Source organism: Cynocephalus volans, chromosome 8, assembly GCF_027409185.1.
Source record: "Cynocephalus volans isolate mCynVol1 chromosome 8, mCynVol1.pri, whole genome shotgun sequence".
Lineage (NCBI taxonomy): Eukaryota > Metazoa > Chordata > Mammalia > Dermoptera > Cynocephalidae > Cynocephalus > Cynocephalus volans.
The window spans coordinates 22,686,872-22,939,288 of record NC_084467.1 but is presented as its reverse complement, the minus strand read 5'-3'; the positions used below and the strand labels follow the sequence as shown (position 1 = coordinate 22,939,288).

At 39.5% G+C, this 252,417-nt stretch overlaps 3 protein-coding genes, 1 non-coding gene and 2 pseudogenes across 11 annotated transcripts; 4 read left to right on the top strand and 2 right to left on the bottom strand.

Annotated features, from left to right (window-relative positions):
• Positions 1-4,368: 4,368 nt before the first annotated feature.
• SRSF4 (serine and arginine rich splicing factor 4) lies at positions 4,369-29,486 on the top strand. The gene is made up of 6 exons (XM_063106497.1): positions 4,369-4,645; positions 21,499-21,641; positions 22,525-22,637; positions 26,285-26,499; positions 27,643-27,732; positions 27,972-29,486. The coding sequence occupies exons 1-6, from the start codon at positions 4,539-4,541 to the stop codon at positions 28,813-28,815; spliced, it is 1,512 nt and encodes a 503-aa protein (XP_062962567.1). The 5' UTR covers positions 4,369-4,538; the 3' UTR covers positions 28,816-29,486.
• A 21,431-nt stretch (positions 29,487-50,917) lies between these two features.
• TMEM200B (transmembrane protein 200B) lies at positions 50,918-51,897 on the top strand. The gene has a single exon (XM_063103847.1). It carries the CDS (start codon positions 50,918-50,920, stop codon positions 51,836-51,838), a length of 921 nt encoding a protein of 306 aa, XP_062959917.1. The 3' UTR covers positions 51,839-51,897.
• Positions 51,898-55,577: 3,680 nt separating this feature from the next.
• Positions 55,578-213,629, bottom strand: EPB41 (erythrocyte membrane protein band 4.1). Of its 8 annotated transcripts, none has more exons than XM_063104551.1 (22): positions 213,474-213,629; positions 158,573-159,050; positions 154,398-154,604; positions 151,644-151,748; positions 141,984-142,026; positions 133,284-133,359; positions 130,997-131,215; positions 120,485-120,572; positions 117,616-117,768; positions 115,262-115,359; positions 113,115-113,287; positions 102,033-102,241; positions 98,706-98,762; positions 98,500-98,541; positions 97,460-97,522; positions 92,986-93,162; positions 71,990-72,436; positions 70,623-70,751; positions 60,550-60,651; positions 59,186-59,266; positions 56,509-56,613; positions 55,578-55,810 (listed from the first exon to the last, which is right to left on the bottom strand). In XM_063104551.1, the coding sequence occupies exons 2-21, from the start codon at positions 159,041-159,043 to the stop codon at positions 56,515-56,517; spliced, it is 3,039 nt and encodes a 1,012-aa protein (XP_062960621.1). In that variant the 5' UTR covers positions 159,044-159,050; positions 213,474-213,629; the 3' UTR covers positions 55,578-55,810; positions 56,509-56,514. The 8 variants fall into 8 exon arrangements, with proteins under 8 accessions (XP_062960621.1, XP_062960613.1, XP_062960615.1 ...); XM_063104543.1 differs by lacking the exons at positions 71,990-72,436; positions 98,500-98,541 and adding exons at positions 89,498-89,605; positions 90,891-90,941 and having other exon boundaries at positions 213,474-213,628; XM_063104545.1 differs by lacking the exons at positions 71,990-72,436; positions 98,500-98,541 and adding exons at positions 89,498-89,608; positions 90,906-90,941 and having other exon boundaries at positions 213,474-213,628.
• On the bottom strand, positions 64,538-65,675 carry LOC134383469 (cyclin-J-like; annotated as a pseudogene).
• On the top strand, positions 108,829-108,935 carry LOC134385296 (U6 spliceosomal RNA). The gene has a single exon (XR_010024289.1). It is a non-coding gene; the product is annotated as a U6 spliceosomal RNA (small nuclear RNA).
• LOC134385099 (ras-related protein Rap-1A-like) lies at positions 128,138-128,712 on the top strand (annotated as a pseudogene).
• Positions 213,630-252,417: the final 38,788 nt, after the last annotated feature.

Genomic DNA, 252,417 nt, shown 5'->3' with positions numbered 1-252,417 from the left:
GTTAGTCTAACATCTCTCCTCAGGTCACCAGTATTCCTAAATAAAGGCTGACTTCCATTTTCACTAAATAATAATAATAATGACAGACTATGGCAAATTCTGTGAAAGAAAATACACAGTGATGCCATAATGACAGAGGGTACTTGAGATAAGACGGGCAAGAAGGTGTGAGCCCAAAAAGAAGAAGCCAACCATATTCCAGGCAGAGGAAACAGCATGTATAAAAGCCTGATGTGTGAACAGTATGATGAGACCTGAACTAGACCTAATCCCCATTAGGAAGTGGGAATGGAGAAAAATGGATGGATTTGTGAGTATATACAAGGAAGAATCAAAAGGGCAGACTGAATGTGGTGGCTGATGTTTGAACTCTGGCACCTTGCTGGATGGAGGTCTCACTTCCTGAGTTAGGGAACTCAGGATGAGGAGCAGGTTTTGGAGACAGGCATTTCCCTTCTGTGGGGCTCTCTTTCCCATCTGTACAATAGGTTGATCAGACTATTTGACAAGGTTATTAAGAATGTTATGGGACCAGTCTTAGCACAGTTGGTTAGAGTGTGGTACTGATAACACCAAGGTCCAGGGTTCAGACCCCATACCAGCCAGCAACCAAAAAAAAAAAAAACAAAGTTATGATCCTTAGACCTTACTAAATTCCAAATGAATTAAAGATATGCCACGTATAAATAAGGCCTGAAAGTAACAGAATAAACGATGGGAGATTCTTTTTTAAAAACTCAGAATGAGAAGGGCCTTTCAAATTACCACATAAAATCCAGAATCAAAGATAAATAAAACATGGATAAATTCAATCCCATAAATATCTAATGTTTTTTACATGGCAAACAATACTCTAGGCAAAAACAAAAGTCAAGGTTCCAGTCAAGATGGTGGAATAGATGGTCTCCAGCTTCACTCTCTCCCACAAATCAACCAATTTAAAACTATTAAAAAACAGTGACAACCAAGCTGGGGCTGCTAGAGCTCAGGGAAAGAGGAGGAGAGACCTACGAGTACATGAAGGCAGGAGAAGCCATGATGAGAGAAAGAAAGGACCACTCCCACTATTTCGAATCCTGGCTTCTTCAAGGCAGGACCTGGTGAGCACACGGAGCAAGAGCTGGCAAAAGCCGCTGGGGTGCCCTTCCTATGAAGTCACTTAGAGGTGGCAGGTGAGAAGAGGGCCTTGGTGGCCCCCAGGCCAGCAAGACCACTAACATGGTTCCTGTGGACCCACACAGGAGAGAGGAGCCACAGACAACTGAAAAAAGGAGCCACTCAGAGGTGGTGAGTCATTGCAGGGGACCAGCACATGGCCCACCTCATGGGAAGTGTTTGGAGTATAGGTGGAGGGGGAGATGGGCCCACCGGGGAAACACTTGGGCACAGCATGGACAGCTGATCTGCTCCCCAGTCAGCACAGGACTGCTCAGTGGAGACTGGTCAGGAATATAGAACTGCTGGGGGTACGGTATGCTGAAAAGACTCAGCCCCAGACCAGAGTTTCCACACAACCCAGGTGCACTGGAACTCACAAGACCCAGAAGCACATACAAGATCAACAATTAAAACCTGAGCTGCACAAAAAGCCTTCCCCAGGGAATCAGCAGCAAAGCAGCAATGTAGCTCAACGACAGGGCTGAAGTGCTGGTCCCCACAAGAAGTTCTCCCATTTTAGAAGTAAGCAAAGGACAACAAATTAGTTCCAGTGCAGAGTTTGTGGTGGGAACAGCAAATAATCCAACATAGAACTGAAAGAAAAAGCAGAGACAAAGTTTGATTTTTTTTTTTTTTTTTTTTTTAAAGATGACCGGTAAGGGGATCTTAACCCTTGACTTGGTGTTGTCAGCACCACGCTCTCCCAAGTGAGCCACAGGCCGGCCCTCAAAGTTTGATATTAATCAGTACAGGAGTAGTACCACCAAAGAATACCTATAAAACCTACAAGGACTGGAAGCCCCCTGGGCTCCCAAGCCAGGGAAGGGGAAGAGTTGTGGGCCAACATTGGCAACCAGCCCAGGAACAACCAGCGCGCTACCGCAGGAAGCACCCCAGGCTCCTGAGCTGGGGCGGTGGGAGGTAGAGGGCTTCAGCCACACCCCGCTGACATCTGCATCCAGCCTGGCAATGACTGAGCCACTGCTAGAAGCCCCCTGGTCTCCCCTGCAAGAATGAGGAGGGTGCCTCGGGCCTCAACATGCCCCCCTTCCTCCACCTTATTTCCTTCCCCTTTCCCTCATCCCCTCGCCACAACTGCTCCACAACAACATCTTAGAATGTAAAAAAATAATAAACTTAAAAAAAAGCCAACAAACAGGGAAAAAATATTTGCAACTCATTTGACACAGACCGTGAGCTCTTATGAATCAATAAGAAAAACGGGCAAAGGATATAAAAAGACACTGAGAGGAAAATATAAGTGTATCTTAAACATATGCAGAGCGCCTTACTTCACTTAAAATAAGATAATTGCAAATTAAACATCAGAGATACCATTTTTCCCTTGTCAGATTGACAAAGATCAAAAAGTTTGGTAACACATTGTTGATGAGGATATGAGGAAACAGGCACTTAGGGAGAATCAAGCAATATCTATCAAAACTACACATGCCCACACCTTTTGACCCAAGTATCTCCTAGGAATATATCCTACATATATGTATATACAAGGTTGCTCATTGCAGCAATCATAATAACAAAAGTTGGAACTGCTCTCAATGTCATTAACTTGGGAACCAGTTAAATTACTGTGTATAAAATGGTATATCAGGAATCATAAAAATAATCCTGAGGAAACTCCTTTTGTACTTTCAGGGAGTGATTTTCAAAATATATTAAGTGCAGAACTGTACACATGGTATCCTATTTGCTTTGTATGGATAAATTAACCTCCGGAAGGACGTTTAAGAAACTGTCTGCTTCTGAGGAGGGCAACTAAGTGGCTGGAAGACAGAGAAGGGAACTTTTCACCGTATATTATTTCAACCTTGAAATCCTTTCAAAATATAATTTAAAAAATAAAAGCAAGCAAAGAAACAAAACTCTTGTGATTCATTGAGTTAGTGAGAAAGAACCAGTATTTTTTGGGTCCTACCATGTTCCAGACACTGTTCCAAGCACTTCCACATACTCTACCCCATTTAGTTATGAAGAGGAAAAGAGGCCAGAAAGGAGAACTGAAGAACTGACTCCATATTCGAACTTTAAGTGACTTGTTCCTCAGGACCTGAGTAACTGACTTTTTACTTGAATTTATTGACATCAGGAAACCCACTGTTTAGACAGATAGGTATAATCATTTGACTTGGTACTGTAAACACAATTAACTTTGTTCTGTAAATCAAATTGTCCTGGGAATCTTCCTATTATGTTTTAAAACAATATTTGTAATCTTCTTCCCCGCCTCCCCCCCCCCACACGTTGGCACGCACGTGGGATTAGAACTTTTGACCTTGGTGTTATACCCAACCCCACGTTCTAACCAACTGAGATAACCGGCAAGCGCCCAGTACTTGGGATCCTGTTTACTGCTTATACTTTCCTGTATTTTTAGTACAAAAACCTCTCGCCTTTTACCTCAAGTGAGCACTTTCCCCTCATCCTAAGAGGTAGTCTTCCCCGGTTTGCAAACCTAATAAACACCTCCTTAAAATTTCCCTAGACTGTAGTGTTTTGCTTCGACAGTTATCCTGGTAATCCATTGAGATGAGTATAAATGCCATGTATTCTAATTTTATAGGTTAGATTGGGATCAAGTAATTTACAGTGTCACGCCTAGTCTAACTCCAAAGCTCCAGCCTTCTCCACTTCTCACACTGCTTACGATTTAGCAAAGTGTTCTGTTAAAATAATGTTGGTATCATCTATTGAGCACTTACGATATGCCCGAACAGCACTAAGTGCTTTACAGACGTATTCTCATGCAACTCTCAAGACAACTCTGGAAGGTAAGAATTACAATCCCCTCCCCATTTACAGAGAAGGTAAAGGAGGCTCAGAGACATCGCGCGTAACGAGCCCAAGGTCACGGATACATAAACGTCTGGAAGCCAGGTTTAATTCCAAAGCTCCTTCCCCAAAGTCGAAACCACTCCCAGTTCAAAGGACAAAAGCAGGAACGCTCTCTCCGCCCCGGGGTGGGCGGGCGTGCGGGCACTTCCGGGGGGGGAGGGTCGAAGCCGACGGGCTGCGGACGGCGGCGCAGAAAGGACATACCGGGGGGGGAGGGGGGGCGGGCGACCTGTGCCGCCTGTCCATCACCTGGCTACGCCCCACGCCGGCGCGCCCCCGGGCAAGCCCCGCCCCCAGCCCTGGCTGGGCGGGAAGCGAAATCGCGCTCCTCCCGATACCCTCCGCCTGGGGGGAGGGCGAGGGAAGCGGAGGCGCGCGCTCGCGAGCTGCGTGCTCGTGTACGTCGCCGGGGTTCGGCTGCGTCGGTCCCGCCGTCCGCCCGTTGCCGCCGCCGCCGCGCTCTTACTTCGCCGGCCGCCGCCTAAGGGGGGCTGGGGCTGGGGCCAGCCACTGCCGCCGTTGCCGAAATGCCGCGGGTGTACATCGGTCGCCTGAGCCACCAGGCCCGGGAGCGCGATGTGGAGCGCTTCTTTAAGGGCTATGGGAAGATCTTGGAGGTGGATCTGAAGAACGGGTGAGGAGAGCAGAAGAGGGGCCGACCGGGTGGGAACAGGGCCCCGGCGGTGGCGGGGAGGGCGCGGCGACGGGAGAGGGGCGCCTGCCCCACACGGAGCAGCTACCGGCCTGGTCCCGCTCCGCCATAGTCGCTGTGCCTCGGGGGCGCGGGTAGGCCCTGGTTCCCACTGCGCCTGCGCGGGTGGGGGTGGTGGAGGGATAATGGGAGCGGTGGGGGGATCTGTGTGGGACCGGGAGAAGGAAAATCCAAGTGGGGTTGGGGCTCAGGGCGGGAGGGCACAGCTCCAGGGCGCCCGGGAGGCCTGGGTTTTCCCTTCCCAGGCCCTGGGATTGGGGCCTGGTTTGTCACCGGGTAGACACCGACCTTCCCCGCTGTGAGGGCTGCTGGAAATAAACAGGATTTCCTGCTCCCTTTTCTTCTCTTTCCCGGTCTAATGGGTCAGTCAGTCTCAACGCGTCTTTCCCGGGGACAGTTCTGGAGGGAGGCCCTTTTTACGCTTGCCATGTGCCACACTTATTTTAGGCGGGAGACTCCAGTTTGAGTAGACTAGTGACAGTTTCGAAAGTATCTTCTTGCCGCGCTGAAAGCCTTCTTCACACTTCCCTCTGCAAGGGTAAATTAAAGTCTTAACTCATTATCTTTAAGACTCGGTGCAGTTTCCATGCTGTGGTTTCCGTTCTCCACCTTGCCAAAAAACTGCTTTGCCGTTATACAATTTGTTAGAGAATAGTGGCCACCATGACCTAGTGTCTGCGTCAACTAGTTAATGCAGATGGAGACACAGATCTCGAAATTACTAACTTCTGCCTCCCTGGGCATGGTCTGTCACTTGTATTCCAAATCTACTTCGGCAAAAGAAGGCCAGCAGGGGCTACAAGTTTCAGAGAAAACAGATAAGAAGTCAGGCCTGGAGAAGATATTCAACGGGGAAAACTGAGAACCAGGAGGTATTAGGTGGGATTTGGAAGGCATGGATATATAAATTAAAAGAACTAGGGTGAACATTTTAGGGCATTAAACCTTGAGTGTTAGAAGAACGCTTGGCTGTAAAAAACCAAAAAAAACATACCAAATCTCTCTACTTTGCAACAGGTCTGATATCGCTACAGTTTACTCCCCATTGTAATACTAGCAACTGACACTTTGGAAGTTATGCAGAACACCTAAGTATAAATTACACATTTGAGAAAAATTAGTAGCTACCATATTCTCAAATTGTTGTCTTGGTTTAAAAAGCCATTTTAAATTGGTCGTTAGGATCACTTTCTTGCTGAGGGCAGTGTCTCCAATAAAGTGTTTCTTTTGAATACTTATTTCTTTTCGAGTAAAAGGCATAGAAAATTACTCATTCTGCACAGTGGAACTTTCAGTTCTTAAGGAATACGCAGTCAGAGCTCAGTATCCATGGGTTCCACATATGTGGATTCAACCAACCTTGGATCGAAAATATTCGGGAAAAAAAATGGTTGCATCTGTACTGTACATGTACAGACTTTTTGCCCTTATCATTATTCCCTAAACAATACATCATAACAACTGTTTACATAGCACTTACGTTGTATTGGGTGTTATAAGTAATCTTAGAGATGATTTAAACTGTATGGGAGGATGTGTGCAGGTTATATGCAAATACTACACCATTTTTTATAAGGGACTTGAGCATCTGTGGGTTTTGGTATCCTTGTGGGTCCTGGAACCAATCCCTCACAGACACTGAGGGACGATTATACTAGATAAAGGGGGGATGTTATTATTGTGATACATATCATATGTGTGAGAGAGTTTTTTTCCAGAACCCAATTAAGTTGACAGACTAACTTTTGTTGGAAAAACATGGATTTTGAAGCTAGACAGGCCTGGGTCAATCCTGTCTCCACCACTATGGGCAAGTTGCTTAACTTCTCTGAACCTGTTTCCTCAATCACACAGAAAAGGAAGATTGTAGATAATAACTGAAGTATTTGGCTTACAGCAGTAAGTGGTAACTATAGTCAAAGGGATTCGACCATATTCGTTAGGAAACAGCTTATTAGTGTTTGATAACATAAAGCATATTTGGCAAGTCCTGTTCTCTAAGGTTACTCAGGTGATAGCAGGAAATGATGTGAATGTTATTGGGGAAACTGGTTAATCAAACAAATGTATCAATAACCCACCACCAAGATGCCCACTGCTGTGCTAAATGAATTGGCAGAAGAGGCAGAAAAACAGTTCTGCTTTTGAATAAATTAAGTGTTATGACATATACACTTTAAATTAAGAAATGCTGCTCTTACTTTCAAACAAATTAAAACTTGGAATGGTGTGCTTGACAAGATTTGTTTGAAATGGGCTTTGAAGAGTGGATTGACTAGGGCTTGAAACAAAGAAAGACAGTATATGTCATAATTGGTGATGAGGAGGTGGTCCAATAAGGAGTAATTGTGAGAAACAAACTAACTTGGATTGAGCCTCATGAAGGATCTAGGAATTTAACAAGTAAATGTGAAACAACAACATCAAGATTTTACACTACTGGGCCGAGCCCGTGGCGCACTCGGGAGAGTGCGGTGCTGGGAGCGCGGCGACACTCCCGCCGCGGGTTCGGATCCTATATAGGAATGGCCGGTGCACTCACTGGCTGAGTGCCGGTCACGAAAAAGACCAAAAAAAAAAAAAAAAGATTTTACACTACAAACTCAGAATCATGGATAGGAATGCAGAGACACTGGAGGAAGAATTGAGCAAACCAGTAAATGGTGAGATAAGCGAAGGAGAGAATCTTCTAAGACCCTAGATACTTGGGTCTTTTTTTAGGAATTGTTCATTCTTACAGATATATTGCTATACCATGATATACATGAAATCCATCATTGAAAGTCAAGGTTGAAATGAGGAATGGGAAGTCATTTCAGGGACTTGAAGACAGGTGTGACAGTTACCAATTGGTACACAATAAGACCTCCTGGCATCATTCAGGAATCATGGCAGAGGAAAATGACTTCAGGGAAGAGGACTAATGGTAAAGTATATTTAAAACAGGAATTGACTGGACTAGAGGGCATTAATGCAAGGGAGTCTGAAAGGAAGGAGTAGGTACAAAAGGAAGAGGTGGCACAATTTAGCTACATGTGTAAGCTTATAGTCCCAAAACTGAAAAAGATAGTTGATCTCCCTCCTGTGAGATGCATCTTTGAACATATCTGGATTGTGATTATTAGTAATTGAAATTCAGAAGCAGATTTTGGATAAATAGGATTTTGAAGAATTGCTGAGGACTTCAAATTTGTAGAAGTGAGTTATATCAGTATATATGTTAGGCTTAAGGATTGTGAGTTAAGTTCAGAATTAATTAAATAAGGCGTAAAATACTTGAATAATAGAAAGTCGTCCAAATGAGGAAGCAGATGAGCGTTCCAGACAAGGTTTAGTGTCCAGGAAAGGATGGACCCTGTTGGGATTTGGAGAAGAGATATATATGTGTGCAGTAGTTCATGGCCTGCCATTTTACTGTACCAGGCAACCCTAATCTAGATTGCCTCTGTTTTAGGGAACTTCTAGAAAGATGGTTTGGTTTGGGACCACAAACATGATATAGATCTCCCAGGACCATATAGACCATTCCAGATCCCATTAGGGTCTTATACCTATTTGCCACACTAACTCCAGCAAGAGCCACTAAGGAGAGGAGTGGGGACAGAATCCTGGGAGTGTGTCAAGGAAGCAACACTGTTAGCAACGTCTGTTTATAGCCTTTCAGCTCTATGGTAGCTTCTGCTGGCTTTGATTATATGTGGATTCTATGGATTTTCTTTTTTGTTAGTCACTTCCTTCATGTAAAATGTAGAAGGTTTTTTAGTACCATAGTTTCTCTTTTGCCACAAAGTCTTATGGTTTCAGTCATAGATCATTATATATTAATTTTTCCGTATTTTAGCTAATGAATAAAATTTATCACATCCTAAGATTGTTTTTCTTGCTGGAAGGGTAAACCCCCAAATCGTTGAAGTTTTTCTTTTTAGCTGGTTAAAGTCATGAATTAAAACTCTCAAGGAAAAGTTGGCTATAAATTTCAGAACCTGTATTTCATATTATGGTGAAATCATTAATTTCAGGGGATGTTCTGCTCTGTTAAACAGAACAGATTTTCATGATATCTAAGTATTACCAGGAAATTTTTGTTTTCACCGTTTAAAATTTCAAGTGGAATGAACCTACCTTTCTTTCTTTATTTTGGCAACTGGCCAATACGGAGATCCAAACCCTTGACCTTAGTGTTGTAACACTGTGCTCTAACCAACTGAGCTGAATGGCCAGCCACACCTTAATTTTTTTTAATATGTGTTTTAAGAGTCTTTCAGTGAGTTGAGCTGTGGTTCTCTGTGTCCCTGATCACTGTTGGGCTTTAGATACTGAGAGGAATCTCTGCCAGTCTCAGAACCTACACAGGGATTTTCTCTTTTGACGATTTTTTTATATATATAAAGATGACCGGTAAGGGAATCTTAACCCTTGACTTGGTGTTGTCAGCACCACGCTCACTCAGTGAGCCACAGGCCGGCCCTCTTTTGACTATTCCATCTTCGACAGGAGCTTGGTTTTCTCTTCCATCTTTTCCTTTAAAGGGGGAATAAAGTATAGTTAGTTTTATGTTCCATGTTATTGGTTAGTTGAGCTGTTAGTGTATTCTGAATTATGTGAGAGATTACTGTTACCTACCACCAAGTGGCAGATAACTGCTTTATCATTTTTGTGATAATGCTACAACTAATGGGTGACAGGAATGACAAAGAAAAAGCAAACACTTTCCCCACCACCTTTTGGTACATGGGCTGTTTTGCCTACATCAGAAATAACTTTCCATTTGAACCCACAGGTACCAAGCATTTGAAGTATTTGGTTGTGTATTAATTTTATGATTATTTAAGAAGAGATTAAAATATAGTTTTGTTTAGAGACTTGTTTGAAGAACTCTTGATACACAGTTAAAATTGAAGACCCATTCTTAATTTGTATTTTAACATTTCAAAAATAGCACATATTTATTTCTGATCATAAACATTTTACATTTATTATGCTTTTTTTAATATAGAGAAAGACTAATAATCTAAAGATGACATTATCTGCATTTTGGGTACATGGTTTTGCCCTTTTTTACACAGCCATGCACGCACATGCACACACACGTTAATGTCCTCCCCCCTTTTTTAAACAAAGTTGAATCATACCTACATTATTTTGCACCTGCCTGCTTCTGCCTAACAGCCTGATCCTTTTTCTTTGTCATTAAATGTTCTCCTACAATCTGATTTTCAATGGCTACGTAGTATTCCCACATATAAATGGCATTTAGTGAACATAATTAAAACCATATTGCAAGGCATTTAGGTTATCTTTGGTTTTTCACTATTTTATACATATTTAATACTGGCGAATATCCCTTATGTAAATCTTTGTACACATTTTTTGTTATTATCTTAGAGCATATTCCTGAAAGTGGACTTTTGGAGATGAAGCATATACACATTTTTAAGAATTTTGCTAGCTGTTAATTTTCATTACCCTATAGACAAATAGTATTTATTTATATTTTCACCTGCCATATTTAAGAGTTCCTATTTTTCTGAACTCTCAACTATCCTTTATTATAATTTTTTAAATATTACGATTTTTTAATAAAATATTTTAAATTATATGTGAGGAAGTCATCTTGCAACCTTTAAGGCTCATCCATTTAGCCTACCAAGCATAACAGATTCGAGTACTTTTTAAAAAAATAACTTTTTGACTGACTAGAGAATAGATGTAGGTCCATTGTAGATAATGTAGACAATATGAAAAGCATAATTTAGAAAAGAGATGTCATTAAGAAGCCTTTTAATGTAGGTGAGGTCTTATTTGCAATTTTATGTCCTACTTTTTCTACTTAATTTATCTTATGTATTTTTTCTGTTACATTAAAATATTTCTGTGTTAACATTTTAACGACTACATAAAATTCATTGTATGGCTGTACCATGATTTATCCAACCATTCCTCCTAAGTTGTCTCTTAATTCTTGCTGTTACAAATAACCCTCTGATGGATATCATGTGTGTAAAACTTTGTTTGCATTTTTATTATGCCTTAGAACAGATTCCATGAAATAAAATTCATGTGTCACTGCAAGGAATGAATGTATTCAAGGCTGTCAGTGCATATAACCAAATAACTTTCAAGAAAAGCTGCACCAGTTACACTTGTTACCAGCAGTGTAGGAGCATGCACGTGTAATTTAAGATTTTTCTGTCATTTTGAAAAATCAATGCCAAGAGACAATACTATATTGAAATTTTGACCAAATGTTACTAGCATTAATTACCATGGCTCGCCTTGGTCCTGGTTTCCTGGTCAGTTTGTAATATGAATAAACATAATTTGTAATTATTTGGCCAAATCTTTTTTTTTTTTTTTTTTTTTTTTGGCAGCTGGCCAGTAAGGGATTGAACCCCGGACCTTGATGTTACCAGCACCACACTCTTAACTAACAGAGCTAACTGGCCAGCCTGTGGCCAAGTCATTTTAAACCCCTATTTTTCAGTTGAGTATCTTGTTCCTCCTGTCCTCATCGTGGTATTATATGAATAAAAGGGCCATGTGAAGTATTTGTCCCTTCTTAAAAGATAGGCACAGGATATAGACTGGATAATAAAATGTGGTTTGGGTTCCCAGTATTTTTGGATGCTTCCAGCTATCTTGAACAGAAAGTTGTACTTTGAGCTTCTCAAGAGAAAGGTGCTCCAAGCATCTGAGAGAATACTATTGGGGATATATTTATAAATTTGTAAGCTAACAGTGAAACGTTAAATTTTAGAAAATTACCAGCATGCACTTCTGTGGTTTATTTTTTCAACTGAATATATCAAAGCACTTTACAAGTGTTATCCCTAATTTGTGCTGATAGGGAAACAGACACGGGGCAATTAAATGACTGGCCCAAGGTTACAAAATAAATTATTGACAACTCTGGAAACTGAAGATCTTTTGTGTTCACATACCAGATGTAGCATGGGCAGTGGCAGTCAAAGTTTCTCTCATGCTGTTTCCTCCCAGATGGTTCAGTCCTGTCCTTCTGGGACTTGCCTCCAAGGGTGAGAGGGTAGTTCAGGTTCCCTAGCATGTCCAGCCTTTAGTCTCTGCAGAGGCTTCCAGCAAGCTGACAAATTGCCAAAAGTGAGACAGATGGTGCTTTTTATGATGTTGTTGTCCCTGAATGTAGACTGCTAGTGATTCTCCTCCTCAGGCTACTGTTTGAAGAGCTGTGAGGTAGTGTCAGCTTTGTCATGGCTGATTGGGGTAGGATTTGTACAAGTAAATATCCTTTGTCCTGTTGTCATTCCTAGGGCTTCTGGTCTTGGAGTATCCTGAAGATGAGAGATCAGATTGTGCTCTGAATTTGCATTCCCATATTTTGAGGAAATGCCCTACATGACTTTCCTGTGTATTGAGATGAAAGTCTCCCAGGCTAGAGGTCTCTGAACTGCAGATGATACCTGAAGAAGCACTTAAAAGACACTTGTTATCCCACTGCGAGGTCACCTACCATGTCTTTAGGCCCGTGTGCCAGAAAGGGGGACTTCATGAACAGAGACCTCCAAGAACTAGAGAGAGAGGAAGACTGAAGCGGGGGGAGTTAAATTCCGTCTTCTGGAATGAAGACAGCAAGCAGGAGGCTCAGAAAAGGGAGTCAGAGAGGGCTGGCGGGTTAGCTCAGTTGGTTAGAGTGTGGCATTTTAATACCAAGGTCAAGGGTTCGGATCCCCGTACCGGCCATCCGCAAAAAAAAAAAAAAAAAAAGTGGGAGCCAGGAACCACCAACCAAAATCATTTACTTGAGAAAAGTTTTCATGTGGATGAAATGAAGGTTTTGATCCATTAATGTTAAAAGAATTTGAAAAATTTATAAAAATATTTAGTTAATGAAATGGCCAATTTCAAAGGAAGGGCATCCCCAAGAAATAGCATGGGGAGTGGCATCTTTAATCAAAAAGAAGAAATAAACTGCAGCCCAGGGACTGAGAGGCAGTTATGAGGGACATGGGAATAGCCAAGATGATCCCAAAGGCATAACCTTTATGAGGCTTTAACACCTGGCAGCCTGCTCATATTGTGTTTTAAAGGTAAGTATGAACTTGTTTTGTTTGTAGCTTTGGTGTGGAATCATGTAGTGCTGCCTGCTGAGTGTCCCTTTATTTCATTAAGTAGAAGTTACACATATGGTCGTTCTATTTTATATCCCAAGAGTTTTGTTCTAAATTGGTAATATAACTTTCATCTCTTGAATTTTTTTAAATCACTCTTTGATTTGTGGTTGAGTCTTCATAAACTTCAGTGTGTCATCAGGGAATAGCTGGCCCCATTTTTTTGTGAGACCTTTTGATTTCATTTACCCTTAGTGTTGATAAGTGTCAAAAAGTTGAGATGGACCAGGTGTGATTGTTTGCCCCCTTTAAGGAAAGCATCCATGTTGACTTTAAATATCAAAATAATGCATTTAGTTATGACAGGGGAGTGCAAATATATTGCTTCCTGGGTAGTCCCATTTTATAGGAATATGGTGGCAGCCTAGTAAACGTGAAATAACTTAGCAAACTTCATTTTTTAAACAGTTTTGGATAGTTGAAACAAGTTGGCAGATAGCTTTACACAACAGTTACAAAGTAAGACTAAATTCACATTTGGTACAGATTCCACTCTAACTCCTATTCTGGAAGAATTTTTTATTATTGTTTAGTTTTTAGGATAATGATTGTTTCTGTTCTATCTTCCTCACCCCAGTATGTGAATATTCCTTTAGAGATGGGCTGATATCTGCATTGTGGTCTCAACACCATGGGCTTGAGTTTATTTATCATTAGAGGTTTTTTCAACAAGTGGTTTAATTCATGAGAAAAGAAGTTCATGAGTTTAATTTTCCCACCAATATATTTGTATTCCCATGGCTAAGATACAGATTTCTTAGTGACTTGTTGCCTTTTTAGTATTAGTGTATATCAGATGCATAAATGGTATTTCCTTGCCATTTAATACTTTTAAGATGCTAATATTCATGTGGGTATTTGTCTTCCATACTACAGCACACAATTTGATGAAACTGATTTTCTGTGCTCCCAGAGCTTGTGTTTGTCAAACTCTGGACTTATGGACTGCTTCTCTCCATTCGTGTATAGGAAGCAGTAGAACATGGTGGTGGAGTGTAGGTTTTAGGTTAGGACCTGGGTTTGAAGAATCCCAGGTGTTCAGGTTGCATTGGCAAGTTACTCAGCTGCTCTGAGTCTTAGTTTCTTCACCTATCAGATCACAGTAGGCCTCAGTTAAATGATATAATGTGTGTAAAGCACTGACCATAATGCTTGATACATAGGACATTCAAAAAATAGCAGTAGTTATTATTAAAAAGAAATTTGAAGAAGGAAAGAGTCCTAGTGGTCTGGAGTAATTGTGTTAATAGTAGTTTGGAATTAATCAAAATTAACTCATCTTAGATGCTTATCATCTGAAAAGCACATTTCTGATTGCTGCTATAATTCTTACATAGTTGGAAGTCTGTAACCCATCTAGTATTTGATTTCTAGCCCATTTTTTCTCACCATTCATGCTTATATTTTTTACTCCCAGTCACCATTCCTTGCAAAACTAATTAAATGCATTTTAAAATACATAATATTGTCAATATCCATTCACATCCACCACGTCTAGGTCCAACTCTCTATCTTCTCTGTGCTGGTCTAATTTCTGCCAAACCTTAAAACCAAAGACAGACTCCGAGGGTTGATATGGGACCTCCAGAATGGGGATTGCACAGAATAATCTTATTTTTCCTCTATTCTTCTAGTCTGTTATGTTCTGAACCCACACATGTTTTCGGAAGGACCAGATGGCTGACACTGGCTAATGGGAACCAAAAGACGAGTGAAAGTAACCTGGTTGTCACATACCCCCAGCTTAGAGGTGCTTCACCCTGCCCCAAGATCAATTTCTTTTTTCTCTGGAGACTTCACCCCATCGTATCAAAAAACTTTACTACAACCTGGCTTATCGGAGGTTAGAGTACCATTAGGTCAAGTAACAGCATTTGTTGAGTGAAAAAGACTATACTTAGGACTATGGGAGAGAAGAAAAAGCATCTGCCTTTAAAAGGCAGTGGAACCTTGTGGTTTAGAGCTGGGGTTTCAGAGTCCTGGATCTGGGTTCAAATTCAACTCTACCTCTTATGAGCTCCTTGACAATGAGCAAGTTGCTTGATCTCTTCAAGCCTCAGTTTTCTCATTGTAAAATGGGAATAATAATACATTCCTTCACATTTGATATGAGTAATGAGCGAAATACTGTGATAAATTATTTACTGTGTGCCAGGCACTATGATAAAAACCCAACAGATAATTAGCCTTTGTTATTATTATTAAAGAGCTCATAATCAAATGAGAAGATAAGCACAAAGGAAAAAGAACAAGGCTTGAAATGCCACAAAAACATTGTCATGTAAAACATAAAAATGATTAGAAGTGCTCAGGCTAAGTGTTAAAATGATTGGAGTCAGGCAAGTTTCTGAGGCTTCATGAAAGAGAATTTTCAAGCATATGAAGATTTATATGATTCAACGTGTTTAGTCAAGGTGTTCCAGGTTTAGAGGATGACATACACAAAAATATTTAGGAATAATTATGGTCCTCTAAGCAAAAGAATGATTTAGCAGCTGACTTTCCCTGCTACAATGTAAAGAGATAGACTGACTAAGTAAAAATATAGGCTATAGCCTTGAATTATATAAATTGATTGTCAAACAGGTAGAGATAGCCCTGAGGGCCCAGCAAAATGAGAAAACTGTAGAAGTTGGCAATAGACCCAGTGAGCAACCAGAGAAGATTAGTCAAAAGTGATTACAAGGCTATTGGGAGTGAATTAGATGGTCAGGGGATCTGGAAGAGAGAAATCATGAGGTAGGTTTTCTTCTTTGAAGGTGGGGAAAGATCAAGTGCAGACTGAGCTGTGGCCAACGTTTACAGACCAGGAATCCACACTAGCTCTAATCAGAGAGCTCTTGGTGTGCGGGAACTGCCAGTTGCCGACGTGAAAAGAGCCCCAGACTGGGTACTGGTGAGCCCTGAAGTCGCACCCCAGCTCTGCCACTCAGTGAGCACGGGTAAGTCATCCACCTTCTCCGGGTGGCCTTGATGGCCCTCCCTCCTCTGAGACTAAAGAAAGGGAGGCTAGAATGCCCAGAGCAACCTCCTTCCTGCCTCAGATAGGAAAGGATCTCAGGAATCTACTTCATGTGGTAGGAGCTCCTAGTTTGGGGTTGTAAACAACCCTCTGTTACTGGGAAAGTCAAATTGCAACCATAATCACTAATCCCAAGCAGTTGATGTGACACTGGTTAATTTGACTGTGAGGGCTGGCCACTGGTTCCCTGCAAAGTTGCAGACCTTTGGAATCAGGGGCAGTTACACTATTCTCATTCACAAGCTTTTCTCTGAGTTGGCCTCACCTAAGCACTAGAGTTGGTTGCAGAAGTGTCTTTCTACAGTTTTCCAAGCACTTTATGCAGACATTAAAAAATTGCTGATTTTTATTACTGTCCTATCAATGTGTCCTAACTTTCTGCACCTCCAAGACCAAGTTTGCTGAAGCATAGGACCAACACTGAGTGCTTTGAAAGAAAGCTGTTTGATTCCTGTTCACTGAATGCCATTTCTTTCAGGGTAGATTTAAGGGCTCTGCCCTTAAAGTACAGTGCTACTGACTCTAGATTGAGGGTTCAAGCCACCCCGTGGGTTAACTTCAACAGATGAAAATTTTTCCTTGGCTACAGCAACATCCCTAATCCTGACCAGCCATGGAGAGGTTCGGTTCTTACAAGGAAAATGAGTGAATGTGGGAATGGCTCACCACATTGGGAAAACAAAACTCACATCCTGCTGATGGTTGGCTGAGGACTGTCATGTCCACATACAAAGAAAAGCATGTGGCACAGTTTTAGGACAAAGGTGAGCGGAGATCCACTGTGGAAAGGGGCACATTTTTCTTGTAGAGAGAACATCCAAGGCATGCCCCTCGGTAAGCAGTATTGGTGGGTGACCGCAGTCACACGCATGGAGGCTTGCTTCCCTTGCTCTTCATATCCACTCCCCAGCAGTTTCTTGTATTGAGCACCCCCTTAGTCACACCCTGCCCACTTAGCTATTGATCAGCCTATCTCTAGAGCAAGTCATGCTCATCATTTTTCAGATAGGACTTTTCTCCAGTCTTCCTGTTCACTGAAGATGTTTAGAAGACACAGATGACCCTAAGCCATTCTGAAAAGGGTGAGATAAACTATATCTCTCACTGTAGAACACACAGAAAAGGAAGGCTTAGTGGTTTCTGGGACCTTTGATACAGGTTGTTAGGATGAGGGAAAGCCTATTTAGCAACAATACAAGCTCAGATGATAATTCTTCCTGGGTGAAGAAGTGTGATTAACATTTCTAAAATTGAAGTCTTCGAGTATACCTTAGTTTTAAAACATGTCATTCCAGTTCTACCGTTTCAGAGTTCTGACTGATAACCTGAGCAGTACATCAGCTGCCGAGTGAGGAAGACTAGAGCATTGGCAAAGGGCTAAGGATGGACTAAAGTTTAGAACAGCCCATGTAACTCAGCATGGCTTTTGTTTGTGGTGTCCAAGTACCTGGCTATACTTGGTAAGAACCATGGTGCCCACTTTTTTTAGAGGGTAAATAACAGCAAATTCTCTCCTTTCCCCTCATTCTTTTGACTGAATTTGTCAGGATAGAAGGTGGCCAGAGGAAAACTGTATGGGAAAAGGCAATAGCAGAGGATCATTGAAGAAAGTCTTTGGTTTTTTTGGTTTTTTTAGTTTTTGTTTTTTAATTTGAAAAGTATTGTACATTTAATAGTAAGGCCACGTTTTTTTTTCTCATATAGCATAGGGGAGAAAGATTGAAAGGTGTGGCATCTGAGAGTAAGTGAGGCATAGTGGACGACTATGTTTTTATCAATCCCTGCTACAGAGGGATTTTTTAAAATTTGTTTCATTCTTCTGAATTCCTTCATCCTCTTCATTCTCTTACTAGAATTACTGAAAGATGGTCTTTGTTTTTAATAGAGCAGAAGAGGAAGGGTGTCTGCAGTTTGAATTAAAGATATTTTTCTGCTGGGTTGTGTTTTGGGAGGCTTATTCACAGGTCACACCAGAGATATGTATGCATATAATATATATATGCTCACGTATACGTATTATAGCATGTACACATGCATATATAGATTTTACATCCCTCCTTACTTTGACAAAGGATTCAAAAGGAGAGTATTTTTTGAGAGAAGAGATGAGTTTCATGTTATTTGCTGCAAAGCACAAAGGGAATGTTGAGATTGATTTTAAAAGATTCTCCAGTATTAAGTACCAGGAAGAGCTTTACTTTGTTGAAGGCACTAAAATTTAATTTGGAGACTGTTAAAATGTTTAAATAAAACTAAGACTGGAACCCTTACATAAGTTTTTAAAGGTATTTGAGATGATAAAAATTAAATTTATCCTTGTCTGTCTGTTGCTGTCGTATACCTCTGGTGCTACCATCTTGGACTGGACATGCCACATTTGGAGTTGAAATTTTCCATTGTTAAACCAGAGGAGTACTCATTTTAACATTTATCTATTATACTTTTGATGTTAGGAGAAACCTTAGAGATGTGTAGTATAGCTCCCTCATTTTGTGAATAAACTGAGACCTAAGGAAACAAAATAATTTAAGTACGCTGTTCAGAGTTGATTTATAGGAGAACCAAACAAGAACCAGACCAGTTCTTGTTGCTCCAAGTCTTAATAGTTATGGGTTTCAGCTTGTGTCAGACCACAAGCCAGCTCTGCTGTTTTTTAATGCAAGTTATTTAATACTCTGTGCCTCAGTTTCCTCATCTCTAAAACAGATAATAGTAGCTGGCTTTCGGGTGCTATGAATATTAAATAAGATAACACTGTCTAGTACATACAGATTATTTAATAAATGTTAGATAACATTTTATTGTTATCATCTAGTCTTCCTGCCTTATTTGGGGGACCCATTCTCTCTACTTATTAAATGAAATAAAGTCATTCTTCAAGTAAAGCAGATCTAAATAAACAGTAATTTGGTAGAAATAGCCGCACTGATCTGGTCTTTACTTTCAGAACAAGATTCCCTAGCAGGTATGGTTTGTTGTGTGTTTTAATTTTCTAAATCCACCCAGCATGTCAGTTGCAAAGAGAAGTGACATTAAAGTACCTGAACTGATCCTTGGACTGGACTTTGACCTCAAAGTGTTCCAAATAGATTTTGTGCCTTTTCATAGAGGAGTAGCCAAAATTTTTCATGAAATAAATTGGATCTCAGTTCAGCTATTTTAATAAGTGGCTTGGATACCCCAAAAATGTGGCTACTAACTGACCCCTTGAAGTAAATATTAGGGACTGTAGGAGCCAATTTCCTCTAATATCACAAATTATTTCTACAACTCAGGGAAGAGTATTGGCAAGGTGTGCCTTGCTTCAGTCTCAGCTTGCGAAGAAAGACCAGTCTGTCTGAGCATTAATTTTTATTTTTGAGTAATTGTGCCTCCACTGAACAGATCATCATTCTTTCCCTGAGAAGTCAGGGTAAGTTCTGCATGTGAGCCTTGGAACAGAGTGAAGATGCACAGGGTTATCTTTGAGTCTGAGAGAATGCATTCCCACATGGATCTGACAGAAACATCACATGCCATCAGCAGTAGTTGGGCTTTCCATCTCAGTTGACCTGCAGAACTTAGGGTCTTGCATTCGGTGACCTTGAGTAGTTGTAAACCTTAACTGTTTTGAAGAAAACAGTTTAGGTTTTCCTGTGATATGTTTGTGTAATCCTGAGGAGTCATTGTCCTTTTGACATTTCAGTAGATCGGTCCTGGTCATTAAATGGTGCAAAGCCAGTGGATAACTCTTAGAGGAGTGAAGTCCGTTTCATCATGCCCATGTCAAATGTTTTATCTTATCCCTCTTTACTTGGTTTCGGGCTCTCACATCCTGCCAAGAGCAGTGCTGCTGTGGGCAAAGCAGACCTGCTGGTCTTGACAACTAAAGAAGGTGCCCTTTTTTTGGTCTCTGAAAATAATAGTATGGCTTTCCTGATGACCCATTCTACCTAGGAAAGGAAAAAGAATCAGCTATGCTGTATTACCTACTGCAGATTTTTAGGGACTGTAAGGTACTTTTGAACATAATGAATCAGTGATTTGGAGAGGCTTTACTTGTCTTGTCAAATATAACAGTATGTTCAAAGTCATTCTTATTAAGCTGCTCAGCAATTCTACCCTGTGGAAGTGTGAAACCATGTTTTAAAGATTTCACAGCCCATAAATTGAGCCAGGTGGCTTCTGAATTGTTACTGCAAAACACCTCCCATTGAATAACTGGGTGTGTCTGTGTTACATTTTTTAATGGAGTTTAGATTCAATGACTCTTAAAGTTTGAATGCCACTCAGACATTTCAGCATGAAGAACCCTCTGAAGTTGTTAACTACACGTTGTAACCTAGGACATTGTCACCTTGAGAGGCTCTGGTATGAACGGAACTCTTTAGTAAAAGAAAATGTTAGCAATTCTTAGTTCTCTCGTTTATTGAACATGTTGCTGAGTACAACTTTACATGCTAAAGAAACTGGAATCGATTTTTGTCAGCAGGCTGGATGAACCTTTGGCAAGTCTTGGAACCTGTTTTTAGCATCAGTATGTTTAAATGCAGAGGAACAGTGTTTGCCTGTGTACATAACCTTGTTAGAGTTTAAAGAAATTGCTTGTAGCATTGCTCTGTGATTAGGTGTGATAAGTAAGATGGCTTTGTTTTTTAAACATAGGTAGAGGTCACAAAGCTAGACTTTTCACAGCTGTGTTAGACCAAACTAAATGCTTATTGATAACATAGTTTACAGGACATTTGTTTAACCTTGCTTATGAGCATCTTATGAATTTTGTGCTTCTGTTTTATAAATTGTGCTCTTTAATAGGCGTTAATAGGATTTGGCAAGCTTGTTTTCCTTTGGATATGTTAAACCACCATACCTCTTTTGTGGGAAATTCCTAGCAGTACCATGTAAAGAAGTTTGCACAGTTGTATATAGGTATTAGAGAATTCCAGCCTATCTAAAACTTCAGAAATTAATTTGGAATCTCACAGGAAGTAAATAGCTCCAGTTTTGGGGGTTTTTTGTTTGTTTTTTCACTGATAACTGTTAATTCACTAGAAAAGTTAATTCACTTGTGACTAATTTTTTAGGTAGAAAAGGAGGAACTGTAAAAACTTTTTTTTTTCTTTCACAGAAGAGATTTAAGATACTGTGATTTTTACCTGTTATGTTTTCCAAACATGATTTAACAGTTAATACATAGTGCCTAATGTAGGTCTAATTGTTCTTAAAGATATCACTTTCAAAGCTAAAAAAGATGAGTTTTATGCGCTGTTTTGAAAGAGCAAATATCCAGTCTCATAGAGCTATATATTTTGATACCTTATACCAAGCATCCCTGTGGAGGTCTTTGCAGTTGCCACCAACTACTTGGAGGACAAAAGAAGTATTCTCTTATATCTAGCCAGCCTTGTACTACAAAGATAGGAGTCTACTTTGAGAAGTCTCCCTACCTCTTGCAGTGCCTGTTTGGCACAAAGCAAAGTGGTTTCAGCTAAAGAGAAGAGAAAGCTGATCCTTAGTTTGCAAAACCCACCTAACCTTTGCTAAGCATGAACCTCGTTGCTTTCTCTTTAATGTTAGTCAAGCTAGATGTCAAAATGGTGCTAACCAGGATTTTGTTTGCTCTCTTCTAGATATGGTTTTGTGGAGTTTGATGATCTGCGTGATGCAGATGATGCTGTTTATGAACTGAATGGCAAAGACCTTTGTGGTGAGCGAGTAATTGTTGAGCATGCCCGCGGCCCACGTCGAGACGGCAGTTACGGTTCTGGACGCAGTAAGCATTTAAAGGGCATATTTGTATCAGTGACATGCCTTTGTTGTTAAATGTTAATTTTTTTAAGTAATTAATTAATTGTATTTAAATGCACTGATGTTTAAACCATTTGCTTTTATAAATTATGTATTTTTTAAATGTAGAATTGCAAATAAACATCTTTGATAATGTTTAATTTTAATTAAATGACATAAATTTCTTGTTTTAATACTTTATAAATATGTTTAATGATGTGTGTTTGTGTTGTTTTTTTCTCTGTAATGCAATTGTTTAACATAGATTTAACAAAGACCTCAATGTTTTAATTAAAAGAATCCTTTGAGGCTAAGATGACTGCCTGTTCCATTTGCTGACCTTGGGTTACCTTTCCATGCGTGGCTCTTTGAACCATTGTGGCCCTTGGCTGACCAAAAACAGGAAGCCATGTGACGACCGCAACCTTTCCCCATTAGACCTGGGTGGTGAGGATCCCAAGGGTTAGACACAGATGAGATTAAACTGAAATAGGTGCCTGAAAATCTTTTTTTCATTCATATAAAATATTCACAAAAACTTTAATCACTGTGAGTAACATCAGTAACTGATTTAGTAATTTGCTTACTTATTTCTAAATTGTTAAATTGTTAATAGTTTTTAATTTATGCATGTTAATTTAAAATATGAATATTAATGAATATACTTACAACTTTGTAAATTAAATTTTCATGTTTAGCTGATTGGGTTTTTTAAAATCTAGTTTAGAATTAAGGGTGGGAATAGGATTAAAATATACATGCTATTGTTTGGGGTGGGGGGTACATAATATATTTAAGGGGTATATGTGCTGTGTCATTTTTTCCTTTTCCTCCACTGAAGTAATCTTATCTATTTGAAACTTCCAAAGGTGGATATGGTTATAGAAGAAGTGGCCGAGATAAATATGGCCCTCCTACCCGCACTGAGTACAGACTTATTGTGGAGAATTTGTCAAGTCGGTGCAGCTGGCAAGACCTGAAGGTTTGGGCCCTGTATTAATGTTTTTTGTCACTTGTAACAGAATACCTGGAACTGTGTATTTATAAGAAAATGAAATTTATTTCTTACAATTTTGGGAAGTCCAAGGTCAAGGGGCCCATCTTGTGAGGCCTTCTTCCTGGTAAGGACTCTGTAGAGTCTGGAGGTGGCACAGAACATTACATGTCAAGGGGGCAAGAACGTGTCCATGTGCTTCCTTCCTTTCCTTATAAATATACCAGTCTATTCTCTGATAACCCATTCACCATCAACCCAGTAATCCGTGAATGGATTAGCCCTCGTGATCCAATCACCTCCCAAAGGCCTCACCTTTCAAATAACAGTCTGATTTCACACCTTCTTAACACAGTTACAGTAGGGATCAAGTTTCAAGTTGAGCTTTGGAGGAGATATTCAAACCATAGCAGGCCCCATTAATCTTATGGGGAAAGGTTGGGTAGGAGTTAAGGTTGGAAAACAGGTAAATTTCTGCATGCCCATGCATACACAGAGCATAGTTGTTATGTTTGTGAGACTTTCAATAGCATTTGGAAATTTCTCCAGTCAAAATTTCCATAGGAATACAAAAGACATCAGAATTTCACCCCTATTGTACATGTGGGACCATCACTCTAAGGACATATCTATATTATATGAAATGTTCTTCTATAGAGAATGTTATAGGGAGATGCTGGTGTAGTTTCCCACCAATAAAAGAAAAGGTTGGAGCCACCAATATTTCCTATAACATTAGCTGTAACATGCAAATTCATGTGCGCTTCCATTGTGGATCCTCACTGGTAAAATGGACTATCTGACCCATGTTCTTTCATAAGGATTTTTGGTTTTCATGGGATATTTATCCTAAAAGAGTTTTGGTGTCAAAAATTAAGGTTCAATGCTGTGTTGGCCACCAGTGTACTGACCCCAGCTCATTTTTTGAGAACAGTGTTGGATTTTAGTCTCAAAGGGAAGAAAAACTTACTGAGTAGTATCCTAACCTGGATGGTCTTAGAAAGACAAGTGAAAAGAATGTTCAGTTTCCTATCTCACTTCTCACTTTTTTGGTCCATCATTAAACCAATCATTTCTACCAAAATGAGTGAGTATGTTTAGGTCCAGGAAAGAGTAGTTAGGAATTCTTTACATTCATGTAGTTTTAACTTAAAGCACTTTTGTTTATTTTTTCCTTTTTAAAGTTTGCTTTCAACAACCATTTGATAACAGAGATGAGATCCAGAAAAGGTTAAGTCACACAGCTGGACTTAGCAGAAGAGCTGAGACCAGAGTCTGGTTCTTTCTCTAGTACATCGTGCTGTTGTTAGCATCATAGCAGACGTTGAGTGAATGTCTTCCTGCAGGATTGTGCTTGCTGAAGGAATGGCTCCAGTGTTCTTAGAGTTAGTGGTTAAACTTTGTAGGTAGAAACCAGAAAGCTACTGTCTTCTTGAGTAGAAAATGCCAGCCCTTCATGTAATGGTACTAAATATAATATTAAATTCACTCCTTAAAAAGTTTTCGATTTTTTGGTTAAAATGGAACCTAGTCAACATCCTTAGTTGTCTTTATACTTCTCTGTACCTTTGGGCATTTTCACTCTTGGAAATGAGAGTAATGTAATAGAGCAGATTTTCTAGGAAGTCACATTGTCCTTAAGAGCAGGACCCTAGAGCCCACCTGCCTGAATTGAATCCCAGCTCTGCCACTTATTAGTTATATCACTTTAGCAAGTTACTTACCTCTTGTCGTCCCTATTCCTCAACTGTGAAATGAGGTTAATATTAATTTCTACTCAAGGTTATTATGAGAATTGAGTGAATTTTTATATAAAAAGCCTAGAATGGTTCCTGGCACAATAAATGTTAGCTGTTAATCAAGGAAATGCAAAAATAAAACAAATTTAAAGAATATTGTTAGTTTAAAAAATACATTTATATTGCCCACAGTGATGATGGCCTTGATGAAAATTATATAGTAATATACTGTTGGTGGCATTGAGAATTGGTAGTTTCACCCATAGTGTGGGACAGTGTTAGGAATTCAGGTTCTGAGGGCTAGCCAGTTAGCTCAGTCGCTTAGAGCATGGTGTTATAACACTAATGTCAAGGGTTTGGATCCCCATACTGGCCAACTGCCCAGTAAAGAGAATTCAGGTTCTAGAGTCTGACTGCTTGTTTTCAGACCCCGGCCCATTTACTTATTACCTGAATGACCTTGAACAGTTTACTGAACATCTCTGTATTTCACTTCCCACATCTGTAAAATGGCAGTAATGATTTTATCTACCTCATGTGGTTGCTTGCAATTAGGACTAAATTAATTAAAACATACCTATCCTACAAATAATTCATTGTGCTAGCTGCTGTTATTACTAGTTTGGAAGTATGGCAGTATAAAACAAAAGTAGTGACACTATTAAGCCTTTTACCAGAATTATCATACAGTATAGATACTGTATCTCAGTTTGCCATGGCTGTCCCAGTCTTGGCCTAACTATGAATAGCATCCTTCTTCACTCTCAAATGTATCCCAATTTGGATGGCTTCCCTGCCTTTTACCCAGAACCTCTACTCCTGCAAATAATTCAATTGAGTAAAGACATTTTTGTAGAGATGTTCTTTGCTAGATTATGAATAATAGCAAAAGACTATATCTAACCTAAAAGTCTCAACAATTGGGAAATCTTCAGAAAAACTTTTGGGCACACTAATTATGAAGATTCTGTTTGTTAAGTCATGTAAGCATGTTTTTGATGCAGTGAGAAAAGACATAGTATAAAATGGCATATGTTCGATGTTTGTAACTAAAATATGGATAGGAAAGTAATATACAAAAATGAATCGCTATTCAATAGTCTTATGTTCATTCCACAAATAATCTGAGTGTATATTACACATAAAGAAATGTGAGAAAATTAGCCCTAAATTTTAAATTTTATCCAAATTTCATTTGTTTTTCTAACACTAATCATATCTCTTCTTACTTATACATCACTTTAGCATTTATCTAGCACATTAGTTGTATTCTCTTATGAGACCATATTAAGTCCTTAAAGAGAATGAGAAGAGAGGCTGCTTGTAGCAGTGAAGGAATGTGGATGATTATACACCACTTTTAAGCCATAACTAGAAAGTACTTTTCTTTTGCCTTTTAGACTTTCACTTGTTTTGAAGAGATAATGTAACATCGGTTTTAAATAAAATTTGGAGTCTAGTTCCATAATCCTCTTAAGGATTTGTGTACATTTTACCTTGGATATTTTGTCAATATCAATACATTTTCAAACATGGACTTATAAAGAAATATAAGACCTTACTTAAATGTAGTGACATGATCTTCTATAAAGAATTTGCCACTATAAAATTCTAAAAATGGTAGTTAACTAAAAATTTTTATATTCACACATAACTTTATGTAAAGGAACAATTTAATATTTATTTATTGTCTCTATCACCCACCTAATGCCTGGTGCTTTAAGAACCTCAGTAGATGGTTGGTGGGTAGATGGAAATATTTAAGAGTAAACTTTATTCTGAGAAAAGCTGGCATTTTTTAAAAGGAAAAGAAAAGTTTCTACTGTGATGATTGCATTACATATTTTAGTAAAATGTGTCCTAACATATTCAGGGATTTTTTTTTTTTTTTTAAAGGATTATATGCGTCAGGCAGGAGAAGTAACCTATGCAGATGCCCACAAGGGACGCAAAAATGAAGGGGTGATTGAATTTGTATCTTATTCTGACATGAAAAGAGCTTTGGAAAAATTGGATGGAACTGAAGTTAATGGCAGAAAAATCAGATTGGTGGAAGACAAGCCAGGTTCTAGACGACGCCGGTCCTACTCCAGGAGCCGGAGTCATTCAAGGTACCGTTGATGTCTTTTATGTGTTGGGAGCTCACCATAAATTCATTAATGAGCACATAGATAACCTGTTTACATTCCCCTGTTGAGTTCTCTAATATGATTGCATTTGGTTGACTTAACTCAGAGCTTTGAACTGAACATTTATTTGTAAAGCTCTTGAACTCTTATGTCATTAGTACAAATAGAAGTAAAGTCCTTTCTCTGAAGCAGGAATCAGTGGCCTTCTTTCACATTTCTTCTTGGGTTCCCCAGATCATACCATGGTTGGGGACACATGGCCACTGGTCCCTTGATTACTCTCCCAGATATGCCACCTCCTCAAGAGTGGAGACTTGTATCTTATTTGGCAGCTGCTCTGCAAACAGGCCAGGCACTGGGCTATGCACTGGAGAGGCAGTTGTGAGCAAGACAAATATGGTTCCTGCCCTTGTGAAACTCAGTCTAGTAGAGAAGACAGGCATTAAGCAAATAATTGCCGTTGTGACAAGTGTGTCAAAGGAAATGCACACAGCATAACTAGTCTGGAGAGTTGGCAAAGGCTTCCCTAAGGACATGTCATAGAAACAGCCCTAAAAAATAAGTCGGATGTGATGGGCAGAGAGGGAAGAAGTGCCTTTCTACCAGAGAGGAGGGCGTTTTTGAAGGCCTGGGTGTAGGAGAGAGGCTACTACCAAGTATATGCAGAGAGGCTAGCTAGGAGGCTGTTGTGGTAACGGGGAAAAATGGTGGTGGCTTGCCCAGCCAGGGAAGCAGCAGCAAAGGTGCAGGGACTGGAGAGATTAGGAGGCAAGGCCATCGGCACAGCAGGGGATGAAGGAAAGAGAGGAGTTGTGGATTGCTGTGGTTTCTGGTAGGAGGAACCTGGTAAATAACAGTGCCATCAGTGGAAAAAAGGAACCCAGAAAAAGAAGCAGGTCTGCCGGAAAAGTTAGGAATTCAGAATTGGAGGTGGCAAGAGTTTCAGGTGAGCCATCCAGGTGGAATGTTTGCAGATGACTAGATCTATGGCCATGGAACATAAGAGAGAGTTTGTGTAGACAAAGCTAGTACTGTACATATTTTTTGATTAGAAGAATGTCTTGGTTGACTGTAATCAGCTAGCCCTTTGTCAGCAAGTGTCAAGAAAATATTTTCTCCCCCTAGGTCTCGCTCTCGAAGCAGACATTCCCGTAAGAGCAGAAGCCGAAGTGGTAGCAGCAAAAGCAGTCATTCTAAGAGTAGATCCCGATCCAGGTATGTGTTCTTTGGTTCAGGTGGAGGCGGCCAGCAGAGAGCACCTGCACCATGTCTTGCTTTGATTTTAATCGTGTGACCCCAGCTTTTCCAGCTCTAGATGGGAATTGTGGGGTCTCAGAAAGCAGTCAGGGCCAGTCCCAGCCATGCACTATATTGGGGGTACAGCTCACACACATCTTGATTAGCATGAAGCCTGAAGTCACATGTGACTCAAACAACATCTCGCATCTCCTCAGGTCGGGCTCCCACTCTCGGAGCAAGAGCCGCAGCCGGAGCAAGAGCCGCAGCCGGAGCAAGAAGGAGAAAAGCAGGAGCCCCAGCAAGGATGACAAGAGCCGCAGCCGCAGCCGCAGTGCTGACAAGCGCCGCAGCAAGAGTAAAGACCAAGCTGAGGAGAAGGTCCAGAACAATGACAACACTGGGAAATGCAAGAGCCAGAGTCCCAGTAGGCATAAAAGTAAGAGTAAAAGTAGGAGCAGGAGTCAGGAGAGGAAGGTGGAGGAGCAAAAGCGAGGGAGTGTGAGCAGAAGTAGAAGCAAGGAGAAAAGCAGGAGTCAGGAGAAGAGCCTGCTCAAGAGTCGGAGCAGGAGCAGGAGCAAAGGGGGCAGCAGGAGCCGGAGCAGGAGTCGCAGCAAAAGCAAAGACAAGAGGAAGGGAAGGAAGAGAAGCAGGGAGGAGAGCCGCAGCCGCAGCCGCAGCCGCAGCCGCAGCAAAAGTGAGAGGAGTAGAAAGCGAAGTGGCAAGCGAGACAGCAAGGCAGGTAGCAGCAAGAAGAAGAAGAAGGAAGACACCGACCACTCCCAGTCCAGGTCAGCATCCCGCTCAGTGTCAAAGGAGCGGGAACATGCCAAGTCTGAGTCTGGCCAAAAGGAAAGCCGAGGGGAGAGTGAGGATACTGGCACCAATCAGGAGACCCGGTCCAGATCAAGATCCAATTCCAAATCGAAATCAAACCTTCTATCAGAATCACGCTCCAGATCAAAATCAGCTTCAAAAACCCAATCTCGGTCCAAGTCTAGATCCAGGTCTGCCTCCAGATCACCCTCCCGGTCTAGATCTAGGTCCCACTCAAGGTCCTAACTGGCTACGAGCACAGCTGGAACTACCCAAGAAGTCTTTTGTACATGTTTGGTAGCCGTAGCACAAGTGATTGAAGTAGAACATATGTCACTGCTGTACATTTTTAATTCCCCTAATGGTGTGTCTATAATTGTTAAATCTAAGTGCTTCCTCTCAGTAAAGCCTCCTGGCACCAGGCCTTCCTGCTCGACTGAAAAAAAATCTTCTCTTTGAAAACCCCTTTACTCATGGCCCACAGTAGAATATCAAAAATGCCTTGGCTTTTCAGGCCTGGCCTTTCCTACAGGGAGCTCAGTTACCTGGATGGCTTTAAGGCTGGAATGATGACATAGGTAGGTATGGTGAGTTCAACCATTTATATGCCCTTGAATTGATGCCCTTTGATGTATGCCATTTAGTGAAAGTGCTAAGTCTTAAGTTTCCTACCACTTTGGTTTCTTATTTTTGGACTTAACAAAGTTGTGAATAGCACAGTCGAGGAAAATTGATACCTGCAGTAACCCATAGGAAACAAACTGTAGAGTTCCATATTCTGGTATTGTGATTATATTGTTTTATATTAAAAAAGAAAAGAAAAGAATTTTTTTTAATTTTATTTTTCCCCGTCTTGCAAAGTATAGTGACCCCTGTTTCCATTAAATTTGAATAAAGACTATTTTTGCTTGAGAAAATTTCATGGTGCTTGATTCTAAGATGCATTTCCTGATATATCTTGATATCTCTCTTCTTAGCATGAAAAGTTCATGTGTGATGACTGTTTTGTTCTTTGAGATCACCCATGGTAGGAAGGCAACACCTTTGTAAAGGATTTTTCTCACCCAATAGAATAAAGTCAAGTTTCCCTTCCTTCTTCTCTTAAGAAGCATATGTCCAAGCTGATGAGAAATGAAACAGTTTGGAAACTCAGCATCACCAGATGAGGTCTTCTTGAACATAGTGTTATTTCTTCTGTGCTGTTCATCAAACTTGACATGAACCTACTGTATCATAATCTCTGCACCTTGGAATCTGAACTAATCAAAAACCAGGGGGGAAATTATGCTGGATTACCTTTGTCCCAGCCATTCTTGCACTATTTGGCTTAGCTTAATAGTAGGTACCAGAGGTTCAGTGATGCCAATCTAGTATCAGCTCCTGAGGAACTGTCGAGAGGCATCAAAGCAAGGTGGAAGCTGGGAGGCCTTCACTGCACACTGGAGCAAACTTGGGAAGAGAGAAGGCCACTTCTCAGACTGCTGCTGAGACATTGGGGGGTGTCTCTAGATTTAAAACAACTGTCTTGTTACCTCCTGTAGATCAAACCCTGTAGATATACTGGGAATACAAAGCAGAGTTTCTTTCCTTACTGGAGCTTATGATCTGGTTACAAATGGTAAACACCACAAAGATAGAGTAGGCAATCAGAGAAGGGAATTAGAACTCCATCTGGGGTGAGAGCACCTAAGCTGAACCTCTTGGGACGTGGGGGTGGGAGGCATTCCTGTTGAAAGAAACATCTGTGAGCAAAGCCATGGAGTTGTGAAAGCACAGGGCAGTGTGCCCGGGGAACATGGAGTTTGACAACCGGGAATTGGAAAAATCAAGTGTAGCAAAATGGATTGGGTCATAGAGGGCCATAAGAAGGAATTTGACCATTGTCCTGTAAGCATTGGGGAACACTGGAAGTATTTGGACAGGAAGGTGCAGGGAGTAGAGCTGTGCTTCCGGACCTGACAGTAGAGTGAGGAACTGACTAGGGAAACCAGCAATTCAGGGCTTGCAATACCAGATGATACGGGGCCTGATCAAAGGCAGTGACAGGAGGGAGCAGAAGAGAGAAGATCAGCAAGACTTGGCAGGTGGCCTGGGCAAAGGAGCTACCAGTGGTGATCCCAGTGTGATGAAGCATCTCTGAGGAATGGGGATGTGAAGGTGAGTTGGTTCAGTTTTCAGAATATACTGAGCAGCCACCCAAGAAACCTTACTCAATCTCCTTAGAGCTTTCCATACCTTTATCTGGGCCCATTCTTGTGTTGTGACAAGGTGATGAATCTAACCAGTGGAATTCCCACTGCCTCAGAGGATCTCATGTTGGTCTCTAGTAGGTGACAATTCAGTATCCCCAAATTTTATCCCTGTAAGGATGGAGACATTTCTTTGGGCATTTTTTTCTTTTGCAAGTTTAAAATTTTTTGCACCTAGTCTTTAAAAATTCATCTCAATTCTACTATAACAGCAACTCCTTATTTTTCCAAACTGAATAAACGTCATTTAACATGAGCATTGAAAACTTCTTAAATGTTCAAGGCACGTTGGTTCTAACCAGATGGACTGAGCACTGATTCTTGAGTATAATGGTAGGGAAATTCCATGTGTACATAGAAAGGATCCCTAGTCATGTTTTTTCCAGCAATTTTTAAGTCTATTATATTAGATTCTGAATGAAAAGAAAGAAGAGAAATCAACAAGAGAAGAATAGGGGCCCGTCCGTGGCTCACTTGGGAGAGCGTGGTGCTGACAACACCAAGTAAAGGGTTACGATCCCCTTACCTGTCATCTTTTTTAAAAAGGGGGGAAAAACAAAAACCGTTATCTGTTGAGTTCCAAATGTGCACCAGAGATAAAATTAGGTACTTTCATGTATATTTTTCATCTTTTCTCACAGTAACACCCTGGGATCAGAATCATGCCCAGGTGCAGGTGAAGAAACCAGCACGATGTCCACCCACTCCCACCAACATTAGGTCAGTATCTTGGAGTGCTTTCCATAGGCCAAGCACTGTTCTAGGCACTGAGAATGGAGTATGAACAAGACGAGCCCTCTTCCCATGGAACATCCATGTTCTCTGTATGGCTTGGGGTCCTAGAGCTTGACCGTGGTGGTATCAGTAAGTACTGAGCAACTTCTGTGGGCTAAATGCCAATTGGTGAGCACCAGTCAGTGCTCCCTGTATAGCAAATTGCTGCAAGGGTCTCCTGCCACCCCTTAGACAAAGGTTTCTAAATGGCAGTGCTTGTTCTGGACTACACTGTGTCCCCTAGACAACAAATTGAGCCAAAGGATGACAGTAATGTTTGAGGCTGAAGTTAGGTAATGCCTGCCCCTCTCCTCTTACCCACAGTCCACTGGAAGGAAGACCTTGGGAAACAGAGACAGGAAGGCCCTAAGTTTGATTAATTTGCCTAACAGCACCTACTATGAGATTGGTGCTATTATGTACATTATTACATGATACCATTTTTAAAGCTGAAGACAAGCTCAGAGAGGTGAAGTGATTTCACTAATGTAAGAGAGCTAGGATTCATCTCTAGATTTTTCTGGTTCTCCCTTAAAAAATTTCATCATTTCTGATACTCACTGAAAGATATTTGTTTGAAGCCACACAAGTGAGTACTAACAGCTAGTAATTGAGCCCAGATTGAAGTCAACCAGGATTTCTCTAAGACTGAATCCTCTCTCCTTCAACAAAAATTTCTAAGCTGCTGCAGGACAATGCAACTAGCCTACTGCTGTGAATGTATTTTAATTACTCCATCATCATCTGATCAAGACTCAAAGGTCTGCCTGAGAGTGCCCATTTGGCCAAATCCAAGTCATCCCATGTTCTGGAAAAGAGTGAAATAGGAACAAAAATAGGAACAAAGAAAAGGGCAACAAATAGAAAACAGTAACAAATGCAGTAGATATTAGACTATATCAGTAATCATTTTAAATATCAATTATCTAAATATCGTGTGTGTGTGTGTGTGTCTGTGTGTGTATGTGTCTGTGTGTGTGTCTGTGTCTGTGTGTGTGTCTGTGTCTGTGTGTGTGTGTGTGTGTGTGTCTGTGTCTGTGTGTGTCCAGTACAGGGATCAAATCTTAGACCTGCTGTCGAAAGCACCACACTCTAACCAACTGAGCTAACTGGCCAGCCCTGTGGTCTAAATAATTAAAAGAGACAAAGTGGATTTTAAAAAGCAAGATCCAACTATACATTTTCTACAAGAAACCCACTTTAAACATAAAGACACAGACTAAAAGTAAGGATGGAGAAAAATACACCATGGTAACACTAACCAAAAGAAAGCTGGAGTAGCTATATTTCAGACAACCAAATTCAGAGCAAGGAAATTTAGGGATAAAAAGAGGTATTAAATATTATAAAGGGGTCAATTCTCTGAGAAGATATAGAAATCCATAATGTATAGCACTTACAGCAAAGCATCATATACGTGAGGCAAAAGCCAATAGAACTGCAAGGAAATGGAGAGAAATCCACTATTACAATTGGTAACTTAAACACCCCATATCACTGACAGATCTAGCAAGCAGAAAATCAGTAAGGACATAGTTGAATCAAACAGTGCCATTAACTAACTGGGAATAATTGACATTTATAAAATACTTCATCCAACAGCAGCAGGATACATATTCCTCTACAGCTTAAATGGAGCATTTGTCAAGATAGAACAACACATTCTGAAAGAAATCTCAAGCAAAACATTTTGAAATAAACAGATAAAAATACAACTTATCAAAATTGGTGGTATGCGCAAAAGCAGTACTTAAGGGGATATTTGAAGCATTGAATGCTTATATTAGAAAAGAAGAACGATCTAAAATGAATGAGCTAAGCTTCCACTTTAGGAAACTACAAAGAAGAGCAAATTAAATCCAAAGTAAGCAGCAGAAAAGAAATAATAAACAGAAAAAAAATGAAATTCAAAACAAGAGATCAATAGAAAAAAATCAACAAAATGAAAAGCTGTTTTTTTTTTTGTTTTTTTTTTTTAAAAAGATGACCGGTAAGGGGATCTTAACCCTTGACTTGGTGTTGTCAGCACCACGCTCAGCCAGTGAGCGAACCGGCCATCCGTATATGGGATCCAAACCCGAGGCCTTGGTGTTCTCAGCACCGCACTCTCCCGAGTGAGCCACGGGCCGGCCCGAAAAGCTGTTTTTTTGAAAAGATCGATAAAATTGATAAACTTCTAGCCTGGCAAACGAATTTTTTAAAAAGATACAAATTACTAATCAAATGAAAGAGAGGACATCACTACTGATCCCATGGACATTGAAAGGATAAAGGAATCCTATGAAAAACTCACAAGTTTGATAACCTAGACGAAGTGGACCAATTCCGTGAAAGATACACTCTACCTAAACTAACACGGGGAGAAATAGGTAATCTAAATCTAAATTAGATTTAGATTAGACTAGGTAATCTAAATAGGGCTATATCTTTTAAAAGAATTGAATCAGTAATTAACCTTCCAGAACTAAATACCAGGCCCAAGTGGGTTCACTGGTGAATTCTACCAAACATCTAAGGAAGAAATTATACCAATTCTCCATAATCTCTTCCAGAAAATAGAAGCAGAGGGAATGGTTCCTAACTAATTCTATGACAACAGCATTAACCCAATGCCAAAACCATCAAAGACATTACATGGAAGGAAAGCTACAAATGAATATCTCTCATGGACATAAATATGAAAATCCTTAACAAAGTATTACCAAACACAGTATTGTGTAAAAAGAATTGTACATTCCAACCAAGTAGGGTTTATTATAGGTGTATAAAACTGGTTCACTCAAAAATCAAAGTAATCCATTACATGAACTGGGTAAAGAAAAATTGTATGGTCATATTAATAGATGCAGAAAAAAGCTTTAAAAAAATTCAGCACCCATTATAATAAAAACTCTCCATAAAGGGGAATTTCTCAAATTGGTAAATCTATAAAACACAGCTAACATAATGCTTAATGTTGAGAAACTAGATGCTTTCCTCCCAAGATCAAGAACAAGGCAAGGATGTCTTCTCTCACCATTCCTATTCAGCATCAATACTAGAAGTCCTAGCTAATGCAATAAGACAAGAAAATGGGGAAAAAAGGTATTCACATTGGGAAGGAAGAAATAAAACTGTCTTTGTTCACAGGTAACATGATCATCTTTGTAGAAAATCCCAAAGAATTGACAAAAACTCCTGGAACTAATAAGCAATTATAGCAAGTTTGCAGGATACAAGGTTGATACAAGAGTCAATTTGTCCTATGTACCAGCAATGAATGAATTTGAAATTCAAAAAATAAAATACAATAAAAAACACATTTACAATATCACCCCCAAAAAATGAAATACTTAGATATAATACATCTAACAAAATGTATACAAGATCTTTATGAGGAAAACTACAAAACTCTGATGAAAGAACTCAAAGAATTAAATAAATGGGGAGATTTTCCATGTTCATGCATGGGAAGAGTCGATATTATTAAAATGTCCGTTCTTTCCAACTTGAACTATAGAGCCTATGCAATCCCAGTCAAAATCAAAGCAAGTTATTTTGTGACTATCAACAAAATGATTTAAAGTTTATATGGTAAGGCAAAAATCCCAGAATAGCCAACACATTGCAGGGGAAGAACAAAGTCAGAAGACTGATCCTACACACCTTCAGGACTTACTATGAAGATGTAGTAATCAAGACAAGATTGTATTGGCCAAAGAATAGACAAATAGATAATAGAACAGAATAGAGAGCCCAGAAATAGCTCACACAAGTATAGTCAACTTATCTTTGGCAAAGGAGCAAAGGCAATTCAATGGAGAAAGAAAAGTCTTCTAAACAAATGGTGTAGGAACAATTGGACATCCACATGCAGAAAAATGAATCTAGACACAGATCTTACACCTTTCATAAAAATTAAAGTAGGTTATAGACATAAATGTAAAGCACAAAACTATAAAACTGTTAGACGATAACAGGAGAAAATCTAGGTGACTTTGGGTTTGGCGATGACTTTTTCACTATAGTACCAATAACACAATCCATAAAAGAAAAATTGATAAGTTGTACATCATTAAAATACAAATATCTGGGCCGGCCCCATGGCTCACTCGAGAGAGTGTGGCCCTGGTAGCTCCGAGGCCGCGGGTTCGGATCCCATGTAGGGATGGCCGGTGAGCTCACTGGCTGAGCGTGGTATGAACAACACCGTGCCAAGTGTTGCGATCCCCTTACCGGTCAGAAAAAAAAAAAATACAAATTTCTGCCCTGTGAAAGACGTTGTTAAGAGTAAAAAAAACAAGCCACAGACTGGGAGAAAATATTTGCAAAACACGTATCTGATAAAGAACTTGTAACCAAAATATACAAAGAACTTAGACTAAATTTAATTCCGAATTAAGAGTGATGTATCATGGTCTTTTACATAAGTTTTATACTGATAATTCTGAACCATTCACTCAATGCTGATTTTCAATGAATTTTCATATATGGATTTAATATCAAAATTTCAGCAAGGTAGATAAAATATGTACTGTGAGCTGCTTTATTTGAGTGAATTAAATTTAATTCATAATAGAAAACAAAACAAAAAATATATGCTGTGGTAAATATACACAATGGAATACTATTAAGCTGTCAAAAAAAAAAAATGAAATCCTGTCATTTGCAGCAACATGAATGGGACCATCATGTTAAGAAAGCCAAACACAGAAAGATGAGTACTGCTTGATCTCACGCATATGTGTAATCTAAAAAAAAAGTGGTTCTCATGGAAGTAGAGCATAGAATAATGGTTACCAAAGGCCAGGAAGGGAGGAAGGATGTGGGGGAGGGGAAGTGGTGGATTAACAGGTACAGAGCTATACTGTCAATTGTGAATCAATGTACAGTATACGCATGTATTGAAACGACACACTGTACCCCACAAGTATATACAAATAAATGTTTTTTTTTTGTTTTTTTTTTTTTTTTTAAAGATGACCGGTAAGGGGATCTCAACCCTTGGCTTGGTGTTGTCAGCACCACGCTCAGCCAGTGAGCAAACCGGCCATCCCTATATAGGATCCGAACCCGTGGCCTTGGTGTTATCAGCACCGCACTCTACCGAGTGAGCCACGGGCCGGCCCAACAAATAAATGTTTTTAAAAACACTTCTCCATCAAAAACATACATATAAAGAACTCTTAAAATTCAACATGAAGAAAACACGCAATCCAATTTTTAAATGGGCAAAAGATCTGAATGGACACTTCACCAAAGAAGATATACAGATGGCAAACAAGCATATGAAAAGATGCTTAATGTCATATATGTTATTAGTAAACTGCAAATTAAAATGATGAGGTACCACTACATGCATATTAGAATAGTTAAAATCCAAAACACTAACCACACCGAATGCTGGCAAGGATGTGCAGCAACAGAAATTCTAACTCATTACCGGTGGGAAGGCAAAATGGTACAGCCAATTTGGAAGAGTTTCTTACAAAGCTAAACATACTCTAACCATCCAGCAGTCAGTCTCCTTGGTATTTACCTAAATAAGTTGAAAACTTATGTCCACACAAAAAGCTGCATGCAAGTATTTATAGCAGCTTTATTCACAATGTCAAAACTTGGAAGCCACCAAGATGTGCTTCAATAGATGAATCGATGAGTGGATAAACCGTGGTACAACCATAAAATGAAATATTATTCAGCAATAAGAAGAAATGAGCTATCAAGCCACAGAAAGACATGGAGGAAACTTAAATACATATTGCTAAGTGAAAGAGGCCAGTCTGAAAAAGCTACATAGTGTATGATTCCAACCATGACATTGTGGAAAAGGCAAAACTATGGAAACAGTGAAAAAAATCAGTCATTGCCAGAGAACCAGGTGGAAAGGGAGAAATGACTTGAAGGGGATTTTAGACCAGTGACATTATTCTGAATGCTGCTGAAATGGTGGATATGTGTCATTATACATCTATCAAAACTCATAGAAATATAGCACAGAGTGAACCCTAATGAAACTATGGACTTTGGGTAATGCTACAGCTCAAATGCGTCCCCCAAAAGTACGTGTGTTGGAAACTTGATCCCCATCGCAACAGTGTTAAGAAGGTGGGAAATCCAATTATGGTATTTGAAAAGTAGGGCCTTTAAAAGATGATTGGATCTCAAGGACTGTCCCCTTGTGAGTGCATTGATCTGTTCATGGAGTATATGGGTTGATGGCTTAATGGGTTGTCATGTGTGTGGACTGGCAGCTTTATAAGAAGAGCACATGAAAGAGCTCTTGCCGTTCTCGCCATGTGATACTCTGTGTCGCTGTAGAGTCATCAGCAAGAAGACCCTCACCAGATGTGCCCCCGGACCATGGTCGTCCCAGTCTCCGAAAATGTAAGAAATAAATTTCATTTTCTTATAAATTACCTAGTTTCAGGTATTCTGTTATAATGCATAAAGTGGGGGGGCATGAGAGCGGAAGGAGAGGGAGATATACAGGAACTCTGTACCTTCCACTCAATTATTCTGCAAATGTACAGTCTTTTTTTTTTTTTTTAAGTGCAGGAAGTCAACCTAATGTCTCCCCAGTTTCTACAAAATCCCACAGGTAATTCTCCCTCTTCTAGTTCTTTCAGTAATCCCATCAAAATACTTGCAACCTATGTACTAAATGAGGGATTGGCAGACAGCCAAATCCAGCCTGCTGCCTATTTTTATATGGCCCTTGAGCAAAGAATAGTTTTTACATTTTTATTTTTTTTATTTTTATTTTTTTTCTTTTTCGTGACCGGCACTCAGCCAGTGAGTGTACCGGCCATTCCTATATAGGATCCGAACCCGCGGCCGCTGGGAGCGTCGCCGCGCTCCCCCCGCAGCACCCTCCCGAGTGCGCCACAGGCTCGGCCCAGTTTTTACATTTTTAAATGGTTGAAAAAAAAATTTTTTAAGATTTCATGATATGTGAAAGTTTTACAAAATTCACATTTCAGTGTCCACTGCTGCAGTGCACACGCCACACTCCTTTATTTATCAATCACCTATGGCAGCAGAGTCGAGTCATTACAACAGAGACCAAATAGCCTTCAAATCTTACATATTTACTATGTGGCTCTTTACAGAAAAAGTTTTCTGACCCTTGTACTAAACAGTAAATTTAACCACAGCCTATCTATACAATAATGAGGAAAAAGGAAAGAAAAGAGAAGGAAATATATGTTAAAATATATAAATTGATGCATGACACATCCAAAGAAGAAATACAATAGAGGCTATGGGTCTATTCCATTACAATCAGTTGAAGGCCTTGTAGATTTAATTCTTCCCTCCTCCATGGGTGAATTTTAATGACATACAGAGATATACCTCAATAAAGCTGATTCTAAAAAAGGAGGTTCTGCAGTTTCCTTGTTTCCAAGCTACAGAGCAGTCATTATGTCCCTACTGTGTGGGAACTTCTTTTCACTCAGTGGAAGCTGGAGGACCTGCTTGGACAGTAGGCAAGAATCAAGGCAATTCAAGAGGCCAGGAAGCAGGCATGTGGTCAGGCCTTGGGCAGGAGAGTCCAACCAGCAGGTGAGAGGGAGGATCTAGTTCCCTCAGCTTTAGTAAAAAAGCCAGAGCACTGCCGCCCCCAAGAAGCTATGTAGTGGAGGACTCCCCCACAGCAGAAGAGGGAGTCTGGAAAAGGACAAACATGGACAATTAGCTCAGTTGATTAGAGCGTGGTGTTGTAACACCAAGGTCCAGAGTTTGGATCCCTGTACTGCCAACCACCAAAAACAACAACAACAACAACAACAAAATAAAATAAAATAAAACACGGACAAATAAATGTCTGCTACGCCTCTGCAAAATTTGGTGTCACCTCCTGAGGAGGATTCAAAGATAAACCAAACATGGAAGGAATTTGTCTTTGCCAAGCTGCAGGTGCTTATGGAGAGTTTTGTTCTTAATGCTAAAATCCAAATAAACTTAATCTGTCCTTGGTGCAGGAACACCAGCCACACAAGGAAAAATGCCAGGATCTGAAATGTGGTCTGTTTCATTTCACCACTAAAATGCAAGGTGAGTCAAAAAGAAGCAAACCTAGAACTTGCACCTGTAAAAATTGATGAAATCAATTTCTGTCAGACCCAGACAAAATAGAGCCAGGAAAGGCCTGAAGGAGAGGGGTTCATGCTTGCTTGTCTGAGGATAAGAACTGTTTCCAAGGCTTCTAAGAACCCATCAGAAATCCCTTCATGTCTTTTACCTCCTTCACGCCTCTCCTGGTTTGCACATACGACAAGTTTTTGTGACAAGGTTTATCATTGGACATTCTTTAGAACTGCAGTAATTCAGAGAAGATGCTCTGAGAAGAAACTGCTTAGTATCAGCATCTGAACCAATGAACTGACAACAAATCTAATTTGGAGCCTCTGAAACCAATGAACTGTTTCCAAGCAGCTTACGTGAACCTTTCCCTTTTTGCCAGTGAAAACCTCTCCCCTCCCTCACTGGATGTATTTGTGGCTTGCCATGGTGTGCGTTCCAGATTATAATCTTATTTTCTATTCCCTAATAAACTCAACATATTTGGACAGATTTTTCTCTAATATGTTTTTTCTAGATTAACACACCTCTTGGTGTAGAAGTGTGTACCAGAAGTGTGTAGGCCCCAATGGGCACCAAACGACCATACAAGGGTGTGCTTTGCAGCCCCATTTGAAACAGCCAAAATTAGAAACAACCCAAACGTTTTTTCAATAGTAGGATGGATAAGTTGTGGTCTATTTATATAACCGAGTACTATGCTGCAATGGAAATAAACAAACTGCAGGTACAAGGAGCATCACGGATGAATTTCACAAACATGAAGAAGCCAGACACAAATGAGTACAAACTCCAATTCCACACATATAAACTTTCAAAATAGGCAAAACTAAGCTAGCTGTTAAAAAAGAAGAAACAAAAAACTATAGTGTAAGAATCACAATAGTGTGCAGTTTTGGACAGAGTCCAGAGGTGGCACTTGGGAAGCAACATGCGGGTGGGGGGGCCTGCTGGGGGTGCTGGCAGTGTTCTGTCCCTTGCCTGGTAGGGATCATAACCCGGCAATTGCTTTGTGGTAGTTTAATGAACTGGACATTCAGGTTTTATGCAATTTCCTGGAGGTGTCTTATATTCACAGTAAGAGTCTCCCAAAAGGCAAGTGGAGATTTAATCAGATCCCATTAGAATCAAAATTCTTTTTTTCTATAAGATAGAATATTTATCCTGAATTCACACTTTCCAGGAAACCCTGGTGTTTCTTAGAGAGTCTGTTAAGAACCTCGGAATAGTCCTACAGAAATACAGATTAGAACAAGCCTCTGATATTGCGTTACACCTGGCATTCTATTATGAGACCCGGTGCAGACAGACTGTGAATGTGACCCAAGCTCCCACACTGCTGGTGCGGCCAGAAATCACAGTGGCATTGAGAGGGAGATCTGGCAGGAGCTGTGCTAGTGCTCCCGTTCCTGGGCATTTATCCTAAGGTTACAGAGTGGCATTGAGAGGGAGATCTGGCAGGAGCTGTGCTAGTGCTCCCGTTCCTGGGCATTTATCCTAAGGTTACAGAGAAAAGTGCTCCAAGTACAAAGGTGTTTATACTGGCATTATTTAGAACAGCAAGAGAAATGGAAGCTATCCCAGCCCGTCTGCAGGGCAGTCTTGAAGATCCCCTCAGGGCACCACTCCACAGCTGCCAAGTCAGTGCCCAGCAATTCTCTCCCCACTATTCCTGTATTTATTCCCAACCACATACATCAGTGACTACAATGTGGACACATGCAAAAAATTTGTCATTTAGCTACCACTAAAATTGACTGCATATTCTTTCAATGATCTTTTATTCATCTTAATTTTCTTCCCTCAAGCATCTCCTGGCAAGAGGAATTATTAGCAAAGAGGTTTGAAAAGTCTTTGGGGGCATCATCTTCTTCCAAACCAGAAATCTGTGCTGGACTCAATAATGTCCCAGAAGCCTGGCGAGCACTCCCAGGGAGGGGTGTATTAGCTTAAGGATTGAAGATGCTGGTGTCACTATGAAGAAAGCTCACTAAAATCACCTGAGAAAATTCTCTCATCCTTTTTCCTATCTCTTCTTACTGTATTATGATTAGGACGTAAAGTTCCTGGAAAATATCAGTAGGAGACCGAGTGAATGATCTAATACTGACTGTGCACCCACTATGAGCCGGGCTCAGTGGAGGGAATTTTACACATCAGGTTACTTAGTCCTCACAACACCCCTGTAAAGACAGCATGTTAACAGTATTTTATAAATGAGGACATGAGAGATTCTAGGAGTGGTGTGACTGTCTCACCTTCTTGCTGCATGACCTTAGACAAGTTACTTAAACTCTCTGGGCCATAGGTTTTCTCATCTGCATGGAATACCTTTATCTCCCAACTCTGCATGGAGTCAAACACTTGGCCTGGAGTTCTGATGCTGCCCCATACTGTGTGACTTTGGGGGGAGGGATGTCATTCCACCCTAAGCCTGGAAGCAGAAAATAGCTCAGTACGTGCTTCCCCTACAGGAGATAAGGCTATTGGCTTCCTGTGGCCAGCTTAGAGAGAGTTCTCTGTTAGTGACGGCAGCTACTGCCTGCTCCTGCCTTCCCCAAGTGCCTTTCTTGCTCCTTCAAAGCTTATCCTACACCAGCTCCTCCACTGATTCTGCATGAATCCCCCATGTGCCCAATCTCCCTCCTCAGAGCCTTGACAGTGGAGGAGGAGGTGCCCCCTGGGGGGAGCCCCACTGCACGTCCTGGGTCTCCTGTCTGTAGAATTAGCAGCAGAGCCGCACTGATGTAGATACCTCATGTCTGGAGGCAGCTGGCCCCTAGGTCTGGCTGCTCACTGCTACTCCCAGCCATTGGAATGAAGCGATGAGTAGAGGGGCTTGTAAGTGAGGGAGCTCCCAGCCTCCTGTCCCCTTTGTAGTGGTGAAACAGTCATCACAAGTGTCAAAGGACATGTGGCCAGTCCGATAAAGAAGCTAACTTCTATAGGCCTGGGCTGGATGCCCAAGCTAGAAACAGAGCCAGGCAAGTTTGGGGTGTGTACAGAGCCGGGGGCAACTGTCTAGAACCAGAATTTGGATTTAGGTGCGGGCAGTCTCAGTTTGGAGTCCAGCTCTGTCACTTACCTGCTCAGTAAGTCATTATGTGTCTCTAAGCCTCAGTTTCCCCGTCTGTAGGGCAGGGGTAAGGGTATTGCTGCCCTCCCTGGGCCAGTAGGAAGATCACAGGGGACCCTGTTTGAGCAGCACCTTGCTTGACTGAGCCGGGTAAATCTGACTCGACTCCCACCCCCACCCCGACAGGGCATGGTCCCATATGGGTTAGCCACAACGTTTTGGGTCCTCCTCCTCACCCCGCACCCCGACCTCCCCAAGGGGAATCCTTTTTGTCGCAGGCAACGGGAGGTTTGTAAGGGAGCTCATCCGTGAGCCCAAAGGCCGGTGACCCCGGATTCCGGATGAGGTCCGCGGCTCAGTGACATCAGGGTCACTGCGTGGAAGTCGGAGCAGAGCGGGAAAGGGCCCCGCTTCCCTGCCCCGAACGCAGCGCGCTCCCTCTGCAACCCGGGCGGGGCGCCGCGGGGCAGCGCGAAACCTCGCCGCTAGGGGGCGTCCGGCTTCTCCGAGTAGTCGACGCACCGTCTCCCGCCCCGCCTCGCCTGCTTGGGCCTCGGTGCCAAGCCCGGGCACTGCTTGGAAGCAGGGGGTTGCCCCCAGAACTGGGGCCTGCCCTGGAAGAGTCTCACCTTGAATCCCAGGGGTGTCCAGCCTCAGCTTTCCCTCCTCAGGAACACGGAGCTCACTGCCTCATCAGCAGTGTGGTTTGTCACCAAATGGAGGTGCCACATCCCCATGGTATCTGTGGCAAAGACTCCTAGTTGTCTCCCAATATCCATTTCTCACTTCCCTTGGAGCTAGGTGTGGCCATGTGACCTAGTTTTGACAAATGGCCTTCTGGATGGAATGAGCATTCTGGATGTGTCACCGGGTGTTGTGCTTTTAAAGGGGGGAAGGGGTATCCCTAACTGGTCCGCAGACTCAGGGGAGGGGAACAGCCAGCCACAAAGACAAGGCCAGAGCCACACCTTAGGGATGGTAGAGCAGCAAGATGGAAAGAGCCTGGGGCCCCTCTGTGCACCCTGGACAGCAAATGCTCCAAGTGTAAAGCCAAGGAGGAATACGCTTCTGTCTTGCTTAAGCACCTCACTGTCCTTCATTCTGCTCAGGCAACATCAGCCAGTTCCATATTCTGTGACTGAAATAAAACAATCATGTGATTAGCTGCTATCTGACAAGTGCTTACTACTGCCAGGTGTATTAGTCAGCTTTCCATGCGTTATGCCGCAGTAACAAATGACTCCGATGACAGAGGTTGACAGCAAACCCAGATTTCTTGTCGGTGTTACGAGCTTCCACTGTGGGTTGGCTGCAGTCCTCTAAGGCATGTCTCTCTGCACAACAGTGCTATTTTTCTAATTTACAGGGGAGGAGGGGAAACATGCAGATATTCTCAAAAATGTGCAGTTTTCTCAGGTGAAGATTTTCTTACCCCGTGGCTTCTGCTGTGACCTGTCAGCTATGAGCACTCCTAAAGGGATGAAGGAGAGGAATAGGAAGCCTCCAGCCTCAGTCCTTTGCTGGACATACCTGTTGTGGCTGAGACCATGAGTGGCAGGCATGTGCCCACAGCCACATTTCCAGCCAGCAGCCAAGCCCTTGGCAGGCAATCACCCTACTCCTAAGGTCCAACCTGCTCCCTCCCAAAGCTGGCAGTCACTTGTAGGGACTTGCCACCCACTCCCGAGCTTCTGAGCGAATCTACATTTCCAGCCCTTACTCCTTTGGACTTCCCTTCCTCTAGTCCCCAGCTGATTGGACCAGAGATAGATGCCTGATCCAAGCTGAGTCAATTGGAATGTTCAGGAATTTGAAAAAGGACACAGAGACAAGGTGGAACATCAGAGCTAAGTTAATGGCAGTAGAAACAATTACATAACAATAATGACAGCAAAGGTTTATTGGGCACTTCTGGGCAGGGCTCAGTGTGACCCTCTGAGATGGGTGATTGGCATGTAGTCCAATGAAGAAACAGGCTTAGAGCAGGGGAGGTGACTGCCCTGAAGTTACTTGGGCAGGACTTCCCAGGGACTCAGGTGCTGCTTCCTCAGCTTTTGGTAGATGAGTCTGTTCACTCCAACCCCTGGAGCATCTGGATAGGGCCCAGGGCTGGCTCCTCTCTGGTCCCCAACAGCCAGCCTAGAGGAGGTGGCTAAAGAGACACAATCACTGGCCTCAATTTCACATCGCATAGGTGAGGAAGCTCATTCGCAAGCACCAGCCAAAGCCAGAATAATGATGGTACGTCTGTGCTCTGCTTACCACGTACTGGGCTGAGGGCTTCGATCCTCACGACAGCTCTTTGAAGCTGTCACTACCGTTGGCCCCATTTTGTAGAGGAGGAAACAGAGACATGAAGAGGTGAACTGACTTGCCACAGTCATGGGGCCATGGGAGGGAGGGTAGCGTTGTGGTTAAAACCTGGTTCCAGCCCTGGCTCTGCCACATAACCACAGACAAGCCTGGACTTGGCCGAAGCTTGGTTTCGGCACGTGTGAACACGTGTGAACACGTGTGAACAGGCGAAAGCTGCACCTGAGTCACAGGATTGTCTCGCACACTTAAGCAACGGGCATAAAGGGTCTAGTAGCCAAGGGCAGCGCAGCTCAGTGGTGACGTTCCAGCTGCTCTCCCTCTGCCTAAAGACTCCGTGGGAGGCTGGCCCGGCCCTGCTCCCCGGGAGGGTCTCATTTCCTTGACCCTGCCAGCTTCACCCAGGCTCTGCCTCCTTCTCTGGGCTTCGGGGAGTAAGGAAGACAGGAGATCATTCTCCTTAGGGCTTTGCCAGTGGCCCAGAGACATCGGGTAAGAAGCCCAACTCAGAGCTTTCTCAGGCCACCGAGACAAGGACTGGGGCTCAGGCAAGAAATCCAAGGCAGCCCAGACAGGGCCAGCCTGGTGTTTCTAAAGTGTAGATGAGAGAAGATGAATTTCCAGGCCTACTGTTCCATGGCCTCGGGTGGGGCTGTGACATACAGGGGGTGACAGCCACTCCCTCCCCAGGGTGGCTTCTGGAGAGGACATGGAGCCTCAGATAGGCAGGGGCCTCAGGGTCGCTTCCCTGCCTCTGTGGAGAAGCATGGGGAGGAAATGCTCATCACCCAGGTCTCCAGGGGACAGACATCTCATCCAGCCCCCTCTAGGTTTCAAAGTAAAGGAGTCCAGGTCACACAGAGGCCACAGCAGATTCGGGAGGGACCAGCGTCCCAATATTGAGGCCACTGGCTACCCACACATCTGCACGTCCACAGGGCCGAACCAAGCAGGCGGGGGAGAGGTCCTTCGCAGAGGGGACGGCACCAGTCACTCGGGCTGTGTCTGTGGGCAGGTCTCTCTGCCGCTTCCCAGCCACAGTTTTCTCATCTGTAAACCTGGCATAACATGGACTTCCCAGAGCTCTCAAGAGAATGAAGGGTTATATGAGGGCACTTCAAAAAGTTTGTGGAAAAATAGCATTAAAAGATAACACGAATCTTTCTTTGAACTTTTTAAAGTACCTTCATATCTGGGAAAGGGGATCCCTGCCTCCGTCGCCACCCCAAATGACCCCAAGGAAGGTTTCTACACCTCCAAACACCACCTTCTGGACCAGAAGCCCTGTGGTCAGAGGAGGGAGAGGCTGTTTGCTGACACCCACGCTGTGCCAGACAACACTGGGAGCTATTCCCGCATTTTTTACTGATGGGAAACAGAGAGCTGAGTCCTTCCTCTCCTGCTGTCTGGGCCAGGGCACCAGCAGTGGGGAACAGGGAGACACAGGCCCTGCACACTGTCCTCTAACACAGAGGGCCAGGTGGGGACACATGCTGTGCTGGGCACAGGGCTCCAGGGACCCGCAAGACAGACCCCAGTCCTGTCCCTCAGAGCTCACGGCCAGTGGAGACACAGGTAGGAAGCAGACTCAATTCCTGAGCAGTGATTCCAGTTCACCTGTGCACAGGGACGCTCACGGTGTCGTGAGGGTGTGTAATGGAGTAGAGGAAGGCGTCTGGTCTGGGGGCTGGAGAAGACCCAGAGCTCTGAAGGACGACTGGGAGGTGGCCAGGGATGACCAGGGGCATAGGTGTTCCTGTCAGAAAGCAAGGAACATGCCAAGCCCTGGAGGCCAGGGTGCAGAGTTCAGCCACCCAAGGGGGTTAGAGTATGAGAGGGCCAGGAGCTAGTTTGTGGAGACAAGAAGGGATTTTAAACTGTATTTGGATGACACCGGAGAGCCACTGAGGGTTTAAGCAGGGAGAAGCGGGTTCAGATTCAGAGCAGAAAGTTGCTCAGTGCCTGTCTGCAGAGCAGCTGGGCGGGGTGGGAGGCAGAGACCCTGTGGGCTCCAGGCTGGAGGTGTGGATGGTTTAGACCAGATCGGTGGCCCGGAGCAGGACAGTGGCCACGGGGAAGGGAGGATGTGGCTAATTCGAGATAAAAAGAGCAAAGTCCTCAAGACTTGATGGATTGGATGGAAGGGGGAGAAGGAAGGAGCCTAAGGTTACCCCTCTGCCCTGCGCGTCGGTGGACAGGGGGGCCCTCCACTGAGAGGGGAGACAGGAGAGCAGCAAGAACAGGGGGTGGTCAGCGCACCCAGGGAGGTGTCTGGTGGGGAGGGGCCCTCAAGGGCAGGCAGCGGGAGTGAGTGGTAAATGCCACTGGGACGTGGGGTTAGCAAGGACCTGCGGACTGCCAAGAACTGCCCCCAGAACTGGTGTCCCCAGGAAGAGCAGCGAGCCAGGAGGGGGACAGGTGCTGGGTGGGGCACTGTGCGAGCCCAGGTGCGGGAGGGACAGCTGTGAGGGCAGAGGTGGGAGACGCTGAGGGGTCAGTGTGTGGGGCTGGATGAAGTGGAGGGTCGACGGGGGCAGGGGGCGTCCGGAGCAAAGGCGGTGGGGGCGGAGCGAGGCAGGCGGGGGCGCCCAGCCTCAGCGGAGCTCGGGGAGCAGCCTGGACGCTAGCGGGGCGCAGAGCGTGGGGTTCTCTCCCGAGTTAGGGCCTCAGCGGCCTCCAGTCCGATAAGGGGGTGGGGGTCGGGGCAGAAGGAGACCCTGGCCTCGCTCGCGGCCCAAAGGATGCAGCCCACTCACTGTGGCCTCCTCCGGGCCACCGCTGCCCTCAGGGTCCCCTCCCACCTCCGAGAATGCCTGGTTCCCGGGGGCCGGGAGAGGGGCTCCCGGGGGCGCCGATGCACGCCCGGCCTCCACGGCAGAGCCAGCGGGCCGGAGCCGGGTTCGAGGCCCGGCGGGGCCCTGTGGCTCCGGGACCCGCTCCGCCCCGCGACTGCCTGGCGTCCCCCTCCTCGCCGCCGCGCACAGCCGGGTCTCATTACCGCCCATCCCCCTCCCGTCCGCCCCGAGCGCCCGGGGTCCCGCGGCGGGGGGAGGGGCGGGCTCTAATCAATCCCAGGCCGGAAATTCTTCCCGAGGGGCCCGGCCCGGGCCGCGGGTGAGAGGGGGCCGGGCGCGGACCTGGATCCGCCCGCGCCGTCCTCTGAGCCCGCCCCCCGCATCATGGAAACTGGGCCGCCGGCCCGGCCCCGCCGGCTCGCGCCGCTCCACATTCCCGCCTCCGGGCGGGCGGGGAACGGGGTCGCCGCGGCCCCCCGCGCTCTACCCACTGGAGACGGGGCACGTCTTCTTCGGGGAGGCCCGGCAGGACCCTCGACACCGCGGCGACTATCTCCGAGCGCCCGTGCGCCCGTCCCGCGCGCTGTGCGCTGTACCCTGAGCGCCCGACCCGGCCTCGCGGGTCTTGCGGGGCGGACGCCGTGATGCCCATTTCGCAGGTGACGGCCGCGCGGGCCCGGAGAGGAAGGGCGGGGTCGGCGCGGAGCAGGGGCTCGGCCGCCTCCTCCGGGAAGCCCGCCGGGCGCCTGGAATGAGGGGCGCTGAGAGGCGGGGGAGGGTGTGCGGGCTCGGGCTGCGGGGCCGGGCAGAGGGTTCCTGGGTCCCGGCTCTCGGTGTCCCCACGTAGGAAGGGGGCGCCCGCCCAGGCCTTTGCGAACCATGTGGGCTGGACGTCGGGCAGTGGCGATGGCGGGACTCGGGCCCCGGATCCTCGGAGTCACCAGACGCGCACACAGCGCTTACCTGTGACCCTCAGACCCGGGTTGCCGCCTTCTTGCAGCGGGGGGACCCGGGGCTGAGCTGGTCAGATGGTCCCAGGGGCTCCCGGAGTGCGGTGCCGGGGCGGCGGGGGCGGGGCGGGGCGGGGATTCCGTGGAGACGGAGGCGGCGCGGGGAGCCTCGGCGCGCGGACTCGGATCCGGACCCGCCGGGGCGCTCCGGCGCCAGGTGAGTGGAACCCACTGGGCCCATGGGGTCGCCCCCCACTTTCCCTAACTTTTTGTCTGGCTCCTCCTCGGAAAGGGTCCCTGGGGGCGGCAGCTGGGTCCTCCCTTTCCCCCCCGGGCCAGAGTGTGATCGCGGGCGGTGATGGGACCCCTGAGTACAGGGGACTCGGCCCCAACAATATGCAGCGACCCGGGACCGTCGGGCTGTGTCTCAACTTTCCTCCTCCCAAGGGTCCCCAGCGCCGACCCACGCCCTCCAGAGTCCTGGGGTCTCTGAGTGCGTCCCCATCTCTCTGTTCCGCGCGTTTGTGCCTCCCCCGGGCAGGGACACGCAGGGGCTCGAAGGTGACCTTCCTGGAGTTGGGGCCGGGGCGCCGGCTCCGGCTTGGGACGGGATGGTCACTCCTCTGGCTTCGGGGAGGGGAAACGGCTCCCTCCTCAGAGACCCGGGGACGGGCCTCGCCGCCTCCCAGGACGCTCCCGTGGCCGTGCCGAGGGGTGCCCCGTGCTCAGGGCCAGGGCCCTGGTGGCGCCCCTGCCTCGTGCGGCCGTGTGACCCCCGGCAGGGCCGCAGTCTCCATCGGTGAACACCAGGCTTTGGGCGCGGTGGACGCCGCGGCTCCGCGCTAGGCCCCGGGCCTTCGGCGCTCCTGTCCGAGGCAGGGATGGGGTGTCTCGCTTTGAGCTTTGGGGGTGCGGATGGGCCGTGCGTGGGGGAGTAAGGCCTCGTCCCTGAGGCCTCGGCCGTGGGTTCCAGCGCCGCAGCTGTTTAGAAACCAGACAGGGGGGTGAGGACGCACCAGTGGACAGCGAGGTCCTAACCCTGCTCTCCTGCGGGCCACCGCACACGCGGCCCGGCGACTCCTGCCCCGGCTGGGGTCAGCAGCTGTGCGGCCCCGACCCTGGGGCGGCCTGGGGCACAGGGGCGGTACTGTTCTGGCTGGGACGCGGGCCACCGAGGCCTCGGGCGGAGGAGGCCGGAAAGGAGGCCAGGCGGCGGGAAAGGGGGATGATTCATCCGGAGGAGCCCGAATCGGAAACGCCGCGACCGGGGGACAGCCTTGCCCGGGACGACGAGAGAGCTGGGACGGGAGTCAGCCCGGAGGCCCTGCGCTCGGCACCGGCATCCCCCTGCGCTGGGCCCAGCCGGGACGCAGGGGGAGGGGCACGCCTCTTCTGCGTGGAGTTGAGAGAAATCCCGGGCAAAGTCCGCCGCCGCCGCCGCCGCCTCCGGCTGGCGGGTCTTGGTCTTGGCCAGACCGGTCTTCCCGGAGTCTAGCTCAAGGCTCTCCTGCTGCAGCTCCAGTGCTGACTGAGGCGGTCTGGAAGGAGGGGGCGGGCTGGGAGAGGCTGGAGGCGGTGACACCCACTCCTTCCCACGCTGCGGTATGTGAAGCGCAGGAGGGGGAGGTGGGCCCGCGAGTGACCCGTGCGGATCAGGGAGGTCTGCGCGCCCCCTCCCCCCGTTACTCCGGGGCAGCCACGTGCGGGGGCGGGGGCGGGCCGGAGCGGTACTCACCCTGGAGATGCCGCTGCGGGGTCCCCAAGCTTGCAGAGCCCGGACCCGCGGGCTGGCAGACACGGCGCAGGCGGCCGGAGCCCCGCAGCCGGGGATGCGCCAGGGCCCGCGCCCCCTCCCTTGTCTCCGCCCGCGGGCCCGGCCAACTCGGGCTTCTGCTGCGCGTCCCTGGCTCCGAGCTCCGCTGCGGAAAACCCGAGCCGGGGCGGCTCCCCGCCTCGCAGCCCGGGAAAATCCGGGGGTGGCCGCCAGGGATCTCCAAGCGGCCTGGGCGAGGCGGCCCGAGCTTCCCTCCCGGATTTGGGCCCCGAGACTGGCGCCCCGAACCTAGGCCCGTCGGTTCAGTCCCTGCCTCCCATCTTTTCTCCGCAGAGCGCCCAGACGACTGCGAGATGACGGCTGGGAGCCCCGGAGACTGCGGGGAGGTGCGGAGGAGCCCCGAGGGCCGAGTCTCCCGCCTGGGACGCCGCCTGGGCCGGCGGCGGCGGCCGCGCTCCCCGCCGGAGCCTCTGCGGGTGCGGGCGCGGCTGAGGCTACGCTCGCCGTCGGGGGCGTTCGCGGCGCTGGGGGCGCTCGTGGTACTGGTGGGCATGGGCATCGCGGTGGCCGGCTACTGGCCACACCGCGCCGGGGCCCCGGGCCCCCGGGCGGCCAATGCCAGCTCTCCCCCCATGAGCGAGCTGCGACGCGAGGGTCGCGGCGCGGGCCGCTCCCACGGCCCGCACGAGCGGCTGCGGCTCCTTGGACCGGTGATCATGGGCGTCGGCCTGTTTGTGTTCATCTGCGCCAACACGCTGCTGTATGAGAACCGAGACTTGGAGACGCGACGGCTGCGCCAGGGCGTGCTGCGGGCCCAGGCGCTGCGCCCCCCCGACGGCCCCAGCTGGGACTGCGCTCTCCTTCCCAGCCCCGGCCCCAGGACTCCCCTTGCCATTGGCTGCGGAGAGCCGGAAAGTTGGGACCTGTCCCCGCGTCGGGGTACCTCACCCGTCCCTTCAGTGCGGAGCCTGCGTTCAGAACCTGCTAATCCTCGCTTGGGGTTACCTGCCCTGCTCAACAGCTACCCGCTTAAGGGCCAGGGGCTGCCTCCACCCTGGGGTCCGCGGACCCAGACTGGCCACGTGATCATCACCGTGCAGCCCTCTGGTTGCATTGAACATTCCAAGTCTCTGGATCTGGGCCTTGGGGAGCTCCTCCTTGGGGCCCCAGCAGCTCGGGACTGTGCTCACCGAAGCTGGCCACGGCTGGACCGCCTCAGTCTGGGGGGGTATGCCAAATTGGGAGGAGGAGGGGACTTGAAAGCCCGGGTCTGAAGAGTGCGAAGGGGACAGTCTGCAATGAGGCTGCAGCATGGACCATGGTATCAGGACCAGAGGACCAGGAGTCCCAATGTCTAGTAGATACTTCAGTCACATCCCAGCCTGGGGATGGATGCTCTGACCACAGCAGCTGCTAAGGCATCCTGACCTGCATGTGGGCAGGGAAATGCCAACTGCACTAGGGTTCATTGAGCTAGAAAAAGTTCTTCTTAATGTGGAGTGTGGAGACCAGCATGACTCGGCCTCAGGAATTTCTTCTGCTTCCATATGTGGCCTTAGCCCTGGACAGGTACCTGAGGGGGCTGGAGATCTAGGCCAAGTTGATTGGGAGATGCACCTGGTGTCTTGGCAAACCCAAAGTGATGGGCAAGGACCCCTAAGACATGGAGGGTAGGTTGGGATGTTACAGGCTGGAACAGACTCCTTCCAGGGTGGCACTGGGGATGGAGTTTGAGCCCCTGGAAAGTTGGGAAAATGGAATGGAGCTGAGATCTTCCACTGCCATCTAGGATGGGAACTGAGCCTTGAATTCCCATCACCTCAATCCCTTTCTTCCCTCAGCCATGCAGGGTATATCCCACTAGGGCTACACTACTGCCAATGCCTTCATACTGAGGTCTAGCCTCTCCCCAAACAGGTGTGAGAAGCCCCCTTCTCTCCTTACTTCATTGTGGCCTGTGCTGCAAAGTCTCCATCCAGTTGGTAAAAGGCATTTGCAAGTTCTCAGAAATCCCTTTATACAACATTGAAGCTGTATTTTGGCTAATGCTTTAGAAAATGGCTTGAGCTTAGGTCTCCCCCAACCATGTTTACTTTTTCCAAGTTGCTGGTAGGAGAAGAGAAATTTAAAAGCGGATCAATCCTCACAGTCAGCTCCCTCTTTTTTTTTTTTTTTTTAAAGTTTATTGAAAAATGCAATACAAGAAGCAAGACCGAACACATATCTAAATACTACAACCACTTCTCTTACTACAAAAGGCCAGAACAGCAGACCTAATTATTGCCTATTTAATTGAAGGATTTTGCCAATTTGATTCTGCTGCCATAGTTCCTATTTTGTCAAGAAATGTAAACAACTACTAGATATTGTTCATAATTTTTAAAAAATTTACAAAGCTCCTTCATTTTTCTCACCAAAATAATAAATCTGAGAGATTTGTAAAAGCAACCAGCCTGGTGCTGAGATCCTGGACAGAGATTTCCCATGAGCAGCAAAGGGTGTTGGTCAGGCTTCAGCTCGGGCTGCATTCCCCAAGGTGGACTGTCATCTCCTTATCTCCAGCTGCCCAGCATTCCCCTAGAACACACTGATGGGCCTGGGGAGAGGGGGACAAAGGTGCCCTGACATGTCCCTGCAGTTAGGCGCCCTAAGTGCTCAGCTTATGAATACAGGTCTTGCTTTGTGGGTGGGCAGCAGAGACCTCATGTGGCTTGGAGAAAATCCTTATTTCTCAAGTGAAAATAAACTTGCAGTGAGAGTTACTGTGGTGTGTCTGAATCACTTTAGGAAAATTGCTGCCAACTCTCTGACCCTGGAACTATAACTCTCCTCCCCCTCTTCACCACTTCTACCTGGACAGAGTCTGTTTTTCCACGCACACACACACACACACACACACACAAACTGCAGAAAAAGAATCCAGAAAATTGGCAAACCCCAAGATCTGTTGCCAGAGAGGGAGGAAAGGGGAAGAGGCCTGGAAGGACACCCCTCTTGCTAGGCTTGTTCCAATCATAGCTTCTCAGAGCTAAAAAGGCATTAAGAGTTCTTCTGGCCCAATTTACAGACAAGAAAGCAGAGAGGAGAAGTGAGTTGGTGACAGAGATGAGGTAAAGTTTAGGCCCCCAGATTCACTGATCTGGATAGCACAGAACACTCAGTATGCTAAAATTGTAAAGGGACATGGTGTGTCCTCTTCCTTTCCCCTCGCTCATTCTGCAGGTCTGTGAGCCCCAGTAGCTCTTACAGCAGGACAGCTGGCCACTGGGAAGTGAGCTCACATTCCATGACTGTTTGATGGGAGTTAGGTTTTTTTTTTTTTTTTGGCAGCTGGCTGGTATGGAGATCCGAACCCTTGACCGTGATGTTACAATACCCTGCTCTAACCAAGTGAGCTAACAGGCCAGCCCCAATGGGAGTTGGATTTCTAACTTGCCGCCTTCCTGGCATCACGGCCCAGGCTTGGGCACCACCCAGAAAGCCCCATCATTTCAGACCTATGCCCACAACCTGTAAGTTTGTACCTGAGACGGGACAATCTCCTTTCCCCCAAGCCTGTCACCCATCCCACATGTGCTCTTCCCTTCCCTCCTGTTGGTGGTAACAATCTCACATGAGTACTAAAAGAAAAATGCACACACCCCAAATCAGTTCAAGGCAGCTGAGTCTGTCTGAACAAAACTCAGCTGGTAAAGACTTTGGACACGTGCTGCCTCTCAGTGTCAGGAGCAGAGGTTTTAGAGTTCCCTCTTGCTCACTGCCCTCAAGCCCACAGCAGTTGCTGTCCCTGACCCACTGTCTATCTCATGAAGTTCACTTCTAGCCTAGAATTAGGATTTTAAGAAGCTTCCAGGAAGATCTGTTTGTGAGAAATAAGCTGGAAGATTAGAGAAGCCCTGTTGAATAAAAATGCCCCTAAATCCTTACCAGGAATTGGGGAAACCAGCCCTCTTTTCAAAACCAAAACCAACACCCCCCCCAATAAAAAAAAGGAAAAAGAAACTAAACTCAAAATCCACCACAAAACCAAGCCTGCGAAACCTGACAGACCTCAGATGGCAAGAGGGAGTGAGTGGAGCTGGGGCTTGTACCCCGTCGTGTGTTGTCTTGTGGGAAGGATGGCCCCTAAAAGCCAATTCCCTTGCTCCAGAAGCGTGTCCTCAGGCAAATGCCTGTTGGGAGAAGAAAGGTCAGAGAACACAACCTCCTCTCAGAGCCACATTCCTTATCCCAGGATGAGAAAGAGGCCCAAGGATGGTTACCTGGAAATACTTCTTAGCAGGCCTGGATTGAGGTAAACTTCACCATTCCCCAGTGTGAAGTGCACACTCCCAGAACTAGAAAACCTTATTTTAAAAACCTCATTAACTTTCCTTCCCCAAATCATCACCAAAAATGTTCCATTAGAGCTTTTGGTCAAAAGTGCCTATTTTTCCATGAGTTTTGGTCTCCCAAGATGGGAGCTTGGGGGAACACTTAGCCACGGCTTTTGATGAGGTAAAAGGGCAGTGGGGCGGTGAAGGCCATGGATATATTCAAACATTCACAGTATAAGATAGATCTGAAGCAACTTCTTATGTCTTTGACCTAAAGAAGCTTCAAAAAGAAGGAACAGGAGGGAGGAAGGAAAAACAATACTACATTCTTAGCAGAGATCTCTGCCTCACCAAAATCACCCTCAACAAAGGGTCAGGGACACTTTTCAGGGGTCTGTGGATCAGGGCAGTTGCTCTGCCTGACATTCTGGTAAAGTCACATCACTGGCTCTGGGAAAGAGCTGGTTCATGAAGTTTCTGCTGTCATTCAAAGGGTATAAAACTAAGGGAGCAGCAGGAAGTCCCACTAAACTGGCTTTGGCCTCAACACAGCTGACAGAGTCTTTGGAGGATTTCCCAAAGAATTCTGTGGATGCTGTCAGTATCTGGGCTGGAAATAAATGGGGAGAAGCTAGTTTGAAGGGGTTACAAACCACTCCATGAAAAAAACCAAAAACTTTAAAAACAGTCCATACAGTGAAAAGTTGAACAATTTCTCATATCACAATATAGAAAAAGGTCTTCAAAAGGATCAGTGATATCTAGAAGAATCTCTTGGTATAAACTCCAAATAGAAAATGAAATTAATTTTCTGGCAGTTTAGAATAATCTTGAGAGTCTGAAGTCTGACTATTGCAGGTTAGCTTCTTTATCATTTTGCTGGTTTCTCTTGGATGGCAGAAGGGCAGGGAGTTGGGGGTAGGAGAGTTCCTAGAGGAAAGAAAGAGGCAAATTTTAAAATCCTGCAAAGAAGAAAGCTTCCCAGTCCCATTGCCAAGTTCCTGTGGCCATAAGCAACAATCAGGACTTGGGCGGTTTTATCCTACTTGAGGGCCCAGTCCTACCTGGTGATTGATGGCTTCTTTGTCATTTGTAAACTACTTCTAGGCATGAATTTATCCGGACCCCTGGCTCCCAAAAAGCAGCTTCCCTGCTTCCAATTCTCTAGTCTGGCCCCAGAACTTCAGCCGTTTCCCCCCTACCTTCCCCAGCCCACCCATTTCCAGACAGCCTGGTTCTGCTCTTCTTGTTTTTTTCTCCTCCTCTGGACCTCCCAGGTTCTGGCTCAGAGATAACTGTGACAGCAGAGAGCAGAGTGGGGGAAGGGGAAGTGAAGAATCAGGAGGATGCATGAAGATTCAGGAGGTAGGTGGGGGTTTACATCTACGTTTGGGGTATCTCCTACCCAACACTGCTGGCACTGCTAAGGGCAAGAGGACACAAATGACCTGGCTGCTTTAGTTGGAGCCAAATACTTAAAAATCTTCTATATCTTCCTCATCAGTCTCAAGTCCCAGGGTGAACACCTCTTTAGGGGGATGGGCTCCCAAAGTGTCCAAGGTTCCTATCCAGAGCTCTCTCAGACTGGGACAGTGGGCACCCTCAACCCCATAAGAAAAACCCCTTACCTGAGCTTATTCCTCCGCGATCTCGGTCTCCTGATGGACAACCACCTTAGTCACCGACATGTCTGGGTGCTGCTCCTTGGCCTCCTTGATGGCTTGTACGAGGACCTGTGAAAGACAGAAACAAAGCACATCAGGCAAAAAGCAGCCTGGCTAGTGAAGGAAGGCAGGGATCATAAAACATCATTTCTCTGATGTCCTGAAAAATACAATCCTTCTGTCTGCAGTATGAGGGCATTTAGGCTAAGTCAAGCTGATAATTACCTTACCCACCCTATCTTGCCTAGAGGCTCCTGGACTGATAACACAGAGACAGGGAAGGTTAGAGCTATCTTCAAGTAATTGGAGAGCGACTTCAGGGGTGATAACTGCACCTATCTGGGTGGAGTGAATCTCAGAGGATTCACTCAAGAAGTGAATCTAGAGGACAAAACAAAAATCTGTGTTCAACACAGAGTAATTGTGAAGTTCAGGACAGGAAAGGAAAGAACGAAAGGAAAGAAGTTCAGGACAGGACTGCAAAAAGAAAGAGATGTCTTTGGCTAAAGTAAAACAAAGGAAGGAAAGGGGGGAAGACCTATTACATGCCATGCAATGGCCTAAGTACATTACTTATTATTTACTTAAACTTCACAGCAACTCAGTTAATTAGGGTAGAATCATTATTTCCATTTTATAGTGAGGAAACTGAAGTTCAGTGGTTAAATAAAGTGCTTATTGTTTCACAGCTAGTAAGTAATGCAATAGGGATTTTAACTCAAGTCCATCAGACTTCCCTCTTTATCACACTGTCCTTTTGTTTCCAAGAGGGACGCCCTTTGAGCATCTGGAAGAGTTTTGATTATTTTAGAAAAGGTAAAGAGCAGAGGTTAAGTCAAAGGAGAGCAATGAAACCACTCTCTTTGAACAGCAAGTCTCTGAGCCTGCAAGATCCCTATTGGAAAGGACTCCAGCCAGAACTGACCAGCTAACAGCTCACCCTGGCTCTTAAGACCATCTCTAGGAAGGACAAGGGAAGAAGGAAAATTCCTCTTCTGCTCTCTTGGCTCCATGAAAGGTATTCTGCCACCTCTACAGGCCCCTGCTCACCCTCCCTGATCCTGTTTGCCCAGCCCATCTGCTCACACTTCAGGTCCAGCTCAGGCCTTCTCCTTGGTGACTCTACCTACACCCATCTCTCTATGAAAGCCTGCACCGCACTGCTTCTCTTTAGCAGTCCTTCTTTAAGTGCCTCCCTCACCAGCCAGACTGTGGCATATCCTATCCCTTGCACGTATTCTTCAGTACTGAACTGAGGGACACTGTAGCATCTCTCTGAGCTATCAAGAGTGCCTGTCCCTTTGTCACACAACCCTGGAAGAAAACTGATTATCTTCATTTTATGGATGGTGAAACTACAGCTCAGAGAAGTAATATAAGTTGTTCAAGGACACACAAACAGTAAGTCGCAGAGTCAGGATTTAACCCAGGTCTCTCACTCCAACCCTAAACACCTTCTCATCCCACTGTTCTTGCTGTCTAGCGCAGACTGAGCACATAGCAGGGACACAAATAATACCACACTGAAGAAGTGAGTGCAGGCTGGTAATGCAGCAGGACTCAATGAGCTAGGCAAACAGGTTGCAAGGTCTTCCACATGGGCTTTGCAGCCTTGTTTCTGGGACCCTGAGCCCAATATTCTCTGCTGGAAGTCTCGCCCTGCTACCAAGGGAACTGCCAGCACTGCAGTTCAGCTCGGTTTTTCTTTTTCTTAAGGCACTCAGCATATCAGCATAAAGGCCAGGGAATTATTGCTCTAGCAATCCTGTCAATGATTACAGAAGAATTTGCATGCAGTCTCTTCCACCCCCTCTTCTCTGCAGCTTTACTGTTCTAACCTCACTCAGCAGAGAATTGGGAACATTAATCCTGACCTTATTATTTGCTAATTGCTTGTAGCACACAATTAGCACCTAATTAACATAAAAACATAGAATTTTAGTGCTCACAAGGGCCCAGAAATTATCTAGATCAACCCACTCTCTTTTAGGAAAGGAAAAAAAATCAGAGATAAAGTGATTTGCCCAAGGTCACACAGCAAGTTGGTGATAGATCTAGGACAGAAACCAAGTTTCAAGTCTCCTGGTGTCTTGTCCATCACACTATGTTTCCCCTAGTCTCCTCAGCTATTACAGCCCTATGAGGACAGAGATCATGCCTTCCTTTGGTTCTGATATCCTCTAGCATGGCTGTAGGTATACTATACCTTCTGAATAACAATAGCTTCATTTACTTGGAGCCCACCATGTGCCACATGCTGTACATCCAATATCTCACTTGATCTTCACAGCAACCTTGAGGGGAAGGTACTATAATCCTCATCTTATGGATGAGGAAAGGGAGGTCCAGAGAGTTAAGAGCTAGCATATAGTAAGAACCAACATTTAAACTCAAGTCTTTGAGTCCAAAGGCCATGTTCTTTCCACTACACTTCCTGGCTTCCCCAATCTTTGGCCCCATCCCACAGGCCTCTGTGCTTTGATTGCCTTTGTCCTTCTTCTCAATTAAGAGCTGGAGTAGCTGAAGAGGCTTTTTGGAGGTGAACATGGCAGAAATATCCTTTGCAAACAAATTCCTGTATCCATCAATCTTCCTTCCCAGGGACCCCCCTCCCATGCCCAGAATCTTCTCAACATTCTACCTGATCATGGTCAATATCGGCATCTCCAGTGATCACAATTCTCTTTTCAATCCGGGTCTCTGAAATCCCACCTTTTACAGTCTGGAACCAAAGGGAGGTGGTCATATGAGATTAGCAATATAACAAGAAAGAAAAGAAAGAAAGAGCAAAGATTATTCTGAAAGCTCCACTCTAAATTTTATTCGACTGCTGGGTACTGCATAGGACAGTTTTTTTTACCCACTTGTCCAAAATCTTGGCCTGACCTGCTAAACACACCTCTCTACTCCCTGGGATTGCTAAATTTTTTTTTTTTTTTTTTTTTTGGTCTTTTTCGTGACCAGCACTCAGCCAGTGAGTGCACCGGCCATTCCTATATAGGATCCGAACCCACGACGGGAGCATCGCAGCGCTCCCAGCGCCTCACTCTCCCGAGTGCGCCGCGGGCTCGGCCCACTAAAATTTTTAATACACTAAACAAGAAGTCACAGTTCTCTACTTATTTACTTTCTCCTTTTTCTTCCTTCCAAATACCACAGAAACTCAGCAAATAAACACAGCAGGTATTCTCTTTGCTCTTATCCTATACCTTTTAATTATTTTCAGAAGGAAAAAAAAATCAGAAGACTATGAACAAAAATGTCACACAGCTTGAAATTGGGCTCTTTTATTTAAAAGAATTTTCATATTATCGATGTCAAAAGATCCTCAAATAATCTCCTGAGGGTAGGCAGGTTTCTCTTCCTGACAGATGAGGAAAACCAAAGTCTAGGTACATTAAGTAGCTGACTTTCAGTCACCTGTGTTTTGGTGACAGAACTTGGTCAAGAACCTAGTTTTTCACCTAAAAGAAAATACATTTTCCTCTAATACTACAGCAAACACGAATTGCCAATTTTAGATATCCTGTCCCTCTTGCTTTCCATATACCATATTCTAATAACTCCAATATTTCAGCATCCAAATTATTGTTCCCACAGCCTTGACCCTGGACATGACATAAAAATTCTTTGTCAGACCCAAAGTTCTGATTTTTGGCTATGGTTGTATAATAACACCAACAAAATAGTAACACCAACAATACCTGCCTTTAAGCTGGCTTTTTTAATTTAAGGAACTCACTGACCAGAAGCAGATGTATAAAGAGAACAACACACCTGACTTTATGAGACTACTAAGTAGGTGGGGATACTCTCAGGGTCTCCTTAGGTTTATTGCTGGGGAAAGCAGCAGGACCTTTCTATCTGGGACACTTGGAATAATTTGGCTCAGCAGTGATGGAGCTGAAAACTTTTGCTTGTGGACCGCGGTCCTTCTTGTAGAGAAGTGGCAGCAAGCTCAGCATGTCACTGGATTCCATAAGGAAGTTCCAGCTGGTCTTTTACCTTGGTAATCTGAGTCGTGGTGGTGCTGCTTGTGGTCTCAGATGTGATGGTCTGAGCTGTCAGCAAGACTCCTGGGTCCAAGTCCCCATTGCTGTCATCAGCCTGCAGAAGAAAGCACAGCTCATCATCATGCCTCTCTGGAAGCCTTGTGTGCAAATGTCACAAGCTGCAGCTTTGCTCTTCAGCTGTAGTTTTTTTGTGTGTGTGTGTGACCAATAAGGGGATTGCAGCCCTTGGCTTGGTGTCACCTGCACCGCACTCAGCCAGTGAGCACACCGGCCATCCCTATATAGGATCCGAACCCGCAGCCTCGGCACTCCCAGCGCCGCCGCGCTCTCAGCGCCACACTCTCCCGAGTGAGCCACAGGGTCGGCCCAGCTGTACATTTTAATGCAAAAATCTAACTCCCTTACACGATCTCTTAATAAATAAAATAAATCCCCTGGGAATATGGCCTCTTCTTAAAAAGTTAGATGGGTACAGTTCCCTTAGCATTGGGTCAGTGACAGGAGTGGATCAGAAAGAGGACGCAGAAGTGTAACCACAGGTTCAACAAGAGTGACAATAACTATGCACATGTACAGTATTTTATGGCTCTCAAAACATTTTTATTGATGCTCATACCAGCCCTATGAAATTAATAGAAAGGACGGAGATTTACTAGCACCCTCAGTTAAGAAAACTCAGGCACAGAAAGGTGAATGATTTGCCCAAGAACTCAAAACTAGTAAGCAGCAGTTGTTCTCTCTACAGATATGATGTTCTTTATACACCATCCAAGGCAGAAAAGGTGTAAACTCTTGGTTGCTAAGGCATGGGTAGATTCTGAATCATAGGATAGAACTTTCCAGAAAGAACTAGAAAAGGTCCTTCCTGGGGTTTAAGGGGCCAAGGGGTCTCAGGCCATCTTCTTTAAAGATTGAGATGACAGACTGGAGCAAATGAGATAAAAAATTTCTCTTTAAGGAAAAGTGGGATAAAACATGCACAATATGTCTCAATGACATTTCTGGCAACAAAACTACTATCGAAAGTGATCCTTCTTATTAGGAAGGGTTTTAAAGTATTTAAAATGCCAGGCTACACAACTAATTTATACAGAGAACAAAGGCTGGGGCTACTTATTATTTCTCCAGAGTTCACTATATTATGACCAAAACAACATATTATATTCAGGCTGAGAAATGACATTAGCAAAAAGGAAGAGAGACGGTTGGCAGGGGCCAACCAGATGAACAGCTGCTGTCTGAGCTGGGACCCAAACCAATCTTCAAACAAGTTTCTTGCCCTAAGTCCTTTTTTAAAAAAACAAACAAACAACAATAACAAAAAAACCCCGAAAACTAGTTTTATTTTAAAACCAAGTGCATAGCACTCATCTAATTCCATTGGTGTAGACTTTAGCAATTGATTGCTATTTGCAATTAATGTTGTAACATATGTACCTTTTGTTTTGCAGTCTGTACTTGAGTACTGTTTATTTAATGGACTTCGGTAAAGCCCTTTATACATATCATTAATCTTTTCACAGTACACATTTAATGATGGTCCAGAAATCTCAAAAAGTAAAAATAAAAAAGACCCACTTTAAAGACTAATCAATAAATTAAACAAAACCAAACCCATACATCTCACCTGGACCCCCTAAAGCTAGCTGTGTGAGTTGTATTTACATTGAAACCTAATGTTTTAAAAATAGTTCACCCCACCCCACCCCACTCTGGGTAGGCAGCAATAGTAATCAATTATTTTATTCCCCCCCCCCCCAAAAAAAAGACTAATCCAGTGTTCTTTAGCTTTTTTAAATACAAATTGGGAAAGTGTTATTAACAGGTTTTTTAAAAAGGCACATTCTGCTATAACAAAAATAATATATAAACCACTTAAAAAAAACATTTGACACAACATTAAATTACCACAGGCACTATTTGCTGTTTCAAGTTGGGATCTCTATCCCAATATCTTACAGTCATAGTATTATTTAGGTAGTTAAAATACTGAAAATTGGACACCACATTGCTGGGTTCTGAATATGAATGAGAAAGATATATTCTCTTTTGAACCCACTTTCCCTCTAATAATTCAAGTTTTCTTGAGGTAAGAACTAACAAAATCCAATTAGCAGCCTTCTTTAAGGAGGAAAAGTGATGATGCTTTCAGAAAACAATTTTTATGCCTGAAAACTGCCATGAGTGAGTATTCTTACCTGAGTGGTTTTTCGTTTCATCTACCAGAGACTAACAAATCCACTTCATGTCCTATGTACTCTAAATATAAAAGTTATTTTCCTTTTAAGGAAAAGACATTTCTCTAAGAATTCGTGCTGGCAGAAGCCACCCACCCACATTCATTCACTGGAGCCATCTGGATCAGTCCATTACTGTGTTTTGAACCCCTTCCCTTCTAACAATGACCATTGGCTTGATTACTGAGACTTCTGCTGCACACACGCAACATCTTTATAATAATAAGTTTGTCTTCAATGCACACTGGGGCAGTCACATATCTGCCATGCATACTCCCTTCTATTCAAGTGCTATCTCTAAAAAAACACAAACAAAAAGACACACCTTACTAATTTTTATATCTGAAAACTTGCCTCCACCAAATCTCTTTTCTCACAGATAAGACACAAAATATACAGTTTGCCAGTTATTACAATGATTTTTCTCTTTTTACTTCTTAAGTTTTTTCCCCAAAATGTGTTACCCTCAAATTGCCCTTGCTGTAACCACTGTTTCCATTCATTACCAGTACAGTAAAGTGTCACAGGGCAGTTGTGGGCTAATCCAATGAAAGTGGCTACTGAAATTTAGTAATCAGTGCCTTTGCCTGCTTAGATTGACTAGCTGGATTCAAAGGTTGCTTGTAAAACCTGCTTCCACATAACAAAGTGCTGCTCTAGCACAACCTGAGAACTACCCTGGCTACAGCCCACTCCAAAATAAACCTATGGGAATTTATTCTATTACTGACATTTTACAGTTATGCCTTCCCTTGAAAAAACTTTTTTTTAGAGTAGTATCAAATCTGAGTATAGATCATTGATTGCACTGAGAAATACAAAACCTAAATATGTACTGTGAATGACAGGAACCACCACTTCATTCATTCTTAGCTATAATATTATGTTCTCATTTGAAAACATATCTTAGCAGGAGTATTTTAACCTGTTATAAAGGTTGTTCATACTATACCATGTAACAAAGCACGCTGCATTACAGTTAAACATTTCCAAGTTGTATAAATTCTCTGAGTTAAATGTGTTTTAATTCTAAAGATTTGAGGTTGATCACTTAGGGAAAAAACAATTATGAGCATGATTTTAAGATAAGAGATCTACTCCATCCACCCTTAATTTTAGTACATAAATCTAGATTCCTGTACTATTTATGATAGGAAGTTATATAGAATCATCTAAAAACTTTTTTTTTTACTGCACAGATCGGTATACTATAGCAATTCACGAGCTTACACTCAGTCAAAAAATCATCTGTAGATCAAAAATAAAACTCAAAACTATAGAATAATTTCAAAAAAAGACCTCTTCAAAAATTAATACTGTAACTTTCCTTCATAAAAGACTGTTTGGCAAGTCCACAGATAAACATAAGTCTTTGACATATTAGGCCCAGAACCTACCACAGGCCAAATCTCAAAATGGCAAACTGGAGTCTATACAAATTTTCTGTTGTATTGAGTGTTTTTGAAATATTTGGACCATCAGCCAGGGCTTGAACATTTTTGTCATGTGTGGATTTTTTGTAACAGGATTTAACACATACTGTCAAAGTGTTTGCAATATCTGCTTAGTCTTCTCAGGTATTCATGGTGCACTGAAAGGGCTGTTCAGTCTTCCTGATGCTGGTATGTGATGCGTTCCAAAGTCATTTGGATTCCTTTCCTTTTGAAGAAATGTTTACGAAAAGCTTGCCCCAGAGCTTCAAGTCACAAAACAGTCTGGGTCAGTTATTATCTTCATATACAATCACCTTTCAAAGCATAGAGTAATACAAGGGTAATGTTCATTTATCTGGTAACTCCGGTTATAAGAAACACTCAGAGGGCTTAACTTCTACTGGTATTGCCAGTGACATTCCAACATCAGTTTGTACGTGCCCAAGGCCCTGAACACTAGTTTGGAATCCAGCAGGACATGTTTGTAGCATGTAAGATGAGGTGTGTGTGGTAGATACAATCCGCTAACAGCTTGGTTGTTCCAATACATGATGGCGACACTGCAGTGAGGTGTGATGTGTCTGATGGAGACACTGAGGTTGCTGAAAGTGAACTGGCCATGAGGGCTGGGAGGCTGTCTGGAACACACTCAGTTGTGCTGAATGAGGTCCTGCCTGTCCTCTCTGTTTGCTTCTTTCACATAATTATCATGTACAATCAATAGCTGTTCAATATGCTGCACTAAGAACTCATAAGAGTAAGCAGTAAGACAATGTAGTCTTTTAGGCCATGTTAGAGAAAGATGAAGTACAATGCTCAAAGAATCCACACATGCAGCAGCTACTAAAGAAGGTGCATAATTTAGAAAGGCATAATCTTGCAAAAATACTTCCAGAAAGTAATCTGCATATTTTGCCATGTACAGTTTAGTTTTTTCCAAGCAAATCACTGGCCAGCCATAATGAAGACCTGTTTCCTGTACTTCTTCAGAGAGATGACACTTGATGAAATGGGCAGCTGTTGGAAGGCAGAGGTTCCACTGAAAGGTTTCTACTAATAGGTTTCATATGTAGCAAATTTCGTTTAGTTAATACGAGATTCATATTAGTCAGACAAGCCAGGCTGTCGAGCTGCTCCAGTTTGGGCACACTATCTCCTTTTTCTTCAGATTTACTGGCTAGAAGTAGACAGGAAAGCACAACTAAGTGCAGCTGCTGGATAGAGATGTTATAGCGACCCATAAACAGGTCCAGCAAATAGCAAGGCGTCAGGCAGAGGGGCAGAGAGTGAAGCGATTGCTCACAGTGGCAATCAAGTCAGCAAATTACCTCCTGAGACTTAGTTGAGGGGACCGGCCTTTGCAGGAGGGCAGTCCGCTCCTTGTACCGAAGCTCTTGGTGAGCACCGGCAGCCAGCTGTCCTCACCATGACAGCCCCTTCAGCTCCATGGGCCCCGGCGGAGCGCCTTTGTGGCGCGCCTTGCCACATGTGCCAACCTCAGTCTGGAACCGCGGCCTGCACAGCCACAGCCCCCTGGCATGCGGAGGGCGCCGGCCCGCTCATGCTGCGGAGCGTGGGCCCAGCGCCGGCCCAGCGCCGGGGCGTTGTTCCCTGAGTCCTAGCTCAAAAACCTGCTAGCTGTAGAACCTTTGGACAAATTCCTGAACCTCCCTATACCTTAGTTTTCTTAACTGTATGGTGAGTCCGAAAATAGTACCTACCTCAGATATTGAGAGGCATACTTGCGATAACAATAGTACCTACCTGAGGAACAGTTATCAGCAAGCATTTGGGTAGTCAGTAGATTTAGAGATGCTGATAACCCAGGACCAAGATGGAAACAAACTGGACTAGGATGATGGAGTCTGCCTATTGCAACATGCTTTTCAGATAACAGTGACCTAAAATACCTGGTACTGGTATTATATACATTGTCTCACATGGGGGATTTAGAAAATTGCAATTATTTTCAAAGAGAACACTGTTAGGTGACTATATTTTTCTGCCTCTTTATGTAAGTCATTTGTATTATATGCAAAGGCCTCCAGTATTTTTATGAGCAGGACCACATTGAGTCAAAACTTTGAGACACTAGGGGAAGCACAGAACGAGGAGAAAAGAATTAGGAAGGAGCAGGGTCCTTGGCTGGGTTCCCTTCCATGTGGGAATCTGGACAAAACCAGAGAGGGAACATGATTGTGATACCTAAGTCTTAAGCACAAGCCACCGTCATGGCAGGAATATTATCAGCTAGTTCACTAATATTTTCTACAACCAAGACCATTTATCTACCTTAGATTCAAACTCAAGTAATATTTAATGCAACTGTTATCTCAATTATACCTCTCAGTATCTGAGATAGGTACTATTAATATTCTCATTGTACAGTAAACTAAGATCCAGAGAGATTAAATAATTTGTCCAAGGTTCTATAGTTAATAGGTGTTTGATATGATTCAAATGACATGAAAAAAAAAATAGGCGTTTGAACTAGGACTTAGGGCAAGAAACTTATTGTTGCAAAACTAGAGTTTGGGTTCCATTTCAGACAGTAACTAACTGTGGGACCTTAGGGGAGCTATTCTGACTTTTTCTGAGGTTTAGTTTTCCTTTATAAAATACTAAAAAAAAAAAAAAGATAATACTGTAATATGGGCTCTGCCTATTCCATAACATTGTTGTGAAGATTGAAAGAAATGATAGAAATAAAAGTACTTTAGGGCTAAACCTTTTTGAAGAGATCCTCCTCTGTAAACCTGGGACTCTACCTTTATCCACCTCCCACCCACTCCTACTTTCCTTTCTGTCTCTGAAGAAGATTGAAGAGGGAGAAACACTGTTATGGTTTCCTACGTACACTCTTTCCACATGGGGCATCTTTTCCTTAATCCTCTTACCAATGTTTCCTCAAAATGGTGCTGTGGCTTTGATAGTAGCTTATAATGTTAAACATCCATTTATCCTATTCCACTCCTAGGTGTTTACTCAAAATAAATGAAATGTCCACAAAAAGATTTGTACATGAATGTTCATAGCAGCTTTATTTATATTTTCCCCAAACTGGAATTAACCCAATTGTCCATCAACAAATGAAAGGAAAAACAAATTGTGGTATATTCAGACAATGGAATATCATTCAGCAATAAAATAAAAGTGAACTACTGATTCACATAACATGGATGAATCTAAAAAACACTCCATTCAGAGAAAGAAGCCAGACACAAAAGCATACTACTGTATACTTCCATTTACTGAAGTCCCAAAACAGGCAAAACTATAGTGACAGAAATCAGAGCAGTGGCTGCCTAGAGGGATAGGGACCAAATGGAAAAGTCTATGAAGGAAGTTTCAGGAGTATCCTAAATGTATCTTGGTTACACACATGCAGACATTTGTCAGAACCAACCAAATCGAACACTTTAAATCTGTGCATTTCACTGTGTATAAAGTTTATCTCACATATACACACTGAAATAAAAAATCCTACCCTGGCTCCCCATCTCTTCTTACTATGTTTCCCAAAGTGTGGGGACTGTGGATGAATAAAGAAATGGTACTTGGGCTTACTTGTCAGGTAAGATAATAAAAACAAAAGCAACAATAGTTACAAAGGTACTTCAAAAAGTTCACAGAAAGATTTGTATTATCTTTCAATTTCATTTTTCTTATTTACTTATTTAATATATGAAGTACCCTCATATATTAAATAAGTAAATAAATAATAATAACAGCAAATAAATATCTGGTGCTTATTGTGCTAAGCACTTTGGAAGCATTTTATGTGCACTAATTCATTTATTCCTCACAACAACCCTAAGAGGTAGAACTATTATTAGTCACATTTTACAAATGAGGAAACTGAGGCACAGAGCAATTTAGTAACTTGACTGTACACTAGTAAGTGATGGAACAGGTTCAGAACAAGGAAATCTGATGTTAAGGTCAACACTCTTCTCCACTATAGGCCATTGTCTGGCATCATCAATAATAAAAAGCAAACTAACACCTGGTTAAAGTGAAATAAAGACTTATGTATAACAATGTAATATAATAATAGCTACCATTTTTAAATAGCTACTATGTGCCAGGCAAACATTATCTTTATTTCAATAACTCTATAAAAGTATTTTTCAGAAGAGAAAACTAAGGCTCAAAGAAGTTAAATGACTTGCCCAAGGTCGCAGAACTAGCAAGTGTTGACCAAAGTCTCTTAACTCCTAAGCCCATGTGCTTTGTGTAGCACATGATGTTGCCTTTATTTATAGTCCACTCACATGTTAGGATATTTAAAAATGACTGCTTCCTTTTCCCTTCATTGTACAGGCTAAACTCAAACTACATGGGCTTCTGTGAGTGGGTAATGTGGCCCTAACTTTTAAAACAATTAAAAAATTTTTTTGATATGTGTATGCTACAAAATTCAAAAACTTCAAAATGGTGTACAGTGAAAAGTCAGTCTCCTTCCCACTCCGGACCAAAGTCCCACAGTTCCGGCCCCCTTCATCAGAGGCCACCATACTTCTTGCTTCTTTCAAGTACCCATTCAGAGATAGTGTATTGATATACAAGCCTGTGCACACAGCTTTTACATACATAGTTGTACATATATGTCCTTTTTCCATTCCATAAGCTGTAGTATATTATTCATACTATATTGTACCATGCTTGTTAATTTACCAATTTATCACGTAAATTGTTCCCATCGGAAGCTTTTTTTAACGGCTGCATAGAATTGACTTAATTGGATGTACCATAATTTATTTAACCAGCTCCCTATTGATAGATATTTAGGTTGTTTCCACAGTAGTGACAACTTAAAAGGATTCCCTTCTATGTGCAAGTAATTCTTTCCCGCATCCTCTGGCTAATATTGTGCATAATCTTAAAGTGATTTCCTGTTCCTTCCTTTTTCAGTCCCCTTCACTGCCAAGTCTTATTCAATCATTTCTCTGTCTCTCTTGACTGACATATCTTTCTTCTCATTTCCTCAGTCTACATTTCAGGTCTTTGTAAGTGTCTCGCCTGACCTGCCCTAGTCATATTCCTGCCTCCAGGCCTCTCTCTACTTTAATACATTCAGCACAAAGCTTAGGAATCATCTTCCAAAATTATTGCTTTAATTATGACACTTTATTACTACCACTAAAAAACTTCAAACAACCTCTTATTATTTACCAAATCCAAATTTCACACTCTAGATCATGAAAGAGAAGGGGGAAGCATACTAAAACTAACTGAATGTCTATGAATGTACCAAGTGCTTTACAAACATTGTTTCATCTAATACTCCCCCAAATCTTACAATTTTGTAGGTATTATTATCCCCATTTTACAGTCAAGGAAACAGAAGTTCAGAGAGATTTGCGATTTGTCTAAGGTTATCTAACTAGTACCTACCTAGTTGAGTGAGGATACAAATTCTATTTGCTTTTAATCACCAAGCTACACAGTTTCCTAAATGGAGATAATATTATCCGATTCATGATGATGTGAGAATTAACTGAAAGGATTCAGGTGAAAAACACCCAGCCAGAGCTTCACATGGCTGCCTCCTTCCCATCATTCAGGCCTGAGCCAAAATGTCACCTCCTCAGAGAGGATGTCCCTGACTATCTTAGCCCCAAAATAGCAACTTTTCATATAATTCCATATTGTCTGTTTACCCCATTTTAGTTACTTTCTAGCACTTTACTACTGTTTGAAATTTATTAATACATTTATTTATGTGTTTTATTACCTATCTCTCCTTACTAGAACATAAGTACCAGGGGGTACAAACTGTGTCTACTTTGTACACTGCTTTGGCTCAATGAATAAATGCTCAAATATTTGTTGCAGGAATGAATGAATAGCTCAGTTTGTAGAGGAAATTTCTTACTTTTGGCTTCTATGAATTAAAAAAACCAAACAATTCAATATAAATCAACCCTAGCCCATTCATATTACCAAAAATGAAGAAGAAATTTTACTGAAAGAAGTTAAAAATAATTTTAAATACTTAAATTCTCACACCACCACCATAAGGTAGAAAATAACATCACTGGGAGGGGAGATCAAGGCTCAGAAATTTTCAATTATGTGTCCAAGTTAGTAAATGGAGGAGCCAGGACCTGAACTCAGGTTTATTTGACCCAAAGCCCATGTTCTTAACCATTATATTAGACTGCCTTTCCCAAAAGAAATGGGTAGATATAAGCAATCAGATCCAAGACAATTTTGACTTTAATAAAGTATTTTGGGACATCCTTAGGTCAGTCACCTCTTCAGTAATCAGTAAGAACTGCCCCTGAAAAACCTGGCATTATTTGCAACAAGTGACCAGAAACCCTATCAAGAAAGACTATTTATTGTATTTACTTCAGTCTTTGGTTCTGAAGCATCAAACCATATCCTACCTGGGCAGCCTCGTAAGTGATGGTCTTGGTCTCGGTGTGAACAATAGGGACATCTGTGGTTGGGATTTCACTTTTCACAGCACTGGCGGTATCTGAGAGGGTGACAGTTTGAGTCTTCACCAGGGGAGGCTGTGAAGTAGTAAAAAAACAGAGTTACCAGAATCTTTCTGAAGGCTGTGGGGAACTAATCTTCTGACATTGATCTGATCAAAGTGTTAGTTTTAATCTAGCTAGGGGCTAGCTCAATATCCAAAGGTGTTTACTCTGTCCAAGACTTGGACACTCTTCCAAAGTAGCCCTGACAACAAGTCAAATTAGGAGGGATATTAAAAAGCAGCATTACTGTAATCACTTTCAAAAGCTTAATGGAAAGCTATAAGATCAGACAGTTATGACTGGAGATATAAAACACATCAGACTGACCTTCAGAATCTGAATGTAAAACTTTGCAAATAACAATTATTTCATTTGTCCTTGTGACTGTACCATTATAATTAAGAAAATCAGCCACATTTCCTCATCTAAGTACAAATGGTACGTGAAATGGCAGTGGCACTGGAATGCATTACCCTGGAATTCATTAACTTCTTTCAAATCAATGTCAGATATTCACTTTGGAGTTACTGAGAAGAAATAGTATTTGGAAAACTGGAAAGAAAAAAATCAGTTCTACCACCACCTGGTGATTAATCTCAGAATTTAAGAAGAATGAACATTAGTGGAGTATCAAAGGCCTTCTTGTCCATCTGCTCACCTTCCCCAAGATTATAAATCACCCTAAAACTACCCTTTGATTATGATAAGGTTAAGTGGCCATACACCTTAGCACAGAAAATCAGTGCCTAGGATCATGGAAGCCCTGTCAGTGGGATCAGTGGGAGTGGTGGGCTGCATGGTGTGGCTGTAGTACATAAATTATAATCTGGGTCCTGAAATCTCATAAGAAGATCAGTTGCACCTTTTAATTAAGGCTATTTGAATTTTTGAGCATGGTCTCAGAACAGTGAAGGCCCCTCACCATAGAAGTCTCCAAAATCCACCTCCTTCCATGGCCCATACTTGAGCAAGAAAAAGAGGAACATACTTACACCTGCTTCATGAAGATAAATAACTGGAGTTTACTCCCAAGAATTTTGTTAAGTCATCAGGGAAGAAGGCATTTCTAGCAATGGAGTTAATTCCTCCAAATGAATGTCTTTGCAGCAATCAAAGGCTTTAATTTTACTCTGTGATTTTGAAAAAAGCAGAGAGCCACTACCCTCACCACTACTACCACCACCACCACCACCACCACCTCTTCCACAGAACAGATTTTGGCCCTCTCCCAAAGAGAGTCATTAGACCTGCATCATCAAACCAGTCACTACCTGGAAACTTCGAATGAAGGTGGGGAACTGGTTACCCATACAAGAGTCAAGAAATGATCCATTTTGTTTTCCAAGTGGCTCTCCTGGTGTAACATGTTCTTCACTACTCTCTGCCTTTTTTTCACCAAGTCGCAGCTGACAGGAAGCTGATGTTACTGAGAACTTTAAGGCACTGGCCTGTTCCTCCACTCCTATACATTCCCCACTTGGCATCTCCTTAATATCAAGACAGCCAGCTGCCCCCTGCTCTTTCTCTTTCTCTTCTGTCTCCTTGCTGCTTATGGAGAGGGAGCCAAAGTGAAAGCATTGTGGAGACTCGGACGGGGTGCTCATCTGGCTCTCACTATGAACTACTGAATGCTTGGGGCCCTCCCATTCAGAGTCAGGGTTAGTAGATGGCCCCTTTGTCACGACAGCCACCTCCTCTGTGCGAATGCCATTTGTACTCTACAAATGAATAAACACATACATAAGCAAGAATATTAGGAATAAGTGGGGAAACACAATGAACTCTGAGAATCAACAGCAATTTTTAAGATGCCCCCAAAATATTAATACTAATACAAACCAATAATATTAGCTCCTAAAATGGTTAAAAGGAAGAACTGCTGTTAATTACATATATCAGCAGCTTAAGCAGTTCCAACCTCATTTTGGCCATTTTTCTATAACACTGTTAATCTGAGAAAAAATTTCAATGTGTCTCACACAGCACCCAACACTTCATATTCCTGTGGCCTTCCCTGTAGAACATATTCTCTTCATGCGTAAAGGAGTTACTCTGCTATTCCTAAATACCTAACTTACTACTCTGCACAGGACATGATGCAATTTATGAGTCAATTAAAAACCACTCTTAGGAGCCTGATCAGGTTGAAAATGTTTCATTTCTCCAAGTTATATGTATCATCATACATCTTCTATCGGAGAAGCTAAAATCTAGACTTTGGTTGGCAGGGAGATAGAAGTGGAGTATATCCAGCACAGACTTACTACAATCATTGTCATGGCATCAAACATGATATCAAAAATAGTGAAATTATTTTGTAAACAATAAAAATGGCCCAGCAGCTGAGATGTATTTCTTCACAGATAAGTGACATAAAAACTCCAATTTCAAAAGAGAAATAAAGCCTGGAGACACAGAGAGTTCCCTCCTGGACTAAATGCCTCACAACACAGGAAAAATAGTTCTCAAATAAGTACACTGAAGAGAACATGGATGAACAGATAACCATTACAGTAGATAGACCTATTCCTGAAGTTTAAAAAGGTACTCTAGAAGAGAAGAAGGAATTCATACTAGTAGGAAGGGAATATGAGCCATTTGATAAATGAACAATCTAACAGAAGCCAAGTGTCACGGCAAATAACACCTGCAGGCGCTCACCAGAAAGGTGTAAATAAACCATTTAGGCCTGAAGTTTTGGTAAGATCATTTTACCACATTACACACTGTATAGGAACTTAATAACAGAAAGGTTCTCTCTTCTTTTTCTTTCTGGTAGCTGGCTGGTATAGGGATCCAAATCCTTGACCGTGGTGTTGCCAACAACGCACTCTAACCAAATGAGCTATTCGGCCAGCCCTGAAAGGTTCTCTTTTAAGAAGGTGTTCCTGTAGTAAATGACATAGCTTGGAGTAGCTTACACATTTTAGTACTCAAATCATGTTATATGTATTACATTTTTTTTTAATCACTGCTGCTCCTTAACTTGTAAACCAGCCTACATTATGGTGGATATAAACCAGTATTCTATAAAGGCAAGAAAAGATGCGCTACACTCAAGAACTGTAGGTCAACTTCATTCCTAAGCCATCTTGAAATATGTAACTCAAGAGCATCTCAAAAATTGGTACAAGTTGAATTCAGATTAAATAGATTTTTCATTGGCTGATTATGAATATTACTAAGGACATGAGAGAGAGAATTGAGAGACTGACAATAGGGCTGTCTCTGCCTGCAGATGTATCAGAGATACATAAAATATTCTGCCAAGGGTGTATGAATTTCCTCATATTTAAAATGAGAACATGAGAACAATACTTGGTTTGACTCATAGGGTTCTGAGGATTAAATATAATAACATATGAAAACACTTTGTAGGCTTCCAGTCAAGATGGCAGAACAGATGGTCCCCAGTGTCACCCTCTCCCACAAATGTACAAATTTGCAACAATTAAAAAGCAACAACAGCCAAGCTGGGTCTGCTAGAGCTCAGGGGAAGGGGAGAAGAGACCTATGAAGTGCATGAAGGCAGGAGAAGCCACGAGAGAAAGAAAGGATAGCTCCTACCACTTCAAATCCCAGCTGCTTCAAGGCTGGAGCTGGTGAGCGCATGGAGCAAGAGCTGGCAAGAGCCACTGCTGTGTCCTTCATATGAAGTTGCTTGGAGGCAGCAGGGGAGAAGAAGGCCTTGGTGGCCCTCAGGCCAGCAAGACCACTAACAGGGTTCCCATGGACCCACACAGGAGTGAGGAGCCACAACAATTAAAAAAGGAGCCACTCAGAGGCCACTGAGTCATCGCAAGGGACTGGCACATGGCCCGTCCCATGGGAAGTGTTTGGAGTGTGGGTGCTGGGGGAGACGGACCCACCTGGGGAACACAGGAGCACACCATGGACAGCTGATCTGCCCCCCAATCAGCACAGGACCACTCAGTGGAGACTGGTCAGGAAAATAGAACTGTAGGGGGTACAGTTTGCTGAAAAGACTCAGGTCCAGACCAGAGTTTCCACATAACCCAGGTGTAGTGGATCTCATGACACTCAGAAGTACCTACAAAGTCAACCATTAAAACCTGAGCTGCACAAAAAGCCTTCCCCAGGGAATCAGCAGAAAAGCAGCAATTTAGCTCAACCACAGGGTTCAAGTGCTGGTCCCCACAGGAAGTTCCCCCATTTTAGAAGTAAGCAAAGGACAACAAATTAGTTCCAGTGCACAGTTTAAGTGGTGGGAACAGCAAATAATCCAACACAGAACTGAAAAGAAAAAACAAAATACCCACAAACCAGAGACAAAGTTTGATATTAACTAGTAAAGGTCTCACTTCACCAAAGAATACCTATAAAACCTAGAAGAACTGGAAGCCCCCTGGTCTCCCCTGCAGGAATGAGGGGGCTGGCCACGGCCTCAACCATGCCCCCCTTCCTCCTTCTCTCACCCTATTTCATTCCCCCTTCCCCTCTCCCTCTCCCACCCAACTGCTCTGCAACAACATCTTAGAATGTAAAAACAGATGGCCCGCATCCAGGCATGCCACTGCTGCCATGGGGCCTGTTCAGGATCCTGAGGCATGGATCCAGGGACTGACCCCTCCTCCCACAACCAGACAAGGAGCACACCAAAAACATCACTTTCGTGTGGGTGATATAACCACAGCCACCACAATACCCATGGCTGCTGCAAAAGTGGCTAGACACCACAACCACCATTGCAGATGGTGCCAGCCACTCGAGTGCATTGACACAAGGAGAGTCACCAGCAGAGACCAAAGAAAAGAAAAGAATGTCTTTCTCCACAAAGCCCATTCCAGAGTGACAGAAGCAGCATCTGCTCTACGATAATAGTGGGTGACCTGAACATACCTCTCTCAGCACTGGACAGATCATCTAGGCAGAAAATCAACAGAGTAACTGTTACCCTTTCAGAAGGAGAGAAGAAATCTAGGGTTATCAGAGGGGGGGAGGGGGAGGAAGAGGGGGGGTGGGGAGAGATTGGACAAGGGGCATAAACAACAAGCAAACTAATCTCTGCTCCTGCCTGGGCCTCCCACCCCAACTTCCGCCATCATTTCTATTTTGTTGGTAAATGGCACCATCATCCCTTCAGTCTTTCCTGCCGGAATCCTGAGCATCATCCTCAATGCCTTCCTGACACTCATCTGCCAACCCTCAGAGATTTAAACCAAGTCATTTTTCCATGAACTTTCTGAAGTACCCTCATATATGTGCCTTTATGAGTTATAAATTACCCTTTCCTTGACTTATGGATCTCAGATAACATTAAGAGCAGGATACAGGTTTTTAACAGATATTTTGCTGCCACTCCATTAAGTGCAATCCAGAGTCTTTTTCTTTTCAGGTTATTTTTGAAGTAAGGGATTTACATAGTTAAAGAGACTATCGAAAGAACCACAGTTATGCTTACCAGATTATCTTGTCCTACAAGAGATCTTAGTGAAATACACCTTGAAAATCTTTCTAAAATTTTGCTATATAAGAGCCATATACGTTTTTTTCTGGGGGACCTAGATGGTAATTTTCTCACACATATTTGGTCACTTGTTCCCTACTTAGTGAAGATCAATTTTAGCTTTTGGTAGCAATAGAAAAACAACTCCTTTCCCTGTTAAAAGGAAGAAAAGAGTCTTCTGTTGTCTTAATATACAGAAAGATAAAATCCCAGGTAGGCAGATAAGGACTAAGTAAAGAACAGCAGCATTACTGCCAAGCTTGCCATGTGATTTCAGGGAAGCACTTTCATCTTAGGACCACGATTAGATGTTGGAATGAGGCAAGAAGGCAAAATATTAACTTCAAAGACTAAACCTTCCTCTTGATAATGTGGTATGTTTCATTTCTTACCCATTTAAAATTTGTATTTTCCTATACGTTTACCTATCACATGAAAAAGACCTTAAGGTATACTAAAATATTAATAATGGTGGGATTGCAAATGATTTATTTTGTGTGTGTGGTTTTTCTCTATTTCCTAACCTTTCTAAAGTGAGTATACTTTTATAATAAAAAAAAATGTTTTTATTTTCTTATGCAAGCTCTTGTATCTGGTTTCAGTAATAAAATGATCTTTAAAACTTGAAGAGTCTGGTAAACAATTTATGCAGAAAGTGTTGATAAATCCTTAATGTCCTCCAAGCCTCTCAAAACAGCTAAAAAATAAAATTTAACAGGTTCCTAAATGAAAAAATAGTTAAAGGAAAGAATTATAAAAAATGTCAGTAACTGGTAAATAATATAAAAATCCTTTTTTATAAGGATAATATAATATGACACCTTGGTAATTTAGTGAGTTGGTTTTGAAAGCTGAATTCAGTGATGATGGATCTAGGTGGAAAAGAAATAGCTCAAATTTAAGTTGTAGAGTCATTATATTTTCTTTAATGTTTTCTGATTTAGAGATGGCAGGGATATTCTCAGAAATGTGAATTTAAAATGTGGTGTATCTGTGATTTAATTCCTTAGTAAACTTTCTCATTAGCTATCTGCCTCTGAAACAGTAAAGACACTAAAAGGAAATTTACCATTCTCTTGCCAGTTATGATAGCAATTGGGAATATAAAATATTAAAGATCAAAGTAACCCCAAACTTCATCTACACAAATGCCTTAGGTTAGTGATATATGCTATAGATCAACACTATCATACTTCACATCCAGAATGACTTACATTTCTTAAAATATTACTTTTTGTAAAGAAACGTGAACCAGAGCAATAAAGACATCTAGTCCCTATATGGAAGTGTTTCTTCAGCACATAAAGTGAGCCAAGCCTAAGAATTTAACTAACGCTGGCCTTTTCAGCTTTTGTTAGCAAGTTCTCAACCAGTTCTCTTTATATTTTAGAGAACATCACCAGCCAGAACTTTGAAGAAAAAAATTGTGATAGAAGACAAGAATTAAAATAGGTACGTTACAAGGATATTTAACAAATATTCCTGAGCTAAAATCCTTGGGAAGAATACTGAAGAGGACATTCTTAATGGCTAGTTTGGAGATATATACTGTTTAAGAAAGAAAATATTTCTGATTAGTCACAAAATTTACAAAGGTATAATAGATTTATTGCCATTTCTAAGCCTCAAAGCATATCTTTCTATATTATTATTACTCACACATTTGCTTCTTGAAATTACTAAATTTTCCTCAAAAAGAGTGTCTGAGATTTAGCATACTACTTCTCTAGTCACCTTATACAATGTAATCCCAAATCCACCACATCTATTAAACTACTATTAATTCACATTCTCTATTTTATCCTGCCATTCTGTCAAGTAAAATGAGACTGGCCTTGTAAGTACTGCTTAATGGTATGATCAACTCTTCAGTTTCACCATCACCTTTGCAATGACTCTGTGGCTTGCTGAAATGCAAATATCTCAGCGAAACTTAATACATTAAACTTTTATCAGTGTTTCTATATGTCAGTAAAAGAGATTTGTTAGATTTTTTAATAAGATTCATATAGATTTTTAAAAAATAAGTTTTGATAAGAAAAAGGGAGTGAACAGAAATGGCAGTGGGACTGGGGGTTGGGGGCACAGACACACATACACCCACAGAGCACATTACCCTTGCTTTGCAAACCCAGTAAGAAATGCTTTGCAGTGCAAATGCCCACAGAACCAGCAGGAATCGAAGTTATCTTGCTAAGCACAGAAGGAAGATACCCAGCAGAAGAGTCCAGCTCCTGGTTCTTAACTAAAGCAAACAATAAATATTACAGTCACTTAAATTATCGACAATGTATTTAAGCAATATCCCCAGATGGTCTTAACATGCAAACTAAAAAATGTAGAATCCAATCCTGATAAGATCAATTAATTGCGAGTGCTTTGTTTCTACATTCTCCTCTTTAACAAAACATGGCAAAGTTATGTCTCAGCCAAGAATGGCTTTAAATGCCTTGGGGAAAACCTCTAAAAAGCAAAATAGACGTCTTTATACATTATCATATCTGTAATCTGCTTCCTATTTTAAAAAATTATTAATATCAGTGTTTCTCTTGGTTGTATAATAATCACTAGGAACATTAACCTGGTGATTAAAAAAGTTAAAACAAATTAAATGGGCACTTGCAATAAAAGATAAATCAGATGTAGTAATGGCTTCTTTTGCAAAAGCCATGTGTAAACAGCACATAAAGATGACAAGTCAAGCAGCAGTGGCCCATTCTTCAGCCAAAAAAGGAAACAAATGAAGAAAGAAGAACAAAAATTTCCCGAAAGAAAAACATCCCCTGGTCCCCCACCCCCAAAAGCTTGATAGATAATAGTTTTGGTACACTTCCAGTGGAAAACTCAGGCCACTAGCAGTTTTAAAAAGGACATTAAAATCACAAACACTCAAGATGGGGATAAACTAACAACAGAGAACCATGTGGCTAGCAAAAGATTATTTAAAAATTCTATTTTTCCTCTCTGGTATGCCAGTGTGCCATTCTTTCTCATGCAATACATTTCTCTTTATTCCAATTTTTCTCTCTTGGATATGCCCTCCCCAACTTTTCTAGTTTGTATTTTATTGGTCGCTAGCTAGAAATACATCCTTGTAGTGCTCATTAGCTTCTCCATGAAATTCCAACTCATTTTCATGATCTACTGCTATTCCCTGGTATATAAAGTTTACATCTGGATAAAATCTGGTAAAGGAGCTTATTCAGGAAGACTTTGGCCTTTACTAGAGTTGATAAAATTGCTTATTATAGAAAAATAACTCCACAATGCAGCCTTTCACAAATGCCGGCAAATGAAATTTGCCAATGACAATTATTCTTCAAACATAGTTTTTATAATTTCCTAAGTAGTGCTGTTATTAGATTATCCCCAGAACAGGTGAAAGTAAAAGCAAACAGCTTCAAAATCCATGCCTGATGCAAAATTTTAACTATTGAGTAATAGAAAATTTTGCCTTTACACTGCACTCACCAGCAAAGACTCCACAGATCAAATGAGTGTTCTCAAACCTGAATAGATCTAAAGAAGTCAAAGTGCTTGAGCAAATATTAAAGGTTATACTAAACATGTCTAGGAGACCGGAAACCTTTGGTGGACAGTTTTATTTCACTACACAACAAAGGGTTAGGGTGGAAGGATAGAGATGGAGAGGAAAGATCTATAACCAGTACAAAAACTCTGGTCATTTAGGATGGAACAAAATTAGTTTGGCAGGATTTCACAGAAGTCCCTGTTACAAAAACGATTAAAGTGATAATAAGCACTTAAGAAGAGCATTATGCCCAATTTGATATCTAGAAAACAGTATTTTGATTCTACAGATCTAAATGCCACAGAAAACGATTATTAGATACTAACTAGCTGTGCCTTCTCTTCCTGGAAAATATCCCATAATAATGAAAATGGCTTTCTGTATTAACATTTTCAAGAAACCCCTAAAAGGAGTAAATGCAGCACTGGAGAAACTCTACAACTTTTATGTTACTCAGACATGGCCACAAGGTACTTGATTTGAGCTAGTAAATAGACCACTCCAAAATGTGGAGTGTTGGTTTTAAGTAACCACGTGGATAATACAATACAATCTAGAACTGTGAAAGTAAGATGAGAAGTTTTGCCCAAGGTGAAGTAAGAGATATAATAATATACTTTCTGTTAGTGCCACATCAGAGGAACAAGCCCTCTTCAGACCCACTCCATTCTTCACTCTTCAATATGATCAGACTGGCAATACTGGCTGGTTAATAACTACTAATTTGACAGTGCTTTTTGAAAACCCACAAAAGACAAATTCATCATATTAAAATGCTCTTAACAGATGTGACAATTACATGTGTTGTAGTGACTGATTAAATTGGTTAGAAAAAACTATTTTTAGGGCCGAGCCCGTGGCGCATTCGGGAGAGTGCGGCGCTGGGAGCGCGGCGACGCTCCTGCTGCGGGTTCGGATCCTATACAGGAATGGCCGGTGCACTCACTGGCTGAGTGCCGGTCACGAAAAAAAAAAAAAACTATTTTTAAAACTTGGTGAGGGCCGGCCCGTGGCTCACTCGGTAGAGTGCGGTGCTGATAACACCAAGGCCACGGGTTCGGATCCTATATAGGGATGGCCGGTTTGCTCACTGGCTGAGCGTGGTGCTGACAACACCAAGCCAAGGGTTGAGACCCCCTTACCGGTCATCTTTTAAAAAAAAAAAAAAACTTGGTGTAAATAAGTCAAATGCATTCAAAGCTGATTTAAAAAAATATTCTGAGAACTGAGCACACACCAATAGGTTGTCCGTTTTAGGACTAAGCAAAAGACAATTACTGGGTCACAGAGAAGGATGAAAATATGGAAAAACAAGACAACTTTTCTAGAAAGACTGGCTGACAGTCGTTTCTTGCTTATCTGCTAAAGCAGAGGTTCTTTCTTTTTTTTTTTTTTTTTTTTTTTTTTTTTTTGGTAGTGGATCTGTCTATGTACAGCATTACTAGTTCCTATTTCCTTAATGATCAGTAGCAACCAGAATCAGATTTACAATGAGATTTATTTATGATAAATTTACATATTAACAGAGAAAATAATGTGAGAAAAATATGAAAGAAAATGTTCCAAAAGAGAAGTTCTTTAGCAGATTTCTTTAGGCTTAAATGTCTTGCTGAATTGTTAATGAATAAACAATTTATTTAAACAAGTATGAGAGCTAAAGAATCCTGGACAAAGGAACTGAAAGGAATATGGGTTTAAAAATTTATTGAAAAGACCCTTCCCCAGCTAACAGATCAAGGAACCTTTCAGAATAGAACCATGTCAAACAGGAAAGAAAGACACTTCTAAAAGAATGTAACTTTATTTTAGTCTGATTTATTGGTAAATACAGCCCTATTTGGAAATCTCTTTATTTTGAGAGTAAAAATTAGAAGGAGGGACCTTCTAAAATGTTTTCCTTAGAGACCCAATCTTAAATTTACACAACAGCTTGAAACACACTAAGGTGTACCAAAAGCTCAGAGTGAAAATAATTTTACTTTCTTTACCATGTTCATGACATATCCCTAAAACTTGGCTAAAGAGAAGCTGCATTTGGGAATAATTGTTTCTTTATTCCTTAGAGGAAAATGGAGGAAGACCCTTAAAAAACAAACAAATGAAGGGGGTTGCTGAGATCATCACTGAATATGTTAAGACCACTGTTGACATAGAACAGTTTGGAAAACTAACAGAGATGGGGTGCTATGGTGGTTATAGAATTTTAGATTACAGTTCAGGTGTATCCTGACTGCCATGTATAGAGAAATGAATGCCTTGTTTATGACTAGAAATGGAAAGCAAAAAAACAAAACAAAAATACTTCGACATTGAATGAAGATGCTAAGACTGCAAAGACAGCTCTTCAAAACAATACAAAAGCAGAAAATGTAATTAATCAGTTTTCTGGTCTATATGAGGGGTCAGTGAATTAAGATTAGCAAACCAGATCCCACTCTCTGTTTTTGTTTTCAGCGGCAGGCCGGTAAGGAGATCAGAACCCCTGACCTTGGTGTTACCAGCACCATGCTCTCCCAAGTGAGCTAACAGGTCAGCCCTCTCCTTTTGGTATGGCTATGAGCTAAGAATGATTTCACATTTTTAAATGGTTAAGAAAGAAAGAGAATAATAATGACACATAAAAATTATATGAAATTCACATTTCAGTGTCCACAAATAAAGTTTGGTTGGAACATTGAAATGCTCATTTGTTTTATGTATTGTCTATGCTGCTTTCACTCTACAATGGCAAAGATGAGTAGTTGTGACAGACTATATGGCCTGCACAGCCTAAATTACTTATTATCTGGCCCTTTACAGAAAATGCTTGCCAACCTCTGACCTACATGATATACAAAACCCACAAGAGTTTGATATATTTGGTGTTTTAATGTCATGTAAAACACAAAAATGTATCAAATTTCTCTCACAGTGTATTATATTTTAGATAAACACAAATGTTCCCTTCATGACATCAAGATGAGTTTATATACTCAGACACGCACCCCAGTTTTAATAATATGTTCTAGAGTGAAAATAGTTGATTATTACCTGTGGTAAATGGATTAAGAGCTTTTTTTTTTTTTTTTTTTTTTTTTGTCTTTTTCGTGACCGGCACTCAGCCAGTGAGTGCAGCAGCCATTCCCATATAGGATCCGAACCCGCGGCGGGAGCGTCGCCGCGCTCCCAGCGCCGCACTCTCCCGAGTGCGCCACGGCTCGGCCCGGATTAAGAGCTTTTAATGGAACCAAATTATAAGACATTAACAAGAGAGATTGAAACCTACCATAGAGGTATACATAGATTCCTTGAATAATCCAGGGACCATACAGGATTAACAAAAGGAACAACAGCTACTGGGCTATATATGGGCTTTCTTGGCTACGTACACGTACCAATTGGACATAGTGTGATTAATTTGGCACAAATTGATGTCCCGTACAAGAGAGTCTATGTAAAAAGTTACAGTTTACCCACTGCCATTTGTGATTAATCATTTGATTCAGTTTAACAAATATTAATTATTTGTTACATACAAAGCAACCTGGTAACTGGGATACAAAGGTAATAGAGTAAACAAAGATGAACAAAACAAAGCCTCAAACCTTTGAAAATCTCTTTTGAGAAAAAAGGTACAACTAAAAGAGATAAATTAACAACATTTCAAATATTTAATATCCCTTTTTCTGATGGGGAATCTAAATAATAATCAGAATGTTAAACAAAGTAAGTTCCCATAATTTTATCATATCACGTTCTCAATTGTTTTATGTACTGACTATGCTGCTCTCTGGTATAAATCATATTATACCTTACAACTACTTAAAGGTTAGCCAGACTGTCAGAGAAGGAAAGCAAACCTAGAACGCAGCCTCTGGCATAGTGTGCTCCTTCCAAATATAATAGTGATATTATCTTGTCAGCAGATTCTGAGCTACAAGAAGCTTCCAAAGCTACAAAACTATCCCACTGCTACTCTTTTCTCTAAAAAAAATTCCAAGTGCCTATGTTATCTATGAAGAATCTGGGGATACCAGAAATTTCAAAATATTTTAGAGAGAGAAAGTCAACGTATAGAGACATAAAGCTGAATAAATCATAGGGAAGCAACCCATTAACAATATAGCTAGAAAGAAAAAGCTGATAAAACAAGGAAAGCTAGAAAAAAAAAAAGGAAGAAAGGAGAAGGACGACATGCTAGGAGGAAGACTCGGATAGGTTTGGATATCAGATAGTAAGTTATCTGAGGGCAAGAACTGTGACTAACTCCAACATAAGAGTTACCTTTAACTATGTAAAGAACTATAATGTGGAAGAAGACAGAAATTCTTTAAAATGCCTCCATTCAGGATCAAAAAGTGAAAGCTATGGGGAAACAGACTTTGGCTTAATATAAGAATGATTTATGTATAAACTCAGAACTGTTGAACAACATGTGTTATCATGGGAGATATTTAAGCACAGGCTGCAGGACTGGTCTCTAAATAATGTTGTAGAGAAGAGTCAAGCACTGCAGGGGAGAGGAGTTGGATTAAGATCCTATCCAATCCTAAAATTCTGATAATGCTGCTTCTTTGCATCCCTGCAATGAAAGCATAGCAGAATGACATAAATGGATAACAATAACCCTGTTTTCCCATTCTTTTTCTCTGTGTTTTGCTGAAATAGAATCCTATATATATGAAGACTCTTGTTTAAAGAGACAGTAGAGAAGAAAATGAGAGGCTGAACTGCCTTTACTGATTTGGGGACCAGAAGAGATAGTTGAGACTCTATGCTTTCCCCACTTTTAATCTTTGAAATGCCAGATTGATTCTATTATTTACCCAAACCAGATTTCTGACTATAATAAAGGAGAGGACACTTCTGCCCTCTAGAATATTATCACAAGAGATTAGAAAAACATTCCTAGAATGGCCAACAGACACGTGAAAAAAAGCTCAACATCACTCAGCATTTGGGAAATGCAAATCAAAACCACTTTGAGATACCATCTCACTCCAGTTAGGATGGCTAATATCCAAAAGACTGAGAATGATAAATGCTGGCGAGGTTGCGGAGAAAAAGGAACTCTCATACACTGTTGGTGGGACTGCAAAATGGTGCAACCTTTACGGAAAATGGTAGGGAGGTTCCTCAAACAATTACAGATAGATTTACCATATGACTCAGCTATTCCACTGCTGGGAATATACCCAGAGGAATGGAAATCATCATGCTGAAGGGATACCTGTACTCCAATATTTATTGCAGCACTATTTACAATAGCCAAGAGTTAGAACCAGCCCAAATGTCCATCATCAGATGAGTGGATAAGGAAAATGTGGTATACCTACACAATGGAATTCTACTCTGCTATAAAAAAGAATGACATACTACCATTCGCAACAACATGGGTGGACTTAGAGAAAATTAAATTAAGTAAAATAAGCCAGGTACGGAAAGAGAAATACCACGTTCTCACTTATTTGTGGGAGCTAAAAATAAGTAAACAAATAAATATACAAACAAATAAACGGGGTGGGGAGGTGGGGAAGAAGATACAACAATCACAATAATTCCTTGAACTCATTAAGACAAGAGAACAGATATGACGTTGATAGGGGGAAGGGGGGAGAGGGAAGTGGGAAAGAGGAATTGGTAAAGGGACACGAGAATCAACTACACTGTATATTGATAAATTAAATGAAATTTAAAAAAAAGAAAAGAAAAGCATTCCTAAACCATGTTTCCTCAACAATGTGTAATCTATACATTTAGTTAGACTATTACCAAAGACATTTAGTTTTTAGCCCGTATTTCTGATCTGCAGGAATAATAAACTTTCTTTTCTTCTTGTCTTTCAGGTTCTAGTATGACAGGAATTTTGTTTACCAAATGAAACTTCTCCATGAATTTATAATTCTTGATCATAGCCACCACTCTTCCCCTTCTAGCCTAACTTTATACGGCTTCCTAACTCTTAACACCATACCTTCTTAACCATTTCAGGTGCCCTTTCTTAGGCTTACACCAATGTGTTTCTTTTTGTGTCAAATGGAGATCCTAAGACATGAGGGTTAATAGCAGAAGTGAGAGCAGCCTTATCAATATTATCCACTATTGTGTAGAGGAGGCAGATAATCCCACATACCATGCAAAATAAAGAATAAGAATAAGGAGTTGCCTCAGTTTTTAGTAACAAAATCACAAACAGGAGTAGTTTGAGTGTGATGAAAAAAAGCAAACTTTCTACATGTAATAAAAACAATATAATAGTACTTCTCAAAGCTATAGAGAATGTAGTAAAGAAGTTTGAGATTTTATAATTTCTCTGAAGAAGAATATAAGGGAAGGCGACTCCGTAGAGAAGTTCTGTATATTGTTACTATACTCAAAACCCTTGGCAAAAAAAGCAACAATGAGGAAGCGTCTCGTGTTATTTTTGCCTTTTCTGTTTTCCTTTTATAAATACATGACCATTGAGTAAAGCATAAGTACAAATTTTGATCTGTAATACCTTCTAAAAAGTAATTGAACCCTTAATGCCTAGTGTTTCCTTTATTCTTATCTATACAAAATATTACAGAAGTGACTTAGGAATGTAGGAGAAAGTGAACTGGCTTATATCCAAAGAAATTTCAGTGTAAAATTTATAATAATATTTAATAGACAGCAATATAATAGGCTCTGGGACAACAACTGGAAATCTAGTCTACAGATAAGTCCCAGTCTAATCTTAGTAAACAGAGTCAATTATCTTCTCCCTTCAAAACTTACCAAAGATGTAAACAAGTAGTAAAATTAACCTATGCAAAACAAATCTCTTTCATGTTCCAAGTGTTAGCATATAAGAAAATGGCTAAAAGATAGGTCCAAAACATAGATATTGGGTTTATTTTCAAGTATGGTTCGCTCTAAGCATACCATCTGGATAAGAAAAATTTATTAAGAATAGGATAAATTTAGAAAGACATATTTAACTTTAGTAGTTTTAAATGCTTGGTCAAATATTAACAAGGAGTAGATGGAAAATAAATACAGCTATTTAATTGCTTACTTTCAAATAAAAAAATTCCAAGAAGTTAATATATTTGTTTTAATTTCCATCTTCCAAAACCCCAAAAGACCAAGAACTGAACAACAACCAGAGCCTCTGGTTCCTAGAGCGTGTTACAGACTCATTTTCATGAGGTAGTTTTGTCTCCACAGAACTAGGTGGAAATTTGGGCACCAAAGTAGTTAAATGAACTTCTCAGAGTCACCCTAGAAATGAATAACAACAAAACAAAGGCAAAATCCAAGACTTTATATTGATCTATATTGATACCTTTAGTCTAAATTGTCTTTTACTTATCAACCTGCCATTAGGAAGCTGAACCAGGATCAGGCCAATACATAGTTATTTGGATCTGCCTCTGGCACTGAGAATGGAATGAGGTGGGGACTGGAAACCAAGATTATTTACAGCTTTATGTTACAAATATTGGCAACATTATCTTTAGGTAATACAAAGTTGGAATATCCGTTATTTTTCCTCTGATAATTGTGATGGGTATATTTTGTGAGGCTGCATTGATCAGCTTCGTCCAATACAAGGGCTTGGCCATTCTCCTCTTGAGAATCTTACCCTATTAATAGAAGAAATGGCCTCTCCTTTCATGGTCAGTAAGGATCTCTGAGGATTCTTGCTGTACTTCAGGAAACTGAAAAGTATCACTGGCTTACACTAGACATTTAATGGACTTGGAATAACTCCAATATAAAGAGAAACAAAATCTAGGGTGAAGTTTACAAGGGTAATAAAAACTACATACAAGGATGAAAACTGGAAATTCAGGAAATATAATCTGAAACAGTTATAAAAGTATCAATAAAATTCTAAGATTATTTCTTTTTTAATTCCTTAAGAAGAAATCTAAAATAATTTAACCAATGCTAAAGTTTCACTTGTTATTTCATTAAGGAAAGCTCCTATATCTCTATTTTACAGATAAAGGGGAGTACTTATGATTATTACTTTCTGTGTTAGAGAATAGTTTTGCAATATTTCAGGTTGATTTGAGGTCTCCCTTCTTATTATAAAAGTGAACCAATAAATATGCTTATTTACAAAATGTTTGTTATAAATAGACATAGCCTGTGACATAAAAGATATACATGCACTCCAGATTTTTTAAATTTAAACAGGTGCTTACTTCTTTTTCCATTTTTTGGGAAACCCTATAATGACAGAGTAACAGTTTTCAGGAAATACCAGAGAATCATTTCTACATGTTTCCACAGACAATAGTACAATACTAGTGGATGCTGAAGGACAAAAGATTCTTAGCTTTACTATTCTCTTTTTTTGCTCTAAGAAGTCATCTCAAAAACAAAAAGTCTTGCTTAGAAGTTTCATCAACTGAAAAGCATTGAGAAGTAAAATAAAGTGCAATAATCTCAGTTTGATAACCCCATAAACTCAGATTTCAAAACAAATATTTGGAACATTAACCAAATCATCCATATTGGTACATTCAAGTGCCATGTAAAGCAAGCTACATGCAAGTTTTCATTAATATTGAGGTAAAAAATAACAGGTTAGGCATCAAGTTGTGTTCTGAAGTGAGAGATGTTCATCTTTACTTCAGGGAAGCCTTATAAATCAACATGCAAACAGAAGACACATACTTAATAAAACTTTAGCTCACAAAACCATTGATTAAAAACAATTGATTTCAACACAAGTATAAGAACAAACAAGTCTGAAGTGTATCAGGAAGACAGAGTATATCAATATATATTTTAAGCTTATCATAATGGCTAAATATTGCTTCTAGCAATATAATTACTAAGGCCAGAAGTAACACAGTAATTTAATTCAGAGAAGGGTTTGTTTATGTACAGATCTTGAACAAATCTGTATTCCAAGACTTTGAAAGACAGGTGGAATAGTCTGGGAAATTCAGCCCTGGGGCACCAGCACCATTTTCTTTAAACCACATCAATACTGTACTTATGAAGACAGAATTTAACCTTTGAAGATCGCTTCTATACACCAAGCAGGATAAAGTCATCTGTCCCTGTACAGTTCAGAAATACTCATAAAAAGGCCACAGAAGTCAAAAGCCCTTTTCCAGAAAAGGCCTTTGTATATACTGGTTTGACATCCTAAGAATAGGAGTGGCTATAGATTTGTATTTTAAAATGTTATAATTTTAAGGCTTTTGAAAAGTGAGCAAGTTGAATTTTTTTTCTTAAACTACAGAGCCCATGCCACACAAACGACTATAGATTAGGAAAGTATTCCATCAACTGTTTATAGAGAGTATCTTGGTTTGTGTGAGACACTGGAGAGGAAGACATAACAACAGTAAATAATAACATGAAGAACATGCAGGATAACAGTTAGAGCTTTTGGGAAAAGTACCAACCTGCCATATGCTTAAATCTGATTTGTCTAGATTTATTAAGTTTTGGTGCAGAAAAGCTGGCTTGGGCAATTCATTGCTATTCCTTTACACTTCACAATACATACTCTACAAAGAGTAACATTTTACTGACAGAAAGAGCTCCCCCAGGAGAGTGCATTATCAAGATCAGAGGGCATCATACAGAAGGTAACACAGTTGAAGCCAAGGACAAAAGTTCAATGGTTTTAGTCTTGACATTTCAGACGAGCACCCTGTTTCCCGATCACAGAAAGACCAACCACCAAACAGCCAATGCAAGGACCACGAGAAAAGACATCATGAAAGGAATACGAGGAGATGGAAAAGTACTAAAGTAGAGGTGGCATTTTTTGAGAGACTTGTGATCCTCAGGGATTGGAATAGAAACCTTGGGAAGAATTTCTTCATTTTCTTGCTGGGGCAAGGCTCTTTCAGTAGATCTCTCTTGCTTTTTAATTTTCTCTTCATCCTGTACTAACAGAGCACGTTCTTGTGTCTGCTTTCATGGTAGAAGATCAAGAAAGACAGAGAAAGATGAACAAAATGACAGATGAAAAATGCTCAAAAATGATACTTGGGGATGTGCAAAGGATTTGGAAAGATCTCTTGGACACTCTTTATTTTAAGCAATTTATCCTGGCAAAGTTTCTATACACCGTAGGGTGCTCAATAGGTAATTTTTTGGATAAATGAACTATAGAACTCCTGAAAGTTCAAGAAATCATAGGTCTTCCTTACTTATATTATTTATTCCTCCTTTGAAGATATTCACATATGAATTTTGGGTCATTTTTCATTGCTTTGGTGCTGCCAATCATCAATAATGAAGCATTCTCCTTGCCATCAGAAAAGTTACTTTTATTACAAATAGAATGGCAGAACATAAAAAGTAATTCTCACATCTCTTCATATAGACTTTAAAAACTGCAACAGTTCATTCAATAAGATAATTAGCATTTGCTCAAGGGAATAAAAATCTTAATCTTATACATTTTAAAGATGGCAAAAGAAAAACAAAAATATAAAAGTTTAAATGTGCCTCTAAGGTACAAAAAAAAAAAAACCCACAAGATCTCAACAATTGTAAATTCTCTCCCCGTTTTTCTAAGAATCATGATTTAAAATAATAATAACCATCAGGAAGGTTTATACATTACATTTAGCAAATACTTTTGGCACTTTTAAGTTTTTTTTCCCCCAATTGTCCAATTGAGAAGTTTTTCTCCCCCCATAATTTCTGTATTCTGCTATCCATAGTCAAGACAGATGTTATCTATGAAAGGAAAAACTTGGCTCTAAGTTCTCTCAGTTGAGCTAGCCTTCTCTGATCAGTTTGGAAGTTCAACACTGGTTCTTTGCACACCCCAAAGTGATATGTATCAGGGAGAAAGTAGCTAGGGGACTGATCAGCAAAAAGAAAAAAGGAAAAGAAAGGATGCAAAATTATAATGATTTTTAAAATAAAATAAGGGAGAAGAAGAAAGACAACATAAAAAGAATAGGGTATAATTAAATTCATTTCTCTCTGAATACATATTTACATCTTCATGCAGCTTTTCAACCAGCCATGCGGTGAAATAAGCAAATTGAAAGCTGCAAAAGCTGCAGCAGTGGAAGTGTTATATGTTAGGCCAAAAGGCTGTGGGTGTGAATTTACGAGTAGAGCCAAAAGAAAAAAAATTATTCAGCAGCTGTTGTTCAGTTCTGGGGGGATTATCTGCTTAGTGCCATGACAAGAGCAAATTCTGATTGAGAAGCACAAGTCATAACAGCAGCTTTACCTCTGGCCCACCAACCTTTCTTTCCGAGGGAAGGATAGAGGTTTTCTTCACCTGGTCATACACAAATTACATAAAATTCAGTTGCCATGCAATGCAACAACAATGCTGTCAAAGGTGGAAGAGGTATCCCCAGAGAACAGAAATATTATCCTAATTATCAAATAAAAAGTAAGATATGCCAGAAAGTAGAAATATCCCAATATAAAAGGAGAGCACAGTACAGTTCTTATTTATTCCATTATTCATTTAGAGGGGCAATATATATAAGCACAGAGCTAAAATTGTTCAAGTACTCCCCATGGATCTAATACTGTTTATAAAAAGTCATTTCTTTAAAGTCCACAAAATGACATAGCTATTCCCAAAACCATCCCTGAGATAATTTCTGAAAGGTTTCTATTAAAAGATATTAGATATTTTCTGGAAATGGAGACTGATTCAAATTTACCCAACCTTATCCAAGAGAGTACCAAGTTACTTTTTCAAAGTAGTTGAGCATCTTTTATTACTTGCACAGAGTAGAACAAAAACCAAAAAAACTTCTGGAAAATATGCAGTTATGGTTTGCAGACAGGGTTAATCAGATGAGATAGCAACAAGGCATTTTTCTCCTGGAGTTATAGACTTATAGAATTTTAGAGTTAACAAGGACCTTAGAGATCATCTACTCCCCAAACTGAGGCCGGACAAGATAAATGACTTGTTCATAACCATTCAGTTAGGTTTTGATTAGCCGATGCTCTCAGTCAAATCAAGCCACAACTACTCATACTACTAGACACCTTATAACTCTTATTACTAGGGACATATCAAAATTAAATATCTGACTGATACTGTGAGTGGTGATCACACCCAGAAAGCAGGGTTATTTTCTCAGTTGAGGGTACATGCTCTATCTGGATTTAGAACACAGAACTAATGTCCATCATATCAGGAAACAGGGGCTGAGAGGACAATGAGCAGGAACAGCAGCCTCCTAGCATCCTGATAACTATTTAGCTGCCCATCATTTGGACATTCTCCAGCCTTACTTGTAAAACTGGTTAAACTCTATTTGGAGAATTGTTAGTCAATTTTAACTCCACTTTGAAAAAAATAAAAAGTACCCTTTGTGGACCAATTTTTATCACCTCCAGTTCCAGAAACTAAACAATAATTTGGATAGTCCATCATGAATTATGAAAATAAAATAAATGAGTTTTTTATTCAATAAGACATCACTTTACCTTTCTTAACTAGAACTGCTATTGTTTTGGGGGGAAAACAAGCACATAACTTAAAAATCATTACAATCACTCATTAAGTCACTGTGACTATGTATATAAATATTTAACCTATACCGTCTAAAGATAGAGACTTTTTGGACACATGCTCAAGGCTATTTTCAAGATATTTTCATTAAAAAGATTCATTTATTGAGGTATAGAATTTCTAAAATATGTAATGACAACAATAGTAGAAAAAGAACAGCCCCTGAAAATATCTCTGGCCTCCTCTAATAGTGACTATCTACAAAACGGTTTATTAAAAGTTTGATGTTACTCATAAAGGTAAAAGAAACCATCAGTAGTTTTTCTAAAATTGAAACATAATCATTAATACTGGTGTTTTGCATTTTCTGGCTTAGGGACCTCCTTGGTTTTTATATAACTGTGGGAAACCATTCCAGACATTTCTAAGTTGTGCAAATGTTCAAATAAAGTTTTTAAAAAATGTTAATCCCTTTCCAATTCTGACTGTACTAAACTTAGTATACTTTCTGGACCTTGAAGGCGCAGTTTGAGTATAAACAAAGCTCTACTGGCTTATGGTCAATTTATAAACACACACTAGCCAGAAGCATGCAGCTGCAGAAACAGTTCTCAGAGCCTAATCATCTACTGGTAGCTCTAAATGGCTCCCATAATTGGACTGCGAAATCTGTATGACTTAAAAAATAAGTGTTTGATTATGAATGCCTTAACATTGCAATGAATTGGTGAGGCACCAAAGCCAAATTTCAGCTCTAAACTTTCTCTCAGATATAGAATATTAATATACAAAAAATATTTATTCCATTCATTCACACTATTGATCATATGAACAAAGTACTCACTCCTTCTCCTGTGGGGATTTGCCCATTGATGTTAAGAGTTCGGAAGGGAGAATGAGTAGATAAGCGTTTATCCCATTCACTAGGCCGTGGTTCTGGTACAGATTCCATGAAATTCTTTTTCAGTTCACTAATGCTGGCATGATGCTTTTTTATCTCTTCTTGACTCTTGTCTAAATCCTACAGTTGAAAGGACAAACATGCAAAACAATAAATAATTAAGACAAAAAACAAACCAAGGGCAACCCATCAGAGACTAGGCACTGGTAGAAAACACACCACATCCAGGATAGATGTTACTAATCCATAAACTGCAAATTGTAAATATACATGGTATATTTGCTTTTTTTTTAATATAAGGTGCTTTTCTTGGAAGCAATGAGGCACCACAATCCCACAGCTCTTAGCAGTTATATAACCCATAAAGAGCTCACTCCTTAATTTTATGCTCTTCTTCCCATTATGATGCAGCACCAGATCTCCAACTCCTCATCCCAAGAAGGTAATCCCACAACTCAATTAGCTTGATAAGAACTGATTTAGGCTCAGCTCAGGCAGGATGGAGATGGCAACACATGTTATTAAATGAAGGACATGGTGAAAGATTCAGCTTCCACCACTGGCTGTCCCTACCTTGGTGAGTTGCAACCATACAGTATACCTTTATTTCTACCTGGAAATAGTTCTGCTTCTCTATTACCAGGTGGCTGTTTTTGCTTTTTGATAAACAGGAATAGCTCTCTTTTTGATACAAGAATTTATTACTGAAATTCCTAGTTAAAGCTTCCAGAGCAGATTGCCACTACCTCCAAAAAATCACTCAGGATTTTTTCTCTGTCAAAACTATTCACACAAACTAAAGGCCTTATGCTTCCCAGCTTCTAAAAACTTTACTTTATCCCTTAGTACAATTCAAAATAGGGGCATTCTTCCAATAACCTTCAATGGACTGGGAGTGAGTTAACAAGAGTTCATTGAATACCTTATATATCTCCAGTAGATTTCAATACTGGGCAAGTAGAGGTAGGAACAAGCTCTTAAAGGGGATATTCCAGGGGAAAATGATCATAAGGTTAATAAAGCATGAGCCAGAAATAATAACCAAGTTTATATAAAAGGAGGTATATGACACTTTCAAAGGGTGATGACCAAAAATAGTCTGCTTAATATAACTTGAAGACAAAAATTCAAATGTTCTTTGTCCAACAACATTTCAAAAATACTCAAAAGGTATATGCTTGAGATCAAAATATGTGGGTGCCCATTGCTTGATGACTGAAAAAAATTCTGTGTATATTACATATCAAGACAACTCTGTATTCAAGCATAATGCTAAATATATCTTTTAATATGCTGTGTGAATTTTGGCATTAGTCTTTCTTTTTTGAAAAAAAAATTTGTGAATTTTGGCATTAGTTTTTCTTTTTTGAAAAAAAAATTGGAATTCATTTAAATCATAATTTGTTTAAAAGTTTTTCTGAAGGCAATATAGGCTTCAACTAACTAAAATGTTTTCAAAAGCAATATCAAAGGGAAAACAGTGTAGAAAAAAGAATCAGTGAGACACATAACAACAATTTTGATTCTGGAGGTAATCTTTAAAAAATTCACTTACTAGTCTATTCCTTTTATTTTTGCAAGACTGAACCATATATATTTGATTTGAGATCAAAGAGAAAACTAACCCAAAAAGGGCAATCTGTAGCTCTCCCATAAGAGTATCTCTTGCTTGCTGGGGATGAAATGTGAGTATATCTCATGAATATGGCTTTACCGTGAAAAAACAGCAGTTTGCGCTTCTGTACTAGCTGCAAGCAAGAAAAGCATGTTTACTAGCTACTGAAAAGCATGTTGAGTTTAGCAACTGAGACCCACCAGGCATATAAGTCCCTGACTGGAAATTAAATCTGTCTGAGCCAAAAACAACATATTTGGGAGGGTTAAAGTGTGAACAGAGCAAAACAGAAATGAACAAGAGCTGCTATGGTAAAAACATAACTTTCTGAGTTAGTCTCTTAATAAGAGAGACTGGTGATTTGTTACTCTTCTTGCCTAGCTTTTGATTGGCTTGGAATCTGAGAAAATAAGTGTTTTGATAAAACAAGTATCTTCTGAGGGAGCTTTCTCCATCCTTCTTAGCTGGCTTTGTTGGAAACCTGTGGGGGCACAGAGTAAAATTAAGATCTCAAAGGGACCTGTTCCAAATAGAATTTGTCACAGACAATTGCTACAGGTTCTCTCTGGGAGATGGAGGAGGAGGTGGTAGATCTAAAAATGAACTCGACCTTATTTGTGCCAGAACAAAGCATTAGTGGGGGTGGGGTAGGAAAAGGGGGGAGGAGAAATGCTTTAAAAAAAAAAAAAAAAAAAAAACCCTGCTAGAGTGACAGATAACTTGAGAGAATTTCCTTAGCAGGGAAAATCTTTTTATAGTAACTAAGGAATGATGGTCAGGCAAATTACTTTGGCTGTGTTCAGATTAGACACTTTTTGATGCCTATCATCTTGTAATTTTAGCAGCAAGCAAACCAAACACTTCATTAAATACAAAATGTTCTCAAAGGCAGTTAGTAGTTTTAATTTTCAAACACACACTTATTTAGAAATCCCCTCTCATGGCTGTCAATGAAATGCTGAGGGAAAAACATCACACACAGGACTTTGTGAATCTCAGAAGCCATAACACACCTCATGGAACAAATAACAAATATATGATTGGCACTGTAGGTTCCAGTTGAGAGGAAGCACTGAAAATGGACTAGTCACGAAATACACATGCTTAGAATTGGGAGATGTTATGTTGCTGAGTAAAGGAGATCAACCGACATCTATTATCCTTTCTAATCTCTGACGATGAACTAAGAGATCTAGTTGCCAAGTTTGAAATTTCTGAGCATCCAGCCTTGGAAAACTTCAATTTACGCAGAACCAATGTATGTAAAGCACTTGGTATTGTGCCTACCATGTAGTATGTATTTAATGAAGGCAGGTCATAATCTGTATTACTTTTATCAAAGTACTTTATACATAGCAGGTACTCAAAATATTGGCAAAGAATAAGATGAGGTTAAGTAATTATTAGAGGCCATGTATTAAACCGAGATCTATTTTTAAAAGTTTCTTCAAATTTCCAGTTTAATAATATTTATCACATTTAATATGTTTATCTTTCAGGTCTGTGCTAAAATGGTACCTCTTCAGAGAGACCTTCCCTATCCATCTTATTTAGAGTAGATCTCCTATGTTAGCAATGCGTACTGTTTATTTCCTACATAGCTTTCATATTAACTTGCAATCATTTTATTGCTATTTTTTTACTAATTTATTGTTTCTCTCTTTCCCCAAATCCCCATATTGTAAGCTTCCAGAAGGCAGGAACCATATCTGTCATCTTCCTATAGATTTATATTTCCTTTATATTTAAGTTAAATCCCTGATATAAGAGTTTATACCCATTTCTTTTGGCTCCACCATGAGTGGAGCTGTAAAATAATCTGGTCATCAACTTCTACTTAAGAGTTTTCCGATGTGTAAATTAACTTGGCCTCAGTTTTTTCCACATAGAATAACTCCAGTTTCCTTAATTTTTCTTTGTAGAGTTCCCCTAATCTTCTAGTTAGTTTTATATTTCCCTATACAATGCAAGAGCCCCAAACTAAAGTATACTAATATAGGTCCAGTAATAAGCTGACCAAAATTGAATATAAAGAGAAAATGACCAGACAATTCCTATAGCAGACATTGTTGATATTTCTAAATGGAAAACAGTGTAGTTTAACAGGTAGATCCTAACTCAAATTCTAGCTTTACCGATTTACCAGCTCTGTAACCACAGGAAAATTACTTAATTTCTCTGAGTTTCAACTTTCTCTTAAAATAATAATCCCATACTCACAGTCCTATTTTTATGATTACACTTATATCATATTAACTTATATCTTAGTAACTACTACTTAAATGCTAGGATCTCTTCTTTCCTTCCTGTATCTTACTTTTTCTTTCCCTGATTGTTCTTCTATCATTTCTGTTATCTCCAATATTTTAAGTCCATTCTGAATTGTGATCATTTTTCCACTTTTCCATACTCTTTCAGTTGAGAAAATGAAAAAAATTGTGCAAATTTGCTTCTTGGGACATATAGGAGTTTATACTCTTGAAAAGTTCAAGGAACTTTTAGCAATTATATAGAAGAACTTTCGAAAAGTGGGTAAAACAATGGAACCGGGAGTTGTAGAGGTAGTCCCAATCATATATTTTTTTAGATAAGTATGAGAGGTGAAAACTAAAAAGAATTAGAAGGAGAGATGATGATTGCATAACTTCATGTTTCCAACATGCAAAAGCATTTTAAACCTAAAATTCTCTCATGCAATGGCATGCAAAACCCAATGCAGCATAGAATGAATAAAAAGGGATCAGCAGAGAATGCAGAAGGTTCCAGGCAACCAACTGAAATAAGCTTCAAGTTCATACAAACCTCCAACATTAAATTGCTATGTCTGATATAAATGTTTTCACCATCTAGTCTCTCTCTCTTTTTCTGTGAAAATGAAAGGGGGAAAACAGAAAAGCATAAAAAATTAAAATGTTGTTCTTGCGGGAAAAAACTGCAAATTGGCAAACCAAAAAATATTTAAAATCAAATGTCTGCAGCACAGCATATGCCAACATGAAATGGTCACAGAACCACAAGGACACACAGACAACATGATAACCATTAGAAAATGGATGAACTTGTTCATGGAAGATGAAAGAATATGATGTTATTTAAATAGACAGTGCTCCTGGCTTCACTGGCTTCTTATATAACAAGGTATTTTCTGTTCATTTCTGAAATTGAACTGTTTGAGGGTTATCTTAAAATATATGACTTTAAAAATCTTTGAAACTCCATGTACCACAGAGAGGAGAAATACTTTAAAAACATAACTTTTCACATGTATTTCACGCTTCATAATACTGCAGTATGTAGATTTCTAATACCTTTTTATAAGAATGATCTAAGGGCATGTTATACATGATCAGTCGATAAATACATTCAGTAAGAACTGATTCATGCCATTCTGTAGCTGAGAAGAATGAGGCACAGAGAAGTCAAATCTGTAGTTATTAACAATTCTGGGAGTTGCTGCTATGATGGTTTTTATGGTAAATGTGCATAAAATATTGTCAATGAGTTTAAGAATATGATGGCATTGTGGAATGCAGTTCTTATAAAGTTAAATATAGAGAATAGGTTAGACCCTCACTGATTATTCATTTTGTTTAAAAAGATATTTTCCTCCTGGGAAATTTTCTTTAATGAAATCTTTTAATATATATTATAGGATTATAATTTCTTTGGTGTATATATGTGTATAGTACATATATATACTATAGCTACTATAGCTGCTATTTGAAAGTAACCTCTGATTAAGAAAAATTGGTGAAAAGAATGGATCACTGTCTTTTTAATGCATTGTAAGTAAGCATGTATAAAATGGCAATGCAGTTCTGTGAAAGTGAAAAATGGCTAACCTTCCTCATTCTTATCAGATCTTCAGTTTTTTCTGCAAGCTTCTGTTTTGCCATAATTAAAAAAAGAAAGAAAAGTGATAAAAATTGGCTCATTGAAGTTTGTTTGAACCTTCATTTTATAATTACTTTAAGGAGAGGGGAGTGAGGGAAAAGGAAAAACTGAGGGGGTAGAGGGAAAAAGGAACAAGTGGCTTGTTGGCACAAACCTGTATTTGGTCACCATTTGAGGTGGGTACTGTAACCTCGATGTGGGTTTTTTCCACCTACATTTAAGAAATATAGTAAAATCATTTTAGGTTAGTAGGTTTCTATGAATAGTGTTTCCAAATAAGGTGAATCTTTAGGCTGATTGTGAAATATGCTGATATGTAATCATCATAATACAGTCTTATGGAGAATGTACAGGGAAGGATATTACTCCCAACAGCAATCTTAGTACACCATCACATTTTCAAGGCTGAAGAGGTAATACAGATATGCAAATTATGGAAAAAGAAAATTAAGGTAATTATTCTACTGATGAAGAAAAACATATACTTCTTTATAATACTTTAGGCTTATTTAGTGCTATAACAATATGTTTTTATTTTATCTTTTTTTTTTTAAATGATCTGAAAGTACTTTAAATAACATTTAAAAACAAATATACAAGGACTGGCCAGTTAGCTTAGTTGGTTAAAGTGTGGTGCTGATAACACCATGGTCCAAGGTTTGATCCCTGTATTTGCCAGCCGCTCTCTCCCAACAACAACAACAACAAAAATTTACAAATGAAGATATCAATGTATGACATACATGATAGTTAGAAATAAAAAGAAATCTTTACAGTTAAAATACACATGCAACAAATCACATATAACACCAAACAAGTAAATATAAAGATTTTGTTAGTTTATCAATATGTTTCAAGAGGTAGTTTCATCCTTCAGTTTATTACACAACAAAACATCAAAATAAACTCAACCCAAATTGTAACTGACACATGCAATTATTTCCAGGGCTGATTTATAAGTAAGCATACACAGGACTCAGATGCAACATTCAACATGCTGCAGTCTCCTCTCTAGGGAGTTGGAGCCCATGTGTTTGGTGGAAGGGCAAGATTCACCTTTAATAGTAGGAAAAAAATAGCTAAGTCCTCCTGCTTAGCTTTGAAATACCTTTAGTAATAGTCATTTTATATAGAGAGAGTAATTATTTTAAAAAACAGGCCATTTGGAGGAAGCACAATAGAGTAAGCAATGCCTCACACACTGAATATTTCAAAATTAGAAAACGGATTGTTTTTATTATGGGTTAAATCAGTCACTTTACATCACTAAGTTCTTTACAGAACCTCATCAATCTGTGGTTTTGACATGTTCTTTTTAATCACACTAAGCAACATTACTTCAGAGTACAATGTTACTGTGTTATTTTCTCTAGGACTGAATGTAAAAAACATAACACCAAACTTTGTGGCACTGTCTAAGCATATCCAGTGATAGTACTTTTAACTACTAGGGGTAATTAATAATTTGGTTCATTTCTACTCTGAATCCCAGCATTCTTGCCGTGTGGCCATAAGCAAATTATTTCACCTCCCTGAGCTTAAATTTTCTCATTGATAAAAGGGAGATACTGTCCTCACAGAATTGTGTACACTTAACAAATGGTAGTTTTAAATTATTTTATAAAGCTTAAATTCCTTGTTTAAATGATTAATGACTTCTTTTTGCTTTGGGTCCTTATCAATCCAACAACAGAAAATTGAGAGCCTCTACTTCAGTTCAAGAATTGAGGCCAAGGAGCAATGGTAGTTCTATATATTCCCCTACAGAGAACATTAAATTAGATAACGATATACATGGGGGAGAGGTACTATCTCCACACATGCAGAATAAATAGATTTGTCAAATGACCCAAGATGACAAAAAGCTATCTGTATCTGGCACCAAACTAGTGTTAGATAATGAAAGGCTATTTATTACTACTATTGCTTTACATAATAAATATGGCTTCAGGTAAATGCCATAATTTTCTAACTGCTACAAATAAAATCAGCTCAGAGTCACTCTTAATTCTGCCACTAATATTACAGTAATAGGTTATCAGAGGTGGCTCTCAGTTTCATTTCAATACAAGTATCTCAAGGCATATGTTTATATAAGATTATTTGGCAAGAAGACCCCGTAACAGTACTTAAGTAGAAGGCATTACCAAAGAGTGATCTCTTCACTCTGCCAAGGTGCCAAGAGCAAAGGTAACCTATTCTTGAAGATACTTGTGTCTGTTTTATAGACAAAAGGAGAATAAGTAAGTTAGCAGAAAGCTAGAGGAATCTTAGCCACTTGGGAAGATTTCCCTAACAACTTTAGTAATCCAACACTTTCTAGTCAGTACAACAAACAGAGGGATAGTCAAAAGTTACAGATGAGATATTCTAAATTAAAAACTGAGGAGGTAGTCTGACATTAAAAAGGCATTATTGACATAGAACTTGATGACCAATGTCATGAATATTTGGCTAGGTACAAAAACTCAAACACTCACCATTCACTCAATCATTTTTTCTCTCTGGATTCAATGCAGTTTCAAAAGAACAGTAAAACTCTATGTCATATTTAATAGTTTGGTATTTTAAATACAGTTAAAACAGAGTCAGACTGTTCACTGCTCTATAGATTAAATGGATATTGATCTGGCTCCAAAAAACAGGATTAACCCATCTGTCAAGATCAGAGCACTTACTGAGTAAGGTCTTCCATGGTTTTAAACTTCTTAACAGACATATGAAAATGTAATTCTTCTTATGAAGACTGCTTATAATTCCTGCTGGCAACACTGAGATCTTGTATATTTACTTCAATAAATCTGAACTAGCACCTCAACTCCATCACTGCTTAAATGTGTTTCAAAAGCTTATCAACATATAAAAGATCAGTCCAATTACTGTTACTCCTGGAAAATCTAATTAAATTGGTGATTTTTCAACACGGTGCAGTGACTATGGATAAAATCAACTCAGAACCATAAGCAATTCAGCAGCATAACCTCTCCTACATAATGGATCTTCTCTTCTTTGTAAAGCTACATAAGATTTGAACAACTACATAGATGTGCTTTATGTAATACCTATTCTTGGGAAACATTGTGCACAGATCCGTTTTAGGAAATCAAATTTTATTTTAATCACAATAGAAGAGCTTACTCTTAAAATGCAATGTGGATATTCCTTCTGGATGAGTGAAATTATTTTAAAAAGCAGATGATCACCATGCTGGTGTGTTTTATAAGCCCATTTTTAAAATACTAAGTTGGGTCAAGGTGAGGGTCACCTAAAAACTTCTGGGATAGCTTACAGTCTTTATGACATAATTCTATGAAAATAACTTACAGGTTCATGGGAGACACCTTCTTTCAGAAAGAATGAAGAAGGAATAACTTTGTTAGAATTCAACAAGAATTAAATGCTTTGAAAATCCTCCTGGTCAAAGAGTTAAGACCTCGAAATCGGAAAGTGAATTAGCTAGATACTTGGACTGATGACATACCTTCCACGCTTCTGTGGGCTCTGGCTCAGCTTGCTCAGGTGGCTCTTCTTCCTTTTTCACTTCAACCTTTTCTGTTTCCTTCTGTACTTTAGAGACCACTGTTTTTTTAACAGATGCACCTGGAACACTCCCTTCTGCGACCTGACTCTGACCAATGGCTGGTGCAGAGGTGGGCCGAGGACTTCGGTCTCCTGAATCAACAGCTGCTGCTATGTGAAAGGGAAAAGAAAAGAATAAGTGAAGGCAAGAGCCAATGTACTACTGTAAAGTCACCAGGCAAAATAATTGTGAATTCAGGACACATATGAATGTTTCAGTGTCCAGTGGGCTACTGTACAGAATATAAAAAATAAATCATTAGTGCTCTTCCAGGTACATAATGGCAACAAGAGAGTGAAATGTACCCTCAATCGAGAAGCTAAAATATGCTAGCAATCATGTTTCACAAATGCCAAATTCAGGGTGGGGGGTGGGAGATCAAAGTAAGAGACAAATTAAAAATCCATTAATCTTATAATCTGTTAGTTTCAAGAACCTGCAATGTAGTCTATGGAGATTAAAAAAAAAAAAAAGAGGGTTAATTAAGTCTTTTTTCTCCCACGAAGCTTTTTTGAAATAAAGATCCATTTATTTTTAGATGATTTCAGGAACTTAAAAATATACTCCAGAAAAAAAGAATTACATCTAATTTCTTCTGTAAAACCTCCTTGTTACAAAACAACTTGATAAATGGTCTTCTAATAAGACATGTACTATTTTTTGATGCTTATAAGGGCAAATCTTTGAACCAAACACTTTTCCTTTAAATAATAAATCATTTGATTAAAAAAATATGAATTGAAAATCTTTGGCTTTTAGTCTTAAAAACAAAACAAAACACCTTTTGAGTTCTGTCCTACCCTTGCCCAGAGTCTTGTTAGTTTGTATTATAGCTCCTATTCTCTAATATATTTAGAGCAGTGGTTCTTGACTAGGGGTGATTTTGCTCTCAGAAAAAATATGGCAGTATCTGGAGCCATTTTTGGCTGTTACAACTGGGAAGGGAGAGAAAAAGAAGGTATGTATCTAGTGCATAGAGGCCAAGGTTGCTAAGATTGAGAAAACCTGATCTAGGGAAAAGGCTGTATAGGCTGTTTGAGAGAAAATAAATAATATAGGCTTATGATAAAAGTTGAATCTTTTTACAGAGTTGTTATTTTGGTTTGAACTATTTGGCATGTAAATTTTAGATAGCTTACTTCAAAACAACCGCTTATACTTTTTAAGGTTTTTATCTTCATTCTTTCAGGAATTAAAAGAAAAGGTCTAAATACTTTGTAGTAAAACCTCAGTTATCTGACATGGTTTAGAAATGAAGGTGTTTTTGTGCATGATTTACTATTTCCAATTACAGATCATTATCCTTTCTTGTTCTGAGGCTTTTTAATCATTTTGAATGGAAATCTTTACAATTTTTATTACACACTTTCCTGCTTTCTTAAACTGACTATATTGAAAGTAATTTATCCTGATAAATTTAGATTTATAAGCTATAAGGATTAGGTACAAACAAAGGAATTCCATGCATCAAAACAGATTAAAAAAAAATTGAAATTCACAACTACTTCTATACATAAGACCAAGAACAAAATGTTTGTTACCCTGTAATGATCTCCAGTGAAAGAAATATTCCTTGGAGGAAGCATAGGAAAAATAGCAGACACAAAATCTACTTTATCCTTCAACAAAAAATCTGTAGCCTCTTGCAAGTCCCTGCTACTTACTTACTGGTGCTCTAAGACAGTCATTCAAAGAATGGCAGATGGCAGACCAAACCTAACAACACAAGGCAATGTGACAAAATATTTTGTTCTCAGTTGTGTTAAAGTATCATTATACTTGTGTATTCACACCTCCTCTCAAAGCATTAATTCAACTCTGCCTGGCATCATAGAAACATAGCCAATGCTTTCACCATGTGTTATTTTGCCACTTGCATTTGGTTTTAATCCAATACTAATATTGCAGAGCCAAATGATTTATGTCTTTAGCATTCCTAGCCTTGGCAATCTGTACTATATGTGGAAAAGTAGGTATAAGTGTGGAATATGGCAATTAGAAACAGGGGCAGAAACAGAGTTCAGAGACTGGAAAAATAATAACATTATAATGAAAAGCCTTGACTGTGAAAAGCAGCATAGAACCAACGCAAAAGCCAAATCACAAAGTCTTAGTCCCAAGCTCACATTAGTCACACACAGTAGTATGACTAAGGGCAAGGAACTTAATCTTACAAACTTTAGTTTCATCATTGTAAAATGTGGAAGGTATTAACTATATCTATAGGATAGGTGAGGAATGGATACTCAATGGATATAAAAATACTTTATACACCCTAAATACTAATAACTTCTAATATCATACCTAAGTCCTTATTACTTGTTTGGTCATGGGTTAATTTTTGTTTGTTTGTTTTAGTTCCCCATGGCTGTTTATTTTTTTTATTGAAACATAACTGTACCTATCTGTGGGGTACGGCATTGAATATCAGTACCTATGTGCAATACATAATGCTCGGTGATGGATTAATATTATTTTAAGAGTATGTTGAGCAAAAATAAATTATGTACACATTGATATTCAATTCAAATGAAAGACACCACCTAGGAGCCCTGGAGAAAGCCAAATTTCTTCTATTTTCTCAAAAAGAAGATTGCAAACTAGGGATCACAATGGAATATCATGATAGTGGGGGCTGGCCAGTTAGCTCAGTTGATTAGAGCATGGTGCTGATAACACCAAGGTCCAGGGTTCATCCCTGTACCAGCCAGCCGCCAAAATAAAAAAAAAGAATATCACAGTAGTGATTGTGAGGTTGTTTTATTTTTTTTAAAAAACAGCCTTATTGGGCTGGCTAGTTGGTTCAGTTGGTTGGAGCGCAGCCTTGTAACACCAAGGTCAAGGGTTCAGATCCCAACATTGGCCAGCCACCAAAAAACAACAAACCAATATAAATAAATAAGTAAATAGATAAATAAAATAAGAAAATCAAAAAAAGTGAATGATCTAACAGGTTTGGGTTCCTGTACTGGCCAACCGCAAAAAAGTATTTCAAAAATAAGAAAGCTCAGTTGGTTAGAGCACAGCCTTATAACACCAACGTCACAGGTTTGGATGCCATACTGGCCAGCTATCCAAAAAAAAAAAAAATCAGCCTTATCGAGATACAATTCATTTATTTAAAGTATATAATTCAACGTTTTTTAGTATATTCACAGTGTTGGGGGGGGTACTGATTTTTTTAAAGGTGTTTTGGCTCTTTATTAATTTGTTTGTTAGTATTACAAGATTCAGGTGCATACAAAGAGAACACTTAAAAAACTCAGCATCTCCCATTTCTGAAGGTCTAGACAAAGAAAAGTGCTGGTGCTAATACTCTTATAGGCCCATTAACTTCAGTATCATATTGCTCTTGGCTGATAACAACAGAAATTATATACTAGCACAGAAAAGAGTAAAATTCAAAACCTTTATACTAAATAAAGGGAAACTTAATTTTTATCTGTTACTTGCTAGCACGATTTCTGCTAGTATGATAAAGGGGCAATAGAATCAGTGGGTTCCATTATAAGAAAGCTCACATGAATCATCTGTGGCTCTTTAAAAACAAATAAAAAAACTAGCTGATGCTCGCTTGTGTCCACCCCAGACAGACAGGGTATCCAAGAATAAGGCTTGGGCATATGCTTTGTTTTACAGTTCCAGAGATGATAACAATGTACAAGAGGTCTTCAAAAAGTTCATGGGAAAGATCTGTATTATCTATTAATTCTATTTTTCCATGAACTTTTTGAAGTACCCTTGTATTCCCTGGCAAGAATCACTGCAACCACTAATTGAATGAATGAACTACCTGGTTGTGGATCCTAGTAGGTTACATAACTTTTTTGTACCCCAGTTTCCTCATGAGTAAAACAGAATTCATAAATGCCTATCTTTGTTCACTAGGTTGTTAGCATTAAATAGGAATACAAGGAAATGGTTTGAAAATCAAAAAGTGTAACAAAAATATAAGCTGAAAAATCCTTGTTATCATTACTAGCTATCCTTGTGACTTATTACTCTATCACAAAACTGGGATCTGAATCAGTTTTGGTTCTCTAGCTGGTGAAGCAGATGCTCTGAGCACCAGATGTAACAGAAGAGAAAGGGAATGCTCATTTGTATCATTAAAGTAAGGTTCCTTGTAAAAGTTTCCCTAATACACCATCTCTAACTTAGAGGATTATATTAATTTTTTTTAAATGGGAGGGGAAACTAATGGGGAAAGTCTCTCTTTTAAGGAAGATGAAGAAAGATCTAGGAAAAGCAGGGGAAAATAGTTCCATAGACATATTTCCAGTTTCTAGTTCTTATACTGAGAAGACAGCGCACAGAGAAGAAAAAAAAAAATTGAAAACAGAACTACAAAAAAATTGTCCTGTTCAGTTTATATCCAATTCAGATGCTTAAAAGATATGTAAAATGCTTAGAACAGTGCCTGTAAATACTAAGTGCTCAATGCTTTTAACAACTTTTATTCTCCCCCCTCTACAAAAAATAAGTCATCATCATGAAGAATAAAAAGCATGGATCTGGGAGAATCCTAGATTTTACTTCTGTCCTAAGTAGTGGCCTTCGGCAAGTCACTTAAATTCTAAGGTTAGGTTGTAAGAAATAATAAATATCAATGGGTGTTCATTTCAAGACATTAGAAAAGAACAGCTCAATAAAAGTGTAAAGAAAATAATAAAGACATGAGCTGGCATGAATTAATGAAAAAGTATGCAATACGAAAAACAATAAAACCAAAATTGATTCTTTGAAAAAAATTAATAAAATTCAAAGATCTCTAGGAAGACTAGTAAGAATAATTCTTCCAGAGGACAGAAGAAAGAGACCCTTCTCAACTTATTTTATGAGGCCAGCATAAACTTGATACTAAAACCTGTCCACAACATTACAAGAAAGGTAAATTATAGGAGCACACCACTCTTATGAAAAATAGTTGCAAAAATCCTAAAATTATATAAAAAGAAAAACATAAAATGACCAAATTGGGTTTACTCCAAGAATGCTTAGTTGGTTTAAAAATTAAATCAATCAAAGAAATCCTCCACATAATATAAAAAGGAGAAAAACCATATTATTATATCAAATGATGAAGTAAAAAGCATTTGATAAGTCAAAACTAATTCATGATAAAAATTTTTAGGAAACTACGAATAAAAGAAAACTTCCTTATCTGATAAAGGGTAACTACACAAAACCTAGAGCAAATATCATACTTAATTATAAAATATTGAAGTTTTTCTTGAGATTGGGAGATAAGGATACTAATTAATAACATTTTTATTCAGCATTACCTTGAATGTCCTCACTAGCAAAAAAGCAACTAAAGAAATTAAAAGTATGAGTTGGGGAGGAGATACAACTATCATTATTTTTGGTTGATATTGGGCACACATTAGTGTGTACCCCAAATAATCCACAGATAAACCATTAAATTTAATAAGGGATTTTGATAAGGTCACTGAATACAAGGTCAACTAGAAAAATCAATTGTATTTCTATGTACCGAAACAAAGAGAAAATAAAAATTTTTAAAGACACCATTTAAAACAGCAAAATACATCCAATACCTAAGAATAAATCTAATGAAAGATGCACAAGCTTTCTATGCCAAAAATAATAAAACATTATTGAGATAAATTTTAAAAGACCCAAATAAGAGGAGAGATATATCATGTTCGTGGATTGGAAAACTCAATAATATAATAATATTGATTCTCTCCAAATTGATCTATATAGTCAACTTAATCCCAATGAAACTCCTAAGACTTTTTTGGTAGAAGTTAAAAATCTGATTCTAAAATACACAAGAAAATGTCAAGGGCCAAGAATAGCCAAGACAATTTTAAAGAAAAATAATATAGTTGGAGAACTTGCATATTAGATAAAGATTTATTATAAAGATAGAACAGTTCAGACTGTGGTATTGGCATAAGGATAAGCGAAGAGATAAATATAACAGATTAGAGAGACCAGGAATAAAGTTACAAATTTATGGTCACTTGATTTATATAACTAAGGTGAGTGACACTGGAATGAAATGGAGAAAGAATGGCATTTTCAGTATATAGTGCTGAGTCAACTCAATATATATATGAAAAACAAATTAATTATGACCTATTAAAATATTTCCCACATAAAAATAAATTCCAGATGGACTATTAATCTAAATATGAAAGGCAAACAATAAGGATTTTAGAAGAAAACATTGAAGAATATCCTCATGACCATGGGTAGGGAAAGATTTCTTAAACGGGACACAAAAATTCCTCGTGATAAAGGAAAAAATTAATAAATTGCACTAAGTTAAACATTAGAACTTCTGGTCATCAAAAGACATCATTAACAGAAGAAAAAAGAATGCCACATAGTGGGAGAATATATTTGCAACATATATAGATGACAAAAGATTCATATCCAGAATGTAATTTTTAAAAAACTCCAACAAATTAGTAAGACAGATAACCTGACAGAAACACAAGCAAAAGATCTGAACAAGGACTTCAGAAACGATAATATGCAAATTGCATATAAACTATGAAAAGATACTCAATTTCATTAAACATCAGGATTGGAGTAAAGATCTGGGAAAAAATTTTTTCTTTAAATCTACTCTTCTCCTAAGTAGAGGAAGTTAAAGGGAAGGATGACAGTTGTATTAGGAACTTTTAATGCATTTAAAATGTGACATAGGAAGTCTGGGACAGTGCTTGTTTCGGCAGCACATATACTTAAATTGGAATGATACAGAGAAGATTAGCATGGCTCCTGTGCAAGGATGACACGCAAACTCATGAGGCATTCCATATTTTTTAATAAGTACAAAGTTACAGGTAGATAGGAAGAATAAGTTCTGGTGTTCTAGGCTGACTATAGATAATAATATATTGTATAATGATCTTGAATGTAATCACCACATAGAAAAGGTAAATATTTAGATAATGAATACGCTATCTACCCTAAGTGAATCATTGCACAATATATTCATGTATTGAAACAACGACACACTGTACCCCACAAATATGGACAATTAAAAATAAATTTTAAAAAAATGTCATAGCAGCAAAAAAAAAAAAAAAAGAAAGAAAGAAAAAAGAAGTCTGAGACATAAAATTCTGTGCACATTCAACTAAATAGGAAAAACAATCATCTTTTTTTTTTCTTTCTCTTCTTTTCTGGCAGCTGGCTGGTATGGGGATTCAAACCCTTGACCTTGGTGTTGTAACACCTCATTCTAACCAACTGAGCTAACCAGCCAGCCCTCACCTCATTTTTAATACTTATCAAGTACTTATAGTGTAACAAATAATGTGATAATTACCAGGACCAGTTAAGATCATGCATCTTAGGGCAGGCTGGTTAGCTCACTTGGTTACAGCATGTTGCTGATAACACCAAGGTCAAAGGTTTGGATCTCCTTACCAGCTAGCTGCCAAAAACAACAACAAAAAAACCCAGAACTTAAGGTCAGTGGTTCAGCCAGTTGTCTCCCCTCCCCCACCCCAAAAAAGATCATGCATCTTTAAAAAATTCTCAAAATATAAAGATAGAAAGGAGGCATCATGGAACATATCAAGGAAAAAAAGGATTGATCTAGGCACCGGAAAATGTAGATTGTCCTAAGTTTGTACTAACAAACTGTGTTAACTTTGACAAATTACTTTTCTAGATTTGGGAATCTCAAGCATTGTTACAGCATTTTGAAGGCAAATTTTTGGAGATTTTTTTCACTAGGAACACAATGTATAATTTAATACTAACTGGTCAGTATTAATCAATATTTTGAGACATCAAGACACATCAAGATTTTTCAAAGTCTTGAACTGTGAGTTTTCCACAACTAGAAAAATAGAGGCTGACAAGATATGATTTCTATAAGTAAAGCTTTCTAACTTGTTCAAGGTACCAAAGCTCGTTAACACTTGAATCTGGTTGATTTTACTATCAGGAAGAAGCAATGTATCAGGCATAACTATGAAACTCCATTTAATGCGAAAAGACATGGAATATGCTATGAGATAGACCTAGATTTTTGTTCTAACTTTGCAACTTACTTTCTGTGAGATGTTGAACGTGTCACAACTTTTCAACCTGTTTTCTCACCTGAAAAATGAGGATTAAAAAAATAGTTCTCCACACCTAAGGTAAACTGGAGGTAGGTGATTTATTGGACAAGGAAGGAGATACCTGATATGAATATGGCAAAGACATGAAGACCTTCAAACTTAACATATCCAAGTCAGAAGTTTTGATTCCTTGATTTTCTGCATCCCCAACTCTGTTCCTCTCCGACTTTCCCATTCCACTCAGTGATCAAGCCTAGGAATAAAACTTGATTTTCTTTTCCTTCCTATCAGCAATTCTGTCAGCCCTACCTCCTAAAGGTATCCCTGACCACTTTTCACTGTCTTTGTTGCTAATACTCAAGTCCAAGCTGTCATCATCTCTTACCTGGATCCTGCAACAGCCTTCATCTTGTTTCTGCTTTTACTCTCACATCAGTGGAGTATACACCCAGCAGTCAGAATGAGCTTATAAAAATGGAAGTCAGATTACACTGCTCCCTCTAACAGCTTCCCAGTGCAATTAAAATAAAATCTAAACTCCATACTGTGGTCTACAAGGTCCTACACAATCTGGTCCCTGCTTACTTCTTTGACCTCACTCATTTTGTATTCCTCTCTCCTTCATTTACTAGGATCTAGACCTGTGCTGTCCAATATGGGAGCTACTAGCCACATGTGACTATTAAAATTAAATTCGAATTCAGTTCCTCAGTTACATAGTCACATTTCAAGTTCTGAATGGCCACATATAGCTATTGGCTACTGAACTGGGCATCACAAAATAGATTTCCATCAGCACAGAAAGTTCTGTGTGACAGTACTGATCTAGACACATGCCAAGTTCATTCCTACCTTCAGGACTTGGTATTTGTAACTCCCTCTTCCAGAATGCTCTCTTCCCCCAGATTTTGGGATGGCTGGTTCCTTTCCATAGTTCAAGTCTTAGCTCAAATGAAGCTCCTCAGAGGAAACTTCTAAATTTATGCTGGACCACCCAATCTGAAATAGCTCCTCTATTTCCCCCATCCCCAGATACTCTCTATCCTATTACTCTGTTTTATCTTCTTCATACCACTTTTATCACTATCTAAAACTATCTTTTGTTCTTTTCTGTTTCCACCCATTGAATGTAAGCTCCATGAAGGTAGAAACCATGTATGTGTATTCACAGTTCTTTCTCCAGTAAATAGAAAAATACCTGACACACAGAAAGTAGAAGGTAAATTGTTGAGCAAAGTAATAAATGAGTAAGTATCTGAAAGAAAATCAGTTCTAGAGTTAAAGCAACCTGAATTCCAATCCTAATATCCAATTACCAGCTGTCATAACTTAAGAAAAGTTATTTAATCTCTGAGCCTAATTTATAGTGTTGTCATGAAGATTAACTCAGACAAAGCATGCAATATGCCTTGTACTGTTATTATTATAACAGCCCTTTTAAACTCAGGAGAGTAGAGAAACACCAAAAAAAGAAGCATGACTCACAGAATGGAAGCATAAAATTCCTACTGTCTGGGTGATCTCTTTTCCATGTGTGGCTGATCCATTCCTGATTCCTCTAAACTGAGTTAGATGCTTCTGATATATGCTCCCATATGTCCTGTTTTTTTTTCCACTATGATGAATATTATAATATCCCCTGCACCTAGTACAAGAGATGACTAAACTATGAAACAGACAGGAACAATAGAAGGAGAATCTCCTTATATTCTATTGCAAAATTTCCTCATACCATGGAAAGGAATACTTGCTGAATTAGTAGAGAATTTCCAAATGGTACCTATAGCTGCTGTAGGATGATCTACATACTTCATGAGAAGGTCTACATATATCAACAAACCAGAATATAGCAGTATGGATAGTTCTGGATGATACAAAACAAAATAATAATGCTGCAGCCAGAATAATAATATCTTAATGATAGCTAACATTTGGGGGGGAACTTGTGCCGGCCATGTGCTAAGCACCATACATACATCATTTCATTTATTCCTCGTGAAAACTCTTTAAACAGTATGATATTATCACTATCTTCATTTTATGAATGAGAAAACTGAGACACAGAGAAATTAAGTAACTTGCCTAAGAACACAGTTCATAAATGCTGGATTGAGACTGGAACCAAGTCTGTGTGATTCCAGAACCCAAATATTTAACCTCCATAATATATATACACATAATAATGTATACCTTGCTTTTACAGTAGATAGCATAGGGTTGTGTAATGGTAAGTCCTTAAAAAATGTAATCAATAACACCTTATTTTGGTTACTATCTTCTGAACTTTTATTTATTATCCATCCTTTTTTTTATAGTGGCATAAGGAACCAAATGTAGCTTATTACTTCATTTCATAATGGTCTCAAATGCTTGAGACTAAACTTAGAACAGAAAATCCAGCCACAATACATAAATTCAGACAGAACTTCTGTCAGTATATATAATCATGAAATTTATTTCTTCCCTATTTTATTTAAACAACATTTGGAAACTCCAATAATGGGATTGCTTTTTCTGTCTATAATTGTTACATGACAAATTGATCTAAACTTAAAATGATTGCTGTAGTGAGGCAGAACCTTTTTTTCTATCCTACTAGAAAAAAAACTATTTAAAAATGGTTAAAAGGGCTTTAGTTCAGCAAACTAAATTAGTTTTCACTCTGTGATAGAGATTCTGATAGATTTAGATTTATAATTCTAATTATAGTGGTATTCTATCTAGCAGTGTAACCCTGATCTAGTCACTACTCTTCTGAACCTCAGGTCTCCTTTAAAGATGACTTCACTTAATTAGACAATTAGTAATATCCCTTTCATTTTACCACTGAGATTCTTTAATTTGGTTCTCTTATAGATAACTGTACTTCCTTCATCTCTCCCTAATGAATCAGAGTCACAAGAAACCATTAAAATTCAATACAAACCTCCATCAAGGCTCCGGGATGCCCGTTTGCTTGCTGTACGCTCAAAGTGTGGGGCAGGCCTGTCAATTAGAGCACTAGCTTGCCTGGTTTGAGCTTGAGTCCGGCCACTGTATCGAAATTTGGATCCCAGTGCAAGAAATTTGCTTTTGGGAATGGTGTCTGTAGATGTCAGTCTGGGGAAAAAATCATAATAATCATATATACATTATCACATTATTCTAAGACTGTAAGACTAAAAACAAAATCAAGAATAAAAAATGTTTTGCAATTCTCATGTTTCCTTATAGTTATACTAAGAGATGTTGAATCAAGCAATCATTATTTTAGTTCTGTCCTTTCTTAAAACAGCCACTATAATTCAGTTGAGACCTATAATATCTTATATCTCTATAGATAGGGCATTAAGGCTATCAAAATGCTTTAATAGCACTGCAATATTTTCACTACATTCCTGTAATGCTTTTACCATTTTATAGATATAGGAAACTGAACCTGAAAAAAGAAGTTACTTTATTAATGTCACACAGCTGTTAAAAGAGTGGCTGGAAACAGGACCAGAGATTTTTTTTCTACTTTACTAGAATGGTAGTTTTGTCAAATGAACTCCAAACTCAATTAATGCTTGGTAACCTATTTAATAGGTTATTTGGCATATTTTCAACTCAGCTGGAAACTCCATCTTCTTCTATGCAGTAACCTGTGCACTCTTTTGTGACGACATTTACTACACTACATTGAAACTATGTGCTGGTCTCCCCATGAGAGTGCAAATTCTCTAAGGTAAAGAATAAAGACCATGATTTATTCATCCTTGTGTTTTTACTTCTAGTATAGTGCCTAGCATGAATTTGGCACCCAATAAATGTTTGTTGAATAAATACATAAATTGCTATATGAAATACTACCAAAAAGAGAGTATTTTTTCATCTTGGGAACTTTTATGTAAGGGAGTATTACATTTTAATATATTCTCTTATTTTGATGCAATGGAGTTAAATATGCCATACTACAAGTAAATACATTGGCTGCAGATGAAACTATACCATAGCTATTAAACATCAAAATCACTCTTCCTTGCCCTTTTTTAAAACCCTACTTTCTTGGTTTGATTTTAAATAGGAGGATGATGAAAGCATAAAGAAATGTGTTAATGCCAGTAATAAAGATTCCTTAATTGGTGTAAAGTATATTCTCATGTTTGATTTTGAAATGTGAATTGAAATATTATTTTCCTTTTCTTCCTGTCCATTGTGCTATAGTGCTGAGTATGATACGAAAATACAAACAGAAGGAAAAGATACCAGGGTGGGGGTGAGAGAGAGAGAAGGGTGGGGGAGGGAGAGAGAGAGACAGCATTCATAAAGAGTCAAGCTTATTTATAATGAAATGACATGAGGCCTGGAATTTGCTTCAAAATAATCTGGGAAGTAGGGGGAAGGAAAGGGAGGGGATACAGATGAAATGAGATTGGCCTCGGGGAGGTAATTATTGAAGCTGGGGGAAAAGTACAAGGAGAGTTCATTATACTGTTGCTATGTATAAAATTTTCCATAATAAAGAAATTTTCTTACTTGTGGTATCTTCCCAATGCCTAGTACAGTGCCTACACAAAGGATAAGCACACAGAAATGCTTGGTAAATGAATAATGTGGCCTCTTGAAAAGCAGAGGAAATGAAACTTTCTTCTGTCTTCTGATTATCCTAATTCATTGGGCTTCAAAGATGGCTCTGTGTGCTGCTCCCTTTTTGGGGTTGATTGGAGCCAACATACCAGTACAAAAGCCCCACAAAAAGTAGTTAAGCACTGCTTAGAGAAATTCTATGTGGAGGAAAGTGAGGTACCTCTCCTTAATAGAACTGACTTTAGCTACAGTAAGGGCAATCAGAGCCCCTAGTAAATACAGGTGCCTACTCCTCACTTTTCTCCTCCTACTAACATACACTGAAAGATGTTTTGGGAAATGTTGAGGCATGCTTTCTAACCCAAAAAGGAAGAACTGGATTTATTTTACCTTGCTTAGGATGATCTCACCTGAGCTAAACAGAAGAGTGCCAGTCATACAAAGAGAGGAATTTCAATAGCAGGCTTAAAATAGAAACATGCATAAATTATTTCTCCTTGAAAAGTACTTAAGTGAGAACAATACCTGAAAAATGTGTGATGCTCTACACAGACTTTCCATAATTTCTTAGCTGCTCGGTAACTGGGAAGTTTGAATCCGATAGTACTTTCATACTGCTCTTGCTAATAAAAACATAAATAAATATGTAACATGAAGTATTATTCAACTGCAGTGATACAGTAGCAGAGAAATATGGTGCTACAGAAGAGGCCATTGTAAATAAAAAGAATGTTACCAATTTAAGGGCACAAAACATCATTTGAAATTTTTTTCTTACTTATCAAAATAAACTTGCTCATTGAGAGTGGCTTTTTCCAAAGCAAGGAAACCAGGGGGTGCATCTTATAGTATTTATGCATCTTATTTTTGTTCAGAAAACACACACACATACACCGTGCATTTTTCTGAGACATAATTAAGTCAACTTTTGATTGTCCAGAAACTGCTTTTCCTTAGTCACTACCTGTGTTTGGAACACTAGACTACTCAACGGTTAGGGAATGGTGATTCCTCCAGTCAGTGAATGTTATTATGCAATAGTAATTAGCAATAAAAGCTAAAGATTTTGGTGCAAACTAGTGTCTTTTTAAAAAAATTAATTTTTAAATTGACAAATAAAAATTGTACATATTCATCATGTACAACATGTTTGGAAATATGTACACACTGTAGAATGGCTAAATTGAACTAATTAACATATGCATCACCTCACACACTTATCATTATTTGTGGTAAGAACACTTAAAATCTATCTTAGCACTCTTTCTATTTTAACTGTAGTCACCATTTTGTACAATAGATCTCTTGAACTTATTCCCCAGATTCTTTAATTATTAAATGTTTTCTCTTTTTTTCCTTTGATTGATCATTTATTTTGATATCTCTTTGACTGAAGGAAAACATATCCCGCCAGGGCTACTAGAAACACTGTCCTGTTGGCTTCTTGCCTCTTTGTTTTTACTGTAAGCATACTTTGTAAGATGGAAAAGAAACTGACATTTATTTTGAGTGCCTGTTATTGCCAATAACACTATGATTAATAGTATCTATATTTTTACACACAAAGAAACAGGCAAGAGAAGTTATTTGCTCAGTCTCACAGCTATGAAATGGCAGAACGAGAATCTCATCCTCTCCACTACACCATGCTACTTCTAAATCATCTTCTGTAGTCATAACACTCCACTTCTCAAAATCCTACTGTTACAATATATGCATATAATATATATGTAAAATATAGTTGACATTTATATTTATTAATATTTGTGTGTGTGCATATATTTTTTTTTTTTTCCTACCTTTCCACATTAAAATGTAAGATTGTTGAGGGATAGGACTTTTTTATTCACTATTATATTCCTAGCCCCTAGAATTGTGCCTGACACAGGGAATGCCCTCATTAAATATTTGTTGACTGAATGATTCTTGGATTTGAAACTTTGAGGGAAGACACGGATTGCTCTGTGCTAGGCACAGGTAAATAATTATGGTACAGAATAAATGCTTCAAAGATAATCCCTATAACAAGATTTTTAAGGCTGCACATCCAGAATTTCCAGACTGAAATAACGAGCTGTTTTCACCAGCAGATGGTGATATATACACAGAAAAAGCCACCTAATATTAGTATGGTCCTTTCCTATGTAGAGCTTTTACAACTGTCACCTCAACTGATTTTCAAGTCAACTGTCATAGAGGAGTATCCTGCTTGAATGGTAAGGAAGCTGAGCCTTAGATTTGTCTAGGGTCTTTTGCTTAGTCAGTGGTAGAGAAGGAGCTAGAACTTTAAAAAAAGAAATTAAGTCCTACTTAATTGTCTTCTGTACCATGATGGCTCTTCAACATAAAAGTTAAACTTCTGAAATATTAAAGTTAAATATTCTGAAACTTGACCACCAACTAATAACTGAGTTATCTGGTACAAAGTTGAATATCTAACTCTATTTAAAATCTAGAACTTGACCCTAGAACACATTCTCAGTAACCACTAGAAGCTATGCATACAAATTTAAATTATACAAGGTAAGAATTAGTGGTGCAAAACATGAGTAATGTGCCCCACAAATAATTTTAAAATCTCATGCTACTCAATTTTAAAATATTTTTCCATCATGTCTTTGCCTGGAGTAAACAAGGAACAAATTTATCAATCCAAATTTCACTTTTTGTAATGGAATACTTCCTTACAGAAAGAGAAATGTCCAGAAGACCAATAGTAAGGAAGAGAAGAAGAATCACAGGACTGATCAATTTAGAAAACATAATTATCAGCGCCTCAATAATGAGCTATACAGAGACCTCTTAGATGAAAAACAGGAATGAAGAGATGTTTTAAACAAGATCTCTGGTTCGGGAGGAAAGAAACATGAATTCTGTACCTCTCCAGGTCGAATCTTGATGAAAAAGCTGCTACGTTTGTAAGAAATCTTCAGCACTTTGGGCCAAGGAAAGCGGTTAATTCTCAGCTTATCTTTGTAAACAAGAAGGCCACTAGAGCAGACACCTAGGATGATATCCACTCCCTCCAAGTCCTGAAAAAGAAAAGTGTTGGCATTTCAGTCTTGAGCAATGTGTTCAAACACACTGTTGACTATTATTAGATAATCTAAAGATATCAACAGCCAAAAACAGTTCCAAAGCATAAAATGATCATAATCCATGGGACTGTTATGTTTAAATCAGCAAAATGACTTCCTGGAGGCCAGGACTTAGGGCAATGTATACTACCAAATATATATGCACAATTATAGTTCTTGCTTTTTAATGATAAAGTGGTAATCCCACCAGAAATCATGTTAAATATAGGAGTTGACTCTATTACTGTATAAGAGAATCTCAGATTTTTATAATAATTGATGTTTAGTCTATTAAATTATAAATATTATCGCTAGGCCAAGAGAATATTAAGGTAAAGTGAAGTCATATTTACATGCCTCTTCATTAAAGGAATTTTAAAAAATTAAATACATAATATTAATTATCTATGTCTGTAATTCAAGGAAAGTCAATTTACCCTGAGTTAATCTTACAGATGACTATTTGTTTAGCTAAATAATCAAAACCCAGAGTTAAATGCTTCTTGACTACTCTTTTCCCCAAAATGAGTATAGAGAAACATATTAGTGCCTACACGTATTATGTATAAGTGTAATAGAAAAGTAGAAATTATATATACCTCTAATTCAATAACTATGTAACTGAGAATTTCCCAGAAGAAGCCCACTTAAGTTTTTAAAGCCTGTGGGCACAACTATATCTCTCTTTTAATAATATGCTTTGGAAAAACAATTTGCTTCACAACGTTTGGGAAAGGAATATGCCACCTGACTCCTTCATCCATTCCTGAATCGACACCAGCTTCTAGCAGGAATTGAGAAGAAAAACCTAAGAATTTCAGTTCTGGAAACACACCTGATCTGATATAATAATCTTCCTACCATCAACTGTATTTATTTATTTATTCATTCATTCATTCATTCATTCATTCATTTATTTATACTTCTATGAAAAAAGTTTTATTTTAATTTCTCAATTTCTTGGTTTTCTATTTACTTACTTCATAAATGATTATGTTCTACAAGAGCTATAAGGAAAAGAGGCTTAATCTTGTCATCCTTATTTTGACTTGACCATGATTAAAGTTATCTGACACAACTACAAAACAGAATAAGCATATTACTGTCTCATCATAACATATACACATCCAACTTTGGGGGTGAAAGCATGGCCCTATTTAGGCATGAGTCCTTTCTAAGGAGTGGGAGATGTTAAGCAAGAAAGCAGGTATGAGGAAACAATTATTTTCTAATTTATCCATAAATGTGTCAGATTGTCTCTGTCTTCCTACTATCTACTTTAGAGATTCATAGAAGTTACAGTACCCAGCCTAAAACAATCCAGAGCAACATCTTAAGAAAAACCACTAACATGCAAGGTTATTAGAATTAACAGAATTTAAATAAAGAGACTATCAGATATTCAGGTTGGGAGAACCCTAAAAGGTCATTTTATTCCAATCATACACCAGGTGCTTGAATGTCCGTTTCTAAATTCATACCAAATGATTATTCTGCCTATCCTGGAATACCTCCAGTGATAAGGAGGCTCACTAGCTACTAAGGTAGCCCATACCATCTTTGAACAGCTATTAGACAATGTGTCAAACTGAGCTGAACAGTGTATTTCTCTATAGTTTCCATTTTAATCTCTAGATTTATACTGGAGCCATAGTAAAATCTCTACTTCACACATCACTCCTTTAATACATCAAAACAGATTATTACATCTTCCCAAAACTTTCTCTTTTGTAGGCTAAGTATTCCTATTCCTTGATTGGACATGGTTTTGAGTCTCCTCATCATGCATCTTATCTAAGTTCAAGTGAATGAGCTGTAGATCATTCCCCTGAACCTTTCTCCTCAATTTCCCCAGCCATTTTAGTAGCTGAAGATGAGAGGAGTCAAGGGACTCACTTACCTTAAGTATTCATTCTGTTAGGTTGTATTAGGCAGAGCTAGGATTAAACCTCAAGTTTTCAATGCCCTAAACCAAAGGTTCTCAAATAAGCCAGTGGTGCATTCAGTGTACATTAGAATCAACTGCTGGACTCCACCCCTAGAGCTTCTGATTCAATGCCTGAGATGGAGCCTGAAATGTGAATTTCTAACAAGTACCTAGGTGATGATTAATGCTGCTCAGAGACCAGACTCTGAGTAACACTACCCTAAGCCAATGGTTCTCAGATTCAAGCATGAATTAGAATCATTTGGAATGTTTATTAAATCTAAAGATTCTAGAGCCTCATCTCCAAAGCAATTCTGTGAATCTGGGAAGAGGTAAGAAATCTGCATGTTTAATAAACACCCCAGGTAATTCTGATAACCTAGGTGATGTTGGCTGTGAACATGTCTTGCTGCCACTCTATATTTTCAAATGTAACTGCATTTTAGTAAAACATAATTTCTTTTTCTCTAGGTGTTACATTTTTTGATCTTTACAGTGGATTAAATGTAAAACTTTATTCTGATGGTGGAATTGCTAAGGAGCAATTCAATTGATACACTTGATTGATTCAATTGATATCCTTAAAACTCTAACAAGAATGACTATCTCTTTTGAATGTTTTTAAATACCCCAGATAAATGTTGGTAAGAAGAATTATATGACACAGGTATGATACATGCATAAAAGACCTGTGTCATATAATACATATACACACATATTAATAAAAGCCAAAGTTATCATTACCTTTGCTTTATGAAGATCAACTCCATACATGGACAACTTTTTGGCATTCTCAAGAAATTCCAAGTCAGCTTGAGCTGGAGTCATGGACCTTTGATAGAATAAAAATAAGTCTTTCGGTGTCATATTTATGGTAATAACATTTATGTATTCATTGTACTTTATATAAACACGTAAACATATATATACCAATATGTATGTAAGATGTATTTCATAGTCTTAAAAGTAGATTATTATGGAACAGGACTCTCATCACTACCTGTGTCTAAATAATTGAAACATGCCTTAGAAAAAGATTTGGGGGCAACAGTCATCAACTCAGAAAAATAAATTTTAAAAAAAATCCTACTAAACAATTTCCTTAAAGCAACCTCATTCACCATCAGTTTTGCCACCCCTCCTTCTGCCTTTTTCGCCAACATGTGTAAACTCCTCCCACTAATTTTCTTGCCCAGGAGATGAGCAAACTAAATTCTCTGAGGGCATGGTACAATTTACAATATCCTCTTAGCTGCCCTTTTCTCTCCATCCCCCTGAATTGAGTTATTAAGGAAATTAAACAAGAGGGCAGCTGACATTACTTAACTAGGGACTCGTAGTGGGAGCAGGATTTATGAAAGGAAAATTTCTAGTAACAGATGGTGTCCTGCCCACTGATCTAAACAAAATAAATTGGTTAACAGAAGCACACAAATAATGGGGCCGCTTTCTCAGTTATTAAGACGTCTTCATTACCAGGCATATAACGAATTAGGTTTGTTTGAAAACAATCAGTCTCATAGTCTAAACACTCACTGTGCCAGTCTTTCCTTCTCCTTTATGAGTTTCCTCTCTCTTGAAAAGTGCTCATGAGCTGTTATGTCTAGCTTTCAAGACAAAGATATTACTCCTAACACTGCATAATTCAGACCAATCAAGTATAACTTCATAGTAACAATAATGCAGCCACATCCCCAAAGGAAAAAACATGTAAATGCCAGTTTCGCATAAGACTCCCTCAAGCTATAGAAAGCAGCAGGGGTTCTTCATTTAACAAGGAAAAGTCTCTTCCAAACCCATCTGTCTTTACCCTCATTAAAAAGAACAATGAGCTCCCTGGAACGACCACCAAAAACAAAAAAAAATAGGAGAGGGGATGCAGATTCATTAATAACTCAGCCTTCCTGAATAAACTCCCAGGCTCTAAAGCATCACACCTGAATTCTATTTTTTAATGGACCTGAAATTGAAGATGAAAAAAAGGAGAATGGGAAAATTAACCCACATGCAAGTTTGTATATTCAAGTAATTAAAAACATCTCAGGAAAGTTTGTAGTTTTTACTTTTTCTGTGTAAGTTATATACTTTTCCACTTAAGGTTACTCCCAGTTGTTTTATGTTTTTTGTTGTTGTTACTATTAACAACAGGATGAATTTTAAGATTTTGAGGCATTGTGCTGATGAAATGGCCCGAGGGATCACATGGTCACAGTAGGTTAGGACTCTTAGTTTGAGGCAGCAGGCTTAAGTCAGGACTAAAGTCACATTACTGGGTCTGGGATCCTGGCTCCTGCACTTATGAGTGGTGAGCCAGTATGTCCCTACCCTCTTCTATAAAGTCAGAATCATAATAATGCCTATTTCCAGATACTAGGATAGGCAATGATTTTTTTTGTCTTTGCTGAATGAATGTGACCATTAGGATCAAAATGTGACTATTAGGATCAAATAAGATAATATCTTGAAATTGCTTTGTAATCTACAAATGTTTATTATTATTGCAACCTTAGTTTTCTGATAGGCCAGTGGTCCATCTATACAATGATCGTAAAATAAAATTAAAAGAAATTATTTGGATTACTTGAATTTGAAGACAAATTTTAAAACATTAAATAAAGTAATCATGATAAAATCTTCCCTATACTCACTCCTCCAACCCTAAGGGACATTAATAGGAATTGATTAATACAGATTTAAATTTCAAACTATGTAGTTAAATGCTTCTGTAAATAAGCATGCTTTAAAATTGTATTAAGGGCAGGAGGTAAGAACAGATTTTTTAACTTTAAACTTCCTTGTTAGTTGAAAATAATACCTTTGAAATTTGGCCGGTGCTTGCATTTAAAATTTTTAATATAATTTTCTAATTTTTGAAACAATTATGTTTCTTAAAAATTATGTATGATACAAATAATTTTTTCCTGAACCATTTGAGAGTAAGCCACCAACCTCATGACCCATTACTCCTAATTATTTTTAGTGTATATTTCCTACACACAAGTACATTCTTCTACATAACCTCAATACAACTGTCAAAACCAAGAATTAACAGTGATACATTACTGCCATAAAATCCTCAGACCCCTTTCAAGTTTAGCCAATTATTGCAGAGGCTCCATTTTGGCATCATGAATGAGTATCATTTAGTTTATGTATCTTTAAGTCTTCCTCAGTCTGGAACAGTTCCTTAATCTTTCTTTGACTTTCAAAACTGTTACCTTCAATCTGGGCCTCCATGCATTGATTCAGGCTGTGTATATTTGACAGGAATATCACAGAAGTGGCGCTATGTTGTCACCATTATATTAATTTGTAAAATATATGTGTTGTATTTACATGCACAGATGTATATACATAATTTCAATTTGTCCCTTAGGGATGATGTGCATTCTTAGCACTGATGCCTGTCAAGCTTCTCTGTGATATTCTTCTTTATCTCTTTGTAATCAATAAGCATTTTGTGGGAATGTTTTTGAAACTTTTTGAATATACTATTCCTTATCAAACTTTCGATTTATTTATTTATATCTGTATGGATTCATGGATTCTCGTTTTATTCAATGCAATATAAGCAATTACTTTCCTTATTTATTTTGATGCTTAAATTGTCCCAGATTTGGTCAGTGGGAGCCTCTACAAGCTGGATTCTGTGTCCTTCTAACCATTTCCCACCATTTTTGAATACCCCCTCCAGCACAATGTAGGGTTACTGTATGCATGTATTGATTTATATCTATATTTTTATATCTATCTATATATCGGAAACCATGAGTTCACAGTGAAGCCTCTAGTTTTAATGCAATAGCAAAAGGTTCATTTTAGTTTCTGCCTTTGTATCCCCTTCTACTGACAGTGAAAACCTGGTTTGCATTATCTTAAATATATTGACTAATTTGATTAATTCCCCTGTACATAACCTCCTGATGTGGATGCCTTCCTCACCCGGCTTGGACTCTGAATTCCCCATTCTGGGCTGCTCCCCACACATGGAAGCCCTTCTTACGTCACTTAGGTTTTGATTCTTGGTGTTAGACCACCCCTTTTGTGGACAGCTTCTTCAACCTGCTCAGGCTTTGACATTCTGCATAAGAATGCCATTCAGACCCTACGTAGCCCTTCCCCCTAAATGGATGCCCTTCTCTCTCTCTTTTTAAAAATCCACAGCACCCTGTATTCCCAGACAGTCTCCCATCCAAATACTAACCAGGCCAAACCCTGCTCAGCTTCTGAGATCAGATGAGACTGGACACTTTCAGTTTGGTATGGTAGATGATGCACTTTTCACTCTGCTTGGCTTCTGAAACCCACCACCAGGTGCTCACACGTGACTACCTTCCTTATCCATTTGGGCTCTTACTCCTTCTGCCAGGCTGCCTCCAGTCCGTGGGCATGCTCCTCACCCTGCTTGGGCTTCTACATCCCAAGCCAGACTGCCCCTCTGCATGGATTACTACCTTGCTCTGCCCCTTCTAATGTTCCAGAAGTTTTTCTGATTATAAAAACCATACACATTCATTGCATAAAATTTGGAAAATATCATTAAGAGTATAGAAAAAAAGGAAAATCTCCCATAATCACACCACCTACAGACATCTATGCATGTAAATACAACATACATATTTCACAAATTAATATCACAAATTAAACTTAAATTATTTTTCACCTTAAAATTTTAAAGATCAAGATTTTTCCTAAAATTTCCAAGACCTCTGAAAGTCTTTTCCTAAAATTTCTAAGATCTTTGAAACAAACCAGCTGAGAAGAGATTAGATACTGCTAATACGTTAAAAGTACCATCTTGAATTTATTCAGTACCACCTAATAATTTACCACTTGTAAGTACCGCAGCTTACAAAAGTTATCTAACCAGGGAGCTCTGGCACTGGGTAACTCTTGCACATTAAAAAGAAAAGTTATAACAAATTTTCCCTGTATTTATTTATTTCAAGCAAGTGGGGTCAGGATAGAACCATTCATTGAGTTCCAGTGTTATGCAACAATCTTTTAGTACTGTTTGTTGTATAGCCTAATTAAGGATTGTGATTTCAAATAATTAAGCAGGGGTCAACTGACAAACTTACATAACTTCCTAATACCCGTAAATGAAGGGCAATTAATTTTAAAGCTTAATTTGCTAGTGTAAATTTAAAGTGTTAATTATAGCTTCAAAACCCCTGTCTGGGCAAAGGGTCACTACTAAGGGTTCCATTTACGTAGGCTGTCTTTCATTTGTCTGAACGGCAGGGTAGTATTTGCAGCTACCTTTCAATACATAGTAAAATGCTTATGCCTTAGAAAAGTTTCTCTGGATTAGTTAAAATGCCATGTTGTTGGACATAATTAAATTTTTCATTTTGGTTTCTGTTTGTGAGGGTTGCCAATCTTTCCAAAAAAGAGCAAGTAAATGACAAGATGACAGATTTCTAAATTTTCTAGTTATGGAGATCCGTTATTTCTCAATTTCTATCCATATAACTAACAGAACATCAACTGGACCACATCCATCTGTCCTTGAGATTGCTTCACCTATTTGGGTTTAAATTCTGTCCTAAGATTGCTTCTTTAAACACAGACTCACATTGATCACTTGTAAAATGAGGATAAGAGTTATTATTATCCTAGCAAATACCTGAACTCTCACTACATACTAAGACATTGTGCTAAACACTTTACATGAATTCTCTGATTTAACAATTACGAAATCCACATTATCACTCTCATTTTTCAGATGAGAAACTAAAGCTTAGAGAGCTTAAGTAACACCAGAAGTCACATAGCTAATAAGAAATGGAGTCTGTTTTCAAAGAAAAACAGGCTGACTCCACAGCTCTTACTTTCAACTAGGGTGCCCTACTGCCTAACTCTCAAACAAGTGGTTTGCAAGCTTTTTTGGCCTCAGGAGCCTCTTTACTCTCTTCACAATTATTGAGGACTCCAAAGAGCTTTTCTTTATGTAGGTTATAGCTATCAGTATTTAGTATATTAGAAATTTGAAACTAAGAAAAATTTAAAATATTAAATCTCTAAAGAGTAACAATAATAAATCGGGGTTTTTTTTGTTTGTTTGTTTGTTTGTTTGTTTGTCTTTTTCGTGACCGGCACTCAGCCAGTGAGTGCACCGGCCATTCCCATATAGGATCCGAACCCACAGCGCGAGCGTCACCGCGCTCCCAGTGCCGCACCCTCCCGAGTGCGCCACGGGCTTGGCCCTAAATCTGTTATTTTTAACATTAATAACATTATTTGTGAAAAAACCAATATTTTTCCCCAAAAATATAATGAAAGGGTGGCATTGCTTCAAATCTCTTTAATATCTGGCTATTATGGATTGAATTGTGTCCCCCCAAAACTTTAACGTGTTGGAGGCTTGGTCCTCAATGTGACAGTGTTAAGAGGGTGGGAAATCCTACTGTGGTAATTGAAAGGTGGGTCCTTGGAGAGGTGATTGGATTGTGAGGACTGCACCCTCGTGAATAGATCGATCCATTCTGGGAATAATGGGAGTGGTTCTGGTGGCCTTAAAAAGAGACTGAATGAGGAGGTTAATCTCTCTCTCTGCTCTGTCATTTTCTGCCATGTGAGACCCTGGCATTGCTGTAAAGCCACCACCGAAGAAGACCCTCACCAGACGTATTCCCTGGGCTTTGGAATTTCCAGCCTCCAAAACCGTAAGCAATAAATTTCATTTTCTTATAAATCACCTCGTTCCAGGTATTTTGGTATTAGCAACAGAAACGGATCAATACACTGGCTTACAAGACAGCTGGATTCTCCTATCTGTTTCTGCATTCAATCCGTTGCAATATATTGATTTGGTAGTAGTATATGAAGACCTCTGATCTCACAAAAATATGTTACTGGAAAAGGAAGGATTGAGAATTTTAATTTTCTTCTTTGATACTACACCAAAATTCAACAATGGCAGTTTCTTAAAGGCTTGTTGCAATGTGTAATCTGAAAACAGATCAGTGAATTTTTTGTTCTGTTACATTAAAATCCATTGGTCTATGTTGCATTTCTAATGGATCTTTTACTCATGCATGTTTTTGTAATAACACCATGTATTTCATATCTGAACAATATTGGTTCACCAAGTTGTCTTCCAAACATTGACACATTTCATTATACAATATATATTTTAAAAATCACATTCATTAAATCACCACCAACTTCACAGAAAAGTCTTTAAGAATTTAGAAGCTGTCAACATCATGTGGCATATACAAGTTTTCCAAAATTCTAATTTTTATGCTTGAATTTTGTCATTAGCAACAGATACTGTCAGTTGTTTTCCTGAAAGTACTAGCTCATTTCATTTTTGGAAAGAGGTATGCCGAATAACCAAGTCTGAATAATCATAATTTGCCAGTCATTTTTTCAAGAAAAAATGATGTTACATTAAAAAGGTGGCTAACTCAGTTTACAACTCAATTACCCAAGTGCTTTTCCTTGAGACAACTGTTGTACTTTAGTATGCAGCAGAAATGCTTTATGTGTATTTCCCATTTAATCACACAGAATGTTAAATAGAAATGTATTCAAGATTTAATAAAATTAATACTTTATACTGCTTGATTAAGAAAATTCTTAAGTGAACTGGCCTTTTTTATTTTTATTTTTTAACTGCAAGTGCACGTTGGTAAAGAATATAATGACTACTAGTATGGTTTGGTGCAACTGACTCAATTTGTACTCTACCCATTTTGACACAGTGAAAAAGGCAAATAACATCTTAGTATTATTATGAAAATAATTTTGACTTCATGGACCCCTTAAGAGAATCTTGAAGACCACCAGGGTCTGTAGAACCATTGGCCTAACTCAAAGGATGGTTATAAAGATTAAATATAACATTGTGCATAAGGTGCTTAGCATAGTATTTGGCACATAATAATAGATGCACATAGTAATTAGCTACTTACAATTATGATGATGATTATGTAACAGTACTATAAAGGAGAGTCAAGCATTAGATGAGAGTTAGGCTATATGAAGTCCTCCCAAACCTGAGATTCTATTATGATCAAATAACCATTAAAAGAATCATCAGAGATATATTTAAAGTATCAATCATAATCTGACGCCACTATTTTCTCAAGTTCAGCTCTACAGCAGCAGTAAAATATTTTCTTTTACTATTTTACTGATTGCCCAAAGATTATACTACTAATAATAAAAATTATTTTTAAATTATTAGGAAATAAAAAGAGAGAGCCAGAGAAGGAGCCATGGCCAAGAGTAGGGTGGGGGAGGAAGAAAAGGTAGAGGAGGCACCAGACAGGGGTGGTGGTGGTGGGCAACAGATTCCCAGGAGTGAGATTACTAGATCAGAGGGTGGTTTCCCTGTGTATAAGAGTGTATGTCTCACTGCACCTTCAATGGCATTGAGGAGATTGTCAGTATTTAAACAGACCACATCATGCATGAGTACAAGCTAGTGGTCCTTGGTTCAGGAGGCGTGAGGAAGTCTGCTCTGACCGTTCAGTTTGTTCAGGGAATTTTTGCTTAAAAATATAACCCAACAATAGAAGATTCCTCAGAAAGCAAGTTGAAGGAGATTGCCAACAGTGCATGCTCGAAATCCTGGATATACCAGGGACAGAGCAATTTACAGCAATGACGGATTTGTGTATGCAGAATGGCTATGAGCTTGCACTACTATATTCTGTAACAGCTTAGTCCACATTTAACGATTTACAAGATCTGACAGAACAGATTTTATGGGTTAAGGAACAGAAGACGTTCCAATGATTTTGGTTGGCAATAAATGTGACCTAGAAGATGAGTGAGTAGTTGGCAAAGAACAGCGCCAGAATTTAGCAAGATAGTGATGTAACTGTGCCTTTTTAGAATCTTCTGCAAAGTCAAAGATCAATGTTAATGAGATATTTTATGGCCTTGTTAGACAGATAAATAGAAAAACACCAATAGAAAAGAAGAAGCCTAAAAAGAAATTATGTCTGCTTCTCTAGACCCTTAGTCAGCAGCATCTCTAAGACAGATTACAGGAATGAAGAACTGTTGCCTAATTGGAAAGTGCCAGCATTTTCCAGACTTCAAAAACTAAATCTGAGGGGCTCCTTCTGTTTTACATATCATGTGAAGAATTTATATCTTATATTGGTTTGCACAAGTTCCCTGGAGAAAAATAATTGCTCTGTGTATATCTCTTGGAAAATAATACTATAGTATTTCTCATTTGTAATAGTAGTTATAACAGATGTAAAAATAAATATACTTGACTCTAATATGATTATACAAAAGAACATGGATGCATTTCTAAGGTCAAATATTGCTAGTATAACCAGATGATTTCATATTGACCTTTTTATCATGATTTTTTCCTGTCAAGCACTAAAAAGTTGAACCATTACACTTCATATCTGCAATCATATAGATTATGAAATTTCCCCTCAAATTCATTGCAGCAGGTAACTTTTTTGAGTCACTGACTTTGTTTTATATTTTTTAAATTATGGAATATCATCTGTCATTATATTCTAATTAAAATTGTGCATAACACTTTGGAAAAATGGGTCTTTAATAGGAAAAAAACTGGGATAACTGATTTCTATGGCTTTCAAAGCTAAAATATATAATATACTAAACCAACTCTAATATTGCTTCTTGTGTTTTACTGTCAGATTAAGTTACAGCTTTTATGGATGATTAAATTTTAGTACATTTTCAAAAAAAAGAAAAAGAACATTCCCCTTCAATCTTGACATTCCAACAAATCAAATTATTTTAATTGATTGATTCCAGTACTTGCTTTTGCATGTATATATGTGTGTATATATATATATATATAAAAATTTTTAGAATCATAACCAGAATACAAGTAAAAGTATTAAAAATATACTCAAAGACAATGTAACATCTTTAAATTACAATCATCAACAAGTTTAAAGCGGCGTATTTAGTGATCCCAGACATTAGTGCATTAGAACATATAAGCCCAAACTTGAGAAGCAAACTCTGGCAGTTCTCTTTGGAAATACTGCAACCTCTTAAGTGACTCTTATAAGACTACTGCTTTGTAGGTTGCAGACTTTAAAGTGTTTATTATGGTTCTCATGACTGAGGTACCCAAACCTATAAGGACAATAAGACACCCAGAATTGCGGCACCTTAAGTTAAAGCCCTCTTATTTGAAGCATCCCAATCCATACAATCCTATTGAAACCACCCTGAGGAAAAGGAGATGGTTCAACAGCTAGACAGAATACTTGTTACCACTAGTAAACCTACCAAGACCACTCTTTGGATTTCTCTTTGAGCAGTGTGACCCTTTGGAGCTTGGTAACCTAACTCATGCTAACATAACTCACAGTACTAACTCAAGGCCAAGATCAGATTTTCACATTAATAAGGCAGCTTGTAAATTTAGCTATAGCAAATCACTCAAATAACTATTGATGTACTCATATGGTAAAAAGAAATACAAATTATTCTGGCACTTTAATATTAGCTAACATTCATCAAATTTTTACTATGTGAAAGACACTATGACGTTGTACTAAGTGTTTTACACACATTATTTTTTCTAAACCTAGCAATCCCCCTGTTTTCTCTGAAGTAATAATCTCCATCAGACACATAAGGAATCTGAGGCTCAGAGAGGTTATAAGTGAATTACCTAAGGCCACAAGGCTGGGACCAAGCAGACCCAAGATTTCAACCTAACTCAGATTGACTATAAGCCCTTGCTCTTAATCACTATGTTATGATATCTCCCAACATTACCAATTGTTTTCATACAAAAAAAAAAAAAAATTCAGTATAGTCAATGAATTCAATAAAGATTTTTAAAAAGACTTTCAGGTGTTAATGGGTCCTCTGAAATCTATTCATATACATAGATCCCAAGTTAAAAACCCCTGCTCTAAGGATCTCAAGGCATCTAATGTAGCATAATAAGTTTAAAATTTGAAAAAAAGGTAAGGAAATAATAATAATAATAGCTACCATGTATTGAGTACCTACTATGTGCCAGGCACTGTGCTAAGTGCTTTACATGTATTACCTCATTTAGTTTTTATCCTGCAACGCAATGACCATTACTCTGATGAGAAAATTGAGGTTCAGAGGGCTTACATGACTTGCCCAAAGTCAAACAGTGGAGGGAACTGAGCTCATGCTGACTCCTTCTATGGCACCACACTCCCTCTTAGGTAAATACTGAATCAATACAAGGTCAAGAGTTTAAACTTATTGCCAAAACAAACACAGAACAAACCCTGGAGACATATTTACCTGTATGACTTATGCAGTTCCGTGACCTTCTCTTCAAGTTCCTTGGTCTGATTTGGGGCCAGTTTAAAATCGCTAACATAATCCACACCATGGAGTTCTGGGTCATAGTCTCCCAGCTCAGACTGGATGGTATAAGAACCTAATAATGCTAAGGTTGCAAAGGAACAGGGCAGACGTCCTGCAACTATGTCCTGCCGAAGCTGAAGACATAAATAATATCTACAGCCAAAATAGAAAAGATGTTATGTCAGCAACAATAACAAAATATGTAGAGAATAAAAGGAATAAAAGGGAGGAGAGAGAGAGAAAAGGAGATAGAGAAGAAAAATAAGGAGAGAGAAGAAAAGAGAGAGATTCAGTAAATATGAGATAATAATGTTTAATCTAGATAGTGGGTATATGGTTGTTCATTGTACTATTATTTCTTCCTTTCTGTGTGTTTGAAATTTTCCCATATAAAACGTTTTAAAAAACAAAAACAAATAATGTAACATGTTGGATACATGGTCAGAAAGCAGTTTAGAATGAAAAGAGGAAAAGTTGGGAAAGTCTGAAGAAGGTAAAAAAAAATTTTTGTTGAACATACTAAGTGCCATATATACATAAATTATCTCATCTAATCCTTACAAAAAAACTTGTGAGGTAGGTATCATTGCCAGATTATAGATGAGGAGGCAACCTAAGAGGCTTAGCTTGCTCAATATCAGATAGTAATAAAAGGTATTTGTCTCCAAAACTAGGCCCTTTCTTTTCTATCACACTGCTTTACCAAATGTGTAGGAATTGTCCTTCATATACAAAAATGACATTATTGACACATTTTCACTAGAATATGAACATTCTGGTATGTTTTCCCTCCAACATGGGCTAAGTTGCACGCAGCCTTCCACACACTATCAGCTACCTTTTAAGACTAATTCCAACTTTGGGCTAAACTGTTGGCAATTCAGCCTACAGTTAAAACAGTTCAATGCAACAAACCAGCTGAGTGCTCTACTATGTATAGACACTTCTCTATCAGTGTAATGTTCACACCTATGGCCCTGACCTCCTTACCACTCATCCTGCCAGTTGACCAGTACCAAACAGGAAAGTATGACTAAATGGACAATTCCTATATTAATTAGAATCATATCCTTGCTTTTATCATAGTAGGATTTTGAATAATATATGCATCAGCAATAGTTTTTACTATCTATAATCTTTAAATACATGTGTTTAGAAAAAGTCAGAGCAAGGCCAAACAGGTCACAGGAATCCTTAAACTCCTCTAAAATGTAGGAAATTAGCAAAGATTCTTAAGGATGTATTTTGTTTTATACATAATAAGCCTGGATGAAGAAAGATGAGTAAGTAGCAAATGTGAAAAAGAAATAACCAAAACATTTTTTTCAGGCAGAGATATGGCATCTCAATTTCAACAATCTATTAAGGATGACTAGACAATGAATAAATTTTAAAAATAGTATAGACTTTTCACAAAATTTAAGTCAGATTTTTAAAGAATCTACTCTATTCCCTTATTTGAGAAATATGAAAACAGAGGCCCAGAGACTGTAAATTTGCCTGAAATCAGATAATTGACAGCAACATCAGAATTAGAAAGCAGTTTCTCGACAACCAACATTTCAATTTAACAAACGTTTGCCAAGCACTTACTATAAGAGGCTCCATGCAAGATGCTATAGATATAAATATGTACAGTAGTACACTTTACAATATATTGCTTTTCCATTTTCTTTTTTTGTTAATATTTTTGCAGAATCCAGTAAAGGCCATTTTCTTAAAAGAAATCAGTACGCTGTTTTTTAAAGAGTATAAGATTTATTTCATAAATTACATGGGCTCAAAGGAAGATTTAGTTCATGAGGATCACATACCTAATCGTACACTTTAAAATGAAAATAGGAAGAAATGATAATAACACTGGGATTTTTAGATTTTTTGATCCCTGTAAGAAGGAACATAGTTGGAGAGGAGTATGAAAAACAAACCAAAAGACCAGAAGAGCCATTTTACCACTATATTTGTGGTTAGCCCTTTGGAGGGTGGTGTGGTAGGAGCCCTGCCCACAGCACGGCATAAAATTCTTGATAAGCAAGCCTAGTTTCCGTGTCAGTTTCCTCCAGGCAGATTATAGATACTTGAGGCTTTTAGGCTCACTTATTTGCAAGCCTGTCTGAAGTGACCAGAAACTTTTTATCTTAGGCTAACTATTTAATTGCTCATTATTTTTCTTCAATTCTGAATAGGGAAATTCCCAGAGCTTATTATGAGAATTATTTACCTTGTTATGTCTTCTGTTAACTGTGCTGGGTCAGGTGGATAAAACTTTACATTAAATGTGAAATTCCAAGGGAAACCTGTAAAAATAAACACAAAAAATTTTATGCTTATGCTTAAGTTTCTGATTGTTAGAAGTACGTCAATATATCCAAATTTTCTTTTTTTCTGAAATCTTTTAATATTTTCATGCTTTATAGATAAAAAACATTTTTTTAAGGAAAAAGAAAAAAGTTGCTTAGATACCACTTAAGAGTTGGAACTAGAGGATCTCATTTTTTTTTTTAACCCGGCTTAATGCAATAGTTTTTTTTACAAAGAATTAGAACTATATTGGCAAAATAACATGAAGGAAACCATCCTAAATGTCAATTTGTTTGTACCAATGGTTTTCAAAATGTGATCCATACACTACCCTGGGTCCTCAGAGGTCATTCAGGTGACCCATAATGTTCTTTTTTGGTTTGGGCACCATTTATTTGTGATATCTATCAATATTTTCTCAAATAAACAAAAGAATTATTCTCATTAATATGAGTGAGATTAGGAAATTATTTTAGAAATAAGAAGAAAGAGATAACATCAGTGGTTCTTAGAAACTATAGCTCTAATAAGAATATTTAGGTATGAAAACTACAAGAGTTCAATCCTGAGACTCACACACATGTCATATTTTTGATCTAAAATAAAAATTAGAGATTATGAGTTAAGGTTAAATGAAGAATGCATTTCGATTTCTCCAGCTGAGTGCTATCCTTCATCGTTTTTCTAGCATGACTGTTGGCTTCCCAGAGAGTAAGGCATGATTTCAACCGGAAGTAAGTATGATTGGTTATGATACCAAGAATGACCATTTTTTCCAATACTTACTGCATGCCAGGCACTAAACCAGCTGTCCTACATACATTAACTCATTTAATCCTCAGAGAAACCCAAGGAGGTAGGTACTAGTATTAATTTGTTTAATATATGAAGAAACAGACCTTTAGGAAAGTACAAAGTTAGTGAATTTACGGTTCTCTTACTCCAAATCCCATACTTTTAACCACTGGATTCTACTATCCTACTACAAGTATATGTGCATCAAGTATCACTCTGTGTTTTATATTTCATTTCCAGTATCATTTGTATTGCTAACAGTTGACAATGACAATACGCAGATTATAATTTAAAGTAGTTTGAATATCTTAATAAATGTGTACTTTTAAGCATACTAAAATATTCAATATAGGATACCCTTAGAAATGGTCAATATTTCATTCAGTATTCGAAGTAAAAAGGCAAATTCCAGACAATATAACAAGGGTGTCTCAAAGCTTAGCCAGATCCTAATAATTACCATCAACCCAATTCTAATGCTTCATATCCCCAAAACTTTACTTTTTTTCTTTTAATTATTTTTGTGGCTGGCCTGTATGGGGATCTGAACCCATTGACCTTGGTGTTATAAGGCTGTGCTCTAATGAGCAGAGTGACCTGGCCAGCCCCCAGAAAACTTTAAATGGAACTTAGATTTAAAAACATGGCTGGCCAGTTCACTCAGTTGGTTAGAGTATGGTACTGATAACACCAAGGTCCAGGGTTTGAGAGAGAGAAACAGAGACAGAGACAGAGAGACAGAGAGAGACAGAGACAAACCTATAACTTTCTCAAAAAATGGGGGTGTCAGTACTTGTAATGTATACCACAAACCAATACCACCTGTTGTTTCTCTTTCTGATATGATAAAATCACATCAATCTAGCCATTGTTAATTCGTAACTCCATACAAACTTTTAAAAAAGCCCTCCATACTACCTATAAAAGTGCATTGGCTAGAACAAATCAATATGGAAAGCAGAGAGAGCCAAAAGAATGTTTAATATATGTGAATTCAGTGTTTAAGAACTTTAAACGTAAATTTATTTATTTCATAACTTATATAAATGGGAATATTTTTATTGCATAAGAATAACATTAAGAAAATAAAATTAGCAATTGTTTACAAACTGTGATTTATTTTTTCTCTTTGAGCTCTGTTAGGTAACGATATAAAAAGCTTGATAACACCCCGGGTTGATGGGGAAAATAAGCATTTTTATCTATTGCTGATAGAAGTGCAAATTGGTACAACACCACTGTGGAGAACAATTTGACAGTATCTATCAAAATATAAAATGTATATACCCTTTCACCTACCAATTCTTTTTCCATAAGTGTATCTAAACATACACTTGAATGCAGTCAAAATGATAAATGCACAAGATATTGGTTGGAATAGCAAAATTCTAGAAATAACCTAAACATATTTATTTAGCAAGAGAAGATAAGTTATATTATGGGTCATCTATACATTGGAAAACTAGGTAGCCATTAAAAAGAAAGAAATACTTCTATATGGAGTGATCTCCAACATATAGTGTTAGGTGAAAAAAATAAATAAATAAAAGTGAAAAACAGTATATATAGAAAACTACCATGTAAGTCGGGGGGGGATAGAAAAAAGTATGTATTACAGGGATGATTATATATGCATAGAATGTCTCCATAAGGGCATAGAATGTCTCCATAAGGACATACAATAAACTTGTTTTAGTAGTTGGGAAACTAGGAAGGGGAGCTCCTGGACATGGAAACTGGGAGGCTAGGGGAAAATGAATAGGAGAGAGACCTACTTTCACTACATACTCTTTATACTATTTGAATTTTATACTGCATACATTTTCTACTTATTTACATCCATATAAAACTTTTTAAAGAATAATCATTGCCTCCTCCCACTAAAATATAAATTCCTAAAAGCAAGAATGTTTTTCTGTTTTATCTGGTATATATCTCTAGTGCCTAAAACAGTGTTTGGCATATCATGGGTCCTCAAGAAACATTTGTTGATTGAATGAATGAAATAAGTAACTGATCTCACAGCATTGTTGTGAAGGTCATATGAGAATGCTAATGCTCTGGGGGGGGGGGAATTTTTTTTTTTTAGAAAAAGGGCTGCACAAAAGTAGAATAATAGGCACTATTATATTAAAATTATTTATCTATCCATTATTCCAGATCCACAATGACCTCAAGTTACTAGATCTAATCAAATGAAAACATTTTTAAAAAACCAAAAAAACTATATTCCCTTTGGATTTTTATCTCCATTTAACCCCAAATAAGGAAGCTTAACTGTATTAAAAATAACCATAACTAAACAGAAATGTTCCAAATATTTAACCTTTCTACTTTACTTTCATTAACAGCAATTAGAAGAGAAACTAAAACTTTTGGTTCCTATTCTTTTGCATGTAAAAATTACAAGTTTTGGATACTACTAAAGAAATTGGGCTGGCCAGTTATCTCAGTTGGTTAGAGAGCAGACTTTTAACCTCAAGGTCATGGGTTTGGATCCCCATACAGCCAGCCCACAAAAAGAAAATTTAAAAACAACAACAACAAAAAAAAACTATCCAGTTTCATCGTAAGCAGGCTCAGGGCTAAATGCAACAGGGAAGCTAAAAAAAAGCCAATTACTTGGAATTCAAAAAAATACTAAAGTAAAGCTCTGGTCAGTAACCATTTCTAGAATATGATACACATAATTAGTAATACTTTATGGAGAATATTTAGTGAAGGAAAAAAATTGTGGAGTGCACTAACATTAATAAAGCAAATGTATTTCACAGGGCCTAGCTTCCAAAGCCCTGTAATTTCAGGTATAACCTAACTTTTTAAAATTACATATAGAAATGATAAGCTTGCAAAAGACAGGAAACCTTCCCAGGCTAAAGTCTCTGTTGTAGATAAAGAATTGTAACACAGCAAAATTGCTGGCTCAAGGACAAATGTCCTTGGTTAACCTACTGTTTGATATGTTAAGAAAGTTGCTTGATTGTTGTGTAAAAATACTAAGGAAATTGCTGTAAGAAAAGACAGTATTTGCTAAGAACAAGCTTTTGTTGGTGAACTGACTTAACCTTTTACAAATTGCATTATAGAATGTCACTTTACTTCACTGACATTACTAGTTTCCATTTGTTAAAACTATACTTAGCCATAATCTGCCCATATCCTTGTGTTTTTTGTAATGATTAAATTAACTGAATTTTCTTGCGAAACTTCCTTGTCTTTACAATAAAAGGGAGAGGCCAACTTTGAATCACGCTCTCATATTCAGTTTTCTTCTCCTAGTAGGGAAATGACTGAAGTGCAGTCCTTCCGGGCCTCTCAATGCATCCATAGTGCTTTGAGTAATCATGTAATTCTTTTTTCGTCTCCGTTACACAGGGGGAAATGTAACAAAAAATGGTGACTGGAAAAGCTCTAAAATTTTTTAACATCAAAATTTTTGCCTTCTAACTCGGCAACACTTCAATGACATTTCTGCCAAAAGTACATAAGCTGAACCTAACCATGAGGAAACATCAGAAATTGACTATTTATGAAATAACTGGTCTGTACTCGTCAAAACCATCAATCTTATGAAATACTTTAAAGACTCAGGAACTGTTCCAGATTAAAGAAAATTAAGGAGATGTGACAACTAAATGTAAATTATTACTTTAGACTTTCTTTTGCTTTAAAGGATATCAATGGGAAAAATGACAAATAAGGTATAAAGGTTAGTATTGTTTCAATGTTAATTTCCTGCTTTTGATAATCATATTGTGGTTATGTAAGAAAATTCCTAGATTTTAGGATATACAAACTGAACTATTCAGAGGCAGAAGAGCAGCATGACTACAATGTACTCTTTTTTTAACTGAGGTAAAATTCACATATTAATCATCTTAAAGTGTACAATTCAGTGCCATTTGGTACATTCACAATGTTGTGCAACCATCACCTCTATCTGGTTCTAAAACATTTTCATGACTCCCTAAACAGACCCTGTATCCATTAAGCAGTCACTCTCCAGTGTCCCCTCCCCCCAAAGCCTGGCAACCACTAATCTGCTTTCTGTCTCTATGGATCAACCTATTCTGGATATTTCATATAAATAGAATATAAGATATGTGGCCTTTTGTGTCTGGCTTCTTTCATTTGGTATGTTTTTGAGGCTCATCTACACAGTAGCATGTATCAGTACTTCATCCTTTTTCCTGGGTGAATAATATTCCATTGTATGAATATCCTAATTTTGTTTATCGATTACCTGTGATGGATATTTGGGCTGTTTCCACATTCTGGCTATTGTGAGTAGTGCTGCTATGGTGCAACTTACCCTTAAATGGTTCAGGGAAAACCCTGTGTGTGTTTTTGTATAGATAAATAGAAAAGAAGATAAAGCTAATATAATAAAATATGAACATTTGAGGAATCTGCGTGAAGCGTATCCAGGAGTTCTTTATACCATTCTTTTAACTTTTCTGTAAGTCTAAAATTAGGTCAAAAACATTTTTTAGTTAATAATTGAAAAAAAAATCCCACTGTCTCAGGACACAGGAAACCAAGAACTCTCATATGATATTGGTAGGGATGTAAACTGTTGCAATCGATTTAAAGGACAGCAATTTGTCAATACCTTATAAAGTCAAAAATAAACATAATTTATAACCTAGCAATTCCACTTCCAAGTATATATCCTAAGTCAGTGTTTTTTAAAGTGTGGATCATGATCCATTGTAAAATAAATTCGCTGGGAAAAAATATTGGCATTTAAAAACACAAAATGGAATATAAAAGAAAAAAATCAGAATATCATTCATATAACACATAGTAAAGATTAAGAATTGTTTTGTAAAATTTTCTTTTCAACAAGGATGAATTTCAAAAACTATATTGAGTAAGAAGAGCAAGTTACATATGATTATCTATTATACAATTCAATTTGCATGATCTTTAGAAAAGAAAAAACATAACACTAGATTCTTAGGTATACATTCATAGGTAATAAAAACCATTTCAAAAACTCAATGGAATCATTAACACAAAATTCAGGAGAGTGGTGACCTCTGCAGGGAAAGAGAGGAAGATGCACTGAGGAAGGGGCATACATAGGCTATAAATTTTTATCAACATAATGTGTAAATTATACATTAGTAATTTACAGTATATATAGAAGGTATAAGGATTTCTTGCTTTTGCTCTGTACTACTCCAGAAAGGGACGGGAGTGGCTAGTCTGACTCAGTAAGGGAGATCTCTCTTATCCATAACCAAGAGAATAAACAAAGTAAAAACACTGGGAGGAGGGAAAGAGACTATAAACCTCGGAAGATCCAAATGGTAGGACTGGGTCTGAGGGAAATTTCAAAAAAACAGACAAAGCAATACTATATATTGTACATGGGTATGGATATCTGAAAGAAAAAATATAAAAACATGGACAGAAAGGAATCACCCCAAACTCATGATAATAGATTTCTACGGATAGGGAGAGAAGGGGATGGAACTGGGAGAAAATAAAGAGAGAAAACTAACCTGTGCTGTTCTATTTTAAATCAAAAATGTTAACACATGTTAATTCTAGGTGGTGGGTACATGGATATTTGTTATATTAGCTTCCATACTTTTCTATATTTTTTGATATGTGAAAAAAATCTTGCTGTTGAATATCTATTACAATTTTAAATATTCAGTTTTTTATTTTACTTCTAGAAATTTATATACAAACACTTATATAAATGCACAGAGATATACATACAAATAAGTTCACTGCAACCTTGTTTGTAATGGCAAACTATTGAGATTAACCCAAAATGCCCATCAATAGGACCGGTTACATATATTGTGCATATAATCATTTAAAAATGTTATAAAGCAGTAAATTTATATATATATTTGCATGGAGAGTACTCCAAATTATGTTAAATAAAAAAGGTCAGTTGTATATTTATATTAAAATGTGTGTGTCTATATACACTCAGATTATCTCTGGAAAGAACACAAGAAACTAGTTACCACGGTTGCCTCCAGGAAAGGAAACTACATGACTAGGACAGGGAAAAAGGAAGATTTACCTTGCACTTTACTCATCTGTACCTTTTAATTCTGTACCACATACTTACAGCATCTATTTTTTAAATTAATTTTAAAAACTACGTACAGCATACTTGTATTTTTGCCTTTTTTGTTTGTTTGTTTCGATGGCTGGTCAGTATAGGGATTAAATCTTGGACCTTAGTGTTATCAGCACCACACCTTAACCAACTGAGCTAACCAGCCAGCCCAGTGTAGTTTTATTTTTAAAAAGCAATATTCATATATGCCCAGAAAAAATCTTGCAGATTATACCAATTTAACAAAGGACAGATTTAGGGGACTTTTACTTTCTCCATGATATAGTTCCACAATGTTTAAATTTTTCACAATGGATATATATTACTGGTGTCATGAAAAATTTTTTTTAAAAAACCACCTATGCAACAGATAAATGTCAACCTTCTCTTTGGCTTAATGATATATTTACATTTTGATTTTCTATTAAAGTTTTTCTTAGGCACATTTTTTTTTCCCCATGTTGATTGAAGGAAGGGTTTTTACTTATTTTGTAATTTTTTAAAATGACAAATATTTAGGTTCTTTTTCTTAGCAAGAGATTTTTTTAATACCCAGGAAGATAATCCACTACTCTTTTTCACTCATCATAAACTGTGTTAACCTTTCTTCCTGAAGAGTTTTCTTGTACAAACTTTTGTTCCTGAGTAATACTATTAAAAGTATTTTCATTGAAATGAGTTATGTTTTTGTCATATCTCAAATATTCTGAATATTTTTTGCTCTGACCTGCATTTTAAAACAAGCTTTTATAGGCATAGAGCAAACAGAGAGAGTTGCCAGTCCAAAGGAGTATTCTGTTTCTCTATTTTAACAAAGTTAAAGCAATTGTAAACGGGTCTAAAGGAAAACATTTCACCACAACAAGTGTTTTCTTTTAAGAAACAAATGAAAAGTAAAGTTTGTTGTCAGGTGACAGAGTTAAAATTTACTAATCATGATTAGCAAACTATTGTATATCCTGGAAGATTCTTCAAAAATAAAATAAACTAAAAAGACAGCTAGTCTTAATCAGGAAAAAAGGTCTCTACCCCTTAGCTAGCCCATTGGGCCTGGGGTTGCAAAATACTGATCTACACTTTTTTCAGCCCAGAAATACCACTCCCAGGACACCAATCGGAGCAGGGTTTGAAGCAGAAATATACACTAGATGGCTTGGACCTAGGAGTGAAGCCACAAAGTCAGAAGAGTAAAGCAAGCAATTCTTGTTCTTTCATTCTTATTTTTCTTCTACAGTCCCCTATACTTCAACTTGGAAGAGCACTGTAGAAAGGGACAAAAAGAACTGTAGAGAGGAAAACATGGAGAAAGTTAGAATGCAAGGGTCCAGAACAACTTAAAAGGAACAGGATCCACCAGCAAACTCCTCCTAGTAGGCTACTGCAGTTTCAATCACTACCATTTTGAGAACTGACTCCCGTATCCCTTTTTCTTTTCTCATCTTGTTCTTTTCCACCTTCTGTTACTCTTAACTGGTTCCTATCTTCCCCAACTTTGCCTAATTGTAAAAAAAAAAAAAAAAAATCATCAAGATCTTGCCTACACCCCAATAGTGTCCACCTCTGCTGCACTTTTGTATTATGGAATCTCCTCCTTCCAAGGGAAGGCTTTATCCCAATTTCAAAGAAATCTGCAATAGTCAGGATTCTAAAGTGACTGACTCAAAGCTAGAAATGGTTGGAAATTCTCTGACCTACAAAAAGAAAAAAAGAAGTATAAAAAGGGCTATATCCACTTACCACGAAGCTGCTTTTTTATTTCTTTGGCGGAATCCAGCCATGTCTGTAAAAAGAAGAAAATGCACTCACACAGAGTTCCAAAACACATAAACAGAATACTGAAAGCAGGATCACTGACCATCTTCAAATAGTGACTCCAGATCAACCTACATTTCCATTGATAGTCTTTGCATTAATTTCACAAAGCATAGTGATTTCAAGCAGAGAAGCAAGGAGCCAGACAGTTGGGCTTGAATCCTAGCTCCACTACTTCCTGGCTGAGTGACTAGAATGTCTTTACCTCAGTTTCCTCATCCATAAAATATTAGTAGTAGTGCCTACTTTGTAGATTTATTGTGAAGATTAAATGAGTTAATATTCATACATATAAATCTCTTAGTAAAGAGCATATGCTAAATAAGCATTTGCTATTTATATTAATCTGTAAAGACTAGTATAGAACTATAGCCAGTATTAATTGGCATCCTGAAAATGTTGTTTTCCCCTCCAACCCTGATTTTTGGTTTTGTTCAAGTTTTCTATGTCAGCACAGCATCTGGTACAAGGTTCATGCCCAGTTAATGTCTACTGAATGAATGAATATTTGTTTTCCCTAACTACGCTTGCCCACACTAATCTCTCCCTTCACTATTCTTAAACACTCCACTTAAAGTCTGCACGTCACTAGAGTAGGGCTCCTCAGTCCATGGCAGACCATTCAAAACTATGGCATTTGAAAAGAGCCTCACCATTAACATCTTTCAGAGGCCCCTTCGAGAAATGTTTAAAGACAGAAGTTTCTAAATTTCTAGAATTGTTTAAAATTTTTTATTGAATATAGGATACATACAGAAAAGTATGTAGGACATAAGTATATAGATAATAAAGTATCAAAGTGAATAATAAGAATTATAACATTATAACAAGCACCCCAGGAGCCCCTTTTATGTCTCCTCCTAATCCCTCCCCTTCCTTCATCTGAAAGGTTTAATATTGAACTTTAGTGGTATTTAGAAGAAGAGTAAGGTGTCCTCTCCTCACCCCCTACCAACAAGGGCAGAGCACAGGGTGACCATCCCATTTGCCCTACCAAAAGAAAGGGCTTAAAGACAGTTTTATATGAGCATATTTCAAAAAGTTCATGGAAAAGTAGAACTGAAAGATAATACAAATCTTCACATGAACTTTTTGAAGTACGCTTGTATTTGATTACACTACTTTGTGATATAGAGAGACAAGACAACATACAATAAACACTAGAGTGGGAACTAGTTTCCTTTCATACTTCCCCCACAATCAACACAGAAGAAATATATATTAATAAATATCCCAATATAAAATTGTTCTATAGTATAAAAACTAAGCATACTTGTCAGAAAAGTGGGTCTTGGGTGTTTTCTCCATTTAGATGAAAGAACATTAAGTTGTTGTAGGCCCAAAGGCAAAAGACTTAAAAAGCACCAGTTGATAAGTTTTGTGGAACCTCTGGGAACTTTGGTTTATACCACGCAATCCAGAACTCTTACCAAAGACTACTATCTACCACTTTGGAGTAGATATTTCCCACCATTTTCCATTATTTTAAGACAATCTCCCAAAGTAACATGAAGTTGCCAATTTCTTTCCAGGGAGTCCATGTGCCATTCTATGAATCTGGGGCTAGAATTCCCACCAATTTGACAAAGAGAGGGCAAACCCAGATTTTTATCAATCACATGGGGAATCCAAGGTATAAGCTACCTTATAGAACAAATTATTATCGCTTCAGTATCCACACCTCCAAACAAAAATCAAAAACATAAATAAAATCTTCTGGATATAATAAAAATCAATGTGTATAAGAACAAGTACTTTTATGCTCTATTTAAATTAATTTCCAGGAAAATGTGGTATATCTACACAATGGAATACTACTCTGCTATAAAAAAAGAATGAAATACTGCCATTTGCAAAACATGGATGGACCTAGAGAGAATTATATTAAGTGAAACAAGTCAGGCACAGAAAGAGAAATATCAGATGTTCTCACTTATTTGTGGGAACTAAAAATAAATAAATAAATACACAAAAAAACGGGGGGGGGGGGAGACATAACAATTACAATTCCTTGAAGTTGATACGACAAGCAAACAGAAAGGACATTGTTGGGAGGGAGGGGGGAGAGGGAGAAAGAAGGGAGGTTTCGGTAACTGGCCACAATAATCAATCACATTGTATATTGACAAAATAAAATTAAATTTGGAAGAAAAAATAATTAATTAATTAATTAATTAATTTCCAGCATTTTATTTAGTTGACATATATTTAAGGAATGCTTCCATGTGCTAGGCACTATGGTTAAAAAAAAGAAGATTAAAAAACAGCACTTGTCCACAAGGAGTTATCATCCTAATAAGGAAGGTGAATAGTGAATTAATTTGTTCTAGCTCTGATAATTACTATGACAGAAATGTGTGATAGTGCTATAATAAAGCATAGAGTAAAATGTGATAGTGCTATAATAAAGTGTAGAGTACTCTGAGAATACAGAAGAAGTGAACCAAAATGGATTAAAAGGCAGTTAGGAAATGTTTCTCAATAGAATGTTTGGGGGACCTAAATTGAGTCTTGAAGGACAAACAAGAGTTAACCAGGCAAAGAAGAAAAGGAAGTAATTAGAAAGGCACAAACTTATAAAAGGTGATACGATATATCTGAATTGCTGTATGTAGTTCAGCATAGATGGAGCACAGAGGCAAGGAGGAGAGAAACAAAACTGAAAAGAACAACAAAGGCCAGATCATGGAGGGCATAGTATTCCAGGCTAGGAAACTTGGACTTTATCAAATTCTAGGCAAGCATGAACCACTGAAGGATTTAAAATAAAGGAATGACACAAATTAGAGGAAGCATGACTGTAGACAGGGAAACCAAATAAGAGGCTATAGTTGAGAATGATAATTACGGTCCAGCAGAGTACAATTGGTTAAGGGTATAGGCACTGAAGTCAGACAGTCTTATATTCCAATTCTGTCTCAATCTCTCCACCATTTATTAGTTTTGTAACCTTATGTAAGACAATCTTTCTGAGCCTCAATGTTCTCATATGTAAAACTGGAATAAAACTACCCTCCTCACAGAGTTATTGTGAATTAAACAATTTGATGTCTATAAAAAGCACCTAGTCAGTACTCAATAAATGGTACTAATATTGATAATCAAAAGGGCCTGATGGGATAAAGTCTACGGGACAGAGAAGAAAGATATTTAGAAGCTAAAACAGGATTTGTGACTAAGAAAATGAGGTGTGGGTGGAGGAATAGGCTGATTATGAGGGTAGGTAAGGTATAATGGTGAAGGATAATTCCCAAGTAGCTGGCTTGAGCAACTGGGTAGATGTACTATTCACTGAAACAGGAAATGTAGAAAAAGGAAAAAGGTTTATGAAGAAGAAAAATATAGCAACAGCCCATCGACAGTAGAATAAATAAATTATGGTATATATATAAACATACATTTAAGATATCTTTGGAAATGTATATCAACAGTAGAATAAATTGTGGTATATTTATAAACACATACATTTAAGGTATCTTTGGAAATCCAAGTGGAATATTTCAAAAATAGCTAGAAAAGTAGATCTAGCACTCAGAAAAGAGATTTGGACCAGAGATATATAACTTAGGCACCTTTCCTGTATAGGTGGTAGATAAAACCATGAAAATAGACAAAAATCACCCAGAGAGCAGATAGTAGAGTGAAAACAAAGAAACTAAAAATAGACCCTTGGGGAACACTTGCATTTAAGGGATGAAGAGAAAACAAAAGGGAGCAGTGACTGGGAAGAGATACAAAAGTTCTGGTAATGTTCATTTTTTTGGTTTATCTTGGTGGAGTTTACATAAATGTATTCACTTTGTAAAAATTACTTGAGATGTACATGTATAATTTACACATTTTCTTGTATTTTTTTATTACTATAATTACTTTACATAATGTAATCATTTTTTGTGGCCCTTTACCAATTTCTCACTAACCCTCCTCCCCCTCCACGTTTCCCACCTCTGGCAGCCTCAGTTCTGTTCTCTCCTTTTGAAAGTTCAACAAATTATTGTGGTTCTTGTATCTTTTTTTCTTTTCTTTGTTTGTTTGTTTTAGCTCCCAATTATGAGTGAGGACATGCAGTATTTCTCTTTCTGTGTCTGGCTTATTTCACTTAACGTAATTTTCTCTAAGTTCATTCATGTTGCTGTGAATGGCAGAATTTCATTTCTTTTTATGGCATTCTAGTATTCCATTGTGTATATATACCATTTTCCTTATCCAGTCATTCATCAATGGACATTTAGGTTGGTTCCAACTCTTAGCTATTGTAAATAGGGCTGCAATAAACATGGGAGTGCAGGTATCCCTTCAACATGATGATTTCCATTCTTTAGTATACACCCAGCAGTGGGATTGCTGGATCATATGGCAATTCTGTCTGTAGTCGTTTGAGGAAACTCCATACTGTTTTCCATAATGGCTGCACTAATTTACAGTCCCACCAACAGTGTAGGAGGGTTCTCCCTTCTCCACATCCTTGTCAGCATTTGTTATTTTCTGTCTCTTCAATGATGGCCAGTCTAACTGGCATGAGATGATATCTCAATGTGGTTTTGATTTGCATTTCCCTGCTGCTTAGTGATGTTGAGCATTTTTTCATATGTCTGCTGGCCATTTGTATATCTTACTTTGAGAAATGCCTAGTCAGCTCCTTTGCCCATTTTTTAATCGGGCTACTTTTTTTTTTACTCTTAAGTTGTTTTGGTTCCTTGTATACTCTGGGCATTAATCTCTTGATGGATGCATAGTTCCCAAATATTTTCTCCCACTCTGTAGGTTGTCTTTTCACTCTGTTAACTATTTCTTTTGCTGTGCAGAAGCTTTTTAGTTTGATATAATACCATTTATTTTTTCTTTTGTTGTCTGTGCTTTTGGGGTCTTATTCATAAAGTCTTTGCCCAGTCCTGAAATGTTTCACCTATGTTTTCTTTTAGTAGTTTTATAGTTTGGGGTCTTATATATACTCTTTAATCCATTTTGAGTTGATTTTGGTATATGGCAAGAGGTACAGGTCTAGTTTCATTCTTCTACATATGGATGTCCAGTTTCCCCAGCACCACTTATTGAAGATGCAGTCCTTTCCCCAGTGTATGCTCCTGTTGCCCTTTCAAATATGAGTTGGCTATAAGTATGTGGGTTGATTTCTGGGTTCTCTATTCTATTCCATTGGTTTGAGTGTCCGTTTTTATGCCAGTAACATGCTTTTTTAGTTACCATAGCTTCGTAGTATAATTTGAAGGCAGGTAGTGTAATGCCTCTGGCTTTATTTTTTGTTGTTCAGGATTGCTTTGTCTATTTGGGGTCTTTTGTTGTTCCATATGAATGTTAGGATTATTTTTTACATTTCTGGGAAGAATGTCATTGGCATTTTGATGGGGATTGCATTGAATTTGTAGACCGTTTTGGATAGTATGGACATTTTCACAATGTTAATCCTTCTGATCCAAGAGCATAAAATGTCTTCCCTGCCTTTTGTGTCCTCTTTAATTTCTTTACCAGTGATCTGTAGTTCTCATTGTAGAGATTTTTCATCTTCTTGATTAAATTGATTCCTAGGTATTTTATTATTTTGTTGACTATTGTAAATGGGCTTGCTTTCCTGATTTCTTTTTCTGCTAGATCATTATTGGAGTATAAAAACACTACTGATATTTGCATGTTGATTTTGTATCCTGCAACTTTACTGAAATAATTTATCAGCTCTAAGAGTTTTTTGGTAGTGTCTTTAGGTTTTTCTGTATGTAGGATCACATCATCCGCTAACAGAGTTTGACTTGCCTTTTCCAATCTGGATGCCTTTTATTACTTTTTCTTGTCTGATTGCTCTGGCTAGTATTTCCAATACTATGTTAAATAGAAGTGGTGAGAGTGGGTATCCCTGTCTTGTTTCTGATCTTAAGGGAAAAGCTGAAAGCATTCAGGGTGACATTGGTGGTGGGTTTGTGGTAGATGGCTTTTATCATGTTGAGATACTTCCCTTCTATACCTAATTTGCTGAGAGTCTTTATCATGAAAGGATGTTGAATTTTGTCAAGTGCTTTTTCTATATCTATCGAGATAATCATATTGTTTTTGTACTTGCTTTGGGTGATGTGGTGAATGACATTTATTGACTTGCATATGTTGAACCATCCTGGGATGAATCAAACTTGATCATGTTGTATAATTTTTTGTGATGTGTTGCTGTATTCTGATTGCCAATATTTTGTTGAGGATTTTTGCATCTATGTTCATCAGAGATATTGGCCAGTAGTTTTCTTTTTTGTTGTATCTTTGTCTGCCTTTGGTATCAGGGTGATGCTGGCCTCATAAAATGAGTTTGGGAGAATGGCCTCTGTTTGAACTTTTTGGAGTAGTTTGAAGAGAATTGGCATTAATTTCTCTTTAAAAGTTTGATAGAATTCAGCAGTAAAGTCATCTGGTCCTGGGCTTTTCTTTGCTGGGAGCTGCTGATTACTGCTTCAATCTCATTGCTTGTTATTGGTCTGTTTGGGTTTTTTATTTCTTCTTGTTTCAAACTTGGTAGTTTGTATATGTCCAAAAATTTATCCATTTCCGCCAGGTTTTCAAATTTGTTGGCATATAGTTGTTTATAATAGTCTCTAATGATTCTTTGTATTTCTTTGGTATTAGTTGTAATGTCTCCTTTTTCATATCTGATTTTTATTTGGGTCGTCTCTCTTTTTTAGTTAACCTATCTAATGATTTGTCTATTTTGTTTATCTTTTCAAAAAACCAACTTTTTGTTTCATTGATCTTTTGTATCATTTTTTGAGTCTCTTTCATTTACATCTGCTCTGATCCTAATTATTTCTTTCCATCTACTAATTTTGGGATTGGATTGTTCTTGTTTTCCTAATTCTTTGAGTTGTGGGGTTAGGTTGTTTCTTTGAAATCTGTCTATTCTTTTGATATGAGTGTTTATGGCAATAAACTTCCCCTTAGCACTGCTTTTGCAGTATCCCACAGGATACTGGAGAAGTGTGACTCAAGAGACAGCACACTGAGGAAAAACTATCATCACCAAGATGACTTTTGCTACTATATTTGCCCTTTAACCTGACATTGCTAAGGTAAGTCTTCCCCAGATTCATTTTTGTACAATATTTGCCTGGGCCATGTACTAATGAAGTTCCTTCTTTGCCTTTCATGCCCTGCTTCCTGGATTAGCTAAGCACCCTCATTTTAATCCAAAGACCTGCCAATGCCCTGACTATGACAAGCCCTATGTTTCCCACTGATTCACTTGCCTGCTGCTTTCTCCAGTAGGGATTCTTATAAACTATCAGGGAAGTTAAAGCTAGATTATGATTCATAGACATCAGATTTTCTTATCTAGAAATACTTTAAGAGGAACAATATTCCCTTTTCATACCAGGTTTGTAGTTGCTATTCAGCTTTCATATTAGGCACTTTTAACAACACTTTACATATAAATATATAAATGAACATAAATAAAGCACTTTAATATTTGCTCATTAAAAACTAATTAAGGTAGTAAAAAACTACTACAAAGGGAATAAAACTTGTAGACAGGACAGAGTATGAATGACACCAACAATGGTGAAATGTTTTCAGTGCAAGTGAAAATTTTTGTCCCAGTGTGGGCCCTAAAAGCTCAATTGCAAGCAGAAAAGATTTCTTCTACTGAATGCCTTTAGATGAGCCAGGTTTCAGATATTTATGCATGTTTGGTTCATAGAAAAATTATTTCCAGTTATATTAAATAAGTGAGCACTTAGTGACTTTATTTACATGCCAAATTCAAGGAATCTAAATTATTGTCAAATCAACCTTGGTTGTTTTTTTCACAGTATAACCACATTCAATTTCTGGGAATGAAAATTATCTCCCTGAGCTTGTATGGGATAAGTGTTTTATCACAGATGCAGAAAGTTTTTCACTGCAGTTTTGGGGTACTGTTTTTTGTTTTCTTGGGTTTTTGTTTTTGTTTGTGGCTGGCCAGCACAGGGATCCAAACCCCGGACCTTGGTATTATAAAACCACGCTCTAACCAACTGAACTAACTGGCCAGCCTGTTTTGTTTTTAATTAACTTCAATGTTCCCTTACTAATAGGAAAATGAAAATGAGGCTTCAGTACAAGCTGGTCTGAACTGTTAGGGAGACAAAGGAAAGGTTAAGTCCTCAAAGAACAATATTAACCTAGTGCTGGTAGACACAGTTCTTTTGTTTGAGTCAACAGTCATTCATAGAAGGAATAAACTTTTGCAAACTACTAGGTAGCTACTAGGTATATTCAACAAATAGATTCTGTTTAGACAAAGTGTTATTCCATGTCTTCTAGTTTGCACTATCTAACTCAACATAATCTATAGGGTTAACAAGTGTGAAAGCCTGCTGCCCAACTTTTCTTAATAAATTGAAATCATCTTGGAGAAAGAATTAACTAGAATGGCTTCAATACATTGTATAAAAGACTCTTCAGAACCCCCACGCCTCTTTCCACCTCATGTACCTCTCCAGATTCATCTATTACTCTATTCCTCACACCCTACGTTCAGCCAGGCTAGATGGCTCTCAGTTCCTCAAATGTCACTCTCTCAACTCCATGTCTTTACACAAGCCATTCTCTTTCCACTTCACTTGCCCATTTTATCCTTCAGGTCCCAGCTAAGGCATCACTTCCCCAGAGAAAACTTCTTGGACCATAACTTCCCATGACATCCTGTACTTCTTTTTTGTATAATACTCATCACACCAGTAATTAATGCTATCTTCGTAGGAAACTAGAAGCTCCAGATGACAGGGACCATGTCTATCTTATTCACAGCTGTATCCATATCATCTAGTATCTTACCTGCAAATACTTGTTAAACTGAACTAAAGTTCCCATCATTAGGTTTTAAGCTAAAGATTTATAATTTTCAACTAATTGACCCAGGAAATAATTCAAGCATTCTGAGGAAAATACCTGACTTTTAACCTTTCTTCCCTCCTCCATATTCTCACCCATTCTTTTCCTTCCTTTGAAAGTTAACAACTGGTTTCCTTTTTAGGTTGGAGGAAATATCAGATCCATTGTATGACTGTTTCAATAATACTGAAACTTTATTCTCTTTTATAACACTGCTTTCAAATTATAATTGTATATCATAACTATATATATTACAATGTAATGATCATTATAATATTGATAATAAACCATTCATCAAATATTATGAACCGCCTCTATATTAGATATAATACTGATTGCACAAGATATGAAGTTATTGGCATCTACTTGCTAATCAAGGCATCATACCTCTTTACTTTCCCTGCCTTTTAAAAATATACAGTACAAACACCAATGTCAAGGTGTTTGTACTGTATATTTTTTTTAAAAAGAAAAAAACAAACAAAAATATATAGTAGAAGCTTTTTCTCAATAATGAAAGAACACACCAGCAATGGTCTTTTCTTTAAAAATGTTAATTCCAGAAGGAACAGAAAAATCAGAGAAACAACAATAGACAGGAAGAACTAAGTACAATGTGTCTTGGAGAGACAACCAAAAATACATTCTTAACACGAACAACAACAAAAGAATTAAAACTACATTTTTGTCAACTTCTTACATTGTAAGCATTCTCCTCACCTTAGAGGTTGTGTTATCCCAAATGGCTAGACCAAAGTAGTCTTCTTCCAAAAGATTGAGGTGCTCACATACTCGCTTAAGCAAATCTTGTCCCTTGGCATGCTTCTGCAAAGATATACATATTTTAGTTCAGGTTTCTCCTATTCCTGTATCCATCACTAAATAAAACGAAATGACACTTTCCAATTTCCTCTTTTACCTTTGGTTACTAACAAACTCTCAGATGGCTGCACCGTCAAAGTAGAACAAGATGATTTACAAAATTCCTGTTCCTCAATTTGTCAATTTGCAGATATAGCACACTTTATAGTAGCTTGGAAATAGTGTTACAATTCAAAGCAAAATTCTACCTTCCCTCCACCTCCCATCCCCTACCTCCATCCTAAACATTACATTCTTTATTTTTGATGCAATATTTCCTGAAGCATGCTATGGGCTGCTGTAAGTCACTGTGACCACTTGAATTACTGAATCATTTGTCAACACTGACAGTTAATTGTGGCTGTGGAAATCATTTTCATACCAAATGTCCCAGAGAATGAGCATGCCTCAACTCCCTAAAATCTCTTTTAGAAAAACACACAAAGTAAAATTCTATGTAGCCTACAGACACTACCTGTTGGAGTGGCTCCTTCACCGGTGCCACGAATCATTTTAATGTATCTTTATCTAGAAAGTCACATCACTCCCAAATGTGGGCACTTGTACTCCTATTTATAAGAAGGAAATGCCCTAACTTAGAGTCTGAGATTTAGAGTCAAAAAGCCATGTCTTCACAATTTATAAGCTGAACAACCTGAGTAGATTCAACTAACTTTTCTGAACATTAGCTTTCTCATACGTAAAATGAGAAGAATATTTACACCTTTCCTACCTATCACCTGGAATTGTTGAAAAAAATTAAACATGCTAATGCCATCTGAGAAATATATCCAAAAATTCTTCAATTAGAAATCATTTTTTTGGCACACATACATGATGTGTCCTCCTCTCAATGAGATGAATTATTTGTAACGGCTATTAGTAACTCACATACATGTTCATTCATTTTCAGTCTTAAACCATCTGTATTATATCATTTTCTTCATTTTTTTCCTCTTATGTTTTCATTCTAAATTACAGAGATGATTTGGGAATTCTTCATGTACAGATCCCTAATCCCTTATTCATAATCCCCAAATCCAGAAGTTCGAAAAAGTAAAGGTTTTTATTTATCTCTAATGCTTACTTGAAGGCAAACTCTGACCTGTAAAGAGGGTATTTACAAACTTCATTTATCCATCTTGGAATGAATCTTCATATATTTTACCAAAGAAATATGTTTGATGCTGCAGGTGTTCCTACAGACCCTGCTGGGTATATTATGAAATACACAGAATATGTACTTATTGCCCTTCTATAATTCAAAATATTCTTAATTCCAAAACACAACTGTCCTGGAATAGCTTTCTCTATCTCTATACTAGCTAGTGGCAGGGAGCAAAAAAAGCAGATCCCAAGTATCCTCTAATTATCAGGTGTAGTAGCTATTTTCAAAATGCAGTAGTATATTTTTCTTGATTACATTTTTAAAATTTGGAGAGGGAATACCTATTAATAAATACATCATAATATTTTAGACTATTTGTACTTGGATATATTTGCACTTGCACATAAATAATTCAATTCAGAAATAATTTGTTGCATACTTAAGATACAAGTATATGTGAATTATATGTTTTACCAATCAAAGCTATTATTAGTAACAATCACAATTGTTCATATATCAAGCATATCATAATTGACAACTACTGCTCTGTTTTAAAAAAGTAGTTAACAGATTTTTTATTTTAATTTGTCCTGAAGGAGCAAAAGAATAACTGGATAACTCTGATATTTTTATTTAATCCTAATTCATTACTTATTCTTTCAGAAAATAATAGAGACTTTTAAGAAATGGCATTACTTGATATATATATTTTTTTTTTTTTTTTTAATATGCTATCTCATGGGATTAAAGAAATACATTAGGTAAACTAAAGTTTATTAAGGTTTAGGCCTGGAAGAGCAGAAACGTTACATACAGTAATATTTTTAAACATTTATTTGTATATATTTGTGGAATACAGTGTGTCATTTCAATACATGCATATACTTCACAGTGATTAACTTAGGATAGACAGCACAGTTTTCTTTTCTTTTCTTTTTTTTTTTTTTATTAAAAAATGACTGGTAAGGGTATCTTAACCCTTGAGTTGATGTTGTCAGCACCATGCTCACCAAGTGAGCTAACCGGCCATCCCTATTTAGGGACCCAAATCCTTGGCCTTGGTGTTACCAGCACCACACTCTCCCAAGTGAGCCACGGGCCGGCCCCAGCATAGTTTTCTACTCATTAGTCCACCAATTTTCTGACAACTGTAATTATGGAGATAGCTGGACCTAATATCCAAAATTGAGGCTATCCTAGGAAATCTAGTCATGGAAGGTCATTTGATAAATAATAATTTTGTTAAAAAAAAATTTTGTTTTTTATTATAAAAGTAATGCATGCTCAATTCACAAGATTTTGGCAGATGCATAGAAAATCAGAGAAGAAAATAAGACTACTTATAATCCTCCCCTAACCCCACCTCCAGAAAATCACTATTAACATTTCTGTCCACAGCAGTACTCAATAGAGTGGGTCTTATCTTGGGCAATGGCACTGCTTATCCAACTCTACCTGAAACACTTTGTAAGAGTTCTGACTACTGGGTATTAAATTGCACTCACCTCCACAACACATTCATAAACTGTGTCATCCAACAAAGAAATCTTGCAGTGCATGTTTCTGTGTCTTCTGATTGATTTCTGGGAGGCTTTTAACTCTCTTTCTGCTTTTGATTCAGGACTCTCTTCTTTTACTTCTATTTTGGAGCACTCTTCAAGTCCTCCCTTAGTTTCAAAATCTGGATCTTCTCTCTGTTCTTCCTGAGCAGGCTACATATCCATAACATCACCAAGTCAGTAACACATTTCACAAAACATGCTGTATAAACTTTTACCTACAATAATACTACCAATAAAAACACTAAATGAAGAAGAAAAACAAATATAGGTGACATTAATATAAAATAATTATTTTTCTATAAAACCTATTATGATCCCCCAAAAGATTTGCAGACTTTGCTGTTCTCAAAACTTCTCAGGTATAATCCCATCAAATCAATAAATGAAGGTTTCAGGTAAACCATAGGACATCAATCTATTGCTCTTGGCATTACTTGTACATATTCTTCCTGACTATGCCATTATATATTATTATTAAAGTTTATCAAAACTTCATTGTCTCTGCCCTATGCCCCTCAATTTTAGCAAGGTAGCCTTACAAATTAAAAAATAAGATATGACTTGCCAAATACTCCAGGTTTTATAAATGGCTAAAAGAGGTGCTTGGGACCGATTTTAGAGCATTAAGCAAAAATATGCAGTAGGCTGGTGCCGGCCCATGGCTTGCTTGGGAGAGTGTGGTGCTGATAACCCAAGGCCACGGGTTCGGATCCCTATATAGGGATGGCCGGTTAGCTCACTTGGGAGAGCATGGTGCCGACAACACCAAGTCAAGGATTAAGATCCCCTTACTTGTCATCTTTAAAAAAAAAAAAAAAAATACATATATATATATATATATATATATATATATATATATATATATATATATATATATATATATATATGCAGTAGGCTAAAAACTACCTATCAGTTAACTCCTTTCTACCAGGTATCAATCATGCTAAATGCATAGAAGATTCAAAGAAGGAAGAGAGAGATTGAAATCTGCGTCTCCTGGGGGTACTCATTAAGTCATCCCAAAGTAATACAAGTAAGTGGGACAACATTTTGTCATATATTTTCTTACTTTCAACATAATAAAACTGCTGGAAGATTTTTAACTAAACCCCACTAATTCTTTTATTTCAAAGAATTTAATTATCTGGCTCCTGAATTAGATAGTGGAGGTGGTCTACAAGGTTTCTTCCCATCCTTCCAAACCCTCTCACATGTGTCCTTAGAGAGGCCTTACTGGCTATCCTATCTATCCTATCCCCACTCTACTGTTTTTCATGTCAGTACCCTGCTTGTTGCCTTCATAACACTTACTACGATAAATAATTGTTTTGTATTTACTACTTTCTTGCCTCCCCCATTAGACTATAAAATCCACAAGGGTAGGGACCATATCTGTTTTATAATAATAATAATGGCAAACATTTATATAGTAATTACAATGGGCCAGTCATGTTTCTAAAGGCATTTCTTATATGAAATCATTTAATCCTCATAACAACTCTGTGGGACGAGTACTGTAGTGGATTGGATAATGTACCCCCAAAACTTGCTGAAGCTTGAATTGTGTTCCCAAGTTTTCTGTATTAGAAACCTAGCCCCCACTGTGACTATTAAGAGGGTGGAAGATCCTATTATGGTAATTGAAAGGTAGAGCCTTAAAGAGGTGATTAGATTGTAGAACCATGCAGTAGCGAATGGATTAAAAATGGTGGTCAGGGGCATTGTTCTGAGGGCTTTAAAAAAAGAGGAGAGTCTGTCTCTTTCTCTCTCTCTCTGCTTCCACCATCTTGTAATGTGAGACCCCTGGGTCACTGTTGCCACCACCAGATGGACTTTGGACTTCCCAGCCTCAGAAACTATAAGTAATAAATGTCATTTTTCTTTATAAATCACCCAGTTTCAGGTATGTTGTTATAGCAACAGAAAAAGGACTAATACAATACTATTATTATCCCCACTTTACAGATGAGAAACAGGCCAGAGAAGATCCTTGCCTAGGATCATACAATTAATAAATCACATAACAGATCCATGATCTTAAACCTCTTCACCGTATTGTAGTTTTTATTTATCAAGGTATATCCAGCCTACGGCCTGGCACACATGGTAGGTTTTCAATAAGTATTTGTTGAATTAATAAATAAACAAACATTAAAAACTGACATATGGCTTCCAAATAATCCAAGCTACCGTGGACAAAGATTGATACAATCTTATAATGCAAACTCACTTTTAAAAAATCCTGGATTAGGGAAAAAGAAGACACAACAATCACAACAACTCCTTGAACTTGTTAAGACAAGTGAACAGATATGATGTCGATTGGGGGTGAGGGGGGAGAAGGAGGGAGGAAAAGGAGGAATTGGTAAAGGGACACGAAAATCAACTACATTGTGTATTGATAAATTAAGAAAAAAAAAATCCTGGATAGAAAAGGACCACTTAAATGAAACTCTACTACACATACAGAAATATGGTTAAGCAAATAAACATTTATCCACAAGATTCTGATCCAAAAGATTTCAATTGTAAATACTAGTTTCCAAAGGCCTAAAATAGTTTGTTCCTTTAAATAATATCTCTTTGAAATTTTATTAATATTAATTTGTTTCTTTTTCTTCACATGTAGACAAACATTTGCATACAACTCATCTTAATTCTGAATTAAGTCTTAATAAATGAGATTTTGGTTAAATCTAAAATTAACTTTGTCTATCATCTGTTTCAACTTGAGTACAAATCTTTGATCTTTAGAAAAAATAGACAAGTTCTGATTGAAATACCACCTAAAACAAGATATGGATTTTTCCCTACCTAAAGTAAAGGGGGGAAAAGCAGTTAAAAACCTCTTGAAAGGATCAGACTTCCTGAAAAATACTGTAATTTAACTCTGGGTATTTCTAAAATAAAATTAAATTAATGATATTAAACTATGTAGGGTTTCTTTGCCTTTACTGTTCATGCTTATTTACTGAGTAATAATAGCTAACATTTATCGAATGTTTATTATATGTGAGGCAATGTCTTAAGAACTTTACATGTTTATCTCTTTTAATCCTCACAATAGCTAAGTGAGGTAGATATTTTTATACCCACAGTACAGAGGAAACTGATAAAGTGAAACCTATCACTGCTCTGTGATTTGAATGCTCTAGTTTGATTCCATAGCCTCCATTCTTAACTACAACTTACACTAAATCTTGTTTTTGACCTTGTTTCACTAACAGCAAGTGCATAGTTATAACTTCATCCCAAATTTTCTGAGCACTTTGAATATACAAGTAATATTTCTAGAAATACATGTAGTATTTTTTAGAAAATTCTAATAAAACTATATAGCCCAAACCTTAGATCTATAATAGAAACATACAAGAATTAACACTTTAACAATGCAGATAATGTTTGCGTGCTTTAGAAATATGAAGACGGAGAAAATAACTCTTAATCTGTAGATAGTAAGGCTGAAAACAGATAAGATTCCTAGAAAATACTTTGAGTTACAGGACTAATATTTTCCTATGCTTTCTGGACAAATGAAAACTCATGTTTAACTACACTATGACAAAATTAAGGCCCCAGATTAATATATATTACACATGTGACAGAAAGAGCTAGACTTCCTCATTTATATCTTATATTCTATAATAATATTATCTAGTTGGCTAAGATGACCAAATTAAGGCAAGCAAGGCTCAAATCTATCACATACCTCTGGATGGCTTTACTCTATCACACAACTTTTATGAAGATTTCTGTAAAAAGACCACATTTGCTGATAACTACCCCATTCATAATCATTGCACCAAAATGAACTCTAAACCACCTCATTTCTTTTTCTCCCTCTCATTAAAAATCTTGAACTTGTTCCATTAAACTCATTTGATACTTTTCTTTCATTTTTTTCTTTGATTTATAGAGTATATCTTTTTAAAAATCAAGGTTCCACTGACTACATTAATTTATTTAGAGCAGATGCTACAAAGCTTCATGTTACTTATCACTATCAATGTCTAAGTCCATTGGCTAGTAAGAAATAAAACCAAATGTTCTTAAATAAAAAATAAAGTGTATAACCTGCCTTCATTATACCTCCCTACCACTTATTCACAGATCTTTACCTGTGTTTCTGCACTGCTTAATGAATGAAGATCCAAGGATGGGTCTGTTTTGAGTTCAGGTTCAGGAGCTGCAATTGGGGCCTTTAAAATGATCTCTTCATCAAGACTGGTTCCAAATTCAATCTCTTTCTGACCTCCTTCACCTTTTTCTTTATCTGACTCTACTTCTTTGCCTTCTTCCTCAGAGACCTGAGACTTGGGCCTTTTGAGAAATGAGGAGAACAGTCGTGACAGGCCCCTGCTGTCTGATGTCCGCTCCTTGTTCTTGGTCAAGTCTTCATGTGTAGGAGTATCTCCATTAGATGACTTCAGCTTCTGCTCACACTGATTATCTCCGTCAGCTGCTGTTTGAGAAGCCTCCTCCAGCTGAGTTTTTTGTCGGTCTGAGTTTGTGGATCCCTCACCCTCTTCCTTCTGTTGTTGGTGCTGTGAATTTTCAGCCTCAGCCACTAAACTCTTCTCTGTCGTCATGATGTTGCTATTAAAAAGAAGATGGAAAAAGGGACTCTTATTAGCAAAACACATTACTGTAGGCAAAACTCTAAACCCTAAAATATTAATATATTTAGGTATTTAATCACCAACAAGTAGAACTCCAGTCCATTAAGCATGAGACTTTCCATTAAAGTACAAAAAATCTTACCTATACATCCTGAATAAATTATTAATGCCTTGAGTCACTAAAGATATGCAATAGAGATATTAACTTAAAATAGTACCTGCTGAGGCCACCTTAGTGAAATATGTCCTATATTAAAGTCAGTGCTCAAAACTGTATATAGCAAACATGGTTTTATCCTCCCTGAAAGAAGGATCTTATTTGTGTACTGTCCTTTCAGGTTACCAATCTGAAGGTGTAGGATTTGCCGGAATTATTCTCCACAAAATTCTCTACACCCCAGCAAACAGTAAATTAAAAAGTTTCCCGAGTCTTTATTGTTCTTTTTCTTTATATTTCTTGGAATGTATAGAGTTCTCTATTAAGAACAGCAACTGTAGAATTCTGATCATTTACCAGACTTGACAACAGCAATGACAAGTATACATTTAAAATAATTGCAAAAATTATTTCCTTAGGTTTTCATGTTACAATTCCAAATTAAACTTCTTTCAGAGATATCCCATTTTAAGCTCTTTGAGACTTTTTTCCCTTTTGATTAATTTGAAAGCTCCACATTTTTTAAGAGTAGGAAGTGAAACTAGCACTATAGAGAAAAACAGAGAAACAAGGTAGAGAAGAAAAGTTTAGAAAGCAAATGTTAATTCACTTATAGGGGAGGAGGAGAAGGCAGGCTGTAGACCTCACATATTTCGAACTTGTTGGTTTCCAGCCTCTTGATCTCAAAATCCCAGTATTATTAGTCAAGCCTTGCAATAATAGCCAAAGAGCCTTTTCATGCTTAGTTTACTAAAGAATAACCAGCACACAAGGGGACTTTTAAAACACTGGGCAATGAAGTTAACTACTGATGATCTTATACTCTGATTCACTGCTATACCTGAATTTACATTATCTTCGCATCTTCTTCATACTATTTATGAAGTAATTTCATTTGGACGTTGACGATCTGAATTAACGAACTATATTTAGCTCAGTCCCTCCTGCCCTTCACAAGCGCTGTTCTCTCTATTTTGATGCTCTTCTGGCCGTTTGAAGGCTGGTCCCCTTCTCATCACTACTGTCTCAGCTGTCACCCTTTAGAGAGCCCCCCCTAACACACCTCCTAGCTAAAGTAGTGGCTCGCACTCTCCAGGATACCCTCACAGCACTGTTGCGCTTATTATCTCCAATTATCTTGTTAACTTATTTGTTTATTGGTTTACTGCCCTTCTTCTCTATCCCTCTTCCCAGTTAAAGGTAAGTTCCATGAGGACAGGGACCTTTTTTTTAATCACTGTACATCCAATGCCTAGAATAATACCTGCCATATAATAAGTATTAATAAAAGTTTTTTGAATGAATTAATTTTGCCTAAATATGTCTGGCAAATATAAACTGCAAACTCTAAATTTATTCAAGTAAATTTACTTCAAATGCATGGTATTCACTCACGCATTCAACAAATACTTTTTGGACAGAACTAAGGTTACCAGAGGCAAGGGAGGGGGAGGGGGGTAAAAGGAATTGGTAAAGGGACATGAAAAACAATTACACTGTATAATGTTGAACTTTAAAATAAAGCATTTGTAAAAAAAAAAAAAAAAAAACAAATTCACCTCCCAATATTCTGTAGTTGAGTATTTTCCTGTTTTAGTGTTTGACTTCCTAGTTCTGCACTGGAAATAAACTTTTTAAATTAAAAAAAAAGAAAACCTTTTCGAGCACCTAGCACAGGTCCTACGGTAGGTGCTAGGAACACAACAGTAATCAAAACAAAGTCTGCATCATCACAGAGTTTACATTCTTGGTTCAACTTCAGCCAGTATAAATGAAAGAAAGACTCAAGAGAAATTTTATCTAAAATATGAGCTAAACCTAGAATAAGTATGTATAAATGGAACAAAGCAGTGAAAAGGAAAAGAAGCTAATGCGTATTGGGCACTGTTTCTGTGCCAGGCCCCATGTCAGGGCTGTTACCTACATTATCTCAAGTAAGCCTTTCAACAACCCTGCAAGGAAAGAAAAATCAGCTAATCTTAGAATTGAGGAAAGTAGTAAAAAGTAGAAAGTAACTTGCCCAGGATCACATCATTACTAGGTAAATTCAGTACCACTATAAATGGTACTGAAACAAATACAGGTGTATTAATAAAAAGAAAAAGACTTATATGGGCTCTGATATACTACTGATCTACTCAAATTATTTTTGAGTACAAATTACTTCTGATACACTACTGATCTACTCAAATTATTTTATTTTAAGCATTAAAAATATTTTAAGCAATAAAAATATTTAGAAGTATATTTTCTAGTCTCATTTACTAAGCCATTGAAATTACTCTGAGCTAATAAAATATGTAATTCAGTCTTTCTAAAAACTACATAAAACATTTACCAACCAATATACATTCTTAATTTGTTACCCCTAAGTGAGAAAGCTTGTACTTAAATTACGGAAATAAAAGTGTCTTCAGTTCCTCTATACTAGAAGTAGGCAATTAACTTCCAAAATTCTTTAATCTATAAAGTAATCAAACTTGACACAGAAACAAAATCTGGATACTAAACCACAAGTTATTCTAAAGGAATATTAATTTGATTTGAGAGCACCACTTTACTTCATACTTCCTTTGCAAAAGAATAAACAAGAAATGCTGAGGATGTAGCACTATTTTCCATGGATTTCAGATATGGCTTCAACATTCACCTTACTGAAAAGGAACAGAAACCACTTCTACATTAAAATTTCCTACACAACAGACTTTACACCAAGATCTCTCATAAAGACATTAAAAAATTCATAAACCTTTTGTGAAAGTTTTAGCAGATATAAAAATCACTTTAAACCCCACTTCTAACAGTCTTTTACTTGTATCTTTCAATAAATAAAGAATATTTATGCTTGTGTTTTATCATTTTTTTCTTACAATTTTAAAAATAGAAAATATCTTCTAAGGATATTCCCATAGTAGCTGAATGCGTGTAAGTACTCTTCAGTTGTTAAATGTGCACAAACACACACACACTCGTACATGGTAAAAATCCATACGTTATATGTGTGCTTGCTAAAATTTAATGTGTATCAAATCACCTAGCAATCTTGTTAAAATATAGATTTTGATTTCACAGCTCTGGAATGGGGCCTGAGATTCTGCTTTTCTAACAAGATGTTGCCAGTGCTGCTGGCCCACTGACCATACTTTAAGTAGCAAGGCATAGAAAACCACTATTACAATTACTTTGGAAGCATATCTGAAAATGCCTAAGAAACAAAGATGACAAAAAGCTGCTTTTAGAAGGTGGAGTATGAACACTAGGAAATACTTGACACAATAAAGGCTCAAGAAATGCTTGCTGAATTAACAAAGCAAAGAACGCCACATATTATTAATGTGGAAGCTGAGCCATTAATTTTTTTAGAACTCTTTTTAGTGCTTAATCAGACCTTGCAATTTTTAACCATAGAGCTATGACAATTCCAAGTTTCCCATGCAGCTGTGACACTTGACCAGACTCAGTGTTCTGGGTATCTCCATCAACATGATCTCTTCGTCATATTTAGGAAGGAACGATTATGACATATGAAGAATTAGAAAATAACATCAGTGCAGAATCAATACATCTTGCTACATAATTGGACATATGTAAAAAACAAGCTAAACATACGTAAAGAACATATGAGAACACAATAAAAGGAACAGATACATAAGCAGAAAGGCAAAAGAATTCTCTCAGAATATACTGAAACCAACTTCAAGTAATATCACTTATTCAATGCTGGAAAACAATCAGGAATTCAAATAATACAGTATTCAGCAGAGATGCTACAACTCAGTCTATACAAGAAAAGTTAGATAAAAATGAATAATTAAGAATAATCTGCATGCATGCTCTTTCTAGCCATGCACCATGGGAAGCAATGCTATCAGTAAGACCCACAAAAGAAAAAAGGAAAGAGAATATCAAATTAAACTGATAAACCAGGATAGTATCTTCAGTTGGCTCCGAAGTTGATTTGAATTAAACAAATAAAAGATAATTAATAAAAAGAAAAAATCCTATGGACTATTTACTAAAAGCTCAGATAAACTTGTCCTGACAAATCGGTTATACATGCAGCCAAGTTCTTCACATTACAAACGATAGGATAGTAACCAGAGGAAAAAGATACAAAGACAAAAACAGGATAAATGCTCTACAAACAAGCCCTTCCTGTGTAAATGATACTATTTTCATTCTGGATACAATATCCAAAAGGAGATATCTTTTTACTTAATGTCCAAAAAGAAGTCTTTTGATTAAAAAAAAGAAGAAGAAAAAGAAAAAGAAAACTCAGCACAGCAATGAAGATAAAGTGATGAGTTCTCATTCCATCTCAATCCTAATCATCCAAACCCTAGGAATTATACTCCATCTGGTATCAAAGTTACTCTTGTTTTAATAGTGTTGCATCTGCTACCTTCAGGCAAATCAGATCTTTAAAAACCCCATACTGAGCAGAGTGAAAGGGCCATATGACAACTTTCATCTTTTTTTTAAAAAAATCTCTTTCTAACATTAGTACAGTCAGTTCTCCATTAAGGCTTGTTGGGTGGAAAACTTTGTGGAAGCACTACAATTTGGCAGCATTAAGAAAATTTCCCTTATGATCACCATTTAGGGTTTAATAATTTAATTACTGGAATTACTCTTCAAATTAGCTCACTGAACATCTATCAGTGTTTACTGGGAGCTAACCACGTATAAGGTTTTGGCTCAGCTCTCTGAGAGGAACCAAAAAATAAAAATAAAAAATACACGATTCTTAAGGAGATAAGACATATACACAAATAGTTAAAACACAAGGCAGTAACCTGGTGCTTAATCAGACAAAGCCTTATGAGTGGAACCAACTAAGGATTACAGAACGATAAAGTAAGAACATTCAACTGCAGTGATCTGCACAGGCCACATGGAAAAGGCGGTTTTTATGTTATGCTTTGAAGGATGAGTATAGATGTCAATAGAAAGAGACTTGAGGTGCAATGGGCAAGTGGAATTCCAGGCAAGGGAACTGGCAGTAGTAGAATATTGTAGGTCCACAGGAGCTAGCAAGAATTCCAGATTGGTTGGAATGGGGTTACAACAGGGAAGCAGGAGAGAGTAAGATTAGAATAGAGATACCAGTTAAAATTAGATTCTAATTGAAACAATAATAATAGCAGCTACCATTTATTGAGTACCTACTAAATTCCAATATTATTCTACATGTTTTACTATGTTATCTTACAACCATTCTATAAGGTAGATGTTCTCACTCCTCAGATAAATAAACAGGCTCTTGCAGGTTAAAATTCCTGCCTCAAATCATAGAGCTAAGTCATGTTTTAATGAAACTGTACTACAGGGTGGTGATTCTATTGTGAATTCTCAGGTTAGCATCTGACTCTGTAAAACATGGTACTTCAGATGCTTCTACCCCAGAAATGCTTCTCTGTTAAAGAAACCCCTATCTGTTGAGAAATTACAGACAGGCTATTCAATCTGGCCAAGACCATCTCCATTCCCACAAATTTCAAGTACCCCACCCAGGTACATATTGCTCTTTCCACTGAGTATATGTGAAGATGGAATGGGGAGACAGAGACAGGCAAAGAACACAAATTATGAAAGAACTTGAATGTCATGCTAAATAGTGTGGACTCTATCCTAAAGGCCGCTTTGGAGAGCCACTGAAGATTTTTATTTATTTTTTTACTTAATGTTTAGATAGAAAGTTATTTTCTCAACATAGAAAGAGGGAAAACATCACAAATTGAATTTAAAGTCAATTGATCAGGAACAAATTTAACACTCAAAGATTAACATCCTTAATGCAAAAAGAACTCTTAAAAATGAATTAGAAAAATCTAAGCAGAACTTTGGTGAAGAACATGAGCAGATAAGTCACACACCCCAAAGAAAAACATGTGGCTAATAAGTACATTCTAAGATGTTGATGCAGGGGAGGGAGGGAGGCCGGGCTTGAGGCCCACACCCCGGGCTCAGGACCCTCGGGTGGCTGGTTGGCTCCGTTCCTTCAAAGGTTTTTAAACAGGGAAGTGGATAAAGAAGGAGGTGGCAGAGGCTAGAGGCAGAGAGAAACTCAACAAATGACCGGGTAAATTCAGGCTATCAGTAAATATTCACAAAGGGAATCCCTAGGGAAGCTGAACCAATATTGGGCAAAGAAACTTGAAAGGCATTGCAACCAAGGCTTAAGAACTACTGTGCCCTTTGTTTCTCTAGCTTATTCTCATCAGTATACTTCTCACTTCACTAACCCAGGCAGTATAATATGCCTCCCTTGGCCCAGTCGATAAATGGCTTAATAAAAAACATATAGCAAAAGAACCAAAATATAAAAGAGAAGAGGAGAAGATGGATAACCCACGGGCATCTTAGTAAAATATGTCCAATATTAAACTCATTATTCTCTCTTTTTCCTGTCCCAGGTAAATGGCTCAGTCATACCATTCAATATTTCAAATGAGAAACCTAAGCACTATCTTTACCTTAGTCTTCTCCATTTCCCTTCCAATTTCAAATCCATCGTTCAGTACTGTAGAGTCTACCTCCAAAATATATTTTAGAATCAGTCCACTTTTCACCTTCTCTACTGCTATCATGTTTGTGCAAGGCTCCTTCACTTCTTACTTAAACTATAGGTCCTTGGATGATCCGACTATTGCCTACCTCACCAACTTCACCAATCTCCAGCCTTGGAGGTTACCCAATTTTTTTTTTTTTTTTTTTTTTTTAAAGATGACCGGTAAGGGGATCTTAACCCTTGATTTGGTGTTGTCAGCACCACACTCTCCCAAGTGAGCTAACCGGCCATCCCTATATGGGGTCCGAACCCGTGGCCTTGGTGTTATCAGCACTGCACTCTCCCAAGTGAGCCACGGGCCGGCCCCGGAGGTTACCCAATTTGACAATAGTTCACAAGAAAAGGATCTTAAGTTCTTGATTGAACATATCCCAAGAGAAATAGAATTCTAAAACACCTAACAATCTTTAGCTGCATTTCTAGATTTATAATGACCAGAGCACTCATCTGATTCTTCAACATATATTTTCTGAGAATGTTGCAATGCTCCAGGCACTATGGTAAGTAGTGGGGCTACACTAGTGAAAAAAACAAACATAGTCCTTGACCTCCTAGACCCCACTCTCCATCCAGAAGATCATGGAAAGTAACAATCCTTCTGTTCTCAGTATTTATATTGCATATTAAATCTTACATTCAGTTCTGGGCAGTTTATTTTAAAGAATCTGTCAAAGAAGTGATAGAAGATTATGGAATTGAAACCACGTCATAGAGTAAATAATTAAAAGATATTGGGATGCTTAGCCTAGAAAAAAAGAATCCAAAGCAGGGACACGTTTGTTGTCCTTACAAATTTCAAGACCAGCTAAATTTTATGTGATTACTAAGGGCAAAATTCATTAGTCCATGGAAGTTACAATTTTCATCTAAATAACATAAAAAGAAGAAATTCCTAATAATTAGATATATCTAATAATTCAATGGGCTGCTTGGGAATAGTGAGCTGCTTATCACCAAAAATATTCACCCAGAAGCTGAATGCCCATCTGTCATGGATGCCAGAGAAGGAACTTTTTCATTAAGTGGGTTCTTCACATTAACTGAACTCTAAGGTCTGTCCAATGCTAAGATTTTACAAATAGAAAGGAATGTAAGAAAGAAAACTAAAGGGACTCTAGAATAGTGATACAAATGGGTTATTTTTTAAAGGCTATATTGTAAAGCCAGAGCTACCATTTGAATTAGAAGAATAAGGGGGAAAAACAAAAATAAAGGATAAAAGGCCCTTTTACTTCTCTAATCAGACAATAGAATCCAGGGGCATTCTTACAGACGGGGGAAAAAAATATCCAAGTACTGAAGTTTCAAAAACATTCTAGAAAATAGCTTTTTTTTTTACCAATAAAATCAATCCCCCAAAACCACAGGAAATTTTCTTTCCTTTATAACTCAAATGAAGTACACTAATCCGTACTTCTAGAAAAACAGGATAACCATCAATGTGGTTTTCAGATGAAAATGGTAACTTAGGGGGCTGCCCCGTGGCTCACTCGGGAGAGTGCGGTGCTGGTAACACCAAGGCCACGGGTTCGGATCCCATATAAGGATGGCTGGTTCGCTCACTGGCTGAGCGTGGTACTGACAAAATGGTAACTTAAAATATTCAAATGAATTTCTTCATAGTTCTCCCTCTATCCTCTTGAAATTATTTGGACCTTAAACTACTCTTTATGAAGACTTTTAAAGAATACTTGCCATACTGAGTGAAATCAGGAATGTCACTTGGCATGAATATGCTGTTTTCAACAACTTAGTTTTTAAATCAAGTCACTTCTATGGTGACTAATACCATTGAATCAACTCATCCCAAAGGTATTTTTAAATAAACAAATGCTTACTCATCTTCTTTTAAAAAGACCAAAAATTTCTTTACTTCTTTGTAGAATTCAAGCTTGTACATACTTAGAAGATGACTAGTTATATTCTAAAAGTACACCACCTGGGTGGGCCCTCCCAGAAGAATACACTACCCAATGATTACTAGGCATCACTGAGAAAGATATGAGACCAAAAAAAATCATTTTCTATAGAACTGAGTTTCACTCCCTTTAAATATCAAAGTGCGTTATTCTAGCCATTTTGGATGAAAATCTTTATAAAATAGATTACATGCTTCCTTGTTTCATTTTTAAAATCTATAGCACATAATTAAAACTTTATTGATTTAGTCATCATTACAAATCTCAATTACTGTGCAGTGCTAATATCCTCAAGGTCTACTGAAGTCTGTAGGAATGATTAGCTCTACCAAAAGGATACCTGACTGCTGTACTTTTTTATTTTTTGTATCTGCCTTTAATAGTTTTCCTGTTTGCTCATTCGCAGAGTTAACTCACATTTCTTGCTGATTTCAAGGTAGCCTGTGAATAAGTAGCTTCCAACATCTCCTCTCCTAACCTGCTGTTGGCTAACCTGCCATTGACTAGGGAAACAAAGAGCTCAGTGTGTTAAAATTTTGTCTGAAATAAGAGTAAATGCTAAGGAAGAGTAAGACGAATATTTAACATTACTGGAATAACTTCAATGCCTGGATTTTATGAAATGTTTTATTTCTTCAAATACCACATAAGCCTACTTTGAAGTGCCCATTATATTGTGACTAGTTGAGGCTATTAGATAAGTGACTTTCTGATAAATCACACCAATATAATAACCATTCTCTCTCTTTCCAAGTAGAGATCAAGTCTTTAATGAAGCCTGAAAATATAACAGCAAGGGAAGAGAACCACACAGAAAATGCTCAATATCATCAAAAATCTCAGGGTAAATCAAAGCCTGATGATTTCTAGCTACAAAAGGGTTTTAGCTAAGACTATAGAACTTTTCTTACTCTTATTTTTATTTTATCTTAAAGCCAACTCAATCTAACAATATTTATCTAAACTCAAGAAATTCCCTGATATTTATCAGTAAATTTTCACTTTCACCAGAAAACTCAGTAAATTAACTGAATATCAAATGTCATCTGACTAGAGTCAAAAACTTGCTTCGGATCATGGCTTGTTCTGGAAAATACTCTGGAGATTAGAACAGATGCAGTGGTTGTATCCCACCATTGCTAAATATGAAAAATATACTGCAGACTACCAGAAAATATAATATTGGCATAGAGACAAGATTTAGTAACGTTAAAGTATTTCAAATTACCCACTATTTGCTAAAAGCATTCAATAGCATTACTAAGCTTGATGAAAATTTTTTCTCTCAGAAGGGAAGGGCTCTACTACTGCGAACTTACTTCTGAGCAATAAAGCATAATTTCTTGGTGACACGAACATATCAGGAACCTTGGCAGAAAACAATTTCATAAAGTTTTAATAGAACTTTATGAGAAAAGAGGTAGATCACAATCAAATATATAAGCTTATTCATAAATAAATTTTTTAAAACATTTAAAGAAAAGTAAGGCATGACTGCATGGCCAAGGACTTTACAAGAATAAAGAACTTATTAGGATAAGGCAATTCTAGAAAGTGAAGGTCATTCACTATATATTCATCCATATATATTGTCAGGTTCTTTTCTAAGCCTTGCGGATATGACACTGTAATTTTCTCTGTACAATAAGAAAGTTTTAGAAAAACGTAGGGAAACTGTTAAAGACACAGTCATAAAGATCAGGGAGATTATGGGGACATGTGTACAAAAATGAAGTTTTAAAAACAGCATAGCAAAGGAATATGTACCTGCAAAAATAATGGTCAAAAGCCTAAAGCCCAGAAAGGGATGAAGCTAAAAAAAAAAAAAAAATTTTTTTTTTAAAGAAAGAAACTGCTAAAATGGCAAGGTGGGAAGGAAAGGAGGGGGGAAGAGAGGGAGAAGGAAAGGAAGGTCAAATTCTGACTACAGCTTGATAGAAAAACAGAACAGTGTTAACATGAGTCAGAGGCAAAATTCCCTGTGCTCTTCTTTCAAACCAAGCAATATAAAGTGGGATTTACAACCAAAAATAGTTCAAGCAAATTTAAGTAACTTTACACATTACAATATGTTTTCAGTCCCAGAAAAACTGTACTTCAACGTTCAGAAGTAACTCGCTTAAGTTAAACTCACCAAATTTGATCTCAGACTCATATGCCATGGGCTCTTGCCTAATTTGCCACTAGTATGATTGAATCACAGTTCAAAAACATCTCAAGCTGGAAAGGTGGACCAAAACCAAGAAGGTAGAATTTTAAAGTTATGTAAGGTTTCTGCAATGAGGTTTGAAAAATAATTACAATGGGGAAGAAAAGTGGTAACAAATGTCCATCAATCAGAGATTAGATTAATAAATGAACAATAAAACCATAGGATGGAAACCTATAGCAGCGAAAGTGAACTAGAACTACACACATGTATAGATACATATATATAACAGAAGAATCTCATGCTTAATGAAAAAAGCAGGTTGAATATATTTCCTATAATACTGTGTATATAAAATTGAAAAACGTACGATACTATATGTATATTGTTCAGAGATACATAAGTAGTAAAAGTATGAATAAATGCATAATCACAAAATTTAGACTAGTAATTACCTCTAGAGATGGGAAGAAAAATGAGATTGGGGAGGGGTAACACAGGGACCCTCAACTATATAAGCAACGTAAACTGGGTGATGTTTAAATTGTAAGTTGGGTAATGTTTATCTTTTCCTATTTCTTAAATATTTTGCAATAAATTTTAAAATAATTACATAATTACATTGTGGGAAAGACTTAACTTGGTAACATTATTTTTAAAAGATTTCACATGAGCCAAAAACACCATGTGATTTCTAAAAAGATGAATATTATCTTGATAGAAGTGTGGTTATCCATATTATGGGAAATAACTGAGTCTCCGTATCGTTTATAGTTTACTACCGAATACTGTTTCATTCTGAGCCCTGCATCTTAAGCAGGACATTAGCAAAACAGTATATCCAATGACCAGAATAATGAGGAGTCAAGAGGCCATGACCTCAGATAATTCACCAAAAGCAGTGAGGATTTTTTTTCAGAAGGATAAAAAAACCGAATGGAGAAACTACATGGCTGCCTAAAAACAATAGTAAGATGAACAGATAAAATATGATATATTCAAACAATGGGATGTTATTCAGCCTTAAAAAAATAAAATTCTAAAAATTCTAATATATGCCACAACATGGATAAACTTCGACGATATTATGCTAAGGGAAATAAACCAGATACAAAAGGACTAATAATGCATGATTCCACTTACATGAGGTACCTAAAATAGTCAAATTCATAGAGACAGAATGTAGAATAGTGGTCACCAGGGACTGTGGGGAGAGGGGAACGGGGAGTTATTGCTTAGTGGGTGTAGAGTTTTAGTTTAAGATGATGCTTTCTCTATATCCTTCAGATGTAATTTTTCCTGCATATGTTTCAAACTAAGATTATATTGTTTTTCACCACTCCCCTCTCCCCAGATCCTTAAGCTGTTCTTCATACATAATAGTTTACTATTTCCTCACCATCCCACTCACCCTCCCCTCCAAATTGATTCTAGAGTATAATTATCTATCTTTCAAATGAGGTACTTGGAACCAAACACATTTTCCTAAAGGATTGAAATCAAAAAAGTTCTGATATAAATCCATCTTTATAACCTGATTTTGAGCTAAAAACCGAACAGTCGGTTCTTAGTAAAGGAGATAGAATGATCCTACTAAAACTTAAGTGACATCATTCCACTGCCCCAAAACCCTCCAAAGACATTTCATGTCATTCAGAATAAAAGCCAAAGTCTTCACTCACCTCCCTGCTCTAACCACACTGGTCCCCTCACTGTTCCTTAAACATGCTAGGCATACCTGGAAAGCTATTTTCCTTTGGGTTTTTACCCAAATACCATTTTCTCGGTAAGGCTTTCCTTGGTCATGCTACCTAAAATAGAGCCCCCATTGCATTTCTTTTCATTTTCCTGCTTTATTTTTCTCTGTAGCACTTATCACGCTTTAATGACACACTATACAGTTTTTACTTAATTTTGTCTATTGTTTGTTTACCCCCCTAGAATGTAAACTCCACTGAAGCAAAGACTTTTGCCAGTTTTGTTCACTGCTTCATTCCCTAGTACCTAGAATGTTGAACCAAAAAATATCAGTTGAACAAATAAATGAAGAAATGAAAGAAACTGATTTTTTAAATATGCCCAAAGGCCAAAAACTACTTTTCCCAAGATAAAAGATGTGTATACATATGAGTAATTTGGTGAAAGGTAAAGAAATTAACAGAATCCAGGCATACCCTAGAAGAATACAAAATGTTTACATATCCAAGGTATTTGGATACTTCAGATGTGGATGTACTAACTCCTTCTTTTACATTAAACTGATGATAGGCAATGATCAATGCAAAAACCTTTGTATTCCTCTTCTAAATCTTTTTTTACTTATTAATACTGTTTTAAAGAAAGATGTGTACTCAAGGGAACATGCTTTCATAATTTAATTACAAAACAATAATTTGCTAAGTTATTGTGTGGCAGCAAAAGGTATTTAATATACCATCCCATGTGGAAATACAAGACCTTGAAAATGCTCAAATTTATTCCAAATATTTTCTTATCTGTTAGATAGTCTCTAACAAAGGTAACACTGAAAGGAGATCAGAGTGATGAGCATCACTGAAAATGGCAATGACTTTGAATTCCCTAAGGGTATACAGTTCTGGGTCAGCTCTCAGGAATCTGAGTCCAGAGAGAGGCAGGCCTAGCCACCTAATGTCTAGGTCATTCATTTATACGTGCTCTGAAAAATAAGGTTGTGTTTCAATCCTGTGAGAGGATCTTGAACCAAACTAGATACCCAGAAACTCTGTTACCTCATTCTGTATCTACATCTGATTCATTCACCTTTCTCTGATAGTCTGCAGGCTAACACCGTATTCTCTTAAGTAATATTACACTATACTAAACCCCAGCAAGAAATAAGTTTCAAAAAGTTCTAAAAAAGTAATTATAAAATGCTTCCCCTGGGTTACTCATGTTCTATGAAAATTTGAAACAAAATAAAATTCTCATTGGAGGCCAATGATATAAAAAAAAATTTTCCCCCAAATTAACAACTAAATATTCTTCTTTTTTCTCATTTAAGGAAAAAGAAAAAGTTTGACCATAATTACAAATTACAATTATTTAAAAAACCATTTACTAACAACCCAGGTACAGAAAGAGAAATATCAAATGTTCTCACTCATAACTGGGAGCTGAATCCATAAATAAACAAATAAACATTAAAGAGAGACAGAGAGAAAGAAAAAAACAACAATCATAGCAATACGTTGAACTTTTAGAAAGAGAGAAAAGAACCATAGTTACTAGAGGTGGAAAAGGGGAAGGGAGGGGAAAGGGAGGAGGGTTAACAACGAATTGGTTAACAGACACAAAGAATGATTGCACATTGTGATGAGGAATAAGCTAACTATCCTGATCTAACCATCACATGTTTTACACAACTACTGAAAATCAACATTGTATCCTACATGTATGTATAATAAATTATCTTAAATTTTTTTAATAAAAAATAAAAAACCATTCACTAATTCAAACAAACCCATACACTAATTCAATAAACATATACAGAACATATCCTAATATTCCAGGCACCATGCTGAAAGCCAAGGTTGTAAAAAAATAAGATGTGGCTTCTACACTCAAAGAGTACACAGTCTATTAAAAAAGTCAGGCAAGAGCAAGCAATTATGTAGTGATATATGCAGAAAGTAAGCAGAGCACATAGAAAAGGCACTGAAACCAGCCATTAGGTAAGGCCTTTGAGGGACATCCTGAGCTAATTCCTAAAGGACGGAGCAGGAGTAAGTTAGGTGAAGAAAGCCGGAAAGAGCATGATCACCTGGATAATCAACTAGAAAGAGTATGAGCCCCTGAATGGGAAACAAGCAGTTCCCCACAACTAGAGTATAAAATATAGAATGGCAGAAAATAATGGAGGGTAAGGCAGGCTTGAAGCTAGACAGGGGTAGATTATGGAAGGCCTTCCTTTGCAATGTTCAAGAATTTGTACCTTACACCCTTTGTAAATTATGGAGCCATTAAAAGATTTTAAACATGGAAGCACCACAGCAAAATCTGCATTAAGAGAAATTTTTTTGGTGAGTGAATGTAGGAGATGGGAAGAAATGGAAAGAGACTAGTAGGAAGTTTTCATAACAGGTTTGAAGAAAGATCATTAGAACCTGAACCAAGGTTGCTGAGATAGAAAAAAAGATGAATTTTAAAACTACTGAAGACTTCAGACAGTATGACAGAGTGGATTACAGCACCAGATTCAGAGTCAGAAAAAAAAATAACCACTGGCAATATATCTGACCTTTGCCAAACTCCTTAACTTTTCTAAGCCTGAGTTTCTCCATATGTAAAAGCATCCCTACTTCACAGTGTTTTTGCAAGGATTAGATGAGAAAATGTAAATCATTAGTACAGTAATTGGCACTTGGTAAACAATCATTTTATGGTAGCAATTATTATTTATAAAGTTAGGTGACCGGGCCTTGGTTATTTAATGTAAGTCATGAGAAAGGAAATCAGGGTTGACACATGGGTTTTTACTAAAGTAATAGGTGACCGGGCCTTGGTTATTTAATGTAAGTCATGAGAAAGGAAATCAGGGTTGACACATGGGTTTTTACTAAAGTAATAGATAGATAAGTGCAAATTTAAAAGAAGAAATAGGTCTAAAGTGAAGGATAACTATTCTTAGGTATATTAAGGAATCTACAGAATATTCAGATAGTTTAAATATGCTAAAAAATCATAGTGAGTCTTCAAAAACAATGTAGAAAAAAATGTGTTAAATATAACCCTGGGTATGTAAATTGATCAAACCAGGGTTATTATAATCAAGCATCATAAAATGTTAAACCTCAATCAAACTCATAAATCATCTAGTCAAGTGGTACTTTTTGTTGTCATGTACCATCTGAGAATATGATGAAAAAACTACACACTCTGTCCTCATAAAAGCTCAAAAATAAAATTCTGCAATTGCTGAAGAACTCCCTGATACATTCCCCTCAAGAGGCACTGAGTTAGGCTGAGTTACTGCTGATTAGAGGCAGAGACAAAACTAAAACCCAGGCCTCTTGACCCTCAACTCCACGTTCTTTCTCCATTATTACCAGCAACTTGAAATAATTCTTCACGTTTACATTTTATTTAGTCAGTCATACAAAGTTAAAACCACACACACACACACACACACACACACACACACACACACACACACACAATTCAGATTTTACTGACTGCAGCTTATAGCCCTCATCAGGCATTCTAGATCCAACGGCATTTCTCAAAAGTCAATTGTTTCCCATTCACACTATGAGATTTGGCACTCAAAATACGTAGAAGTATTGGCAGTGGGTTCTTTTTGTTACTTCCTTTTTTTTTTTTTTTTTAATAAAAAGTTGTTTTACTTCTTAAAAACTTTTCTTCCTAATGGGAATTGGTTTCTTCAAGTGTAAAGAACGCTATTATCATTTAGTTCAATTAACACTATTGGCACATACCAAATACAAGGCAAAGATACCTAAAAATCCCAAGGTCATCTATTAAAAAAAAAACTTAATGAATTCCTAAAACTTTAAGCCAAGGAATAGCAAACACCTTTTTTTGTGCCAACACTCATTTACTTTTGCCTTATTAAAAAAAAAAAACACATAAGAATCTGTTGTGAGAAAGAAACCCATACCCAACTATTGCTAGTTAACATAGACTGTGAGCAATAAATACTCTAGTAGCTACATAAACAAAAAGTTATGGGGACTTGATTGAGAGGTAATGGGCTTAGGATTCTGACAGACCTGAGTTCTAATCCTCCTAGCTTAGCTTCTTCTAAATTGGGAACTTGCGTAAATTACATAACTTCTTTAAACCTCTGTCTTCTTATTTAAAAAACAGTAATGTACTTCAGAGGACTGCTGTTAGGATTAAAAGGAAAAATACTGATAAGTGTTAGCTATCACTCTGACAGGAAAATGAGATAAAGTTTTACAGATTACATTTGCTAATTACATAAATGACAAGTGTACTTTATTCGCTAGTAAATTTATTCCTACTTCACTAAAGTGGAATTTGCTTCTATATCTATACTTTATATTAAAGCAGGGTTTATGGTGTTGACAGAAGTATACTTTCTCTTAAAAATATACCGCATCAGAATGCAGGAGAACTCGATATAGGATAGCAAGAAGAGATTAATCAGATATAAAAATAGTATTAAAAGATTTAATATCAGATAAAATGAAATAAGATTTCAAAAGATGTTATCAATTCTAGTTACTAACAAACATAGCATAATATTTGTATTTAGAGTTTAACAACAACAGTGGAAGAGTGTGGGCTTAATTCTCTAGGGACTAGTCAATATAATTTATTATATATCAGCACCATGTCATTCTTCCCTTTTAATGAGAATACAAAATAGAGGCTAACCACCTGCCTTTGGCTGATCATTTATGTCAAACAAAAAACTCTGTTTTAAAATATCTTGGTATTATTAATAGAGGGAAATGCTGAAGACAAGTTATCGGCATGTAAAAATTATAGCCATTTCTCTTAAACACATTTCCAGTAGCATCTTAGAATTTAAAAAATAATGTGATTCCTGTATGTTTAGTGGTAGAATTACTGCCACAAGAACAGTATCAGGAAATCCACATGCAAAAGAATTAATTTGGACCCCTGCCTCATACCATATACAAAAATTAACTCAAAATGCATCAAATCCTAAATAGAGAAGGTAAAACTAAAAACTCTTAGAAGAAAACCATAAGTGTAAATATTCATGCCTTTGGATTAGGCAACAGTTTCCTAGATATGACACCTAAAGCACAAGTAACCAAGGAAAAAATAGAGAAATTAGACTTCCTCAAAATTTTTACTTTTGTGTTTCAAAGGATACCATCAAGAAGTGAAGATTACTCACAGAACAGGAGAAAATATATGCGAATCATATACCCAATAAGGGTCTGGGCTACAGAATATATAAAGAACTCTTACAACTTGACAATAAAAGACAAATAACCCAATTTTAAAATGAGCGAAGACTTTGAATAGATATTTCTCCAAAGAAGATATACAACAGCTAATAAATACATGAAAAGATGCTCAACATCATTAGTGTCTAGGGAAATACAACTCAAAACCACAATGGATGGCTGCAATTTAAACAAATAAACAAACAAACAAAATAAGTGTTGATAAGGATGTGGAGAAAATAGGACCCTCATACATTGCTCGTGGGAATGTAAAATGGTAGAGCCACTGTGGAGAAGTTTGGCAGTTCCTCAAAAAGTTAAACGCAAAATAACCAGATGACCCAGCAATTCTACTCTGAAGTATATGTATCCAGGAGAATTGAAAATATATGTTCACATAAAAACTTGTAGATAAATATTCACAGCAGCATTATTCATAACAATAAAAAAGTAGAAGTAACCCAAATGCCCATCAACTAATGAATGGATAAACAAAATGTAGTCTGTTAATACAATGGAATATTATTCAGCAGTATAAAGAAATGAAGTATTGATGGAAGCTACCACACAGCTGAACCTTGAAAACATTGTGCTAAGTAAAACAAGCCAGACACAAAAGGCCACATATATATGATTTCATTTATATGAAATGTCCAGAATAGGCAAATCCATAAAGACAGAAAGTAGATTAGTGGTTGCTAGGGGCTACAGGAAAGGGGGAATGGTGAGTAACTGCTAATGGGTACAGTTTCTTATTGGGGTGATGAAAATGCTCTGGAATTACATAGTAGTGATGGTTGCACAACTTTTGAAAATACTAAAAACTACAAATTAGATACTTTAGTGTACAATCAGTGTACGTGAATTATATCTCAATGAGAAAACAAAAACAAACAAAAAAAAACTTGGTATCAACTAGAGAAATCTGTTTAGGAGTAAAAGCAAAAACCAATTTACGAATTAACAGAGTCTATACAAAAGTCACTGTTGCCAAAAAGCCATAAACCCATGATGGGTTTCTATATAGAGGAAGAATCAGTCTGCTTTTCTCACAAAAGAAAATTGATGGGAGTTTCCTCTAAAGATTTAAAATGAATGCTAAAGATTTATTGTACTCCTGGATCTGGAATGGAATAATCAAATTTGAGTGATGATAGTAATTTGCATCAGTATAAAGCTGAATTTTTCATTTTTATTTTTCTTTTGTGAAAATATGAGTCATAAGTGTTAATATATGTATTCCTGAGAAATGTATTACATATTACCATAGACGGAAGAACACAATTTGCTCGACAGTGTTACCTCATTGTTGAAGTAGATAGAACAGATATTATCCCCATTCTATCAAAAAGGATACAATTTTAGAGGAGTAACATGACCTATTCAAGATCCTACAATGGCAGGACTGTGATCACAACACAGGTGTTCTGACTCCTAGCCTGGCTTACTTTCATTAAATCAATGTTCTCTATCTTTAGTGTGCTACTTTCTTCTTCATTCAACAAGTCCGTCACTCAACCACTTTTTAATTCATTGTTTATGTGAAAACAAAGCCAATCTCCAAATTATGGTCTTATTAATTCTTATTAAAGTGTACCCTATTATAAACCAGGATACTCTCTAACTATGGAGAATACTTCAAGCACACTTAACACCTTACTTAAAGGCATTTATCTTAAAACCTCAAATGTCATAGGATTTAAAATAAACAGTCCTATAAAACACATATTTATCACATAGGAAAGCAAGCCCCTTTTGGCCCTCACTCACAGTCCATTCACATTCGTTTCATACCTATTTCTAACAAACTTGTTTTCCTAACATACCAGATAAATTTAAAGTTAGAAAACATTATGATTACACTAAATGTACGCAATGAGTAAAGAGCATACTAGCAAGACACAGAAATTCAAAGTTATAGCAGTCTTGACCAGTTATTGTAGGGGTAACAAGTCCTACATAACTCAAGCTCTTTATTATTGTTCATAATAATCCACTATCACCAATAAAAGCATGACTCAATTCTATATACTTTATTCAAGAAGGCAAGGAAGAATGTTGCTCCCATTTTTCCAAACTCAAAACCTTGAATTCTTCTATTCCCAATTAGTTAAATCCAATCACTTGCCAAATCCTATCGGTTCTACCTTTGCATCTAACTACTTGTTTCCATTTTCATGGTTTCTGCTCTAATTCACTCTAGACTACTACAAATAACCTGCCACTGTTTCCAGTCCCTCCTGCTACAAAAGTTATCTTCCTGAAACAAAGATTTAATTGTTACTCTTTAATTATGTTACTCTCAGTTAATAAATATTTACTGAAAGATCAAACTTTTAAAGGCTCTGTGGTAGCTACTGTATAAAATCCAAACTCCTTTCCCATAGCACCTCAGCATGCTGTGACTTGCCCTCACTTTACCATTCTAGTCTCTTCTCCCACCAGCCCCATCTGGTACTTGCTATTTCCTAAAACAGCCTACCCTTCCCTGCCTCTGCCTCTTTTCTCTGTAATACACTATTCCTACATTTCCACTTCCTGAAATTCTAACTCTCCTTCACAGCCCAGCCCAAATGCCATGTTTTCCATGAATCCTTCTCTAATCCTTCCAGTCAGAATTCCTCCACCTAAGCACCTTCATTTACCTAAAATATATTGAACATCTTTATATAAATATCCAGCTCATTATTTTTAATAGTTGCACAGTTCCACAATGCCACAGTTTTACTCAAAAGTGACACAATTTTTCAAAAGCACTAATTTTTTTTTAATGTAGGGAAGAATATAAAAATAATTCTATAATCCCACTGACCAGATAATACCTGTTGACAATTTTAAAAGATAAAAGTAATACATGCTCATGGTTAGAAAATTCAAACAGTATAGAAAGGTGCTTACTAGAATTATAACAGTAACTTCAACTAAGTAACAGATGAAGAGAAGCAAACTAGAGGAGTATGCAGAAGGTATGAGGAATGGGGAAGAAGCACAGGTTCACAAACTGTAAACATTCACTGAAACTGATTTTTTCCCAAAATGGGCCATTTTTAAAGATCCATTCTTAAAAACAATGGCCCAGCATAAAAATGTTCTAGCTATCTTTCTGTCAGACATATTGAGCATTCTTTTTTCTTTTCTTTTTTTAAATTTTGACTGGCTGTACATTTAGGAGAGGTAAAATGGATTATCTAGAAGAATCAGTCATTGCCAAAATCAATGGGCATCCCCAATCCCCCCGAGGATGTCTAAGAAGTATTTCTAATGTTCTCTAACTTCCCCTGCAAAGTACTCCTCATGGAAAGGCTTTTACTACATAATGTGGCACTATTCTGCCAAAACCAGATCTGACAGATGTCAGCCATACATACAGGATACACTGCCAACTCAAGCTTTAATGCATAAGCCTCCGAATAGGACTGACTTACTCCAGACTCAACCACATTCCTGTCCTTTCTTCATACTACATACAATCTAGTCTTTCTTAAGCAAATGTTCTCTTCATGTCTTGCCTACAGAATTCTCATTGCTATTTCAAGGCCAAACTCAAGTTGCTGTTCATCCAGGAAGCCTTCCCTAAACTCTAGCCCTCAATGATCTCTCTCTCCTTGGAATATAAAGAGCTTCTTTATACCACATCATCCAGAATTTCATTAAATTCTGGTTAGCCCTCTGTTAGTTCATGTATGTTACTAGACTGCAAGCTTTCGAAGGGCAGGGTTTATCTGTACCGAAGTGTCTGTATCTCCCATGGCACATGAAATCAGAGGAAATGCATAGCAGGTGCTCAACAAATACATACAATTATTACTGTGAAATTCCTAAAGTTTGTTTGTGGTTCTGTGTTGCACAAAGGCAATATTAGTAATACTGATTGCAACACAACAACAAAGATTAATTTGTCAAGCAATTTTCCAAGAGACAAATAACTCAACCTGTGACAGTTCTCTAGATTCAAGAAAAAGTTCTTGTTCTTGGAGACCTGGCGTGTAGAACTGCTGAATGAGCCGGCAGCTATTTACTTTCAATTCTTCAAAACTAATTTTTCCATGCAGCTGTGTTTACTCACAGCATGTCTCGTTTATGCTGGAGGTGTAAAACAGCAAAGCCGATATCTCTCCCTCTCTCCTCTTTATATTTTCCCTTGCCTTTTTATTTGCCTTTCTGCAGTTTGCTAGCCAAAGCTGTAATTAGTACCCCACTGGGAACTGTACTTTTCTAATAAAGAACAGCCTACCACACAATGACATGTATACACACACAGCCATATGTGTTCCTAATGAATTAGGCATATTTTACATATGCAAGCCTTCAAAGGCTTTTAATAGCTAAATGGGAACACTTCACACAGCAGCTGCAACTGACTCACAACACTGACTGCAGATTGATTAATCTCTTTCTCTTACTGCACACACATCTAATTTCAAGAAGGGAAACAACTCATTTGAGACTGAGTACAATTATGAATACATTCCCAAAGCAAACCTTAGTAAGGAAACCACATTTGTCAAGAAAAGTTTTTTCTCACATTATTACAAAAGTTATGGTGTTTGTTATATACGTTTGCTACGATTTTTCCGTAAAGTCATAGTTTTCAGCCAAACAAAGTAATTATCGTCTCTTAAGAAGTTAAAATAGACATCAAATATATGTAGGTTCTAGATCCTATTCTATATTCCCTTCACTGTCCAGTCTCCTATGATTCTACCCAGCATCATCTCTTAGTCTTCTCCAGAGCTTGTGATTAAACTTGTCAAGTTCCTACCTACACCCATTCAGTAAGTGGAGGATAGTTAAATAGAAAAATAATTTATCAGATTGTAAGGAAAATAACAGCAACTTATTTGTTAAATATTTAATTTACAAGTATAATTCAAATAGGAAGAAAAGAATTGCCCCTTACCTACTAGGGCAATATGAATGAAAATTCCTTCGTTCTTGTACAAATTCCCATTGTAACTAGCCTATGTACTTGCATTAGCAAGTGTTACCACTAGTACCAATACTAACCAACCTAAGGCCATGGCCCCTAGAGGCTTTGGAGCTTATAAAAAGGGGTTCAAAACATCATATGCATTAATTCTGCCTGTAGACTGAATAATGGCTCCAGTATATATTACTACCTTTTGAATGTATGTAGATGCTGTTATAATTAATAAAATCAAAATAAATTTTAAAAATTTACTGATTTATAAGTTTTATCATATAATTTGTTAATCAAAAATTATTAAAATTATAACTACCACATGAAGATCCACTAAAGTGTTTTACCTTACAAAGGGATCTACATAATTAATGATTATTAATTAAAGTTGAAAATTAACGTTGAAAATTGCTTCATGAGACTGGCCTCTTTGAACTGGAACTGTCTAACTTATCCTTTTGTTCCCAGTGACAGAGAGGAGTTATTTAATAAATGTGCTTTTGAAGTAAACTGAACATGGCCTTAAACATGGGGACACTGATCACCCATCTGCATATTTTTCAAGTGGGTAAAAGATTTTTAAACCTTAAAATTGGAAAACATGTGAAATGTAAAGTAGAAGTATTAATATGTAGCATGAAGTTTGAGCCTTTCCTTAGAAAATGTTACTTAAGAACTAAAAATTTCTTACCACTCATCATTGGATCACATAAACATTGGTTAAAGGAAAGTTCAGATTCTAAAGCTAAACAAAGGGGTTCCCCACTTTGAGGAATAACAACCCCAGACCAAAGTATTTTCAGTTTCTCTTTGGGGAAAATTAATAATCTTAAAACAGCAGTTATGCTTTGCAGCATACATGAGCATTCATATTGATTGTCCAGGATGGGTACCAACAGCTCTATGTTATTTAGCACTTTTCTTTCTACAACAATGTATAGCACAGTGGAAAACAATGAATTCTCCCTAACCATTTGCCTCATTTATAACAATATCAAAAGTTTATAACATTTTAAATGGAAATTGAATGAGCATTTCTTTAAAAATATGGAGGAATAAACCATAACCAATTATAGCAGCAGTATAATCATTGGGAAACATGTTAAAAATATAAAAGCTGAGGCCCCAGCCTGGCATCTTCAAAAGCGTTTTTTTAAAAGCTCCAAAGGTGATTCTAATGCCAACCTTTAGTTAAACTTAAGCCTAATGGTTCTCAAAGTGTAGTCCCCTGACCAGTAGCATTAACATCACATGAAAATGTGTTAAAAATGCAAATCTCAGACTATACCTTGACATCCTGAATCAGAAACTCTGGGGATGATGCCTAGCAATCTGTTTTTGAAAGCCCTCCAAGTGATTTTGATGCATACTACACATTGAGAACCTTGGCTTTAGAGCATGGGGTCCACCCATTCTTCACTAACTTTGTAAGAAGAAAATGAGATTTAACTAATACAAATAAACTTAAGACATGTTTTCCTCACTGAGAAAAAAAAAAATCTTACTTTTGTTCTAACTAATCATTAAATGAGCACTAATGTGACATTCACTGGAAAACAGTACAATTCATCAGTTTCTTGGATCAGGCTTCTTTTTTAAACACAAATGTGTCAAAATTAGGCAAGAGATTCAAAATTAGCATGCCATTTTGTCTATTCTGCTGCCTGGGGACCAGATGAAGAAGTTTCTCCAGTCAGCTGATTAACTGCAACGCTTGAAATGGCAAAAAACAAACAAACAAACAAACAAACAAAAAAACCCACATGGTTTTCCTTCTTGATTTTAATTTTGATATTAAATTATGTCTAGATTCAACTATTCATTTACAGGAAATAAACCAAGAAACCTATTAAATTCTACCATGGAACTGACACCAGAAAAATCCAGACTGAGGAGAAATTCTACAGGATAAATGACCCAGTTTTTTCAACAAACACATTATAAGAGAAAGAGAGAGACAGAGATAAGAGAATACCTACAGATTAAAAGAAATATAAGAACCATACCAATCACCTGCAACATGTAGACTTTATTTGAATTCTAATTCAAACAATTTGCTATACACACAGACACGAGACAATTGGAAATTTGAACACTAAATAGATATTTGATATTAAATAGTTATTGTTAATTGTTTAGATGCAGTAATGGTATTTTGGTTATTTTTTAAAGAGTACTTAGAGAAACACCAAATTATTTACAGATAAAGCAATATGATGTCTGGAATTTGCTTCAAAATAACACAGGTGGAAGAAAAGCAAGTGGATGTAGAGATGAAATAAGATGGGCCACGAGTTCATAATTATTGAAGCTGGGTAATGGGGTTCATTACAGTATACTATCAACTATTCTTTTATATATGTTTAAAATTATCCCAAATTTTTTAAAGTTTTAAACTAAATGAAGTTAAAATTAGATTGGCAAAGCTGTAACAATAACATTTGCCTCGTGTATTACCTGAAATATTGAGTTGAGGAAAATATTGCAAAATAAGTCTATTTAGGACTTTTAGAGCTTAAAAACACAAATCTAAATACTGTACTTTACAATTTAAGAAAAGAGATGGCTAAAGTATACTCTTGTAAGTAGCTCAGCTTTCCTAAGTCTTTTAATTCTCTTTAAAACAAATATTTGACCAGTATTTTACCATCCCAGTGTCTATGTCCATACAGATAATTATGTTGATGACTTCAGCTGCCCAAGGTACCATTTGATGGTTACAGAGTGTTTACATATGCTCATTCTTCCTCTGAGCCACTCTATCAACTTCTTCCTAAATGAGGTGGTGGAGAACCACAGCTGAGGTCCTGAACGAAATCTCTCACAGTTCCCAGGAAAAGACAAGTTAAATCTTTACCTTCATCTCAATTCATACAAGAAATTTACAAAAAAAAAGAAGAAATGGTCAAAAGAAGAGAAAAACTTCTAGATAATAGCCGTTGTTGGAAATACTTATCTTCCAAAATGTACATAATACACATAATTGATAAGCTAACACCATCATTGTGGTTATAGTATGTTCAAAATACACTATTGAAGAAAATATACCAAGGTAACAGTAGTTATCTTCTTATGGAAGGGTGTTTTCCTTCCCACGTTTCTATATTTTCCAGATTTACTACAGTGAACATGAATCACTTTGACAACTGAAGGAAAAAAAACATGTGTCTTCCCACTCCAAGGAGGCAAAAAAATGTATTCTACCACATTAGGTAGTAATTATAAGCATAAAGTCATCTTATGCAATTCAATTTGGCCCAATTTTTAATACAAGCTATAATTTTTTTTTCTGATCCTACCCTTGCTTATATCCCCAATATGAACTAGGTATCTTTTCCTCAGCTCCCCTCATGAGTGAGGAGGCAAAGTCACCTCTGTTTCTCCATAAGCAGACTTCAAGGAGTAAGTAACACTAATCTTCAAGCTACTTCCTAGTTTCTTAAGTGGAGAATCCTCCAGATCTCCTGATTTCAAGAAATATTCATAGCGTCTTTTTCTTGGACAACTTCTGTCTGCCTGAGCCAAATTCCCTTAGTAGCTATCCTCTCATTTCAGGTCTTTTCTAACTGATTTGCTTCTTACTCTATTACTGTACTCTTTTCAGTCTCTTGCTTCAATACCTCCAACACTTCAAGTCGCTTCATTTCTTTGTATCTTTTTTGCTAAATCCCTGCTCCAACCTCTAAACAGCAATATATTGGGATAATGTAAAATAAATTAGAATATAAATATAATGTAAATATATTTAAATAATATGTAAATATAATGTGAAATAAATTAAAATTTTATATGGTTCAACCTGATTATTAATTACATGTAGAAGGAGATTTTTATAAACATATTTTTTCAATAGTCATATTTTTCAATGATTAAAAACTAACAACTATTGTACCATCCTTGGTAAATTAAAGAGAGTTTTATTTCTTTACCTGGCCTTGTGTGGAAACTGCTAGGTGCCTATCTAAGATTTCTCTCCCTTTTTCTTATTAACAAAATCCCCATATAATTAAGGGAAGAATGTTTCCAACTAAAAGGTTATATTTCCCAGCTCTTCTTACAGACAGAGGCAGCCAGTAGGATTTAAATGGAAGTCATATCACCCTTTGGCCTTCCACCCTTCCCCCTACTGCCTTCTTGCCTAGTACACAGATGGGTGGCTGGGTATAAGCAGCCATCTTGTGACCTTCAGCCATATGTCAAGGCTAGCAGAGCATAAATTTAGAGGGAGACTGGGACCCTGACTTCACAGGACCATGTTTTTTGTTTATTAATATGCACATAGATTTTACTCTCTAAAATAGATCTATCACTTAAACACTTACATGAAAAAGCATCCCAATTATACTATACCTAAGGGCTAGTTATGGACACTTACCATAGAAAGGCAAAACAACTTACTAATCAAGAGTCTGGTTCTAAAGTTAGACAAGTATGGGTCTGAACATGTTCAGCCACTTGCTACCTATGTGGCTTCTTGGATACATAAAATCTCTAAGCCACAGTTTCTTTATTAAACTGTTGATAGTTACAGGTTGTTCTGATTAAATTAAATGCTAATGCTTAGTACCACACCTGATATTATCTTGTAAGGCTGAACATGTACACTATGGCTCAGCAATTCTACTGCACCTGATATTATCTTGTAAGGCTGAACATGTACACTATGGCTCAGCAATTCTACTGCCAAGTATCTACCATAGAGAAACTCCGAGATGCTTACACATGCCTATACATCCAACAAACACAGGCATACAAGCAGACATCACACACATACAGAAGACATGTACATGAATGTTCATTGTAGCACTGCAAGTCTATCACCAGGAAAATGGATACATTAATTTTGGGATAGTCACACAATGGAATATTATACCACAGTAAAAGTGAATCAACTACAGCTACGTGTGGTAACATAAGTGAATTTCTTAGAAACAGCATAGAGTGAAAAAAAGCAAATCGCAGAAGAATTCAAAATATGCCATTTTTATAAAGCTCAAAAACAAGCAAAACTAAATAGTATATATTTTAAGTATCTATCTATTTATCATAATATATATAGTAATATATAGATAGTGCAACTATTTTTTAAATAAATGTAAAATACAGAATGCCTAGCAGCAGTTATCTCTAACGGGAAGGCAGAATAAATAGGCGAAGTGAACACTGATAGATTCGACAGTACTAGCAACATTTTAGTTAAGTTAGATGGTAGGTTTATAGGTGTTCATTTGATTATACTTCCTAAATTAGAATTTATGTTTTATATATCCTTCTTTAATGTATCGAATGCCACATAACTAGCATATAAAAAATAGTGTAAAAGGATACTAAGTGCTGTTTTACATCACTAATCAAAATTGTATTCCTGCTACACTCAAATAGTTGCTGCTTCAAAGTTTAAAAACCCATTCTCACCACTTAGCACAAGTAATTATAGTACTATCCTCATAATTATAGTACTGTCCTCAGCAGATTTCCAAGAACTGTTGGTTTGCTTTGTTTTGTCTCAGAGTATGTGTCAAACTTTTGAAGAAACAAAATTCCCACATGATTTGGGACTTAGTAAATAAAACTTCTACAGTATGAATAGTATAAAGGCTTAGCTGTGACAATTTCCACAAGTATGTTTTATAAAGAATTAGGGGAATGTTAAAAGAGAATATGGGGAAATACACACACACACACTGTCAGAAGCATTGTGTGACTGTGAAAATAGAAAAATTGTGACTGTGTGAAAATAGGAAAAACACTTTGGTTTTTTCTATTTCTATTCATCAAATGAAAAATTTATAAATAGGTCAGAAAGAGGTAACATCAAAATGCTTATGGTGTTATCATTGATTGATAGGATAATGGGTAACTTTTAGTTTTTTAATATTTATTTTTTATTGGAACATAGTTGATTGTACATAACTGTGGGGTACAGCACTGAATATCAATACCTGTGTACAATATGTGATGTTCAAATGAGGATAATCAGTATATTCTTCAAACTCCACAAATTTTCCAAAACTCCATATTACTTGTAAAAACCAGGGGAAAGGCATTTAAAGTCATTTCTATAGATTTTCTTTGCAGAAAAACTATCTCTGTTGATAAACTGGTACCACAGCTTAGGTATCTTTTGACAAGTATCCCTTACAACTCAATATAAATTCACTACAAACAGTTCTCCAGAAGACACTCTTCTAATAAAACCTGCCTATAACTATTATACCTCATTGAATTCATGCCTCATTCTTCCTCAAATGTTTTTTCACACTAAATGTTATGACAATTTGGTATTGTGTCAAATACTGTGAAATACGGACTGAAAGCCAAAATCATCATCTAGTGATTCTCTATGTGCTTTCCATATCCTGTACTTCAGAGTAATAGGTAATTAATTAAGAATTTCAGACATGAAAAGTCCCCAGTAAGAAAAGCAAATGTCATGCTTTCATTTTCTTATCAAGCAACACATTGAATATCCTAATATATATTTCCTGGCATATCATGTTAGGCAGTTGTAAACATTTTCTCTTGGTCACATGACATAAAGCCAATCACTGGACATTTTGGTTTCCTTACTTAGGACTAGAATAACACCTCAAAATTAAACATAAGTGCAACCAGACAAGAACAGCTTTGCCAACAGACTTGATTTCCAAAAAATACTAATTTTTGAACCAACCAAACATAACATCAAAACTGGCTACTTCAACCATTTCCCAGGAAATACTTTACTATTTGATTTCGGATGATGTATTTTAATGTTAGTTACCAATGTTTAATCAAGGCACTTCCAATAATTATTCTGAAAGTAATGTCCAAAATAGGAAAGAGTAGCTTAAATTCAAGATTTAAGCTTTCCACCCAATGTAAGATTTGTTTAAGAGCTGTGGTAGTTTGGCCACAAAAATAGCCACCAACAACTCCTCATATCAAGTGTTGGAGTCACAAGATAAATCCCAGCCTTCCCATCCAGCCCCCAGATGATTGAAGCATCCCAGATCAGGCATCAGAAATGAAACTAAGGCCATCTTGGATCCTCCAGCTCCAGCCCAGCCACCATGACTTATACCACATAAGGCACAGAGAAGCTGCCTTAGCCTATGCCACATGGAGCAGAAATGAGACATTTTCACAGAGCCCTGCCTAAAATCCTGATCCGCAGAATTATGAAAAATAAAAGTTACTATTTTAAGTCACTAAATTTTGAGATGATTAACTGTGTAGCAGTAAATAACTGATACTAGGGCCTTCTGATTCAAAAATATTAAGATCTTTAAAAAGCACTTGCAGACAAAAGAAAGCAGTAACAGAGAAAATGGGAAATAAAAAAGACATAAGACACGGAGAAAACAAATAGCAAAATGGCAGATGTAAATCCTACCTTATCGATAAGTACATTAAATGTAAATAGATTAAACTCCCCAATTAAAGAGCAGAGATTGGCAGAATGAGTTAAAAAACAAGACCCAACTACAGTCTGTCTACAAGACACTCTATATTCAAATAATTTATTCAAGTAGATTGAAAGTAAATGGATGGAAAAAGACATATAATGCAAACATTAACTAAATACGCTTTAAGTAATAAACAGTTACTAAGGACAAAAAAGGACATTTTTATCATGATAAAAGGGTCAATCCATCAAGAAGATATAACAATTACAAGCATATATGCACCACCTAACAACAAAATCCCAAAACACTTGAGAAAAAACTAAGAAAATAAAAGGAAGAAATAGACAACTCAACAATCATAGTTGGAGATTTCAATACCCCATTTTCAATAATGAGTAGAACAATGTGACTAAAGATCAGCAAAGAAACAGAAGACTTGAGCAACACAATAAACCAACTACACCTAACATATTTTATAGAAAACTCCATCCCACAACATAACAGAAGTGGTTGAATAGAATGTTGAATAGAAGTGGTGGGAGTCAACATCCTAAATAACCAACAGGTCAAATAAGAAATCACAAGGGAAATTAGAAAATTCTTTGAGATAAATAAAAATAAAAAACACAACATACTTATAGTATACAGCAAAAGCAATGCTCAGAGGGAAATTTATAGTTGTAAATACCTACACTAAAAAAAGAAAAAAGATATGATATTGATAACCTAAACTTCTACCTTAAGAAACTAGAAAAAGAAGAGCAAACTAAACCCAAAGCAAAAAGAGAGAAAAAGATGAGTGGAAATAAATAAAACAGAGAATATAAAAACATTAGAGATAATCAACAAAACCAAAAATTGGCTCTTTGAAAATATCAACAAAGTTGACAAGCCTTTGGCTATACTGACCAAGAAAAAAAGAGAAAACTCAAACTCTGGAAATCAGGAATGAAAGAGCAGATACTACAACTAATCTTACAGAAATAGAAAGGATTATAGAATACTATGAACAATTATAGGCCAACAAATTAGATAATCTCGGTAGATAATGGAAAAATCCTGGAAAGACACAAACTATCAAAACTGATTCAAGAAACCAAAAATTGGAATAGACCTACAACAGGTGAAGAGATTGAGTTAGTAATCCAAAAAACTTCTTACAAAGAAAAGCCCAGAACCAGATGGCTTCATTAGTGAATTCTATCAAATGTTTTAAGAAGAATGAACACCAATCTTTCAGAAACTTTTCCCAAAGAAAGAGGAGGGAACACTTCCTAACTCATCTATAAGGCAAGTATTACTGATACCAAAACCAGACAAAGACATCATTAACAACAACAACAAAAAACTACAGAATAATATCCCTTATAAATACAGACACAAATGACTCAACAAAATAGCTGCAAACCTAATCCAGGAGCATATAAAAAGGGTTATACATCATGACCAAGTGGAATTTATCCCAGGAATTGCAAGGTTGGACCAAAATGTGAAAGTCAAGCAATGTAATACAACACATACTAAAAGGGTAAAGGACAAAATCCAAATTATCATTTCAATCGATGCAGAAAAAGCATTTGAAAAAAGCCAGCTTCCTTTTTAAAAAAAAAACACTCAACAAACTAGGAACAGAAAGAAACTTCCTCAACCAGACAAAGAAAAACCTTCAGCTAACGTCAATACATTCTCTAACAACACAGAGAAAAAAAATGAAAGCTTTTCTCCAAAGATCAGGAATAAAACTAGAATGTCTGCTCTCACAACTTCTATTCAACATTGTACTGAAAGTTTTAGCCAGGGAAATGTGGCAATAAAATGAAATAAAAAGTATCCATACTGGAAAGGAAGAAGTAAAACTATCTGCATTTGTAGATAATATGATCTTGTATATAGAAAATTCTGAAGAATCCACAAAATAAACTGCTAGAGTTAATAGGAAAGTTCAGCAAGGTTGCAGGATACAAGATCAATATTCGAAAATCAATTATATTTCTACACATTAGCAATAAATAGTTTGAAAATTAAAATTAAGAAAACAATGCCATTTAAAATAGCATCAAAAGTATAAAATACTTATGAATAAATTTAACAAAAAAAAAAAAGACTTGTATTGAAAACTACAACACATCAGTGAGAAATTAAAGACAACCTAAATAAATGGAAAGACATCCCATGTTCACAAATTGAAAGACTTAATATTAAGATGGAAATATTCCCCAAATTAATCTACAGAGTCAATGTAGTAGCTATCAAAATCCCAGCTGCCTACAGAAATACAAGGTATAGCCAGAACAGCCAAACAACCTTTAAAAAAATAAGACCACAGTTGGAGGACTCAACACTTACTGATTTCAAAGCTTACTACAAAGCCACAATAATCAAAACAGTGTGGTACTGGCATAAGGATACACATGTAGATCAATGGAATAGAACTGAGAGTCCAGAAATAAACCCATACATCTATGCCCAATTGGTTTCAACAAGGGTGCCTAGACAATTCAATGGGGGAAAGTCTTTTCAAAAATGGTGCCAGGAAAACTGGATATCCACTTGTAAAAAAATGAATTTGGATTCCTGACTCACACCATATAAAAAATTTAATTTGTAATGGATCAAAGATATGAATGTAAGAGCTATAACTATAAAACTCTTAGAAGAAAACATACGTGTAAATTTTCATGATCTTGGATTAGGCAATGATTTCTTAGACATGACACCAAAAGCAAACAAAAAAATTTTTATAAATTGGACTTCATTAAAATTTTAAACTTCTGTGGGGTTGGCTGGTTAGTTTAGTTGATTAGGGCACAGCGTTTTAACACCAAGGTCACAGGTTTGGATTCCTGCACCAGCCAGCCACAAAAAAAATAATAATAATAATAAAAACTTTTTTAAAAAACTTAAACTTTTATGCTTTACAGTTCATCAAGAAAGTGAAAAGATAACCCACAGAATGGGAGAAATATCTGCAAATCATATATCTGCTAAAGGTCTAGTCTACACAATACATAAAGAACTCTTACAACTCAACAATAAAAAGACAAATAACCTAATTTGTAAATGAGCAAAGGACTTGACAGACATTTCACCAGAGAAGATGTACAAACGACCAAGAAGCACATAAAAAGATGTTCAGATTGGCCAGTTAGCTCAGTTGGTTAGAGCGCGGTGTTATAACACCAAGGTCAAGCGTTCAGATCCCCATACCAGCCAGCTGCCCAAAACAAACAAAAAAGAATGTTCAACCTCAGTAGTCATTAGGGAAATGCAAATCAAAACCCCTATGAGAGACCACCTTTGGGATGACTATAATATTTTTTACAAAGGAAAATAACAAGAGTTAATGAGGATATAGAGAAAATGGTATCCTTACACATTACAAGTGAGAATGTAAAATGGTTCAGCCACTGTGGAAACAGTTTGGCAGTTCCTCAAAAAGTTAAACACAGAATTGCCATATGACCCATCAGCTCCAGTCCTAGGTATATATCCAAGAAAATTGGAAACAGATATTAAACAAAAACTTGTATATAAATGTTCATAGCAGCGTTATTCATAATAGCCAAAAAGGGCAAATAATACAACGTCCATCAACTGATGAATGGATAAACAAAATGTGGTATACAATAGAATATTTTTCAGCCACAAAAAGGAATGAAGTACTGATACATGCTATCACATGGATAAACCTTTAAAAAATTATGCTAAGTGAAAGAAATCATACAAAAAAGACCAAATATTGTGTGATTCCATTTACAAGGAAGTGGAAAGCAGGGGGGGGGGGAAAGAGTAACTTTATGGGAGAGAAACCTAACAGGCTTCCTCAAGCCAGGTGATCAAGGTCAACATCAACAACGTTAAATCATATCGATAGTATGTACTCTTGATAGGATATAATGAAAATGGTGCCATTACCTCTGTGGACTTCCTCCCAAAAACACATTACTCAAGTCTAGTAATGAGAATATGAGTGCACGAAATGTCCAGAATAGACAAACCCATAGAGACAGAAAGTAAAAATAGTGGTTGCCAGAGGCTGGGGTGGAGGGGTGGGGAAATTGGGAATACTGCTAACACAAAGGGTTTCTTGTTGGGGTGATGAAATGTGAGTGGGTGAATGGATGAATGAAGAAATGAATGGTGCTGCCATTAACTAGTACAGGCAGAGAAACACAGGGGGTGAGGAAGTGGGAATATATTCATTAGGCATTTCCAAATTCGACCTCACTTTTTCAGTCTTATCTTTCCTGCTTCATTGTCTTTTGTAATGGCAACAATATTTTTTCCCTTTCCCAGACTTGAAATCTGTTTAATGTTTCACTTCTTTATATCCTTCACCATCTGAGTATTACAAAGATGTTCAGAATGCTCAGGTCATGTAACAAGCAATCCTAATCATAAACTCTAAACTTGGGTGTCTTTGGCCTCACTTCATAAAACCAATGCATCTGCAAGTGAAATTTAACCTAACTCCTAAATATCTCTTAACTTAGTCCACTGTGACTGTCTGGGTTCACGCCCCAATCATCTTTGTTCTGGTTTAACATAGTAGCCTTCTGTTTATCCTTCTTCCAGTTTCAGTCCTCTCCCATTTATCCTCCACACAGCCAGAGGAATAATCTTTCAATAATATAATCTGCTTATGGCATTCTCCTACATAAAGTTTTCTATGTATCACCATGCTTCAGAATAAAGTTTAAACCCCTTAATAATAACCCCATGATTCTTTACGATCTGCCCTACTCCTTCATCCCTCTCCATATATGTACTCTAGTGCAGCAAATTACTCAATCTCCTAAGAGGCCGTTATTTTTCTCTTTTCATGCCTTTGTACTTACAGTTCCCTCTGAAAGCTCTTCATATGTACCCCTTTCCAATCAACCTGGCTAATTGCCACCTGTCCTTCAAAAATCTACTCAGGAGTCATCTCCTCTCCGAAAATCTTCCCTAGCCACTCCCTTTCGCCTCAGTAGAATTTGCTTTCCTTCCCTGATTTTTCTTCTCTGTAATCCCATAATATCCTTTATATATCTCCTTACAGAGCTATTCCCACTATGACTGGTGGTTTCCTTAAGAATAAGAACGGTGTCTTGTTCACCTATGAAATCTTTATTTCTAATTCAGTGACAGGCAAACAATAAGCTACTAGATAGATGAATGGTGGATAGAGGTGATGACATAAAATATCCAAGTGGAGTTATCCCACTGGGAGTGAAAAGACAGAAGTAGAACACGGGTGTCAGGGTTGGAAAATGAAGATCTTAGAGTCAACTGCTTCAGGTAGTAGTATCATCTCTTAAGTATAGATAAAATCTTAGAAAAACATAATTTGAAATAGAGAGGGAAAGGCAAAGAGTTTCTCCATATGTAAAAGGTCACTTTTTACACACTGAGTAAAATCATTCTGTATTGGTCACAGTTTTAGCACAGAATATTGTCTCTGATGAAAATTAGTGATATATTGTTTGCCATTACCTGCTTGTTTCATTGCTTAAACATAAAGTACAGAAATCTAAACGAGAAATCATTTGGATTTTTTTTATCTTTTTTATTTAAATTTTCATTTATTATTAGCATATTCATTCTTACAAGTTGTAATGTTTCTTCATGCCCTTTGCCTGACCTATCACTTCCCAAACCCCCTCCCTCCCTCCTCCAGCCCCCATCTCTAGCATCCTTAGGTTTGTTCTCTCCTTCTGAAAGTTCGACTTATTGTTGTGGTCTTTTCTTTCTTTCTTTCCTTCATTCCTTCCTTCGTCCTTCTTTCCCTTCCCACCCAGCTCCCTTCCTTCCTTCCTAGCAGCCAGTTATGAGTGGGAACATGTGGTATTTCTGTTTCTTTGTCTGGCTTATTTCACTTAACATAATTTTCTCCAGGCTCACGCATGTTGCTGCAAATGGCAGAATTTCATTCTTTTTTATGGCTGAGTAGTATTCCATTATGTATATATACCACATTTTCTTTATTCATTTGTATATTTTAAAGTTTAGTAATAACGGGAACAAGGGAAACAAAAACAAACAAAAAAAAGACCTTTAAAGTCAATCAGTCATACGCAATGACCATGTCTAAGGAATGTGACAAAGTATAAGTCTAAGTCTTCATACTTAAATTTGAGTAAATTGGTAAAATGATACAAGGCAGTATAAGATATGTCACATACAAGTGCAAAAGTTTTCAGAAGAAAATGAAAGGAATCCTTTTCTGATAAGAATCAATTCTCCTTAGAATTTTCCCTTTAATTTTCCTAAGCTGAGTTTTCCTAAAAAGAGACTCATTATGTTTAAATGCAATTACATAAAAATGAGAATAGTGGTTGCCTCCTAGAGCTGTGGGTGAGCAAGGTGGGAAGGGACATGAGGGAACACTCTGAGATTATCATAATGCTCTATATTAATGGTTCTCAGATCCGCAGACCAGCATCATTGGCATCATTGGGAACTTGTTAGAAATGCAAATTATCAGGCCCCACTCCAGACCTACTGAATCAGAAGTAGGTCTCATTTTAAAACTTTTATAAGTTGATTGCTGTGGGTAGGGCCCAGCAATCAACTTTTAAAAGCCCTCCAAAAATAGAAAATCACCATAAGAACCCCACAGTAATAACTACTGCAGGCAAGATCCCTAACAAATGTAAAAATTAGTCTGTGAAACTTTAAGGAAAAACATGACTTTACATAGCTTTAAAGTATCTCCCCCCAAAATTTACTATTACTGTCATGGTTTTAACATATATCCACAAATTCTTTGATACTCTTCCCTGGAGGAGGTGGGGCTTCATTCCCTCCCCCTTGAATGTGGGATGGACTTAAGTGACAAGCTTCTTAGGAAAAGAATATGGAAGGGAAAAAAACAATAACTTTACAGTGGAGAAACCTGGCAGATACGACCTTAACCAGGAATAATTGATATACCAATAATAATAAATATTGATATCATATGCCCCCTGACATAATGTGATGAGAAGAACACATCACCTCTGCTTTTTCCCAAAAATCTACAACCTACCAAACCATGAAAAAACCAGACAAACCCAAATTGAGGGAAATTCTACCTGGCCAGTACTCTTATTAAGTATCAATGTCATGAAAGGCAAGGAGAGACTTGAAAAACTGTCACAATTTGGAGCAGACTAAGGAAGACAGGACCACTAAATGCAATGTGGTATCCTAGACTGAAATGGTGGGAAAATGTGGAAATTGAAATAGAGTCTGTAGTTTAGTCAATAGTATTGTACCAACATCATTTTTTTAGTTATAATAAATGTACTAAGGTTATAAAAGATGTTAATGTTAGGGGAAGCTGGGTAAAGGGTTTATGAGAAATCTGCACTATCTTTGCAAGGCTTCTATATGGGTGATTCTGCTGCAAACTAGGGTTTGAGAACTACTGTTTTCTATGTCATGTTCTATATCTTGATAGGGATATGGGTTACACAGGTAATGTGCACTTGTCGAAACTCACTGTTCACTTTAAGATCTGTGCATTTCACTATAAGTAAATTATACCCCAAAATTAAATAACTATAAAAATCTAATCACAAAATGCCCTCTCCCCCACCCTTGCTCCCAACACACAGAACTAAATTGCTACATAATAATAGTAACTATTCTCTCTAGAACTGGTAAAGGAACAGAGGTAGAAACTCTTTAAGTTAGCTAAGCATTTCACCAAGCAAAAGATACTAATTCATGTAAGAATCAGTTCTATACATTAAGAGTCTCAGAATTAAGGTTAAGATTGACTCTTTGAGGTTTATTCCAAAAAGTAATTCAATGACGAAAATTCCAATGAAAAGTATTCATAGTAGTGTCTGGCACACAGGAATTACCTATGCTCTTTTTTTCTTTTTTTCTTTTTTTTGCAGCTGGGTACAGGAATTGAACCCTGGACCTTGAAGTTATCAGCACCATGTTCTAATCAACTGAGCTAACTGGCCAGCCCTCTTGATTCCTTTTTAAGTATGTTTCTCAATTATGAATGATAACAAAAGGTATCAATACCTAGTAATATCAGAGCAAGAATTTCAATAAACTTTCAATGACGTCCTCAGGAAATACTATTTTTTTAAAATGTTTCATCTGTCTGTTCTATACCTAGATTCTCAATCTTCATTTCCATCATCTTAAAAGGGAAACAACTGTTCTCTACTTAACACAACCTCGCTACTCATAATGTGGCCCAGACCAGCAGAACAGACATCACCTACAACAAGTTAGACTGCAGAACACAGGCCCCGCCCCAGACCTACTGTATCAGAATCTGGGGTCTTTTTTGTTTTTTGTTTTTTTGACCGGTAAGGGGATTGCAACCCTTGGCACAGTGTGGTCTGCACCACGCTCAGCCAGTGAGCACACCGGCCATCCCTATATAGGATCCGAACCCGCGGCCTCGGTGCTACCAGCCTGAGTGAGCCACGGGGCCAGCCCTAGAATCTGCATTCTAACAAGATCCCCAGGTGATCTGTATGCACATTAAAGTTTAAGAAATACTGAAATAGGGCATAATTAACTCTACTATGATTTCACCCAAAAATGTGGCAGAAGAACACCAAAGTAAAAGTTCAATAATTTAGATGACAATAAATTATGACTTGTGACAATCTCAGTAGGATGAAATGAAAGTCTACCATTGCCCTGCCCATAATAGGAGTACCAAATCTAATCATGCTATAGACCAGTTCTGAAGTCAGCTAAACCTGAGTGTAAGTCTTAGCATCCCCAGTTATTATCTGCATGACCTTAGAAAACTTACTTCACCTCCCAGCCTCATTTTACTGATTTATAAAAGGAAAATACCAACACCTGACTCATGGTATTGCTGTAACAATTTTAAGTGCAATAAATCTTACTTCTTTCCCTCTTACCTCCTTTTTGCTTTTTGAATGTATTGCTGTAACAATTTTAAGTGCAATAAATCTTACTTCTTTCCCTCTTACCTCCTTTTTGCTTTTTGAATGATCAAGATAGACTCAAAGACAGATGCTACCATCTACTCATCATCAAATATAATGAATACAGCAAATATGTCTTAATCTAAAATACTTTTCAGATGCTACCTTTTAGTGATTTGACCTCAAATGTTAAAGAAAAAAACACGAGACAAAACTAAAAAAAAAAAAATTAAATATACAAAATATACTCAGCTCAAAATCTATATTGCACTCTCAACATTTAAACTGTCAACTAAGGTATTTAAAAATCTAACAAAATGTCTAGACTTTTGCTTTTAAAAGTGTGTACCTTAGAAAAAAGCTTTAGTTCTTCTATCACCAACTTCTCATAATTTTCTATCCTATTTGTAAACACTTAAACTTAGAAATCCACCCCCAAAACAAAACTGTTAAAGGACCATAACATTAACACCAAGGTCATACTATTACGGAGCAAGTTTACTAAGTGATTTGCAGAGCATATGGTCTTTTAACATTGCACTTGATTTTTGCTACTACCAGAAGAAGAGAGAAACAGAATTAAAGTTGACATGAAAGAGAAAATGTACTGAGGGCCTTAAAAAAGAGACTATTCATTCTGAAACTGAACACATTAGACAGGTCTCAGACTGAAAAATATATGGCTATATCAGGCTTGGCCTGTTTTTCATCCCCACACTAATACCAACATGAACTATCTGGGAAAGAAAGATATCTGTATTTCTTTTTACAGGAAGTGGGAAGGGAGGGTTTAAAAAAAAGCCTTTGGCAGTCACGGATGACTAATTAGTAATGCATGCTCCTGAAAGAAAAGATATTATAAAAATGTACACAAATAAGTTTTCAATTAAACCTCAAATCCAAGAAAAAAATTATTCACAGAAGCTACTTATAATAACCAAACAATTGCAATCAATGATTAGAATACAGAATAGGCATATTACAATATCTTGGTTCATCTCTTAAGATTATTGACTATGCAGAAGTGGATTTACTGTGAAACTAAAGAAGTTTAAGCTTCAGGGTCTTCATTTGTACTGGCCCATGTAAAGGCCACCATGCCAGAAGAAAGACTGAATTATCTTTCTATTGTCTCTATAGAAAATGATATTGCAAAGTCATGATATGAAAATCTTTAAAGGAGTATGAAGCCAAAAAATATAGGAAAAAAAGAATTATAGCACCAAATTAGGCAGTTAATAAAAATGTTATGGTATTTTTCTGAATTTTGTGATATTTGTGCTATTTTTCAGCTTTTAAAAATATGTAATTTGTTTTGACTTATTTTCTCATTCTAAATAAATATTTGCTTTCATTGCTAATCTTGTATTCATAATTTTATATTCTTCTTCTTTAAAAAGTCCCTGTTATTTTAAACATTTTGGATATTGATGGAATAATTTAGCCTGTCTCATGCTTTTAGTATCATGTATTAAAGAAAGACATGTTTAAAGATCTCTCCTCCTGTCACAGACTATGGGTACTATCATCACAGGGTACAATATACCAAGGCATGGATCAAATTTCAGTGGAATTTTATTGAGAACTTTTATTGCTTAAAACCATACTCAGACAGAGAAAACTTACAGATAAAAAATGTGATGAAATAGAAAAGAATGTCTCAGAGGTTCATTTGCAATGACATGATCTACTTAAGCAAGGTGGGACACAGCTAGGCAGCGAGAATATAATCAAAAATGGTTCAACAAGCTGTTGATAACTAACAGTGAAGATGGCTGACAGAAAACAGGAGACCATGCAATCAAAGAGGAAAACATGGTTAAAAAACAGTGAAGAACAGCCCTTCAAAATGTTAACATACAGTTATTATATGACCCAGAAATTCCTGGCCTAGGTATACACCCAGGAGAAACGAAAACATAATTCACACATAAACTTGAGCATGAATGTTCACAAAAGCATTATCCATACAGTCAAAAAGTAGAAGCAATCCAAATGTTCATCAACAGATGACTGGATAAATAAAATGTGGTATATCCATACAATGAAATACTATTCAGCAATAAAATGGAATGAAGTACTGATACATGCTACCACGTGAATAAAACTTGAAAACATTACGCTAAGTGAAAGAAGGCAATCACAAAAGTCACTTAATGTATAATTTCATTTATATGAAATGTCCAGAATAGGCAAATCTACAGAGACATAAAGTAATTAGTGGTTGCCTAGGACTGTGGTTGCAGGCTAGGAAATAGGGAATGACTGTTAATGGATATGGAGTTTCTTTTGGGGGGGAGGAAATTGTTCAAAAATTAAATTAAGGGGCCGAGCCTGTGGCGCACTCGGTAGCGTGCTGCGCTAGCAGCGCGGCGACGCTCCCGCCGCGGGTTCGGATCCTATATAGGAATGGCCGGTGCACTCACTGGCTGAGTGCCGGTCATGAAAAAGACAAAAAAAAAAAAAAAAAAAATTAAATTAAGGCGACGGCTTCACAACCTTGTGAAGACATTAACATGTACACTCTACATAGGTAAATCATATTGTATGTTAATTATATATTTAAAAAGCTGAGGTTAGAATATATGTAAGTACAAGGTGAATTTTAAAGTAATGTCATTTTCTGTACCCAGCCCAGCAATGACCTAGCCACTACTGGAAAATTCCTGGTCTGGAAGCCCCCTGTGAGAATGAGGGGGCTGTCACAGGCCTCAACCCCGCCCCTTCTCCTTCCTCTTTACATCCTATTTCCTTCCCCTTTCCCTTCTCCCCCTCCCTCCCAACTACTTAACATCATAGACTGTAAAAAAAAAAAAAAAATTCATAAATAAAAAAATTAAAAATAAAGGAATGTCATTTAAAATAATTATAAAATAATTTCTGTTCATTAATTGCACACTATGTGACAGGCACTGTATTAAGCATGTTATATATTATTTCTAATTTTTCAGCAATTCTGAAAGGTAGGTATATCATGTTACATTTTATATAAATTTAACAGATGAAACTGAGAAACAGGAAGGATAAGTAACTTGCCCAAAGACACACAGCCAGTCAGTATCAGAGCCAAAATTCTAAACCACATCTGTGATGCCAAAAGTCTTTGACTGTATCACACTTTTCCTGTCTTAGAAACATGCCCAGGAACTTTGAATCAATAACTTAGTTCTATATCCCCTTCCATAATTAATGCCCTGTGATACAAAGGACACCCCCTTTAACATTTCAACTCAGACTGCTCAGGGCACCAGGTGTTCCATCTTGATCACACCAACCTATATTTATCACTACTGTCCTCAGCCTAAGTTTGGACCTGATTAAGTACTAGGATCTCCTCAAGCAAAACTCTCAGAAAACTACAACAAACTAAACGGTAGCTTCTTAGGTATCAAATGGTGTTAAGATTCAAAGAATGGGTAGGGATTATTTATTGAGAGCTATTTTATACCAGATTCCTGAGCTACAATCAGAGATGTTATGATCTGGGGTAAATTGTTAAAAGAAGGCCCTCATTACCTTGACCAAAAACCCTCTACTGTTTGTTTTTCTCTTCTGCAAATGGCACTTAGATATTCTGTGGGTAACTGTGGTCTCCCCAAAGTGTTGTATAGGCCTAGTATTGATTACATGCAAGAAGTAGGTCCTCTCAGAACAACCATAGGCTGGGGCAAGATAGAGAACCCTTTTTTTTCTCTCTCTAGGCCTTCTTCTCTGCATTTAGAGCAATTTGAGTATGCTGGAGGCGCTCCTGGTAGAAGAATTAAAGACAGCTTCTGCCAGATATGTGTTACCAGTCAAGGAAGGGACGTATCCCAATAGAAGACCACAAATTGAAGAGGAGTGAATTTTATCTTATGAGCCAAATTATAAAGAAACATACTAGTAAATCTGTGCTTATTTCCCTTTTGTAACTCTGAGCCTTTTGTAAAGTAGGAAATGTTCCAGCCTGGTCTCAGCTGTGTACTACAGGAGTATTAAGAGAAGACTCTCCTCTGGGACAGAAAATTAGAAAGAATGCAAGCACTTCCTGAGGTCAGCGAGGGATTCCCCAAGGGAAAGTGAATCTTTAGGAACAAAAGTCTTCACTGTGAGCTCTAATTACTCCACCCCATGTGCAGAATCTCCTTCTAAAGCCAACTCTGGAGGACTGTGGCTTTTATTTATTGAGATAGAAAGCAGCTTTTTCCTATCAAAAACAGAACCTTACTGTAAACCCATATCCTAACTGGCTGCTACAACACACTGCCTCCCAAATATACTATTAATAGAAAACTGTCAGCAAAAGCATGGAAGAGAATCATTTAAGAGGAGGAGGAAGAAGGAAGAAACGCATTTCACCAAAGGAATAAAAACTCATTGTGAACCGGATGTCAAGGATGGAAATACTTAAATTAGTTAGCTAAAACCTGATCCTAGGTAGCATTCTGTATGTGTTAACTCCCTTCCTTAGGAACAAAGATTATAAAGCCAGGTAGAAAAATGCTGTCTTAAGTTTTAGCTTTTGAAGAAGTTCAAGTGTAATGATATTAGAACAGATATCCAACAACAACATCAAAAAACTCTACATTTTCTTACTGAAAAATTATTCCAAAGGTATAAAAAACCCAGAATCGGGGTGACTGTAAAATTACTCATCAGTTCTCTGTTTCATTCAAAAAGAGGAACACAATACTCATTTCTCCAAAATGATAAAAGCAAAAATATATATAAATTCATGAATTCATTAAAATATTTTGTATTTACTTTACAACAATAAGGTATAATATCTTTTTGTAACTGCTAAAAGTCACAAAGATTCAAGACATTTCAAATTTCAGGTGGTTTGTGTACAAGTTCCTCTTCTAAAACATCCTCTCAGCTCAAACCCTTTCCTGTTTTTCAACCTTGTATGTTTACTTTCACATCTGCTGCAAAAGATAAAAGCAACATGGGGACATTAACCACATGACTGTCTCCTACCAACCGGAAATGAAACTATGAAGCCAGACTTGCTGTGAAATGGGTCTTTAGAATACTCACACGCAGGCTTTAAAATGTTATTGCATAAGTCTAAATTAAATCCAAAGATTTCCCTGTACCGGCCAGCCACAAAAAAATAAAAACCAAAGATCACCACTAGACAAAACCATATGCTTACTATATAGATATTATATATACTTATACATAATAATCATATGCACACATAAATATCCAATTTAAGCAGAAAAAGGTACAGATCAAGATATAAAAATTATTAACCAAACATTTTTCTCCCCCACCTCCATGAGGTCAGATTGTATCAAAGGGAAAAGGGAACTAACATTTATCGAGTATTGAGCACCTCTACGTAACATGCACACTGCAACATTTGTTTTTGTTATTACTATGTATTCTTTGTAATGGGAGTATTATCCTCATTTTACATTAGAAGAAATTGAGGCACTGAAGAGTACTTTCACAAGATCACAATTATTATGAAATCATTGGCTTTGACAGGCAAAGGCCTAGATCCAAATCTCTCCTTCTCCCCTTGCTTTTGGCCATAGTAAGTAAAGTATAGCAGTGAAGAATACCGATTTTGAAGCCAATTTTCACTTGCTAGTTGTATAACTTTAGAGAAGTTACTTAACTTTTAACCTGTTACTTAAAATGTAAAATGGGATTATAACACCTACTCCAAATAGCTTTGGTGAAGCTTAAATGAGAAAATAATAATAATTAACATTTATCCGGTGCCAAGCACTGTTCTAAATACTTCATGTATTAATTTGCTTAATCATCATAACAACCTTAAAAGGTATGTATTTTTAGCATAACTATATTACAGAATAAGTAAATTGAGGTACAGAAGTTAAGTAACTCACCCAAGATCACCAGCTAAAGAATGACACAACTAGAATTTAAAACCAGGCATTCTAGCCCTGGAGCCTACACTCCTCAACACCAATGTCATTACCTATAAAGCACACAGCACAAAGCCTGGCTCATAATAAGTTATCAACAAACACTAGTATTAATATTTTACCTGGCATATAATAGGCACCCAATAAATAGTGGCTGAAATATGTTGAACCAAGTAGAAGAGTCAGAATTGTAGCCCATTTTTACTCTGTGCTTTTCCCATGCTACATTGTCTTTCCATGACACAGAGCCTCTATTCCTAAGCTTTTTATGGATGCCCAAACATTTCTACTAATACTAAATCATTAAACTTCCTTAGGGCATGGGTCATGTCTTCTAATTTTTGTGATTCCACACATCCACAGCATCCTGCTCACTGTAGATAATCAATTATTATGTGTTAAATGATCATGCCATTCCTCAGCTCAAAATCCTCCTAAGAACTCCTTTCTCAGAATATAAAATGCAGAGTTATTAACACAGCCAAAAAGGCACTACATGATTTGCCCCATCTCCTACCTACAACCTCTCTGAACTCAACTCCTACCATTTTCCTCTAGATCATTTTGACCCACCATGCTGGCTTAATGTTTCTCAAACACACCGAACATGCTTAATCTTTGTGCATGTTGTTCCTTCTGCCAGGAATGCTCTTCCCCAGATATCTATGAGGCTCACTGTCTTACTACATTCAGGACTCTGCTCAAATGTCACCTTATCAGAAAGGTCATCTGTGACCACTCTATCTAAAATATCCACCCCACCTGCCTTATTCTTTGTCCCCTTGTTCTGCTTTACCTGATCCTCACTAAAATCTGATATCTTATGTTTTATTCCTGATTTTAGTTGTACCCTCCCACTAAAATGTAAACTCCACAAGAACAGAAACTTCTATTTTATTCACCCCTATGTCCCAGTGTACTCAGGACAATGCCTGGTAAATAGAGAATAATCAATAAATATTTATTAAATGAATAAGTGATAGATGTATTAGTTATCTATTGCTGTATAACAAATTAAATGGCCCCAAAACTTAATGGCTTAAAACAACAAACATTTATTATCTCACAACATCTGTGGGTCAGAAATCCAGGTATAATTTAGCAGGGTGCCTTTGGCTCAGGGTCTCATGAACTTTCAATCAAGCTGTCAACCAGATTTGCAATCATCTCAAGTCTCAGTTCTGCCTGGAAAATCTGCTTCCAAGATCACTTATATGGTTATTGTCAGGATTCAGAAGATCTGCTTCCAAGTTCACTGATAGTCTTCGGGTTTTCACCACATGGGCTACCTGAATATTCTCAGGATATGGCAGCTGGTAATCCAAGGGAGAGGGAAAAAGCCAGAGAATGCCCAACACAGAAGCCACTGCCTTTTGTAACCTAATCTTGGAAGTGACATCCCACCATTTTTGCTGTATCCTTTTCATTAGAAGAGAGTTTCTAGGTCTAGCCCACACACAAGGGGAGGAGATTACACCGGGCATGAATACCATGGGGCAGGGATCACTGGGGCCATCTTAAAGGGTACTTATCACAGTAGACATAATAAAAAATTTTTTTTAAAAAGAAGAATTTGTTCTTTGGTCATATATTCTTTAGTATCTTTATTTAAATATGATTCTGTGATCATTATGCAATCATTCACCCCAATGCTAGCACAAACCAAATGCCAATACAACTTTTATTGTGCTTATGTTGCCAAATAAAATTTAATCCTGAAATTACGCTTGCAGGGTTAAATTTTATTTGGCAACATAAGCACAATAAAATCAGGAAAAAAACAAAAGACATCAGACTTAGCAGGAATCCAGGAAAGCCTTTATAATAGAGGAGCAAAGGATACCATTATCTTCCTTTTCTTCCCTAATTTAAATCTTCTGATTTCATTTTCAAGAGCTGACTTCATTTGCAACCCCCAAGGATCAATGGATGCTAAAACCAATGGGAGGACTGGCCGGTTAGCTCAGCTGGTTAGAACGTAGTGTTATAACACCAAGGTCAAGGGTTCAGATTCCCATACTAGCAAGATGCCAAAATAAAATAAAATAAAACCAATGAGAAATGGTCATTGGGAAGCAGAATATTTACAGATGCCAAAGCATCACCCCAAATAAAAATGTACCTTTACCGAGGAGAAATCTGGTGGTTACCACTTTAAACAGGTTATCAAAGTTAGAGTCACTAACTGTGGGACATCCTGACATTATGAACTTCCTCATATGATACAAAATGAAAAACACAATGTCATCTATGAAGTATTCCTGCCAAAAATGTTTAACCTAAGTCTAATCAAACCTATAGAGCTAACTTCCAGTTTACAGGAAACTAAGCGGATAGAGGAACAAATTAAACAAAACCTTGAGGGAACAATCAGACAAATCCAGAACTGGACATTCTGCAAGTCAGCTGGCACCAGGACTCATCAAAGTTAATGATAATTAGAGGGGGTGAGTACTGTTCTAGGTTAAAGGAAACAAAAGAGACATAACCAAATATTTAAACAAACAAAAAAAATCTAAGTAAGGAAATCTAAATATGGATTGGTATTGCTTGATATTGTGGAAATATTGTTAATTTTCTTAGGTATGATCATGGTGGTGTGGTTATGTAGGAAAACAGCTTTATTCCTAAAAGATACATACTGAAGTGTTTTTGGAGTAAAGTGTCATGACATTTTCAACTTACTTTCCAAGAACATATGATACACATACAGAGAGTCAGAATAATGTAATATAATCAGAAGCAGAAGGAGAATTATAACTCAGGTCTTAAATCTTAATTATTCTGTAATTCACATTCTCACTACATCATTGTATGTCCCCTGTGTTATGTATCTAACAACTGTTCTAAACAATATCTGCGTTTGGGGGAATAGGAAGGGCAATGAAAAACATGATATTGACCCTCTGCCCTCCAGAAGTTGACAGTCTTCTTGGGGAATACCAGTTTTATATGCAATATAAACCAACATGACAAATCTGGTATATACCAAATAAACACTGCAAGAGTTCAGAAGATACCAATAAACCATCAGAGAATAAACTATCTTTGAAACCTCTTTTCTCTAATAGGCTTCTTATTCTTAGTCTTCCTTCAGTACCTCTCCTTTATTTTATCTGCTCAGCAACAACTGACTATTTCCCACCTAACAAAATTACCTGGAGACTATCTAAATATAAAATATGATTTTAAAAATAAAATACTATTTACATTTTCATTGGAAAAACTACTAATATACTATGTGGATCTTCTTGCCTCCAAAAGCAACTGTGTTATCTCAAGAGTGGAGGATGCCAGAAAGCTTGAAAATTTAAAAATAACCTCACAAAGAGCTCATTTCCAACACAAGATGGAAAGAAATTACTCTAAAGGCACATGTGTGGGAGGACATATATACAATATCATATGACACCATGCAGAAGTAATTTATACAATTACATAATACCATCAAGATTAGCAGGACTCTGCAGGTAGTAAGCTAACAACAGTGTCAATCTTCTGAATCATTAAAAGGAGAGAAAAGGGCAAGAAACAGCGAGTAGGTGGTAGGAAAAAAAACCAAAAAACCAAGACTTCACTTTAAGCTGCCTTCCACGTGTCCCTATTGCATGCTGAAATGGTTGGCAGGTAAAATTTGAGGGCTTAAATCCTTGGAGCCTTGACAGTTCTGCCTGTGTCCATATGGCCAAAAACTATGGGGGAGAGACAGGGATAAATTTCAACAATCTGTACCAAGTGCATTATTAAGGTAAAACACTCTTCACTTGAATATATGTAGAACTTCTAATTGGTAAATTAAAATACATGCTTGGCATATAAGTTAAAATAGCATTTCTTTATAAGATGTACCCAAAGACATACCACTAAGGTCTCATTGTGTTAAAATGATTCTAACAGGATTACTTTAATTTATACCACACTGGCCAGCCGCCAAGAAAAAGTAAAAAGAATTTGTATAAGAATTTGTATATCAATCGCAACTGAACCTTGGCACAGTAGTACTTTATATATTCATAAATCACCAAAACTACACATTACTATTATACTTCTGGGTTACAGCCTAAATTTAACCAATTCAAAATAACCCTATGCTTTAATGTAGTTCAATAACTGAGTTTCTCACTTGAAACTTTTATATCACAACTTTTCATGGTTTAATGCAGATATCATCAAAATATAATACATTGCAAAAGTTTTGAGTGAATATTAGTGTAGAAAGTATCTAAACCTCAGACTATGTTATTGTATCCAGTGCTATATGATTCAGACATATAGAGTGCCTACCAAAAGTTGATTTGCATTAGGATGATTTTTGTGGAGGATGGAAGGCACAAGGAGGAAGCAGATTGTATTTATAAATAATAATTAACTACAGGAGTAAATATTATATCCAATTTTATTATATTTTATTATTTCCACCTATTTCCAAAAAGAAATTGAGGTGCTCTATCCCTATTAATAGACATTATTAGGTAACAGAATAGAATTATATATATTGAATAGATATAGAATAGAATTAGATAATAATATTAATAGAGCACTCACTGCTTCTTCCAATCTAATTTATCAGTAGAAACTCATAGTCATATTTTCTATCCATTCCATCAGACAATCTTGCCTCTTCTTACCCACTCTGCCAAGATTAATTTGACCTTACCCAAGCTCGACTACACACAGCTCAGGAACAATGTAATCTCTACAAACAGAGATCTCTCTGAGAGTTGAGGGCCTAGATTAATTGAGTGGAAGCAATCCAAAGAGTCCTCAGCAGTGGAAGGGAGAAAATCGTAATTCAATAAACAATCACAGTTTATCCATATGGATTTATCTTGGAGATAAGAAATGAAAACAATAATAAATAATAAAATAAACATAATGCCAGAATGGCTCTGAAATTTGTACATAGAAAGGACTTTTAAGGGCTGGCCCGTGGCTCACTTGGGAGAGCATGGTGCTGACAACACCAGCTTAAGGGTTAAGATCCCCTTACCGGTCATCTTTAAAAAAAAAAAAAAGAAAGGACTTTTAAGAGTAGCAATCTGATAGGAAGAAGAGATAGAATATTTGCATATCAAGCCTCCAGTTTCTATTTGGATTGCATATTTACTTAGGGTGACTTTGGGGCAAGCTGATGAAGATTAGGGGGTAGGGGATATTAAAGTCTCTTCAAACCACTCCTTGAATTATTTTGGCTTCTTTTCCCCAAAGTTCAAAGAGCTAACCAATTTATTTTCAAACACTTCAAGGTGGCTATAATCCCATTAAAAAAAAAAACAGCAAAAATAAGTGTAAACAGACTTTCATCATAAGCAGATCCTCCCAATAAACTTTCCTAAAACAAATATTTGAATTAAAGTGTAAGTAAGATAGTTCTAAATGATATCGGCACTCAATATAAAATATCAGTTCTCTTTTCTAACGCCTCCAATTTCTAAATACTGCTTATTACTATAGCTTTTTTCTTTATCATTCCCACTATGTATTCATTAAATAGCAGCAGAGTAAATCAAAATAGTAATCTAACCCAGCTGTGTACACCAGAGTGTTTGTTATACCGCATTTTGCTGAGCATACCATGAACGCACTCATAGAAAGGACACACAGTAAGCCACCAGTGACATACCAAGAAACTTAAATGAACAAAAATTAACACATATATTTGGCATCAGGCTCTCCTCTAACTAAAAGCTATCATAAATGCAATGAAGAACTTACCTCCTAATAATTCTGTATTCTCTACATAAATAATTCAGAGACCTCTTTCAAAAATTTCATCTTTGGGGGCTTCATTCAGAGTAAAAAGCAAAGTTGTTTATAAGAAAAAAGTTGTTAGAATCACTGTTGTTTAGCTCACAAACAAAATAAAGCAATTCCATGTTCGAGTAATTGGGGGAAAACAAATCCTTTAGAAGTAGTGATGTATCCACATCTGAATATGCATTTGACCAATCACAAACTTGATGAGACTCAGAAAAATACACTGGCAGCATTTGTACCATGCTTCTTAGATAACAAGGAAACAGAGTGTGGTCTAAACATATCATCCTATTGATTTCAGAACCAAATTTGACCCCCAATGGCCACTGATATTCTAAAGTTATGAAATCAGACCCCCAATATTAAATTGGATTTGTAGATTTAAAAACAATATGAGCAAGCCCTATCACTCACATCAAAAATTATAGACCACAGGCTGGCTGGTTAGCTCAGTTGGTTAGAGGATGGTATTATAACACCAAGGTCAGGGTTCAGATCCCCATACTGGCCAGCTGCCAAAAAAAAAAAAAGTATAGACTATATATTTTAGATCACAATCTGCCGGAAAGCATATCAAAGGACCTTCAGAAAATTCAAGAATCCTGTGGCTTTTAGGTAATGTTCCTGACAAACTTAACTTTGAAACTTTCTCACGAAAAGGAGGAAGACAAAGAGCACCTTAAGCACACTTATTTCTCATAATATGAATTTGTTTCAAAGACCATAAACTAAAGAATAAAATGGAAGGCTAGCTCTGTAATTTTCAAAAATGTTAAGCTCAAGCTGCTCACAAGAAAATATCACACTGGTGAACTTTAAATGTGGAGCACAAGCCTGACAAAAGATAATAAATAACAGGAAAAATAATAGGTCATATCTCAACAAATACTACAAACTATTTCTTTCAGAGCAGATAGGAATCATTTTAAATAATTTGTTAATTTAGATTCTGTTTAAAAGTGTTTCTTGAGGAGAAAAGAAAGGATATAAGATTAAAGCACTTTTAAATATGCAGAGGAAGATTTGTGTACTATTTTGATATTATTATATAAAATATTATATCATGTTATTTTATATATTATGTTGAAGGTAAGCCTACTTTAAAACATAGGTTTGCCCCGTACCAGCCGGCCACCCCCATCAAAAAAACAAAAAAAACCCACATAAGTTTGTTCCCCATATCTACTACTTGAACACAATAAATACAACTTGGATGTAGCAAACATTAAGAATATAATGGGGGCTGGCCAGTTAACTCAGTTGGTTAGAGCATGGTGCTGATAACACCAGGGTCCAGGGTTCTATTCCTATACTGCTATACTGATCAGCCGCCCCCCCCAAAAAAATTATATATATAGTCCCTTAGACCACGAACAAAGACAAAAGATGCAGAAAGCAGAGATCCGACTAAAAGATAAAACTTTCTTCTATTAGCTTAGTCTATTTGGGGACAGCCAGAATTTCCAAGCATTAAACTTGTCAATTGACAGGGGTTTTTTTCTTTTCTTTTCTTTTTTTTGGTGGCTGGCTATTAAGAGGATCCAAACCCTTGACCTTGGTGTTTATAACATCATGCTCTAACCAACTGATCTAACCGGCCAGCCCCTAAAATGTTTTCTAAATCTACTGTCAGCCATCATCCACCACTAAAGACTGCATGCATTGATAGGACCTAAATCCTTTTAACAAACACCAGTTAAAGAAACCTTAACTGATTGCCCATACTAATGAAGCTCAAAAAAAATTCAAAACAAAAAAATTCCACCAAGTTCCTTCTACACAGGGCACTTTTCCCCACACTTCAAATTACCAATATATGAAACACTGTTAAAGAGGAATATGTATGACAAGCATAGATGGAACCGCATGGCCAAAGGCACAGAGATGGCAAAACATAGGTTATTACTGAGTAGTTCTATTTGGTTAGAGAACACAAGGAATGAGAAGAATAAAAGTGGAAAGGTAGATTGCAGCTATATTGTGCAAGAACTTATGTACAAGACATTTGGTATAAAACACTAATATAAATGTTGGGAGAATTTTGGTGAGGCCTAAAGATTAAAAACATTTATTTCTAACGCTGAATTCAATGACAAGAAAAAATATATAATTTCGTTAGTAGAAGAAAGAGGAATCAGAAGTTTAGCCCTCTGGACTTGGCTCCAACAATGAGTTCACTTTTAATAGTGGAAAATATATGCTGTATTTGTTTCCCCAGGGATATGAATAATGCCTATCTTTACCTTAATGATAAGCCTCTTGTAGAAAGCATTCTGAATTAGCACTTTGATTCCAAGGCAATCTTTTATCTCCCATGTATTGAGTGCTTACTTTGTGCCAGATATTCTGTTATGTCTTCTGCATGGATCATATTAATAACACCCCAAGAAACCAGTTTACAAAATCAAAAATTTTACAGCTGGCAAGAATTTATTATGTTTTTAATTTACAGAAAAGGAAAATGAAGAGTACATCAAGTTTCCATAAAAAGGATTAATGCTACACTAACAAAATTGAGATGAGAAGAATTATATACAGAAGATATAAATATATACATACTGCTTGATTAAAAGGATCACATCAACTAAAATTTTTGCCAGAACTGAGAATGCAGAAAACAGTAATGAGCAACAGCACTGAGTACAGTATATCCTCAAGGGAGTATAAATTCCCTCTAATAATATGAAAGGCACAAGACACAACCATTTCTTGAAATTTTCCCTAAAAACAGAAGGAAAAAAATACCAGCTGTGAAATCACTCGTACTACTAAAAAAAAAAAAAAAAAAAAACCTCCGCATCTTTTTAAAGAAGAAAACTATCTCCTAATCAGCAACACATGCCAAAAGGCAAGTCTCCACAGACTAGTCATTTATGGTAGGTACAGTTAGAGAAACAACAGGATGACAGTCGCTATCAGGTGGCCAGAAAGCAATCCGTCAGCAATTTGTTTCACGTGAGATCACTTTCTCTCAAGAGAATGCCTGCTTCTGGGGAGAATGACCCTGTTTTGGCAAAACCTCCCCAGGAATAATGGCCTGGTGACGAATCTCAGAGGGCGAGCCTCGATCCCGTCTCTCCACAGGTACAGCAGCCCAGCAAGCACGGGGAAATATTTCCAAGCCGACAGATGCGCGAACTGAAAAAGGAGGTCACGACGCTGAGAGGATAGATTTAACCCTTTGCTCGCTGGGAACCGTGAAGACTAAGAGGCAAAGCATTTGATTCCTCGGGTTCGGGGAATCTTTCTTTTCTTTCTTTCTTTCTTTCTTTTTCTTTTTCTTTTTTTTTTTTTTAATGATGCAGGCGTCTGTGGCGGGAAGGCCCTGAAGTCCTGCGAGGGCTCCTTCCACCCCTCAGATTCCGCCCGACTTCTCCGACAGCCCAGCTCGCTCCTTACGAAGAAATCGCTCTGCGGCTGCACCCAACACGTTCACCGTCTGAAACCTGCAATCCTCCCCATTTGGTTTTCTTCCAAGGCTCCTGCCCACCCTACAATGACTGACAGACCAAAGGGGACCAATTTTCCCTCGTCAAAAAGACACCCTGAGCCTAACTTTTGAACGCTCCCAGGCGCAGCCCCTGCCCCTTCCCTCTGCAGCTCCCGGCCCGCCTCTTGCTCCTCAGGCCGCGTCCGGGCTCAAGCCCCTCGGGGCGCCGGCGTGCGCACGAGGCCCCTCAGCAGTGCAGCCAGCGCCCCCGGCCCGGGGCCTGCGGGGGGCTGGAGACAAAGAGACTGCGGCGCCGCCGCGGCCGCCAGGACCGTCCCCTCGGGGACAGCTCCGCGCCCCCCACCCCCCCACCCCCGGCTCGCACGCCGCCGCCGCCAAGCCTCACCGGTGGCTCCGGGGCCCGGGCTCCCGCTCCCGCCGCTGCTACAGCCGGACGAACAATGACAGGAGGAAGAGCCGGCGTCCGAGGCTCGGGCCCTCTGCGGCTCGCGGGCCAGCCGGCTGCTGGCTGACTGACTAAACCCACCGGCGGAGGGAGGGAGCGAGCGAGCGAGCAAGTGAGCGAGCGGCCCTGGCGCGCGCCCTCCCGCCTTCCCTCCTCTAGGAGAGGCCGGCGGGGCCCGCAGCCCGCCCGCCCGCGCGCGCCCCTCCCCCTCCGTTCGCCACAACATTGTAGTAAATTTCTATTGGCCGCTCCGGAGGGAAGGAGGGGGCCGGGCCCGCGGCCCCTCAGCCCATTGGCTGAGGCCAAGTTCTTGCTCCTCTCGTTTCCCCTCTTCCTCAGGCCGGTAAGGAAAGGGGAGGGGAAGGAAAAAGAGAGGGGAGAAAAGCAGGGGGCTGGTCGCATGTGCGCACGCGCAGGTCTAACCCTGTCTGGATCCCGGGTGTTCCCGGCTCCCGCAGTACCCACATGGGGAAGAGGCAGCTAGTGCCCTGGACGAAGGTGAGGCCCTTTCCTCCCAGAAGAGGGCCAGGTAAGAGGCCGAGATTTGGAAGCCTTAGGGAAAGCAGAACTCACGTAGAGGCTGCTGCCAGGCTATCCCAACTGACTGTCCCCTAATGCACCAACTGATCTCGGGTACTAGTCACTCATCTTCTCTGAATCTCAGTTTCCCCATCTACTAGCTTAGCAGTCTCTAGGCGCACTTCCAACCCTGACATTCGATGAGACTTTACCTCTCCTGGCAGCTCTGTAAGGCCTGAAATGGAAGCTGAGTGTTGAGGCCAAGCCAAGATTTCACCTGACTTCTGCATTTGAGAGTCTCCTAAAATTCCGCCCTGGCACCCTCAAAATCATAGAGACCTAGCTTCCGAGGTCTGGTCTCCATATAACTTAAGGTTGGTCTGATAACTGCCTGGTGTGCATTTATTTCCCTCCGGAAGTTTCAGAGGCCCCCTTGAGACTTTATATACTCCCTGCCTGGCTGATCTCTGAACAGGCTGCGGCCCCACACAGCAGAAAGAAGGCTCTGTTTTAAGCATGCCTATAAGGTAAGATAGGATATGGTATTCCATTTTAGAGATGAGAAAACTGAAGCAGGGAGGCTTAGACTTGCCAGGATAAGAAGCCAGGAAACCTGACATCAGCACCTACATATGCCAGGTAGACTTCTCCTGGTATCTAATCACAGCCCCCTCACAATCTCTGCTCAGCCTCTGGAAACAGACAGTCTGGGCTTAATTCTCAGTCTCCAGCCCTTCCCAATTGTTTGACCTCTGTGCCTCACTTTCCAACTCTATAAAAAGGAATAATAATAGTTCCTACCTCATAGAATTACTGTAAGAATTAAATGACTTAGGGCTGGCCATTTAACTCACTTGGTTGAAGTGTGGTGCTGATAACACCAAGGTGAAGTGTTCAGATTCCCATACCCACCAGCCACCAGAAAAAAAAAGAGAATTAAATCAGTTAAAATATGTAAAGGGCTTAGAACCGTGCCTAGTTCATAGTAAGATCTATATGAGTTAATAATTACTACTATTTGGAGATTGTAATATGGACTGAGAGGTGTGGTGCTGGCTGATATGTTTGTTAAGCATTCAATTGTTGTAAGCACTGAGCTGAGCACATTACGTAAATTATCTGCGTGAAACAACATAAAACTCCTTGAAGACTACCTGACTACCCTATCTAAAACAGCCTCCACTCACACACCCTTGCCCTGCTTTACCTTGCTTCATAGCACTTACCCCTACCTAACTTTCTACTATTTATTTATTATCCCTCTCAAATAAATTGTCTAAACCCACAAGACTGCAAGCTCAGGAGGGCAGGGACTTTGTTCCTTTTGTTCATCTCCCAGAACAGTGCACACTTGACAAATATTTGTTAAAGTGAATGAATTGTCCCCATTTTATATATAAGTAAACTGAGGCTTAGTAAGGTCACATGACGTGGCCAGAATCATTCTACATACTAGGAGTGAAGCACCTGTTCTTAAATACTCTATTCCCCTGCCTCGAGTCCTCAGATTCAACTGTGCTTTTGATTCAAGGAGCTCTAGACCTACCACCTCTGTGCCTCAGATGCTTCCTTCACCTATCAGACAGGGAAATCTGGTACCATGAAGGATGAATTATTGAAGATCAATCATCAGATGGCTCTCTACCTCCACTACAACCATGTTATCCAGAAAAATTCAGATTTATGAAAGCCAATATTCTCTATGCCATGAAGTTCTAGCCAATGGCACATCGTATTTTAAAGATGCTTGGGTGGATGCACAGAATGTGTAGCATTTAATTATCATCACCCTGAAAATAAGTAAAGGTCTTAAGCTAGCAAAAAAAGGCTAGACACAAGGCAGCTGTAAACCACTCAAATTTAAAGTGCTATGCAACACCACACCAAAATCTGTTGGCCCAGACTTTAGAATCTGAAAGACCTGAATTCCAGTGCTGGCTTTTAATTCTTAGCCTGGAGATGAAAGGGCTTTCTAAACTGTAAATTACTATCCATACATGAGGGACTTTTGTCATTAGTACACACTGCCACCTGTTAGGTTAAGTACCCTAGCCTATCAGGGTGTAACCGGAACCATCACATAGTAGGGGGAGGGGGTGTAAGTAACACCCAATCTGAACCCAGAGAAACTAACCTTATTCCTATGCCCATCTGCCCTCTCAGACTTCTGCAAACCAGACATCCAGTCCCAGCTCACCCTGCAGAGGCTGCCACTGGGTACTAAGTTTAAAGTTCCCAAGTACCATTTCTGAGGCTAATTTCCAAGGCAGAAAAACAGCCCCACTCAATGGTCACATCTGGGTGGCAGTTGTGCTATGCTCCAAAACCCAGAATGGGGCCCCTAGGGGCCATCTCTATTCCGCCTGCCAGATGAGGCCACCATTACCTCCCCCACCACCCCTCCTGTTCCTTCCTAGGGAATACAGGCCATGCTAGCTGCATGTTAGCCCCTGGAGCGGTCAAGGCCACCAGGCAAAAAAAACAAAAAGAAAAAAGAGTCATGAAAGGTTCTTAATCCTTCCCCATTGCAAATTGAGCTCCAGCAAAGGCAAACACCAGCTGCACAGAAAAGGGTGAAATTAGGTGGTGAAATTAGGTGATGACCAGTGGAGAAGGCCAGGGAGGTTAGATGAGGCCTCCGATGACCTGGAAGAGATGAGATTGGAAGAAAGTGGGGGATAGGGTGGGGGAACAGTTGGAGTCTGAACCATACCCAAATCTGGGACGTGGGCGGATTAAGGACACAGCTGGCCTGAAGCCCCAGTGATAGGGCTCATGGAAAACCTTCAGCTATTGTAGAGGGAGACAGAAATGAAGAGGGCTTTGAAAAGGTGAGCCAACCAGCAAAGTGTTCCTAAGAGTCACTACTGAATAAAAATCAATCCTGGTACTAAAGGTACATAAAGGGTAGAACTTGCTATCCTGCCCATGATCATAAAATCATAGTCATTTTAGAACTCTTAAACACAAATGATAAATCAAATAAGCTATAATAGGATGGGAATTACTTACTGTTCATACAGCCTTTCTAGGGGATTATTTTTACTAGTAGTATTTGAATTTTCATAGAAAATTTAGAAAATATATGTGGTATAAAGACAAGTACAAAAAAAATTAATATAGGATTTGTGTATAGTAATTTAGAGCAATAAATATGACAGTGAGAAATTTATCACAAATTAAATTTTTTTAAAAATTTTTTTAAAAAAGAAAATATAATTAAGTAGAAAAAAATGTAAATCACTATAAAGCCACGAATTGGAAATAATACCATTGATATTTTGGGAGGAGACCTTCCCTTCTAGTACCTTTTCTTATACTTTTTAATTTACATATATTAAATTAAATCATATGAAATTGCTGATTTTATAAATTAAAATGGTTAAATATCAGCAATTTAATATATCTAATGACATAATTTAATATGTCTAAAATTTTAAAAACCTAATGCTTTTTAAAAATGTAGACCATATTGGTTTGGAATTGACTTTTTCACTTAACAATATATTGTAAACATTTGCCTCATCATTTTTTAAAATGCTATCAAGTAAGGGCCGGCCCATGGCTCACTTGGGAGAGCGTCGTGCTGACAACACCAGGTCAAGGGTTAAGATCCCCTTACCGGTCATCTTTAAATAAATAAATAATAAATAAATAAATAATAAAATGCTATCAAGTAGATATACTATAATTTAGTTAACCATATTGTTGGACATTTAGGTTGTTTCTCATTATTCTCTTTTATAAATGATACTCAGTAAACATCCTTTTACCTTCTTATGCCCATGGTTATTGTTTTTAGGATACAGTAACTGCAGCATATTTTTTTTAGTTATAGCACACAATGCTGCTGTTCCAGTTGTCATTTTTGAGGGAAAGACAAAAGAAACCAGCAGATGCAGTCATTTGTACAATACCTTGTCTCCCATATTTGAAAACACAGAGCCTGGTTTGACCTCTTTGATAGAATGCACTTTGCTTACAAAAATTGTCTTAAAGAGTTTTCAGGGCTGACCAGTTAGTTCAATTGGTTAGAGCTTGGTGCTGATAACACCAAGGTCCAGTGTTCAATTCCCTGTGCCATCCAGCTGCCAAAAAAAAAAAAAAGAGTTTTCTGTGCACAATAAAAGCAAAAAACTAAATGTGATTAAAATCTATACATCGGGGTTGCTGTGGAGACACTCCAAGAAACAAGGGGAAGAAGTGAAGGAAGTTGAAATTGTAAAACAGTACAGTTGCTAAGGCATTCCTGTAGGACTCTAGATTCACAAAATGTTAGAACTGGATAGGATCTAGAGATCATTAAGCTGAAGCTGCTAACTTTTAAACAGATTAGGAAATGGGTCCAGAGACTACATGGCAGTTGCCCAAGGTCACACAGCTCAGTGATAGCAGAGCCAGAACTTCAACCCAAATCTTCAACCCAAACGTCTACTACAGGATTCTGTTTACTGCCTTTTTCCAATTCCAGCTACAGTTGCTCTCCAAAGCTGGAAGCGAAGCTAAATTCTATAGCCATAAAACCTAGGAATATCTGAGCTGGAAGGGACCTTAGGAATAATTAAATTATTAAAAATAATACCAACTGCATTTATGAGTTATTCACTATGTGCCAGGCACATACTAAGTGATTTATATGTATTATTGTATTTTGCCTCATAGCAACCCTGCAAAGTGTTATTAGCCTCAATTACGGTTGAGGAAACTACAGCTTAGAAATGTTAGGTGATTTGCCCAACATCATACAGCTTAAACTAGGTCTGTCTGATTTCACTCTCAGGAAAGCAGTTTGGAAATTATGTGAATGGGCAACACCAACATCTGCCCCAAGACCCCAGGGAAAGCCTGTTGTGGTGGCTTCTGATTATAGCCCTGGGACATTCATGCAGGGACCCAAGGATCTGGCCTCCCATGACCTTTCCCAACCCCCTTCTCTTGCCAGCTGGACTGATCCTAATGACCCTGATCCAGCAAAGCCTCCTGATCACTCAAGCTTAGCTCACTAATTCTCTCTCCCTAGGTCAGGGAACCCACAAGCCATAGAGGGTTTCCCAAGAAACAGAGAGAGGCTCAGTGGTAAAACTAAAACTGATAGTCAAAGTCAGCCTCTCCCCACCCTCACCTAGGAGAGGGTCAGGACAGAGGAGGAGATATAAGGAAGCAGAAGAGTCTTTTGGAGAAGACTCTCCAAAGCTGCTGTGGCAGGACAATTCCTGATCCACCCAGCTAGCACTCAGCTAACCTAAATTTCCAAAACTCCCAGTGACTGGGAGCATTTTAATGAAGAAAGAGAGAAATAATAAGAGAGACAACAAATAAGTTGCAGCTTTGGCTCTGTACATAAATTCATTGTGTGTCTCTGGGCAAGTCACTTACTCTCTGCCATAACAAAATACCATAGATTGGGAGCCTTAAACAGCAGAAATTTGACTACCTGGTTAGCTCGGTTGGTTAGTGGCCTTGTACCACCAAGGTCAAGGGTTCAGTGCCCCATACTGGCCAGCCATCAAAAAAAAAAAACACAGAAATTAATTTTCTCACAGTTCTGAAGGCTGGAAGTCCAAGATCAGGGTTCCAGCAAGGTCAGGTTCTGGTGAGGGCTCTCTTTCTGGCTTGCAGATGTCCTCCCTCTTGCTGTATCCTCACATGGCAGAGAGAGAGAGCAAGCTCTCTGGTGTCTTTTCTTATAAGGGCTCTAATCCTATGATGAGGTCCCCGCCTTCATGATCTCATCTTACCCTAATAGGCTCCCAAAGGTTCCATCTCCAAATACCAAAACATTAGGGGTTAGGGCTTCAACTTATGAATTTTGCAGGGACACAAACATTCAGTCCTTAACACCGTCTCTGGGCTCCTGTTTCCTCACCAGTCAAACAGAGGTCACCATGCCAACCCAGGCTGTTTCATGGGATGGCAAGAAAGATCAAATATTGGCAGGGGTGGGGGGGGTACAAGAGGGTTCTGCAGATTACAAAGCCCGATACCTACACTGACTATGATTTTTATTTTAAATCTGCTATCAACCAAGCAGAAAGAATTCTCACCCCAAGGCAAAAGCCTCCCTGGAAGCAGTGGTCCTACCTTTCTTGATCCAACAAACATTTATTGAGCACCCCCTTAGTAGGCACTGAGAATCCCAGCATGAATAAGTCCAGCAGTACTGTAATGACAATCATCATTATGTTCTCATACATGGGTGATGGCAAGAAAAGGTAAAAAGAATGTGAGCTTTTGAGGCCAGCAGACTTGGATTCAAATCAGAGCTCCACGACTGAGATGCTATGTGAGTTCAGGCAAGTCAATTTCCCTCCCTTCCTTATCTGTAAAATGAAGATAATTTGTGCCAACCACTGTACCAAGTACTATATATGCAATATGTCACTACCTTCACAACAACCCCTTGAGGAAGGTATGACTATAATTCCCATTTTACAGATGAGGAAGTAGAGTCTCAGAGAAGTATAATTTGCCCAACATCACCCAGCTAGTATCGGGGTTAGGATTCAAACCCACATCTGCCTGGCCCTAGTGCTAGTACTATTTTTACAGTTTACAGATTGCCTGCATTTCCGTGATGGTCTTTATAATAATACCTGCAAAAATGTGCAGAGCACTGGCTATGTGCCTAGGTACTTTATCCACATTCTCTTACTTAGTTCTCACAACAATCCTATGAAGTGGGTACTATTTTAACCCCATTTTATAGCTTTGGGAACTGAAGTCAGAGTGGTGAAGTAATTTACCCAATATCACACAGCTAGGAAGGGATATAGTTAGGAAACCATGTGTCTCTGAGTCCAGAACCCAATCCTTTGCCCACTACACTATCCTGCCTCTCTTCTCTAGTGAGACCAGGGAAGCATTTTTACCTCTGTTTCACAGTTGAGAAGGATAAGGGTCAGCAGGAGGTAGCGATGTGCCTAAAGTCACCCAGCCAGTCAGCAGTTAAGCAGGCACTTAAACACAGGCGCCTGAGTCTTAAACCCAGTGTTATTTCCTTCATCCGTAATACCTGAATCCTGAGCATCAGAAAATTATCCTGTCCACTGGACATTTGGAAACCCTATAGCTAGCTACCCTGGGGGTTTGCGGAACCCCCTCTGCACCGAGCAGGGCATAGAGAGATGGTATAGGAGATAAACTTTGCAGGATACTATGTGGGGAAGATAGCAGTTGAGCTGGTAACCCACATGCCCCTAGCTTTGGACACCTCCACCTTGGTCTCCCTAAGTCATGGGCCCAGAGATGGGAGCAAGGGAGTTCTAGGCCTGGGGCCCCACTGGATAACACAGCTCTCTGCTGTGATTTCTGCTGAAAAACCAAAAGCTAGATCCTCTGGGCCTAAGTACTAATTACCAATAATGACATAATAACCATTGTGGGCCCAACAGCCAAACAGCCCCAACTAGAAATTCTGCATAGCTCAGGCTCAGGAACAAAAGATTTGGGCACTCCAACTGAAACTGATGCCCTAGCAGAAAATATCAGAAGCAAAAGGGACTCAGAGTTGACCCAGCCAAAGTATTATCTGGCAAATGGAGAGGATGATGACCACTCACTTTCTCCTTTATTCATATATTTATTTATTGAGAATCTACTATATGTCAGCATAGCAATAGACCCAGAGAAGAGAAGAAGCTTCATTTATTCATAAATTCACTCCACAAATATTTGTTGAGCATCTACTGTGTGCCATGCACTGTTCTAGGTACAAAGGATACAACACTGAACAAGACAAAAATCACCATCATCACCAAGCTTACATTCCAATGGAAAGAGACAGATGATAATCCAATAATCAATAAAACATATTATGTCAAAGAGCAGTAAATACTATGGAGCAAAATGAGCAGGAAGGACAGTTAAGGAGTGTTGGGGTTGGGGGAAGGAAGAGCATTACAATTTTAAATAGGATAGTCAGGAAAGGCTTTACTGAGAAGGTGACATTTAAACAAAAACTTTCAGGAGATGACAGAGCAAGCCACAAAAGTATTTGGGAGTAAAGTGTTCTAGGCCAAAGGACCAGCAAGTGCAAAGGCCCTGGGGTGGAAGCATGCCTGGTGTGCTCAAGGACTTGCCTGAGATCATACATCCAGTTATTAACAGAGCTGGGCGGGGGGGAATCAGACATAGACTAACCACTCACTGTGTATTTAAACTCTCTTAAGCCTTAGGATACCTCTGAAAGTAATGTTTTGCTCACTGTTCTCCCCATTTTACAGATGGGGGAGTAAGACCCAGAGAAGAGGAGTAAATGAGGGGTTGGCCAGTTAGTTCAGATGGTTAGAGTGTGATGCTGATATAACACCAAGGTCCAGGGTTCAATCCCTGTATTGGCCAGCTGCCAAAAAAACAAAAAAGATAATAAGAATCTTTCCATGAACTTTTTGGAGCACCCTGTATTTTCCAAATATTTGCGCAACATATAAGAAACATGCAATAAAAGGCAGTAATACACATGATGACTACAGATTCTCAGGATCCTTAGACCACAGTGAGATGAAATTCTCCAGGGCCCTCCCTGGAGCCAGCGCTGAATAGTAATATTGATAATAATACCCAATACACCCAGTTTTCTAATGAAACAGTTCTTCAAGGGGAGTGTCCTATTTTACAGATGACGAAACTGAGGCAGAGATGGTGGGTTACTGAACCAAGGCATACAGCGAAAGAGTGGCTGAGCCCTATTTCAGGGCTGCTGTTGGCTCTGGCCTCCAGCCAGGGAGGTGCCTCCAGGTTAGGGGGTGAGGGGGGTTCCCAGGCCTCAGGACTGAGTGTCCTTGGACCCGAAGCCAAGGGGGAGAAAGGGGCAGGAGGGGAGCCAGCTGGGCAGTGGGCCAGGTCCCCTCTGGAGACTTGGGCTTGTTTCTTAATCTCTTCCTTCCTTTGTTGGCCAGAGTGAGCTGCCAGGAGTGGCAGGGGAAGGAGTGGGTGGGACCGAGGAGATTGAGGAATCCAAATAATGATGATTTAATTAGAGCTCCTTTTTATGAGTGTCTATGACATGCAGATACTGGGCCAGATCATTCGTGGGGATTATCTCACTGAATCCTCCACCCTTCCCTGTGAGGAAGGCCTGCTGTCCCCATTTTACTGAGGTAGAAACTGAGGTGCAGATAGAACAAGTGAGTGACTGGAGGCCGCATGGCTTGTCAGTGGCAGGGCTGGCAGGGAACCCAGGTTGTTGGCTCCTGAGAGAGGCAGCCAGTAGGGCTGAAGGGGTGAGGGTGAGGAGGAGAAAAGGCAGGGAGATGGAGTAAGGAGCAGGGAGGCAAGGTCCCGGCAGTCTCTCAGAACAGAACAGGCAGTTGTGAGGGTGCAGGAAGGAGAGGGGAGCCAGAGACCATCCCCAAATCCCTGCCTGATGTGGGCCCTGCTTCCCCATCCAGCTTCATCTCCCATCACAGCCTGCACCTCCCTTTGTGCTCCAGCCACACCAAGGCAGTGCTCATCCACCCTTAGCACACTCGGCAGGCTCAAGCCTTTGCACGTGCTCTTCCCCATACCTAGAAGGTTGTTCCTTCCATGGCCCCCCTAGAGAGCTCTTATTCATCCTTCAAATCCCAGCTTAGCTCTCTCTTCCCTTGATGCCTAGAAGGAGTTAGCCACCTGCTCCCCTGGGCTCATTCTGCACATGGTGGTTTGTGCTTCCTGAGGGGCAGGAGCCCTGTCTGAGTCATCTTTGTGCCCCCCCCGCCAGAACCTAGCATAAGTCAGTGCTCAGTAAATGTTTGTTGTCTCTAGTTGCACTTTATCACTGAATCTTTGAGGCAAGAGAAACAGGTTTTCCTGTCCTCACTCACAAGGCAAGGAAAAGGAGAGCAAGAAAAAGGGAGTGACTGCTGAGGTCACACAGACATGCAGTGACACCAGTAGGCCTAGAACCCAGGGCTCCTTTGCACCACAGCCCCTGCCTGGCCTTTACCCCAGAGAGCTCCCTGCCAGACCCACCAGGGTCACCACAAGGGACCCCTAAAATAGAAGTGGGAGCCCTGCAACCCAGTGGCCTGAGACCTTGCCCCAGGGTCCAGATCAGACATAGCCACTGCCTGGGGGAGCGCAGGGGGAGGGAGAGGAGCAGACAAATGGCTTTTACTCCCCAACCCAGCTCTGGCTCCTCCTCCCAGATATGTCCCTCAGCCATCACCCCCAGGCCCCAAGATCTCACTCTCACCTCTGTCCTCTCCTGCCTGCTCACTACAGCCCATTATCACATCCTGCTGGCTGTGCCTCCTAAACTGACTTCATATCCGCCCACTGTTCCTCATCCCATGGCACAGTCCCAGGCCCAATATCTCAGTATCTCTCACCCGGACAGTTGCCCCTTCCCCTGCCCCTCCCTTCTTAATATCCAGTAGTTCCCCATTGCCTGTGGGTCAAGTCCCCCTAACTCTCCTGAGCCTGTCTCTCCAGCAGCATTCCCCCAAGTGCATGTCATGGCTCTGTACCTTGGCACATGGAGATCCTTTCTCCTGGTCTCTGCCTAAGAACACCTACTCACACTTCAGAGCATCAGTCAAAGGTGGAGTTTGTGGTTTCTGTGTCCTTCTCCCCGACTAGACTCTGAGCTCCCAGGAAGGCAAGGACTATATAGATTCATCTCTGGGCTCCATGCCCAGCACTAAGCCTGGCAGAGAGTGAGCACGAGTAAAAGCAGCTGACTAGGAAAGGGAGGTACATTCCGGGAGGTACATTCTTACTTCCATGAGGCGACCTCCCTCCATTCACCCTTCAGGTGCCTTTGGAAACCTGTTAGACTAGGTTGTTATCCACCTGTCCCCAGCAGTTTCCTCTCAGACCTGGTCTCCACTGGGACATCTTTATAATCCCGAAATAATGCTCATAATTATAATTATAATAATAACAATAACCATTACTACCACTGATTGAGTGCTCATCGTGTGCCTCATAATTTAATGCTCACATGAACCCTAGGAAGTAGGTAAGATCTTTTTTATCCCCATTTTACAGATAAGGAAGCTGAGGCTCCACGAGGTTAAATATCTTGCCTAAGATAACACAACTAGTAAGCAATAGATATAGGATTCAAAGCCAGGTCTGTCTGACCCTCAATCACTATGCTGTCTGGCCTTCTCCTGCTTTCTATTATCTTCCTTTTCAAAACTCTTAGAACACCAGGTATGGGTGGGGGTCAAACACCTCAGTAGCTCTCACCAGCCCTGTGCTGGGCATTGGAGATGGACAAAGAGGACTCAAATGCAGTCTCTGCCTCCTTGGAGGAGATTAGTTTCACACTAAGAATGTGAGCCTTGAGGTCAGCAGACTTGGGTCTGAGCCCCAGCTCCACCCCTAAATAACTGTGTGACTCTGGGTAACTCACTTGACTTACTCAGTGCCAGTTCCTTCTTCCATAAAGTGTGGATGATAATGCCTACCTCGGAGGCTCATTAGAAATATATGAGATAAGGCATCTGAAATAACATGAAACAACCAGCCCAGCATATAAGAAACATCCTATAAATGGCAATAATATGTATGATGACTACAGATTCTCAGGATCCCTGGGCCATGGGAGGATGAAATTCTCCAGGGCCCTCCTTGGAGCCTCCTCAGCCACAGCCAAATAGTAATATCATTAATAATGCCCAATCTGCCCATTTTCTTTTCTTTTCTTTTCTTTTCTTTTTTGGTGGCTGGCCAGTGCAGGAATCTGAACCCTTGACCTTGATGTTATAACACCATGCTCTAACTTCACCCATTTTCTAATGAAACAATTCTTCAAGGGAAGTGTCCTTTCTTAACCCTATTTTACAGGTGAGGCAACCAAGGCAGAGAAAGTAGGTTACTGAACCAAGTCACACAGCAGAAGAGTGGCTGAGCTGGAACCCCCACTCAGCTACTTCCACACTGGGCAGAGCCCAGCTCTTGTCCCAGGGCCCTGGCCAGCCTGCTGGGGAGTTCAGGGGCTCCTGACTCCTGAATTCTAGTCCCAGCTGGGTAGGAAATTAAAAGTGTAAGAAAAACCAAAGTCAAGATTCAGATACCTGTATTGGCCAGCCACCAAAATAAAAGTGGGAGAAAGGAGCCAAAAAGAGGGACACTTTACTTAGTCCTCTCCCAGAATGAGCCCAGGGCTGGGAGGAAAACAATTGCCAGGTAGGGCCATGTGCTGGACACTTCTCTCTGGATCCTTCCTATACTCATGTGGGGAAAGTTTAGTGATATGTATGTCACAGATGAGGTCTCCAAGACTCAGAGAAGTTCATGACTTGCCCAAGGTCACACAGCTATGAAAGTGGCAGTACTGGAAGGGAAAAGTCCCTCCTCACCCCTCCCATCTTTAGCCAGACCATTTTCTGATGAAACCTAGAAGCTCTGCTGCTCCCTCTCCAGGAAGTCCTGTTGCCCAGACCCCTCCCTCTGCTGATAGATGCCTCCTTGGTACTTGACCCCTCACTCAGTTCAGAGGACCCAGAGTCCACTTTAACAGAGCCCTGGCCCCCAAGAAATTCACAGTCTAGTGAGCAAACAGGGGACTCACGTTCACTGAACCCCTGTGACACTGGGCATTTGATATCCATTAGCCATTTAATCCAATATGAAGCACAGTAGATGCTCAATAAATATCTTCATTCATTCAGAAGTATTCATTGAGCACCTACTATGTGGTATTATATCCTAGTTGCTGGAGATATAGCAGTGAACAGATGAACAAAAATTCCTGCCCTCATGAAGGTTTACATGAATAAAAGAACAAATATACTTGTTTCCAGTAGGCATTAATCTTCTCATTTTACAGATGTGAAACTGAGATGCAAAGAGCCACCCAGCTGTAAGTGGCAGAATAAGGATTCTATTCCAGGCCAGTCTGCTCCAGAGACCTTTGCATTGTATCATGTGACCCAAAAATCACCACCCAGAGTGTTAAGTGGCAGAAGAGAAATCAGCCCTGCCCGTGGTAGGATCCTTACTTTGCAGAGAATGCCCTCTCATGGCACTTCCACTCCCACCCCTGGGCCTTCTTTTATGCCTCCCAGTGGCTTCAGAGCCACAGGACATGCATTAGAATCAAGCTTGCTCACAGGTCAGTCACTAAGACAAACCAGTACTCACCCAGAAGCAGCCAGCAGAGTCACGAAGCCAGTCGGGAGAGGCCATGGAGCCATCGCCGCAGGGCACATGGAAGCAAAGGACAACAGTGAGATACATGGCACAATGAACACACAAACTCTTGGGGCACCCTTTTCAGCTGGGACCTGGGCCAGGAGGGAAACCTGCCCTCCCTCTGCCTCTGGGGCTCTGCTGGGGCAGACACCCTCCCTGTCAGCAATAATCTGATAATCCACCCTGAGCTCCTCAGGCCTCCCAGGGTCCAGCCCACTAGAGGCAGCAGAGTCCCTGTGGACAAATGTTAACTGAGCACCTACTGTGTGCAAGGTATTGAGGATACAGTCCGAAGAAGACAGATATGGTCCCGGCTCTTATGGAGCCTACAATGCAGAGAGGAGGCAATCATGTAAATAATTACCGAATTACAACTGTGACGTATGTTTCAAGGAGGAGACTTAACTTGGACTCAAACCCTGACTCTACCATTTATGGCCCTACCATTTATGACATTGGGCCCATTTTTTAACTTCTCTGTGCTTCATTTATTCATCTGTAAAAGGGGACAGTATTAATAATATCTATCTCCCAGGGTTGGTGGGAGGGTTGCATAGGTTAATATATGTAAAACATTTTGAACAATGCTTGGCACACAGTAAACTGTTCGTAAGTGTTAGCTACTGTTATTACAGGGGGCTGTAGGCACGTGTTTCAAAGGGTCTTAGTGTGGGTGAGGCTACCACCTACCCAACAAGGTTGCTGTAGGGATTAAATGAGACAATGAAAGGTGAAGTTCTGAGCACAATGCCTGGTGCATGATAACTACTCAATAAACAGTGGTGTTATTTGTAGGGCTGTTCTTGGACACATTCCCCAGGATAAAGCGTCTCAACAGAGGGGCTGTCAGAAGTGCTGCCTCCCCACAAACGCACAGGACTACAGCTTTGGACTGAAAAATAACCAACATTCTCACCTGATTCTACAAATGCCTCATCTCATTTGGCCTTCACAATAACCCAGGAAGTAGACAGAGGCGAATTACCACTCCCTTTTTACTGGTGAGGACAGTGAGGTAAAGGGACTCTGTGTGTGTCCTGGAGTGTGTCACTTCACATCTCCAAGCCAAGTTAAGCAGCCAGGCCAGGATTCCAGCTCTATTCTGCCTGGACTTTGCTCTCTAGGCTTTCCCTTGCTTGTTTTCCTTCAGCCTCTGCAGTACCAGCTGAACAGCCCCAGACAAGCCTTTGAACCTCTCTAACCTCAGTCCCTTCATCTGAAATAGTTGTCAAACAGCCAGCCCAGTCTGCTCCTGACCCAAACTCTTCCTCCACAGGCTCAGTCACTGCCACACCGACCCCTCCCCTAACCCTTTACCCTATCACTAACCTCAGCCACTAACCCACAGGTCACGGAATGTCTGTACTCACTTAATCCATGTTTTACAGATGGGGAAACTCCAAAGTTGGTCACATACCCGAGGTTGCCTTTCAGTGCCCTGCTCTTGCACCTGGGCAGTAGTTAGGTGGGGCTGGCCCTCTGGGAATACTCCCAGTGGGCCCTAAACTGCAGGTGGCTCCGTCTGCTGCTTTCCCCCATGCAGAGCCCAGTGGGCACCCAGCCCAGGCAGCACAGCTTGTTCCCCAGCTCCCCAGCCCAAACATCCCAGAGCTCAGAGCTTGCTCCAGCAGGGATCAGGCAGTTCCACAGGTAAGGGCTGAGCAATGTGGACACTGCGGTACTGGTAGGTTGGGGGTTCCCCCTCTTAGTCAAATCTGGGCTTTGGAGTTGGACCTAAGTGCAAATCCCGACTCAGCTTCTTCCAAGCTGTGTGACTTTGGTCAAGTCAATTCATCTCCCTGAACTCCTGCAAAACAGGAATAATACTTCTCTCATGAGATTGTAAGGATTAAATGAGTTAATGCTGCATATTAAAGGCTTAGAACAGAATGCTGTGCACAGTAATTGCTTAAGAGGCAGTGGCTCTAATTATGATTAGAGAATACAGGCCAAGAACAGGATTTGTGAGCCCATCACACTCAGCCTTGATTAGGAGGTAGACTAAATCCCAAACCAGGTCCTGAGGCTATAGTAATGGGTGCTGGAAGACCCATAGAGACTTTAGGCTCATTTCCCTTCTCCACTTCACAGAAAGGGGAACTGAGACCCAGGGAGAAAAGTGACTGGCCCACAAACTGCAAAGGGATAGAATCTTTCCCCTTTTAATAAACATCAGAATCTTAGGCCCTGGGGAAATTCTGAACCCCCAGGTGACTGTCATACAGACCTACTCGGCAAACCCACAAGTCTCAGGCCACCATGACCCCCTATGGTGAGCCCTTGGTGAGTATCAAATCCAGCTCTGTGGCTAGCAAACCTGAATATGGCACACAGTAGGTGCCCAGGAAAGGCTTAGGGAATAACAAATGAAGTTTGTCTCTGGCTCCACACCTCTGCTCAGGCTTCCCCTGCAGGAGTCTCTCCTTTCATCTCCCTTCCTCACTCCCACCCCAGCCTCTGTCTCACCCTGCAGCCCAGGTCCCATAAGCTGGGCCCAGCTCCAGCCGTCAGAGCTCTGGGCCTCCAGAGGGCCTGCACAGCGTCAGCATCTTCCCAGCCAGGCTGGGATGTTCCTGCCCAGCACAGCCAGCCAGGATCTTGGCCAGGGTCCACTCTGCAGAGAGGGTGCTGGCCCTGCCCTGCCCTGCCAGGGTCCCACCCCCATTGGTCTAGAGGATGGGGCAGCCTGGGAGTCCTGGGAGCTTCTGTTGGCACCTGGGGCCTGCAGGAGGGAGGCCAGCCTGGTCTGAGTGGTGCAGGGATGGGCTGATCAGGAGATAGCTGGGTGTGGGGCCTCCTCACCTCACTGAATGCCACCCACACACTCAGGCACTCCACCCATGCCCCATGTTGCTGGGACTTGGCAGCCTACCTGATGCTCCTGTATACATGGGGGAAAGCTCAGGGCTTCCCCATTCCATTCCCTTCTTAAAACACCCCCATTGGCCTGCTCTCAGACCAGCTACCATACTGGTTGCTGCATACTCATTGCCTCATTTGATTCTGCTAATGCCTGTAAGGTCTGGATTATTAACTAAGGAGGAACCTAGGGCTTAGAGAAGTAAAGCGACTCATGCAAGGTCACACAGCAAGGAAGTGGCAGGGTCAGGATTCAAACCCAGTTCTGCTGCATGCAAAGCCAACAGAAAACTGGCTGTCGCCTACCTACCCTCTCTGCTTTCTACAGCTTCTGGCTGCTTTTCTTCCCAAACCTTCCACCTCCTTCTGCAAAGCCTCCCCTTCCCCATTTCTAGTCAGAATTAATAATTCCCACCTCACAACTGCTATAACACCTTATTTACATGCACCTAACAGCAGCAGGTGATACCACAGGTCACAGGGTACAGGAGTTATTTCTGAGACTTCTGTCTTTCTGACAATCAGGAGGGCCTTGAAGGCAGCAGTGACCCCAGTGGGTGCTCCTTAGACCTGACAGTCTGTCACTTCTATCTCCACCTCCCCCTCTCCCACGTGCAAAAGTCTCTCTGGCCTCCTCCTGTTGATCCCCTCCCCACCCCCACCACCTGCGGAGACCATCCTCCAGGCCTGCGCGGGGTGGAGGAGTGGGGGGGTGGGGTGAGGGGTGGGGGGGAGTGCTCTGTGCCAGTGCTCCGGCCCCTCCCTCTCCCCGTTCAATAGCTTAGCACCTGACCCTGACATGACACCACGCAGCTCTCACAGGGACTCCCAAAAGCCTCCACCTTCTGAAAAAAAAAGTGAGGGTTCCAAAGATAGAGAAGGGGCTGCTTTTGCCCTAGTCCAGGAACTCGAGGGGTCACATTCAGCCAAAGCCTCTCAGGGGAAGCTATGGGCCCTGGAATAGCCTTTCCCAACTCTACCGGTATGGTCCTCCCCTCCCCGTGCTGGGGCAAGTTCGGGCTGGGGTCCGTCTGGACAGGTCCCTGACTCCAACTTGCTGGAGGGGAGGGGTCCTGTGCTACTTACTCCAAAGAGGTGCGGCCTGCCGTAAAGTGTGGGTGAGGGCGAGACAATTCTTGGGGGAAAGACAGAGGACACAGACAGGGAGAGACTGGGCCGCACAGAGATGAGAGACACAGGGAACCGAGGGATGAAAGTGAGCAGGAACCTGAGCCCGACAGAGACCCGGAGACCAGAGACAGAAGGAAGTCCCCTAGACCGAGCCTGGGAGTGTGTGGGACCGGGGCGGCGACCGAAGGGCCGCCCTGGCGAGCAGAGTCTGAACCCAGCTCGCGGGTCCCCTGGTCCGGAAACTCAAAGTCAGTTACGTAAGGGCCGGATCGGGGCGCGGGGCTCCAGGCCCGGTGCCCCCTGCCGCTGCGCGCCGCCCTGCTGCCTGCCCGCTGCCGCCGGCTCTGCGCGGGCCCAGGCGGAGCATGCGGGGCCGGGCAGGGCGGGGTTGGGGGGGGGCCTTGGGCTGCACCGCTCCGCAGGGACCCACCGGCGGGGAACGACCCCGGGACCCCGCCCCAGACAGCCGGGACCGGCCAGAACGGCCAGCGCGCCCGTCTAGCTCCGGACCCGAGCTCCTGGACCCCGCTCCTGACTCCCGAGCCCCTCCCCGCACCCTGAACTTCAGAACGTCCAGGCACCTTTACACCCCCAGTTCGGACCCTGGAACCCGGCACCCCTAGAGCCTCCTCCCCGGACCTTTCGACCCTGGCCTCGACCCTCCCGGGACGGCCCGGGCACTTGGGGAGGGCTCTTCTGTCCCTCACCCCGATCCTCCCGGAGACCGAGGGTCGCCCCCTAGGCGGTCCAGGCTCACCTGGGCTGGACGGTGCGGGACCTGGCCGAGCCGGGCCGGGCCGCGTTCTCGCTGTCCGCCGCTCTCGCCCTTTAAGAGGTTCGTGCCACTTTGCCCCGCCGGGGGCCTCCACCTGCACTGACTGAGCAACTCTGACGGAGGCCCCGCCCCCGGCCCGGGAGGCCCTCTGATTGGCTCCGGCAACTGCCAATCGGCGGGGCGGCGGGGCAGGGGAGTGCGAGCGTCGCAACCGGGAACGGGTCGCGGCTGCAGGTGCGGCCTGGGGGTGGGGAGCGTAGACCTGGGCAGCCCCTGGTATTCAAGGGGTCAGGGGCAGGGAGGGGAGGGAGTTCCGCGATTGGCTGGTGAGGTCTCTGACGTCGTTTGGCAAAAGTATGATGCAATTTGCCACATGGTGCTGCCCCTAAAGGTACTAGGTAGGAACAGGGCATCTGGGAAAGTGACCCCGAGGAGACGTGGATCACCTGATCCATGACTTCGTCCTGTGTGACCTTGAGCAAGTCACTTCTCTGAATCTGAGTTTCCTCAACTATAAATCTTACAATGTTTCCTGAGAATTAGTGATGTGTATTAAATGACAAGTACAGGTCTGGCGCACAGTAGGTGTTCAGTAAATGTGGGTTCTGGTTCCTCTTGTGCCCATCTTGCTACTCTTCTTAGTGACTTTCCCCTTCCTGATGGTCCATCCCATCAGGCTGGAAGAGGCTTACATAGTCAGTGGTCCAAGACCCCCTACCCCCCATCTCATTTCAGACCTGTGCTGGCTCATATACCGCAAATGTCAGGAAGCTCACCACCTCCCCGGGTGGCCTCTTTCATTTTAAAACCATCCTGAGCCTTCAAAAGCTCTTCCTCAGATTAAAGCCAAATCTGCCCTTCAGGACTTCTGCTGGTGGAGAACAAGCCAAACTCACTTCCATGTAGAGGAATCACGGAAACATATGATCATAGAACATTTCAGGCAGGAGAGCCATGGAGAGCTAATCCCTTCTTTGGATAAATGGGGGAAACTGAGGCCCACTGAGGGCAAATGACTTCCTGTGAGTTCAGTGATCGTCCTCTTAGATGCACTCTGGAATTAGACTGCCTGTATCCCAACCCCAATGCTGCCACTTACTAGCTGTTTTACTCTGGGCAAGCTACTATCTCCAAGCCAGTTTTCTCCTCTGTAAGATGGGGTTAATAAAAGTATTTTTCTCAAGGGTTGTTGCAAGAACTAAATGAACTAATCTATGTAAGGTGCTAAGAACTGTGCCAGTCTCAGGATAAGCATCCAATAAGTATTAGCATTTATTATGATTATTGATGTTATTTTATGTCAATACATAAGTGAATTAAAAGACAAACTAATTTATTGCCCCCCAAATCACTGAGGCTGTCTCTGAGTCAGATTCTGTTTTAGACTTCAGGGCCCTGGTCCCTGCCTTCAAGGAGCCCATAGTCTAACAGAGGAGGGTCAGACTGAGCCCCTATATCTGGGGAATGTTTTCTGATAGAAGAGAGCATAGTCCAAGACGCCAGAGAAGCTTTGGATCCTTTGACTGGAAATCTGGACACTTGAGACTCTTTCAGTCCCTAGCCATGTGAACTCCATGGGAAACCTAGCACAACACATACACCAGGCTCCCAAGCATATTGACATTCCCTGCACTTGCCTTCATACTCACCTGCCCACCAGGCGTATTGCCCACTGGGATTTAGAGGCAGTTTTGTCTGGGCTCTGCACTTACCAGCTTTGTGCCTTTGGGAAAGCCACTTTACCTCTGGGGTGAAATGGGATTAATAATAGTAATAACTTTATAGAGAGCTGTTGTGATGATTACATGAGAATATATGAAAATATACATGCAAATATCCAATAATGGATCTAGTATTATTTTTTAATTGCTCCCACATGTCTTTATGCTCCCAAGAGAGAGCAGGCTATGAACTCCTAGTTTTGGCTTCTGCAAACAGTGGCTCCCTCGCCTCCATCTTTGATTCAATCAAAGGCCTGGGGAGAGGAAAAGCCCAACAGCGGTGTGGATGGGGCTAATGTAAAGAGCAGCCACAGGCCCCCGCCCCTTCCCTTCCCTGTTGGGGCGGAGCATGGCAGCAGCTCTGCTGGGCTGAGCTGCCTGTCGGTGACTCAGCAGTGCCAACGCCTGCCCCAGCCTGATAAGTGTGTGTGCTTCTGTGTGTGTGTGTGTTTGGGATGGCCTGGGAGGGCTCTATGTTTCTGAGTCTGTGCATGGGGAGTACATGTGGGAATGTGTCTGTGTACTTGTGTGTGTCTCCTGTCTCTGTGTATTTGTATTGGTGTGAGGAGGGTACATGATTGTGAGTTTATATAGAGGGTGTGATTCTGTATCTGTCTCTCTATGTGTCCTATAAACAGGTTGCGCCCCCCACCCCCACCCCCCAGGCTCTAGGGACCTAGAGAGGTCTGCCCTCCCCTCAAGGCCTCTCCACCCAGGCACCTGTGTGTGTTTCTTGTGACTTGTGCTCTTGTGTGGATGAATGTAGCCTTGTCAGTCAGCCACTGTGTGTGGGGTGGGGTGTGTGCTGTCACTGTCAGGACTTCAGGTCCCCTGCCTCACTGCCTCTGCCAGAGAAGTCTTACTTTCCACCTCCCTCCCCAGACTGTAGGGAGCAATTTGCTGCCTGAGATGCTCCCTGTGAGAGGTGACCTCCTGAAGAGGCAATTCACATTTAGTGATCGCTATTATTTTACATGCACTCTCTCATTTTATCTTACTGAATCCTTACAGCCAAAAATGTTCTGAAGAGCATCTGAGGCTCAGAGAGCTGAAGTGACAGCCCAAGGTCACACAGCTCTTAAGTAATAGAGGGTGTGAAGGTACAGTCAGGGGGCAGCTTTCTTCCCTAGGCTGAGCACCCAGCTCCCTGGGGCCTGTGGGGGACTGATAAGCTTGTGGGGCAGGGAAGGAATCTGTTTGTGTCCCCCTTTCCTCCTCCTCCAGCCAACTCCTTATCCTGGGCACTGCTACCAGCTTCAAATGGGCTTGAGTTGGGTGATAAAGAGGCCAGGTAACAGATGGGCATGTGGGGTGGGGGGCCAAGGGGCAGGTGTACGTATATGTGAGCATCTGTTCCTTCAATCGAACTCTATTGAGGACATTATAAAAAACTGACTAACACATTGGTCTAAAGGAGGATGAGACTCACAAGACCAGACCACAAGGACTGGTGGAAAGGGAGGGGAAGCTTAGGTCTGAGGCAAGGTGTGTGGCTGGAATCGCTTATAGATTTGAATCCTGACTCCATCATACACAGGGCGTAAGACCTCTTCCTAGCCTGTCTCCTCATCAGTCACACGAGGTAATGGCTCTCACCCTGCGCACCTTTCCTACCCCCAGGACATTATAAGGGAAAGCCATGTGTAAACTGTGAGTCGCTCTCCATACATAACAGACATTCCTGCTGTGATTCATGGCCTCCTATAAAGAGGGCCCCAAAGCAACTGTGTACCCAGAACCCAGAGAGAGGAAAGAGATTCCATCTGAGGGATCAGGGAAGACTGCCTGGAGGAAGTGACCTTCCAGCTAGACTTTTAAGGATAAATTCACTACATGAAAATAGGAGAGAGTAGTCCAGGCAGAACAGCCTGCACAAAGGCTTGGAGGTAGGATAGTGAAGGTGTGCCCTGGGAACAGAAAATGGTCTGCTATATTTGAAGTGCAGAGTTGAATCATGAGACTAAATTGTGGAAGGCCTCCAATGCCCAGTTAAGACACAGAGACACAGACATTTGGGGATGGTCAATGTCTTAGTCCATTTTCTATTGCTATAACAGAATACCTGAGACTGGGTAGTTTATAAAGAAAATAAATTTATTTCTTACAGTTCTGGGTGCTGGGAAGTCCAAGGCCATGTGCTCAGCTTCTGGTGAGGATCTTACTGCTACATCATAACCTGGTGGGGGGCATCACACAGTGACAGGGCAAGAGCTTGTCAGCTCAGGTCTCTCTTTCTCTTCTTTTTTTTTTTTTTTTTTTTTTTTTTAAAAGATGACCGGTAAGGGGATCTTAACCCTTGACTTGGTGTTGTCAGCACCACGCTCACCCAGTGAGCAACCGGCCATCCCTATATAGGATCCGAACCCGTGGCCTTGGTGTTATCAGCACCACACTCTCCCGAGTGAGCCACGGGCCGGCCCTCTCTTTCTCTTCTTATAAAGCCACGAGCCCCATTGTGGGGGCCCCATCCCGATAACCTTATCTAATCCTAATTATCTCCCAAAGGCCCTACGTTCTAATACTGTTACAATGAGGATTAAGCCTCCAACACATGAATTTGGGGGGGAAATATTAAAACCATAGCATTCTGCCCCCGGTCCTCCAAATTCATGTCCTTCTCACAGTGTAAAATACAGTCATTCCATCCAATACTCCCAAAAGTCTCAAGTCATTCTAGCACCAAAACTCAAAAGTCCAAAGTCCAAAGTCTCATCTGAGACTCAAGGCAAAGTCCTTGAGCCTGTAAAATCAGAACAAGTTAGTTACTTCCAAAATGCAATGGTGGGACAGGCATAGGACAGACACTCCCATACCAAAGGGAGAAGGAGGCAAGAAAAAGGAGTCACAGGCCCCAAGTAAGTCCGAAACCCAATAGGGAAAACACCATTAAGTCTTGAGCCTCCAAAATCATCTTCCTTGACTCCAAGTCCTGCATCCTGGGCACATTGGGTTGGGAGTTGGGCCCCCAAGACCCCAGGGAGCCCTATCCCTATGGCTTCACTGGACTTAGCCCACACTTCAGCCCTCTTGGGTTGGAGTCTCAAGCCTGCAGCTCTCCCAGGCTGGTGGCTTGGCGACTGGGTCTTGGCGACTGCTCCAGTCTCCTGGCTCCACTAAGCATGGTCCTCATGGAGGCTCTCTGTGGTAGTTCTGCCCCTAGACCCCCAGGCTGCCTGATTCATCCTTTGAAATCTAGATAGAGACCGCCATTGCCACACAGCTCATGTACTCTGCGTGTCTGCAGAGTCAGCACCGCATGGCTTAGCAGTCAGTGAGTCTTTGAGGTAGAGACAGCCATGCTCTAGCTGGGGTGTAGCAGTCATTTGAGGGGGTGGGGGAGGGAGAGTCAGAATTGGTGGGCAATGGGTCAAGGACTCTCCCCAGGAGGATCCATATGAAGCCTGGGGCAGATCCCCAAGGTGACATCCAGGTGGGAAGAAAGCTGAAGAGCCCTTCCAAGGGTGGATAGGGGGTGGTAGAGATGGAGAAAAAGTCAAGTCAGATACCCCAGTTCAGGGAGGGACCAGTGCATGGACACAGAGGGTGCCCACCAATGAGCATCTAAGGGCTGTGAAAGGTCCCACTGCCTAGGAGTTCCTCTGGGTGCTGCAGTGTGGTGTGGGGGCCAATCCTGCCAGGGGATCCCCTTCCCTGGGGAGGCACCATCCCCAGAAACCCCTGTTGAAAGAGCAATAGTTGCCAACGATGGTCAGCTTATTATATATCTGCCGAGTACTTCACTAACCTGTTCCCATGACACATCCCTATTTAATAGATGGGAAAAATGAGGCAGAGAGAGGTGAAGTGATCTGCTCACTATCACACAGCCAGTAAATGTCAAGGCCAGGACTCGAAGGCAGCATTCCCTATGTGCTGGGAGGGCAGGAAAGAGCTGATGGAGGTTTCTGGGGACAGCTGAGATTCTGGCTACATGGGGCTCTGGAACCTGGGAAGAACAGGCACCAGAGAGAGGGAAAGACGGTGTCTGCCGCCACCTTGAGGTCATAGAAGCCACTGGGGCAGAGGTGCAGAGGGCTGAGAGCCTGGGAAAGGGGGTGGGGGGACCTTAAGTGCACAGGTGGGAGCTTCAAGGCAGGGGATTGGAGTGAAGGGGTGGACTTTCAAGTGGGGTTGCCCTGGATTGGAAGCTCACAGCTCACCACAATTTGCTGTGAGATCCCAAGTTACCTTTGCTTCTCACCTCTTCTCTCAGTGTCTTTGACTGCCCAGTTAGCTCAGTTGGTTAGAGTGTGGTGCTGATAACACCAAGGTCCAGGGTTCGATCCCTGTACCAACCAGCTGCCAAAAAAACAAAAAAACTTATGAAGATCTTTCATATCCTTTATTCTATTCTCTTTTTGCAGTTGGGAAAACCAAGGACCCAGTGGGCAGAACCAGGATTGTCAGGCCTGAAGCTTGTTTGGGGGCCTCTTTATTTTTTTTTTTTTTTTTTTTTTTTTTTTTTAATTTTATTTTGTCGATATACATTGTAGCTGATTAATGCTCCCCATCACCAAAACCTCCCTCCCTTCTCCCTCCCCCCCCTCCCCCCCAACAATGTCCTTTCTGTTTGCTTGTTGTAACAACTTCAAGTAATTGTGGTTGTTATATCTTCTTCCCTCCCCCCCCCGATTTGTGTGTGTGTGTGTGTATGTGTGTGTGTGAATTTATATATTAATGTTTAGCTCCCTCCAATAAGTGAGAACATGTGGTATTTCTCTTTCTGTGCCTGACTTGTTTCACTTAATATAATTCTCTCAAGGTCCATCCATGTTGTTGCAAATGGCAGTATTTCATTCGTTTTTATAGCTGAGTAGTATTCCATTGTGTAGATGTACCACATTTTCCGTATCCACTCATCTGATGATGGGCATTTGGGCTGGTTCCAACTCTTGGCTATTGTAAAGAGTGCTGCGATGAACATTGGGGAACAGGTATACCTTCGACTTGATGATTTCCATTCCTCTGGGTATATTCCCAACAGTGGGATGGCTGGGTCGTATGGTAGATCTATTTGCAATTGTTTAAGGAACCTCCATACCATTTTCCACAGAGGCTGCACCATTTTGCAGTCCCACCAACAATGTATGAGAGTTCCTTTTTCTCCGCAGCCTCGCCAGCATTTATCGTTCATAGTCTTTTGGATTTTAGCCATCCTAACTGGGGTTAGATGGTATCTCAATGTGGTTTTGATTTGCATTTCCCGGATGCTGAGTGATGTTGAGCATTTTTTCATATGTCTGTTGGCCATTTGGATATCTTCCTTAGAGAAATGCCTACTTAGCTCTTTTGCCCATTTTTTAATTGGGTTGCTTGTTTTCTTCTTGTAAAGTTGTTTGAGTTCCTTATATATTCTGGATATTAATCCTTTGTCAGATGTATATTTTGCAAATATTTTCTCCCACTCTGTTGGTTGTCTTTTAACTCTTTTAATTGTTTCTTTTGCTGTGCAGAAGCTTTTTAGTTTGATATAATCCCATTTGTTTATTTTTCCTTTGGTTGCCCGTGCTTTTGGGGTTGTATTCATGAAGTCTGTGCCCAGTCCTATTTCCTGAAGTGTTTCCCCTATGTTTTCTTTAAGAAGTTTTATTGTCTCAGGGTGTATATTTAAATCCTTAATCCATTTTGAGTTGATTTTAGTATACGATGAGAGGTATGGATCTAGTTTCATTCTCCTGCATATCGATATCCAGTTATCCCAACACCACTTGCTGAAGAGGCAGTCCCTTCCCCAGTGAATAGGCTTGGTGCCTTTGTCAAAGATCAGATGGCAGTAAGTGTGTGGGTTGATTTCTGGATTCTCTATTCTATTCCATTGGTCAGTGTGTCTGTTTTTATGCCAGTACCATACTGTTTTGGTTATTATAGCTTTGTAGTATAGCTTAAAGTCAGGTAGTGTTATGCCTCCAGCTTTATTTTTTTGGCTGAGCATTGCTTTGGCTATTCGTGGTCTTTTATTGTTCCATATAAATGTCTGAATAGTTTTTTCCATTTCTGAGAAAAATGTCTTTGGAATTTTGATGGGGATTGCATTGAATTTGTATATCACTTTGGGTAGTATGGACATTTTCACTATGTTGATTCTTCCAATCCAAGAGCATGGAATATCTTTCCATCTTCTTGTATCCTCTCTAATTTCTCTCAGCAGTGGTTTGTAGTTCTCATTATAGAGATTTTTCACATCCTTGGTTAACTCAATTCCTAAGTATTTTATTTTTTTGGTGGCTATTGTAAATGGGCAGGCTTTCTTGATTTCTCCTTCTGCATGTTCACTATTGGAGAAAAGAAATGCTACTGATTTTTGTGTGTTGATTTTGTATCCTGCTACTGTGCTGAAATCATTTATCAATTCCAACAGTTTTTTTGTAGAGGTTTTAGGCTGTTCGATATATAGGATCATGTCATCTGCAAACAGGGACAGCTTGACTTCATCTTTTCCAATCTGGATGCCCTTTATTTCCTTCTCTTCTCTGATTGCTCTGGCTAGTACTTCCAACACTATGTTGAATAGGAGTGGTGAGAGTGGGCATCCTTGTCTAGTGCCTGTTCTTAAAGGAAAAGCTTTCAGCTTTTCCCCATTCAGGATGATATTGGCAGTGGGTTTGTCATATATGGCTTTAATTATGTTGAGATACTTTCCCTCTATACCTAACTTATAGAGGGTCTTTGTCATGAATGAGTGCTGAACTTTATCAAATGCTTTTTCAGCATCTATAGAGATGATCATATGGTCTTGGTGTTTGAGTTTATTAATATGGTGTATCACATTTATTGATTTGCGTATGTTGAACCAACCTTGCATCCCTGGGATGAATACCACTTGATCATGATGAATAATTTTTCGTATGTGTTGCTGTATTCTGTTTGCTAGTATTTTAGTGAGGATTTTTGCATCTATATTCATCAAGGATATCGGCCTGTAGTTTTCTTTTTTGGTTATATCTTTACCTGGTTTTGGTATCAGGATGATGTTTGCTTCATAGAATGAGTTTGGGAGATTTGCGTCCGTTTCAATCTTTTGGAATAGTTTGTAAAGAATCGGTGTCAATTCCTCTTTGAATGTTTGGTAAAATTCTGCTGTGAATCCATCTGGTCCTGGGCTTTTCTTTGTTGGGAGCCTTCTGATAACAGCTTCAATCTCCTTTATTGTTATTGGTCTGTTCAAATTTTCTACGTCTTCACGGTTCAGTTTTGGGAGCTTGTGTGTGTCCACAAATTTATCCATTTCCTCCAGATTTTCAAATTTGTTGGCGTATAGTTGTTTATAGTAGTCTCGAATGATTCCTTGTATTTCAGATGAATCAGTTGTAATATCGCCTTTTTCATTTCTAATTTTGGTTATTTGAGTCTTCTCTCTTCTTTTTTTTGTTAGCCATGCTAATGGTTTGTCAATTTTATTTATCTTTTCAAAAAACCAACTTTTTGATTCGTTGATCTTTTGAATTGTTTTTTGGTTTTCAATTTCATTCAGTTCTGCTCTGATCTTAATGATTTCTTTCCGTCTGCTAACTTTAGGATTGGATTGTTCTTGTTTTTCTAGTTCTTTAAGGTGAAGTGTTAGGTTGTTCACTTGCCATCTTTCCATTCTTCTGAAGTGAGCATTTAATGCAATAAATTTTCCCCTCAATACTGCTTTTGCAGTATCCCACAGGTTTTGGTATGATGTATCATTGTTTTCATTAGTTTCAATAAACTTTTTGATTTCCTGCTTGATTTCTTCTTGGACCCATATGTCATTAAGTAGAATGCTGTTTAATTTCCATGTGTTTGCATAGTTTCCAGAGTTTTGTTTGTTATTAATTTCTAGTTTTAATCCATTGTGGTCTGAGAAGATACATGGGATAATTCCAATTTTTTTGAATTTATTGAGACTTGATTTGTGACCTAATATGTGATCTATCCTGGAGAATGATCCATGTGCTGATGAGAAGAATGAATATTCTGAGGTTGTTGGGTGGAATGTTCTGTAGATATCTGCCAATTCCAATTGGTCTAGAGTCTTGTTTAGATCTTGTGTTTCTCTACTGATTCTTTGCCTAGATGATCTGTCTAATATTGACAGTGGAGTGTTCAGGTCCCCTGCTATTATGGTATTAGTGTCTATTTCTTGGGGGCCTCTTTAAGAAAAAGAATGCAAGGTTAAGAATAAGAAATGCCTATAGCAACTCGAGGCCAGAGGACATAGGTCGGAAGGAGGGGAAGTCAGAATGGAAGGAGACAGTGGTCTTACCCAATTGAGGGTAACATATTTTACTTTTCCAAACTGTATAGAAACACATGACCTTGTTAACACAAGGCCATGGTCCTTCCTATGGCCTGCACAAGTATGAGGCCACCCCAGGCCTGGCAGAGTCAAGTCTGAGGTCCCCTACAGGAGATTTGGGGATTTTGTGCAAGAGCAGGATCTGGGTCCATGTCTCCCACCCACCTACCCAGGCAGGCCTTTCACCCAGATCTTCTAGAGCTTCCTACCTGGACTGAATCCAGACTCACGGCACCTTCTTTGTGGCCACATCCTAAGAGCTGGGCCACTCCAGCCTGGACTGCTCAGGGATCCTTGGTTCCATCCAGTCAAATCCTCCTTTGCCTTCCAGGTTTGGAGATCCAACCTCATAAGCCCCAGGTAAGCCTGCCCTTGCCTCCCGAGGTAGTGCCAGCACTGCGCTTGGCCTCCAGAGGTCTTTGGTCAGTACAGAATTGTTGTCTGAGTCCCTGCGGTGCTGTCAGTCTGCCATTGTCCATGTGTAGTCAGACCAGATGGACACATCTTGAGCCCCTCCTCTTGCAGCTAGGCCTGTGCTGGGTACTGTAGGGTAAAGGTTGGGAGACAGAGAGAAGACTCAGCCCCAGTCCCAGCCCTTTCCTAACTCACAATCCAGAGGTCAGGTAAGACATGAACTGAGTCTTAAAATGTTAAGGGCTAAGGGCTGGCCTGTGGCTCACTTGGGAGAGCGTGGTGCTGACAGCACCAAGTCAAGGGTTAAGATCCCCTTACCGGTCATCTTTAAAAAAAATAAAAAATGTTAAGGGCTAAGGGCTGGCCTGTGGCTCACTTGGGAGAGTGTGGTGCTGACAGTACCAAGTCAAGGGTTAAGATCCCCTTACCGGTCATCTTTAAAAAAAATTAAAAATGTTAAGGGCTAAGAAGAACTTAGATATAAACTAGTCTAAGTGCTTATCAAACTCTTAACCACAGATGACCAACATGGGAAACAGAGAGAAGCAGAGCTGTTCTGAGTGAAGCAGTGAGTGGGTGTGGGTGTAGGGGGGAGAGGTCCTTTCTTGGTGTCCCCCATCCTACCCCCGCTTGGCTTCTCCCTGCCCCTCTAAGGAACTGTGAGTTGGAACCACAGCTCTAGTTCACGCTCTTTGCTTCAATAGATGAGAAAACTGAGGTCCAGCAAGGGTAAGAGACTTTACCAAGGTCACAGAACAAGGTAGTGGCTGAGGCTGGATTCAAACCCAGGTCTGTTTGACTCCAGGGTTCAGGTTGTCTTTGCTCAACCTCCATACTGGGAAGTTGGGGCTGAACCATCCCTTCCCACCCCTGACCCACCTCTTCCTGCTCACTCACTCTGGATCCTCCATCCACTCAGCCAAGCTGGGATAGGGAAGAGAAACTCAAAGGGGTCCCAATAGCCCATTGGAGTGGGACAGTGAGGAAGGGGCCCATTTGGAGCCTCCACACTGGAATGAGGACAGGGACTGGACTTGTGCCTGTTTTGTTTGAGCACAGAGCCTGCCACGCTGTAAACAATCAATATTAGTTGAATGAATGAATTTGAGGCAGCAGCTCAGGGTAGGAGGACCTTCCTGGGTGGGGAAGTCATCCCACCAGGTCGACCTCATCCACCTCTGGATGCGCTTCCTGATCCCATGGGGGTGGGGATTTGGGCTGAGCTTCCTGCACGTGTCAGTTCAAATTCTCAGTTTTGCTGCTTCTTCCTTCCCTTTCTCTTCAGAGCACTGTCCTGACCATCAGAACAAGACATTGTGTAATTTTAGGCAAGTCACTTCCCCTCTCTGAACCTCCGTCACCTCGTTTGTTAAAAATACTCACTTTAAAGTGTTTTTAATTAATTCAATTGAAACAGCTATTAGGACTTTTCATGTGCCAGATACTGCATAAGGTACATGGGATCAAGAAAAACAAGATAAAGTCTGTAAAGGACAGCAGTGCCTGACACATAATGGGCACTCAGTGAGTAATAGTTCCCCACCCCACCCTGCCTGCCTCATTCCTGTCCCTCTCTTAGGAACCAGTTCCAGTGCACAGCTTCCAGGGACGAGGCAGAGCAGAGCAGGTCGACGAGCAACCAGCACAGCATGGAAGAATGCAGTAGGAACCATAGAAGAGTGCTAATGCAAGATATGGCCAGAAGGTGGCAGCAGCGTCCATGAAATGAGCCCAGTCTCTTGACGCCTTGCCTAAATTTCCCCAGGCCCAGCCATTCGGCTGTGTTCCTGTGCATGAATACAGGTGTATTTATGAATGCGTGCTTTGGTGGGAGGTGTGCGTACAAACACGTGCATGTACGTGTCTATAGCATGAACGCACGTGTGCATGTGTATGTGAAATGTGTGTATAGAGGTGCCAAGAGTGAGTCTGTGTGAAGGAACAGAATGTACCCCAAGATGTGGAGTGTGTGGGGATCGTTTGTCCAGTCGTGTGTGTATGTGTGGCCTCCAGGTCGGAGCAGGCCTATTTGTATGTGACTGTGTGGTGCATGTGGACACCCCCAGTGCAGTGCCTTTTAAACTTTTGGGTCCTGGATCCCTGGATGGATCCAGTGAAGGTTCAGCATCCTGCAATAAGGTGCATAGTTTGTACCCTGTGTCAAAGGGCTCTGAATCACCTGTGGACTCCCTAGGGGTTCCTCTTGGTAAGGAAACACACACAAATGTTAATAGAAAAAATATGGGTGATGTTTTTTCCCCTTTTTTCCATGTTTATCAGGTTTCTCAGTTTCTGTAAGAAGCACATACAACTATTACTTTGATATGGGACTAAGAAACCCCATAAACATTATTGAAAAGGAAAAAAAAAAAACCTAATGTTTCCTTCCACTGGTCTTTCCTTTTTCTCTTAAGGAGCAGCAAGGTTCCCGTGTGTCTGGTGATGCTGTGGGGGCTCAGCGGCCTACTGAGAGAGAGCAGGTCTTGCTCAGGTGGGCACCCTGCTAGCAGTTGTGGAGATCCAGACAGGGACTCACAAGTGTGGCTGAAGCAATCAAAGAAGGCTTCCTGCAGGCAGAGGGAGCGGAGCTGACCTGGAAGGGTGATGAAGTTGGCACATGAAAGGAGTCCGTTCTGCCTGCTCCACTTCTCTTGAGAATGACCTGCCCTGAGCTGAGCTTTGGTGGTCCTCTTCCTGTGGTTGGTTCGCCTGCCCCTCCAAGGGAGCTTGACGTTGCAGGCAGGCAAATTTGAACTTAGATTTCTAGAATCCCCCATTGGGAAGGGGCCTTAGAGGTCATGTGGATTTTCCAGGTAACTGGAAGGTTAAAGACAGAGTGTTTTCCTCATTAACAGTAATGAACCATAGTTACCAGTACCACAGCTATTGTCCCATTGGGTCCTCAGAAGAGTTCTGGTAAGTTGGTTGTTATAACAATAATTATACTATTTTACAAAAGAGGAAGGTGATGCTCAGAGTGGTCATACAGATGTGGTTTTCCTCAGGATAAAAACCTCCACTGTGCACAGATATTTACATAAACACCCAGATGCTCTTGCACATGCTGGGCAAACACACACACCCCACACGCTGTCACCTTCAGAGCTGCCCTTCCCAGCCTTAGTGACAGTTGGCTGTGCATAGAGCTGTCAGGCCTCTGTGAAGTCTCCCTGGCCTGAGACCCTCTCTCTGAGCAGGGTGAGGTCAGGCAGTCAAACCCTTTCCCCACCCTGGGCAGTCTGGAAGCCCTGCCCCTGCCCCTGCTCACACAGTCTGCACCAAGGGGTGTGGGGACCCCAGTCTCGGTCAGGGCTGCTCATCCACCTTGGTGCTTATCACTTTGGCACAAGCAGGCCCCAGGGTGGGCAGCCCATGGCTGAGGCCCTCCCTAAGACTGGGTCTGTGATGAGAGGTTGCCCCAGAGCAGGAGGAGGGGTCCAGGTCCTGATGGCTTCTTAAGGGTGGGTCACATCCCACTACATGTGGTGGGGAGGCAGATCTGGGTCAGGAAATTCCCTTCCAGAGAGTTACTTATTAACCATCAGGGACAGCAACTATTCCAGCAGAACACTGAGGAGGGGGAGAAGGTCTCCTGGGACATGGGGTTCTAACTCCCACCCCCAGGTCTTCCCCCAGGACTGCACAAAAGGGAGGTTTAGTGCTTCTATGGCCAGAAGGGTCACTGAGGAGCAAGGGGGTGAAAGGAAGTGGGGATGAGATGGGTGGGAGCAGAGGAGTTAGCGGGAGCCCCACGAGGAATGTGGGTGAGAAGGGCTCTAAAGAACAAGGAACTTAGATGGGGGGTGGGGGGAGCACAGAGAAGAGGAGGAGCCAATTTCGAGGGTGGGGGAGGGGAGGGGAGTCCAGCGGTCTGGTTTGGTTTGGGGTATGCTCCAGGAAGTGGCTATGGCTGCCTCGTGTGTCTGCCTCTCCCATCAGACTGGGGCTCTTCAAGACAACGCCACATCTCCCTCTGAGCTGGGTCCTGAGGGTAGGGCTATGCTTCCCTCAGTGTGAGCCAGCAAGTTTATGTCACCCCCAATTGAAGCTCCCCTCACAAGAGGACCATGGAAGGTGAGCAAAAGAAAGAGCCAGAGATGCAGATATTGAGAACAGTGTTCATTTTATTGAGAAAACAGAAGTCTGGGTCCTTGGTACCAAAATGGAATCTGGGGGTAGGCAAAAAGCCAGGTGTTTGAGTCAAGCTTTGTTTCTGACATGCCTGCCTCCCTCAGCCCCAAATTACAAATACAAAACCTCCACGCATACTTTTCCCTGTCTCTGGGCAAATGCCCAGTGGCCTTTACCAATAGATGTCTGTTTCTGGGATAAAGGAACATGAAGGAAATGTCTTGGTTCTCTTCTGAGATGGCAGAGCCCTCAGAATCCATCACCTCCTGCATCTGCCCCTTCATTGTGCAGAGGCCCAGAGAGGGTCAGAGACTTGCCCAACATCACACAGCAAGGAAGTGGAAGATGGACGGTCAAAATCGGATTACACCTCCTGTCTTGGGACTCATTCCAAGAGGAGATTCTAGAAGATAAGCCCCATCAGATACATGACACCTGCCAAGGAACTCCATCCCCAGGAACTCCATCCCCATGACTCAAATATTCAGGCCGAAAGCCCAGGCCAGTGCCACCAGGAACGTTTTTTCCTTTCTAGGCTGACCTCTCCTTGGGTCCGTGGGAGGGTAGTCCCGGTGAGGACAAGAGAAGACATCCATGTATAAGGAACTTGGAGAAAAGACATCCCCTTGAAAATTGCTTCCTTAATGCATTGTCTCATGTTCTGGAACTCAAGGAGACAGTTAAAAGAGAAAGTCCTTTGCTCCTGATCCTCCTACAGCATTAAGAAACATGGGTTGGAGCAGGTATCACCTAAAACATTAAATAATATTAAAAATCTCCGGGGTGGCCAGTTAGCTCAGTTGGTTAGAGTGTGGTGTTATAACAACACCAACGTCAAGGGTTTGGATCCCAGAACTGGCCGGCTGCCAAAAATAAAATAAAAAGCTTCATTTGTTAAGCACTTGCTATGCACCAGGCACATCATTGATCCACTCGGTATAACTACTGGGTGCCCACTTGGATTTGCTGGGTAATATTTTCATGACCAAAACAGATGAAGTCCTTTACTCATGATCTCTTTTTAAATCTTCTCAACTTCTTACCAGGTAAGTGTTGCCATCCATGATTAAAGAAACAGTCTCAAAGAGTGAAATGACTGCCGAAGGTCACACAGCAAAGACATGGCAGGAAGTCGAAGGATTACAGAAAAAGCAGGCCTTCCAAGGCAGGGAAGGTCACAGCAGTTTTTTGGGTGACTGGCATGTGCCTCTGCTGCCAAGGTGATGAGGCACAGAACCTGGCACAGGGAACGCTCTGTCCATGACTGTGAGCTGGACCTGAGAGTGAACCTGGGGCCCTCTGTGTAATGACAGAGGCAGGAAGAGGAAAGCTGATGAAGTGGACTTGACAGACCTGAGAAGGAAGCCTAGCTGGGCCAATCACGGACAAGCCATATGGCCTTGGATGAGTTATTCCCTTCTCTGAGCCTCGGCTTCCCCTTCTGTAAAATGGAGGTAACAATAATGCCGACCTTACAACAGTCATGCTGTGGAGATAAAATGAGTTACTCTATGTAACTGGGCAAGGGGAAGTGCTGGGTACTACCTACTGTGAGCGTTACAGCTGCCTCCCCGAGCCGGAGTGTGCGAAAGCTCTGCCTCTGGAAACCAGGTAGGTACCCTGTGAGGCTCACCCCTGTTGATGGTGCTGGGCAACCTCCAATGCCGCACTCTACTGCTTCACTATGTCCACCCTGAATGCCCGCAGCAGCCCCTCTCTAAGCCGCATTTTGAATACCCAAGCTGCCTGTAGCCAGAACCAGCCAGCCAGCTGTCCTGGCCTCCTGACTCTGGTCACTCTTCCCAGCTTCCAGCACTTTGTGCTTAGTGCCCAGAAGTAAAATAAAGGAATAAGTAATAATGAAAGGTGGGTGTGCTGGGCCATGACCTATGGAGGGTCACTTCCCAGGGGCTATGGAGCCTTCGGAGTTGGTTCCCAGTCTGGGTCTGCAGCAGTTGGGAGGCAGGGCAGAAGGCAAGCCCTGGGCTAGAGATCTGTCACTGATACAAAGAGAGGGGCTGGTCTTTGGGCTGAGTCCAAGCAGGTGCTCAGCCTGCACTGTTGCTCCTCCAACTCCTCTCAGGATACTGCTGGCCCCCTCCATCTCGAAGAGCATTTCAAATTCCAAGCCAAGCAAACCTCCTTAGAGTGGGTGCCAGAAGCAGCTACAGAAAAACCTTGTATTGCAAGCCTACTATGTGCCAAGCACTTTGGTAGGCAGTTTGCTTGTAATATCTCTAGCTTTCAGAGGGGGCTCTTGGAGGTGAAGCAAGTTGCCTAACATCACACTGCTAGCAAGTGGCCAAGAACCCAGAGAAACCAGAACTCTTATTAGAGAATGACCCATTCCCTCATCTTGGATCTAGGAAGAAACAGCTCAGAGAGGGCAAATCCCTTGCCTTCGTCACACAGTCAGCTTCAGAGCAGAGATTTGAATCCAGTTTGGGGAGCTTCCCAGGCCATGTAGGAGACTGAACTTGAGGGCTCTGGTTTACTCTCATCACCCTGACGCCCTCCCGACTCCCATCCTCTCTGATGACACTTGACATTATCCATCACTCCCTCCCCCTGGGAACGCCCTCCTCCCTCAGTTTCCATGGCAGCACATTCTCTACGGTGGCTTCTGAGACTAGGAAGCAGAGAGATCCCCAGGGTGGGTCCCCATTCTCTTCTCTCTCTTCATTGTTACCCCTGACAGTTCACCCACTTTTCCCTGTAGGTCTCACCCTGACCTTGCACTACAGCTCCATTTTTATTTATTTTTGTCAGTTGGCCTGTACAGGGACCCAAATCCTTGACCTTGGTGTTATAAGGCTGCGCTCTAACCAACTGAGCTGACTGGTCAGCCCCTCAGCTCCATTTTTAAGTAATAACAGCTACTTAACATGTGCTAGGAGCTTATGTATGTGATGAGTCCTACACCTATACGCGTGCGTACATTATCTCATTAAGTCCTCACAACCACTCCATGAAGGAAATCCCTTTACAGATGAGGAAACTAAGGCTCAGAGAGGCAAAGCCAGGATCTGATTCCAACCTTAACCATTTTTTCTATTACATCAAGAAAACATAGACACTGAAGAACATTTTGAAACCAGGGGCAAAAACTTTCCCTCCCACCTCCTGGAGAGAAATGGAAATTTGGGGGAAAACAGACCTATCCCACAGTTTTGAGAACCCTGTGATAATCTAGAATTACACTGTCGATTTGGAGGTTTAAAATGCATCATGCACAGTACATTTTGAAATGTGAGGATTTGAAGAGCTTCAGGAGGAACAAAAGTTCACAGAAAATTGCTTTTCCTTTGGATTTTCTCCATTTGGTTTTAAGTCTTCAAGAACCTCATCCCAGGGTTCCAGCTACTGAGGCCCTTCTACTTCAATGATGCCTGGAAGTAACTGGAAAGTTAGACCCCAGAATTTCACTGACCTGTGTTCTGCCATGAGTAGAGGTTCTGTGATCCAGGGACTTGACCTCTCTGAGCCTCAGTTTTCTAGTCTAAAATGGGGATAACAGCACATCCCCCACTGAGCTGCCATGAGAATCAGATGGGATAATGTGCAGAAAGCACTCGGCACAGAGCCTGGCACACAAGCAGTCACGTAAGCCCCACACTCCAGCTGCACACACCTTCTTGGGTTTGCCAAGCACCTGAACATCCTTATGCTTCTGCAAACTCTTCCCTCTTCTTGGCGGCCAACTCCTATTCATCCTTTAAGGCCCCCTGACTCTTTCTCTTTTCCACCTCTTACAGAATTGCTACAAACATGTTTTTCTAAAAAGCTAAAGAAGGCTCCTCCCCGTGACACCCTCCCTGGGGCTACCTGTCACTGCACTCTGAGATGCAATCATCTGTTTACACTTTGTCTCCCAGCACTAGCTCAGGCTTTCTGAGGGCAGGGATATGTCTGATTCATTTCCAAGTCCCGGTGCCCAGAGTGCACAGCCTGGCACAAAGTAGATTTCAATACAAGTTTGCATTACCTTAAATGCATGTGGTCTGGACCCAGCCTCTGCTGACCCCAGGATCAATTATATATCATAAGGGGTAAAAAGCAGCCAGATCTGTTATAGCCACAGGAGATGACAGTGAATGGGCCTGAAGCAGCCTTGAGACAGGACATGCCTGTCCTGGGACTGGCTGAAAGGGACATAGTCCTTGCAAGGAAAACAAGCAGCCCTAGTTCCAATGTCACCTCCTTCAGTAGTCTTCCCTAATTCCTACTAGTTCCTAAATTGTCTTTCTCTGCCATCTTCCCAAAGCATTAGCAGGAGGAGTCCCAGACGATAAGGTACGTCCAGGAGTGTCCCTTGCCTCGCTAATCTTCCCCCGACCCCCCACCCCAACACTACATTCAGACACAAAGGTCTCTGTGATCACAGGGTCCATTCTGGTGGTGAGGGTGTTCTGGGTGGGTTGAGGCTCAGGTAACAGTAGCTCAGCCGGCCGGATCTGAGTTCTGGGCACTGCCCCACATCTTTCCAGGCTGAGGGGAGCCATTTTCTGGAGGAAGAACATCCCCAGAGCTGAGGCTTCTGGGGACCTCACCCGGAGAAGAGGACTGTGCTTTGTCCACTAAGGGCATCTCTATCTCTAATGTGCCCAAAGCCCATGTTGGTGCCTAAGCCCCCAAGCCCCTGAATGCTAGTTCAGTCCCTGCTAGAGTGACAGCCTCCCAGCTTTTGTTCCAAAGAAGTGGCTGTCAAAAGGAAAAGAGGTATATTGTTTCTTTTTCTTTTTTCTTTTCAGACAAAGACGTCAATTTCTTTCCATCTGTCCCAAAAATGGAACAAAATTAAATTTGTTTTTACAAGGATGTCAGCACACTGCTTCAATAGAGAGTGAGGGGTGTGTTACTGAGGCAGTGGTGGTGAGGAGGGGAGAGAGCTGGTGGTGGGGCCTGGGGAGGCGCAGGGAACAAGGACACACACAGATATTGGGGGAAGCAAAAATCTGGGTATACCTGAATAAAATGCTAAACAAATGAAGAGAAAAGCTTCTATGCCCAACTCTGGGTGGACCCCACCCTTGGCAGCTTGAAGGCGGCTCCTGGGCTGGGGACCTGAGGAGCCTGGAGGAAAAGGGAAAGCGGAGCACATGCTGATGCTAGCGTCTCAGTTAGAAAAGCCTTCTTCCCCCAGTACCTTCAAATTCAGGTATCCAAGGGCCAGCCCATGGCTCACTTGGGAGAGTGTGGTGCTGATAACACCAAGGCCACAGGTTTGGATCCCTATATAGGGATGGCCAGTTAGCTCACTTGGGAGAGTGTGGTGCTGACAACACCAAGTCAAGGGTTAAGATCCCCTTACTGATCATCTTTAAAAAAAAAAAAAAATCAGGTCCCCATGTGGGCAGTTCCAGTTCACTGGAGACATTGACACCAGACACATGGGTACAGCCAGATGTTAGAAGGTGAGAGGATTTCTTTGAGGTTCTTATCAGGGGCCCAAGACTTGGCACCAAGACCACATTCGTGCTTCTGATACACCCCCACCCATCCACAGGTGCCACTTACCATCCACGAAGCTCTAGTTGGTCCTTTGTCTTCCAATACTTGGGCCAGACAAGCCCAGGCCCTAGGGACCCCCAGAAAGCGTCCATCCTCGGGCTTGAGGATCTAACCTCAAGCCGAAGCTCTGCCCCTCTGCCTCAGCCCACCCACCACCATTGCTTGGCACGGAGGCCCATTTGCAACCCATTTTGGAGCCCTGGGACCTTCTGACTCCTTCCTGAGCCTCTGAGCTCCTGTTAGAACTTGGGTCTGGGAACCTTACCACAACTGAGGTCCCGCCCCCTACTCTGTCCTGGAGCTGCAGATCTTGTTCCACTGTCCTGTCCCAAGCCCTGAAGGGATGCAGTGCTGTGGACACTACTTCAATGCATAGGCATCCCTGCCCATTCCAAGGAAATAAATGACCGCCAAAGAGACAAAAGGTAGATCGTT

Excerpts from the sequence above, each read along its gene's own strand:
- SRSF4 (XM_063106497.1), top strand. The coding sequence starts at position 4,539 with ATGCCGCGGGTGTACATCGGTCGCCTGAGCCACCAGGCCCGGGAGCGC. Across the intron at positions 21,642-22,524 it reads CAGTTACGGTTCTGGACGCA|GTGGATATGGTTATAGAAGA; the intron begins GTAAGCATTTAA and ends AAACTTCCAAAG. Across the intron at positions 26,500-27,642 it reads AGGAGCCGGAGTCATTCAAG|GTCTCGCTCTCGAAGCAGAC; the intron begins GTACCGTTGATG and ends TTCTCCCCCTAG.
- TMEM200B (XM_063103847.1), top strand. The coding sequence starts at position 50,918 with ATGACGGCTGGGAGCCCCGGAGACTGCGGGGAGGTGCGGAGGAGCCCC.
- EPB41 (XM_063104551.1), bottom strand. The coding sequence starts at position 159,043 with ATGACGACAGAGAAGAGTTTAGTGGCTGAGGCTGAAAATTCACAGCAC. Across the intron at positions 117,769-120,484 it reads TTGATCTTCATAAAGCAAAG|GACTTGGAGGGAGTGGATAT; the intron begins GTAATGATAACT and ends TTTCTTTTTCAG. Across the intron at positions 70,752-71,989 it reads CCTTCATTCGAAGTTTCCAG|CCTCCCCTGGTGAAGACTCA; the intron begins GTAGTGACTGGT and ends ACTACTTCACAG.